Source organism: Nerophis lumbriciformis, linkage group LG01 (assembly GCF_033978685.3).
Source record: "Nerophis lumbriciformis linkage group LG01, RoL_Nlum_v2.1, whole genome shotgun sequence".
In the NCBI taxonomy this organism is placed as follows: domain Eukaryota; kingdom Metazoa; phylum Chordata; class Actinopteri; order Syngnathiformes; family Syngnathidae; genus Nerophis; species Nerophis lumbriciformis.
The window spans coordinates 43,838,532-44,126,889 of NC_084548.2; the positions used below are offsets into that span (position 1 = coordinate 43,838,532).

At 39.8% G+C, this 288,358-nt stretch overlaps 10 protein-coding genes across 27 annotated transcripts in view; 5 read left to right on the forward strand and 5 right to left on the reverse strand.

Moving 5' to 3' along the window:
- Positions 1 to 7,190: 7,190 nt before the first annotated feature.
- ttpal (tocopherol (alpha) transfer protein-like) lies at positions 7,191 to 14,113 on the reverse strand. 4 transcript variants are annotated; one of them, XM_061983196.1, is made up of 7 exons: positions 13,980 to 14,113; positions 13,817 to 13,901; positions 13,497 to 13,704; positions 13,106 to 13,349; positions 9,346 to 9,539; positions 9,128 to 9,238; positions 7,191 to 8,911 (listed from the first exon to the last, which is right to left on the reverse strand). In XM_061983196.1, exons 3-7 carry the CDS (start codon positions 13,695 to 13,697, stop codon positions 8,633 to 8,635), a joined length of 1,029 nt encoding a protein of 342 aa, XP_061839180.1. In that variant the 5' UTR covers positions 13,698 to 13,704; positions 13,817 to 13,901; positions 13,980 to 14,113; the 3' UTR covers positions 7,191 to 8,632. The 4 variants fall into 4 exon arrangements, with proteins under 4 accessions (XP_061839180.1, XP_061839163.1, XP_061839171.1 ...); XM_061983179.1 differs by having other exon boundaries at positions 13,497 to 13,708; XM_061983187.2 differs by having other exon boundaries at positions 13,817 to 14,101.
- A 7,553-nt stretch (positions 14,114 to 21,666) lies between these two features.
- Positions 21,667 to 83,788, reverse strand: hnf4a (hepatocyte nuclear factor 4, alpha). Of its 3 annotated transcripts, none has more exons than XM_061983151.1 (10): positions 83,651 to 83,788; positions 32,912 to 33,086; positions 32,734 to 32,828; positions 32,273 to 32,379; positions 32,034 to 32,189; positions 31,496 to 31,583; positions 31,256 to 31,408; positions 30,932 to 31,168; positions 23,016 to 23,138; positions 21,667 to 22,599 (listed from the first exon to the last, which is right to left on the reverse strand). In XM_061983151.1, exons 1-10 carry the CDS (start codon positions 83,697 to 83,699, stop codon positions 22,457 to 22,459), a joined length of 1,326 nt encoding a protein of 441 aa, XP_061839135.1. In that variant the 5' UTR covers positions 83,700 to 83,788; the 3' UTR covers positions 21,667 to 22,456. The 3 variants fall into 3 exon arrangements, with proteins under 3 accessions (XP_061839135.1, XP_061839142.1, XP_061839128.1); XM_061983158.1 differs by lacking the exon at positions 83,651 to 83,788 and adding an exon at positions 67,614 to 67,728; XM_061983144.2 differs by lacking the exon at positions 83,651 to 83,788 and adding an exon at positions 36,350 to 36,557.
- LOC133621161 (uncharacterized) lies at positions 53,066 to 78,463 on the forward strand. Its single transcript, XM_072913634.1, has 8 exons — positions 53,066 to 53,340; positions 74,256 to 74,341; positions 74,429 to 74,649; positions 75,130 to 75,305; positions 75,690 to 75,764; positions 76,159 to 76,273; positions 77,022 to 77,212; positions 78,096 to 78,463. The coding sequence occupies exons 3-7, from the start codon at positions 74,478 to 74,480 to the stop codon at positions 77,132 to 77,134; spliced, it is 651 nt and encodes a 216-aa protein (XP_072769735.1). The 5' UTR covers positions 53,066 to 53,340; positions 74,256 to 74,341; positions 74,429 to 74,477; the 3' UTR covers positions 77,135 to 77,212; positions 78,096 to 78,463.
- Positions 83,789 to 89,728: 5,940 nt separating the features above from the next.
- fitm2 (fat storage inducing transmembrane protein 2) lies at positions 89,729 to 100,354 on the forward strand. Its single transcript, XM_061982920.1, has 2 exons — positions 89,729 to 89,920; positions 98,195 to 100,354. The coding sequence occupies exons 1-2, from the start codon at positions 89,748 to 89,750 to the stop codon at positions 98,802 to 98,804; spliced, it is 783 nt and encodes a 260-aa protein (XP_061838904.1). The 5' UTR covers positions 89,729 to 89,747; the 3' UTR covers positions 98,805 to 100,354.
- Positions 100,355 to 100,526: 172 nt separating this feature from the next.
- On the reverse strand, positions 100,527 to 194,841 carry gdap1l1 (ganglioside induced differentiation associated protein 1-like 1). Of its 4 annotated transcripts, none has more exons than XM_061982879.2 (7): positions 194,703 to 194,841; positions 188,464 to 188,607; positions 122,796 to 122,988; positions 109,324 to 109,497; positions 109,064 to 109,158; positions 105,100 to 105,214; positions 100,528 to 105,030 (listed from the first exon to the last, which is right to left on the reverse strand). In XM_061982879.2, the coding sequence occupies exons 1-7, from the start codon at positions 194,742 to 194,744 to the stop codon at positions 104,687 to 104,689; spliced, it is 1,107 nt and encodes a 368-aa protein (XP_061838863.2). In that variant the 5' UTR covers positions 194,745 to 194,841; the 3' UTR covers positions 100,528 to 104,686. The 4 variants fall into 4 exon arrangements, with proteins under 4 accessions (XP_061838872.1, XP_061838863.2, XP_061838891.1 ...); XM_061982907.2 differs by lacking the exon at positions 194,703 to 194,841 and adding an exon at positions 192,285 to 192,330; XM_061982898.2 differs by lacking the exon at positions 194,703 to 194,841 and adding an exon at positions 188,745 to 189,074.
- jph2 (junctophilin 2) lies at positions 146,609 to 184,732 on the forward strand. Of its 3 annotated transcripts, none has more exons than XM_061982858.2 (6): positions 146,609 to 147,662; positions 150,842 to 151,658; positions 178,520 to 178,638; positions 179,269 to 180,140; positions 181,591 to 181,691; positions 181,765 to 184,732. In XM_061982858.2, the coding sequence occupies exons 1-5, from the start codon at positions 147,284 to 147,286 to the stop codon at positions 181,669 to 181,671; spliced, it is 2,268 nt and encodes a 755-aa protein (XP_061838842.1). In that variant the 5' UTR covers positions 146,609 to 147,283; the 3' UTR covers positions 181,672 to 181,691; positions 181,765 to 184,732. The 3 variants fall into 3 exon arrangements, with proteins under 3 accessions (XP_061838842.1, XP_061838850.1, XP_061838831.1); XM_061982866.2 differs by having other exon boundaries at positions 181,776 to 184,732; XM_061982847.2 differs by having other exon boundaries at positions 146,610 to 147,662; positions 181,759 to 184,732.
- Positions 194,842 to 203,343: 8,502 nt separating the features above from the next.
- Positions 203,344 to 207,384, forward strand: LOC133613712 (nuclear receptor subfamily 4 group A member 1-like). Its single transcript, XM_061971442.1, has 7 exons — positions 203,344 to 203,400; positions 204,264 to 205,011; positions 205,096 to 205,225; positions 205,401 to 205,564; positions 205,644 to 205,846; positions 205,929 to 206,107; positions 206,580 to 207,384. Exons 2-7 carry the CDS (start codon positions 204,274 to 204,276, stop codon positions 206,828 to 206,830), a joined length of 1,665 nt encoding a protein of 554 aa, XP_061827426.1. The 5' UTR covers positions 203,344 to 203,400; positions 204,264 to 204,273; the 3' UTR covers positions 206,831 to 207,384.
- A 24,568-nt stretch (positions 207,385 to 231,952) lies between these two features.
- LOC133621088 (probable G-protein coupled receptor 173) lies at positions 231,953 to 236,178 on the forward strand. Of its 2 annotated transcripts, none has more exons than XM_061982933.2 (2): positions 231,953 to 232,800; positions 233,579 to 236,178. In XM_061982933.2, exon 2 carries the CDS (start codon positions 233,717 to 233,719, stop codon positions 234,911 to 234,913), a length of 1,197 nt encoding a protein of 398 aa, XP_061838917.1. In that variant the 5' UTR covers positions 231,953 to 232,800; positions 233,579 to 233,716; the 3' UTR covers positions 234,914 to 236,178. The 2 variants fall into 2 exon arrangements, with proteins under 2 accessions (XP_061838917.1, XP_061838923.1); XM_061982939.2 differs by having other exon boundaries at positions 231,953 to 232,720.
- Positions 236,179 to 246,527: 10,349 nt separating this feature from the next.
- On the reverse strand, positions 246,528 to 261,295 carry wdr13 (WD repeat domain 13). 3 transcript variants are annotated; one of them, XM_061982959.2, is made up of 10 exons: positions 261,211 to 261,295; positions 257,953 to 258,039; positions 257,625 to 257,856; positions 256,249 to 256,358; positions 256,026 to 256,156; positions 254,609 to 254,916; positions 251,122 to 251,302; positions 248,421 to 248,562; positions 248,232 to 248,350; positions 246,528 to 247,275 (listed from the first exon to the last, which is right to left on the reverse strand). In XM_061982959.2, exons 2-10 carry the CDS (start codon positions 257,991 to 257,993, stop codon positions 247,091 to 247,093), a joined length of 1,449 nt encoding a protein of 482 aa, XP_061838943.1. In that variant the 5' UTR covers positions 257,994 to 258,039; positions 261,211 to 261,295; the 3' UTR covers positions 246,528 to 247,090. The 3 variants fall into 3 exon arrangements, with proteins under 3 accessions (XP_061838943.1, XP_061838953.1, XP_061838934.1); XM_061982969.1 differs by lacking the exon at positions 261,211 to 261,295 and adding an exon at positions 261,092 to 261,156; XM_061982950.1 differs by lacking the exon at positions 261,211 to 261,295 and having other exon boundaries at positions 257,953 to 258,057.
- Positions 261,296 to 267,470: 6,175 nt separating this feature from the next.
- Positions 267,471 to 288,358, reverse strand: part of LOC133621114 (protein-serine O-palmitoleoyltransferase porcupine-like) — a 32,013-nt gene continuing 11,125 nt past the window's right edge. For 4 of the 5 annotated variants that reach the window (XM_061983000.2, XM_061982981.2, XM_061983007.2 and 1 more), the window contains 7 exons: positions 287,668 to 287,793; positions 287,487 to 287,587; positions 287,331 to 287,407; positions 287,189 to 287,252; positions 286,924 to 287,009; positions 271,233 to 271,343; positions 267,471 to 271,111 (listed from right to left, as the gene is read on the reverse strand). In XM_061983000.2, the coding sequence (XP_061838984.1) occupies positions 271,010 to 271,111; positions 271,233 to 271,343; positions 286,924 to 287,009; positions 287,189 to 287,252; positions 287,331 to 287,407; positions 287,487 to 287,587; positions 287,668 to 287,793 (667 nt within the window). In that variant the 3' untranslated portion in view covers positions 267,471 to 271,009. The remainder of the gene's footprint in view (positions 271,112 to 271,232; positions 271,344 to 286,923; positions 287,010 to 287,188; positions 287,253 to 287,330; positions 287,408 to 287,486; positions 287,588 to 287,667; positions 287,794 to 288,358) is intronic. The other variant, XM_061983015.2, reaches the window with a different exon arrangement.

Consider the following 288,358-nt stretch of genomic DNA (forward strand, 5'->3'; position numbering starts at 1 on the left):
CACTATTGTATAGATCAGTGGTCCCCAACCACCGGGCCGCAGCCCGGCACCGGTCCGTGTACCGATTGGTACCGGGCCGCACAAGAAATTAAAAAATTTTTTAAAATGTTTTATTTTTTATTTTTTGTTAAATCAACATAAAAAACACAATATATACATTATATATCAATGTAGATCAATACAGTCTGCAGGGATACAGTCCGTAAGCACACATGATTGTATTTCTTTATGACCAAAAAAAATAAAAAAATAACATACCGCCCCGGTCCGTGGGACAAATTTTCAAGCGTTGACCGGTCCGCAGCTACAAAAAGGTTGGGGACCACTAGTATACAGGTAAAAGCCAGTAAATTAGAATATTTTGAAAAACTTGATTTATTTCAGTAATTGCATTCAAAAGGTGTAACTTGTACATTACATTTATTCATTGCACACAGACTGATGCATTCAAATGTTTATTTCATTTAATTTTGATGATTTGAAGTGGCAACAAATGAAAATCCAAAATTCCGTGTGTCACAAAATTAGAATATTGTGTAAGGCTAATACAAAAAAGGGATTTTTAGAAATGTTGGCCAACTGAAAAATATGAAAATGAAAAATATGAGCATGTACAATACTCAATACTTGGTTGGAGCTCCTTTTGCCTCAATTACTGCGTTAATGCGGCGAGGCATGGAGTCGATGAGTTTCTGGCACTGCTCAGGTGTTAGGAGAGCCCAGGTTGCTCTGATAGTGGCCTTCAACTCTTCTGCGTTTTTGGGTCTGGCATTCTGCATCTTCCTTTTCACAATACCCCACAGATTTTCTATGGGGCTAAGGTCAGGGGAGTTGGCGGGCCAATTTAGAACAGAAATACCATGGTCCGTAAACCAGGCACGCGTAGATTTTGCGCTGTGTGCAGGCGCCAAGTCCTGTTGGAACTTGAAATCTCCATCTCCATAGAGCAGGTCAGCAGCAGGAAGCATGAAGTGCTCTAAAACTTGCTGGTAGACGGCTGCGTTGACCCTGGATCTCAGGAAACAGAGTGGACCGACACCAGCAGATGACATGGCACCCCAAACCATCACCCAACCATGCAAATTTTGCATTTCCTTTGGAAATCGAGGTCCCAGAGTCTGGAGGAAGACAGGAGAGGCACAGGATCCACGTTGCCTGAAGTCTAGTGTAAAGTTTCCACCATCAGTGATGGTTTGGGGTGCCATGTCATCTGCTGGTGTCGGTCCACTCTGTTTCCTGAGATCCAGGGTCAACGCAGCCGTCTACCAGCAAGTTTTAGAGCACTTCATGCTTCCTGCTGCTGACCTGCTCTATGGAGATGGAGATTTCAAGTTCCAACAGGACTTGGCGCCTGCACACAGCGCAAAATCTACCCGTGCCTGGTTTACGGAGCATGGTATTTCTGTTCTAAATTGGCCCGCCAACTCCCCTGACCTTAGCCCCATAGAAAATCTGTGGGGTATTGTGAAAAGGAAGATGCAGAATGCCAGACCCAAAAACGCAGAAGAGTTGAAGGCCACTATCAGAGCAACCTGGGCTCTCATAACACCTGAGCAGTGCCAGAAACTCATCGACTCCATGCCACGCCGCATTAACGCAGTAATTGAGGCAAAAGGAGCTCCAACCAAGTATTGAGTATTGTACATGCTCATATTTTTCATTTTCATACTTTTCAGTTGGCCAACATTTCTAAAAATCCCTTTTTTGTATTAGCCTTAAGTAATATTCTAATTTTGTGACACACGGAATTTTGGATTTTCATTTGTTGCCACTTCAAATCATCAAAATTAAATGAAATAAACATTTGAATGCATCAGTCTGTGTGCAATGAATAAATATAATGTACAAGTTACACCTTTTGAATGCAATTACTGAAATAAATCAAGTTTTTCAAAATATTCTAATTTACTGGCTTTTACCTGTAGATGATCGTTGATTAGCCTTTTAGCATTAGGTGCTTGAAAACAGCAGCGCTCCTGTTGTAAAGACAGGGCAATTTTTTTTCATAGAACATTGACGTCCAAACTTGTGATTTACATCAGTGGTCCCCAACCTTTTTGTAGCTGCGGACCGGTCAACGCTTGAAAATTTGTCCCGTGGACCGGATGGGGGGGGGGGGGGGGGTGATTTTTTATTTTATTTTATTTTTTTATAAAGAAATACAATCATGTGTGCTTATGGACTGTATCCCTGCAGACTGTATTGATATACATTGATATATAGTGTATATATTGTGTTTTTATGTTGATTTAATACTTTTTTTTTTTTTTTTCTTTTTTTTTTTTTCTTGTGCGGTCCGGTACTAATCGGTCCGTGGACCGGTAAGGTGTTGCTGAAACTTGTTTACTTCAGATGCAATCAGTGGTCATTTGTTAAACTTATTTAGATATACTAGTGGTGTTCCTGAAGGTTCCATTTTAGGTCCTCTCTTTTTCATCATTTGGGCTATTCAACTGGTGACCCGTGAGTTCAGTTCATTAAACTTGTGAGAGACTCACATTTTTGCAAAAGATACTTGAAAACACTAGAGTGCTGTCTTATAGATCAGGGGTCCCCAACCTTTTTCCCACCAGGGACCGGTTTAATGTATGCATTGTTTTCACAGACCAGCTTTCCATGTGTGGCTAATAAAAACAGCAAAAAAATGAGCCTGAAAAATCAATTCACTATAATGCTGAAGTAGTGGGAGCCCTGGGCGTGTTTCTTTGCGAAGAGATGGTCCCCGGCACGTTGATGGCATATACTATATACCAGTGTTTCTTAAGCAGCAGCAGTACACAGTTGTAATACACGTTACCAACACTTGTGGCAGTAAATAAATAAAAACAAACAAAAGAAGTCTGGCGCTAATGTCATAGAGAAATTCCTGAAGCGCAAAAATTATGACTAAAGTGGTGAAGCTGTATTTTCATTTGCACTTTAATTTTATTGACATTTTAGTTGAGAAGCATATTTATTATTCCATCCATCCATTTTCTACCGCCTGTCCCTTTTATTAATTTAGTTTTTTTTTATTTTAGCACAACATAATACATATTGTTTGTCAATGTATTGTTTATTTGGTTAGTACTTCTTCTTTTAATCAGCCTGACCTGAGCCTAGGGTTTATTTGTTAAATTAGTAATATAATCTTTGTGATTAACACATGCTTTTATATCATTTGACAAGGTAGTAAAGTGTAAGTAGTTTGGATATAATTATTGAATGTGATCAAAAACAAGAATAAGATTACTAATTCAGTGTTAATATAGGAGTGGTCCCCGGGCTCATCTGTAGTTGAAAAGTTGGGTCCCGAAGTCAAAAGCGTCAAGAACCCCTGCTATATACAATGACCCTGCAGGGCACTGCAGGTGGAAATTAGCCTTTGGCTACAATCTGATTGATTGATTGATTGATACTTTTATTAGTAGATTGCACAGTACAGTACATATTCTGTAGATCCATCCATCCATTTTTCCACCGCTTATTCCCTTTGGGAGCGCTGGAGCCTATCTCAGCTACAATCGGGCGGAAGGCGGGGTACACCCTGGACAAGTCGCCACCTCATCGCAGATATTCTGTACAATTGACCACTAAATGGTAACACCCAAATAAGTTTTTCAACTTGTTTTTGTCCACGTTAATCAATTCATGGTAAATCATCTGGCACATTAACATTTTATATGTCCATTAATGTGCATTGTCCCATGTACTGTAACAAAGGAGTTGTAATATACATCTATACAAGCTTATTGATATGTTTAGTGGGACAGGCGAAAGTTAAGGCGGAGAAAATGTGGTAGTTTATAAATTAATTAATGTTTCTGTGCGGCCCGGTAGCAAATGCATCACGGACCAGTACCGGTCCCCGGACCAGTGGTTGGGGACCATTGTTATAGATTATATTTGAAATGGTCCTTGAAAACAGCAGAGCTCCTGTAACTTTGACAAAATAAATAGACCGAAATCAAATGTCAACTGTGGAGAACGCAGGTCCGGAATATACAATATAAGACTAACAGTGAAGGAAGAAGTATGTACCCCAGTTCTTAGCTTTCTGGAAATGTGGAACCAAAAACAGTTTAGTTGAATATCCCTTCTCAAGGGGTAAGGGTGTAAAATGCATGCCGAGTGTATCCTTTGAGGGAATTCTATTGCATTACTGGCACGTCACCGCTTGTGACCTCACCTGTGATCTGTCAAAACAATCAATCAATCAATCAATCAAAGTTTACTTATATAGCCCTAAATCACAAGTGTCTCAAAGGGCTGCACAAGCCACAACGACATCCTCGGCTCAGATCCCACATCAGGGCAAGAAAAAACTCAACCCAATGGGATGACAATGAGAAACCTTGGAGGGGACTGCAGATGTGGGGACCCCCTTGGGCGACCGGTGCAATGGACGTCGAGTGGATCTAGTTAATATTGTGAGAGTCCAGTCCATAGTGGATCTAAAATAATAGTGAGAGTCCAGTCCATAGTGGATCTAAGATAATAGTGATAATAGTGAGAGTCCAGTCCATAGTGGATCTAACATAATAGTGAGAGTCCAGTCCATAGTTTTATACCGTGTGTCCCTCTCGTAGTTGCGGGGGGTGCTGGAGCCTAGCCCAGCTGTGTTCGGGCGGAAGGCGTGGTACACCCTGGACAAGTCACCACCTCATCACAGGGCCAACACAGATAGACAACATTCACACTCACATTCACACACTAGAGCCAATTTAGGCTATGTCCACACGTACACGGATACTTAATAAAGGCATACTTATCTCTGCGATTAGGCCTCTTTTCCACAAGCAGACGCATACGTTTGTCTTTATAAACGTAGACTTTTACAAACGCTGGCCAAAGTGTCGAGTTCCAAAACTCTCCGCTTAGTGTATTAATTGGAAAGCACATTTATCTAGACAACCGCCAAAGGGTTTTTTTTTTAGCCCAAAAGTAGCAGGATCAGATTGTTAGAAATGATGTAAGATGATTTTATGATTTTTGGTTTAACCATTTCAGCTGCAGCAACACAATATTGTGCACACATACAGCAGGGGTCTCTGCACCTATAGTAAATAAGTGCAGAATGCAGCCTTAGAGTAAAGAACACTCAGTCAATGATATAAAACCATGGATTCTCAAACTGTAGTACGTGGGTTGCATATTGTTGTACGCCAAATAATCACTTGATTAAAACACATGGTTTATTTTTCTATATTCAAACAGAGTGAAGTGAATTATATTCATATATAGCGCTTTCTCTAGTGAAACCCAATATCTAAGTTACATTTAAACCAGTGTGGGTGGCACTGGGAGCAGGTGGGTAAAGTGTCTTGCCCAAGGACACAACGGCAGTGACTAGGATGGCGGAAGCGGGGATCGAACCTGGAACCCTCAAGCTGCTGGCACAACCACTCTACCAACTGAGCTATACCACCCCAGAGTGTTACTGTTCAGACTGTGCGTCATGTTACAGTGACGAAAATATTAAACATACTTGTTTAATAAAACCTTTGCCTTGTTTTAATGAATACTTAGGCCTACTATGCTACTGTATTTTTTTATTTTGGTCATTATGGTGGTATATGGAGAGCCAGGTTTTTTTCTGAGATGGTACTTAGTGAAAAAAGTTGTAGAACCACAGCTATAGATGGTCAATAGTAAGAGTTGTTGTAACCAGTTTAGAGATTTTTCTATTTTATATATATATATATATATATATATATATATATATATATATATATATATATATATATATAAATATATATATATATACATATATATATATATATATATATATATATATATATATACATATATATATATATATATATATACATATATATATATATACATATATATATATATATATATATATACATATATATATATATACATATATATATATATATATATATATATATATATATATATATATATATATATATATATATATATATATATATATATATATATATATATGAATGTATGTATGTACCACCATAATACGTATAAGCACAGGAATCGCTGCTCATTCAAAAAGTAGTGAAGCTACTGCCAAGCTACAGGTAAATTTAGTTAAGCTATGTGACTTCACTACATGTAGCTTGTTACTGCCCAACAGTGCCCATTACCATGTATATGCACACTGCAATGTCAAACATGGGATTGCAGCATGCAGCCATTCAGAGAAAGGCAAACGCCTCACTTTGACCGTCAGCAAAATTACTCAACTTATGGAATCACCAGTAACCATTTGACAAGCATCAATAGCCATCAAATCTAGATGCATTAAGCAAAGACAGGTTCAATTTTATTGATTTGGGCTTCATGTTGTTAAAAATGGAATGAGTTGCATGCTGGCTTTGGGCTCTTTAATCAAATTAATCACGAATGCTCAATTTAAGAAGTGTTCCAACGTATCAGTTTAAACCACATGTGTAAAAATATGCCACACATATCCATGTCCCTTTTTTTTCTTTTTACAAAACACCTTATTTCAAATTCAGAAATCAATCTAACATTCTGGCAACATATTTGTACATATGAATTGAAATGGACGGTGATGGGGATGGTACATTTTGGAAGATTAACCTTTCGGGTCTTTCCGCACATTTCAAAGACAGGCCATTAATTTGCTGCCATCTCCATGCTTGAGATGCACAAGCTACAGAAAAGATTTACCCCCTCAGGGTCTCCACTTTCCAAATGCCTCCGCCTCGCGCATACCAAACACCAGGCTTTCTGTTAAATGTCAAGTAAAGCTCAAGATATGAGATTACGCCAAATTAAAAGCTCCTTCCACAGAAAACCACACATGTGTAATTAGCAACTGGATGAGCATTTAAATTGCCTTTTTTGGTTTTAAACTGAGTGAAAGACATTCCTGTTCGAAATATGAAAATATCAGACGAGTAATATACAATTTTTGCAAAGATATAGACATGCAGTAAATTAAACCCATGCCAGTGAAAAGAGAGGAGCATGAATAAGCTGTGTTCTGTGTTAATGTTTCTGTGGCAACAGGCCAAAAGGAGACCTGCGGGCTCAGTGCTGAGGCTATTTTAATCTTTTATATTAATCTAAACTCATAGGAACAGAGCTCCACATTGAAGAAATTCATACAATTAGAACAAAAAGATTTATCATGTATGTATTTCATTCATTAAAATGGTTGGCTCAAGTCATGTGGTAACAATGATGGACTGAAGTCAGTGATATAACAGTATACATGTTTTATTAAAGCAGGCCATAGAATGGAGCATTTTTCTACTTTAACTGCAATGACCCTATTGTCCCGTGCAGTGGTGAATCATGAGACCAGCTTAAGAAACCCAGATCCTGTCCAGAACAGTATGGTAAAAATACACACGAGGCTGTGTGACTCAGATCCTTCACCAATGACTTCCACATTATGATGATACCATTTCATTTGGATTTTACTTTACTGTTACATTGTGCTACACAATACACTTTTAGCAACAGGCATGCATAAAAAATAAGCTATTGCTAAGTAAGCAATAAGATAACACAAGAGAGCAGATGCAGCATTATGGCACAGTTCTGTATAAGGGACATGGTGGGAAACTTGGCAAAGTAAGAACTGAATTGGACGTGTGTGTGATCACCTTGGGTCTTGTGTTGAGAGTGTGTGATTACAGAAATTACATACAGGTAAAATAAACATAAAAGTTACAATATATATAAAAAGTATAAGGATTTATCAAACAACATGTCACAGTGGTCAGGTGACCCTTCTGAAGAAGACTGAAGATGACAGTTGACTGAAGACGGACAGGTAAAAATGTCATCCAGTATACTGAAAATAATGTCTGACTAAAAGAAAAATTGAAAATTACATACAGATTTAGAAAGATAATCTGTGAAAAAGGAAGTGAGACAACATAACACTAAAGCATAATGAAGAAAAGGCGCTGCAATACAATGTATGTAGTGATGCATCCACAACTTGATAAAAATACACATGGATATAACTTTGGTTAGTATGATACATCTCTTTAAGGCAAAGTAAAAGCTGTTAGATATGACATCTGACATGTTATTAAAAGACCAGTGAGATGGTTCTAGTGATGCATTGTAACTACTATCTCTTCAGTGCAGCTAAAACATATTTTCGTTCATTTTCTACCACTTATCCTGTTCAAAATCAAGAGTGAGCTGGATCATATCCCAGCAGACTTCAGGCAGGAGGTGAGATATTTTGGTCATGTTTAAATCTAAATTTAGGGAGGTGATGCTCGAGTTAATCCTTTACACTAGTCCTTTAATCTTAAAAGACGCATTGTGGAAGTACGAGACTATACAGACAAAGCAGTACATTAACGCAGATACAAAAAGCACTGTGTTATTTGTGCATGTATAGCCCAGAGTGAAAAACATCAATTAAAAATAAATATAATGATATGACCAGTTATGGTTAAACACGCATCACTGATGAGGCTTTTGCCATGCTCGTGTCACAAGCTGCCTGCAGCTGATGACTAAACGAGCTGAGCGCAAACTACACAACACTGGACATCCAGCTCTAATAATGCTTCTAAGATAGTACAAAACAAAAAAGGAAGACTACTAGCAACTTGCCCGAACGTTCATAATTCGAATGTATCAAGACAATGTCTTGGCAGTGTATTTACAGTCCTTTTCAGTAACATGAGTAAAGTGGAGAGCGCAGCCCCCTGAAGGCGTCTTCGTCCTGCCCGATGGCTTCCTCGCCATGAAACAGCATGGACTCTGGCAGAACCACACCCTCTAGTGGATCTGGCTGGCAGAACTCCACTATGAATTCCTCCTCAGAGTCCAACAGAAGTCTTGACCATGCACGCATGTCAAGTTGGCCAGCAGTGCCTCCATACTCCTCTGGCAGGACTGAGCGGGGAATGTTCCGGTGCAGGGAGCGCAGGTCTGAGCTGTGAAGCATGTACTGTACAAAAAAAGAGAACATTAGCTACGTCACTAATCAAATTCATAATGTTAATGAATACTGAGTAACTCCTCTCAAAGGATTTGAGAAAATACAGCTTAGTCTTTCATTTTCACAGAAAATGAAAATTGTTTTATAACACAAGGTTGAAAATAAAAAACAGCTAGATATGTATTAAAATATTTTTTAACTAAAAGAAACTGAAACAATAGTTACCCTCTCTGCCATCTTCTCTTTCAGGAAAGGTTTGATTACAGCAAAAATGCCTTTGAAAATCCGAGGTTCATTAATTATGTTAACAGCCTTGATTCTGATTGGAAACCCATCCTTTGAATTAGAACAAAAGCTGTTTTCAGAGCAGGCAAAGCTGTTATGTGTCCGACACGTGACATGATTCGTGTGCTAGTATGAATATCAAAATGGAGATTTCTGACCTGGAGGATGCTCACAACCTTTTTGGCAAGGAATGGGCCTGGATTTGAAGCCTGTGACATTCCAACTCCAGTGTAGTCAGCCAGGATAACGATACCGTTAACTTGTGTTTCTTCTGGCTGAATCAGTTTCTCCAGTGTCAGATAAAGGGCCCTCACATTGTCAACAAAAGGGTAGTCATTTGGTTTCCATTTTCCTGTACAAGAAAGAAACAGTTGTACTGAAAGTTAATCAAAGGCTGGAACACAGTCTACAACATTAGGAAATGTAGTGAACACAGACGGTTTGCTATTGGTTCAAGAATTGGAGTGATAACTAGGACTGGGTAAAATAATCAATTCCATCGATTATTGAATCTTTTAAATTTTGCAACATCGATTCAAAAGGCATTATTTTGATTATCACAGCAGAATAAATGGCATCAGGCGTATTCGGGAATTTAATTAGAGTACTTCTATAGCCCCCTTTCGCAGCATTGTCGTCAAGTGTGCCAGAAAAAAACACATTTTCGGCCTTCACAATAAAATCGCTTTAAATGCGTGAACAAAACAAGATTCCTAGAAGAATAGCTTACATATTTACAGTTGTATTATTTTGCATTTGAAGAAACAATACCTTAATGCAATTTAGAGTGATAGAATGTTGTACATGTACACTTTCACTTGCAATTCCTTTCTTATTTCAGAATTGCACTTTTGAGAAAGTTTAAACCATGGGTGTCAAACTCTTTAGATCGGGGGCCACATGGAGAAAAATCTACTCCCAAGTGGTAAAATCACGGCACGATAACTTAACAATAAAGAAAACTTCAGATTGTTTTCTTTGTTTAAAAATACAACAAGCACATTCTGAAAATGTACAAATCATAATGTTGTTGGGTTTTTGTTACACTTACATGTTGCAGTTAATAATATTCTATTTTTATTTGTCAATATTTATACTTTCTGAATAAATTATGTAATAATGTTCATCAGTCAACTCCATCCATCCATTTTCTAACGCTTATTCCCTTCGGAGTCGCGGGGGGGGCTGGAGCCTATCTCAGCTACAATCGGACGGAAGGCGGTGTACACCCTGGACAAGTCGCCACCTCATCACAGATCAGTCAACTCATTGGTGTTAATTTCCAAGCTATCATGATAAAAAAAATTATATTAAAATAAAATTACAGGATGTTATTTTTTTTTTTGGCAAATTTTCCTCGACTGGTGCACTAACATGTGGTTTATTTTTGTTTTTACATAAGTAGCATAATCTACAAAGATACAACGAATTGCTATTGCGACATCTAGTGGACACATTTAGAACAGCGGTTTCTTTCATTCCAAAATTTTTGGCTCATTTTTATACTTAGCAAACTCATCCCGTGGGCCGGATAAAACCTGTTCGCGCCCATAGGTTTGACACTCCTGGTTTAAACTGTCCCAAGTTGCTTAAGGTAAAGAGAAAATACTAATTGATCAACAATATTTGTACATTTAACACAAATCCATACAAACTAATATACAGTTGCAACCCGCCACATCGCTCTTCAAATATGGCAGAATTTTTTGTGACATTTTTAAAGCACATTCTACAACTTTTGGGTCCTAAATTAAGCATTTTCAAGCATACAAATAGAAATAAATAAACTGAAAATATCAGTATTACAGTAGTATTAGCCACTGGAGAAGACCAAAGTAGTCATGGCTACTGATTTGCTTAGCCTCAGTCTGCATTACTTTGTAGGATTAAAAAAGTTTAACGGTGACTAAAAGGTGTTATTGTAGATATGTAGAGGGCTGTCATAAAGTTGAAAAACATATTTAGAAAGTCGTAAACAGTTTTTAATGCTCAAGCTATGAACATATTTGATTTACACGGTTTTTCCTGCGTTCAAAATTGCGTGGCGGCCGCCCCCAGCCAAAGCGATTGATATTGCTCAACACAGCGAAAAGCTCTGAACAGTGTGGATTAGCGATTGATGTCCCTCTGCGGCAGCTACGTATTTTAACTGCAGTTGCAGCGTTGCGCCACTATAGAGGCGCTATATTGACAGCAGTGCACGGGAAAGACCTGAATCAACTACCGAAGAATAAACAGATCAAATCGTGTTTTTTCCCGCTATTTGGTGCATAACGTTGACTGCCGTAACAAGTGGATTTCTGCCATACGGAGCATGATACGGAGGGATCACTGGACTCCTACAGAACACTCCAGACTGTGCTGTGAACATTTTTATTATTATTATTATTAGCCTTTATTTAACCAGGTAAAATCCCATTGAGATCAAAGATCTCTTTTCCAAGGGAGACCTGGCCAAGAGGGCAGCAGCAAGGTTACATTAAAAACAGTAAACAAATACATAAAACATCACATTTACAACATTAAAACTTGCTCACATTTTGTCTCTGGTAAGTGAACACAGCTAGTAGTGTTAGCTTTGTTTCCAACCTTTTCTGACTAATTATAATAGATAGATTGATTGAATCATTTATTAGAAGTTTGCATAGGATCAGGTCGAGTTGACGGTACAAATTGACTAGTACAAGGTCAACTAAAAGGAGTTACCCCAAGAAAGCATTACAAGCATGTCGTGTTTATTTAAAAAAAATGTCCTCCATGTCAGAGTAACGTTTATGTATTTTAGCGTTGCAGATATAGCAGGCAAAATTAGCCACTACTTTAAAAAGCGATCTCGCGAGGAGGAAAGTCAAGAGTCCAGGAGAAACAGAGCAGAGAAATGAACGTAACAAGTAGTTAAAATATAATAATTCATGGTGGTGACAACGTGGAAATTTTTGTCCACAGAGCGCTTGAAGGCTGCTTCAAAATAATCTATGAGTGTCTCAAGTAAAAGTGTCCCCACCACACAAGCTATGAGCCCATCATTCTCTTATGCATGCGCTTAGGCCACAAGTGTCAAACTCAAGGCAAATGGGCCATAACTGGCCCGTGACATTTTATCTGGCCCGCAAACACCTGGAAATGATATGTGTCAATAAAGTACTTAATATTTTCTCACCAAATGTTTTTGTTTGTTTGTTTTCATTTTGCCAGAAAAAATATATATGTACTGCTTGAAATTGCATGCCTTTTAAACTTTAATAGTATCCATTTGTGCAACAAATATTACAGTATATTATCATACTTTCCAAAAATGTTTTGTCTGAATAAAAATAAATACTTAAATATCTGCTTGACTTATAATTTTACAGCAAACTACTTATCAAATTACCGTATTTTTCGAACTATAAGTCGCAGTTTTTTTCATAGTTTGGCCGGGCTACAGTGCGACTTATATATGTTTTTTTCCTTTTTTGTTATGCATTTTCGGCAGGTGCAACTTATACTCCGGTGCGACTTATACTACGGTGCGACTTATACTCCGAAAAATACGGTACTAAAAATTACAATACATTTTACGGTGTTCTTTAAGCTAAAAATGATCAATGATTGTCACACACACACACTAGGTGTGGTGAAATTAACCTCTGCATTTGACCCATCCCCTTGTCCACCCCTGGGAGGTGAGGGGAGCAGTGAGCAGCATCGGTGGCCGCGCCCGGGAATTTTACAGCATAAATTGAAAAAAAAAAAAAAAAAAAAAAAAAAAAAAATGCCTTAAAATTCTGGCGCATGGTCAGGATTGTACCACCTCTGCCTCAATATGAGCCAGGAAAACCTGGATTTATAAATAATAATTTCCTGTTTCATGGAAATTCATTGGTTGCGGTCAACAGCAATAAACGAGGGACGACTGCATGAACAAAAAACACCAACCTGGCCGGAGGCAGAGGATGTACCTCCCAATGGGGTCAGGTCGAGGCAGGACTGTGAGAAAGCCCAAGTCCAGTACATGCTTTACCATAGATGGCTTCAGGTCCTGGAACACCTCTGGCCAAGCTTTATGTCCTGCATGGTAATTGACTAACAGCTGCAGGGCTCGGTCGTAGTCAAACTTTCTGGCCCGCAGGAAGCGCAGAAGGAAGGCATCATCCAGCCTTGTCCTGAGATTGGGCTGCTCCTGCACATTCAAGTGAGAGGGAAAAAAGAGGCAACTGACAAGACTATGCTCACCAGTAAAAAAGACGTGTTGCTGGTGTATTTATTTTGATGATGATTTCTATCAAACCAAGCTTGGTTTTTAAAGAAGACAAATTCAAATGAAAACCTTTAGTATCATGTCTCGTAGTGCTTGAACATCCCGTAGACGCCATTCTGGTTTCTCCTGGAGCTCCTCTCGTGCCTTGGCCACCAGTTCGGGACTAAGGGTGCAGGTGTAAACAGCTGGTGGGGGCTCAGGGAACCAGGTTGGTTCTGCAGCTGCTGTCAGGTTGACTAAACCAGACCTGAGACCGATGGACCCAGCCATTGACTGACTGACTGGATGAACCAGTTTGGAGAAGCGACATCCAAGAAAGAATAAAGCAGGCCACTGTCTCAATGAAGTCAACACCCGTTAAAACCAACAAATGTAAAAACTTCACTTACCCCGTGATAGGGGACTTTTCTTCAAAACGACAGGGTCACTGTTGGATCAAACCATCACTCGACATAGCTCATTTTGACACGAACCCTAAAATGAGACGCAGCGACAACTAAAGCTGAATTCGAAATAAGGTTTCCTCTTAAAATTGCATTTAACTTAACGTACATGTATGTTCATTATGAGAGCACATGAAGCCAATTAAATTACGTCAATGTCCACCACTGCAATCGATTGACAACAAATTACAACGGAACTGTCAACTACTCGTATGATCATTTCCTGGTTGGAATACAGCGAGCTCTCATTGGCTAATGGCTGTCACGTGTGCAACTACGGAAGCCTCTTGTTTTTTGACGCAGTCCTTGTTAAGTTTATTAATACAAGTATATTAATGCAGGTGGGAGGAAGCCGGAGTACCCGGAGGGAATCCACGCAGTTACGGGGAGAACATGCAAACTCCACACAGACAGAACATCGAGCCCGGGATTGAACTCAAGACTACTCGCAACACTAAATGGGCCCTAGTGTGTGAATGTGAGTGTGAATGTTAATTGTCTGTCTATCTGTGTTGGCCCTGCGATGAGATGGCGACTTGTCCAGGGTGTACAACGCCTTCCACCCGAATGCAGCTGAGATAGGCTCCAGCACCCCCTGTCACCCCAAAAGGGACAAACGGTAGAAAATGGATGGATGGATATTAATGCAGGATCGTTGTAAACCAGGGGTGTCCAAACTTTTTCCACTGAGGGCCGCGCACGGAAAAAATTAAAGCACGCGGGGGCCATTTTGATATTTTTCATTTTCAAACCATAACTAAATATATGGATTTTTTTTTTTTTACCTTTAGGGCTCTCGGGGACCATAAAACGTCTAAGTCAGTGTTTTTCAACCACTGTGCCGCGGCACACTAGTGTGCCGTGAGATACAGTCTAGTGTGCCGTGGGAGATTATCTAATTTCACCGATTTGGGGTAAAAAATATTTTTTTGCAAACCAGTAATTGTAGTCTGTAAATGATGTGTTGTTGAGTGTTGGTGCTGTCGAGAGCTCGGCAGAGTAATCGTGTAATACTCTTCCATATCAGTAGGTGGCAGCAGGTAGCTAATTGCTTTGTAGATTTCGGAAACAGCGGGAGGCAGCGTGGAGGTAAAAGGGTGTCTAATGCTTAAACCAAAAATAAATAAAAGGTGAGTGCCTCTAAGAAAAGGCATTGAAGCTTAGGTAAGGCTATGCAGAACGAAACTAAAACTGAACTGGCTACAAAGTAAACAAAAACAGAATGCTGGACGACAGCAAAGACTTACTGTGGAGCAAAGATGGCGTCCACAATGTAACATCCGAACATGACATGACAATCGACAAAGTCCCCACGAAGAAGGATAAAAACAACTGAAATATTCTTGATTGCTAAAACAAAGTAGATGCGGGAAATATCGCTCAAAGGAAGACCTGAAACTGTTCCAGGAAAATACCAAAAAAAGAGGAAAAGCCACCAAAATTGGAGCGCAAGACAAGAACTAAAACACTACACACAGGAAAACAGCAAAAAACTCCAAATAAGTCACGGCGTGATGTGACAGGTGGTGACAGTACACCTACTTTGAGACGAGCTATATTGATGCATGGTTGGTTATGGTTTGAAGTCATATCCAACAATTGCGACAACGACTTTTTACTGTCAACTGAGTTTCGTTGTTTAATGATTTCTGCTGGTGGTGTGCCTCCGGATTTTGTCAACACAAAAAATGTGCCTTGGCTCAAAAAAGGTTGAAAATCACTGGTCTAAGTCATTAATGTTAGTGTTAAAAACAAGTCAAATGATTATTATTTTTATTTATTTAACACTTAAAGTAAATCTCTACAGTATATCAACTTCAAGTTGATATAAAGTTAAAAATAAATAAATAAAGGTTTTATGCCTTTTCTGTCAAAGACAACTTTGTTTTTTATAATAAAACTGAAATATGCAGTATCTCCCCCACTGCCCAAAACATTCAGAAAGCAATGTTTGATGTGAAGTAACTACAGCCTTAAAAAGCTCAATAATGCAGGACACCATTGATTGTACTTCATTATTATTTTTGAGTAATCACAGTGAAAAGATAAATAAAATCGCATTAAATATATTTGGGATCCAAAAGGTGCCCCACTCATAAAGTGATACATTTTTATTCGTTTTTTTTTTACTTTCAACACTTAAGTTACGAGATCAACTTCAGATATATCAGTTGATTTTACGTTTGAACTATTATTTTGTTTGTTTAGTGCTCTTTTGTCAAAGAAAATGTTGATGTTTTTGTATGGCAATCACACAATATATGCAATATTTTCCACATAAAATATTTTAAAGTAAAATATTTGAAATAATTGGAGCCTTGAATAGGTCAATAATTCATTATAACATTGATTTTTTTTTTTGGAGCAATGGCAAAAAAAAGAAAAAGAAAAATAGATAAAAGAAAAAAAACAGCCTGCATGGCAGCTTTGTGTCAACATTGCAAATTGTTCTAGTTAGATTTCACTTCATTCCACTTTTTTAAATGTTTTTTTTAATTTTTGTAATAGCATTTCCAGAATGTGTGGCGGGCCGGTAAACAATTAGCTGCGAGCTACAAATGGCACTTTGGACACCCCTGTTGTAAACGAACTGTAGAGTCGTAATGTTTTTGTGGCTGCTCTCTAGCACTCTATGTTTTTCAACCTTTTTTCAGCCAAGGCACATTTTTTTCATTGAAAAAAATCCAGAGGCACAACATCAGCAGCAATCATTAAAAAAATGAAACTCAGTAGTCGATATTGACAATAAAAAGTTGTTCTCGCAATTGTTGAATGTGACTTTAAACCATAACCAACTATGCAACAGCTCTTGTCTCAAAGTATGTTTACTGTCACTACCTATCACACCACGCCGTGACTTATTTTGAGTTTTTTTGGTGTTTTCCTGTGCGTAGTGTTTGAGTTATAGTTTTTTCGCTCCTATTTTGGTGGCTTTTCCTGTTTTGTTGGCAGTTTCATGTATTCTTGTGAGCGCTATTCCCGCACCTGCTTTGCTTTAGCAATCAAGACTATTTAAGCTGTGCGCACGCTATCCTTCTTAGTGGGGACATTGTTGATTGTCATGTCATGTACGGATGTACTTTGTCGACGCCGTCTCTGCTCCACACGTGGAAGTCTTTGCTGTCGTCCAGCATTCTGTTTTTGGTTACTTTATATCCAGTTCAGTTTTAGTTTTTTTTTGCATAGCCTTCTCTAAGCCTCAATGCCTTTTCTTAGCAGAACTCACCTTTTGTTTATTTTTGGTTTAAGCGTTAGATACCTTTTTACCTGCACGCTGCTTCCCGCTGTCGTCTGCATATTGTGATCCCGACAAACCATCGTCGTTGTTCCAGACATCTACAAAGCAATTAGCTACCCGATGCCATCTATGGATATGGAAGAGTATTACATAGTTACTCTGCCGAGCTCTAGACAGTAGATACACTGAACAACGGCACATTATTTCCGGACTATAATTACTGGTTTGCAAAAAATATTTTTTAACCCATTCATCCATTTTCTACCACTTGTCCCTTTCGGGCTCGCGGGGGGTGCTGGAGCCTATCTCAGCTGCATTCGGGCGGTAGGCGGGGAACACCCTGGAGAAATCGCTACCTCATAGCAGGGCCAACACAGATAGACAGACAACATTCACACACTATGGCCAATTTAGTGTTGCCAATCAACCTATCCCCAGGTGCATGTCTTTGGAGGTGGGAGGAAGCCGGAGTACCCGGAGGGAACCCACGCAATCCCGGGGAGAACATGCAAACTCCACACATAAAGATCCCGAGCCCAGGATTGAACTCAGGACCTTTGTATTGTTAGGCACATGCACTAACCCCTGCAGCACCGTGCTGCCTATTTTTAACCCATTTAGGTGAAATTACATAATCTCCCATGGCACACCATGTATTTTTAAAGCATATTTTAGAGATTACATATTCTGTGTTCAAAATGCGTTGCTATTTAAAGTCTGAACTCACTAGTGCAGGACATTTCATGCTCTAGATGGCAGAATTTGCCTTGCTCTGGAGTGGAGTGGAACTATCACATTAGACATGTTGAGAGTGACATACATAGGTCACATTTATTTACATTTTAATTACAGAAAAGCAGAAATAAATAACAGCAGCAGGTGTTATTGTAGTAAGTACGCATGTTATATGTATGTATGTATGTATTTTACTAAGTAGATATGCTGCAGTAAAAATCATTGAAGCAAAAATATTGTTTTATCGATTGCAATTTAATTACAGAAAATCAGTTTCGATAATAGCAGCAGGTGTTGTTGTAGTAATTCCGGAAAACAAGAGTTCAGGTTTGCAACACCTCAATTATTATGCTATTAAATGACTGTAATTTCATTTTATTGGAAGTTTTGGAAATGTGTCGCTGCTGTGAATTGTGATGAATGGCTGTATGCTTACCAGTGAATGGGATTGCCTTGATTGGACAAAATATATATAAAAAAAACTCTAAGTACAAATACACGGAGTAGACATTGACAGAGTAAAATAAATCAAAATTGGAGGTGTAATAATAGATGATAAAATAAATGGTAAATCTCATACAAAGAAATATACAACATAAGGTAGCAATATATTCCAATAATGAATAAAGCAAAATATGTTCTGGACCAAAAATCAGTCTATATTCTGTACTGCTCGCTAGTGTTACTACCACTGCTCCCCTCACCTCCCAGGGGGTGAACAAGGGGATGGGTCAAATGCAGAGGACAACTTTCACCATACCTAGTGTGTGTGTGTGACTATCATTGGTACTTTAACTTTAACTTTACATCTGCGTTATTGTACAGAAATATAGGGAAATAACTACAAAAGTACACTTCATTCATAACCGTGTTTTAAAAGAGGTCAGTTAGATCAATACATACTATTAGAGAGAGAACATTCAAACCCTTTATTTGATAAATAAAAACGACGAACGAAATTCAATGATTTGGTGCATATACAAAACGCTAACATTATTTACAAAGCAAACTATAACCTGATACACAAAATGTACAACACTTCTTATCAACAAAAGACGAGAAATATAACCTTATAGAAAGAACAGTTGTATGCAGGTACAACACTAAAAACCTTTAGTATGTGGAATTAAATTATGGAATGGATTAAGCAAAGAAATCCAACAAAGTACTAATATGATCCAGTTTAAGAAACTGTTCAAACTTCAAGTGTTTACAATGTACGAAGAAGAAGAATCCTAATAAACATTTTGAACCTTATTGAAAATGGGATAATCTAATTCATCTCATTATGTGAATTACAATTTACTTAACTACTTATTTATGAGAACTGTTGTTTTTTTTATTCATTGATTTAAATTATGTTCCAAATTGAGAACAGTAAGTGAACAAACATGTTAGTAATTGCTATGAAGTGGAAAAGGCTTATGATTAAATAAGCCCTGCTTCTTCCTGCTCCTTATCAGACATGTTGTAATGAAAAAATGGTAATATGTGAAATATGGGGCAGCACGGTGGAAGAGGGGTTAGTGCGTCTGCCTCACAATACGAAGGTCCTGAGTAGTCTGAGGTTCAATCCCAGGCTCGGGATCTTTCTGTGTGGAGTTTGCATGTTCTCCCCGTGACTGCGTGGGTTTCCTCCGGGTACTCCGGCTTCCTCCCACCTCCAAAGACATGCACCTGGGGATAGGTTGTTTGGCAACACTAAATTGGCCTAGTATGTGAATGTGAGTGTGAATGTTGTCTGTCTATCTGTGTTGGCCCTGTGATGAGGTGGCGACTTGTCCAGGGTGTACCCCGCCTTCCGCCCGATTGTAGCTGATTGTAGCGCCCCCCGCGACCCCGAAGGGACTAAGCGGTAGAAAATGGATGGATGGAGGGATGTGAAATATGTGATGTATCCTATTGTAACTGTTTGCATGTTTGAAATAAACTTAAACAATAACAACAACAACAACAACACCCGCAAACACAAATTCAAATACTGAAAACCTGTTAATATTAATTAGTCTGTTTATCTGTACCAGTGTGTGAATTGAAGCTGGAACCAGCATCCTGCATACAATTACCTGATTATCAAAATATATTAATGAAATGAACGAGGATAACCTCTGCAACAAGGTAAAACCATTTCCAAGTTAAGTTTACTCACTGTCCCCAAACATCTACTGTAACCGAGGTAACATAAGAGATTAAACGGCACTGTTACGTTGCACCATGGTACTGTATGTGATTTCCATCCGTCCATCCATCCATTACGAGGTCGTGGGGGTGCTGGAGCCTCCCTCAGCTGCACACGGGCGGAAGGCGGGGTACACCCTGGACAAGTCGCCACCTCATCACAGGGCCAACACAGATAGACAGACAATATTCACACTCACACACTTATGTATTTTTATTTTAAGTAACTGATGTTTTGTGAAAATGCACAGTACAATTGCTTTTATTTTAGTGGAGAATTCTTAAAATAGATACAATGTTTTGTATTGTATGTGAGATACGACCTCAATTTACAAGCTCAATTGGTTCTATGAATGGAGCTCTTAACTCAAAACACTGGTATCTCAAATCAATGTATCCCATTAAAATAAATCGAAATCAATTTATTTGGTGCATGCCCGCACTACAAAACACAATTTCAATATGTAACATGCCTTATAAAACGAATAACCAACTTTTAGACAATAAAATATTGTATAAAAACAATACAAATTAATGTATCACTAACAACTGCAGGCGATTTATGAAATAATGTAATAATATTGTGCAGCATTTATCCTGGAGAGTGGACTTCTACGGTATCTCCCTCCAGCTGCTTCTCCATCAAACACACCATCAGCAGTTCCTCCATATTTTCCTCGATACATATCCGCCTTTTAGATACTATTTCAACATTCTGCTTGGGTATGATGCTCAAATTGCGACACGCTCAATCATGTTTTGATTATTTATTTTTTTAATTCAATGACTATCATACGCTCCCTTTTCTCAGAACTGTTCTTCACACTTACTTTCTTCCTTACCATGGTTGGAAAAAAAAAAAAGTATGTTGATTTCTAGCTATAAGCTAATGCTAACAAGTAAGACCAGATTTTTTGGGCGGATCTGTCATGTCTGTGTGGTCATGTTTTGTTTTGGTTATGTTCAGGTTTGGTTTTTGGACTCTTTGTGCACTCTTGTTTGTTGTCACCATAGCGACCATTAGTTTTCACCTGTCCTCATGTCACGCACCTGATTCATTTGAACTCACACACCTGTCACTAATCATGCCACTGTTATTTAAACCTGTCTTTTTCTGTTGATCGGGCTGGTGACATTCTGTCAAAACGTGGACCTTGGGGTGTTGTGTTTTCCCGGAATGCAAAGGAAAGTTGGCGCGGGCAAGGCGTGAAGATGAGTACATATTTATTTTTACACTAACAAAAAGAACCAAAGGCGGAAGTACAAAAACTTGGCTAATGAAACAAAACTTGCACAAAGGCAGAAACTATGAGCAATAAACAAAAACTTACTTGGCATGGAACTATGGTAGCATAAAGTCAAACAGAGTTAGCAGGGGTGTCAGAAGTAGCATGGTATGATAGGATAATGTCACCAGCCCGATCATAACCAAACAAAACATGATCACACAGACATGACAGGATCATACGGGGTTTTTTGTAACATTTGTTAAACTAATCGCGGGAGTGCTTATAAAATGATTTTTTTTGCTTGCAATCTAAAGCATAACAATTAGCCGAGAGACAGCTCTTATTCACTCTTAAGTTGGGTCACTCTTAAGTTGAGGTACGACTGTACATACAGTATAACCGCAAGAAATGCAATGTAAAAATAGACCTTGATTTATTAGTTCATCTTCACATTGTATGGCAACACATTGCATGGTTGTAAGGCAGCACAGGTTACAAGGCACAATTTATTATCAGTTAAAATATGACTTAAAAGTACTAAACAAAAATATACAATTTTCTTAAAATAAAAAAAAACACATCCTCAGTGTTCCTGCTTCATAAAAAATATTTTTAAAAGCAGGACTTATTTTTAGCATATAAAACAAACATATATTTGAGTTTTGTTACACAGATCTAGCATAACAAGATAAGCGGTTTTTAATGTGTTTTTTTTTCCGTAAGCTTTGATAAAATGCAATGTGACTCCACACAGTTACATCACTCATGGACATGAAATGTAAAGACACACAACACCAGACAGAATGCAAAGCCCTGTAACATTCATAAAATACTGACATGGCTTCATCGCCGTGTCGAGCTTAAGCTTTTCTGCACACACTGAGTCCATGCAAATGAAAGCGATGTAAGCCTTTCAAAAATCTATATACTGTACACAACCATGTTCTAAATGCCAATCATACAGAACGATAAATAGCTTTGATACTTTTTTTTTTTCTGTAGCATTAAACTGCATGTATAAAGTGGATCCCAGTAGACTAGAAACTAGAAACATCAAGGGACAATATTGTAATTACTTTCAAGGCAGTTAGATACTTTGTTTATGTCAAGTTGACAGCTTTAAGCCTCGGAAAGTTACAAATCAAGACCCTTGTCTAACAGTATAAAAACTGAACGAATAAAGACTCCAAGCGGCGAGCAGGGCTGTTAGATGGCTTCTTGCTTGGTAATGGTCGGTTGAGGGATGGAGGTTTGCTGTTTAGGCACGGTGGCTATGACCCCTTGGGCTATTTTATAATGTTCTGAGCTAGAGGCTGTAGGTGGGGATGGTATTGGAGTTTCCGGAGTGGCTGAAAAGTAGAAGACAAAACAAAGGGGCGAGTTAGCCATGCTTGCAGCATAAATGGGTCTATATTTGCCCTTCTGTGGTGAAACATATCACGGCACAACATCATTTTCAGATAAAGAACAAGCACTTTTGTGAAATTTCTCAGAGCATTAAACACGTTAAGAAAGAATAACAGAAGTTTTGTTTGACCAAGTAAACCAGATTAGTTTGTATGAAGAATTTGAAGGATTATTCTGCCACAAGCCCTTTAAGCTACATAACTTGGCTGCGCATTGAGCTGGGCGCAAAACATTTCTCGTCCATTTGGATAAAAATCAAACTCACTCTATATCAATGTCTCAAACCACCCCAATGTAAAATGTTCTCAACATTCAGCACATTTTGTGCGCCTGTTTTTTTTTTGGTTTTTTTACGTACAAATTTGTCCATTATGGATGGGCGTTGGCATGTTGCCTGTGACAATGACGTTGCTACTGAGATGCTCCTGAACAAGATGAGGGTGAAGAGAATGAGGTGCATGTGGAGCTTCATTGGCAGAACCTACAAGACAAAACACAATTTCTGGATTTTAGCATACTTTCTATGAATTAACACAAGTGTGTCTGTCGACAAATGCTAAGCTTTGAGTTCCATATTGTTTTTTGTGTTTTTGTTTTTTCAAGTTCCATATTGACTCCGGGAGCTTAATATGAAACATTAATGCGTTGACATCTCTTCATAACATTACACCTTTGCTGAGTTTAGTTTTTATACCATCAACTCAGTGAAATCTACTGTATAATTGAAATACTAGGGTTGACTTTGATAAAGGATTTACAAAGTCAAATCTGATTTGTTATATTTTGTATACAGTTGACGATGGGCAAAACTTTCTTATGTTGATTTGTTATTTAAGAGCACAACATATGGGGGTTCCCACAAATAATCAGAATTGGTGTCTTTTCCACTTCAAAGAAAATGGATAAAACACTCAAATGAACAAATAGAGTAGAGATTTAGAGGATTCAATGTCAGTGTCATGTTTAATGTCCGACGATTTGACTGCAAGGTTAATAGTCGAATCAGAGGCTTTCAAATCTAAGCGTTGACTACTCTAAGACCCCCCTACTCAGTACATTATTTTTTTTCCTTTCTTGGTTGCTTAATGGCAATTTAAAAGAAGTGTAATATAACGTTAAAGTTAAAGTCCCAACGATAGTCATACACACACTAGGTGTGGTGAAATTATTGTCTGCAATTGACCCATCCCCATGTTCACCCCCTGGGAGGTGAGGGGAGCAGTAAGCAGCAGCGGTGGCCGCGCTTGGGAAACATTTGGTGATTTAACCCCCATTTTCAACCCTTGATGCTGAGTGCCAAGCAGGGAGGCAAAGAGTCCCATTTTTATAATCTTTATTATGACTCGGCCGGGGTTTGAACTCACGACCTTCCAGTCTCAGGGTGGACACTCAAACCACAAGGTCTCTCGAGCAGGTTTTGTTGTATTATATCAGGTACAGTATACACTGAGCTGTAGACTATGAGCCTAAGGTTTGCGTGTATTTAAACACATGTAAGCTTGATAGCACTTGCAAAGCTGATCTACTAAACTTGTGAGCAGAGAATTAAGTGTGCAAAATAGAGAGCGCATCCCATTTAATGTTTGTCTTAATGAATATGCAGAATATATGCTGATCATCAGAACAGCCACAATAGGCTAGTGGGAGGAGAACATGCAAATGTATTTATTTAACACAGGCAGTGTAATTTATCAGGACTGAAACTGTTTTTATGTGGCGGTTTTGTGTCTATATTTTAGTATGTCTAGAAAGGATGTAAAACTGGCCGTTATGCAGAAATAGCTGCGAGAAAGGAGTTGATCGCGTTGCAGCTCTGTCCTATGTATGCTTGTCAACATATATAGACTGTTAAAAATAAAAATATTAGGCATTTCTTTTCAGCAATATGAGTTCATAAATGTATAGCAGCTGGTTGACTTAATCCAGCAGGCACAAGACATTGATATATAATTGATTAAACATTCATGTTCTTTAAAACTGACTTCAAAACAAGGTTGCATTATCGTTGTATTTGTAAATCGAGACAGCGTGGATATGTAACGTTGGGTGCACATTGTAGGTTGGGTTATAACCCTGACATTGAATAAACGTCAGCAAAAACCGTGTTGTTCCAACATTAAGTTTGAGTTGCCCAACATCAGGACCTAATTCAACAAGTTCTCATCTTTGTTTTTTTGATGTCTTGTGCCTGCTGGAAACAGGCCGATTAAAACAAATTCAATTGAAACATTATGGTGTTTTTTATTTTATTTTTTTAATGGCATTTGATTTTTCATTAATAAAATACATTATTTTAATATATCTCCTATATGAAAAAAACGTTGTTCAATATGCATTTTTTGGCATTTGGATTATTCTAGACCAGGGGTCACCAACACGGTGTCCGCGGGCACCAGGTAGCCCGTAAGGACCAGATGAGTAGCCCGCTGGCCTGTTCTAAAAATAGCTCAAATAGCAGCACTTACCAGTGAGCTGCCTCTATTTTTTAAATTTTATTTATTTACTAGCAAGCTGGTCTCGCTTTGCTCGACATTTTGAATTCTAAGAGAGACAAAACTCAAATAGAATTTGAAAATCCAAGAAAATATTTTAAAGACTTGGTCTTCACTAACTGACAAAGAAACAGATAACAGATTTGGTGTCCAGTTCAAAGTGTGACATGATTTATTTAAAAATTTGAGGGTTGACTTTTGTATTTTACATGAGTTATTATTTGTACAAACATGGTGCAAAGTAATTCATGATTTATTAAAAAATTTTAGTGGCTCGCTAGTTAAAATGGGATATTGTGATTTCACAAGACTGTCTTAGAAGTGATCATTTGAAAATGTTCAATTTAAAAATAAGCACTTAGAGAAAATAGAAAAATAAAGTGTTGCATATTGATATTTATCTGTTTCTATATATATTTATTGTGAGAAATCATTAAGATGATCAGTGTTTCCACAAAGATAAATATAATTAATTATTCATAATAACATAGAGTTAAGGGTAAATTGAGCAAATTGGCTATTTCTGGCAATTTATGTAAGTGTGTATCAAACTGGTAGCCCTTCGCATTAATCAGTACCCAAGAAGTAGCTCTTGATTTAAAAAAGGTTGGTGACCCCTGTTCTAGACGCATGCATTGACTGCAGTGTTGTGATGGTCTACCGCTTTGCCGCAGAGCGCATCGTCAGCGTGCTAAAAATATTTTTTTGTTGTCTAGATTGTGATTTTATATTAAAGAAAGGGTGTTACAGATTGTAGATGCTGCTTGTTCAACACTGCAAAATCCCACAGGTACGAGCATCATAACATGAATGTGCAGGGAAATATTTCTGTGGGCAAATAACGCCTGTAATTAAAGTAACAACCTCCTTTATAATAGAGCGATCTGCACCACTTGTTATCAATTCTACACACACTCTTTGTAGATCACACACAATACACCCACAAATATTACACACAATTTTAGGGATTGTACATACTGTTTAACGAGTGGTATTTGGTTCTTAGAAGATCAGGCCCTTAGTGTTCTAAAACAGTGGTTCTTAACCTGGGTTCGATCGAACCCTCGGGGTTGGGTGAGTCGGCCTTAGGGGTTCGGCAGAGTCTCCGCCGCAGCGGTCAAGACACACCAGACTCATGAATTGATTAATGTGGACCCCGACTTAATTAAACAAGTTGAAAAACGTATTCGGGTGTTAACATTTAGTGGTCAATTGTACGGAATATGTACTGTACTGTGCAATCTACTAATATAAGTTTCATTCAATCAATCAATCGTGTAAATAAAAACTTCTCCCTATTGACGTACCTGTACTGTTAAGTTAACAATTGAATGACAATAAAAAGGAAGTCTAAGTATTATGGATACCCCCAAACAATGTTCCCTCTAATTTTCCATCTGATTTGCAAGTGTGTAATTTGTTGTGAGTTCATGCACTGTGTTGGTTTTGTTCTTTGAACAAGGTGATGTTCATGCACGGTTCATTTTATGCACTAGTAAAAAAAACATAACTTTGTCTTGAATTTGAACAGAAAAAAATGAAACATTTTATTTTTCACTAAAGAAGGGTTCGGTGAATGCACATATGAAACTGGTGGGGTTCGGTACCTCCAACAAGGTTAAGAACCACTGTTCTAAAATATATATTTGGTATATCTGGGCATCACTACGGAGACAATCGATCATTTGCCCTACACTCATTTTATCATGCTCTGGACTCCTATCGCTGGCGTTTGCTATGTTTTCAAACATGCAGGAGACATCTACCACTTTTTATGGGCATTTTAGACAGTCCAAAATGCATCTACAACGGAACTCACTTTTTTTTCCCTTTTTTTTCAGCACGGTGTGCTCCTGGGAGAGTTGTCTTCAAGGCACAAAATATGCATACTTCAATAAGTTGTTCTCATATTGGAGATATGTTAATAATATGTATTAAACATTTTTTAAAGGCAGCACGGTGAAACATGGGGTTAGTGTGTGTGCCTCAGAATACGAAGATCCTGGGTTCGATTTCCGGGCTCGGGGTCTTTCTGTGTGGAGTGTGCATGTTCTCCCCGTGACTGCGTGGGTTTCCTCCGGGTACTCCGGCTTCCTCCCACCTCCAAAGACATGCACCTGGGGATAGTTTGATTGGCAACACTAAATTGGCCCTAGTGTGTGAATGAGTGTGAATGTTGTCTGTCTATCTGTGTTGGCCCTGTGATGAGGTGGCGACTTGTCCAGGGTGAACCCCGCCTTCCGCCTGAGTGCAGCTGAGCAGAGCACAGGGACAAGCGATGATGGATGATTTAAAAAAACCGAACAGCATTAAAAAAAAACGCCAGCAGACTCCAAAACAAATTCGTTTTAATCTGCCCCTTGAGTCACCACCATGCAGCCATGAACTTATAAAAGTATGTTGATTTGACAGACCATCAAAAAAGAGTGGTTGTGCCAGCAACCTGAGGGTTCCTGGTTCAATCCCCACCTTCTACCATCCTAGTCACGTGTGTGAATGTGGAAATAGTGTCAAAGCACTTTGAGTTCCTTAAAAAAAAAAATAGGTAGAAAAGCGCTATACAAATATAACCCATTTACCATTTACACGATTAACAGAGGATCCTCTGTCAATCGTCCGCCTTAACAGCGCAAGCACCGATTCTTTCTCACATCCTAGTGTCAGTTTGCACATACTTTTCAGAGGTGCTAAATTAAACGCTAAATAGTGCTCGCAAAACGGTAATGAGTGTTGATAAATCACATTGCGCGTGCAATATGTTGCATTTTAATCCTCCCGATATTGTGGGCGTTTTGATGATCAGCATATATTCTGCATTTTAATGTAGACAGAGACGCAAAATGGATTGCACGCCATATTCTGCTCACGTGAAGGGGTACTGCACTTTTTTGGAATTTTGCCTATTGTTCACAATCATTATGAGAAACAAGAAGAAAGATGTCTTTTTTGGGGGTGTGAAATTTAAAGATGATAAAAAAACGCTTTCAAAATGCGGCTAATGGGAGCTACCGTTGTAGTCTTCAAAGCCCTCTAAAACAACTTCAAAACCCAACGTTTTATATACACACTGCAAGTTTATATATAATGTAATAACAGACACGATCATAAAAATATGTAATATGTAAAATATTTACTGTATTTTGGTCATTTTACTTAACAGCGGGACTATCGTCCCTGACGCATTTATTTCCGTTTCCACAGCAGCGCACTTCCGACTTCTGGCAGCAAATGTGTGTTCCTACTTTCTGATACAAAACGCTTGTGTGTGTTCTAATCATGGCAGACTTGGTAACCAACAAGAAAAATTACTATTTTTGGACAAACGAGGATTCACTACCTTATCTTTTCTAAGCTGAATATACAAACGGAGGATGAACTGCTGCTTATAGAAGCGAGCACAAAGAAGAGCATGAAACGTTGGAGCAGACGGAAGCCAAGAGAGTGAGGTTTGTGCGTCTTGGTCATGACTCAAGCTATGCCGAATTAATGGAGTGCCCAAATCAACTGAAAACGCCCTCGGCCAGCTTGACCAAACGAACAACTGTCCATCGAGTGAGTCACTTTAAAATTGAATATTACACATACAGCACATCACTGTACACTACAGTACATAGACTGTCGAGCTAGTTGTGTACAAACAAAACATGAAATGTGGGCTAATACTTTACAGATACTGTAATATGATTGTTCATGTTTTTCAGTCAGTACAGATTGGTGTCTTATCGCATTGTGTTGTGCATTACAAACTCAAACACAATTCGTGTTGGCGTAGAAGTAAGCTTGTCTTTTTCCATAGCAAGCTTTAACGGCTAATACCGTAGCACGCTGATGTGTTACTACCATAGAAAAAGAGTTCCTCTGTGTTTGCTCTCACAATATACTGAGCATACGTCCTCTTTTCCCCGGACATGTCCTCTTTTGCAGGGTTGTCCGGGCTGTCCGGGCGGAGTTTCTTAAATGCCTTAAATGTCCGGCATTTTGAGTGAGGGTTGCATGCATTTTTAATGTACGTTCAGGGTTAAGAAGGGGTTAAAAACAAAACACACTGTGAAGGTGTGCGCACGCAGCAGCATTCGTGAGGGAGGGGCAGAGACAGCGAGAGAGTTATGATAAACTGCGTCGCCAGGCTCTGCTTTTTATCAATAGATTAATCAGATTTCATTTTTTATTATCTATAGCAGGGGTGTCAAAAGTGTGCCCCGGAGGTCATTTGCGGGCCACAGCTAATGTTTTAAAGGCCCACGGCACATTCTAAAAATACTATTAAAATAAACAAAAACAAAACAAAAGTGAAATAAAAAAGCTTAAAGGCGAAATGTAATTCAGAAAAAAATTGCAATGTTGACTAATAAAACAAAGCTGTTTTTTTTTCTTTCAAACTGTCATTGCTCAAAACATAATATTGAATCAAAATCAATGTTATTGTGAATTATTGACCTATCCAAGGTTCCGATTACTTCACATAAAATATTCCACTTTGAAAAATATTTTTGGTGGAAGATTTTGCATATTTTGTGTGTTTGCCATTAAAAACATAGTTTTGTTTGACAAAAAAGGGTGGAAAACAAACAAACAAAAAAACAACATAAAAAAACTAAACATTTTGAAATGAGGGATAGATCTGAGTTGATGTAGACTCCAGAGATTTAAGCGTTAAATATAAATGTATGTATGCCCTGGCACACCATTATCATCATTTCATGACTGAAGCAAAACGCTTTTTACACTTTTATACTGAAATAAATACACCTACAACTTATTAAATAAAAACATAGAAAAAACTACCAGCAACGGTAAAGTTCAGATCCATGAAGGAAATAAGAAAGTGAATGAATGTATATAACTGAATTCATTTTTTTTAATGAATTAAGTAACCTTCATGACAACCTTTTTCCAAAACACAATATAGAATGTGAGATATAACAGGATAATGCATACGTTTATAATTTTTTTTCAAAACGCTTACAAAAAAGTGGGACCCCAAAAATTTACTGTGAGACCCCATTTTGAAAATTCCTAGCGCCAACACTGCTGTCAACAGAGGAGAAAAAAATGCTTTATTTAAATAAATATAATATTTATAAAGCAAGTTCGAGTATCATTGGCAAATGTTCACCTAGTCCCGGCTTTGGTGGGCACGCATATGTGTCCTCTTTTTGGGATTTCAGAATATGGTCAGCCTATCTCACAATAACAATGTCGCTACAGGTTACGGAACGTAAATGAAGTTGTGTTGGCGGTTTTTGAAAGCATTTTGAAAGTGATTTAGTGTTAGAATTGATTGCTCCCATTAGTTGCATTGCTAGCCACTTAGAACGAGCTGATTTGTATATGTTAGAAAGCGGAGAAAAAAAAAAAATCTTTTGTCTTCTTGTCTCTCATAAGGATTGTAAATGTTAGGCAAAATTCCAAAAAAGTGCAATCCACTTTCCACACATTTAGTAGATCAGCTTTGCGTGTGCTATCAAGTTTGCACAGGGTTTAGTAGAAGCAAACGTTTAGTAAATCAGGCCTTTAGAATATTTTAATCGTGTCGAGAAGATTTTAAACATAATGATGAGGCCTATTAGCTCACCAATGTGTTTTACTGGGACATCTCCAACAAAAAGTAGAGCCAGGAGCAGTGACACTAGGACAATTCAGAGTGTGATGATTTTGAAATCTTTAAATTAAAATGAACCAGCCAGTACTGATTTGTGAAATCATAACATAACACTTAGCTCTATTATTCAGATGTTATGTTCAATGTTTGTTATACGGTACCTAATCCGACAGGACTCACCTCCGAGAAGCATTTCCTGGAGAAGATTGTCAATCTTGGCCATGCCAAAAAGTTTGACAAATTGAATTTGTTCAATCATTTGCCAGGTGATGCTCTGTAAGGTCGGCAGCAATAAAAGCAACTCCCCGAAACGTCCGCGGGAGTCGTATTGCCGGTCGTTGATGTAGTCCTCCAGGCTGACCTGAACCTGGTACCGCATCCGTTTGATCTTCCCCGGGTCACTCAGACCCTTTGCATCTTTGGACCAATAGAAGCATTGTCATTTTTAACTACTTTTCAGTCAAGGCTTTTCTTAGCCTTCTTATCTGTTTAGTTTATAAATACCTGGGTCAAAGAAAACTATGGCCTTCAAGCAGGCATATTCACTGTCATCTATTTGAAGTTCCTGAAAGGGAAGCACCAGCTCGTCCAGGATTCTCACAGCTACCCGGCCCACCTCTAGTTCTGGACAGTTCCTGGGAATGATGTGGTCATTTCCTGCAAAAGAAACAGCTCTTACTGAAATGATTAGACTCATAGGCACCAGTATGCTAGATGCATTGCTGATAGAAGTGTCTGTTTTACCCAATAGGAGAATATCTTTATATAGCATCGACCGCTTTGCAGCACCAAGCAACAGATGTTCTCCAGCATGAGCTCGAAGCAATGCCACCTGAAACACAGTAATGGAACTATTTTTTTTTTAAAGTATTTTATAACAATATATGTTTTTCGGCTGAGAGCAAGACAAACCCCTGCCTAATACAGCATCAACAAATCAGTTACCAAGAGCTGGTGATCACACTGTTAATGATTCAGCACTTTTTTCAGGGAGGGATATAACTTTAAAACAAGCTCATCATATTCTAACTCAGGATTAAAATACATTAACCACTCAACATTGAAGGCTTAGGGAGATGGGTGATGAAAAACCTTTACGCCTCATTCACAGTTTTAATCATTTAGCTTCATTTCGTCCGCTGCTTGCTTCAAGGGAACTTATTTAGGTGCTCATCTATATACTTTGACTGCACGGCTCTGGATGGATGTTGTTCAAGCAGTTGGCTGGTTGATGAGTGACCAGAGTGTCTATACAACTATGTACACTGTGTCTGAGTTTTACCTGGTCATCTAGGGGCAGGTCACAGAAGGCCGGAATGTATTTGGCCCACTCCACTAGCACCAGAAGCTGCTGTTTCATGGACTCGCACACATCTGTGATGGTGGCGATCTTTTTGGTCCGAATGTCGCCGTTCAGGATAGGAGCAGGGGAGGTGATCTAAATGAGGCAGTGTTAAATCAGCATGCTGCATAGTTTATAACAGGTGCTCATTAATGGCAGCTGGATAAGAATCACTGTACCTGTCTTGACAAGACATCTGCCTGAATGAGTGCATTGATGGACGGTAAACTGCTGTCTTCATAGCTGGATCTCCTGGTGCTGATTCTGTCTCTTTCATTCTGCACGGCTGCACACATTCATACGTGTTACATGCATGATGAATGCTACCAAAACGGTAGTACACATTTTGCAGATCTCTTAAGAGAGCCCACTCAGTCATTCGCAAAGAAAAATAAGACTTCCAAGGCTGTTATGATTATCAGTATATGGCTATTATTGCTCAGAGATGTTTGCTCAGCATAAGCTGGCCAGAGACTTCATCGCCCCGTGGAGTGATCATTAACAAAGTATTACTCTTCTGGGTGTTGCAACACACCCAAGCTGTGTGGTGTCAATTTATTTTACATCTTTTTCAACCAACAGTTTCCCAGAAAACGTGCATGCTGATTTAATTTGCTTTGACAAGATTCACGTCTCGTACCTTCTTTCTTCATGCCAGCCCTGAAGCACTTCTTGAGTCTGCAGTATCTGCATTGATTTCTCTTGTCTTTATCCACAATACATTGTCTATTGAACCTGCAAAGTGAGACAAATGCATGTGTGCTGTCATTCAGTCGTAAAAGACACTTGACACTTACGAGGCTGCATTTGAATCCCACCTGCACGAGTACATGTGGTTTTTGCGGACGCTGCGCCTGAAGAAGCCTTTGCAGCCGTCACAGCTGGATGCGCCGTAGTGCTTGCCGGTGGCTCTGTCTCCACATATGGCACACAGGCTGCCTGCCGTTAAGTGGCCGGTGGAGCTCATGTTGGTGCTCTCAGCTGGTGACGAGTCTGAGAGGGAGGAAAGGAGACATGAGAATTGTGCAGTGAGCCCCATTCGAGGTTAACCTGTAAGACCCAAATATAGAAAAACATAAAAAATATATATATTTGACCTTTCAGATGTTGTTGTAGGAGGCATTTGATGCAGAAATTGAAGAGTTTAAAAAATTGTATGTATGTTTTTAGAGAAATGTTGTAATATTGCACCATTGGGCTTTGATGGGAGCAGAATTTCTGTATTTGTACTCACGTTGTCTGAACAACTAAGGGTTCATTTGCAGGGTTGATTGCTTACTTAGCCCCATAACGGTATATACCATTAATAATAATCACACATTAGTCCAATTTTTATGTAGTCATTTATTACAAATATGAAAATTATGAAACAAGATAAAACTCTTAAAAAACGCTTTCCCCCCTCTTTTTTTCTTTTCATGACATTGGTCATGAAGACTTTCATTGGTGGTGAAAGTCCTAAAAACAGTCCCTGTCATCTGTAAAACAAAGCCGAACATCACACTTTCTGCATTGTGTGTTGGTGTATCCTGTTTTGCAGTGTCTGCAGCGTCCTCTCCCTGTCTTCCTTGGGAAATGGGCAACTAGATCCTTGCGTACATCCAATGGGAGGTGTGCACATCTCTTGGATGGCCTCTTCTGAGCATTCAGAGGGCTTCCTGATGTCGCTGCCTGTGTTGCTGGGCTCTCTTTGCCTGAAGATGGCCGTCCTCTCTTTGGAGTTTCAAGTGTTGCGTTTACCAGGTTGAGAGAGGATGCTAGCTGTGCCTGAAACTGTCTCCTGTTCATTTTCACTTTGCTAGACACCTTGAGCGCTTTACAGTCCCGCCTGTAGAGCAGCCAGGCATTGTCCACAGCGAGGATGATGGCGTGCCAGAAGATGTACATGTACCAGCGACGGGATTTGAAGGGGAACTTGTATTTGGCTGAGTCCAACAAATCCACACCTCCCATGTACTTGTTGTAGGCACCAACAATGTAAGGCCTCTCAACTTCAATATAGGTTCTGTTGGCTTTGTCCCAGCGTTTAATCTTCTGCACAGGTTCAGGTCCAGCAAAGGATGACACAAGTGTGTCGGTACCATTTGACAGCACAGATGTTGTGATTCCCCTCCACTCTGACGTCATAGCTTCCTCTCCCCTTTTTCTTCAAGCTCTTCTCGTCTTCAAGGTTACAGTTGAGTAGGCGCACCTGCCTGGCTGTTCCCATGTAATGAATTCCCCGATCAAGGAGCTTCACTAATAATGGAACACAGGTGAAGTAGTTGTCTGCATACAGTTTGTAGTTTTGACCTTGTGGAAGTGTGGAAGCAAGTTTCATCACAACCTCACCTGACAATCCAAGTTCAGATTTGGCTCGTATTCCGTCGACACTGCCTTGGTAGACATCAAAGTCATACGTCATGCCAGAGATTCCAGTTCTCACCCACACTTTGAATCCCCATGGGTTTGGCTTGCCTCACATATATTGCTTGATGCTGCTTAATTTCCCCTTGAAAGGAATCATCATCTCATCGACAGAGTTGTGCTCTTCTGGTACCACCTGCAGGTATTTCTCTCTGAATGAATCAAGCCAGAGTCTGAGTTTCCATAGTTTGTCTTTCTTTTCCGTCTCAGATACTGTCATGTTGTTTACAAAATGCAATGACGTCAACAGGAATTGGAATCTGTTGCGTGGCATCACATCAGCAACAGGTGGTGAACCAAGTGCTCAGGGTAGAAAATAGTGTCTGCCTGGTAAGTCGCTTTGGACAAAAGTGTCCAAATTTCATCAATGTAAATGTAAATGGATTAATGGCTCTAATTGTCATACTAAAAGGAAAACATGCATACCTCCATTACATCCACACATTCAGGAACATTCCTTTTCCCAGAACTGAATTGTCTGTTGATATCCTCTTTGTGGACCAAGTCATGGAATTTTAGGTCAGGCTGATCAATTAACTACATTTTTTAGAGATAAAACTTTTAAATCAGTCAAATTTGACCAGAACACAACACAAGGGTAAAATGTATACTATCCATCTATAAGAGAAAATACTTCAGGCAGTGATGTAGTGGAGGGAATACAACCTGTTTGAGCCCACTGCAACAAGCCAGCTATTTTGATTACCACATTCACCCAGTGTTGTATAATTGCAACAATTATATAGCAAGCTCTAAATAAAATTTAAAGCATCTGTTCCACAATAACTCCATATGTACATGCTCTAGACATTGTAATAACAACCCAAAAAAATATAAAAGACATTTTACTTACTTGAATCTGATGAATCCATTCATAGTTTACTATTCCAAATAGATATTTTTTTCTATTCCAAATATATATTGTTCGAAGGAAACTTTGAGAGATTGTGTGAGTTCATGTCCAGAAGGCGTGACTTATAAACAAATATACGATCCAATAGCCTTGTGAGACTGAACAATAGGACCCAATGACTATGTAAATGTGGTAAAAAAAAAAATATATATATATAACAGATTGTTTTTTAGGATGGTTAAAGGTAACGTTGTAATTTTACAAGGAGTGTTACAGGGTTAAGCTCAGTATAAGAAGGTGTGAACGACTTCAGCAAACACAATGATCAGTGTCGTCAATGGTTGATGAAACCATCACTCATAATTGTTTATGGGGATAGTTGAACTCCTTGAGTAGCTTAGACAGAGTCAACAGAGCATAATTGATGTAGATTTGATTCAATCTCTGAAGGCAGATCAGTGGAGACAGTTTTCCTGCAAGTCCCCAGACTGGCTCAATCAATCACAGTATACCATGACACATCTACTGATTAAAACACACAGCTCTGACATGAACAATGACTCGGCAGAGAGATTTCTGACTTCTTTTTGTGTTCTCAGTGGGGATTTTAGAATCAGGCTTTACAGGCAGGCGTCATGGGAAAATGCATGTTCAAACGCTTGATGTATTAAAAAACATGTTTTAATGATTATGGACAGCGTGGTAACAGACTGTCTGTGTAACAGGAGCGGAATGACCATTCTACTCAAAGTCACTCAAACGCATAGTGAAAATTAAACCGGTGAAATCAACCTAACAGGATGACAAGCCACAAGCTGGTACATGTTAAAGTGGACCCAGTGCACAGTTGTTGGTATCAAACTCAGGTGATTAAAAAAAGGGCCACAGCTCAGGATCATCGTGCCCCTTGGGGGTTCTTTCTGTCCAGCCCTGGCCAAAGTTTTAAACCAGCAGAAATGCCAAAGTTCAGCACCCCAGTTGCAAATATGGCACTCACCTGCACCCATAGCAAGCACATGCATGTTTTCAAACTCCAGCGTGGTGTATGCTGGGTCCAGAGCCTCACTGTAGTCTGCCATGTCCATCTCTGCCTGCGCTTTGGACAAACAAATTCAACACTACCTGACAGTGTGACAGAAAGACTTGTCCAAGAAGCTACTGTGGCCCCCACCCTCCTTCTTCTTCTCACTCCTCAGCACACCTCCAGTGACCCCCTCCCTCTTTTTTGCAGCCTGGCTCCACCCAGACATGAGGTAGCTCCCTGAATTGATGGAGACCTCGCAGGAGCCTGACGTGAATTGGCCTCCTTCCCTCGTGCCGCTAACCAGAGAAGAGGTGGCGTGTCTCTGGTTGATGGTTAACTAACCTCTTCAGTGGTGAATCACTGTTTTTTTCTCTCTGTAGAGATAGCACAACTTTGATATCTTCCATCCTCTCTTTAATGGTTAAACAGTTCTACTGTGGAAGAGTTAAGCCAGTGCCAAATCATGTTGTACATTATTTTATAACCCAACGAGGCTTTCTCCAGCATGCAAATATCACATGCACACAGAGTCATATTAGTCTTTCATATTCAGAGCTACTCTGATATGAGTTAGAACAAAACAGGAGAAAGAACACTTGAGTTACTGTTATTTTGTCACCTGACTGATTCTAGCTTATTGACAATGGAAATTCCAGTTTGACTCAATCAGTACATATGATTGAATTATTCTCTACAATTTTGCTAATTTTAATAAAACAAACTACTTAAAAAAAAAAAAGAGGATTTAGGTTGTAGCTACACTATTTCTACAAACTCTCCTTCATAAGAAAGTTGAATCCACCAAGAAGATGATCCTCTTGTTAGGCATGGGGAATATGGCATAAAATCTGAATCACATTATAAATTTCAGCCTCTTGTGATAACAATATATGTCACAATATATTGTTTGATATATCAATGATAATAGAACTGTATCAAAACAGGTTACAGAGGGTCTTTATTTGAGCTATTCTGTAACATATTGCGTCATTTGCGGTTGTTTATTTTCTCAAAACTTTTTTTAATCAACTTGTTAGTTTACTGTAAAGAGCTAGTTACTTTCTAGTATGACATGGTTCTATCTACACTTTTGCTAAAATGTAACAAGCACTCGTTCTTCTGTTGTTTGGATACTTACCATTAGTTATGGGCGATGACACAAATTTGGGTATCAATCCAATACAGAGTAGTTACAGGGGCAGTATTTGTCATACCAATGCTAATACTGATACTTCAAATTCTCAAGATCATTGAATTATTACATTTTTGATCACAGTTATAATTAGACAAGAGCACAGGATGGTGGTGTATCAATATCAGTTAAATATTCAAATTAGACTTAGACTTAGACGTTCTTTTTATTGTCATTCAAATTTGAACTTTACAGCACAGTTAAGAACGAAATATACAATTTTTTTTGCAAAATAAAGTCAATAGTGCAAAGTAACTAAACATAACCAAAAACTACTATTGGGTCTAATATAAATCGTTAGTTTTTTTCCCCTTAAAGGGGAACATTATCACCAGACCTATGTAAGCGTCAATATATACCTTGATGTTGCAGAAAAAAGACCATATATTTTTTTAACCGATTTCCGAACTCTAAATGGGTGAATTTTGGCGAATTAAACGCCTTTCTAATATTCGCTCTCGGAGCGATGACGTCACAACGTGGCGTCACATCGGGAAGCAATCCGCCATTTTCTCAAACACCGAGTCAAATCAGCTCTGTTATTTTCCTTTTTTTCGACTGTTTTCCGTACCTTGGAGACATCATGCCTCGTCGGTGTGTTGTCGGAGGGTGTAACAACACGAACAGGGACGGATTCAAGTTGCACCAGTGGCCCAAAGATGCGAAAGTGGCAGGAAATTGGACGTTTGTTCCGCACACTTTACAGACAAAAGCTATGCTACGACAGAGATGGAAAGAATGTGTGGATATCCTGCGACACTTAAAGCAGATGCATTTCCAACGATAAAGTCAAAGAAATCTGCCGCCAGACCCCCATTGAATCTGCCGGAGTGTGTGAGCAATTCAGGGACAAAGGACCTCGCTAGCACGGCAAGCAATGGCGGCAGTTTGTTCCCGCAGACGAGCGAGCTAAACTCCCTATCGACCCTAGCTTCCCTGGCCTGCTGACATCAACTCCAAAACTGGACAGATCAGCTTTCAGGAAAAGAGCACGGATAGTCTACAGAATATATTAATTGATGAAAATTGGGCTGTCTGCACTCTCAAAGTGCATGTTGTTGCCAAATGTATTTCATATGCTGTAAACCTAGTTCATAGTTGTTAGTTTCCTTTAATGCCAAACAAACACATACCAATTGTTGGTTAGAAGGCGATCGCCGAATTCGTCCTCGCTTTCTCCCGTGTCGCTGGCTGTCGTGTCGTTTTCGTCGGTTTCGCTTGCATTCGCTTGCATGGCTCAATAGCTTCAGTTTCTTCTTCAATTTCGTTTTCGCTACCTGCCTCCACACTACAACCATCCGTTTCAAAACATGCGTAATCTGTTGAATCGCTTAAGCCGCTGAAATCCGAGTCTGAATCCGAGCTAATATCGCTATACCTTGCTGTTCTTTCCGCCATGTTTGTTTGTGTTGGCTTCACTATGTGACGTCACAGGAAAATGGACGGGTGTATATAACGATGGTTAAAATCAGGCACTTTGAAGCTTTTTTTAGGGATATTGCGTGATGGGTAAAATTTTGAAAAAAACTTCGAAAAATATAATAAGCCACTGGGAACTGATTTTTAATGGTTTTAACAATTCTGAAATTGTGATAATGTTCCTCTTTAAAGCCCTTCTGTATCCAGAGACTTCCTGAGTTTGTAATCAATGACAAAAACGACAAAAAAATATTTTGTGATAATGACAAAATATCTATATAATCACTGTAGTATGGACAATATACTGATACTATACTTGGTGTCATTACTGTTGATCCGCCCACCCCTGTTTACATTCAAGAGCTTTATAACTGTGGCCTTATCCTGGCTTCTTATGTCCTCCTATGGTATGAAGTGTCGCATGTTAAGATATTCAGCATCTTGGTGTATCTAATCAATCCAAAACTGAGGACTTTCTATTTATTGATGTCAATTGCAATCACTGAGAAAATAACATGGAAATGTTGTGACTACAGTGTGTCTTTGAAGTTTGTTCTTGTGAAAATATTTCTAACAATTCACATTTATATCTCACCATGCAATGTTGGAAGCATTAATAGCATGTGTGTGGTTAAGAGCATAAACAAAAAGTTGAGACGTATGCATTTGCTGTGGTGGATTTTAGTCAAATTAATATCAAACGTACTTGAAATGTCTTTTTGGGGGTGCTTTTCCACTATTTAAAAAAAAAAAAAAAAGAAAAACCTGCAAACTTGTTGCAGGTCAACCTTAAACAAATATAATCATTTAATATAAAATAATAGATATACCCAGGTGAACCACCATGAATTGTGATCCCATGAAAATATAATAATGTTGTTGTCATCAAAATTCAAAGTTCTAATTTCTTGTTACATGGTGGCTTTTTGCTCTGTTTTTGCTGTTATTTTTACCATGTACCTCAGGCCAAAATACAGTGTACATATAAGTCATTATGACGTAGCATCGATACATCTGATAGCATTCCAAAATAGTTCCAATAACCGATAAAAAAAAATTAAAAAAATTTAAAAATTAAAAAATTAAAAAATTAAAAAATAAAAAAATAAAAAAAAAAAATAAAAAAAAATAAATTAAAAAAAAAAAAAAAAAAGTATATATATATATATATTATATATATATATATATATATATATATATATATATTGGGGTTACCCATACTGTGCTGTAGGTGGGTTAGGGTGACCAAATCAAGCACTCCTTTTGTCCAAAAGGTGCCGTGCTGTAAATTTCTCCTGAGCTCAGCGTAAACAGACATGGCGTCGATAATGTCATCACTCTTCACTGTTTTAGAGGAAGACTTCGAGTATTATTTGCACTAAATGTTCAGCAAATAACAAAATCATTGAGAACATCAAATCTTATCAGCCACCTGCAAAGCCAGCATTGCCACGACAGTGTTTTAAAAGCCTACAAAGATGCCAGGTGCTAAAGAATCTGTCCCCAAATAATCATCTGGGGCTCGTTACCATCACTACAGCATTTGAAAAGTGCAAAAAAATTGCAAGAGATGAATAACGCCATCTGTAATTTTATCATGAAAATGGACGATGCTGGATGACCAGCCCTTTACTGTAACCATTGTTGAGGATACTGGCTTTTGTCAAGACACATTTACAGATAGTTATTTAAATCCAGCTTTGTGTGAGCCTTTTTTAGCTCCAGGTGTGCACAAACTACAGTTCAATCTAAATAAAAAATAGACACGAATAAGTTCGGTATCACCCTTGAGAAGAAAGAAGTTATCGGTATCGGCTTGAAAAAAGAAAAAAATCATATGTAACTTAATCTCTCATTTCCCCCCTAAAGGTTCCGCTTAAATTCCCCAATAAAGCCTGTTTTTTTGCCTGATGTGTTTGTGACACAGCAAACAGTAGTGGTGTATTTGAAGAGAAAGTGCCAGTACACAGCAGCAGGTCAACGATCGTGAGTTCAGCCAGCAGTAAACCTCATGTAGGCGAACTTGTTAACGGTGCATTCGGGTTATACGGAGGACTCATAAACGTATTTTTCTCCCATCTACAAGGCACGGTACACACTGTAACATTCCCAGAGGCATTATTGTGAGATGATGCGTTTGATGATTACATGTTGACAAGCTCCCTGTAGTCCAATCACAAACAGAGATCATTAAAACTTACATAAAATTATTTCCGGCACTATGATGATGGAGTTATTGCTCTTTGCTGTGAAGACTTGTATGTCCAACTAAGATCAAAAAACGATCAGACAGTTTTACACAAGGCGGTAATGATTCTTCTGCACAAAACATGGCCGAACTGTTTTGCTTGTGTGCTCAGAGGTCATCTCTTACAACATGTTCGATCTGCTCTTCTGCAATGCTTCTATTTGCTCAAGAAGTCTGCTGATTATTTCAAAGCGAGAGGGGAAGGGGGGGGGTTGGAGGCCGAATCAGCTTTACGTGAGTCACTGTTAAGTAAATCTTATCTCCCCTGCCATTAAATGTTTTTATCGCTGCTCCCATCTTACATTTCTGTGAACTTCTCAAGGAACAGTCATATAGCGGACTATAAAATATAATTTGCATGGTTATAGCTTTCTTAATCAAGAACTGACAAACTTTTTGGAGCTTTCAGATATGGCATACATGCTCAAAAATATATTTTTTGCTATCTGTGTTTTGGATGACTGTTTGTTTTGTTTTAACACTTCTGAAATGTTCAACATTCTAAGACAGAACACTTAACATTTAATATATGTATTTATTTTTTGAACTTGAGCAATAAACTGTGATGCTCATAAATACAATTAAAGCTTATTGTGGCTGGTCTACTTCAATACAATATATTAAAATACCATTGCAGTAGTTGGTAAATAGTACCCTATCGGTTAATAAGAGGTCGGGTGCGATGTGAGCTGGGCGGCAGCCGAAGGCAGGGCACTTGGCGGTCCGATCCTCGTGGAGCCAGGCTGCAAAGAAGCTAGCTCTTGGGACGTGGAACGTCACCTCGCTGGGGGGGAAGGAGCCTGAGCTAGTGCGCGAAGTGGAGAAGTTCCGGCTAGATATAGTCGGACTCACTTCGACGCACAGCAAGGGCTCTGGAACCAGTTTTCTCGAGAGGGGCTGGACTCTCTTCCACTCTGGCGTTGCCGGCAGTGAGAGGCGACGGGCTGGGGTGGCAATTCTTGTTTCCCCCCGGCTCAGAGCCTGTACGTTGGAGTTCAACCCGGTGGACGAGAGGGTAGCTTCCCTCCGCCTTCGGGTGGGGGAACGGGTCCTGACTGTGGTTTGCGCTTACGCGCCAAACCGCAGCTCAGAGTACCCACCCTTTTTGGATTCACTCGAGGGAGTACTTGAGAGTGCTCCCCCGGGTGATTCCCTCGTGCTACTGGGGGACTTCAATGCTCATGTTGGCAACGACAGTGAAACCTGGAGAGGCGTGATTGGGAAGAATGGCTGCCCGGATCTGAACCCGAGCGGTGTTTTGTTATTGGACTTTTGTGCCCGTCACAGATTGTCCATAACGAACACCATGTTCAAACATAAGGGTGTCCATATGTGCACTTGGCACCAGGACACCCTAGGCCGCAGTTCCATGATCGACTTTGTAGTTGTGTCATCGGATTTGCGGCCTCATGTTTTGGACACTCGGGTGAAGAGAGGGGCGGAGCTTTCTACCGATCACCACCTGGTGGTGAGTTGGCTGCGATGGTGGGGGAGGATGCCGGACAGACCTGGCAGGCCCAAACGCATTGTGAGGGTTTGCTGGGAACGTCTGGCAGAGTCTCCTGTCAAAGATAGTTTCAATTCCCACCTCCGGAAGAACTTTGAACATGTCACGAGGGAGGTGCTGGACATTGAGTCCGAATGGACCATGTTCCGCGCCTCTATTGTCGAGGCGGCTGATTGGAGCTGTGGCCGCAAGGTAGTTGGTGCTTGTCGTGGCGGTAATCCTAGAACCCGTTGGTGGACACCGGCGGTGAGGGATGCCGTCAAGCTGAAGAAGGAGTCCTATCGGGTTCTTTTGGCTCATAGGACTCCTGAGGCAGCGGACAGGTACCGACAGGCCAAGCGGTGTGCGGCTTCAGCGGTCGCAGAGGCAAAAACTCGGACATGGGAGGAGTTCGGGGTAGCCATGGAAAACGACTTCCGGACGGCTTCGAAGCAATTCTGGACCACCATCCGCCGCCTCAGGAAGGGGAAGCAGTGCACTATCAACACCATGTAAGGCGGGGATGGTGTTCTGCTGACCTCGACTGCGGATGTTGTGGATCGGTGGAGGGAATACTTCGAAGACCTCCTCAATCCCACCAACACGTCTTCTTATGAGGAAGCAGTGCCTGGGGAGTCTGTGGTGGGCTCTCCTATTTCTGGGGCTGAGGTTGCTGAGGTAGTTAAAAAGCTCCTCGGTGGCAAGGCCCCAGGGGTAGATGAGATCCGCCCGGAGTTCCTTAAGGCTCTGGATGCTGTGGGGCTGTCTTGGTTGACAAGACTCTGCCGCATCGCGTGGACATCGGGGGCGGTACCTCTGGATTGGCAGACCGGGGTGGTGGTTCCTCTCTTTAAGAAGGGGAACCGGAGGGTGTGCTCTAACTATCGTGGGATCACACTCCTCAGCCTTCCCGGTAAGGTCTATTCAGGTGTACTGGAGAGGAGGCTACGCCGGATAGTCGAACCTCGGATTCAGGAGGAACAGTGTGGTTTTCGTCCTGGTCGTGGAACTGTGGACCAGCTCTATACTCTCGGCAGGGTCCTTGAGGGTGCATGGGAGTTTGCCCAACCAGTCTACATGTGTTTTGTGGACTTGGAGAAGGCATTCGACCGTGTCCCTCGGGAAGTCCTGTGGGGAGTGCTCAGAGAGTATGGGGTATCGGACTGTCTGATTGTGGCAGTCCGCTCCCTGTATGCTCAGTGCCAGAGCTTGGTCCGCATTGCCGGCAGTAAGTCGGACACGTTTCCAGTGAGGGTTGGACTCCGCCAAGGCTGCCCTTTGTCACCGATTCTGTTCATAACTTTTATGGACAGAATTTCTAGGCGCAGTCAAGGCGTTGAGGGGATCTGGTTTGGTGGCTGCAGGATTAGGTCTCTGCTTTTTGCAGATTATGTGGTCCTGATGGCTTCATCTGGCCAGGATCTTCAGCTCTCACTGGATCGGTTCGCAGCCGAGTGTGAAGCGACTGGGATGAGAATCAGCACCTCCAAGTCCGAGTCCATGGTTCTCGCCCGGAAAAGGGTGGAGTGCCATCTCCGGGTTGGGGAGGAGATCTTTCCCCAAGTGGAGGAGTTCAAGTACCTCGGAGTCTTGTTCACGAGTGAGGGAAGAGTGGATCGTGAGATCGACAGGCGGATCGGTGCGGCGTCTTCAGTAATGCGGACGCTGTATCGATCCGTTGTGGTGAAGAAGGAGCTGAGCCGGAAGGCAAAGCTCTCAATTTACCGGTCGATCCAAGTTCCCATCCTCACCTATGGTCATGAGCTTTGGGTTATGACCGAAAGGACAAGATCACGGGTACAAGCGGCCGGAATGAGTTTCCTCCGCCGGGTGGCGGGGCTCTCCCTTAGAGATAGGGTGAGAAGCTCTGCCATCCGGGGTCAGCTCAAAGTAAAGCCGCTGCTCCTCCACATCGAGAGGAGCCAGATGAGGTGGTTCGGGCATCTGGTCAGGATGCCACCCGAACGCCTCCCTAGGGAGGTGTTTAGGGCACGTCCGACCGGTAGGAGGCCGCGGGGAAGACCCAGGACACGTTGGGAAGACTATGTCTCCCGGCTGGCCTGGGAACGCCTCGGGGTCCCACAGGAAGAGCTGGACGAAGTGGCTGGGGAGAGGGAAGTCTGGGCTTCCCTGCTTAGGCTGCTGCCCCCGCGACCCGACCTCGGATAAGCGGAAGAAGATGGATGGATGGATGGACGGTTAATAAGAACTACATAAATCAATGTAAATGTTGTGAATTTGGTGTTTAACATTTTTTGACAAATTCAGTTTCTTAGGACTTGCCTTAACATAGTGAGAACCAGAAAGTGGAAGGTTGAAGCACAAAAATCACAAGCTGTACTGCACATCATGTTTATAACATCATACATGTTATGGGTGGAATGGTTAACAAAATTCATGGCTCGGTTTTCAGTTTGGTTTGGTGTGCATTGGTATTCTTTTTAAAACCCCAGAATACCATATACCCCAATTACACCATTACCATTTATCAGCTGTGGTTCTTCCAAAAATATCTTACAAATAAAACTTAAAATTGGCTCCAAAGTGCTGACTTTTTATTTACTCTAGATTAAAAAAAAACATATTTATAAACACATTATATAATGTAGAGTGGAGCAGAAGTGTGCATTGGTATTCTTTTTAACACACCAGAAGACCATATACCCCAACTATACACCATTACCATGCATCAGCTGTGGTTCTTACACAAATATCTTAAAAATAAAACTCAAAATTGGCTCCAAAGTGCTGACTCTTTATTTACTCTAGATAAATAAATAAAAACATCTTTATAAACACATTATATAATGTAGGGTGGAGCAAAAGCTTTATCAGCACTAAAAAGTTATTTGTTTGAAATAAAACAAAAACAGTGACTGCAAGGGATGCTCAGCTTTCCCTAAAATGTTAAAAAAGTGGTCAGATATGTACTTTTGTGTTCATTGACTAAATATGCACTACAAAGCGTTCAACTTACGTCCAGAATCAGCTTCTTTCATGACAGCTGACTCATTCATTGTGGTAGCGTCACAGTGCATTAAACAGTGTTGAAGTTGAGCGTTCATTGACTTCAATGGGGGAGCATAGAGTGGGTTGTTCCACTGCAGCTAAATATTACAGCTGACGAATCCCTTTTTGATTGTCAGCAAAATGAGCGAATTAACGATCTTAAAATATAAACCACCGCAAGAGCATTTTTCAATTTCCATTCCGTTGTTCCGAATTAGTATGTATAATTTTACAATCCTTTAAGTGAAGATGTCTTTGCAAAATGTACTGTCTTTTTTTAATCTTTGATCAGTTATTGGGGAAAGTACTCGTGTTCAGAAAGTAGCTGAAAATGAGCTTCCCCTACTTGAAAGACCAGCAGCCACAACTGGTGCAGAAATCCTTTAATTTAGTCCAGTATTGTAAGTCAAAGTACCAACGAGTGCCTTAAGTTCAAAGTGCTTATGCAAGATTTAATTTTTTTAAACCTTTATTTTGTTAGGTCAAACTGGATGCTTCAGACAGGACTGTTACTGTGAAGGCTGGAAGTGCGCTGCTTTTCTTAAGGGCCCTTAACGACTGTTGTGTTTTTGAGTGGAGACGACTTGAGGCTGTGTAGAAAAAAGAACGGGGGACGAATGAGCAGTCTCAAACACAGACACACATTTCTTTGCCTCACGATGACAGCATTTCAGTCACATTTATGTCAAGTTCCGATATTCTGATTTGACTGAAGGTTCCGTTTTTATTAGACAATTCCGTGATTCCGTCCGCACCGTTGACACGAAAATCGTTCAGATGCACACGCGTACGATCAGGACTACACCTACACCTTCCAAACTGATTAGTAACACAAAGAAAAAAAACATCACAACACAAACAAACAACACATGTGCTCCAAATCCTGTCAGGTCAACTGAACAGTTGGGATTTTTTTCAAAAACCGTTCCATCCTTAATACATACAGTATGTAATATCATGTATGATCGTCCCTTTCACACTGCCACCGAAAGGTGGCCTTTTCCTGTCTTGCTTTTTGGTGTGAACAGTACAGTCAGAATAGACAACAGATGCCACAGGTGTGAAAGGGTATTGGCAACAGCTGTTCATCTTTAGTTTGAAACACAAAAGTAAAACTTAAGTTTTGGTCTGTAGCTCGGGAATCAATGGGCCCCATTCAGCAATCGTTCTTAAGAACAAATTTTGTTCTTAGGCCCACTTACAAAGTTTTAAAGGAGATCTTTGTATTCACCAATGTTTTCTTAGCTGGGATTTGTTTGTAGGTAAGAACAAAATCTATGAGTGCTCCAGAGCACTCTTAGACCTATTTGTTCTTAAGTGTGACAAGTTCCCTTACTTCTATTGTCTAATGTTAAATTAATATCATACATAGATAGATAGATAGATAGATAGATAGATAGATAGATACCATACCATACCATACCATACCATACCAACTTTATTTATTAAGCCCTTTAAAAACAACCACAGTTGAAGAACAAAGGGCTGTACACCACAAAGAAATACAGGCAAAGCACAGACTAAAAAATAACATTTAAAACATAAGTAAAATACACATTGAAAAAGCAAATACATCCTAAGAACAATTTTTTAGATAAAAAGCAGTTAAAAAGTTAAAAACAGTTAAAAAAAAGTTTAAAACAGTTTAAAATCTCATGCTTAGGTAAAAGCCAGTGAATAAAAATGGGGTTTAAGAAGGGTCTTCAAAGTAGCCAAAGAAGGGGCCTGTCTCACATGGAGAGGGAGATCGTTCCAGAGTTTGGGACCCGCAACAGAGAAGGCCCTGTATACCCTCGAAGCTTGCGTTTTGATTTGGGTACCTCCAGGATCAGCTGATCAGCTGACCTGAGGGACCGGGTGGGGCATAGAGGTGGAGCATTAGACTTAGACTTAGACAAACTTTAATGATCCACAAGGGAAATTGTTCAACACAGTAGCTCAGTTACAATGATGGAAAGTGTAAGGATGGAAAGGACAATGCAGGTATAAATAGACTAATATAGCGACCAAAAGCTGACCACAACACGCCGGATTGTAGTCAGCTGGAGGCGTGTCTTAATGAAATTAAACAATGGATGTCCGCTAACTTCTTGCAACTCAACGCCAAGAAAACGGAAATGCTGATTATCGGTCCTGCTAAACACCGACATTTATTTAATAATACCACCTTAACATTTGACAACCAAACAATTACACAAGGCGAATCAGTAAAGAATCTGGGTATTATCTTCGACCCAACTCTCTCGTTTGAATCACACATTAAGAGTGTTACTAAAACGGCCTTCTTTCATCTCCGTAATATCGCTAAAATTCGTTCTATTTTATCCACTAGCGACGCTGAGATCATTATTCATGCGTTCGTTACGTCTCGTCTCGACTACTGTAACGTATTATTTTCGGGTCTCCCTATGTCTAGCATTAAAAAATTACAGTTGGTACAAAATGCGGCTGCTAGACTTTTGACAAGAACAAGAAAGTTTGATCATATTACGCCTATACTGGCTCACCTGCACTGGCTTCCTGTGCACTTAAGATGTGACTTTAAGGTTTTACTACTTACGTATAAAATACTACACGGTCTAGCTCCGTCCTATCTTGTCGATTGCATTGTACCATATGTCCCGGCAAGAAATCTGCGTTCAAAGAACTCCGGCTTATTAGTGATTCCCAGAGCCCAAAAAAAGTCTGCGGGCTATAGAGCGTTTTCTATTCGGGCTCCAGTACTATGGAATGCCCTCCCGGTAACAATTAGAGATGCTACCTCAGTAGAAGCATTTAAGTCCCATCTTAAAACTCATTTGTATACTCTAGCCTTTAAATAGCCCCCCTGTTAGACCAGTTGATCTGCCGTTTCTTTTCTTTTCTCCTCTGCTCCCCTTTTCCTTGAGGGGGGGGGCACAGGTCCGGTGGCCATGGATGAAGTGCTGGCTGTCCAGAGTCGGGACCCGGGGTGGACCGCTCGCCTGTGCATCGGCTGGGAACATCTCTGCGCTGCTGACCCGTTTCCGCTCGGGATGGTGTCCTGCTGGCCCCACTATGGACTGGACTCTTACTATTATGTTGGATCCACTATGGACTGGACTCTCACAATATTATGTCAGACCCACTCGACATCCATTGCTTTCGGTCTCCCCTAGAGGGGGGGGGGTTACCCACATATGCGGTCCTCTCCAAGGTTTCTCATAGTCATTCACATCGACGTCCCACTGGGGTGAGTTTTTCCTTGCCCGTATGTGGGCTTTGTACCGAGGATGTCGTTGTGGCTTGTGCAGCCCTTTGAGACACTTGTGATTTAGGGCTATATAAATAAAGATTGATTGATTGATTGATTGATTGAGGTAAGGTGGGGCAAGACCATGTAAGGATTTAAAAACTAGTAAAATAATTTTAAAATGGACTGTAAAAGACACAGGCAGCCAGTGGAGGGAGGCTAAAACAGGAATGTGCTCTCTTTTTCTTGTGTTAGTTAAAAGTCGGGCAGCTGCATTTTGGACCAGCCGCAGACGTGAGAGGGAGGATTGACTAATTCCAAAATACAAAGAGTTACAGTAATCCAGCCGAGATATGATAAAGGCATGGATTACTGTCTCAAACTGTTGCCTAGAAAGAAGGTTTTTAACCTTGGCCAGCTGACGTAAATAAAAAAAAAGCTGTCTTTCACCACTGTGCCAATCTGACAGTCCAATTTAAAATCACTGTCAATACGAAAGCCCAGGTTGGTGACCATTGGCTTAACGTGCAAAGCCAAGGGGTCAAAGTCAACAGGGGGTAGCTCACAGGTACCACTAGGTCCAAACACTATTACTTCTGTCTTCTTTTTATTGAAATTTAAGAAATTTAGGGCCATCCATGCCTTGATATAATCAAGACAAGCAAGTAGTGGCTGCATAGAAGAAGCATGGTTTCTCTTTAACGGAAAATAAAATTGTGTGTCATCAGCATATCAATGAAAATAAATATCATGCTTTCTTAGGATTGAGCCCAGGGGAAGTAAATAAATAGAAAAGAGCAGTGGTCCTAAAACGTAGCCCTGTGGGACCCCACATGTCAAGGGAGCAACAGAGGATTCCGAACCAGCAAGTCCTGTATGTCAAAAATGACTTCAGTCAACTCAAAGCAGTACCACAAATGCCCACTTGATGCTGTAGGCGGCTAATTAAAATATTATGGTCCACCGTATCAAATGCTGCTGTTAGATCGAGTAAATCTGTTGCTCGAAGGATGTCATTAAAAACCCTTAATAATGCTGACTCGGTACTATGGAGGAGTTTAAAACCAGACTGAAAGACTTCTAAAATATCCCAGTCCTCTAAAAATGTGTTTAACTGGGTAAAAACAATCTTCTCCAAGATCTTTGAGAAGAAAGGCAGCTTAGAAATGGATCTAAAATGGGCTAAAACTGAACTGTCCAGACCAGGTTTCTTTAAAAGCGGTTGAACCACGGCATGTTTAAAACTGGTAGGAAACACACCAGAATACAGACTGCTATTTAAAATGTTAAGAACAGGCAAGAAAGTGCCTGAAAGAAAACACTTCTTTAAAAAATGTAATAATGGATTAGATTTTATATCACGCTTTTCTATTATTAGATACTCAAAGCGCTCACAGAGAAGTGGGAACCCATCATTAATTCACACCTGGTGGTGGTAAGCTATATTTGTAGCCACAGCTGCCCTGGGGTAGACTGACGGAAGCGAGGCTGCCAGTTTGCGCCTACGGCCCCTCCGACCACCACCTATCATTCATTCATCATTCACCAGTGTGAGTGGCACCGTGGGCAAGGGTGAAGTGTCCTGCCCAAGGACACAACGGCAGCGATTTGGTTGTCAAGAGGCGGGGAGCGAACCTGCAACCCTCAGGTTCCTGGCCCGGCCGCTCTACCCACTACGCCATACCGCCCCGTCGGAGGGACAGCATCATGGGGGGAACCTGAGGGCTTCAAATGATTAGTTAATTTCTTGTAACGGCCGCAGAGTCACTTGCTGAAACTGATTAAAAACAGCAGAGTAGTGAAACGGGACAGAAGGGTCAGAGGTTGGAACAGAAATGAGAGCCCTTGTTGTGGCAATCTTATCAATAAAATACTCTAAAAAGCCATTGCACAATTCAGTGGAGGGTTCCAAACATGTTGGCTGAGGGGCATTAAGAACAGAGTCAATGGTTTTGAATAAAACACGAGGGTCAAGACTATTTGAAGCAATAATGCTTGCCAAATGTTCTCTCTTTGCCTCTTTTACTATACTCTGATATCCATGCCAACAGTCCTTTCAAATCTGGAGTGACACCTGAAGCTTGTCCTTCTTCCACCTGCGTTCAGCTTTGCGGCACTCGCGTCTGATCGCACGGGTTCTCTCATTGAACCAGGGTTCTGACTTAGTTTTAGCCTTTTTGATTTTTAAAGGAGCCACTGAGTTCAAGGCTGTCTCACAGGTGGAGTGAAACAATGCATTGAGTTCCTCGGTGTCAGAAAAAACAGAGTCAGAAGGTAAAAAACCTGGTTATAAGCAGTAATAAACTGACCAGCAGTGGAAGGGTTAAAAACTCGACAGAGACGCGCAGAAACGCACACTCCAGCTGCCAAGCGGTTAAAACTGGCCTCAAATATGACAGGCATATGGTCTGAAAGCACATTATCACAAATGTCCAAGTTAGACTCAGGTAGACCATATGAGAGGACAAGATCAAGCCTGTGACCACGCCCGTGTGTGGGGCCAGACACAAACTGTGTCAAATTAAAAGAGTCAATAAGGCTTAAAAAATCCTTCACCAGTGGCCTGTCAGGACAGCATACATGGATATTGAAATCTCCAACAATGAGGACACGATCATAGCGGGGCATAATTCCTCCTAAAAAGTCAGAAAAGTCATTGATTTATTGTATTTGGGCTGGCGGTAAATGACAGCGCACAGCACCGCGTCAGCGCGACACACCTCAGATAAATTCATTTCAATGCTGGCGAAAAATGACGAAGGAAAGCATTGCTTACATTTATAGATAGATAGATAGATAGATGGATAGATAAGACAGACAGACAGACACATAGCAAAATGAGCCATATATAGTCATTTCAAAATATCGTGTACATCCGTACACACACACACACACACACTCACATACACGCACGCACGCACGCACATAATGGCAATACTTTTGCTGCTACTGCAAGATGGCGCAGATCATGCCCTGGGGAGGGAGCGCATATTTCAAGACCATGTAGACCTTTTTGCCTGAAGTGACGAATATTTATTTGAACGCTTTAGGCTACATCAGCAGTCCCCCCTTTCTTAAACTTACGTTTTGACATTATGTATTTCCCCCGCGGGGTAATAAGAATTTCTCTTCTGTAATCTGTTTGTGATTTCTCCGTGTGTTTGATGTCCGGCTTTTCCGCCGGAATTGTGCCCCTATATGGGGAATTAAGGGCGTTTACCTATGCAAATTACGGAATTAAGGGTGTTTACATATGCATATTGGGGAAATAAGGGCGTGTTTATATGAAAATTATGATAGACACGCAAGCGCAAACCATTTGGCATTCAGCAACTTAAGACCAGCAGTTGGGAACAATTTGGCCATTTAAGAACAGGTCATGAATTTGAATGGACTGTCTTAGGAAATCACTTAGGAAGACAGATAAGAGGAAAAGTTAGGAACTTATTGCTGAATGGGGCCCAATGTCTTTAAAGGTTTCATTCATTAATTTATTGTTTGTCGTGTCATTGGCCAAATAACCTTGGTTTAACATTTCCAACTTTCCGCTTCCACCAAGTGTATGTTAAAAAAGTAAACAGCAGTAATTTTTACACAAATGTCCCTGATGTTGTCCACTAATTTTGCATCTCGCGTATCTCAAACAGCTCTCAAATCCACATAAAGCAGCCTGGTGAGTATCACTGTGATGTGAGTGTAAAGGATCTTTATGGAACGCTTTTGTAGTGATAGGTGGCCCATTATTACTAGCATTTATAAGTTGAATGGTTGTGACAGCATTCCTGTGCTGTATTGTGCACTTTGTTGCCTGCTTCATATGACATCACCTGTCTGCTATTAAACACGGATTGTTGTGGCTGCAATGTTGAAATGTGATGGGCCACAAAGTGCTGTCTTATAATCAGTCACCCAAACTCCTGCCCTGGGGCTAAAAGTCAAAGGATCACTGGGACCTGATGTAACACATGTGTGATTCTCCCCTTTGAAACTTCAAACTCCAGTTTGTGAACAAAGTCCTGTCTATCTATTCAGAATAGGAATCTCCGACCACTGACCAAACTCCATTTGTAACCACTGCCTATTTGTACCTTCTCCTCAATGACTACATTTCATTTCCCTAAGTGCGATGTCATGCAGCAGCAACGCCACACAGCCTAAGCCTGCAGTTACAGGAGTCAGCAGCGGCGGGAAAAACACAAAGATGAAGGAACGCTAAAAGGAAGAGGAATATGTCTGGTGGACTTATTTTGTTCTTCCACAATGACCTGTGGCACAAAAGTTTTTGATTGTGTGTCATGTCCAGGAGATTGTTGATAAGAGTAAAACACGGAGACAATGTGCTGGCTGCAGCAGAACGCAGGCTGCTGCTCTGTTGTCATGCTGTAGATGGAGCAGATAGGTGAGTAGAGTGTCGTGGCAAAGACCTTGTCAACAGATAACTATCTGCAAATAACACCACTTATGCAAGCCCCAGTGGCTGGTCATTGGGAAATCATATTTCGGATCCACTGAATGATGCAAATATGTTATTCTGCACAACTCTTTATGTGCTTTTTATTGTTGATTTCAATGCGGGTCATATTGTTAACTTACCTGTTTTTTATTTATCCTAAACGTGTTAAAACATTTCATCTACAATGACAGGAACGTGTGCTCAGTGCTGTGAGACACAGCTAATCATTGTTATGGACTGCTGGGATAGCTGTAGAAAAAAGATGAAATCATGGATGAAAGCATCTTCTAGAGCAAGTCAAATCTTATTCACAAAAAATGTCAAATGTACTTAGAGTTCCTCAGTCACTTTGCTGTTGAGGGTCTACTTGATTTTGTGTATAGAAGGATTTAAAAACATATGAAATGTCTCATGGAGGTAATCAAATCTGAAAAATCATAGGAGTGTTTGGATTATTCTTACGCATAGCATCTATTTGGTTTCAGGGTAATCATAAACCACAAGGTCCTATTTAGCTGTGCTGTATCGCTATATTATATTATAGGATGATAAAAAGTAGATAAAACGGACACAGGCATGCACTTGGGAAAAGATATGACTAGTGGTGATATCATTGTTTTTTTTCAAATGTCCTCTCAAATCACTTCTGGCCTATAATGCTCTGAGCAAATGCAACACCGTAAAATTAGTCATTTTCTTTGTACGATGACAAGCTGAAGACAAATCTGCAATGTCAAAAAAACCTGAGTAAAGCGCCACGTCAAAAAAATTGCCTCTGTGCACCAAATAAGTAAACAATTGTCTCAATAAACATGTTGTAGACCCATGCAAGACGTGAATCAATCACAGTGTGTGATAAGACCTTGCAATGATTAACTCTCTTTTGCTGAGAATACATGTCTTACTTGTGGCTACATTGCCTCTGTCAGCAAGTCGTCGCTGAGCACTGTTATCTCCTTGTGATCCTTCATAGATCCTTCAGCCAGCAGTCCATCAAAGAACAGATGTTTAGCTTGCATGCATGGCTTCAATAATAAGATACAGAAATGTTATTCAATTGAGCGTGACCGACCTATTGGTAATATTTTCCATCACCAAAGGGCTATTTAACTTTCACTAAATTGTATTGACTGCATTATACAGTTTTAACAGTAAGGGATGCAGGCAACGGGATGTTGAAGTGATGGGGACACAAAGAATGCATGTTTTGCCCCGCATCTGGGTCTTGCGGTTGCAAATAGTCAGGATGCAGACCAACATCTCTCCAATAATAACAATTCTGAACCGTGACCCAGTGGTCTTTGCAGATTGAAACATTTTTAGCCCCACAATGGCTTGTCTTTAACCCTTAAATACCCATTGACTCAAATTTGACCCACATGTAATTAGAGGTATTTTAGATCTACCAGTAGGGAGGGTACATTTCACAATCGAACGGATTGTTACCCGTTCCTGATACCTATAAATCGATATCGGCACTTAACCGATTTTGTTCATTTTATTAATAAACGTTAGCTGTTTAATCATAAAATGTAATTGTATTTATTTAACCGTAAACAGTGAGCTGATATTGATAACTGTGCTGTCCAAATTTTCAAGTGTATTTATTTGAATCTACCAGTATATTTGAAATTTTTTCTTGTGCCCTTTACATCATCCTACCCTCTAAGACACTCTCGATATCCTACATTTACTGTCCCTACTGTGCGTAAAGAGCTGGCACGGAGGTCCTTTTCTTTTAGAGCCCCCTTTGACTGAGGTCTTTATCAACTATTGGTCCCTTCAAAATGTCTCTTTTTGTTTATTTTAAAACTGAATGCCACTGTATGTAGTATGTCCTTGGTTGGAATTTAATTTAATACAAGCGGTAAAAAATGGATGGATGGAATATTATATTTATTTTTACTGCATTGTATGTTATTCTATTGTAAATATTGTAAATTCTGAGAGAATTGTGTGAGCTAAGAGGTATCAAATAAAATTGTCTTTAATGATTGTCTATAATTTTTTGTTGTGTAACTTGTCCTGTGTTGTACTATATTGTGTTAATTTGGTCCCCCTTGAAAACGAGATGCTGCCTCTCAAGAGGTTTTCCATTAATAAATTCAAATTCAAATGTTATATGTTGTTTTATTACACTCCTGAGTCCCATTTGCAGGTATTCTAGATTTTGCATTTAGTTATGTAGTTATAAATTCAAGACGTTAAATGGCAGTAATGTATAGACTACGGCAGAGCAGTCTATAGAGAGAAAATGGACAAGTTGATTTCAAACAATATCCTAAACGATAGGTCAAAAGCCCTTCACAAAGAAAATTATGGAAAGTAAAGGTTCGCCCGTATGAATATATGTGGTGTCGAACGTAAAAGTTCAGTCACACTTTTCTAGCAGATATGTTTCTCAGATTTAACTCACTTTTCTCAGATTTAGCTCATTTTCATCACATTTAAGTTGAAAATAAATGTTGACTCTAAACATTATATCCATCCATCCATCCATTTTCTAGCGCTTGTCCCTTTTGGGTTCGCGGATGGTGCTGGAGCCAATCTCAGCTGCATTCAGGCGGAAGGCGGTGTACACCCTGGACAAGTCGTCACCTCATCGCATGGCCAACACAGATAGACAGACAACATTCACACTCACATTCACACACTAGGGCCAATTTAGTGTTGCCAATCAACCTATCCCCAGGTGCATGTCTTTGGAGGTGGGAGGAAGCCGGAGTACCCGGAGGGAACCCACGCAGCTATAAATGTTAAATCCAAACCTAAATGTTAAATCTAAACATAAATGTTAAATCTAAACCTAAATGTTAAATACAAAGCTTAAATCTAAAAGTGAGCACTAAATCTCTCGCCAAGTGTAAACATAAATATTTATGGATGTCAATATTCCACCAATCCGACACATCTAAGCCGCAAAGCTGCTCCCACATCTCCGCCTCTCAGTGCAGAAACTCCTACACCTTTCTTACTGCGGAAAAAGGAAACATGGCAGATGCTCAATGACAAAAAATGCCAATAAAGTAGCATATTTAAAAAAAATGTTAGCTTCAAATGTGTGTGTGAATGGTGTTAAAGACAATTGGACAGTCAAACACGTCCATGCTGCACTCCCGCGTTTGACAATGTATAGAATTGAGTCTTACAGGCATGCAATCTGTTGGAATACACCTATTCATATTTGTATGTGTCTTTCATCCTTTCGCTGCGCTCTTACTTTATGGTTGCGTCACATATGAACTGTACTTTGCTGTAAACAACACAGTCACTGTCATATAAGTTTGCTGCAAGCAGCAATCGTTGACACGCTTGATTTGGATCGGTTCTAAAGAATATGTCTTAATTCAGAGCTAAATGGTAAAAACATGATCATAGTGAGTGTAGGGATGATGTTCCTTAAGAAATTATCGAGTTCGAGCCCATTATCGAATCCTCTTATCGAACCGATTCCTTATCGAATCTCTTATCGAATCCAGATAGGTTGTTGTGTGTGCACTGAGTTACAAAAGCCATAGATGTTATGTGACTGGGCCGGCACGCTGTTTATATGGAGGAAAGGCGGACGTGACTGAAGACAGCATGCGGCTGTTAAAGGGTGAAGGTTTCAGGTGAGAGAGGACGCTAAATGCACGCCCCCAGTGAGCATATAGTGCTAGTACTGTATGTGCGTTGTAAATTAAAAAAATTGCCGACAAACACACCACCAACATGGACGAGGTGCCGCTCACTTTCGACATCCCGGCGAAGCACACTGTGGAGAAGAAGGGGACCAGCACGGTAGCGAATCGATACTCACAACGGGGCAAGAGAAGTCGGCTTTTACTGTTGTGCTAGCTTGCTATGCTAATGGACAACGAGACTGACTTTGAAAATGACGAGAGGGAATCTGGCGTGTTTGATGGAGAACTTGCCCAGCTGTTCATTTTGGACACAGAAGATGAGGATTTTGATGGATTTGTGGATGAGGATTGATCAAAAAAATAATGTGAGTACATTGATAAATACTTCAATAAAGTACAACCCAACTCAGCTTTGCTCCTGCTGCCTTTTTAAAACAACGTCCATGCATGCTAGAGTATGTTTTAAGCTAGCGTATGTTTAACCATGCCTGCGCCCAAAAATACGCTGCGCCTTATTTATGCGTTTGATTGATTGATTGATTGAGGCTTTTATTAGTAGGTTGCACAGTGAAGTACATATTCCGTACAATTGACCACTAAATGGCATCACCCGAATAAGTTTTTCAACTTGTATAAGTCGGGGTCCACTTAAATTGATTCATGATACAGATATATACTGTCATATATATACTATCATCATAATACAGTCAGGTTTGGTTGTTATCATCAGTCAATTGAGAACAGAGAAATGGATATTGGAACAGTGTAGGTCTGACTTGGTAGGATATGGACAGCAAGTAGTGGGCAGAGAGAGAGAGAGAGAGAGAGAGAGAGAGAGAGAGACAGAGAGAGAGAGAGAGATAGATCAGAAGGCATAAGAAAAAGTATCTGCATTTGATTGTTTACATTTGATTATTAACAATCCAGGGAGGGTGTTAGTTTAGGGTTGTAGCTGCCTGGAGGTGAACTTTTATTGCGGTTTTGAAGGAGGATAGAGATGCACTTTCTTTTATACCTGTTGGGAGCGCATTCCGCATCGATGTGGCATAGAAAGAGAATGAGTTAAGACCTTTGTTAGTTCGGAATCTGGGTTTAACGTGGTTAGTGGAGCTCCCCCTGGTGTTGTGGTTATGGCGGTCGTTAAGGAAGTAGTTTGACATGTACTTCGGTATCAGGGAGGTGTAGCGGATTTTAATAGACTAGGCTCAGTGCAAGTTGTTTTACTCTGTCCTCCACCCTGAGCCAGCCCACTTTGGAGAAGTGGGTAGGAGTGAGGTGTGATCTGGGGTGGAGGTCTAGAAGTAATCTAACTAGCTTGTTCTGGGATGTTTGGAGTTTAGATTTGAGGGGTTAAATACAGAAATAGCACCCGTAACTGACACGGCACCTTTTAATACGGTGCGCCCTATGGTCGCGAAAATACGGTATTGTGGCTTCGATAACGGGAACCGGTTCTCAAAAGGGACTTGAATCCATGGAATCGGTCCTTTTCGTATCAAACAATCGGGCAGAACCGGTTTCGAGCATCATCCCTAAATGTGAATTAAAGTCATCTTCCCTTCATCTTACTTCTTTTTAATCAAGCATCTCGGCAAGCCAAGACACACCCATCCGTCAGACAGCTGTGCTGTGTTGTGCTGCGAGGAGCAGGAAGATGGAAAATGAGCATATTAAAAGGGGTATATCGGCATGCGCCAGATCTGAAACTCTGATCAAATGATGACTTCACACTCACTATGATCAGGTTTTCACCATTTAGCTCACTATTAAGACAAATTCTTTAGAACCGATCAAAAGTGAGCAAACTTATACAACAGTGACCGCGTTGTTTACGGCGATAGTACAGTTCATATGTGACACAATCATGAAATAAGAGGGCAGCAAAGTGATGAAAGAGAAATAGAAATATGTGTATTTATGCACACTGCATGCCTCAGTGTAATTAGAATCAATTCCATTCATTGTCAAACGCGGAAGGGCAGCGTAGACGTGTTTGAGTGTCTAATCGTCTCAACACACCTTGCACACTCCCTATGTTTGGAGCTAACACTTTCAAAAAAATATGCAACTTTATTGGCATTTTCTGTCATTGAGCATCGTCATGTTTCCTTCTTACGCAGTAAGAAAGGTGTAAGAGTGTCTGCACTGAGAGGCAGAGATGCTTCGGATTGGCGGAACATTGACATCCTATAAATATTCGTCTTTACACTTGGTGAGCGATTTAGCGCTCACACTTAGATTTAGATTTAAGATTTAGGATTAGAGTTAACATTTAGGTTTAAATGTAACATTTCGGTTTAGATTTAACATTTAGGTCCAGATTTAACATTTAGTTTTGGATTCAACATTTAGTGCTCACATTTAAATTTAGATTTAAGATTTAGGTATAGATTTAACATTTAAGTTTAGATTCATCATTTAGCGCTAACATTTAACATTTAGCGCTTACATTTAGATTTAAGATCTATATTTAACATTTAGGTTTTGATTAATATTTAGGTTTCGATTCAACATTTAGGTTCAGATTTAACATTTAGTTTTGGATTAAACATTTAATGCTCACATTTAGCGCTCTCATTTAGATTTGACATTAAGTTTTAGATTCAACATATACGTTTAGATTTAAGAATTAGGTTTATATTTAACATTTAGATTTATATTTAACAAATAGGTTTATATTTAATGTTTAGATTTAACATTTAAATATAATATTTAGAGTCAACATTTAATTGAGACTTAAATGTGATGAAAGTTAGCTAAATCTGAGAAAATTTAGTTAAATCTGAGAAATATAGCTGCTAGAAAAGTGTGACTGAACTTTTACATTCGGCACCCCATAACGCTAGAGTGCCAATGAATGACAAAAGTATATCTTGTGCGAGGTAAGCAAGCATACATCATACTTGCCAACCTTGAGACCTCCGATTTCGGGAGGTGGGGGGGTGGGGGGTGGGGGCGTGGTCGGCGGGGGGCGGGGCGTGGCTAAGAGGGGAGGAGTATATTTACAGCTAGGATTCACCAAGTCAAGTATTTCATATATATATATATATATATATATATATATATATATATATATATATATATATATATATATATATATATATATATATATATATATATATACATATATATACATATATATATATATATATATATATATATATATATATATATATATATATATATATATATATATATATATATACATATATATATATATATATATATATATATATATATATACATATATATACATATAAATACTGTACATATATATATATATATATATAATAAAATAAATATACATATATATATATATAGCTAGAATTCACTGAAAGTGAAGTATTTTCTTATATATATATATATATATATATTGGTCACTTCAAACAAGGAAGATCTCTGGCTCTCACAGACCTGTAACTTCTTCTTTAAGAAGCTCTTCTGTCCTCCACTCGTTACCTGTATTAATGGCACCTGTTTGAACTTGTTATCTGTATAAAAGACACCTGTCCACAGCCTCAAACAGTCAGACTCCAAACTCCACTATGGCCAAGACCAAAGAGCTGTCGAAGGACACCAGGAAAATAATTGTAGACCTGCACCAGACTGTGAAGAGTGAATCTACAATAGGCAAGCAGCTTGGTGTGAAAAAATCAACTGTGGGAGCAATTATCAGAAAATGGAAGACATACAAGACCACTGATAATCTCCCTCGATCTGGGGCTCCACGCAAGATCTCATCCCGTGGGGTCAAAATGATCATGAGAACGGTGAGAAAAAAATCCCAGAACCACACGGGGGGACCTGGTGAATGACCTGCAGAGAGCTGGGACCAAAGTAACAAAGGTTACCATCAGTAACACACTACGCCGACAGGGAATCAAATCCTGCAGTGCCAGACGTGTCCCCCTGCTTAAGCCAGTGCATGTCCAGGCCCCTCTGAAGTTTGCCAGAGACCACATGGATGATACAGCAGAGGATTGGGAGAATGTCATGTGGTCAGATGAAACCAAAATAGAACTTTTTGGTATAAACTCAACTCTTCGTGTTTGGAGGAAGAAGAATACTGAGTTGCATCCCAAGAACACCATACCTACTGTGAAGCATGGGGGTGAAAATATCATGCTTTGGGGCTGTTTTTCTGCTAAGGAGACAGGCCGACTGATCCGTGTTAAGGAAAGAATGAATGGGGCCATGTATCGTGAGATTTTGAGCCAAAACCTCCTTCCATCAGAGAGAGCTTTGAAGATGAAACGTGGCTGGGTCTTCCAGCATGACAATGATTCCAAACACACCGCCCGGGCAACGAAGGAGTGGCTCCGTAAGAAGCATTTGAAAGTCCTGGAGTGGCCTAGCCAGTCTCCAGACCTCAACCCAATAGAAAATCTGTGGAGGGAGTTGAAAGTCCGTGTTGCCCGGCGACAGCCCCAAAACATCACTGCTCTCGAGAAGATCTGCATGGAGGAATGGGCCAAAATACCAGCTACTGTGTGTGCAAACCTGGTAAAGACCTATAATAATCGTTTGACCTCTGTTATTGCCAACAAAGGTTATATTACAAAGTATTGAGTAGAATTTTTGTTATAGACCAAATACTTATTTTCCACCATAATTTACATATAAATTCTTTAAAATTCCTACAATGTGAATACCTGGATTTTTTTTTCACATTCTGTCTCTCACAGTTGAAGTGTACCTATGATGAACATTACAGACCTCTGTCATCATTTTAAGTGGGAGAACTTGCACAATTGGTGGCTGACTAAATACTTTTTTGCCCCACTGTATATATATATATATCAAGAGGGACAGAGACAGCACACAGTGCATGTGGATCACATGTTACCATGGCGAGAAAACATGGAGAGCCAGTTATCTAGTCTCCACCAGTTGCAGAAAATGTGCCATCAGTACAACTGGACAGTGCTGTTTCAGTTCCATCACCAGGACCATCAGTGAGTCAGACACAAACTAGTCTCATCATTGAACCAGATTCAAGGGCTGCTGAGTTGCCATCATCAGAACCCAGATCACCCACAACAAAAACCCCACCAGTGATCCGCAGGTACCCAGAAAGTTTTCGAGTACCACCCAAAAAACTGAATCTCTGAAGACAGTATAAAAATCTGTGTTAAGGATGTACAAATACTGTTTGTATAATAAGCATGTTATTGTTTACAAATGAGGGTTAAGAGTTCAGTACTAAAAAAAAAAAAAGAATGTGGCTTAAGTACAGTTTTTTAATTGAGCTGCTGCATTTTTTGGTTGGGTTGTTTATTTCTTTTGAGTAACTTCTACAATTCTAAAAGGGGAGGAATGTAAAAGACTTATCTATGTTTGTCTGTTGCCATCTCCTGGTGAATGTTGGCTATAGCGTACTTTGGTTACTTTTTGGTTGGCCAACGATTTACGTGGTGTTGCGCACCTGACGTCAAGTGTGTGAGTCTGTTCTGAAGTCTACAGTAAAGAGACGTACTTCATCACCTCGCCTGTTTATTGCCTCCAACTCAATATATTACAACAACATCGAGAGGAGCCAGATGAGGTGGTTCGGGCATCTGGTCAGGATGCCACCTGAACGCCTCCCTAGGGAGGTGTTTAGGGCACGTCCGACCGGTAGGAGGCCGCGGGGAAGACCCAGGACACGTTGGGAAGACTATATATCCCGGCTGGCCTGGGAACGCCTCGGGATCCCCCTGGAGGAGCTGGACCAAGTGGCTGGGAAGAGGGAAGTCTGGGCTTCCCTGCTTAGGCTGCTTCCCCCGCGACCCGACCTCGGATAAGCGGAAGAAGATGGATGGATGGATGGATGGCTGGATGGATGCTCCATGCGGACCCTCCAGGTCCGCATGGAGCTGGAGGGGGCGTGGCCTGCAGGTCCGCCTGAATTTCGCTAGATTTTCGGGAGAAAATTTGTCCCGGGAGGTTTTCGGGAGAGGCGCTGAATTTCGGGAGTCTCCCGGAAAATCCGGGAGGGTTGGCAAGTATGGCATACATACACATTTGAAATGTGGTATATCTCACTCTAAGTAACAGTGAATTAATACACTTTTGCCTGACAAAACTTTGCTTGAAAGTTGCACCTTTTTCTACATGTGTCACCAATAATCCAAACTAAAGTAATAAATATTGCAGTAAAAAAAGCAGCATTAGTTTAGTATTCAAGTGCATGTTCTCCCCGTGACTGTGTGGGTTCCCTCCGGGTACTCCGCCTTCCTACCACCTCCAAAGACATGCACCTGGGGATAGGTTGATTGGCAACACTAAATGGACCCTAGTGTGTGAATGTGAGTGTGAATGTTGTCTGTCTATCTGTGTTGGCCCTATGATGAGGTGGCAACTTGTCCAGGGTGTACCCCGCCTTCCGCCCAATTGTAGCTGAGATAGGCTACAGCACCCCCCGCGACCCCAAAAGGGACAAGCGGTAGAAAATGGATGGAGGGATGGAAGTTTGGCGATGGTAAAATCATGAAGTTATGCAGACTCGCCATAGCAAAACCTATGAAAATAATAACAAAATATAAAAAGTAAAAGCACATAGTGCAGTGATTACATACAACACATTTGCGGCAGCCACCCCAGTTGACATACTTCACACAGAAGTCATAATTTATTCGTAATTGTTGGTCCAAAGCTAATGAGGATTTTGGCAAAATGAGGGTCATACGTTTTTTTGTTATTTCTGTATTTTTATTTTTTATTTTTTGCACCATTGGGAGTGTGTTAGACAGCCTGCTGGTCACTAAACACTGCATGAACGCAGTGGCGGGGTGCATCAAATACGTCAGCAAAATTGCCCCAAAATTACACTACAAAATAATAATTATGAGCTGGAGCATGTTTAGAACTATATTTAGACTTATAATTTTGGTTTATTTTTGTCAGGAAAACAACATCCGAACAAGTGCAATTGCATGCTTTCGCACACGTCCTTGATGTTCAACATGGCGCCTGTTGTTTAGTTATCTATCTTTATACACAGCTCTGGTCTACGGTGGGATGCCTAGTCAGGAGGTAGTCCTTTATTGAGCCCTACAAAGTGGTTATACTGTAAGTAAGTATTGTACTTATTACACACCAGCTGTTTGATTGTTACGTGCATCTAAGTCGTAGATTTCATTACCAAATTTGGAGGAGCTGAAATGGCCATGTAAAATCACTAATGCATATGTCATGTTAAATGCTATGTTTTATTGACACTTTTAATGTTTGCTACTATACATGTATATGAGAACACAATACACACACACACACACTCACACACACACACACACACACACACACACACACACACACACACACACACACACACACACACACACACACACACACACACACACACACACACACATATATATATATATATGTATATATATATATATGTACATATTTAGATATCCAGTATATATACATGCATATACATTGCTGTTATTTATTTTTATTTTTTTTAATACCAATTAATTTAGAAGTAAAATGTATACATTTGTTAATGTCAAACAGGGGTTAAGTTTCGACATCCATTTTATTTTCACATCTGACTGGAATTTTATGTCAAAGATGTCAAAACTTGATCTGGTATTAATGCCAAATTGACGTCAATCTGTTGAAGTCAAACGGGAGTCAATGATTGGCGTCAGTTTTTTGTTTTTGACCTGTTTGACATCAAAACTTCACGTCAATAGGGCGTAATTTTGATGTCAAAAGCCCACCAGGTAATCAGTAGCATGTATATGGCAAATATAATGTAAATTAGCATCAAGTTAGGACATTTTTCAAAGTGGAGCCCTACTATAAGTTTGAGCGTTTTCTATTAGACATGCTTGATTTGTTGGCATGCAAAATTGTATTATTACCTTACACTACCGGCTGAATAAAAGTACCAAATTTGGTACCCATCACTATCTACCAGTGTGGGTCAAATTAAGGAATCATTTATTTTTTTAGAATGTTGAAACCATGAGAATGTACATGACATGTTAATGTGCATTTTGCATTGGAAAAAAGAGTTTAAGGTGACCTCACCACTGTTACGCCACAACTGTCTGTGTTCCCATTATTACATTTCCACACTGACAGACAGGGAGTAGAAGGACACTGAAAAAATTGCAATAATAAACAAACAAGTAGTGATAATATATAGTGCATAAAGGGAACATAAATCATCTACTGGTCTGACTGTGCACAAGATGTCCACCTAAAGCACCTGCAATGTAATGCAACCAAGTACAAAGTACCAAAGTATGGTAACACTTTAGTATGGGGAACATATGAACCAGTTATTAGTTGCTTATTAACATAGGGTTAGGGTCAGGGTCAGGGTCAGCGTTAGGGTTAGGGTTGGGGTTGGGGTTTGGGTTAGGGTTAGGGTTAGGGAAGACTCTTAGTTAATGGCTTACTGGTTGTATAATAAGGCCATGCAGAATAAGGCATTAATAAGTACCGTATTTTTCGGAGTATAAGTCGCACCGGAGTATAAGTCGCACCTGCCGAAAATGCATAATAAAGAAGGAAAAAAACATATATAAGTTGCACTGGAGCCCGGCCAAACTATGAAAAAAACTGCGACTTATAGTCCGAAAAATACGGTACTTAATAATGACTAATTAACAGCCAATATGTTACTAATTTGCATGTAAAGAAGCAACTAATTAATGGTTCATATGTTCCCCATACTAAAGTGTTACCCGAAGTATTGGGGTCTATTTGGGTTGAGAGAAAGTTGGTGTGGGACTGCATGAGCTGCATTTCAGTGACATACATCATGACAGCAAGAACAGGTCCAGAATAGAGTCTGATATTACCAATGTAGTCTGATATTAGAAAAAGATGTGTCAGAGCAGAAAGTGAAAAACACCCTACCTGATGGAGAGTTAGAACAAACCTGACCACAACAAGGACCTCTAAGTTTGCATTTACTCATGGCACCACATGTTTTCATATATTATTTCAAATGTTATATATAGAAACATAAGAATGTTGTCTCATCCTTTACCCCAGTGCCAACAAAGGCGGAGTGGACAATCTTAGTATCAGTATAACAGACTGATGCAAGAAGAAAACCGCCCGCAGGCCTCTTGTCATAATTCAATAACATAAATGAATTGCACAGCAGCTTCAGCAGCAATAATAAGTTCAGTTCAGCAATCTGAGCCTGAACAAGTAGCAAACATGAGGGAACAGAAGAGGAAATGCATCTTCTGCCCTACAACAAAGACTGTGAAACAACCATCTGCAAACACATGTCAACGATGCACATGCAACATTAAGCACTTTATTGGGTGATGTGATAGAGCACCGAGGACAGTGTTCTATAGATGTATTATGGAGTAATTTCTCACATACAGTATATTAGATTAGATTAATAATTATATATTATTATTACATAATCATATTGTGTAATAAATGTTTTTCACGAAAAACAAGTGATGTAAAACTTCAAAAATGCACTTTCTTTGCCCTTTAAAACATTGCTGAACGATTAATACGTCATTATTTTAAGTGGCATAGACTACTTAAACACTCTGAATAGGTTTGTATGCGTTTGGTGGAAATACTATAAGGGAATTTTTGTTGAACCAGACCATACTTGTGAAGGGACAGAAAATGAACAGTACAGTAGGCCAATGCAGGGGTTAAGAGAACCCTCTAATTTAGACCAATATCAAAAAGAGAAATCATTCCTGTCATATTCATCAAACAATATTGTCAATATGTGAACCAATTTGTGTAATGTTATGATGAAGTCGTATGAACGCATTCGACTATTGTTACCTCTTCATTTCAATGGTGATTGATACTTGATTGATACTCTATTGTTATACAAAAATATCATCAGGTTGGTGGCAATCTAACATTTTCATAAGACATAATTACTAACAGAATTTAACTGTGATACTACTTTTTTATTGTTAGTATTTATTTTTAAATGTTTTACAACCATTTTAATTATTTGCTGTGTCGAGATTATTGGTACCATACTTTGATATTGTTGCCCTCGCAGACAATAAACTAATGGAACACAGTTAAAACCAAAATGTTAAAAAAATTTGTATTCTCCACTCCTAATGCATTTGGTGTGCTAATATACAGTGAAACCTTTCATTTTTAAGTGGGTAGCTTCAACTTGTTGCAAAATACCTAATTTTTCAGGCCTATTAATTTCTGTAAGTATTTTTTACTCAAACTTTTCATCTTTTTTATTTTACAAAAAAATTGCTTTGATGTGATCTCATGCCAAAAGGCGTTAAGCCAATGTCATATAGCATTGAGTCTCTGCTGCCCTCATGTGCACAAACACCAGTAGTTCACTCTCAGAGCTTGTAATGTCTGTGAGGATTATTTTGAGTTGACATGAATTTATTTGCTTTTTTTAGACATTGGCTTAGTTTCATTTTCTCTCAATGCCACAGTTCACACGCACAACAAAGCTCAAGATAGCTATAAAAAAAACTAAACAATCATGCACATAATCACACCTGGTCTGATCCCGCAGCATTGGGCTCTAACAGCTAATGCATAAACAAGCCACTTGCTGCTCTACCCCGGTTTATTCTCTGGAATAATCCGTTCACAGAATGCTCTTTTCTTCCTTTTTACCTGTGCTGGAGAAGCGCGGCGTCCCATCGTGGACATACATCTCTGACAAGGCCAAGCCTGACACTCAGCCGGCCCGTGGGGCGAAGGCCCATGAGCGTCATGGGCAGCTGTGGCAGCCCGGGATAGGATACGGCTGTTTGTCTGGGCCACTGGGCCACTGCAAGGGCCCAAGGCACTCAGTGATAATCCTCTAATACCTGTCACAATGAGATTTGATTGGAGACTTGAACACTGGGATTAATAGTGTAAAGTGAACAGTGTAACAGTTCCCTGTAGACAGACTGAGCACATGGGAAGCACATTTTAGAAGCAGGAATATCATACTTTATTCCATTACACTTCACCAGAAGAGGGCTTGCTGCTTCATTGTATGCAACTTGTGCAAACCAGGAGCTTAATGTCATCATAATCCTATTTCAAAAATACTGGACAAATGCTCTCAGAGCTCCGTTTCATGTGTGTGACTAATTGTTTTTGATTACTCTTTACATTTGGATTACAGTAAGAGAAAAAGTACAAAGCTAATATCATTAGAAAACATCACCAAACATCAACTACTTTTCCATTAAGGCACAAGCGCTGTGGTAGGCATTTAAAACATGATTGGGAAAAAATATTGTTTTATTTTGAAAAACTTGAAAAAAAGTACAAAAGGAAACTTGCTTATTTGGCAGAAAACTATTACAGTAATTTTTCATGTAACTTGAAAAAAAGTAGTACAAAAGCAAACTAGCTTGTTTGGCAGAAAACTATTTGAGTAATGTTTCATGTAAAGCAGAGTTCATACATTTTATATTTTCTGCTCTCAAATTTTACTTTTAAGGTTGGACACGACAAATATTGCAATTGTGCCACTTGTGGAGTTGTTTCCGAAAATTATAATTTTTTGAATAATGACTAAGAAACGCATTAGGCTAACTGAACTAAAATCCAGATTTTAAATACAGGCCATTTTTACCTTTTGCAGACACTTAGTCAATTTTCTCTGCAGGCCTCTGCTATATGTCCCAGTTAGTACTTGCTAATAGTTTCACCTGTCTATTAACTTTGTGTCTTCTTATTTTATATTATTTAACAGCTATTTTTTTCTGAAATAACTCATCATGTAGTTTCTGCCTTCCTTGTACTGTTCTTCTTTGAAAAGTACAAACTTGTCATCGTGTTGTCATCCCTTCATAATGACTAAATAGAAAGAAAAAAAGGGCTCCAACATGGAAAATGGAGAAAAGAAAATCACCAAGGTGTCTGTTTAATACACAAGTTATGCCAAATAGATTCATGACACAAACTTAATCCTGCAGTCAGTATGCTTGATTCTTTTGTGATTATTAACAAATTATTATGTTTTCATGTACTTATTTAGCACCCAACAGTTTCTCTGTTAACCATAACCATTATTTTTTTTACCTATTTATTTATGTCTAAACACTTCAAACATGGTAATAGCCATCTACAAAACATTAACTTTACTATCCTACATATTTATCTTCTACATCATCAACTGGTATATATTTACCACAGGAAGTTTACTAGTACTTGCTGTGACACAGTATAGGATTTAATAAGCTCTGCTTTGTCCTACTCCTTTCAACAGTGTATATTTTAAATAATAATACATGTAAACCATTACCATTACTACAGTATATATATTTTTTCTTCGAGTCCTACTTTGAAGATTGTCTTCTTCTTGTGATTCTAAATATTCTGAAGCATTTAACTATTGTCAGGCATTGTCATGTAAATGTTAAATGTATTTTATGTCTGTCATACACAGTAGCTTTCGGAGGGAAAATGCTTGCGGCAGGTTTCGTAATGTTGACTTGTGACATTATCGGTGTTGGTGTACGTGGAGGAGCCTGGCCGCCTTTAAGGCCGTCATCTTTGTGAGCAAACAGATGTGTGCTGGGCGGCTGTTGAACGTCTGTTGTCATGTTTACATTCAACAAGTGTCTTTGCCAACAGCACAGTGCAGGGGTTTCTCCAGTCTGCGGCCGTTGAGCAATTAACACCGCGTGTCTGCCGCAAAGGTAACCGTATTTCCTTTACAAGGAGTCTGAAACTTAACTCTTGTCCTTCAAAACGGCGATTCATTATCAGCACCACTTTAAAGGGGAAGCAACCTGAGAAGTGTTTGTGGCTTGTTTGGACAAAGAAGCATATTATAGTCCAATCCAGGCCAAACAGGAGCTTACAGTGGGCAGCTGCCAAAGAATGTATTTGCAACATAAATGTCCCAGGATTTGACCTTTTTTCCCCTCTAACAAACTGTTGTGTAGAAGCACATGCCAGCATAGCCAGTATTGTTTTTTTTTGTTTGTTTTTTACAAATTGTTGCATATTTTTTGTTGAAATACAGTAACCAAATTTAACCTTATTTAATTTAAAGAAATCCTGCTACAGATAACTGTATTGCATGTCACATCTTACAGGGGAACTACACATTTTTTTGGAACTTTGCCTATCATTCACAATCCTTATGTAAGACAAGCAGACATATGGTTTTCTTTTTTTATGCGTTCCAGTGAATAAATGCTGCTTTCTATGGAACCTATATGGGAGTCGCTTTATTCTGCCTGTAAAGCTCTTAAAAAAAATCCAAACACCTCCATTAGGATTTTATATGCATGATGTATGTGTATGTAGATGTAATGTAGTAACAGGAACATTCATATAAACATGTAATAATTACGGATTTTGCTCATTTTGAGCATACACAGCATTTTAACTCTAATATCAGACTCATCACTATATGTTTGCTTTTTTTTTTTTTTTTAACAACACCAGTATTCATGGCCGACTTCATATGAGCCATCAAACATAATAAAATATCACTTACTGTACAATGTCTGCTCCCACTAGGAGGCAAACTGTTAGGATGTTCATATATTCCAGTTTAGGTGAAGAATGACACATAATCCTTACAAAACATAAAAAGGGTGGGTGCAAACCAGCGTCTTTTGCATATCTTTCACACCATCTCCGGGTCTAAATTGGTTGTCAAAGTTTATAAACTTCTCAGTTTGTGTCCACATCATTCTACTATCAAGGTGAGAGGCATGATTTATAATCGAGAACTAACTTTCACGACCTCAGAGGCGAGCGTTAGGAAGTTACATCTCTTGGATTAATGCGTCGCTAAATGTAGGTCCTTAACAATAGTGCTTATAATAATAATAATATCGCTAATACTTGGTTAATAATCAGGACACAAAATATGATGATTATTTATTTGGTTTTATGGTCGGAATAAACGCAATAGACGCAATGACATCATGGCTCCCATTGGCTCCATTGTAAGCAGACTTTTATTCACGTTTATAAACGATTTAGAATATATTTTAAAAAAGACATATTTGTTCTTGCCTCTCATTGGGATTGTGAATTACAGGCAATTAAAAAAAAAAGTGCAGTTTCTCTTTGAGTCTAAGCAAGTTTGATGATATGCAACATGCACTTGTAAGTCTTAAAGTCATAAATGTACCTTCATCTAATGCAGCTGGTGTAAGAGCTCAGCCGTGCATAGAGATTGATCGTTGTTTTATTTTGTGGGAAATATTGAACATTGGGGTTGGAGTCAGGAACTACATATTTTTATTTAAACTGGCTTGAGTACAGGAGGCAGGGCTTGAATGCACTATAAAGCATGTTTTGGAGTAATGCAATATTATTAAACAACAAATAATATGAAACAAATTCTTCAACCATTATTTTTAGTCAAAAAAAAAAAAAAAAGAACAGATGTGATATTGTTTACCTTGTTTGCCATGGCTGAGGGTTGAACCTGCAGGTGCAGTTTTTACATACAGTCATAGAAGTAAAACGTAATGAAAAAAATGAGTTATTAATACGACATATTGTGCACTAATATGTATAGATCAAAAATAAAATAAAACAAAAAACACTCGCATCTGTCTTGCCTACCAAGAAAAAAGATATGTTGTCTTATTCACTCTGTGGTGACAGCGGGAGTGCTTAGGTTACAAAATCTTTCATTTTTATTTCAACAACATAGCCCCCTTCAAATAAAGCCTGAGACTCCTCTTGTCTTGATTTATTTTTCTTTTACTTGCTTGTGATTCACATTGCTGTTTGGAGGCAATCTCTTTTCTCCACCTGCATCCAACTGCCCATCGGCACATCTGACTGCTGATCAGTCAGTTGTTGCGTGCTGTCAATCATTGCGGTGTGATGTGGTGTCACGAAACAGCAAGAAACGGTTATTTTAGGTGAATAAAAAAGCAGAAACGAACAGAAAAATTAAATTAATTTAAATAAATTCCACGCCATTTGATATAGTGAAAGCCATGTTTCGGAGACTATTTTTAATTTTGCACAGTAGGACCGGATGTGACGGGTAGCGCTTTTATTTTGAAAGCCGGATGTGTGCGAAAAGTTGGAAAAAGAGAGCTCTTGACAGTAGCTGTGTTGAATCAGAGACAAGACTCTTGACAGTACAAAATTCTGCCTGCTTTTCTGATGAGCTTGCACTACATTTTATCAGATCCTTGATTACAATCGTTTATCATTTCAAGCGTTTTAATACTCACATATACCCACTTCACCTCTGCATTCTGGCAGGCGTCAGGGATACATTTAGGATTGAGGATCGAGCCCAAATGGGTGATGGATTTTTGTAGCTTTTGGAAAAAATAATAATAATAATTACACAGCATGTCAGCTTTCAAATTCTGACCACCTTAAAGTATACAAAAATCACTGGATTAAGGTAGTTAAAAACAGTACCAAGGGCTGCCCATAGAACCATGGCCAGGCCAAGCCCTGCACACAGCAAAATACAGTTAAGCCAAGACTATTTGATGGCATCCAGAGTCAGAGATGAGGTCTCACTGTCCGTGTTCACTGCATGCTCCCGGAAAGACTAGTTAGCTGATAGTAAGCTAACTTTAGAAAACCAGCAGAGAAACGTTGACCGCTTTTCAAATAAGATTCCCAAATATCAATCATCACCGTTTCATCGCAGTAGGGTTGTCCCGATACCAATAATTTGGTACCGGTACCAGTACCAAAATGTATATTGATACTTTTTGATACCTTTCGATACTTTTCCAAATAAAGGGAACTACGAAAAAGTGTCAATTTTGGCTTTATTTTAACAGAAAATCTTACAATGCAATAAACATGTTTCCTATTGCGCTCAAAGAACAATATTAGAAGGTTAAAATATAAATTAAAGGGCATTAAACACAAAACAATTTACAATTTTCCATATTACATATATCCATATGTCTCTATTGGGATCTTGGGGGGGGGGGGGGTGCTGGAGCCTATCTCAGCTGCAGTCGGGCGGAAGGCGGGGTACACCCTGGACATGTCGCCACCTCATCGCAGGGCCAACACAGATAGACAGACAACATTCACACTCACATTCACACACTAGGGCCAATTTAATGTTGCCAATCAACCTATCCCCAGGTGCATGTCTTTGGAGGTGGGAGTAAGCCAGAGTACCCGGAGGTAACCCACACAGTCACGGGGAGAACATGCAAACTCCACACAGAAAGATCCCGAGCCCAGGATTGAACCCAGGACCTTCGTATTGTGAGGCACACGTACTAACCCCTGTACCACCGTGCTATATTGCATATAGCCTGCCATAATCAAAAATTAGATTAGAATACAATAAAAAAGCTTTAATAACATTATAATAAATGCTTCATGATTTATGGTTGCCAATCCTGGTCTGTGTTTTAAGACACATACAATTATTAGTAAGAACTAAAATGTACCCAGATAAGCCATGTAGCAGGTAAAACACACATCTGTTAAAGATAAAACACAAATTGTAGCAATTTGCTATCAAATCCCGTCATTTTACTTGCACTAGCTGACGTTAGATGGGCTGTCCTCATTTTGCTAATATGTGGCATCAATCCAAGCAGTTTTGTGCGCGTCTACGTATCTACATGTTATGGATCTACATGTTATGTACCTACATGCACACAACAGGGGAGCTGGTTTACTTATGAGCATACACTATGTGTGTTTGCAAGAATGTCAACATGTTGGCTGAGTAACGTCAGTGAGTGAGTGGGTGAGTAGAGAGAGAGAGAGAGAGAGAGAGAGAGAGAGAGAGAGAGAGAGAGAGAGAGAGAGAGAGAGAGAGAGAGAGAGAGAGAGAGAGAGAGAGAGAGAGAGAGAGAGAGAGAGAGAGAGAGAGAGAGAGAGAGAGAGAGAGAGAGAGAGAGAGAGAGAGCGTGTGCACTGCGCAGTAAAGCAGTAAAGTGATGAATGGGTTCGGTTGTGTCTTGCAAAACTAATAATAAAGCAACCATGATTGTCACAAATCGTCGGCCTCGTATTCGGACCGGGATGCGGAGCTGAGCAGACCCATTGCGGGGTAAAGTGAACTGAAGGGAACGTCTCCCCTGCGCTCCTCTATATGGCCTGCCCTGGAGCCGAACAGCAGGATATGTGGAACAATTACATTACTACCTGTCACTCTTTATAACTACTTATAGAGATCTGAATGCTTATTATTTACTAATCGCCACATTTGGCGAGGCGTGTTTTAAAGCCACACTTGAAGTTCGGTGCTTCCTTATTAAAGCGTCACCTTTAAGCTGCCCAATTCACGTCGGAGTTCATTGACGGTAACTTTGTTGGCTTAAACATCACATTTAGGTTTAGGGTCTTCTAGGCGCGATGCGAGACGTCACAAGCGGGCTAACGTTGAGCCAAACAGCAGCTTCGAGGCACGGGCGGAAATGGTGAGCTAGCAAAACTAGCCTCATTTATTATTATTATTATTATCATCCCTCCATTGTTTGTAACGTCAGGCTTGTGTGATCACACAGAGAAGGAGTTTGGCCCCCAGTCAGGTCGCCAAACGGAAGCAAGGGGAGGATGATCATCGAGACGAAATATAGTATATTAACCACGAGCGGTTCTCGAGAGAAGATGAATGGAGAAAATTGGGACAGTGATGAAGAAGTCCAAGTTCCATGGCCACTCAACAAAGCAGGAGGAAGGAAGCAGTCACAAACCAAATACGTGGCAAGAATTCTGAGATTTGGTGGTAATTAATAAACAGTTGAAAACTTTTCAATTCAATTCAGTAAAAAGTATACGTTTTACCAGAAGTACATTAAATATAGATATATTTAATATAGATATATTTAATGTACTTCTGATTTTACACCTTGAACTTTCGACTTTGTTTATGTAAAGTTAAATTTAATTAATATAATTTTTTTTCTTCCATGATTGATAGTAATTTCTCATCAGTGCAGCCCTGGTATACTGAATGTTTCAATCTGCAATGCTGAGGTGATTGTCATGATAGTACAGACTTAACCTTGACAATTTTTTAATATGGCTGTAAGCCTGTAAATAAGGGAAAGTAAGGTGAAATTTGTTTCTCGCTGAGGTGAATTTCTGAATCATCAGAACTGTAGGTATACCAAAGTAATTTAGTGATAACAATCTGCTGCTGAAATGTATGACTAACTGTACAGTTTAATTTAGCTTAATGTGGCACATATTTGTTTTTACACAGAAGACACACGTGAACTGACGCCATATTTGAAAGCCGCTCAGGATGGCAAGGATGTACCCCTTACTGGTGATTTGGAATGTGGCAGAGGCAAGAGAAACAAACAGCCAAAGTATTGGTCATCAGACAGTGAGAGCAAGGATGAAAGTGTTGAGGAGACTCTATCTGACAGACAGCAGGTACTTTTATTTCAGTGGTGTTGTCGCGATATGACCGAAATAGTGTTGAAAGCGACGTTAAACGTTAATTCACTCACTCACTATTTCAGTGGTGTTTCAACTGTGTGAGGTTTTGTAGGATTCAATCCCATACTTTTGAAGTACCTTGTCAGTTTTTCTTTATCATAAAAGTTAATCAAATCATGTTTCATTGTAGGCTTTAAAGTTATTGAATATTTTGATTCAATTTGACCAACTCAGACAGAATAATATTCAAGACAAATTGAGGTGTTGACAGACTTTCTGCATGTACTCGAAAATCTATCATTTCTGCAAACATATTTCTTCACTTCAATGGCATATAAAAGAACTGAACACGTTTTCTTGTTAATCTTGATTTTTCAGAAGAAAAAGAGGAAAGTAAGCCGTACAGCTGTGGGATATGATGCTCGGGCACAATTGAAGGCCCAACTTGCTGCTGTGAGTACATGAATAGAATAGAATAGGATTTTATTGGTTAATCAAAGCACCCTCTCGAGGCAAACAATCACAAGTGCCTAGCATTCATTTGAAATCGAGGACGTAAAAATTGCATCCCTGGCAACTGGTTTAAAACACAAGTTTATACTTTTACTTATATGAAAATAACACTACAAATACCTGATGAACAGTGCCTACTGTGTGAATGGCTTACTGCTACATGTACATGTAGCATATTCAAATTAATGTGCCTACAAGGTTGCTTATACATGTAAAACTTATATGGTGCTGTCAGGGCCGTATCCAGGACAAATTGCTTCCGGAAAACATATGAGCGCCCAAATTAATCATAATACAAATTATTTCATTTGATTTACTATTTTGACATTTTCAGCTGGGAAGAACTTCACCGAAAGATACATGTACAGAAATGGAATCCCTGAAGAAGGAAGTCCTCCAGTTGAGAGAGGAAAACAAATCCCTTCGAGATGCATTGAGGGTTGTTGAAGGTAGGTTTTCTTATTCTAGAAGTATGTTATTGTAATTATCATAGGTTGATGGAAAATATGCTTACATGTCGATGTATGAAATAACTTTCTTATTACTGTATTTTCATCTAACTTTGGCCTACGGGTATTGTCGTCATGTACGGCTGTCCATCCGTCACCGCAATATTTACAGAATCGTTTCATGTACGGAAACCAAACTTGTTACATCTATTTATCTTAGTGTAACAAGAAGCCTATCGAAAATGAGTCGTCTCGGACAATATTTTCCAGAGTTATGCCCCTTTTTTCCAATAAAAATCCATTTATGATTTGGGATAATTTCAGAACTGTTGCATATACAACATCCTAAGTTGTGATGTCCTCCCCTCTAAATAAGGGGAGGACATATGGTACTTGTTTGTTTGTCTGTCTGTCCGTCCGTTTTTGTGTGTTTCTCTTATATTAGCAAGAGTTACGACCCTTCCTTCTTGATATTTTGTCTCAGCTGGATATCTGATTAATACTTGACCGACAAATATTAAATCTTCGCGTGGTCAGGATGAATTAATATATATGGTTATATATATTTTTCATCTTTGATTGCTTCCTTACCATGTTTCCCTTGACTTGAACAAGATTCCTATCAAAATACCCTTACATTATGATAGCTGGGGTTAGAGCCGAGCGGTTTGGATATCGCCAGCTTCATGTTATTAATGTATTTTTTTTTTATTGTGTCTGCATCACAATGTACTTTTTTCTATTAAAGGACTTCCTGGCCTGCTAATGAAGATGGACGACTTATCACGTCAGGCAACAATACTATCAGCTCGACGTCCTGCTGTCGCTCTGCCAGAGAGGAGCTGGCCAACAGCAGCTTGACAGGAAAAAAATCCAATGCTTTTAAGGATAAGCATGAGAAACCAAAACTGGATGACAAGAAAGTGTCTGCTATTATTGGTGAGTATAAGTTAAATCAATCTGATTAAAACCATATCCACATCAGGGAAGTGGATCTGACCCTTTTCCTATCTCCAAGTCGTTCCGTGATCGTTTGGCATGAAGTATAGATATCCATAGCTTCCAGTCTGCTTGGTCCATGAATTGACTGCGAGATGTTCGTTTTGACAGATTTATAGGCATGGGTGGTCACATTAGCTTTGATCTCGTCGGAAACCAACATCAAGTGACAAAGCAAAAACCGCAGCGCACGGATATCTACACCTTTTTCTCGTTTGATATCTTATATCGGCATTCTCCGCCTTACTATTTAACAACTAGCGTCGGGAATTTCCGTGAGTTCTGCTGCAAGTTGAGAAGTGAACGACTTTTAGATAGGGAATGTGTCAGATCCCCTTCCCGATGTGGATATGGTTTCAATCAGATTGAAGTTAAATATTTTTATTAGAATTCTATTAATGCACTTTCGTGATTGTTCGAACGCCATTGGGGACACCCATCAAGTACACAACAAGATTCACAAGAAAGTGAAATCCTGAAAATAATTTGAAAAATATTTCACACACTGAATGGATTTTCTATATAGCTAATGAATAGTGTACATGCACTGTCAGAATTTGATACAGATTTGTTGCAGTTCGTAAAGCCTGGCATGATTGCACCACATATGATTTTGTGTGCGTCAAGCAGTGCAAGTGCCTTACAGCATAGAAACGCGTGATATGCAATGTATGCAGTGTGTTGACTATCCATTGCATTGATTAAATGATAGACATCACTCTCTTTATCGAGCTGAAAAATGCCATAGTGTAACTCATTGCATGACAGCTAGTGTCTTGGTGTCTGCAGACACTAATTCTGGTATATTTTATTGATCTTTCAGATTTTGTGAAGAAGCTCCATCCCTCAAGTGAAGCAAATGTGATAAAGAAAATCATTGGAGTGAAACTGAACATTGCGCAGAAAATGGAAAAAAAGAAGGCCTCAGAAACAAATTCTGCTGGACGTCTAGCCGTCTCTAACAGTCGGGGAAGCGCGGTGATCATGTTGATTTATGCTGCTGACATTTATTTATTACGTCAAGATTTGAGTTACATGTATATAATAAATACAAGTCAACATTCATTCAACTGCAATATTTGTCTTTCTCCATTGCCAGTGTTAGACCACAGATTTTGTAGAATGCCTGCCCAATCATTTCTACATCATTCTGAACCGTATTCCACAGAAAGCCATTCCATAGGAGCCTGTTCTATAGAACTACTCTTTAGAACTTTCTTCTATAGCACTATTCTTTAGAGGAAATCTATAGAACCATTCTTTAGAACCCTGTTCTATAGAACCATTCTTTAGAACCATGTTCTATAGAACCATTCTTTAGAACCCTGTTCTATAGAACCATTCTTTAGAACCATGTTCTATAGAACCATTCTTTAGAATCCTGTTCTATAGAACTTCGGTCCTAAAGTTCATTAGAAATTCTATGGAGATATTCTTTAGAAATTCTATAGAACTTCGGTCCTAAAGTTCATTAGAAATTCTATAGAGATATTCTTTAGAAATTCTATAGAACATTTTTTGCAGGGTTATCATTGATTTTGAAGCCCAAATACTTCCATATTGCGCTTCACGCACCCTCTGTATTAACCAGTATGTAACGCAGGTGTCAAATCCATACCTTTTGCAGTGACTGGTATTATCTTGCTTTCTATTTACTCTTTGCGCTCTTCTTAGTCACGTGACCGCCACAGTCCAATCAGCGGGAAGTGACTGGTATGTTCGGGGGTGGGGCAGGGGCGTGGTTAAGAGGGGAGGAGTATATTTACAGCTAGAATTCACCAAGTCAAGTATTTCATATATATATATATATACATGAAATACTTGACTTTCAGTGAATTCTAGCTATATATTTATTTTATTTTATATATACATATATATATGTACAATATATATATATATATATATATATATACACATATATATATATATATATATATATATATATATATATATATATATATATATATATATATATATATATATATATATATATATATAAGAGAAATACTTGAATTTCAGTGTTCATTTATTTACACATATACACACACACATAACACTCATCTACTCATTGTTGAGTTAAGGGTTGAATTGTCCATCCTTGTTCTATTCTCTGTCACTATTTTTCTAACCATGCTGAACACCCTCTCTGATGATGCATTCTGCTTCGTCTCCTTGTTGTGTGCGCAGTTGTGCACTGCACTCTCTAAAAGCCATAGATGTTATTGTCACATATGCATGTACAGTAGATGGCAGTATTGTCCTGTTTAAGAGTGTCACAACATTGCTGTTTACGGCAAACAAACTGCTTTACGGTAGACGAAAACGTGACTGCTGTTGTTGTGTGTTGTTATCGCGCTGGGAGGACGTTAATGAAACTGCCTAACAATAAACCCACATAAGAAACCAAGAACTCGCCCTCCATCATTCTACAGTTATAACGTGATTGGGCAGGCATGCTGTTTATATTGTGGGAAAGCGGACGTGAAAACAGGCTCACTCAGGTCCGCCTGAATTTCGGGAGATTTTCGGGAGAAATGTTGTCCCGGGAGGTTTTCGGGAGAGGCGCTGAATTTCAGGAGTCACCCGGAAAATCAGGGAGGGTTGGCAAGTATGCCATATATATATTGCATTGATTTGTAGCATGTATAAGTTATAAGTAGAATTGTCGTTTTTTGCCTTTCCTTCTCTCTAAGATGTTACTGCTTGTATGCATTTTGTGTGTGCGTTTTGACACACTCAACATCATGCTCCTCGGCTCTGTCATCACCGCCACACAGCGGCACTCAGATGACTGATTTCAATCAATTAGTACTGCGGTACTGTATTAGTACCGGTATACGGTATAACCCAACATCGCAGATGGTGTTATTTATCTGTTGCAGTGCCTTTTGTAGAAAAATAACTTCTTAATATTCGCATCAGGCTGCCGAAGCGCTTCTTCTTTCTGGGCCAGGCTTGGGTAAACCTCTACAAACCGCAGCAACAAGATTGCTTTGGGAATGCAATCATGGGCTGTTACTGACCCAACCGAGAAAATTCAACTTTTCCTCAGCTGCAACAAAATGGATATGATCATATTTATCAAATGGATCACAGTAAATCAGATTGTGGTTATCATTCACCCCCACTCCCTTTGTCCATATATAGGTTCTATTTCGGAGCATTTGGTGTTTTCACTCAGTGTAAACGACCTTGCTTCTGTTTGTCCCAATATTGTCCTCCAAATGCTGAAGATACTGTCATTCATACATGCGGTAAACACAACTCTAATACCTGATTATATTGTACAGTTCATGGCCCCCAGAATGGCTACTGAACCAGTCCTGCTGAAGACAGTTAAGTCTAACATTGCAAATAATTACACAGATATTTTTTATGTGAATGGAGGCGGGAAATCAAAATGTGTTAGAATTAAAATATCTTGGCATCCTGATAGACTCAAAAATAACATTTAAATTAATCTCAGATTTAAAAAAAAAAGAGTTACTGATTCTGTCAAGGTTATTATGGGGTGGCATAGCTCGGTTTGTAGAGTGGCTGTGCCAGCAAATTGAGGATTCCAAGTTCGATCCCCGCTTCTGCCATCCTAGTCGGTGCCGTTGTGTCCTTGGGCAAGACACTTTACCCACCTTCTCCCAGTGCCACCCACACTGGTTTAAATGTAACTTAGATATTGGGTTTCACTATGTAAAGCGCTTTGAGTCACTAGAGAAAAGCGCCATACAAATATAATTCACTTCACTAATGCAATTATTTTCTTCCATAAGATTAATGCGATTTTTTTCTTCCATAAGATTATCGCCGCAAGTGGCTAAAATTGTCATGCATAACAACATCATGTTGTTTTGTTGTTGTTGTTTTTGTTGTATCTCTGTCTTATCCCCCTCTTGGTCTCACAATCTCCCCCACTTTCTTCCATGTTTTATTCTTTCTATCCCTTGCCGGACATTAAATTAATCCATTTAAAAAAGTCAAATACAAATATGGCAACAAGAAAAGTATTCCACACTTCTCTTTTGTAAGGTACATCTGTACAGCAGATATGGACATCTACATCAACAATAGGATTTGCCTGAGTGGCTGGACAGGACATGAAAAGAGAAAAAAATTAATAGTAATAAAATGTTCATGCATGCTATTGTCCTGCCACATATACAGTACTGTAACCTACTGCCCTACAACCTGGTCACATGCAAACAAAAACCCATAGGGTCTGATCAACTAAATATGTAATGATGTTTGATAATAGTATTATTTATGTCCACTGTATTATTTAACATGATTTGTAAAGTTCTATTTGTTTTACTGCTTTTTTGTGTGCTGTGTTCACTGTATAATTGTTTTCCCGTTGTTTTTAGAAAAACTATTTTGAAAAGTATTTCCAGGAACAAATGAAGAAAACTAGCTTTTTGGCTTTTTGGGTGAAGTTGCTGCAATGTTAATTAATGTACACAAAAGAGCCAGCCAGTCCGCCTGTCAACTACTCCCTGCTTTGCCAGTAAAGGGGGCAAATACCCCCTGCAGATGTTTGCCCATTTTAAGAGAAAATCCATCCTGGATTTCAAAGATCAGCTTGGCACAAAACATCGCTGTAATATGCATTCAGCCAAAAGCTGCAGAAACTGCCTTACAGAGCACATGCATTACATACAAAAACAACCTTTTATCCACTTTAACCAGCACAAGATACATTTGCACATTTCAGTTCTGATTTTCAAAAATAAAACATGAAACAGTTGATTTAAGCCATATTGCGCACAGCAAGAAGCAGAAACAACACTATGTAACACGCATTGGCATATAAATTACAAAATTAGCCAAAAGTCTTTCATCCTCAATTTTCCAGTTTTTCTACTGTAAAAGAAAAATCCTATTTTTATGGTTAATTTACTCTAAATTTCTACTGTAATTTTTCTATTTTTTTAAATAGTTTATAAAACTGTAGAATTGAAGACATTATCTGTAAATAAACAATCCGCCTGTTATTTTAAGTAATATGCCAGTAATGACAAATTATGTATATTTCTTTTCTTTTTTTTTTTACAGAAAAATACCAAATTAATTATACATAGCATTTTCTGTTTTTTTAAATTACTTTCAAATTCATGTAAAATTACAATAATTATATTTCATTAAATATGTAGCTTGTTATATAAAAGCCTATGTCCATACTAACAATCTAACTGAAGGTATTTTTCTGCAGAACTATTTGCATCGTCACTTTATTAAAGGTGGTTGATCTTAACAATTCAGAAAAAATCTGTAAAATAATGTTTTTTTTTCTGTGGAACTGCCGGCATTGTCACTTCATTAAAGGTGTTTGATCGTAATAATTTGTAAAAACTCTGTAGAATAAAGGTATTTTTCTGCAGAACTGTTTGCATCGTCACTTTATTAAAGGTGGTTGATCTTAATAATTTAGTAAAAATCTGTAAAATTACGATATTTTTCCGCAAAACGTTTCATGAAAATTTCTGTAAATATAATGTTTTTGATCATTATTTGGTTTACAATGTTTTACTATAATTGTATGGTTTTCATTTGGCAGCCAGTAGATTTTTTTTTTTTACAGTGTACTTAAAAGTGCTGGTCACAGGTGCTGGCTCTCAGGGGTGTCCTGATCCACGTGGCTCATGAGACAAAAACAAAATCAACATTTTTCCTTATTTCATACTTTTTATCAAGTAAACGGACACGCTTGTGCAACAGATGGAAGGAAAGACACTTTACTCATGACACGCTTGATGGCCACGTTTTGTACAGTATAGCATCTGTTTGGGGACAGACTGTAGTGTTATTACACCCCCTCCCCTCCCTCCCTCCCCCCATCTCTTCCATCCGGGTAAGGGTGTGTTACAAGTGGATTTGCATCCAGTATTACATGCAAATGACTTTGTGAATAGACATTGGCATATAAGACAATTATATCAAGTTGTTAATGGCCAAAACGTGTTGAGGTGTAGAGTATGACGGTTCACTTGAGCCTGTGCTCCAATGTATTGTACCTGATATATGCATTTCTGGTATAAAGCTTTATCATAGATGTTTTAAATAACAATACAAACATACACATCTTATACTACAGGACCAAAATCAGTTGCCTCCATCAGTACAATATCCTTCTAAGGGAGTTCATGTCATATCACCATCATCTTTACCAGCACATCCATAATTATCAGAAGCGGTGCCAGCTTCCACGACCTTGTTAACAACCTCCATATCTGTGACACACCTCCCCGATAACAAGCGTGTGAAAATACCAGCCCCAAACGGTGATGATATTTGGAGCTTGGGAGCAGCTGCTGTACCAAACACCACAAAGCGAGTGATCAGGAGTGACCGCCGCATTTTCGCTAGTTAATAAAAGTGTGTACTCACCAAATGGAAGTTCCATACTTGAGCTGGCTAGCGTGTTCACATTGACCATGACTTCGTCCTCTGTGTCCTTGCGAGGATGTTTTTAATTCTCCTTTTTCTGCCACCATGAGGCGTGAGATGTGAAAGTTTGGCTGCAGCAGTGTGAGAAGGGTGTTGGTGCAAGGTAAGGCCGCTGCTGCCGCTGTTATCTTATTGATTTTCCTAATCTGGGCAAATGTGGGTGGGGAGGTTAAACAGTAACCAGACTCGTATGGACACCAATCTATATAGCGGCTGTAACTATGGCAACATGATGATAGAAACTCAAATACACATAGTTATAATGTGCTTTCCTTTTTTTTCCCCTCATCACCCAAGACCAGAGCCTCCAGATGCAGATGAGAGGTGACTTGAGAGACAGAGTTCAGAAGAAAAAGGGAGAGAAAGGGTGTGGAGTGATTGAAAGAGGAGAGGAGTGGAGAATGTACTGAGGGTGAACAAACAATAATGAGTGATCTCATCTGTTTTGTTTTGTACAAAGAAGTAAAAAGGTGTTATTGCTGCAAATATCAATATAAGTAAAGAAAAAAAAAAGAAAAGAAGAAAAAAAGTCAAGTCATTAATCTAGGTACATGCACCTGAAATTACTTTAATTTTTTAATTTTACATAAAGTGGTGCCTCAACTTAAAAGTGTTTTGAAACATTGGCTATATGGGCTAATTGTTATGTTTTAAGTTACAAGCAAAACATTGAGTTACGCCGTTAGTTGGCGTAACAAATGTCACAGTGAATCTGACCAAAACATCTGGTCTTACTCACTAGAAATTGGCCTATAGCTAAAGATTGACATAACTTTGCTTTCCAACCTCGGTAAGAAAATTAGTCAGTGCTGAGAAGAAAATGTACATTATAGTCATTGAATTAAATAAAGAAATCATCAAAAACATGACAGAGTGTGCAGCTAGTCAACTTGACAAAGTAGTTAGCGTCTGTATACTGAAGCAGAATGAGTCTAACGCCAGCCAAGGTTGTTAGAATAATATCTAAACGGCGGACATATATTAATTAAAAATATGGAGAAGCTGTTGATGGTGTGTTTGACTGAGAAGCTGCTGGAAGGAGATACTGTAAAAGTCCACTCTCCAATGTAACTGTTCTACATTATTCTTATAAACTAATCAGACATGCACGCACAATTAGATTATTCACTTTTTTTTTTTTTTTTTTTTTTTTTTTTTTTTTTTTTTTTTTTTTGTCCATGGTCTGTGCGTATGGTATGCTTGTAATGTGTAATGTCTTGTGATTTATGTATTCTTTTGTATCATGACCTGTTGAATGTTTACTGTATTAACCTGCCTTAGGACAACGGATGAAAATGAGCTATTGTGCTAACTCCGGCATATTTACATTGTTGCTCTATGTTGATGAATATGCATTGCATTGTCCTAATTCAAATAAATAAATAAATTACTTAATAAAACTACTGCAGTTGTGTGTACTACATTTTATTTTTTTCATACTATGTTTCTTATCTAGAAGTTTGTTTTTCTTTTTAAACAGCATGTTACATGTTAAAGTTGTGCTGTTTTAGAAAGACCAAGAACCAATCAAATTGTTTTTCAGTTGATTTTAATGGGAGGCTTTGATTTGAGATACAAGTGTTTTGAGTTAAGAGCTTCGTCACAAAACCAATTAAGCTCCTAAGTTGAGATACCACTGTAACTATATATGAAGTTCAATGGGGCACATCCACACCATAAAGTCAAATAAGTCATCAAGTAAATTCATGTATTGTGTTTATTTCTGCGCTAGTAAAATAAGTGTGTTCATGCAGACGAATACATCATCATTATTAATTTGATTCAAAATATTAACTCACCTGATACATACAAGAAGCTGTTTGCAACCTTTACTTCCTAAATGGCGCTACCTTTCCAAAGTGTTGTAAGTATTATATCCAGCCCTCTTGCCGCTTTAACTCATGACGTACGTGACTACGTCATGAGCAAGAAACACACGCATTAGGTTTGTTTGCTGTCAGCTAATAATAGTAATTCGGCAAAATGTAGCTATTAACGTTCGTTTTCATTGAAAGTAGATTGTAACAACAACATGATTGCAAATTGTTAGTTGCTTCTCTGGGAATGCTTTATTGTGTGTACAAGACAGCTGTGAGTGACAGCGGGGCTGCAATATACACCCCCGCTACCACCAAACCCCCTCCACCCCCCTCCGTGCATAGGTTGAGGTGGGCGGAGTTGGGGGGGCGGGGTTTGGTGGTAGCTGGGGTGTATATTGCAGCCCGGAAGAGTTAGGGCTGCATGGGATTCTGGGTATTTGTTTTGTTGTGTTTATGTTGTGTTATGGTGCGGATGTTCTCCCGAAATGTGTTTGTCATTCTTGTTTGGTGTGGATTCACAGTGTGGCGCATATTTCTAACAGTGTTAAAGTTATTTATACGGACACCGTCAGTGTAACCTGTATCGCTGTTGGCCAAGTATGCGTTGCATTCACGTGTGTGTGCTTGCTGAAGTCGCACATATTATGTGACTGGGCCAGCATTTGCTGGACTGGATGAAAAGCGGACGTGACGATTTTTGGGAGGGGCACTGAAAATTGAGAGTCTCCCGTGAGGGTTGACAAGTATGAGAATTAGCGGTGAATGCGGTGTTACCGCGGCACCGGCCAGCTCTATTGTTAATTTGATATCGCCTCAAGGGCCAAGTGAAATTCCACGGCGGGCCAAATTTTGTCCCGCGGGCCAGAGTTTGACACCCATGTCCTATGGGGTCCTTTTATCAGACGGAGGACATACTGTATTTTTCTGTACGATATGGAAGCAGCAGCAAATAGGAACATTTGTGTGTCTTCAGCCTGTATGGGAGGTGCAACTGATTACCATATATTTTAGGCCATAAAAACAGCCCGGGCTCCAGTTTTATGGCAGACTAAGTCTCCGAGGGCCGAACAGAGAAATGCGATGAGGTGAAAAGACGTGCAGCATATTACCCGAGTGGCTGTGAATAAACACAAAGAGTGAGTGAGCTGCAGATGATTTAGATGTTGCCCTTGTATTTAGAACTGTTGTGTACAGGGGGGAAGGAGACGGCACAGACAAGAGGTGGGGGCGTAGTTTGAGCTCTATGTTTATTTATGTAAGAATGAATGCACCAAATGAAGTGTGTAAATAATCACAATGTGTATGTGTGTGCGTCTATGTGTGGATATTAGCTGTAGAGTGTTACCGGAGTGTTGAGCGAGATGCAAGTCCAAAAGGGACAGGGCAGGCTCGTAGATCTGTGAGAAAGGCAGGAAGTCGGGGCGACAGAGAGAGGCGTCAAAAGTCTGTGTCCAGGCGAGGTGTCGAGACCCAAGAGGGGCAGCCAGAGAACCAGAGAGGAACACAGGGGAGACGAGACACACAGCTCGTCACGCGGGAACGGAGGTTGGCTGCTGGAACGACACGACACAGGACAACGCACAATGAAACACGGAGGAAAAAACACAGAGAGAGCGGGATTGTGGGAAAACAGCTTACTGTACAGGACAGGTAGCTACGTTCTGGCCAGGGCTAGCAGGTTGTGCAGGCTTATGAAAGCAGGTCTGATTATCAGCTCCAGGTGTGCTGATTGCTAAATGACAGTGTGGCTCACTGAGGAATGCGCAGTGGCATGCGCAGTGGCATGCGCTTGCGCCGTGACAAGAACTTTACCATTGCAATCCATCTCCATTGGCAACAATCATATTGATAATGAAGTGAAGTGAATTATATTTATATAGCGCTTTTCTCTAGTGACTCAAAGCGTTTTACATTGTGAAACCCAAAGTCTAAGTTACATTTTTAAACCAGTGTGGGTGGCACTGGGAGCAGGTGGGTAAAGTGTCTTGCCCAAGGACACAACGGCAGTGATTAGGTTGGCAGAAGAGGGGATTGAACCTGGAACCCTCAAGTTGCTGGCACGGCCCCACTACCAACCGAGCTATACCGAAACCCATGTTATGCACCTCTTATCTGATAATATAATGATCATTTTTAACAAACTTTCATAGAACAGGGACCTACATTACATGTGTTTTTGTCAGAACCCACAAGTTGAACCTCAACTGACTCTCATGTCATGGGATGACACATTTACATAATTTAAAAATGTTCTACCTGTTTTACAGTGGATTAACATTTTACAGTATGCAATCAATCAACACATCTTCAAAACAAGATGATGCATTTTTTTGCCCTAAACCTCTTATTTATTGTATGACTGACACAATAAAAATACCAATAAAAGATAACAAAAAACATGATTAAAGCCTGATTAAAAAGGAGTGTCTTCGCAGTCCTGAGGCTCTCTGGCAGGCTGCTCCACAGATGGGGGCCATATCTGAGGTATCGTGTAGAAATATGGGGGGATAACTACAAAAGTACACCTAAATCAGTAAACGTGTTACAAAAAAAGGTCTGTTAGAATAATACATAATGTTGTTTGTATAAAATTAAAACCCTTATATGCAATCAAAAATACTGATGTTTAACAATATGGACAAATTAAATTCTAACTTTCTACCGAATAATGTACATTTATTCTCAACAAAAGGAGGTAAATATAACTTCAGAGAAAACGTTTACCTTTGCTCAACTTTTATTTAAAACAGTAAAACCTAAACACCCAAAACATTTAGTACAGGGGTCACCAACCTTTTTGAAACCAAGAGCTACTTCTTGGGTACTGATTAATGCGAAGGGCTACCAGTTTGATACACACTTACATAAATTGCCAGAAATAGCCAATTTGCTCAATTTACCTTTAACTCTATGTTATTATTAATAATTAATTATATTTATCTTTGTGGAAACACTGATCATCTTAATGTTTTCTCACAATAAATGTATATAGAAACAGATAAATATCAATATGCAACACTTTATTTTTATATTTTCTCTAAGTGCACATTTTTCAAATTGAACATTTTCAAATGATCACTTCTAAGACAGTCTTGTGAAACCACAATATCCCATTTTAACTAGTCAGCCACTAACATTTTTTAACAAATCATGAATTACTTTGCACCATGTTTGTACAAATAACAACTCATGTAAAATACAAAAGTCAACTCTCAAATGTTTAAATAAATCATGTCACACTTTGAACTGGACACCAAATATGTTATCTGTTTCTTTGTCAGTTAGTGAAGACCAAGTCTTTAAAATATTTTCTTGGATTTTCAAATTCTATTTGAGTTTTGTCTCTCTTAGAATTAAAAATGTTGAGTAAAGCGAGACCAGCTTGCTAGTAAATAAATAAAATTTAAAAAATAGAGGCAGCTCACTGGTAAGTGCTGCTATTTGAGCTATTTTTAGAACAGGCCAGCGGGCTACTCATCTGGTCCTTATGGGCGACCTGGTGCCCGCGGGCACCGCGTTGGTGACCCCTGATTTAGTATATAAGTAAGTGGAACTGAAGTGTGAAATGGGATAAGCAAAGAAGTCATACAATGTACTAATATGATCCAGTTTGAGAAACTCAAAGTGTGTCGGTAAAGCGAAAGAGAAGAATCCTAATAAATAAACTAATAATATTTTTGGGATGTTGTAGGAAGCCACATGTAGGACAAAGTGTGGCAATAAACCCTCGACATATCAACACATGTATGCAGGGGCGCCGAAAAGGGGGGTAAAGGAGACGGATTCTAGGGGCCCATGATGGAGGGGGGCCCAGAGAGGCCCCAATGATGATGAAATTATAATACAGAAAAAATAATAACACTGTGTTGGGGGCCCTGTAAAGATTCTTTTCATGGGGCCCAAAATCCCTAGCGGCGCCCCTGCATGTATGCCATCTGTCTTATAGAATAGGCTACAATCTCCCGCCATGATCTCAAACAGAAAATATTATTGTTTTAAAAACATGTGCCTAAATGGAATCAAGGGCTGTAAATGGCTGAAACATCCCTTAAAAGTCCAACATTTTGTTGTACATTAGAGTTGGAGTCACGATTGTCGATTGTTGTTGCAATACATTACGTTACCACATGAGAGCGGTAAAGAGCCATGTAGGTGTTTAGCAACACGAGTCAACCTCAACCCAGAAGAAGTTCTCCAGTCTTGTCAAAGGTGTCAACATGGCGGCGGTGGACGTCGTCGTGGGCAACTTGGTGACTCTTTGGAGGATACCAGCCGTCCGACAGAAATTCCCTTGGATGTTTTTGCTCATTTCGGTCGTGGGTTCCATGCTCAAAGAGTTCCAGGTCATCCCGCAGACGTATTTCAGCAGCAGCAGAAATGTCCTGAATGTGTGAGTAGAGCTAAAGTTTGTTAGCTAACCGAGGTCAGCTACGTTTATGTTCACAAACTTGCTCAAATATCCTCTCAAATAGACATTATTTTATGAATACATATACGTGTAGAAGTTGGAAAGAATCTGGCGTTTGATGGAAGATGTTGCCTAGCTTGCTTCCTTAGTTTTCATTCTAAACTTGACCAATGTGCGTGTCAATATAATAAGCTGTAAAAAATTTCATTTTCTGGCTAAAAACAATTATTTATATTTTTGGTTGAATTTGCGTAGTGATCTTTTATAAACGCTCCCTCGAAATAAAACACACTACAAGGAGCCCCGTCTCCTATACACGTTTAAATTATACCCAAATATGTGTATGAGCCAGAGAAATAAGTTTTATTTTTTTAATTATTTTTATTTTTTTTAAAGTTGTTTAATGCAATCAAACAAAACATGGATTTGAAATAATGGTATGAAAAGATTTGCGAAGAAAAGTAAAGGATTTTAAAAATAAATGTAAAAAGGTATTTTAAATTTAAAAAAGAAATGCAAAGAACGCACCTTCATTCTTACCAACATATGAGTTTTGTATACAAATAAACGTTTTTGTTTGTGTATCTTTTTTTTTAGCTGTATTTGTTTAAACGTTTTGGTTGCAAATTCTTTTCAGGTGACGATCAACTCAATTTTGTGGGCGAGGCCTCTTATGAACAAAATGTTAGAAGCCTTTTTATTGGTCATCCTCGGTGATGGTGTGACTACTGACTTTTCCCGAGGCCTGCAGTATGAAAACAGTGATTCTGTTTATCTAGACCAGTGTTTTTCAACCTTTTTTGAGCCAAGGCACATTTTTTTCATTGAAAAAATACGGAGGCACACCACCAGCAGAAACGTTAAAAAATTAAACTCCACCAGGTTGTCTTTTTTTAATTTGTGGTTGTTTTACTGTGTGTAGTGCTTTAGTTCCTGTCTTGGGCTGTTATTTTGGTGGCTCTTCCTGTTTTGTTGGTGTTTTCCTGTAGCAGCATCACGCCTTACTTTGAGTGTTATTGCCTGACCTGCTTTGTATTGGCAAACAAGACTACTTCAGTTGTGCGGTCGCTATCCTTCTTTGTGGGGACATTGTTGATTGTCATGTCATGTACGGATGTACTATGTGGACGCCATCTCTGCTCCACACACTGTAAGTCTTTGCTGTCGTCCAGCATTCTGTTGTTTACTTTGTAGCCAGTTCAGTTTTACTTTTACTTTGCATAGCCATCCCTATGCTTCAGTGCCTTTTCCTAGAGAGACTTGCCTTTTGTTCATTTTTGGTTTAAGCGTAACATACTTTTTTACCTGCACGCTGTCTCCCGCTGTGCTCTGCATATTGGGATCACGACAAACCATCCTCGACGCGTTCCGACTTCTACAAAGCAATGAACTACCTGCTGCCACCTACTGATATGGAGTATTACATGGTTACCCTGCCGAGCTCTATACAGCACAGACACTAGACAACGGCACATTATTTGCAGATTATATTTATTGATTTGCAAATAATATTTTTTGGACCAATTAGGTGAAGTTGCATAATTTCCGACGGCACAGTGGTTGAAAAACACTGATCTCGACTACATTTGAGGATTAAAAGGGCTGTTTGCAACTTCCTCACAGTTATATTTTTCAAAGCAAAACGTATAACAAGAACATTACCGGCCGGCTAGCTTATGTGGTTTAACAGAGCACATTTGTTTTAAAATTGTCTATATTTTTTAGAATTACTAAGTTTATGTAATAAAAATGTATTCCGGCCCTAAAATAGTGATTGGTGTTTGCAGCGGTCACTCACCTGGTTTCGTCAATGCGTACACGCAGAACACGTGCACACATACAGAAGCAGTCCTAGAGAGGCAACAGTTTGCCTCATTTGCCTGTCATGTTGTTGTTATGGTAGAATATACAGTATAATCAATGACAGTTAACGCTAACTTTCCTAATCGCTATCATTAGCTAAGAACAACCAACGCGAATGCGCGTATCTATTTAGGGACGTCATTACGTCCTAGAAGACGTAAGAGAGCGGAATATAACGCATAAAATACATTGGAAAGTTAGCGCCCTCTCGGCATCTGTGTAAATGTTGCAAACAGACCCTTTCAATCTGAATGTGCAATACTAGAATAGAGTTCATCTTTTATCAGGATATTTCCCCACAGTAACTTATAAAAGATTGGAGCCAAAAACAATACCAACCACTGACCAACAAGAGATCAGACCCTATAAAATCCGTACTCACTAACCAATCAGTTGTCTCTTATCTCCATCACTGTTCATTTACAATCTGTGTCGATCAGAGCAAATAATACTGGAAAAACTACTATTATGTTTCACTGATTTTCATACGGCCCTCTCTCCTGCATTTAGCAACTGTAACTGTGTTTCTTATAGCTAGTAAAATATGTTCATATTCTAATATGATAGATAGTTCATTCCAAGTGAGGTGAACTCCTTTGTTGGTCATCTGCTGCTAATTCTGACTTGACTAATCATTAGGAGTGCACAAAAAGTATCGGCTGCTATGAGGAATTATGACACCGTAATGATATAAGCAATAACTAAAATAATAGCTTAAAGGAAAAAAAGATTCAAATGAGGCGAGATTACCCATATTGTGCTGTAGGTGGGTAAGGGTGAGCAAATGAAGTGCTCCTTTTCTCCTACCTCAGGTAGCTTTTTGTTTTAGTAGGTACTGAAGCTATTTTAGCAAAACTTTCCCTGAACTCACTGCAAACAAACATGGCGTCGATCTTGTGGGACTACTTTGCTGCTTCAAAGGAAGACATTCTACATGCTGTTTGCACCAAATGTTATCCAAACATCAACCTTCAACACCTCAAACCTTATCAGCCACCTGAAAGACCAGCATTACCACAACTGAGTTTTAAAAGCCTACAGAGACACCTGTGCTGTTATAGGAGCTGTACACAAACTACAGTTAAATCTACATTTAAATAAAATAAAAAATAAAATATATATATACCGTATTTTCCGCACCATAAGCCGCCCTGGGTTATAAGCCGCGCCTTCAATAAACGGCATATTTCAAAACGTTGTCCACCTATAAGCCGCCCCGTGTTATAAGCCGCATCTAACTGCGCTAAAGGGAATGTCAAAAAAACAGTCAGATAGGTCAGTCAAACTTTAATAATATATTAAAAACCAGCGTTCTAACAACACTGTTCACTCCCAAAATGTACGGTAATGTGCAAATGTGCAATCACAGACATAGTAAAATTCAAAATAGTGCATCAATAACTTAATGTTGCTCGAACGTTAATGTCACAACACACAAAATAAACATAACGCTCACTTTCTGAAGTTATTCTTCATTCATAAATCCCTCGAATTCTTCTCCTTCGGTGTCCGAATTAAAAAGTTGGGCGAATACGGGATCCAAAATGGCCGGCTCCGTCTCGTCGAAGTCATCGGAGTCAGTGTCGCTGTTGTTGTCCAGCAGTTCTGTGAATCCTGCCTTCCGAAAAGCTCGGACCACAGTTGTGACCGAAATATCCGCCCAGGCATTTACGATCTACTGGCAGATGTTGGCGTATGTCGTCCGGCGCTGTCTCCCTGTCTTAGTGAATGTGTGTTCGCCTTCGGTCATCCATTGTTCCCACGCCGTTCGCAGTCGTGCTTTAAATGCCCTGTTGACACCAATATCGAGCGGTTGGAGTTCTTTGGTTAATCCACCCGGAATGACGGCGAGTGTTGTATTTGTGTGCTTCACTTGTTTTTTGACACCATCTGTGATGTGGGCGCGATTCATTTATGTTATATTCTCTTGCTGCTGCTCTATTTCCGTGTTCTTCGGCATGACTTATTGCCTTAAGTTTAAATTCTGCGTTATACGTGTGTCGCTTAGTAGGAGCCATTTTGTGGTCTTTACAGATGTAAACACACAAAGGAAATGAAACGTAATACCCGCGCGCTTCTTCTTCTACGGGGGCGGGTGGTTGCTTACCGTAGAAGAAGAAGCGCTTCCTCTTCTACGGGGGCGGGTGCTTACCTTGGCAGTTGCTTACCATAGAAGAAGAAGCGCTTCCTCTTCTACGGGGAAAAAAGATGGCGGCTGTTTACCGTAGTTGCGAGACCGAAACTTTATGAAAATAGATATTTATATTAATCCATATATAAGGCGCACCAGGTTATAAGCCGCACTGTCAGCTTTTGTGAAAATTTGTGGTTTTTAGGTGCGGCTTATAGTGCGGAAAATACGGTATATATATATATATATATATATATTTTTATATATATATATATATATATATATATATATATATATATATATATATATATATAAAGTAGGGCTGCAACTAACAACTAATTTGATAATCGATTAATCTATCGATTATTACTTTGATTAATCTATTAATAATCGGATAAAAGAGACAAACTAAATTTATATCCTTTCCAGTATTTTATTGAGAAAAAAAACCAGCATGCTGGCACCATGTTCTTTCAACTTGCCAAATAAATGGATATTGGGGGTGCAGCATACACCAATAATAACACAGAAATGTAATTCACCAGATCAGAACTGGATCAGATATTGTACACATTTCTGTTGTGAATAATAAATGATTCATTTTCGGCTGCCTCTGAATAATAGCATGAAATATCCCAGCACCTTCATAACGTTTAGTTATACTAAAGCGTCACTCAAACCTAAATATATTTATATAGCTTTATCGGGCCCGGCTACATTGATCCATTATGAAACCAACCTGAGATATTTCTGTCCGTTACGTTTATTTTGAAATTGGTCACCTTGCGTTTTCTCTCTCAAAACGGAGTCAAATGTGCCGGAGACACATTATCAGCACGTTAACGTTACTCACAAAAAAGCTGAACTCATGAATGCCTGTTGCCACTCAAAACAACACAGAAAATGCAGTCTCCAAGAAGTCCCTAACACTCTGAAAATCAATACACAACAGTTGCTGCTTCGCTTCCTTAAAAAAAATCTCCTCGTTAACAAAATATTAAAAACACACAAAGACGGACGGACACAACGGATCAATGTACCCGGACTATGGACTTAAAAAGTTATGTACCGTGAGTTCTTCCCTTCATCCATGGCTCCAACATGATTCCTCTTCAGGTGCTCCTGAAGCAATGTTGTACTTCCGTGCCAATTTGCAGGAAACGGTCTTCTTTGAAGTCTTTAAAGTAAAGCGGTCCCACACTTTTGACGACCTAGGTCGTACTCTTTTCTCCATTGAAGCAATAACCTCAAGATGTTTCTCCGCTGAACTGTTTTCCTCCGCCATTATTCGAATGTTTCCAGGCAAAGTAGACGGCGTCGTCACGTGAGCCGTACATGACACATCATTGGCTGGCTTACTGCCACCTCATGAGACGTAGCCTCAGCGCCGCCCTGGCACTGTTTTTGATTACTGTTTCTCAGCTGTTTGTAAATGTTGCAGTTTATAAATACAGGTTTATAAAAAAACAACAAAAAAACGTAGCCTCAGCGCATGCGCATAGCATAGATCCAACGATTCGATGACTAAATTAATCGCCAACTATTTTTATATTTGATTCTAATCGATTTAATCAATTAGTTGTTGCAGCCCTAATATAAAGTATAAATAGGGTACCGATTTTGAGAAGCAAGAAGTTATCGGTATCGACTTCAAATATTTTGTATCCCTACTAACCAATATTAATTAAGCAATGTATTAGTAATTTAGCCCGAGCCTTGTTGACAGTGGTACCAAAGTACTTTGGACATAAAAGGTTAAAACTAGAGATGTCCGATAATGGCTTTTTTGCCGATATCTGATATTCCGATATTGTCCAACTCTTAATTACCGATTCCGATATCAACCGATACCGATATATACAGTCGTGGAATTAACACATTATTATGCCTAATTCTGTTGTGATGCCCCGCTGGATGCATTAAACAATGTAACAAGGTTTTCCAAAATAAATCAACTAAAGTTTTGGAAAAAAGTGCCAACATGGCACTGCCATATTTATTATTGAAGTCCCAAAGTGCATTATTTTTTTTAACATGCCTCAAAACAGCAGCTTGGAATTTGGGACATGCTCTCCCTGAGATAATCCTTATACCCACTACAACTATGGGAAATACTATACTTTGACTTTCACAAAGTACATTAATTTTTTTAAACATGCCTCAAAACAATAGCTACAAAAACAATGAAGGCACACAGCTTCAGTCCAGAGTATACTAGAGTAATAAAGTACACAATAACATAGTCCTCCTTTAGTGCAAGGCTGCCTGGCATACTGTATAACAGGAAATTATAAACTGGGCTCAATCTGCCCTGCTCTGACGTATTTGTATGAGTAACACAAATGTGCTGCAAGCTAGTGGTGAGTGCTTGAAGTGGCCTAGCAGTCAGTCAGAGCTTCTGAAATGCTGCGTTGAGACAGGGCATCTCCGTTCACTGCAAGCTGCAAAGCGTGTGCCATCCAAACTCCACCGTAGCCTTTGCCATACTGCGTGCGTTGTCCCTGACCACAACGTGGGTTTTCGCCCTGGGGTGGTTTTTGATGTATTTTTGTTTTTTCTCGGCTGAGTCTCTAAGCGACAACTGTGTGTGTTACAGGCCTCGCACTGAGTAGCCTGGTCCCAGTGTTCAAAATGGTGTGTCCTGTTTTATAGGAATAAAAAGAAGACACTTGCTTGATTGCGTTGTCATCGCAGGGTGTGATCTGACTCTTTTATTAAACATTTCTTGATTTCTTTACTCTCATTTGCATTTCTCTTGTGCTTTTAATCACATCCAAATGGTTTCGATAATGTAATTTCAATTCCACATTTGTTCATTCACATCGTTAAACAATTACATCTTTACTTTTGAAATGATAAAACAAATCCACAACAACATGGGGGATTGATCGTTACATACCCCAACACTATCTTTCTTGTGTATAAGCATCACATAGCGCTACTGTTGCTTTAATAAACCTCTTCATTTTACATGTTTGTACTGTATCCTGACATTGCTTTGTTTAAATATCGCTGCTTTCTTGAACGCTTTTTTCTATATTATCACTGTCATTATAAATCAATTACAATTGCACATATTGTTACCTGTCTATACCTATAAAACTTCTTAACAATCACAGAGTTTATCTTCAACAAGTCCACTGCCGCCGCCATTCCCGCCCAACCACGCGCTCGCACACAAAGGGAGACATCGCTTATTGAATGTTACAAATGTCAGCACAAATACACACTTTTAAACAACATACTTCGATATTTCTATATTCAGAAACGCTTCTAATTGCTAGGAGACAAATGTGTTAATATTATCACACTTTACCGACCTGTTTTATAGGAATAAAAAGAAGACACAAAGTGCTTGATTGCGTTGTCATCGCAGGGTGTGACCTGACTGAGACACAGAAGCACTAATAAGCACCTCCCATGTCCCTCCTTTCCTATACGAGTGCTCCCTCTGCTGGCGTGGCAGAATAACATGTCTTGTGGCATTCAGCTTGGAAATATACACTTTAACTGTGACTTTAGATATGAAAATACCTCGAACTAAATTAGGATACTCTATTTACACATTAATTTTACAAAACAATTGTGACTACTAATTGTAAGTGTCACATGTAGTACTACTTTTTTTCGGTGTTTGCTTTTCACCCATCTTCTGCTTGTATTCATCGTGTATCTCTTTATGATTCTTGAAGAGATCAACTTGCTCGTATCAAAGGAAGACGTCTTGGTTCCTCCTCGCATAACCAAATTGTTGCAGTCATTGCAAATTGCCAGTTTTTTTATCCGTCAGAGACACTTTAAAATAACCCCAAACCATAGACATGGTGTCGTTAGTCAGTCACAGAGCTCGCTCGCTTGTTAGCCAGGCTACAGCACCGGCAACAACACACTCTTGTTGTTGTTATGCTGCGCTCGCGGCGGTTTGATGAGGTCATCAAGCATTGCCAGTAAACCTCTCATGCTGCAGTCGTCAACTACTGTGTTGTGTGTGGGAGAGGGGCGAAGGGAGGGGCTGCTGACTGGGAGACGCATCTGCTCTGTACTTCTTCTTACGTCCGTGTACCGCTCCGTACAGCGGCGTTTTAAAAAGTTATTCATTTTATTTTTTGAAACCGATACCAATAATTTCCGATATTACATTTTAAAGCATTTATCTCAAGTTAAAACGTGTCGTAAGTGCATTGTGTCTTAATTAGAGCTTTGACTAAGCCTAAGGAATACAGGCATGAAATGAAAGTGTGCTCGCCTTGTTTGTCTTGCAGGTATTTTGTCAAAGTGTCCTGGGGTTGGACACTGCTGCTCCTGACTCCCTTCCTCCTCCTGTCCAACACCGCATTCAGCAGAAACGTGCTCTTCCTCGTCCGAAGGCTCCTCTCTCTGGCAGTGGCGACGGCTTTGTGGTACGTTTGCACCGAAACGTTCTTCTACATCGAGGACGTGACCGGCTCGTGTTTTAAAGCGGACTCCATGGACAACGTCAGTCTAGAGTACACCTCCAAAGCCGCCTGCAGGCGCGCTGGCTTGCACTGGCATGGCTACGACATCTCTGGACACTCTTTCATCCTGACTTATTCTGCGCTGTTCATTGTGGAGGAAACCGCACCCATGGCCTCTCTGAGGACCGAGAGTTTGTCAGTGCTCCCAAGGATGGTTCTAAACTTTCTCTATGTGGCACTAAACCTTATCGTAATTATATGGCTGTGGATGTTTATCTGCACCGCTGTTTACTTTCACGACCTATCTCACAAGGTGCTCGGTACTGTAACTGGACTGCTGGCGTGGTATCTGACATATCGGCTTTGGTATCTTCACCCTTTATCTCCAGGACTCCCCCCTCAACGCCACATGAAAGAAAAGAAACAAAACACTTAGGCAGCTTTCTTATTGTCTACGTTTAAAGGGGAACTGCACTTTTTTGGAATGTTACCTATTGTTCACAATCATTATGAAAGACATGACAGCGGATATATATTTTTTTAAATAAAAGTCTGCTTACAGCGCAGCCAATAGAAGGTCATCTTGTTCGCCCATCAAAAAAATTAAAAAAAACATCCAAAAAGCGCCACAAATACTCCATTTACATTTTGTGACGTCAATATTAACCAAGTATTAGTGATATTGTTATTATAAGCGCTAACGCAGACAAACTATTTATAGCTGCGCCATAATCACGAGCTTGTGTGCCAATATTGACATGATCGACTGATCAGCTGCTTTCTCGTTTCCTTGCTCGTCAAACCATTGTAGATCATAAATAATGCCTTTCACCTGAATAGTAGAAGGACAAAGATGTATTCTGACAAGTTGATACACTTTGACAGCCAATTTAGACCCGGAAATGGCGAGAACGACATGAAAAGACGCTTGGTTCCACCCTTTTTTTCTTAGCGAGGATTAAGAGTCATTCTTTATCTAAATGGGAATATATGAACGTCCTATCAGTCGGCATCCTAATAACAGCATACATTGTACAGTAAGTGATATATTATTATTTTTGTTAGCTCTCATGAAGTCTGCAGTGAGTAATAATCATACAACATTCCATTAATACTTACATCATGCATATAACATGTTTTTAAGGGCTTTCTAGGCAGAATAGAGCGACTTCCATAGGCGTAAGCAGACTTTCAATCGCATTTATGTAATATTTAGAATGCATAAAAATAAAAATAAACATCCATCATGTCTTTCATAACGATTGTGAACGATAAGCAAAATTCCAAAAAAGTGCAGTTCCCCTTTAAAATGGATGCACTGTTTTAAGTTAGTACTTTGTAGTGGGGAGAATCATTGTGCACATTTTTTTCGCTGCTATTTCCAAAACTACTAATTTGGTAGCAGGGGTTTACAGTCCATTTGGACATCAGTGACAAGTGTTGTTTCCAGACCAACGTACACTACTTTCTCCGTTTTTTTTAAGACAAGATCCCTTTTAGATGGATTTCAAACAGCATCACTTTTGATTTTAAACCAATATGACACTATTTATTTTAGGGCTGCAACTAACAACTAATTTGATCATCGATTAATCTGTCGATTATTACTTCGGTTAATCGATTAATAATCGGATAAACAAGACAAACTGCATTTCTATCCTTTCCAGTATTTTATTGGAAAAAAAACCAGCATACTGGCACCATACTTATTTTGATTATTGTTTCTCAGCTGTTTGTAAATGTTGCAGTTTATAAATAAAGGTTTATAAAGAATTTGTTTTAAAAAGTATCCTCTGCGCATGCGCATAGCATAGATCCAACGAATCTGTGACTAAATTAATCGCCAACTATTTTTATAATCGATTAAATCGATTAGTTGTTGCAGCCCTTATTTATTTGTTTATGCAATGCATTGAAAGGTTGATCAAACTGCTTGTTAGCTGCCTTGCATGTGCCAATAACATGGAATAAAATGTTTCCACTCAATGAAGTGTTGTGCAATGTTCTCACAGTCCATACAAAAGTAATAATAGATGATTTAAAACCAACTCATACAAATGAAAAGTCACACTTTAGGGAGCTCCCAATGTATATATCATTACAATGAAATCACCCCAACTGTTCCTCATGAAAGGGGCCCATTATGTCTTCATATTTACTGACTTCTACAGAATCCTGTACTTTGTGCAGCAGTAACCATGCAATTATAACTTTAGGTCTTCTGCTTTTCCCCAAATCACAACAATATTTGCTCTTATTTTTGCATTTTTAGATTTTATTTGTCATTGATGGCAACTGAATAAATTAAGGCTTATGAACAAACATCATAAAAAGCACCATAAATAAATGCATATAAATAGAAATATAAAAACATAAAAAGTAGAAAATAAAAAAATACTATCGTGAGATATAACGGCCACCATCACATATACAATGTCGTGACTGTGTGTGTGATGCAGGAGATTCCAGGCGGGCCCAGAAGATGGAGTCGCAAATCCAGTTAATTAAAATGAATCTTAGTGCATTTAGAAGATGATGTCGCTTGCAAACTCAATAGCTAAAAGGCATGATCACACAATCTTCCTACACTTAAATCACATGATATGTCCCATTGTGCTCATTAGAGCTCATCATGTTCATGCACACTTCTGTGTGTGTTCCTCAAGTCATCAATCTCACATGTGTTCCCTAATTAAAAGGACTTATGCCCAGAGAATCAATAGGAACATGAAACCGGATGCTTAATTTAAACCAAGTTGGCTGCTTATTTCCTGCACTCAAGAGTTTTAGCTCAGGACATTGTTTAGATCTTCTCAAACTGTGGTATGTGTACCACTAGTGATACGCCAAATAATCACTTCATTACAGTACAGTGTTTTATTTTCCTATATTCAAACACAGTGTTACTGTTCAAACTGGGTGTAATGTTACAGTGGTCAAAAATATTAAAAGTACTTGTTAAAAAAAACCTCTGCCTTGTTTTAATGAATACTTAGGCTTACTACACTACTGTATTTTAATGTTGGTCATTAGAATACAGCTTGTTGGTGGTGCTTAGAGAGACTAGTTTTTTCTGAGGTGGTACTTGTTGAAAAAAGTTTGAGAAGCCCTGGGCTGGATGACTTCAGTTGTTGTCATGGAGAAACAGCAAGTAACAAGTTAACACTGGGCAGAGTAGAAGAGTCTTCAAAAATAGCCTTGACAAATTGTCTCAATTTCAATGCATCCATTTGATGAGTCACTGTTTCCTCTGTTAAATCTTGAAAGGAAATAAAGAATCTGTTGATTTTTTCCTGCTCATTATTGCTGGGCCGTTGTTCAATTCGAAGTTTGCAGAAAAATGGCACCTTCACAAAACCTGACTCGCGAGGAAACACGCATCACTTAATGAACTCCTGCTTAGTGACAGTGGGCCATGTGCTCTATGTAAAGTCAGTGTGTGTGTGTGTGTGCGCCTTGACTTTGTTGACTCTCATATTAAGAGTTAACCTTTTCTATGCAAAGCAGCATAGTATCAGAAGTAGGGATGTGCCGATCTTTCAGTCCCCAATTTGCCGATGAAGGTCTTTTAAAACACAGATCCTGTCTGAATGAAACTATTTATTTTTGTTCCCGTGGCTGACAAGCGTATAGCTAATTATGAGTCTCTATACACAGTGTGGAGCCGCTCCTCGAAATGAATGAAAATCACTTCCATTACAGTAAATAAACTGCCCTTCTTATTGTCTTAAATGTTATTATCAGTGGAAGATGAGGATCAACAGTGGACGGCGTGGCGCAGTTGGGAGAGTGGCCGTGCCGGCAACCTGAGGGTTCCTGGTTCAATCCCCACCTTCTACCAACCTCGTCACGTCTGTTGTGTCCTTGAGCAAGACATGTCACCCTTTCTCCTGATGGGTCGTGGTTAGGGCCTTGCATGGCAGCTCCCGCCATCAGTGTGTGAATGTGTGTGTGAATGGGTGAATGTGGAAATAGTTTCAAAGCGCTTTGAGTACCTTGAAGGTAGAAAAGCGCTATACAAGTATAACCCATTTAACATGTTACACACCGAGAGCAAGCCAGCAGCAGTGATGCTAGGCGCTAAACTGGCTTTAAATAATAAGTGCTTATAGATAGAAGCATGTTACAGTAGAAAGTAAGCAATTATTAACAGGAAATGAAGTACCGTATTTCCCGGACGATAAACCACAACTTTTTTCCAATGCTGTGTACTCTCCGGCTTATAAAACGGTGCAGCTAATTTATGGATTTTTCTTTGCTTAAGGCCATAATGTTTTGTATCACACCGACAGAGACACTGAAAAGGTGTGTTATTATGTCTGCTATGGCGCCATCTTTTAAACAAGTTCACCCACTGCAGGTGCTGTGGGTTAAAAATGTACTTACGGCTTCGTGCCTTGAACCAGAAGTATTAACGCCCATTGCGCTTCTGCTCAAAATGATTCTTAATTTATCACTTCAAGCAACATTTGTCAGTTTTACAATTTAACTAAAACAATTCGTACTTACTAAACCGTCCCATGTCTGATGTCTGTAGTAGTGGTTTCAATCAATCAATCAATCAATCAATGTTTATTTATATAGCCCTAAATCACAAGTGTCTCAAAGGGCTGCACAAGCCACAACGACATCCGCGTTACAGAGCCCACATAAGGGCAAGGAAAACTCACCCCAGTGGGACGTCGGTGTGAATGACTATGAGAAACCTTGGAGAGGACCGCATATGTTGGTAACCCACATGCATATGCATATGCACGTACAAATTTGCATATGCAAATGCATATTTGTACATGCTATTGTAATGTAATCAAGCTAGCGTCATTGGCGAATATGCTTACTCGTTTACAAGTGTATGTGTTAGTATTATTAACTTACAATTCCATTCTTTTTGTATTGTTTCAGTTTCGTAAACTCACCAAAACGTCAGTGTGGAGTTATTGAGACTGTTTAGCGGATCAGAGAGCTAACTTCCGCAGCTAGTGGGTCCATGGCGATGACTTCTGTTTTGTTTGATCAGCTGTTTTACTCCTGTGTTACAAACAATTAACGTATGTAAAAAAAAAACATTTACAAAACCTTTCGTAGCAGTATATATCTGCGGCTTACGGTCCGGCGCGGCTAATATGTGTAAAGGTATTTATTTCTTCTAAAATCTGGTAGGTGCAGCTTAAATAGCAGTGCGCTCTGTTGCACGGAAAATACGGTAGATTAATAAGAGTCTAGAAAGAGGATAATATACCAAAAACTGTTTGTGTGTCAGCATTGTCACAGTCAGTACACAACACGTAATTGGCGGCGTCGATACCAAAAGGTCGGCTCAGCATCTAATCGATACAAGAGTAATTACATAGATATTTGTATTTTCTCAATCATTTTGTTGTCATTTTTGTTAATGTTTACAAATTTAGTGAATAATTCCCTGGACACAGGAGGACTTTGAGGGCAAAAACGAAAATATTTAAATGATTATTAGATAGTAGTTTTTGCATTTTTTAAATTACTATATACTAATGACTTTGTTTTGCCCAAACAAATGGTCTGTAATAAAATAGAATAAGGATCTATTTTAAAATACTGTATTGATATTGTTAAAAGTTAAAGCTAAAGTACCAATGATTGTCACACACACAATAGGTGTGGTGAGATTATCCTCTGCATTTCACCCATCCCCTTGTTTACCCCCTGGGAGGTGAGGAGAGCAGTGAGCAGCAGCGGTAGCCGCGCCCGGAAATCATTTTTGGTGATTTAACCCCCAATTCCAACCCTTGATGCTGAGTGCCAAGCAGGGAGGTAATGGGTCCCATTTTTATAGTCTTTGGTATGACTCGGCCGAACTGTCAATAGCACTCACCATTAATAATTAGAACAATTAACAGTTAATAAATGTGTTCGGTATTGGCCATGGATAGTTGCTACAGCATACGACCCTGATCGGAACATCCCTACTCAGTAGCGATACTTCATGTGCTGTGATAAGGACTGGGCAGTAGATGTGAGTATGAGTAGTGGCATGCCAAAGTACTTCATCCCAGTTTGTGTTACTGCATTGGTTTGGTGTAGACTAAAGTATTCTGTACTGTAAATTGGCCGGTTGCATGCCAACACAGCAAAAAAGGAAAATGTATGAAGGCCTTGACTACCAGAAAATGTGCTGTCAAGAATGTCTTATTATGGAATGTTTGAATATATCTTTAGTGGCCCAGGTAAGTATTAGTGTTCTCTATATTCAGTAGGCTTTTCCTGCAGTCATTGAATGTTACAGAAAAGTTCAAACATCACACAAATGCACAGACATTGAACACACCAAGGGAGCATTCACTACATGTATTTCTTTTTTAAAAACCAGTAGGCGAAGTAGCCCATCCCTCCGAGGGAGCCCATTAGAAAGGAGGCCCCGAAGAAGGACGGCGGCTTCTTTTTTACCATCCGGAAGGCGTTAGGCAGCACTGCGGATAGGAGTGTTGTGTGGATGTCGCCCAGGACCTTGCGGAAAGCGTAGCGTTTTTGCACACGCATAAAAAAAGACTGCAGGTTGGGCCGACTGCCGTCCTCCCAGTATTTCTTAGAAAGTCCCAAGAACTTGAGCCTGTGCAGCAAGGCTCCCAGGCAGACATCAGCTAGTGTAAAGTCAGGTCCACAAAGCCACAACTCACACTTTTCACCTGCAAGGGTGGAAACATCACAGCCAATCATAGCCTTGTTGCCCATGCAGAATCGTCACTGGAACGTACCTTGATACTCCAGTTTCCTTTTCTCCAGCTCAGCCTCCACCTGATCTAAAACCATGGCTAACTCTCCTAGAATCTTCTTCAGGTAGTTCACGTTATCGTGGTCCAAGATTTTGGCCTGACAGACACAATGTAAAAACCCCAAAAGTCAGGATGACACATGCACTAAATAAATACTGACATGCTAAACTTTAGCTTGGTTAACAGTTAACACTTTGCAGGCAGTGTCATACTAAAAAAAGAGGCATAGTCCAAGACAACCATCATGTATCCCCCTAAGGGAGGCTGAGGGGGTCATGGGCAGAGTTGTGTATAAAGAGAGTATGGCCAACCAAACAACAGGCGCCATGTTTGCTATCAAGCACGTGCGTGGCTGGTATGTTAGTTTTTTTGACGAAATAAACCAAAATAATACATGTATGTATACAGTCGTGGTCAAAAGTTGACATACACTTGTAAAGAACATAATGTCATGGCTGTCTTGAGTTTCCAATCATTTCTACAACTCTAATTTTTTTGTGATAGAGTGATTGTAGCACATACTTGTTGGTCACAAAAAACATTCATGAAGTTTGGTTCTTTTATGAATTTATTATAGATCTACGGAAAATGTGACCAAATCTGCTGGGTCAAAAGTATACATACAACAATGTTAATATTTGGTTGCATGTCCCTTAGGAAAGGGACATAGACAAAGATAAGATCTTCTGGAGCAAAGTTATGTGGTGAAACAAACAATTAAGCTGTTTGGCCACAATACCCAGCAATATGTTTGGAAGAGAAAAGGTGAGGTCTTTAATCCCAGGAACACCATGTCTACCACCAAGCATGGTGGTGGTAGTATTATGCTTTGGGCCTGTTTTGCTGCCAATGGAACTGGTGCTTTACAGAGAGTAAATGGGACAATGAAAAAGGAGGATTACCTCCAAATTCTTCAGGACAACCTAAAATCATCAGCCTAAAGTTTGGGTCTTGGGCGCAGTTGGGTGTTCCAACAGGACAATGACCCCAAACACACGTCAAAAGTGGTAAAGGAATGGCTAAATCAGGCTAGAATTAAGGTTTTAGAATGGCCTTCTCAAAGTCCTGACTTAAACGTGTGGACAATGCTGAAGAAACAAGTCCATGTCAGAACTGAACTGCACCAATTTTGTCAAGAGGAGTGGTCAAAAACTCAACCAGAAGCTTGTGGATGGCTACCAAAAGCGCCTTATTGCAGTGAAACTTGCCAAAGGACATGTAACCAAATATTAACATTGCTGTATGTATACTTTTGACCCAGCAGATTGAGTCACATTTTCAGTAGAGCCATAATAAATTCAAACTTCATGAATGTTTTTTGTGACAAACAAGTATGTGCTCCAATCACTCTATCACAAAAAAATAAGAGTTGTAGAAATTATTGGAAACTCAAGACAGCCATGACATTATGTTCTTTACAAGTGTATGTCAACTTTTGAGCACGACTGTAGTTCTAAACATACTCCAGCTCATAAACTTACAATAAAACATGCTTTTGTTTCATGAAAGTATAATTTTGCAGCCGTATTTGATGCACTCTGCTGCTGCATTCCTGCAGTGTTTCGTGACGCAAAAAAAGTAAAAAAAAAATACACAGAACGACTCAAAAAATTACTTATTACCTTCATTTTGCCAAAAGCTTCATTAGCTTTAGATGAACAATCACAGAGAAATTGTGACTTTTGTGTGAAGTATGTCTACTGTGGTGGTTTCTTTCACTCTTTGAATGTCTATTTGTATTTGTGTTTGAATTTCTCTCCGACTGTTACCGAATTGCATTATTTTATTTTACTGAGATTCAAAGATAGTCTGTTTTTGTCAAACCATATCTTTCATTTGTTTATTTATTCTGTTATTATTTATATTAGCTTCTGTGTGTTTTCTCCTGAACAGAACGCAGATGTAGTGTTGTGTGTTTTCCTCGCACAAGTCGCTGTAATCAGTGGCTCTCCAGTGTTGTTCGTGAACCTTCACTTCCCATACTTGTCTTCTTTCCAGGTTGTTGATGTAAAAGCTCTTCACAGTTGTCATAAGTGGAGCGACCCCGTGCTGAACAACAGGGCACTTTTACAAACTAACAAGGAAGCGTCACAAACACATTGCATCAGCTCAAAGTTGGTAGCAAACATGGCGCCCGTAGTCACATGAGTGCCTTTTGACCAATCAATGAGGAGACCGCCTGAAACTGAGTTGGCTATACACTATACATGACCTTTATGGCATTTTATTTTACTTTTATTTATTTTTTTGTCATAAAGAAATACAATCATGTGTGCTAACAGACTGTGTCCCTGCAGACTGTATTGATTTATTTTGATATACAGTATAATGTATATATTGTGTTTTTTTATGTTGATTTAATAAAAAAATAAAAAATAAAAAATTATTTCTTGTGCGGCCCCGGCCCGGTACCAATCGGTTCACGGACCGGTACTAGCCCGCGGCCCGGTGTTTGGGGACCACTGCTGTATGGTACACAAGCTTACGGTCTGTCAATTGTTTGGAGTATTTCAACCAATCAGACTCAGGGAATTCACACTGCCTCACCTACTACAACCAAGCTGTCATATTGTCCCACAAACAATCAGGCGTGAGCATTGAGACAGACACTGAAATTCAGTAGTAATATTAGTGCTGTTCATTCCAGAAAAAAATGGTTCCTAGATGTGCATTGGGCACTTATAATGTGTATATTCGAAATGATTTCTATCCGCATTAACATCAAGCACTTTAAACGCCTTCTTCTTGCTTTGTTGTCATGGGAAATTGTAATATTACCTAGAAGCAAGCACTACTTGTTTCCCAGCCAAGTGCTTGAGCCGGTGCTGCGTCTGCAACCAGACGTGAGGTCTCATGCAACAAAGGTATCAAAATATGGAACAATTTGATTTAACGTGAATCGGTACCTGACCTGCATTTGGGTTTTAGCATTTTTTTCCCCTCATTTTAAAGTCAATAAAAATATTGGCAAGCATATAAAGTACACCTGGAAAGTATTCACACCGCTTCACTTGTTCCACATGTTACATACAGCCTTATTCCAAAATGGAATACATTCATTTTTGTCCTCATAATTATACACACAATACTCCATAATGAAAATGTAAAAAAGCGTTTTTAGAAAATGTATTAAAAATAAAAAACTAAGAAATCACGTGTGCATAAGTATTTGCAGCCTTTGCTATGATGCTCAAAAGTGAGGTCAGGTGCATTCTTTTTCAACTAATCATCCTTGAGATGTTCCTACAGCTTAATTGGAGTCTGCCTGTGGTAAATTCAGTTGGTTGGACATGATTTGGAAAGGCACACACCTGTCTATATATAAAGGTCCCACACCTGGCAGAGCACGAGGGATGTCACCGTATGACAATTACTTATCACGGTTATCATTGTTATCGCGGTACTTTTAAATATGTTAAAAAAATATTTATACTGAAATTTTTTAACCAAGTTTTATTTAAAAAAAACACATTCAAATGATTTGAGAGAAACATTGCTGTAGATAAATGGACCTCAAGTAGAAATTGAATGTGCATATGAAAGCAACAAAAGCATTACAAAACAAAGTAATCAGGCAGGAAAAAAATAACTTAACTAAAATAAATGTGAAAATTGTGCAAGATAGCACTTTATGGACATAAGATATGGAAACAACTATCCAAGAATTTGAAAAAATGCACCTGATGGCCATAAGACGTAACTGCACTTTTTGTCCATATATATAAAAAGAGTGTTCATGTATGAGATCTCGTCTTACATATGGGGCTGCCAATTATGGCCAAAATAATAATTAAGATTATTTTTATCAATATTGAAATCATGATTTCTGATTGTTATGTAAAGCAGTGTTGGGGTGTGAAGTGCTGTGAATACTTTCCGGATGCACTGTATACAAGTACAGTATGTAATGTACTGTATATTCATTTCTACTGAAAGATGAACTGACCATGAGCTTCTTCTGCTTAGACAGGTATGGTTCTGTCAGCTGGGGCTCCTCGTGGTCTAACTTCATCAGCTCTGTTGCTGCATTGGCCAGATGTCCTGCAGTCACACACAATGTGCACAAACAGTGATCTGCTCTTATGATAGCTGCTTCATAACGATGTGTCGTGTTAGGAGCTTAAATAAATTGACATGGTTGGCCGAATCACATTATCATAAAATTATCATCATCTCTGCAAGATGCAGCGTGCTGGCTTCACTTACTACGTATTTCAGCGGTGGCGTACTTTGGGATCATAGAGTCGAGTGTGAGCTCTGGATGGAGGATGCATCCGTGCGTGTAAGCGTCCATTGGAAGGCCATCCAGTAGCTGACGATACTGCTGCACACGCTCATGGATGGGCGAGTCTGCATCTGGAATCAGCTGTGCCACTGTGTCTTTGGGTGGTGAGATGACAATGTCAAATAAACATATAAAAAGGTAAACATATGCAAATATGTAATAATGTGGCAATCTTACTTCAGCTGTGCCTCTGGAAGATACTCTTTAATTGACCCACCAAATTCGACACAACAAGCTGTCACCATAGGCTACATTTACTCCATTACTTAAGTAACTCTTTGGTTCAGAGTAGTTGTAATGAATCATACTTTTTACTTGAGTATTTTTGAGAAGCAGAAATGCTGCTTTTACTCAGCTATAGTAGGTTTCATTCTGATCGCCACATTTACATCATCATTATATTTATTTACTAGGGGTGTAACAGTACACAAAAATTTCGGTTTAGAGGTCACGGTTCGGTTAATTTTCGGTACAGTAAGAAAACAACAAAATATACATTTTTGGGTTATTTATTTACCAAATTTGCAAAATCTTCCACTAAAAATATTTTTCTTAGTGGAATATTTGATGTGAAGTAATCGGAACCTTGGATAGGTCAATAATTCATAATAACATTGATTTTTATTCAATATTATGTTTTGAGCAATGACAGTTTGAAAAAAAAAAAAAACAGCTTTGTTTTATTAGTCAATATTGCAACTTTTTCTAAATTACATTTAACCTTTAAGCTTTTTATTTCACTTTTTTTTACGTTTTTGTTTATTTTAAGAGTGTTTTTAGAATGTGCCGTGGGCCTTTAAAACATTAGCTGTGGGCCGCAAACTGCCTCCGGGGCACACTTTTGACAGCCCTGCTATAGATAATAAAAAATTAAATCTGATAAATCTATGGATAAAAAGCAGAGCCTGGCGACACATGCTCGTTTATCATAACTCTCTCGCTCTCTCTGTCTCTGCCCCTCACTCACGAATGCTGCAGCGCGCACAATTTGTTTTGTTTTTAACCCCTTCTTAACCCTGAACGTACATTGAAAATACACCCAACCCTAACTCAAAATACCGGACATTTGAAGCATTTAAGAAACCCCGCTCTGACAGCTTCGCAAAAGAGGACTTGTCCGGTGAAAAGAGGACGTATGGTCAGTCTATCCTAGCCCGTTAGCTGCTAGCATGCCGTGTGTTGTGCCTCGGTGTGCATTGTTTACACAACGTGCGTTACGCTACTTTATATGTCCGTGTGGAAACTCGTTCGGTACACCTCCGAACCAAACCGGAACCCCCGTACTGAAACGGTTCAATACAAATACACGTACCGTTACACCCCTATTATTTACTATTTGCAAAGATGAATTAGTTAATCAGACCTCCTCTCTGTCACATGACACTGTTTCACCAATCCAACGTAAGCACAAGTGACGTTTTGACTCCATTTCACCTGTCAGTCACATGACTGGCTCCACACTGTAAAAAGTGGCATGACGGCGCGCGACTCACAGTCGGAAAAGACAAAAGGCCCAATATACTAAAGACTTGCGAGTACGAGAACCCGTGCAACCTTGATAGCAAATGCAAAGCTGATCTTTTAAAAAAGCTCTTGCGCACAGGATTGTGACTCATAAGTGTGCAAAATAAGGGGCGGGATCTATTTAGCATGTCTGTCTTCATGAATATGCAGAATACGAATACTGTACATGATGATCATCTAAACACAACAATCCTGGGAGAAGAAGATGCCAATATGATCGTTTAGCGCACTCATTCTGATTTAACAAGGCTGAAACTGTTCTGCGAGCACTATTTTGCCTCTTAATTTAGGTTTGTGCAAACTGACACAGTTGCGCACACATGGCTGTAAGAAAGTGTGAAGCGACTGGGATGAGAATCAGCACCTCCAAGTCCGAGTCCATGGTTCTCGCCCGGAAAAGGGTGGAGTGCCATCTCCGGGTTGGGGAGGAGATCTTGCCCCAAGTGGAGGAGTTCAAGTACCTCGGAGTCTTGTTCACGAGTGAGGGAAGAGTGGATCGTGAGATTGACAGGCGGATCGGTGCGGCGTCTTCAGTAATGCGGACGCTGTATCGATCCGTTGTGGTGAAGAAGGAGCTGAGCCGGAAGGCAAAGCTCTCAATTTACCGGCCGATCTACGTTCCCATCCTCACCTATGGTCATGAGCTTTGGGTTATGACCGAAAGGACAAGATCACGGGTACAAGCGGCCGAAATGAGTTTCCTCCGCCGGGTGGCGGGGCTCTCCCTTAGAGATAGGGTGAGAAGCTCTGCCATCCGGGAGGAGCTCAAAGTAAAGCCGCTGCTCCTCCACATCGAGAGGAGCCAGATGAGGTGGTTCGGGCATCTGATCAGGATGCCACCCGAACGCCTCCCTAGGGAGGTGTTTAGGGCACGTCCGACCGGTAGGAGGCCGCGGGGAAGACCCAGGACACGTTGGGAAGACTATGTCTCCCGGCTGGCCTGGGAACGCCTTGGGGTCCCACAGGAAGAGCTGGACAAAGTGGCTGGGGAGAGGGAAGTCTGGGCTTCCCTGCTTAGGCTGCAGCCCCCGCGACCCGACCTCGGATAAGCGGAAGAAGATGGATGGATGGATGGATGGGCTGTAAGAAAGGAGGGTGCAAAAACACCTGGACGGAGAATCCTTCGTCCTACGTATGTGTGTGTCAACATATATGGACTATCTGAAATAATACCTATTAGACATATTGTCTATTCAGCAATATCATTTTGTAGTTTAATAGCAGCTGGATGGCTTAAGGGGCTGACCAACAAATTAAATTAATGAGTTTTGGTGTCTAGTGGCGTTTTTTTTTTTCCAAATGGGGTTTGTTTTTTAATTTAGGAAATATACTGTTATCTTCTATATGAAAACAATACGTCTTGCAATAGGCATTTTGTTGCGTTTAGATCATTCCAGATGCAGGAACGTGCTGCTGTGATGTGACGCTCCACCGGATCCCTGCAGAGATGATAGTCAGCGTGCTAAAAAGTGTTTCTGTTGATTATATATTGCAGAACAGGCGTTAAATATTATTCATGTATGCTGCTTATTGAACATTACAAAACCCACAGGCTGAAGAGCACAATAACATGAACATGGAGGGAAATTAATGTTTCCATGGGCACATAATGCCGGTGGTACACGCAAAAACCTAACGTAGCGTCCCGACAGAAATACCAAACCCATCCATCCATCCATCCATCTTCTTCCGCTTATCCGAGGTCGGGACGCGGGGGCAGCAGCCTAAGCAGGGAAGCCCAGACTTCCCTCTCCCCAGCTACTTCGTCCAGCTCTTCCTGTGGGACCCCGAGGCGTTCCCAGGCCAACCGGGAGACATAGTCTTCCCAACGTGTCCTGGGTCTTCCCAACGTGTCCTGGGTCTTCCCCGCGGCCTCCTACCGGTCGAACGTGCCCTAAACACCTCCCTAGGGAGGCGTTCGGGCCTTACTGTTATTTTTAAATTTAATTGCTGACTTCAACCCATCAACAGCAGGCCTCATAACACTGTTAGCGCTGCAGCGCAAGTCCTAGCTCTTAGCAGCAACAACAACACAGCACTTCCTTATCATGCACAAATTATGTTTTCATAGTCGTTTTTTGCACATTCTCGCTGTTCTGTATTGCTGCAATAATTATGATCATGTGTTGTAGATTTTATTCCTTATTTTTTAATATATTACTTAGTAATAATTACATTTTCATTATTGAAATATTGAAATTATTACAATAGTCTGTTTAACTTTGAATGTCACAAAATTCCATAAAAATAAAAAAGCATTGTTTTTCTTTAACAAAAATGTTTATGTTTTACATTTTTAAGTGTTAGTTTTGGTACCGTTTGAAAAAAAAAAAAAAGTTTTAGTACAAGTATTGGTTAAAATGTAAACAATACCCATTCCTGGTTGTGTGCCGCTGCTGTTTTTGCTGTGATATATTTTATATCATACTGTTGAATGTATTACTTACCGTAGTTATCATTTCATTTATATTACAGTATTTAATTTTCTATGATATTCAACTTGCATGTCACAAAATTATGTACCAATAAAAAAGGCATAAAAAAAATAAAACAATGTATATATTTTCATTTTCTAAGTACCGTTTCGACAGTTTAGGCACCAATATCATTTTAAAAGTACAGATCTGGCCCTGGTAACTGTTAAAATGTACTGTACACTATACCCATCCTTAGTAAATTGTAACAAGTACAATTTAAAGATGCTCGATTGGACAATAATGCCTATCATTCTTCATTGTAGTGATTATAAAAAGGATATGTTTAATCTATTCCGAAACATAAGGAAGCTAGGAAGCTGGAGCCTGCTGATTTAGATCAATCTGGACTGATCACCAATCAATGACAGGACACACATGTGACAGCTGATGAAGTTAGTGGAAGTTTGTGGACGGTCGCTCTGCTCCTGGCAGAACTCCAGAAGATGCGTTATCAGTCCCAAGGCAAGTGAGCCATGCAGTTTTCCTCCAGTGCTTACAAATATCAGCCTCTACCCATAAGGCCACTTTTCTGGAGTTTATAGGGATGGCTTATAAATATTAAATATTACACTTATACACTGGGGTGAGTTTTTCCTTGCCCTTATGTGGGCTCTGTACCGAGGATGTCGTTGTGGCTTGTGCAGCCCTTTGAGACACTTGTGATTTAGGGCTATATAAATAAACATTGATTGATTGATTGATTGACTTATATCATAAGTGTAATATTTGAATGATTATAATAATGTGCAGTGGCAGTTGTAGATGTCACAAGTGTGGCGGTTTGAGGAAACATTCGATTGTTTTTCCAAACACGACTTTAATGACAAACTGGCATCATGAGAATGCGAAACAGAAAGTGCTTTAAATTGAATGGCTTTTTAAATACATTGAGACAAAGTCTAAGTCCATTGTGTTCTTCATGGTGTTTTTGAAACTACAATTATTTCCTCAGAATGTTCAACTAACTAAGTGTTTTGCCAAGAGGATTATTTATAATGTGTACATTTTCAGAATGTGCTTGTTCTACTTTTGGCCAAAGTAAACAATCTGAAGTTGTCTTTATTTTTAAGTAGATATGCCATGATTTTACCAGTCATGCCCCCTTGGGAATACATTTTTCTCCATGCGGAGACCCCTGGTCTACACAGATATCGAGTGTAACAATATCAAGTACAAGAGCCGTATCGAGTCAAAACTACAATGATTACCGTATTTTTCGGAGTATAAGTCGCACCGGAGTATAAGTCGCACTGGCCGAAAATGCATAATAAAGAAGGAAAAAAACATATATAAGTCGCACTGGAGTATAAGTCGCATTTTTTGGGGGAAATTTATTTGATAAAACCCAACACCAAGAATAGACATTTGAAAGGCAATTTAAAATAAATAAAGAATAGTGAACAACAGGCTGAATAAGTGTACTTTATATGAGGCATAAATAACCAACTGAGAACGTGCCTGGTATGTTAACGTAACATATTATGGTAAGAGTCATTCAAATAACTACCGTATTTTCCGCACTATAAGGCGCACCGGATTATTAGCCGCACCTTCTATGAATTACATATTTCATAATTTTGTCCACCAATAAGCCGCCCCGGACTATAAGCCGCGCCTACGCTGCGCTAAAGTGAATGTCAAAAAAAACGCTGCGCTAAAGTGAATGTCAAAAAAACAGTCAGATAGTTCAGTCAAACTTTAATAATATATTGAAAACCAGCGTTCTAACAACTCTGTCCCAAAATGTACGCAAATGTGCAATCACAAACATAGTAAAATTCAAAATGGTGTAGAGCAATAAATAGCAACATAATGTTGCTCGAACGTTAATGTCACAACACACAAAATAAACATAGCGCTCACCTTCTGAAGTTATTCTTCATTCGTAAATCCTTCGAATTCTTCGTCTTCGGTGTCCGAATTGAAAAGTTGAGCAAGCGTGGGATCCAAAAATGGCCGGCTCCGCCTCGTCGAAGTCATCGGATTCAGTGTCGCTGTTGTTGTGCAGCAGTTCTGTGAATCCTGCCTTCCGGAAAGCTCGGACCACAGTTGTGACCGAAACTATCTGCCCAGGCATTTACGATCCACTGGCAGATGTTGGCGTATGTCGACCGGCGCTATCTGCCCGTCTTAGTGAAGGTGTGTTCGCCTTCGGAGCTGTGTGAAAAAAGCCACCCGGCCTCTTCGCGTAAACTTCCCTTAACCACTCGCTCATCTTTTCTTCATCCATCCATCCCTTCGAGTTAGCTTTTATGATGACGCCGGCTGGAAAGGTCTCTTTTGGATGGGTGGAAGTTAGCATGGCAAGCTAGAACCACAGTGAAGGATGACTCCTCATTCCCTGTGGTGCGAATATTCACCGTACGTGCTCCCGTTCCACAGTGCAGTTCACAGGAATATCAGTTGCTGTGAAATACGGTAGTAATCCGTGTGCGGATGGAGAGATTGCGTCTTTTTATGATCCGGATCCTTGTCGCGTAGTAGGAGCCATTTTGTGGTCTTTACAGATGTAAACAGGAAATGAAACGTACGGTGATATCCGCGCGTTTTTTCTTCTTCTTCCGGGGGCGGGTGAAGCGCTTCCTGTTCTATGGGGGCGGGTGCTTTCCTTGGCGGTTGCTTGCGTAGAAGAAGAAGCGCTTCCTGTTCTACCGGGAAAAAAGATGGCGGCTGTTTACCGAAGTTGCGAGATCGAAACTTTATGAAAATTAATCGTAATAAAGCGCACCGGGTTATAAGGCGCACTGTTAGCTTTTGAGAAAATTTGTGGTTTTTAGGTGCGCCTTATAGTGCGGAAAATACGGATAACATATAGAACATGCTATACGTTTACCAAACAATCTGTCACTCCTAATCGCTAAATCTGATGAACTCTTATACATCTAGTCTCTTACGTGAATGAGCTAAATAATATTATTTGATATTTTACGGTAATATGTTAATAATTTCACACATAAGTCACTCCTGAGTGTAAGTCGCACCCCCGGCCAAACTATGAAAAAAACTGCGACTTATAGTCCGAAAAATACGGTACATCAAGATTTTTTATCAACACAAAATCTTTTTTTACAATATTTACCGTATTTTGGTCATTTTAAGCATTACCGGAACGGAACCTCTTTCCTGTGTCCAGTTGTTTTGGGTAAGCAATCCATTAATTCGGCATAGCTTGGCTCAAAGTTCCAGATTTGCAGCGTGACCATGTTGCACTCTCTCGGCTTCTGTCTGCTCCAACCTTTCAGCCTCTTCTTTGTGCTCACTTCTAGAAGCAGCAGTTCATCCTCCGTTTGTTTAATTTAAAAAAGATAACGTTGTGAATCTTCATTTGTCCAAAAATAATCGTCTTCGTTGTGTATTACCAAGTATGCCATAAACACACTTTGATTCCGGGAGTGGGAACAAATTTGTTACAGGAAGTCAGAAGTGCGCTGCTATGGAAACGGAAATAAATGTGCAAAATAATTAGTCCTATCCCTACATTTTGCGCGTTTCCGTGAAGGTAATGGTGTCCCAATGACTGTTTTCATGTAGGTGTAGTGGGCATAGCGAGGAGTAGTGGGTATGAATCTAGCCCTTCAGAAAGGCATTTCAGATGCTGACTTGCATAAATGCACAATTACTGCAAAAGTTATATAGTATATCACATGTTAGTTTGGAACGTTAGTTTGTAATGTTCGCCAGCTAGCCACACTAGCTAACATTAAGCTAAAATACTAAATAAAAATACTGAAACTTTAAAGCTTGCAAATGTAATTATAAGCAACTGTGCCCTAGTATTTCTGTGTGCTGTGCTACAATGTCTGAGGGATTCCCGGCTGTATAGTATTGTCCGTCCAGCCATTATGCTGTTATGCAATTTCCTGGGAGCCTCAGACCAAAAAGGAGATGGCCAATGACTGCAGAAGTCCCTTGTCTTACTTTATTTTGCAGCCATGCATGAAAGCTGCACGAGACACTGGGGGATATGTGCCTCATTGCTTTTTCAAGAATATAAAACCTGACCATTCAGAGCGTAGTTCTATACATGCATTTGTCTTAACCATGTTTTTAAAGACCAATTTCTTGCAGTATATATTTATACAATTGCAATAGAGTGCCAACTCCTTAACACAATTGTTTAAATGAAATGGAGGACTTATATTGTGAGTTGATGGATGACACACAAAAATGACCTCAGCTGCTCATTATACTCAAATCATGAAACTATAAATGGTAAATGGGTTATACATGTATAGCGCTTGTCTACCTTCAAGGTACTCAAAGCGCTTTGACACTATCTCCACATTCACCCATTCACACACACATTCACACACTGATGGCGGGAGCTGCCATGCAAGGCCCTAACCACGACCCATCAGGAGCTAGGGTGAAGTGTCTTGCTCAAGGACACAATGGACATGACGAGGTTGGTAGAAGGTGGGGATCGAACCAGGAACCCTCAGGTTATCAAAATTACACTACAGCCGAAATCAAGGTAACCTAACTACAAACTTAACCAATGCGAAGACGGTAGATTTAAGCATAAAATAAGATAGAACAAACAACAAATGCAGAAACACACATTTTTACAATGGAGTTCAGCGTGCGCATCATGCCGTCAACCAATTGCGAGTGCTGCACGGAACTACAAAGATGATAGTCATGTTGACTTAAGTCTTTGCATCTTACCATTTCATTATTTTTAAGTGGATAATTTTTAATAAAATAAGGTATTGTGTGTCGCTTCAGCATCAGTCTGCCGCCATCTGCTGCCAGCCACAACAGGAGCAGCTGATTGCTTGCAACTGCGCTGATTGGAGTGGCGGTAGCCAATCCAGAGGGCATTTAAAGTCAGCTGACACGTCATCTTTAAACAGTATCATGTATGACATAGGTTACACTTTAATTGCTATTGCGACATCCAGTTGACACATTTAGAACAGCAGTTCTCTCATTAAAAAATTGCAGCTCATTTTTATATTTAGCAAACTCATCTTGTGGGCCCCGGCCGGGTTAAAGCCGTACGTTTGATACCCTTGGTGTAGACCCACCCTTTTGTTTACATTCAAGAGGGCTAGCTTGCTGTTAGCGATGGCTGTGAGCTATTGTATCCTCCAACAGTGTGGAGTGAAGCATGTTTAGCTAGTCCTCGTCCTGCACGGATGATATTAGTAAGGAACTTACTTTATTTGTCGCCATGGATGCAAGGATTAGTGATTAGGAAGTAGCTCAAAAACTACGGCGAGACGTTAGTAGCTGTCAAGGGACGCACTTTGTCCCGTATTTGTATTAAGTAAGTGGCCAACAGAGCTGATTATTTTGTTTTCATGTTCCCGGGTTGGTGTAAAAGAAAAAGGTAAATTGTGACGTCACACGCCAGTTTTGACAGCAGTTTCACCACAGTCGAGACAGGCATCGAGCAAGCATCCTGTCAGTGCAGCAGATAACTAAAGTAAGTGTACAAAAGTTAAAATACAAGTGTCCTGTTAACTATGTTTGCATTGAGCGCAATATTTATGTGAGGGTGTTTGTTTCGTCACTGAGTGCAGTTGGTCCGAGGTCCAGCACACGTCGTCATTCAATGAGGATTTTACACATCCAGTTTGCACCCTTTGGAGTGTGAGTGTGTGTGATGCTTTTATTTAATGACAAATTACACAATGTAGCATAAAGACAATAATCTCACTTATAGGAGATCTCCTTAATAAATAAAGTACACTTTAAATGTCGCCAGTTATATTAGTGAAACAAATATATTTCCTCTCTTTTTGTCACAGTAGTTTTAATCATTATGAAAGTTGGAGACCCACTCTATCATAAAGCTGCACAATGAATTTATTATGTTTTAAGTTAGGCAGGACACATCCCGTTGAAGAAATACGTTTATATTTTTATTAAGACAAAAAAACAACATGTGCACTTAATTCTTACTGTACTTACTGTCACCAAGTTTTGAGCAAATCAATGACTTCAGTTCAGTAAAACATTTAGAAAACGTTCTCGTGTGACATTTTGACTACAAAATTGCATTTGTATCCAAATATTAGGGTATTTTTTAAGAACATTTTTGTTCATGCAAGAAAATGATAACCTGGGATTAATCACAGAATTAGAGTGTGATTATGCTGATTAAATTAATCACTTAACATCCTTAATATATATATATATATATTTAAATGTATACATATATATATATATATATATATATATATATATATATATATATATATATATATACAGTGTTGGGTTAGTTACTGAAAACCAGTAACTAGTTACAGTTACTAGTTACTTTATTTCAAAAGTAACTCAGTTACTAACTCAGTTACTTAAACCAAAAAGTAATGCGTTACTGTGAAAAGTAACTATTTAGTTACTTATATATATTTATTTTTATTTTTTGAAGGCCCCATTTAATGCCCTTTTAGCCTTCATTTTAGTACTGTTATTGCACTGGAGAATAATACAATCTGTTGATCAACTTGACATGCATTTGCATCACTGAACTCTGCTAAGCAATGTGCTCTACATACAACACACAAAGACAAAGATATGTTTTAAAGGGCCAATTTGTTTCAGACCAGAACAAATTGACAAAACTATTTTAAATAGCTGCAACTTAACATACATAAGTAACAAACAGCATAATAACAATAGCTGTAAAACAAGAAAGGCACACACTACATACATAAAGCCTAACCAGGCGTTTTCTCAAGGAATTCTGAAATAAAATCATGTCTGAAGCCCAGAACACTCTACACATTTCCCCACTTAGTTTAGAGAAAAGGAAATATTAGCCTGGCCCACTAGTATCCCTCTTTAGGTTTGTGAACTTTATAGTCTAAACATTTAGAGTGATGTGATAATCAAATACTCAAAAAGTTTAAAATGAAAGAGTATATAAGAGAATTGACAGAGTGTGTGTACCTTCAGTGTGCAGTGCCTCATTAAAATCCAGCCGCTGTTGGAGGTGGAGGTGAGTGTGTGTCTCTTTACTAGCTTCGTCGTAGCATGTTGTTTTTGTCGCTGTTTCAGCATATTTGAAACTTACATTCAGCTAAAATGTTCTTTTCTTTGTGGTCGATAAAAGAAACGTACTGAAAATATCTCCATTTTAAGAAACTCGGCTTCGGGGTTCGCCATGACGTCTTGATAGTAGACACAGACACGCCCCCTCCCACACACACACACACACACACGTACACACAGACAGCGCGCGGCGCGCCTCTTTTTTGTCGCCTCTTCAGCAGCGCTGCAACACTCACATCTTCTCAGTTTCTAGCCGATACTACATAAAAAATAACGCAAAATAACGCAGTAACGCATCATGTAGTAACGGTAACGGAGTTACTGAATATAAAAAATAACGCGTTAGATTACTAGTTACCGCCGATAGTAACGGCGTTACAGTAATGCGTTACTTTGTAACGCGTTAGTCCCAACACTGTATATATATATATATATATATATACATATATATATATATATATATATATATATATATATATATATATATATATATATATATATATATATATATATATACATATACGTATATGGTATATATTTATATATGTCTATATATAGGCATATGTATGTATGTATGTATTAGGGTACAAATTAAGTACTGCGGTACTCATGAATTTAAAACGATACTATACTGACTTTGAAAAATACCGGTACTCTTTTTTCATCTGCATCCTGCCATGCGGCGATGACGTACAGAGTTAGTCCCAACACTGTATATATATATATATATATATATACATATATATATATATATATATATATATATATATATATATATATATATATATATATATATATATATACATATACGTATATGGTATATATTTATATATGTCTATATATAGGCATATGTATGTATGTATGTATTAGGGTACAAATTAAGTACTGCGGTACTCATGAATTTAAAACGATACTATACTGACTTTGAAAAATACCGGTACTCTTTTTTCATCTGCATCCTGCCATGCGGCGATGACGTATAGAGTGAAGGAGCATGTTGAGTGTGTCAGTGCGCACACACTCACAGAGCAGTCAAGCAGAAACACAGATGAGAGGAAAAATGGCAAATAAAGGCAATTCTATTGGTTAATAAAGAGGGTGCGTGAAGGACAATATGAAGGTATTTGGGCTTCAAAACTATCGATGAAGATGACGCTTTAAACACGGAAGGGCCACGCTGCAAGCGCTGCTTAAAACATGCCTCGCCAAAGGTAGCATGATTAAAGTATTACCACCTTTGCTTCACATTTAGCTAAACAATCGATCAGATCGACAGGTAATGTTGTGCACATACAGATATGTAGGCACACACACAGCTGTTTGGCTTGATGCCAAATAGCGCAGTCGGAACTGCCCACGTAGCGCAAACTAATGCAAGTGAAATGACAGAATTTTGTAATAAATTACTACAGCCTGTGTTTTATCTTTAACAATGTGTTTTTACTTGCTACTGTACATGTCTTATCTGTGTACTTTTAGCCTTAGCATTGTTTTTAGCAATTACTAGTGATAGTGTTTGTCCTAAGGCACAGACCAAGAGTGGCAACGACAAATCATTAAACATTTAATACAATGTCAGTAAAGCTTCCTCTTCTATTCTAACCTAATCCTAGATTATGGCAGGCTGTATGTGATGTATACACTAGTAGTGATGTATATACACTAGTACATTGTTCTTTTAGTGCAACAAGAAAAGCCCAATGTGTTTATTGCCTTTTAATTTTTATTTTAATCTTCTAAAATGATTCTTTGAGTGCAATAAGAACCATATGTTTAACATATCGTAAGATTTGTTTGTTAAAATGAAGCCAAAAATGACTTTTTTTTTTGGTCCCCTTTATTTTGAAAAGTATCAAAAAGTATTGAACATATTGGTATTGGGACAACCCTAATTGTGGACATTCTAATAATCAGCATATATTCTGCATATGCATGAAAACATTCACGCAAAATGGATTGCACCTGCTATTTTGCTCACTTTGCTCACTTGCGCACAAGTTTAGTAGATCAGCTTTGCGTGGGCCATCAAGTTTGCAAATGTTTTAATACAAACAAAACCTTTAGTAGATCAGGTCCTAAGTTAACCGGGATAGACTCTCGGTTCCCTGTGACCTGGAACAGGATAAGTGTAAAACAACGGATGCATGTTCTTATTAGAATTTAATGAAATCGTTTGACTTGTACTGCAATTGTTGCATCACAGTTGAAGCACATGTGGTTAGCATGGCTTCTGACCAGAATGTGGGCTTAGTATGTTTTCACAGTGCTTATGATACTTAGGCTTACGTACTTTGTTTTTCCCCCTAAAAAGCAACCTCCCACATTATGCAACAGCATGACTTTTTGCATGAAATCCTAATAAAATTCTCAAGACAACATGACTTCACCTCCGACAAAGTTGGTCTCCAGGTAGTCTATAATCTGGTTGTAGTCGCTGATGATGTTGTCGCCGTGGAGGAAGACAGGCACCTCCTCGCCAAGGTTCAGCCTCATGAACCATGGCTCTTTGTGCTCCTGCAGTGGCAAGCTCACATCTCTCTCTTCACACACCAGCCCCTTCTCGTGGATGACAAGACGGACCTGCATAAAACAAAATAGACCACCGCGATGATCAATGTTGAATCATGTTCAAAAACATGTTGAAAACAAGACAAATCTGTGACAAATCAAAGGAAGAAACCAGTCTGAAGAAGCGCTATGATGTTTAGATGAAACTGGGTTAGTTGAAAAGTCGCTTTGCAATCATAAGTGAGCAAAACTCGCAGTCAAGCTCCTTTTCGAGTGGCATGAAGGATAAATTAAAGCCTGCTGGGGACTATTAGTGACAATAAGATTAATAAGAGGTGATAACAGATGTCTTCATCTTGCCGCCCAGAAGGCGCAAAGTATAGCTTCATGTTTAGACAAAGTGTCATCAAATGAAAACTATTTAGTTACACAGGCAGCATTTATTGGCCTGGTCTGCAGGAATTTACGCTGCAGAGTCAAATCGAATCTAGAAAAGTGAGATACTTCTGGGGCCTGTAGTGAAGCAGGCTGCAACATTGCAGACACTTTTGCCACAGCAGATTTGTTACGTAATCATGTTAGTCACTCGTCATCATGCCAAGTGCTTCAGCTGCTCAGAAGGCACACAATAAACTTTTATCTACTTGAGAATTGAACTGGCATAGGCCAACCAACCGTACGGCGAACATAGATTGGAGAACAGGACGGTCTGATCAGTGATGCTTTACTCCAGTATTTAAAGGGCCTCTCTGATGCTGACAACACTGAAACTTAGTTCATAGTTCATGTCTATGAGTAAAATAGGCATATTAGTGATTTTAGGTTTGTTTACTAACGATTTTCATCACGTTTTGAAACACCCAGTCTTGGCTCCAAATTGTGGGCGGGCCTGCATCTATCTGATGACGTCGCCTAGAAAAGACCGGAGACAATTTCATATTGCGTGTTAAGGACCTGATCTACGAAAGGTTTCCGTGTATTACTAAACTTGTGCGCAGAGGATTGCATCTCTTGTGAGCAAGATAAGGAGCGGAATCCATTTAGCGTGTCTGTCTTCATGATTATGCAAAATATATGCTGATCATCAGAACGCCAACATTACTGGGGGAGAAAATGCAAATATATTGTAATTATTAAGCACATGCAGTGTGATCTATCAAGGCTGAAACTGTTCTGCAGCCATTGTTTTGCATCTATATTTAGTCCATCTCAAAAGGACAAGCAAACTAGCCGTTGCGTAGAAATAGCTGTGAGAAAGGAGCCGATTGCGCTGCTTGTCACACATTACACTTTAGACATATTGTCTATTCCATAATATAATTAAAAAAATTTTTTAGCTGCGGAATGACTTAAGGGGCTGTTTAAAACCAATTAAATTGCTAAGTTTTGGTGTCGGCTAGCATTTTTCTAATGATGTTTATTGTTTTCATATAGGAGAAAAATAACAAATCTCCTGTATGAAAATAATAATAAAAAGGGTTTGGGTCAGAGTTTGGATGGAAAAAATGTAAATGACTAAAAGCCAAATGTGATCCTGAAAATTAGGAGCACCCTCGGGTCAGAACCTGAGGGAGAAACCTGAAAGAAAACAGAGAAAGAAGAACTGACCGGGCGCTCCCAACGGAGAGAAAAAGTAGGTAAGCTACTAATATTCTATTTTGCGTCCTCTTCTACTGATGTTCTCCTCAAGAAGCATGAGGAAATGCTGAAAGTGCATGAGAAAACAGGCTATGGTGTCAATGGAAGAAGAGATGGAAGAGCAAGGAAACCTGGAAGTGGTGATTCGTTTATGTTTATGTTTGTGTTCATAATGTTAACCATATAATTTTTTTGTAATCATGGACCAGCATGAAAAAACATGCAATTAAGTAATGAAAATAACAGTTGTACATGCTTTTATCCACAAAAAGATAGTGACGTCATAGCATATTGAGGCTGGCAATTGAAAGGGGGCGTTCCAGGTACAAGTAGTTATCTACTGATTACGCAAAACATATTGTGGGAAACAACAGATTCATTTTGAGGAGCAAAACATTCTTGAAGAGAACTTGTTAGTGAAATGTCAGTCATCTGGATGTTATGGGCCCTTTAAAGGGGAACTGCACTTTTTGGGGGAATTTCGCCTATCGTTCACAATCATTATGAAAGACACAACGGATGTTTTTTTTTTTAATGCATCCTAACTCGTAAATAAAATAAAGTTGGAGGTCCTCTATACCGCCCATAAAACCCAATAAAAACATTCAAAAACCGCCAACAATATTCCATTTACATTTTGTGACTTGAATACTAACCAAGTATTTGTGCTATTGTTATTATAACCGCTAACGCACAAAACATTTTTAAAGCGGCGCCGTGATCACAAGCTTGTGTGTCAATGTTGACATGATCGACCGATCAGTTGCTTCCTCGTTTCCTTGCTCGTCAAACTTTATTCCAGATCATAAATAATGCCTCTCACCTGGATAGTAGAAGGACGTATTCCGGCAAGTTGGTACACTTTGACAGCCAATTTAGACCCAGAATGGCGAGAACAACACCTCCACTTTTCTTTGTGAGGACTATGAATCATTCTTCATCTAAATAGGAATATATAAACATCCTAGCAGTCGGCATCTTATGGACAGCAGACATTGTACGGTAAGTGATGTTTTATTATGTTTATTGGCTGTCATAAAGTCTGCAGTAAGTAATAAGCAGTGATGTAGTGGGAAAAAAGTATATATATATGTATATATATATATATATATATATATATATATACACACATATATACATACATATACATATATACATTTATATATATACACACATATATATATATATACTGTACACATATGTATATATATATATAAATATATATATATATATATATATATATAATAAAAAATATTAAATGTTATAAATGTGTTTTTTACTACGTACATACATTATATACTTACATCATGTACCGTATTTTCCGCACTATAAAGCGCACCTTCAATGAATGGCATATTTTAAAACTTTGTTCATATATAAGGTGCACCGCATTATAAGGCGCATAGAATAGACGCTACAGTAGAGGCTGGAGTTACGTTATGCATCCATTAAATGGAGCTGCGCTAAAGGGAATGTCAACAACACAGTCAAGATAGGTCAGTCAAACTTTATTAATAGATTACAAACCAGCGTTCTGACAACTCTGTTCACTCCCAAAATGAATAAACAGCTGTTTTATTATTTTCCCCGAGGTAAAGTCAGTGACGTGGTGTTTTGTTTATCTTTTAACAACAGCTGGGTATAACATGTAGTGCAACATTTATATCACATAGTGGAGGGGAACTTTTCCCTGATTCAATAAACACGTAAAAAACAGTGATACTGTTACGGTAAATCAAACGTTAGCGCAATCACAATATAGTAACACTCGAAATAGTGCAGCGCAATAACAATATATCAATAACTCAACGTTGCTCAAACGTTAATGTCACGCAACACAACACACAAAATAAACATGTAAAGCTCACTTTATGAAGTTATTCCTCATCGACGAATCCCTCAAATTCTTCTTCTTCAGTGTCCGAATTAAACAGTTGGGCCGATACGGCATCCAACATGCCCGGCTCCGTCTCGTCGAAGTCATCATTAATGGAGTCAGTGTCGCTGCTGCTCTATTCCCGTATTCTACTGCGTGACTGATCGTCTTAAGTTTAAACTCTGCGTCGTAAGCGTGTCTCTTCATAGGAGCCATTTTGGGGTCTTTACATAAACAAACAAATGGAAATGAAACGGCACGCCTCGCGCAGTCATATATCCCAGCATGCACCGCGCGCTTCTTCTACTTCTACGGGGGAAAATGAAGGCGGGGAGAAAATGACATTGGCGGCTGCTTACCGTAGTTGCAATTGATTGATTGATTGAAACTTTTACCTGTTGGAGGCTCAATATTGGTCCATATATAAGGCGCACCAGATTATAAGGCGCACTGTCAGCTTTTGACAAAATTGGAGGTTTTTAGGTGCGCCTTATAGTGCGGAAAATACGGTATATAAAATCTTAATGGTGGTGTTTGGTTTTTTTTAAGGGCTTTATAGGCAGAATTGAGCGTCTGTCATGGGCTCCATTGTAAGCAGACTTTTGATCACATTTATTTAATATTTAGAATGCATTAAAAATACATCTGTTGTCATGATATACAAAGTTCCAAAAAAGTGCAGTTCCCCTTTAATCATAATAATTATTCCAATACAGTAGCTCACAAAATGTAGTACATTCCTCACATTTGTATTACAGCAAACAATAGTATTTAAAAATTACTTTAGCGTGGTCAATATACAGCTGACTATCCCCATGAAAATAAGTCAACACAGACATCACAGTATGAATAGCCAAAATAATGTTTTCTTGTCTACACTCAAGCAAGGTGGTGCTATAACATCATGGTCTGGAGCTGCATGAGTGCTGCTGACACTACGGAGAAACATGAAGTCCAAAATGAGTATGATCCTCTCCCTTGGTAAACTGGACCACATGATAATGAACCAACATTATAATGAACCCAAACACACCTCCAAAATGACGAGTGCCCTTTGCGAGGAAGCTGAAGGTGAAGATGATGGAGTGGACAAGTACGGTATGTCTCCACACCTGAATCTGACGCTCCCATAAAACTCTTCGGGCACAATGTTCACAATGAGGTGCACTCACTGGTGTTGCCAGCTGTTAGACCATGGGTGTCAAACTCTGGCCCGCGGGCCTAATTTGGCCAATCCTCCCGGGAGTCTTACAAACGCCCGCCCGCCAGCCAGCCAGCCAGCCAGCCGAGTGCTGGCCCAGTCACGTAACATGTGCGGCTTCTGCACGCACACACATTAGAATGCAACGCATACTTCATCAACAGCGAAACAGGTTACACTGAGGGTAGCTGAATAAAAAACTTTAACACTGTTAGAAATATACGCCACACTGTGAATCCACACCAAACCAGAACCCTTTGCAGCACTAACTATTCCGGGACGCTTTGGTGGTAGTGGGGGTGTATTTTGTAGCGTCCTGGAAGAGTTAGTGCTGCAAAGGATTCTGGGTATTTGTTCTGTTGTGTTTATGTTGTGTTACGGTGCGGATGTTCTCCCAAAATGTGTTTGTCATTCTTGTTTGGTGTGGATTCACAGTGTGGCGTATATTTCTAACAGTGTTAAAGTTTTATATACTGGCACCCTCATTGTAACCTGTATCGCTGTTGATGAAGTATGCGTTACATTCGCTCGTGTGTGCGTACTAGAGATGCGCGGTTTGCGGGCACAACCGCGGAGTCCGCGGATTATCCGCGGATCGGGCGGATGAAATTAAAAAAAATTAGATTTTATCCGTGGATCGGGTCGGGTCGGGTGGTTGAAATAAAAAAAAATTAGATTTTAAATGGATTCAGGCGGGTGGCAGTTAAACCAATTCGGAAATATATATACATAGTTAAATGTTGTTACCCACATACGAAAAACGAGCAGGCACCTGCAGCATATGCCACAACAGAAGAAAAAAAAAAAAAGAGATGGACACTTTTACGGAGCGGAGAAGGGACGCCTCGCCGGGGTCCGGGACCGAGGCCCCTTCCCCCGAGAGGGCCCCACCGGGAGCCGTAGCTGAGGCGATCCGCGAGAAGGGCCCGACGCAAGTCCAGGGTCACCACCGCGCCCACCGCACCGACACCCCGCCTCGTCCGCCTTCGCCGCGGCCGGCGTCACGCGCAGCAGGTAAGCAGCTTACCTGCCCGCCACCTAGGGTGACCAGGTGTCCGGATTTAGGCCGGACAGTCCGGATTTTTAATGCCCTGTTCGGCGTCCGGCGCAGCTTCAAGCCGGACACGTATTTGTCCTCCTTTTTGAGGCACTAGGCTTGAAGAGCGGAGTTTTTTCATCTTTGCTGGGCTGCAGCGCGATAGCCAATCAAAGACCGTAAAAAATGCCCCCAACGCAGTAACGTATCAAATGATTGGCTAAGAGCTGTGTCGGATACAAATCTGCTTATCATTGGTTAAAAAAGTAAACAAGAGTCCATGTGCTGCTGCGGCATAACATTGACAGAAAGTTAGCATCATGCCAAAACGCAAGACCTCGTTTAATTCTGAATGGATAAAAGAGCACGAATTTATAACGAAAAGCAGCCGAGACTCATTCCATGGCTTCTGCACACTTTGTCGATGTGATGTCGACGTAAGTAGTCAGGGGAAAGCTGCAATTGAACGGCATGCGGGTACGGATAAACATAAAAGTAATAAACATGCGGCAGGTACCTCTTCAATGAGGACATTTTTTCATGAAGTTTCGTCGCCCCTGGATGACAAGATAACTGCTGCGGAGCTGTGCAAGGTGTACCATGCTGTAAAGCAGTGGTTCTCAAATGGTACCCTGGGGGTATGTAATGTAATGTAAGTTCATAAACTGAACATCAAATTAAGTAGGCTATTCCATTCATTACCATAAACCCAGAGTTTCCCCCATGCCATGATGGTTTGACCCTCACTAAAATGTCTGTCAAAAAGAACTGTGAAAAGAAATGCAACAATGCAATATTCAGTGTTGACAGCTAGATTTTTTGTAGACATGTTCCATAAATATTGATGTTAAAGATTTATTTTTTTGTGAAGAAATGTTTAGAATTAAGTTCCTGAATCCAGGTGGATCTCTATTACAATCCCCAAAGAGGGCACTTTAAGTTGATGATTACTTCTATGTGTAGAAATCTTTATTTATAATTGAATCACTTGTTTATTTTTCAACAAGTTTTTAGTTATTTTACATATTTTTTCCAAATAGTTTAAGAAAGACCACTACAAATTAGCAATTTTTTGCACTGTTATACAATTTAATAAATCAGAAACTGATGACATAGTGCTGTATTTTACTTCTTTATCTCTTTTTTTCAACCAAAAATGCTTTGCTCTGATTAGGGGGCACTTGAATTAAGAAAAATGTTCACAGGGGGTACATCACTGAAAAAAGGTTGAGAACCACTGCTGTAAAGCATCACCAGTCCTACAGAAGTTTAGACTGCGGCATGAAAGTGGACCGGGAGATTTTCAGTGACTATCCCACAGCTAAAGGGATGGCCTGTGGCCGAACAAAAGCCAAGGCATTGTGCGAGAACGTCATCGCTCACTATTCGGTACAGGAACATACCGACTACATAAAAGAAAACAACCTACCCTTTTCCGTAGCAACCGACGCCTCAAATAAAGGAACAAACAAGTGTTTTCCCATTGTGGTAAGGTATTTTCACTTTGATGAAGGCATCCAACATGTCCTGTTGGATTTTTATAGTGACAGCAACGAAACGTCAGAAGCCATAACAAACCAGCTGCTGGCAAAACTTGAGATGTCTGGCTTAGAGGTGAAAAACATGTCTGCATATGCAGCAGACAATACCAGTGTCAATTGTGGCAAACATAACAGTGTATCAGAAGCTGAAACTGAGCCAAAAAGATGTGCTCCCTGCAAACTGTTTGGCCCATATTCTGCATAACGCAACCAGATATGCAGCAAGCAGCCTTGATGTTGATGTGGAAAAATTTTTGTGGCATTTTTTTTAAATTATATATGTTAACTACATTTAAGTCCACACATGTTATGCTTTGTGGTCACTTTTTGAACACCACAATGTATTCAATAAATACAAATACTGTTAACAAACACTTGACTTTAATATTTTTTCCTATTCAGCCACACAAACATCATCTTTAAACCACTCAAAATTGTACTATAAATAAGAGTATACCAGAGTCCTATGTACACCATAGTAATTTATTGATATGCCGCATAATGTCCTCCTTTTTGGTATCATGGAAATGGTCACCCTACCGCCACCCCCGTGGCCGGGGGCTCGTAACAGGGGTCACTCCGCGCGCTCCGCCCGCGCAGCTTACCTGCCCGCCACCCCTGTTGCCGGGGGCGCGTAACAGGGGTCACTCCGCGCGCAGTGCGCTCACGAAAGGGGTGGGGCTCACCCTGGTTGATATAGACAGCAGCTAGGACGGTGGCCATGGAAGTTGGAACCCGCTAAGGAGTGTGTAACAACCCACCTGCCGAATCAACTAGCCCTGAAAATGGATGGCGCTGGAGCGTCGGGCTCATACCCGGCCGTCGCCGGCAGCGAGACGCGCTTGGAGGTGCGCTCAGCGCGGCTCCCATATGATTGCGCACTGGTGTGCGTCTGGGTCGTGACAGCGTGGCACGCGAATGTCTGTGATGCATTGGATCAGTCTCCTTTCTTTAACAGGCAAAAGCTTTATAACCTCACTAATGCCTTGCATCGTCTATATTAGATATATAACAACGGGCGGGTGCGGGCGGATGCAGTTCTGATCAAATGTTAGATCGGGTGGATTGCGGATGGTTGACGACTTTCTGATGCGGTTGCGGATGAAATAATTGCCTATCCGCGCATCTCTAGTGCGTACAGAAGCCGCACAAATCTTGTGACTAGGTCTGAACGATGTTAGAATGGGTGAAAAGCGAACGTGACGATAGATCGTAGAGTACGTTAAAGGTTAATTTGTTCAACCTTGGCCCGCGGCTTTGCTCAGTTTTAAATTTTTGCCCACTCTGTATTTGATTTTGACACCCCTGTGTTAGACAATAATGTACTGAATGAGTGTGTCGACATGTATACTAAAGCTACAATCAAGCTGTACACTGACTACTCTACGGCTTTTCACACACTCCAGGTTTATCTCTATAGTGTTGTCCCTTGAGAAGATCTAATACAAGAGTTGCTGAAATGTGAGGGGTGTTTCCACTTGTGTGAGAGACAAAATAATGATAAGGCCTTTGACCTCAACTACCACATGGATTGGTTATCCATTAAAACCTGTAGCAAAGAGACATTTGTGAGAGACTTAAGTGGAGACAACACTTCACAGTGCTGTATGATCTCATCATCTAACCCACATTTATTGTGTCAGATGTCTATCAAAATCAATAGCCTGCTTTCTTTTTATATGTTTAATATGAGCAAAAATATTGGGACTAGGCTATTAAAAAGTACCAATGATTGTCACACACACACACGAGGTGTGGCAAAATTATTCTCTGCATTTGACCCATCACCCTTGATCACCCCCTGGGACGTGAGGGGAGCAATGGGCAGCAGCGGTGGCCGCGCCCGGGAATCATTTTTGGTGACTTAACCCCCAATTCCAACCCTTGATGCTGAGTGCCAAGCAGGGAGGTAATGGGTCCCTTTTTTATAGTCTTTGGTACGACTCGGCCGGGGTTTGAACTCACAACCCACCGATCTCAGAGTAGACTTACAGTATGCGAACACGAAAGAAAATGTGTGATATTAGCCAGTGACATCACTTGGCAGGGATTATTCACATACAGTAGTAACTGGCGTCATTAAAGCAAAGCCATATTGAAGATTTAAATCTCAAAACATGTGACTCTGTAGGCTTTCCCTATTGGACATTTCTACTTTTTGTTCTCCTTCTTGTATCCTATACCATATGTTTATGTTTTCAGGTTACATGACTCATTTTGAGCAGGTTGCATTCCCATTTCAGCTTCCTCCAGCAAATAGAAGTCACACTCACAGATCACTGGCACATCTTCCCACTCTCCTCACAAACTTGCTGAGCCAAACACTCACTTGCAAATGATCCTCTAAAGTCTGAGAATGTCGGCGTCTGGGCGTCAATAATAATATTTAGTCGGACAGAAAATAAGTGACTCCTTTGTCCTTATTCACTGCTCGGTGTCCTATGCAAAGCTTGTTTGGATTACTTTGGAAATCGGGTGACTGATGGGAGTACAACGCTTCTTTTAAAGCCAACAAAAAGGATGTTTTTGAGCATACATCGGCTTGCATGACAACATATAAGCCTAATCAGCATTCCAGTAGAATAACAATTGTCTTGACGAGGAAACGCCCAAATAAATGCTCAAAAAGATGATAACTGACCGAGTGGCTTGTGTTCACCCTTTGAGCAGCGATCGATGATGGCAAGTCAACAGTCGGCCTCATGCAAAGTGTCTTTTGATCATGTTTACATGGAACTAAGCAATCACACAAATAGATACTGAATATACACATGTATGCACAAATGTAGTACATATGCCAGCTAACGTTTGTTTTTTGTCATCTTGTTTCAACAAGATGCTACTGTTGAATTAGAGTTACCCAAGTGGAGTGTAGAAGAGGAGGGAGTGAGGAGAAAGCAAACAATTTTAATAAAACTAGCCAAGGTTTCGACCTTTTTGTCACAGCAGGCGCTAGTGTCAATGCAAGATGCCAATGGAGAGAGACACTTTTCATCACAAATATGTGAGTATTAAAGGGCTCAAAATGGTAAGCTATTGTAACCGAGGGCCTGGTAAGATGTTGTGCAAGCTCAACAAATATGAATGTGGAGGGGGCGTGGCCTGCGGGCCTGCAGCTAAGCGGGGTGTGCCAGGACCGGCCTCGAAATCAGTGACAGGTGCGTAGATGGCCAGGTTATCTAATCACCTGTCGCTCTGTTATAAGCAGCAGCCAGGAGGAGAGACGTTGTTGGAGCTGGAGCAAGAGCGCGAGAGCTAAAAGACAATTGCTGGAAAGCAACCGAGGGACTTATTGCAAAATAAAACTGTGTTGTGAACCTGAATCCGGCTCTTCTGATGATGATTGGTGGTCCGAAGAACCCCCTGGAGGGCAACCTCCACAGTGAACAAGATGAGGCACTTTTCTCGTCTCATTAAAACATGGCCACTGTCAAATGCTCTTTTTGCAGCCAGTCACACACTTCCAGCCTTCACGGTAATAACGCTATTGCTGGGATGTGCTTGACGTCACGTCCGGCTCATGTACCGCCCAATGAATATGCGTGGTGGTCAAGCTAGCTCTGTTTTCAATGGGTACTAGGCGCCATTTAGCCTTTCTAAAAGAAAAAATGCCCTATGCTTGTGAGTTTTTGGCTGTACAAATTATTCAAATGTGAAACATTTCTTCAGAGTTCCTCGAGAGTTAATTAAAAAGGGAGGAAGAGTGCAAGATTTTACGAAACGACGAGCAAAGCAGCACACACTTCAGTCCAAGGGAGCAAAGTCGAAGAATGCACAAGTTTGCAGTGATCACTCTGTTAAAGGTTTGTTTGATATACTTTTAACGTTCATTAATTCCCATTTAAGTATTATTTTGATATTATTTGTATTTCTTAAACACATATTTGCTACGAGTGTTTCGAAAAGCAACAATTTGGCGAGTCTAAATAAAAGAAAGCAAAATGTGAGTAAAACCTAAAAGAGTTAAGTTTTTACCAAATTCTCCATCCTGGGTGTCGACATATATAGACTGTCACATTGTTGACTCAGCAATATATAGATATATTTTCATAATTTTATTGCTGTTAGGTGACTTAAGGATCTGATTAAAACCTTTCATTTTGGTGTCTGCTGGTGGGGTTTTTTTCAGTTGGCTTTACTTTTTTTTCAAAAAGGAGAATTCCTATCTTTTCATGCATTTCTGGATCATTCCAAACGCACGCAACATCACAACACCATAGCAGGTTCTGTTGTTTACATTGCGCTTCAATAAAGCCCAGAAAGAGAGGCAAATAATATATTTGTGTGCTGCATGTCAACGGCATGACGAAACACCACAGGTTGGAGGACCATGTGATGCCATAAATATGGAGGGAAATGAGTGTCTCCATGGTGACAGCTAATATACACACACAAGCCTCATTTAAATATGGCAGTGAGTCTGACCCACTTTAGCACTTTATCAGGGTGTATAAGGGTGTACTGACTTTAGTGACATGCTGTACATGAAGTATGACTATATGATCTCACCTAAAACAATATACAATACATAAAGGTTTGAAGCAATATACTATTCAACCATTAAGTTACTCAGAGAACGCTTAGAATTTGTGGAATACATTGAGAAAAAGTTTACACATCACTTCACTCTTCAAACTATGTATTCCAAAGTGCATCTATCCACCAGAAAGATATCATTGCAACATGTCCAAACATGTCTTTGCTTCAAAAAGTTAACTCCCCATTTACTTGGAACTGCTTGCATGTTGTGCCTTATATTTTAATACAGGTAAATGAAAATATCGCGTAAAATGTATTTGTTTTCAGGAGTTCAATTAAGACAAAGAGACCAATGAAAGGCTCAGGAGGTTTTTGCAGTTACATTTTTGAGTATTTAAAAAAAAAAAAACTTTTTGAAATATTTTTTGCATTTTATGAGATACTGAATTTGGATGTTTATTAGCTGCATGTTATCATCAAACTCATTAAAAAATTAATGAATACATTCTTGAAGCATTCCTTATATGTATGTGCTGAATCCCTAAGACAGGGGTCCGCAACCCAAAACGTTGAAAGAGCCATATTGGACCAAAAATATAAAAAACAAATCTGTCTGGAGCCGCAAAAAATGAAAAGCCGTATATTCGTCTTATAATGAAGGCAACACATGACGTAAGTGTCTATATTAGCTATGATAGCCTACTATCAAAACGACTACGTGTTGCAGGCTGAAGCAAATCTTTGTTGACAGAAATGTTGAAATGTAATATTTATTCTACACATTTTTACAACATTAGAAACCATTAGTAAATCAGAGGCTACTCGGAAGGTGAGATAACTCCTGGAAATGACTAGCTTTTAATGGCCATAGGTGTAGATGTGTGTGTCCAATTTAAAGGAAACGGCAGGCTGTCTTCTTTTAATATATGTATTACAATCTTTGCAAATTAGGTAATGTTTGCTGTGGTCTGGAACAACATGGCACACAAACAACTATCTGAAATGCAGCCAATATCTGTTTTAGATACAGATAATGTGTCGTGAGACATGCAAAAATAAATTAAATACACAGATGACATAAATAAAGGAAATTCAATTATCTCAAATATACCTACAAACAAGGCATAATGATGCAATATGTACATACAGCTAGTCTAAATAGCATGTTAGCATTGATTAGCTTGCAGTCATGCACTGACCAAATATGCTTGACTAGCACTCCAACAAGTCAATAACATCAACAAAGCACACCTTTGGGAATTCACGCACAGCATAAAACGTTTGGTGAACAAAATGAGACAGAAGGACTGGAAAATTTTACATGTAAACAAACTGTTGCGTCACAGTCCACACTATGGTGAGTTCAAGGGCCGCCAAAATTAGTAGGACAAAACAATGTTCATCAATCAGTGAATCATATGCACAAATAGGGCTGGGCGATATATCGATATACTCGATATATCGCGGGTTTGTCTCTGTGCGATATAGAAAATGACTATATCGTGATATTCGAGTATACGTTCTCACGCAGATGCTTTTAGCTGCTGGCATTACACTACAGGCTCTTCTCACTCTTTCTAGTCTCTCCTTCTCACAGAGACTTAAACAAGCGCACCTTCTTACATATGTCAAATACGTATACACCCTCGCGGAGCAGAGAGGTAGCAGCATGGGTAACGTTAGCTGTGGTGCGAGTGGTAATACGAGAGAAAGAAGGTTTCGAATCTGGTAACAAATGAAGGAATAATTAATTCTCAAGAAAAACGTCTGGCGCTGGTTTGGCTTCAAGTGGGAATATGTCAAACAGACAACCGTAATTTGTCAAGTGTGGGGCAAAAGCGTAGCTGTGTAATGCTACAAAAAGTTATGCTAATATGTAGCATCATTTGAAAAGTCACCTGCTAGAGAATGAAGTGAGCTTACTCCGCATGTCAAATTCTCCGTTAGGTGCCACACCAACAAAATGCCGAGGCAACCATTTCCACATCAACACCGTATGAAAAAAATAGTCCACGACATAAGGAGATAACGTCCGCCGGAACCTACCACATAGCGAAGGACGTACACAATTTGATTTCCTATTATGCAGCTCATTTTTATTTGACACTTATTGACATATCTTGTGTGACATCATGCACAAAAGTGCACTTTATTTGTTTTAAACTATTGTAGAGGCGTTCTGTACAAAAAGTGCACTTTAATTTAGTGTTGTTTTGATATGTCACCTTACTGACATCATGCACAAAAGTGCACTAATAGCTTGTTTTAAAATGTCTCTGACAATCTTGCACTTTCTGTTTTGGAAATGACATGAATGTTTGTGCCACTGCTTAATAACTGTTTAATAAATACACGTTTGGTCAATTGACTTAGTTGTGATTTCCCTCTCTGCATGAAAGTTTAAAATGAGCATATATTAATGCAGTATGAAGAAGAATGTTTTAATGTAGACACATATAATCATCAGACTGGTGTGATTATATGCATCAAGTGTTCATTCAAGGCTAAGGCAAAATATCGAGATATATATCGTGTATCGCGATATGGCCTAAAAATATAGAGATATTAAAAAAAGGCCATATCGCCCAGCCCTACACACAAACATATTAAACAGTGGGCTTTCAAGCAATTGGGAAGGTTTGTGTCATGTTTGTCCTCAAACAAAAAACATACTAAAACAAAAAAAATATTTCCCCCATCTTTTTCCATTTTCAATCCTTTTTTAAAAATGCTCCAGGGAGCCACTGGGGCGGCACTAAAGAGCCGCATGCGGCTCGAGAGTCGCGTGTTGCTGACCCCCGACCTAAAAGTATACCTTTTTGAATTAAACTACTGAAACAAAATATATTTTTAAAGATACTCTAATTTGTTGATGTTTATACATAAGGTACAAAGACCCTGCAATTAGAGATGTTCGATAATATCGGGCTGCCGATATTATCGGCCGATAAATGCTTTAAAATGTAATATCAGAAATTATCGGTATCGGTTCGGAAATTATCGGTATCGGTTTCAAAAAGTAAAATGTATGACTTTTTAAAATGCCGCTGTACGTAGTGGTACACGGACGTAGGGAGAAGTACAGAGCGCCAATAAACCTTAAAGGCACTGCCTTTGCGTGCCGGCCCAATCACACAATACCTACGGCTTTTCACACACAGAAGTGAATACAAGCATACAGGTCACACTGAGGGTGGCCGTATAAATAACTTTAACACTGTTACAAATATGCGCCACACTGTGAAACCACACCAAACAAGAATGACAAACACATTTCGGGAGAACAGCCGCACCGTAACACAACATAAACGCAACAGAACAAATACCCAGAACTCCTTGCAGCACTAACTCTTCCGGGACGCTACAATATCCCCCCCCCCCCTCTTATATACAGCATAGTGTATCGTGAGATATTGTTTGGTGTGCCGTGGGAGATAATGTAATTTCACGTAATTGGGTTCAAAATATTTTGGCCAAACCAGTAATTATAATCCGCAAATGTGCTGTTGTTGAGTGTCTGTATTGTCGAGAGATCGGTAGAGTAATCGTATAATACTCTTCCATATCAGTAGGTGGCAGCAGGTAGCTAATTGATTTGTAGATGTCGGAAACATGGTTTGTTGTGATCACAATATGCAGATGACTGCGGGAGGCAGCGTGCAGGTAAAAAGCTAAAAAGTTAAAGTTAAAGTACCAATGATTGTCACACACTATGTGTGGCAAAATTATTGTCTGCATTTGACCCATCACCCTTGATCACCCCCTGGGAGGTGAGGGGAGCAGTGCGCAGCAGCAGTGGCCGCACCCGGGAATACTTTTTGGTGATTTAACCCCCAATTCCAACATTTAATGCTGAGTGACAAGCAGGGAGGTAATGGGTCCCATTTTGATAGTCTTTGGTATGACTCGGCCGGGGTTTGAACTCACAACCTACCGATCTCAGGGGGGACACTCTAACCACTAGGCCAATGATTGTCACACACACATACTAGGTATGGCGAAATTATTCTCTGCATTTACCCATTACCCTTGATCACTCACTGGGAAGTGAAGGGAGCAGTGCGCGGCAGCAGTGGCCACGCCCGGGAATCATTTTTGATGATTTAACCCCCAATTCCAACACTGTAAAAAAAAAAGTTGAGAAAACGCAAAAATCTTGTTGCATCATGTTAACTTGAAAATTTGCGTTTTCTCAACTTTTTTTTTTTTACAGTGAACCCATTTTTATATCTAAAGCTTAAACCAAAAATAAACAAAAGACGGGTGATGCTAAGAAAAGGCATTGAAGCTTGGGGATGGCTATGGAAAACGAAACTACAACTGAACTGGCTGCAAAGTAAACAAAAACAGAATGCTGGACGACAGCAAAGACTTACAGCGTGTGGAGGAGATGGCGTCCACAAAGTACATCCATACATGACATGACAATTAACAACAAAAAAGGAGTGCAAGACAAGAACTAAAACACTACACACAGGAAAACACCAAAAAACTCCAAATAAGTCACGGCGTGATGTGACAGGTCGTGACAGTACACCTACTTTGAGACAAGAGTTATAGTGATGCATGCTTGGTTATTGTTTAACGGGGAACATTATCCCCAGACCTATGTAAGCGTCAATATATACCTTGATGTTGCAGAAAAAAGACCATATATTTTTTAACCGATTTCCGAACTCTAAATGGGTGAATTTTGGCGAATGAAACGCCCTTCTAATATTCGCTCTCGGAGCGATGACGTCACAACGTGACGTAACATCGGGAAGCAATCCGCCATTTTCTCAAACACCGAGTCAAATCAGCTCTGTTATTTTCCGTTTTTTCGACTGTTTTCCGTACCTTGGAGACATCATGCCTCGTCGGAGTGTTGTCGGAGGGTGTAACAACACGAACAGGGACGGATTCAAGTTGCACCAGTGGCCCAAAGATGCGAAAGTGGCAAGAAATTGGACGTATGTTCCGCACACTTTACCGACAAAAGCTATGCTACGACAGAGATGGCAAGAATGTGTGGATATCCTGTGACACTCAAAGCAGATGCATTTCCAAAGATAAAGTCAAAGAAATCTTCCGCCAGACCCCCATTGAATCTGCCGGAGTGTGTGAGCAATTCAGGGACAAAGGACCTCGCTAACACGGCAAGCAATGGCGGCAGTTTGTTCCCGCAGATGAGCGAGCTAAACCCCCTGGATGTCTTGGCTCACACCGTCCCTTATGCCACCGAAGATGATCAAGAGAAGAATATCGACCCTAGCTTCCCTGGCCTGCTGACATCAACTCCAAAACTGGACAGATCAGCTTTCAGGAAAAGAGCGCGGATGAGGGTATGTCTACAGAATATATTAATTGATGAAAATTGGGCTGTCTGCACTCTCAAAGTGCATGTTGTTGCCAAATGTATTTTATATGCTGTAAACCTAGTTCATAGTTGTTAGTTTCCTTTAATGCCAAACAAACACATACCAATCGTTGGTTAGAAGGCGATCGCCGAATTCGTCCTCGCTTTCTCCCGTGTCGCTGGCTGTCGTGTCGTTTTCGTCGGTTTCGCTTGCATACGGTTCAAACCGATATGGCTCAATAGCTTCAGTTTCTTCTTCAATTTCGTTTTCGCTACCTGCCTCCACACTACAACCATCCGTTTCAAAACATTCGTAATCTGTTGAATCGCTTAAGCCGCTGAAATCCGAGTCTGAATCCGAGCTAATGTCGCTATAGCTTGCTGTTCTTTCCGCCATGTTTGTTTGTGTTGGCTTCACTATGTGACGTCACAGGAAAATGGACGGGTGTTTATAACGATGGTTAAAATCAGGCACTTTGAAGCTTTTTTTAGGAATATTGCGTGATGGCTTCACGGTGGCAGAGGGGTTAGTGCATCTGCCTCACAATACGAAGGTCCTGAGTAGTCTTGGGTTCAATCCCGGGCTCGGGATCTTTCTGTGTGGAGTATGCATGTTCTCCCCGTGACTGCGTGGGTTCCCTCCGGGTACTCCGGCTTCCTCCCACCTCCAAAGCCATGCACCTGGGGATAAGTTGATTGGCAACACTAAATTGGCCCTAGTGTGTGGATGTGAGTGTGAATGTTGTCTGTCTATCTGTGTTGGCCCTGCGATGAGGTGGCGACTTGTCCAGGGTGTACCCCGCCTTCCGCCCGATTGTAGCTGAGATAGGCTCCAGCGCCCCCTGCGACTCCAAAGGGAATAAGCGGTAGAAAATGGATGGATGGATGGGTAAACTTTTTTAAAAAACTTCGAAAAATATAATAAGCCACTGGGAACTGATTTTTAATGGTTTTAACCATTCTGAAATTGTGATAATGTTCCCCTTTAAATTCATATCCAACAATTGCGAGAGCTACCTTTTATGGTCAATAACGGCTGCTGAGTTGAATTTTTTAATGATTTCTGCTGGTGGTGCCTCCGGATTTTTTTAAATGAAAAAAATGTGCCTTGGCTCAGAAAAGGTTGAAAAACACGGATATACAGTGTATATACACACACACAAAGTGCATAAGGCTGATGGAGCCTCCCTCTCCCTGCATCATCATGACAACCGCCCCAAGACCAAGATGCAACTGTTTTCACAAAGAGTTGTGCAGCCTCATGTGTGAAAGTGCAGAGTGGTGTAATTCATGCTCACAGGAGATAGCATCAACATATGTGATGATACAGCTGCAGAGGGGGTGGGGGGTAGCCCAGGGTTTGTTTTGCACGTCATGTGAATGAATTATTCAGGCTGTCATGTGCCAGAGCCTAAAGGTTACAGGCGCATGGCGGCTATAAGCAGTCAATAACATGATACATTATGAGGATAAATGCACTGCTGGGGTGAAAATTGACCACACGTCGAGGAAATGAAGCCCTTGCTGCATCGCCTTTCCAAAACCTGTCGAATGGACACTGTGCGCAGTAGCGGGCACGTTCTGTCCACGCAAAGCAGCACCAAACATTCAAATAATCAATTAAAGCCACGCGTGGATTATAAACAAACACATGCAGCATCGCATGGAGCCGCCTCCATTTTTTTAAGCGCCCTCTCCGTTACCTTTTGGGAGGTAAAAGACTGCGTCCAGTGGTACAAAACCAGCCTGTCTTTGTTGAAAGGTTTGCTCTCCGCCGTGGGCTCCTCGCACTCGTCCCCGTCCGTGACTTTGCCGTCCTCGTCCATGGCGGAGATGGGCCACCAGCCACAGTTGGTGGGGGTAACATGGTTGGAAGACGCCATGACAGAGCGTTTTGTGCGTGTGGAGGAGAGGAGCGAGGAGGGCGAGGAGGGAGCGATGGGAGGGGGGGCGAGGGTGGAGGGAGGGGGTGGAGGAGAGGAGCGAGGAGGGCGAGGAGGGAGCGATGGGAGGGGGGGCGAGGGTGGAGGGAGGGGGTGGGAGGGGGCTATGTGACAAGCTGGAGCATCAGCGAGCATGCAGCATCCGGACAGCTCAACTAGGCTTTTATTTCACATTAAAGGCGAGGAGCTGCAGCTTAAAAGGAGCAAATAGTCGCCAGTAATAATAATAATAATAATAATATTACAAACCCCGTTTCCATATGAGTTCGGAAATTGTGTTAGATGTAAATATAAACGGAATACAATGATTTGCAAATCATTTTCAACCCATATTCAGTTGAATGCACTTCAAAGACCACATATTTGATGTTCAAACTGATAAAAAAAAATGTTTTTGCAAATAATCATTAACTTTAGAATTTGATGCCAGCAACACGTGACAAAGAAATTGGGAAAGGTGGCAATAAATACTGATAAAGTTGAGGAATGCTCATCAAACACTTATTTAGAACATCCCACAGGTGAACAGGCAAATTGGGAACAGGTGGGTGCCATGATTGGGTATAAAAGCAGCTTCCATGAAATGCTCAGTCATTCACAAACAAGGATGGGGCAAGGGTCACCATTTTGTGAATAACAGTTTAAGAACAACATTTCTCAACGAGCTATTACAAGGAATTTAGGGATTTCACCATCTACGGTCCGTAATATGATCAAAAGGTTCAGAGAATATGGAGAAATCACTGCACATAAGTGGCAATGCCCGCGACCTTCGATCCCTCAGGTGGTACTGTAGTTACTGTCAGTAACTACAGTTTGTCGCTACGTTCGTAAGTGCAAGTTAAAACTCTACTATGCAAAGCCAAAGCCATTTATCAACAACACCCAGAAACCCCGCTGGTTTCGCTGGGCCCGAGCTCATCTAAAAAAGTAGGGTGGACTGATGCAAAGTGGAAAAATGTTCTGTGGTCTGACGAGTCCACATATCAAATTGTTTTTGGAAACTGTGGACGTTGTGTCCTTTGGACCAAAAAGCAAAATAACCATCTGTTATAGGCGCAAAGTTGAAAAGCCAGCATCTGTGATGGTTTGGGGGTGTATTAGTGCCCAAGACATGGGTAACTTACACATCTGTGAAGGCGCCATTAATGCTGAAAGATACATACAGGTTTTGGAGCAACATGTGTTGCCATCCAAGCAACATATTTTGCATGCACGCCCCTGCTTATTTCAGCAAGACAATACCAAGCCACATTCTGCACTTTTTACAACAAGAGGACTCAATTACAGATAGAAACCAGCATTACATTGAAAACATGCTTATTTGCTTTAGACTATTACAACGATGAAAATAATCCCTTTTTTTAAGACTTTGTGAACCCATTATTTCAAAATAGTAGGATTAAACTACTTTCCATTTTATTTTTGTCACTACTGAAATGATCATGTCACCACCAAAACGTTATCATGTTTTTTGGGCGTGACAATTCTAGCTAATTTTGACCATAACTAAATAATACTAGCAAGCATATGGCTAGCAAACACATATTTGAAGAGATGTACACTCGTAAAAACATAATATGTTGCACAAAAGCTGAAAAAGTTTACATAATGGAAGAGAATATGTGTTCCCTGGTTACGAGCAGTGTGTCTCGTCTCCCCATATTCCCTCTGGTTCCCTGGCTGCCCTTTTGGATCTCGACCTCCCGCCTGGACACGGACTTTGACGCCTCGCTCTTGCCCCTGACCTCCTGCCTGTCCCTGGATCTCCAAGCTTGCCTTGCCCTCTTGGACTTCCGCACCTCGCTCAACACTCCCGGTAACACCCAACATATACGTAACCACTACACATGGTCGCACACATACACATTTTGGGTTAGTTCCACACTTCATAATATTGTATAAAAATAAATAGAGCTAAATGACGGCCCTGCATCTGTGCCGTCTCCTTCCCCCCATGTACCGTAACATAAGTATTATCCATCTATTTTCCATCTCAAATGCTGTTATGACATCCCAAGGTATATGATAACGATTAATGTACGTTTTTCTAGTCTTGTTTCAGGGAAATGTTAATCTCTGAAGTGCTGTCAACTGATACTCACACGTTTGAGTTACGAATTACTTGATTCAATAATCTAAATTAAATTTTAAAAAGTCAAGGGTTCACCGAACTTTGTCATATCAACACACATGAGATGGCACCAAAGTTTGAACCCAGCAGCCCAGATTTAGCCCAGTGAGTACCAGAAGAACGATAGTATGCATCCATTCATCCATTTTCTACCGCTTGTCCCTTTCGGGATAGCGGGGGTGCTGGAGCCTATCTCAGCTGCATTCAGGTGGAAGGCGCGGTTCACCCTGGACAAATCGCCAGCTCATCGCAGGGCCAACACAGATAGACAACATTCACACTCACATTCACACACTAGTATACTGTACATAATAATGTAAATAGATTATGATGTAAATAGAGCAGGTTATGAATAGGTTAATAATAATAAATTATAAATAGAATAGAATCAATAGAAAAATAGAATAGTGGGTGATCCTGTATTGCAAATAGGATGTAAAAACAATGACAGCAAACCAAATAAAAGCCCTGCAGTTCAGCTATAGAATATAATATGTATTCATTATAAATAGCATAATACTGGGAATAGATAATAATTACAACATATTAAATAGAAATATTTAATAGATTGTTTTTACTTTCTATTTGCCCTATTACGATGACAGCAAACCAAACCAAAGAATCCAACACAGACACATGTGCAAGTTAAGTGTTTTTTTGTGCAAGACCTCAATATTTTGACACAAATGTTGTACTTAAATGCACGCCATGTATTGTTCGACACTTGGTAACAGCATGGTATTACGTGCACATTTAAAAGAAAATTATTAAATTTTATTACAAATAACAAGATGCTTATGTATACTAATAACTGTGCACTGTAAAAAAAAAAAAGTATCAAAATTTCATAGCATTTAACAGTATTTTTTTACAGTAACATACAAGCAATCCAAATGTGCTGTAACATTTCAACACATGACACAACACATAATTTAGCTGTTATTTCACAGTAATATACTGTAAATGTTACTGTAAGAGTAATGCAATTATTTGCCAGTGACTTAATGTGAATTTCCAATGATTGTTTTTGTTTCAACACTGACTGGACCAATGATTGTTTTTGTTTCTACACTGACTGGACTAAACACATCCATCATCTTTGCAGTAATGTACGCATTAAACTGATTACTGACCGTACATTTTGTGATTATTCGCATCATTTATATAGCCCTAGTCTAAAGATTATGTCAAGAATAAAGGAAATACATTTCTGACATATTTTTGCATTTTTGTTTTTTTTTGGCTTAAGGCTCTTTGGCGTTGCAAAAAACCCAGATGACTTTGTTGTAGTTATAAACATTGTCCAGCAGAGGGAAGCAAACCAGTGGGATACAATTGTATTCATCCACCAAGTTTAATTTCAAATGTCTCCATATAGTTAAATTATCTTTTTAAAGGTTTTGCCAGATATTTCTCATACACATGTTTGAAGTGTGCACGTTATTTCAGGGAAAGGGTCATCTAACTGTATTGAGCTTTGATCAATCATTAACCGCATTTTAAAAAAAAATTTATAAATAATTTTTTCATGCTAGTGTGAGTGTGAATGTGAGTGTGAATGTTGTCTGTCTATCTGTGTTGGCCCTGCGATGAGGTGGCGACTTGTCCAGGGTGTAGCCTGCCTTCCACCCGAGTGCAGCTGGGATAGGCTACAGCACCACTCGGGACCCCGAAAGGGACAAGCGGTAGGAAATGGATGGATGGATGAAAGCAATTCAATGAATATGCAATGACATTCTAAGAAGCCTGTGGCTCTAGTTTTACAAATTGTCCAGCAGAGGGAGAAAAAAATATGCAAGAGTGATAATATACACAAAAAACTCTCCCTCAGACATTGTAAACTATGATGATATGATAAAAATCTTGTAAATTTGACTCTTTTTTTTTTACAAAACAAATTCCTATAATTTTATATTCATAAGTTTAGGTAGTCTGTGATGGCCCTGCGATGAGGTTGGGACCTGTCCAGGGTGTACACCGCCTTCGGCGTGGCGAAGTTGGGAGAGTGGGCGTGCCAGCAATCTGAGGGTTACTGGTTCAATCCCCACCTTCTACCATCCTAGTCACGTCCGTTGTGTCCTTGAGCAAGACACTTCACCCTTGCTCCTGATGGGCCTGGTTAGTGCCTTGCATGGCAGCTTCCGCCATCAGTGTGTGAATGTGGAAATAGTGTCAAAGCGCTTTGAGTTCCTTAAAAAAGGTAGAAAAGCTCTATACAAGTACAACCCATTTACCATTTTACCATTTACCATTTTATAGGCTCCAGCACCCCCCCGCAACCCCAAAAGGGACAAGCGGTAGAAAATGGATGGATGGATGGAAGTTTAGGTAGTTAATGCCTTGCAAGTATGGAAAAAATGACAACAAAGAATCTCTGAAGTCTTTGAAGCATACAAATGTGTCAATATTTTGTCAACAATAAAGTCACGCACATGTTTTATGACTATTACATTAAGTAGGTTCGAAGTTTAGTATCGATGAGTCTACAAATATTGACATAAAAGTGCAATGTATCAGTAGAGCGAACATGACTGTTTTTATGTTTTTCAGGGGTTTTTTTTGCAGCATGTCCAATAGTGAGAGGGAGGATGATTTCTGTCAAAGTGAGTTAAAGAGGAGTCTCCAAAGGCATGCACCTCCATCCCGAAGTACAAGACTCTGGCATGGCTCCTTGCAGGCAGCAGAGTAAGGATTGGGTTTTATTTTTGGAAGGGTGTGTGTGTGCGTGTCTGTGTTGGTGTGTGTGTTGGTCGCCTTGTTAGGTCTGCTCAAATGTTTCCCCCAGCAGGGCCAGTGAGGATACAGACTGCTGGGTGGCAGGGACAGGGGGGAGAGGGGATTTTCTCCATGGCCACCTGGAAAGCCATGTAAGACATTTTTGACACAGCCATAGAAATCACCCAACAATAATCCGGTTCATTCTTGTCCTCTTTTATTTGCAACTTTACAACTGAACCTTTTTGAAGTGGAGAAGAGCCTTCACAAGTTCCTGACAGTTGGCAGCAAAATCTTCATGGCGACGATCAGAAATCTACAAAGCAGAAGAGGTCCACTCAAGTTGAGCCCTCGGGATATCTCCAAGAAGTTTTGATGTCAGCTGAGGGTGAAGTGGGTCTGACGCGGGTTTTAATCTTTAGCCGTGCTACAGACTCCAAAGCGTTGGGTGTGTGTCTGAGCCGAGATGAGTGGCGGTCGCTTCGAGTTTGATGACGGCGGCGCGTACTGTGGAGGCTGGGAGGGCGGCAAGGCGCATGGCCACGGCATCTGCACCGGCCCGAAGGGTCAGGGAGAGTTCTCCGGGTCCTGGAACTATGGCTTCGAGGTAGTGGGGGTCTACACCTGGCCCAGTGGGAACACTTACGAGGGCTACTGGTCTCAGGGCAAGCGTCACGGCCTCGGGGTGGAAACCAAAGGGCACTGGATTTATAGAGGCGAATGGACACACGGCTTTAAGGGGCGATATGGCATCCGAGTAAGTGTTGGCAGTGGGGCAAAATATGAGGGGACGTGGAACAATGGCCTGCAGGACGGCTATGGAACTGAAACCTACGCAGATGGAGGTAAGGTTTGCAGCTTTATCACAACTTTGAATGCATTGTGGTACCAAAAATGAGCCATGAAATTAAAGTATAATATCAATAAAATAAAATCTCAAAATGTCACCATCAAGGCATGATAGTAATATAATTATGAAACATATTATTATTACTGGGCATTTTGTTTATTGAAGGACAAGCTCACGGGTTGCTAAAATCTAATATAACATAGTGTACTTTTTTACAACTAAATATTGAGTAAGAACTTATGGTGTCCAAATTTCCACAGTTATCAAACACATTTGAGAGTGTTTCAATTAACTTATACATCTATTTATTATTTATTTATTTTTTAAATGAAAGGAGTCGGTAGAAGTCGTATCACGAACACAAAAAAAATGTATAGCAGTGAAATTCAACTGTGTGACAACAGTTCTTTCCCTCCACAGCTGACTCATCAGCTCTGAGGACAAGCGAGTGGAAGTGGCAGTGGGGAGCAAAGGGGGTGTAGTGTACCAAATGTGCAGATGTAATAATAGCCCACAGCCCCCCTGCCCTTCTGGCCTCTCGGCCGCCTTGCCGTCACTAATAATCCACACACATGTCAATTTTAGCATGAGACCAGACGCCCAGAGGACTTCTCAAAGGTTGGCATGAATGAGCAAAACATCAGTTCCAGAAAATCAATCCTTTACAAAAAGTCAATTCTAACTAGCTAAAAGCAGCTTAAGACTTTGACAACAGAGCATAAAAGATACCAGCAAACTGGTAACAGAGCTTCATTAGCTCTTAAAACACATAGGGCCTGATCTTCTAAAAGGTTTGCGTGTACTAAAATATGTGCAAACTTGATAGCACATGCAAAGCTGATTCTTTAAACTCCTGCGCACAGGATTGCGTCAGTAAGACTAAAATAATGCTATTTGGTAACAGTAGAAGATAAAGTAGATATAGAAAGGACAAAAGAAAACACATTGTTTGTTGTAATAATAGATGATAAAATGAACTAGAAACTTCATGTAAAAAATATACAACATGAAGTAGTAAGAAACATGTCAATAATGAATAAAGCAAAACATGTTCTAGACCAAAAATCGCTTCATATTCTCTACTGCTCGCTAGTGTTACCATATCAGAGTTATTGTTTAGAAATATGGGGAAACAACTACAAATGTGCGCTTCATTCACTAACTGTGTTACAAAAAAGATCAATTAGAATAATACATAATGTTGGATATAGAGAACATACAAACCCTTTATTTATTAAATCACAATTATTGAAATTCAACGATTTGGTGCATTTGCAAACAGCTAAAATGATGTACAAAGCAAACTATAACCTGCTACCCAAGAATGTACAACAATTCTTCTCAACAAAAGAGGAGAAATATAACCTTAGAGGAAAATCTCATTTAAAACATTTGTATTCTCGTACAACACTTAAAACCTTTAGTATATCAGTATGTGGAATTAAATTATGGAACGGATGAACTAAAAAAATCAAACAAAGCACCAATATGATTCAGTTTAAGAGACTGTTCAAACTACAAGTGTTCACAAAGTACACAGAACAAAAATTATGATGAATATCTTGAACCCTTTCTTTTTTTCTTTTTATTGAGACAAAGATTATTTATGTATTTAATATTTGTATGCTTACTATGGTAAATTATTTATTTATTATTTATTTGTTCACTGTTCTGTTACAGAGAACAAGGAAATTGGATAAAATTGCTCTGGTATGAATAAGGGTAGGATTAAATAAGCTCTGCTTCTTCCTACTCCTTATCGGACGTGCTGTAATGAAACAACACGAATTGTGTGATGCATTACATTGTATCGTATGCATGTTCGAAATAAACTGAAACTGAACTGAAATTGTTGACACACTAAGCCGGCGGCTGCTTCTGCTTTGTCTTAAACTTGCTAAAAGTTAATTCTAAATAATAATTAATGCATCTCTCACCTGGTAGTAGACAAATGTGGTCATTGGCTGAGAGGCTGGTCGACTTTCACATCTCCCGGGATGGCAAAAAAACTTTTTTAACCCTTCGTGAGGATTGCGATTGAATCTTCATCTAAACGGAATTATGTGACCATCTTGTCGATCGACATCCAAGCGAGAGTAGAAATTTTACAGTAAATGTTTGCTTTATTATGGTTTGTTATGTTTATTTTGTATGTTTAGCACCAAGCAATGCTGCTGATGCTGTAGTGTTTCAAAAAGCTGCATCTGTTTTGCAGTCGGCTTCTAAAACATACTACTCATCTTCCTTGTGTTCAAGCTCAAAAATATAAGGTTGTGGATCATAATTTTTCCGTAAGGAATCGCTGTTGGCTCTCACAAAGTCTGCCTCATTAGCATTGTTGTTGACGGGGAAGGGATCTGTGGTTGCTACTTATACGTCACGGATCACGTGACTGGCTTGCTCATTAACTCTCAAAATAGCTCTGGAATCTGCGTGAGATTTATACTATTTTGATCATATCTATGTATTCGCAAACTTTGGAAGTTTTTTGGTGTCAAAAATCAGATATATATGATAACAGCTTTAATATAAAGGCAACTCGTTTTTCCACTCTACTGGTACTTTAAGGGACTGATTCAAACAAATTGAATGAATGCGTTTTGTTGTCTGCTTTTTTTTTAATGGCGTTTGTTCTTTCATATAGAAAATATATGTCCTGTATAAAAAAATGTCTGTGCCACATTTGCACTTGCTAAAAATATGCACGCAATCTTAGTAGATCACACGCAAAACATCCATTAATAGTACACAACATTTTAAAGTTTGCACATACGAGGTGTTTGGATCTTAGTAGATCAATCCCATAGTCACTAATAAAGTACAGTGCTAAACCTACGCCACATAGTGGTAGGTTTCCCTCACTGAAGGTAATCTTACTACTGAACTTATTTACTTAGAACCATTTTAACTTTGATACTTGTAAGTTACAACTTGCTAAATTGGAGGACTAGTGGGTGGTGTTCATGGAGGGAACAGATCCAGATCTTAGTCAAGTGGGGGACAACAGAAATAGAAGGAGAAAACCCCATAGGGAGAACGCCTCACAGAAAGTTGGATTCAAACTGGATCTGATGGTTTATTACTTGTTAGATAATCATAGGCTCAGATAACCAGATTGTCATGTCACAGGGACTAAGTGCTTTAGACTGAGCTCATTCTAATTGAATGTTTTAGGTACTTTCCAGGGTCAGTTCACTGGTGGGATGCGGCATGGCTATGGAGTACGGCAGAGCGTCCCCTACGGCATGGCAGCAGTCGTTCGCTCCCCTCTCCGTACTTCCTTGACCTCCCTACGTAGCGAGCACAGCAATGGCACAGTCCTCCAGCAAGACATCCCTGTCATCACCACCACCAGTGCTTCCGATGAAGAGACACCTGTCGCCAACCCTGCCCAGCTAGGACCATCCCGGGGAGGCTTTGCCCTCACTCTCCAGGTGGACCCAGAAGCAGTGAGACCCAAGAAGAAAGGTCTGTTTCAAAGGAGCTCTCTGTTGGGAAAGCTGAAGAAATCCAACTCGAGTACTTCGCTATCCAGTCAGAAGAGCAAGATCAGCTTCCTGAGGACGGAATCGGCTTTGAGCTCCAATGTCAGCGACACAAACTCCACCATTAGTATGGGGGACGAGAGTCTGGCCGGAGCAGACGACTTCCCTCCGGTGGAGGCAGACATCGATGCCACCACCACAGAGGTCTACATGGGCGAGTGGAAGAACGACAAGCGCTCAGGATATGGAATAAGCGAAAGGTCTAGCGGCCTCAAGTATGAAGGCGAATGGCTGAACAACCAGAGACATGGCTACGGCTGTACCACCTTTGCTGAGGGCGGGAAAGAAGAGGGCAAGTACATGAACAACATGCTGGTGAAGGCTGTGAAGAAGAGAGTGATCCAACTGAAGGGAACCAAGATCAAGCAGAAAGTGGAGCGAGCTGTCGAAGGCGCTCAGAGGGCTGCTGCTATCGCCAAGCAGAAAGGAGAGATCGCTGCTTCGAGGTAAGATCAGACTTTTAACTAGTGCTTATGAACTTGTCCTTCAAATTCGGCCGCTTTCACTACTGACTTGATGTGAGAGAATAATAACACAATTACATTTTTTAATACTTGGTCTTTTCCAAACAGTTTGCATTAGTTTTTGGTCAAATTAGCAACACTGGACAGGGACATTTAACCAAATTGTTTTGGGTGCCACATTTCCAAAAATGTAATGACCAGGGTAGGATGGGGGACGAGGGTGGGGCGCCTTAACCTAGGTGGGGGGGCCCCACCCGAAAACACAGTTTGGAAAATAACAACAACAAAACATGATTTTACTCAACAGAACAGAAACAATGCAAAAATACCACCCATTATAAAAAAAATTTTGTTCATGAATACATCTCCTTCGCGACCAGCGCATGCACGTCTGTGCGAGTGTAGCCAGTTAGCTTCAATAATAGTGCTTGCAATCTGTGAGATTGTGCTTTTAGCTCAGTAGTCAGCAAGCTCGCCTCTCAGACCTGCAACATGGGTTCGCGCCCCGCTCTAAACTGTGGGAAAAAGCAACGCATTTGAGAGAGAAAGTACACAGTCACTATACGAGGCTGAGCAGTCTGTGATTGACAGCTATATAAACACCAATCACTGCATTTTGCCGTCAGAATCGGGGTCCACTGGGTGTCAGCCCAGGTAAGACCACACATTAGAGTGGCCCTGGTGGTGGCGGTTGGGTATTGACCCTTTACTATCAGTCTCATTTTGTATATTCTAGAGAACCAGCGTCCTCTACAGTAGACATTTGATTTTGGTCTATTTTTTTTGTCTGAGTTACAGGAGCTCTCTGTTGTTTTTAAGGACCTTCTGCAAAAGACCATCTCTACGACAGCACTCTATTGTTTTTAAGAATATTCCACAAATATGTGAGTCTCACAAGTTTTTGAACTGAACTCGCAGGCCACCAGTTGAAGAGCCCAACTGATGAAAAAGAGAGAACCTAAGATTGAACCTTAAGGAACACAGCTGGTATAACTAAAGATGTAGAACAAACAACTACTGACTGCATCTGAAGTAAACCAGTTACAGCAACACATTAGTTACATAAATCACATTGGGGAAAAAAAGGTGTACCGGTAAGTGCCAAAAAGGAGAGGACCAAAAGGGGTGGCTTGAGAAACGCCTCAGGTTTCAAATCCTAAATTTGGACCGAAATGTTCTGTTTGTCAAAACAAGGATCTGTCAATGTTTACAATGGTCCAAGTTCCTACAATGGTCCAAGTTCCTCTATACAACAGGAGCACTCTAATGATTTTAGGATTTTTTTTCATAAATGTGTGTCTCACAAGTTTGAAACTGTACTCAGGGGCCGGGATACGTTGGCATGCAGACAATTCCCACATGGTCAGCTTTAGCAGGTTTAGTTTGGTTCCTGTCTTTATGCCAGGTACACTTCAGTGTACTGTTTTGCATAAAGCTGGAAAATTGTATTACGCACTTTAATTTTGTTGAAGACAGCACCTGCTACTTGTTTAATCCACTTGCCTGTTCCACTAACAATGCCAACTGACATTAATAGAAGCATTAAACAGATTGTGTTAATACGCTTATTATTTTATTGTATATTTTTAAGAAGGCAAAATAGTCATCTTAAGACTTCCAATACATAAACCTTTCTGAAGAAAAATCTTTAAGACGAATAGAATTAAGTCTAAAAGGAATAGTTCAAGTTTGAGCAGAAAATTATTTTAACTCAGTGACTACGTAGTATTATTGTCAATGATCCATGTGACCTTACAAGGTGTTTTCTTCTTCTGCACCTGAAACAATCCTGTTGTTTACAGCAGCAGGACTTCCACTGATGGACTGCAGACTACCGTCCCAGCACATAGAAATCCAAATATTTCCCTACAAGTATAAGCACTATTAAAGATTTATGGGACAGCGTTGATTGCATCATTGTTTTTCAAATCACTGACAATGTCTGTACACTGCTAAGTCACACTTGGTGACCTTAAGTTTGTCAACTTGTTTACTGCAGTGGATGATTATCTTCTTTGAAATTAAGATTAAGAGGCTTTCATTGCAATGTAGACATTTTATACTGTACTCAGTAGAGAAGCCAATACAGATATAATGACCGCAAATATTGTGAGGCGCATTAGTGACATATTAGCGCAGGGTTACTAAACTGGCTGCTCGGGGGGCCCAGGAATGGCATCCCACCGGCACCAAGTTCATCTCAGAATTTAGGAGAGACTAACATTTTAGCAGTTTTGCGAGTCTTAAAAACACCAGAGCTCTGTCATATAAATGATTGAGACTAGCTTTTCTCCAATAGGTCTTTAAAAACATTAGAGCTCTCCTGTTGTATAGAGCAACTTGGACCAGTGTAAACGCACCGTTTGTGTTTTCATTTACGACCTGCAATTTGGTGAAGTAAAACCTTTAAGGTTTGGCAGATCCTTGCATTGACATTCTAACCCCTCGAGAATCAGCATCCTCTGCAGTGGACAATCGTGTTTTGCATAACAGGGCTGTGTTTTTCCGCAATTTCTAACAACCGTTAAAATAGAAATAATAGTGAAGGTCGAAGTCTGGCCCCCTGGTCCTTAACTTTCACCATCCGTGTGTGAATGTGTGTGTGAATGGGTGAATGTGGAAATAGTGTCAAAGTGCTTTGAGTTCCTTAAAAAAAAAAGGTAGAAAAGCGCTATACAAGTATAACACATTCACATTACATTTACATTTTACTTTCTGGAAATGCGACCCCCAAAACATCCCATCCATTTTCTACCGCTTGTCCCTTTCGGGGTCGCAGGGGGCACTGCAGCCTATCTCATATTCAATTTAGTTGAATAACCCTGCATGCGTTAGAGTAATGGGCAACACAAAATTGCCCCTACTGCAGGTGTGTCAAACGAATTTTAACTCATGACTAATGATTGCTGTTTGATTACACTCCGCCTTCCCAGTGAAATATGTAAAGTGCACCAGGGGTGTCCAAAGTGTGCCCCGAGGACCATTTGTGTACTGTAGCCCATTTTTATGGGCCATGGCACATTGTTGAAATAAAATAAATACATTTAAAAAATAGAAAAAATGAGCAAAAATACATAATGTAATGTGAAATAGCCGACATGATGATAACAATAGCACTAAGATTTGTCTTAAAATTCTTGCTGTCAAATGATTAATTGAACCAGATTAATCACACTTTTTGATAAATTGTGATTATTGACCATAAATGACTTGCTTACATTAATGACACAACTGACACAAATTCAGTTTTATTGTTGGAATGTCATACACCGGGCGGGGCCAGCTCTACGTATTGGCAAGAGGGAGCAGAGGTATGGAGCCAGAACACTGCCAATAAGATTTGGTATGGAAAAAAAAATACATTGTAGAAAAAGTTCTATTGGCACCAAAATAATTTTTGGCAACAAATAAATATGAATGAATAAGTTTATTTCGGTCATATAATCAACCATTTTGTGTGACCAGTTTAACAGTACAGATTATACATAGTTAACAATCATACACATTTACACACAAAAAGAAAAGAAAAAGAATGACCGAAAAGGGAAAGCCAAAGCTTATATTTGCCCATACATTCACTGAAAATTTGATTGACTGGAACATCAAAGTTAAAAAAATCAATGGGATGAAAGTAATTGTTACTATATTTTATATTTTCAATTATTTCACCTTTCAAGGTTTTTTTAAACCTTAACAAAGAACTACATGTCTTCAGCTCATCACTGAGCTTGTTCCACCATTTAACTCCTAAAACTGAAATACATTTGTATTTTATATTCGTTTTTACTATACCTATTTCAAAAATCAATATCCCCCGTAAATTATAGTTTTTTCCTCTTAATATAAATAATTTAGGAATACAAGCTGGAAGGCTGTTGTTCTTTACTCGAAACATCATTTCCATTGTTTTTAAAAACACAATATCTGAAAATTTTAACACATTAGAACTTATGGATAATGGCTTAGTAGGTTCATAGTAGCATGCTTTGTGTATTATTCTAATGACCCTTTTTTGAAGTTCAATTATTGGGTTTATGTTTGTTTTATAAACATTTCCCAAACTTCAACACAATATGTTAAATATAGATTTAGATTTATTGGCCCCTGTTGGGGAAATTCATTTTCACTGCCGTACATTTAAACAATAGACATTACACATCACAAAACAAAAATAACAATAGGTTTGGTTGATATCAGCACTTCAGTCATCAACAATTGCATCATCTGAAAAATTAACATTGAAACAGTGTAGGTCTGACTTCGTAGGATATGTACAGCGAGCAGTGAACATAGTGAGTTCAGAAAGCATAAGAACAAGTATATACATTTGATTATTTACAATCCGGGGAGGTGGGATGTGGAAGGGGAAGGGTGTTAGTCTAGGGTTGAAGTTACCTGGAGGTGTTCTTTTAGTGCAATTTTGAAGGAGGATAGAGATGCCCTTTCTTTTACACCTGTTGGGAGTGCATTCCATATTGATGTGGCACAGAAGGAGAATGAGTTAAGACCTTTGTTAGATCGGAATCTGGGTTTAACGTGGTTTGTGGAGCTCCCCCAGTTTACTTGGAAGCAGTTATACGGGACTTGGTACGCAAGTGAAACACTATAGAAGAAGAAAGGAGGACCGAGGGCGTCTAAATTAAATTGAAAAAAGCTTCAAAATATGAAATTATGAAGCAAAAGTTGTTTTTTTATGTATGTGTTGCTGTCAGCAGATTAATCTCCTGCTCAGAGAAAACTCTTGCATTTGAAAACATGATACAGTGACCTTCTTTTATTACTCTACTTCATAAAGCACTCTGGTCAACTTTGTTACTTTCACAATTGGTTTTATATATGCAGTTCATTTAAGCAATTTTAGTTTATGAGGATTTATTTATAATATTTATTGAATGTTGAATTTATTACTATTCATACATTCTCTTTACAAAGCAAATCAATTCCCTTTAACGCAATTACTCATATGTATTAGTTATGATACAGTTTATAGAGGATATTATGTGGAACATCATTTAAGATATCTTCATGTATTCCCTTATTTTGTATTATTTGCATTTAAGGCATGAGTTTAATCACAATAGCGGTAATTTCAGCACATTGTTTATACAAGTCAAAATAATACTTGACAATACAATACAATAAGACACACAATAAGACATGAGTCCACCCATTTCGGTGTAAACATGCAAATAGAAAAAGATAGTTCCGTGCATGAAGTTGTCTCCACAGCCTGGATATGATCGACTCCCTCCCGGGGGAACAAGAGGAAGAACCGCCGGAGGTTGCTCAACGTTACAATAGTCAAAGTCTCGTATTTCCACACAAATTGGTTAGTCATGTCACACCAAGCTTTACATGTCTGGTGTTAAATGTTTTAAATACAACTACACTTACATTTTAAAGTCACTCTTTTCTCTCAATTCCTGTACCGCTTTTTCTACATTAACACGAATATATCATAACTTTTACACTTGATTTAGACGCCATGGGTCCTCCTTTCTTCTTCGACGGTGTTTTTACAGTCCAGTAAAACTGCTTCCGGGTAAACTTGTTATAAGCCCCGCCCCTCACGCTAAAACGCTGCCTTTATTTTGATGCCGTAAAAAAAAGTAACAAAATCGTAAAAAAGAGAAGCGATCATAAAAACCTTTGAAACACACAAAAACAAGAAAAGTGTACAAAAATATGAATATCGACATCAAAAACATCCACCAAAAATATTGTTTTAAAAAAAAATGTTGTATTAATTTGTTGCCAAACCTTCTCGAAACATGTGAGCGCAGTAATGCAGCCCCTCTCCCATGCACCTTCAGCGGTTAAGAAAATAAAACATGGCGTCAATGTAGATGTACTGCATGACTGCTTCTAAAATGCCCATAAAAAGTGGTAGATGTCTCCTGCATAATTGAAAGCATAGCAAAACGGGGCATCACCACGGATGCCCCGTAAAGTACATTCAAAATCCTCATTTAAATAAGTCGGTCTGCACCACTTTACAGTTGTAAACACAGTCTTAGTAAATCACACGCAACACGCCCACTAATAGTCCACGCTGTTTTATCGATTGCTCAGGCTGTTTCGTGTGTGGAATTTGGATCTTAGTAAATCAGTCCTTCACTGTAGCTGACAACCAAATTCTATGAAGAAGGCAATGTTACTACTGTATCAGCACAGAGAAAAAGTGCTGCAGCATGATGTCGCAGCGTCGTACCCTTCACATTTCTGACTGCCCCCTCCGATATGCCTGCCTAGAATGTCATACACAAACATTTTTTTGGGTCAAAACTTGCTTACAGTATTATTATTAAAAGTCATGTTAAAATGGGTCACACCCGTAAGAGTCTGTTCTTCACTCATATTTGCACTGACCTGATCACTGACGCCGCCTTTCAGTGAACCATTTGTGGTTCAGATAAAAGAGCATATATGGACAAAATGAATTGCGTGATTAATCTGCATTTATACATTCATCCATCCATTTTCTACCGCTTGTCCCTTTCGGGGCTGTGGGGGGTGCTGGAGCCTATCTCAGCTGCATTCAGGCGGAAGGCGGGGTACACCCTGGACAAGTGGCCACCTCATCGCAGGGCCAACACAGATTGACAGACAACATATTCACACTCACATTCACACGATTAATGTAATCTTTTTTTGTAATTATTCGCATGTTAACTTTGTCACCCCTACTTTAAATATATGTTTAATGTTTTTGCACAATGGCCAGTGGTGCAAATTAGATAATGATGTTGAGTGCTGACAAAAAATTATGGCCCTTGGACTAAAATAATGAGGACCCCTGCTTTAAGCACACATGAAGTTAAACGGAAAAAAACTTCAATAATTATTCTTATTGTCTTGAAACTAAAAGTTTATATATATTTTTTTTAAACACACAGAAGATAATACAAATAATAACAGAAGAAATGAACAAATTAAAAATATGGTTTGACAAAAACAGACTATAGTTGAATCTCAGTAAAACTAAAATAATGCTATTTGGTAACAGTAGAAGAGAAAGTCTAGCACAAATACAAATAGATGGAGTAGAAATTGAAAGAGTAAATGAAACCAAATTTCTAGGTATAATGATTGATGATAAATTGAACTGGAAATCTCATGTAAAAAATATACAACATAAAGTAGCGAGAAACACATCAATAATGAATAAAGCAAAACATGTTCTAGACCAAAAATCACTCCATATTCTCTACTGCTTGCTAGTGTTACCATATCTGAGTTACTGTGTAGAAATATGGGGAAATAACTACAAAAGTGCACTTCATTCATTAACTGTGTTACAAAAAAGATCAGTTAGAATAATACATAATGTTGGATATAGAGAACATACAAACCCTTTATTTATTGAATCAAAAATACTGAAATTCCATGACATAGTGAATTTGCAAACAGCTAAAATACACAAAGCAAACTATAACCTGCTACCCAAGAATATACAACAATTCTTCTCAAAAAAAGAGGAGAAATATAATCTTAGACAAAAATGTAATTTAAAACATTTCTACGTATGTACAACACTTAAGACCTTCAGTATATCAGTATATCATCAATCAAACAATGTACTAATATGATCCACTTCAATAAACTCTTCAAACTTAAAGTGTTTACAAAGTACAAAGAACAAGAACCATGATAAACATTCTCAATTTATTTCATCCATCCATTCATTCATTCTCAAAATAATCTTACTTATCTCATCATATGAAATATGACTTACTTCACCAATTATTATTATTAAATTATTATTATTTATTTATTTTTATTGTGATTACTTATGGAGTATATTGTGAATAAATTGTGAACAGGAAGTGAACAAAAAGTTTTAGCAACTGTTATGTAAAAGAAAAGGGGTAGGATTAAATAAGCTCTGCTTCTTCCTACTCCTTTTCGAACATGTTGAAAAGAGAAACTGGAAATTGTGATGTATCATGTTGTATGCATGCATGTTCCAAATAAACTCAAACTCAAATAATAAGCATATCCCTGAGAATAAAGAACATATTTCAAAGAGGCTCCTTGGTTTTTTATTCTATAAAACTACAAACTGTTTAACCATTACACCGGCATGTTGTTATATATGTGGGGAGACATGACAGGTTTCCTCTTTATCTGATCTATGGGCAATGGAGACAGGGGTTAAAAATACATGGCTGACATGCGTGCTGCATGGACAGTCAGACTCTGCCTCTACAGACCAGTTAGTGAATCGTTTAACTGATGTTCAGACTGTGTGGACATTATTCTGTTGTATGTGATGGCAGACAGGCGTCTGGAGGGGTCTTGTGTGTCGGGACAGAGTGTAAATGACGCACACTCAGGGGTCCGTTGTCACGGAGGAGCCCTGACTAAATATGGACAGGCGCACTCCTGCTGTATCACAATCACAGGGGAATGCAACAGCTGATTATCCCCCACCCTCCCTCTGTTTCTCTGCCTTGTCACAGATACACACCCAAACTGTTTTCTTAAGCTCAACTGCAGTCAGTGCACGCCACCTAAAGCTGCTTCCCGTCCTACTGTAGGTGAGGAGATCTGCTGGAACAAACGGTCGTTTGAAAATAGCCACACAATTTTCCACCCAACACCAGCTCATTTCATCACCCGCTCCAAGCTTTATGTCTGTTGCTAACAATTGCAGGTCACGGAACTAGGTCCATCTTGCGTCAGTTGTGGTGTCAAATGGTTCCATGGATATAAATATGACACACCACATAAGCAAGTACTCAGGTAATAAAGGAGTATACAGTAAATGTAAACCACCCAGCTTTAGTTGTGCAGCTAGGCTTATACTGCTGATCTTTGCACTTTAGAAGCAGGTACAAACTTTTGTAAAGAAACTGAACGTAGCGCTCTTAAGTGTGAGGATCATCTCGGGTATGTATCTATCTTGGGATGTTAGAATTGAGAATGTTGATCCGGAGGAAAAATAACTCTTGGGCAATTAGATACATTGCAAAAAACGTTCATTCAACCTCAATAAGACGGTTGAAATTAACACTCAATATATAGGAAATGCAGTTTGGCAAACACATTTAGTTATGTTCTGCAGCATGGAGTTGTCTTTTTATAGAAGCTAAGTCAATCCTTCACACTTGCTCGCCATCTTTTTGAGACACACAGAGTTAAATAGGACCCTTCACACAGATCCAGTGGCACATGCCAGAATGACAGAATATCTCACCATCAGCAGGCTGCAGGACAACTGCAGCAGGACAGAAAACAGATGACAAACAAGGAAGCTCTTTACATTTGTATGTGAGAAAAACAGTAGTAGGTTCGGGCAATATGCCTTAAAATCCATATTTCAATCTATATTGCAGCCTATTGCGATAACAATATATGATGGTATATTATTTGGCATTGTAAATAATAATAGCATCATTTCCAAACAAGTTAGGAGTCACAAAGGCTCTTCTTTTGGCTGCTAGCATTTGAGTTAGTGTATAGATTAGGGATATCCCAATCAATTTTATTTGCCTGTGATCCTGATCCAATTTTTTGGCCTTAGAGATAAGTCCAGTATTGATCTGATACTTTACCAACAATAGATTGCAAGCATGGGTTTTTAACCTTTTTGACCTCAGGGCCCAACTTTTTCACTACAGAGGGGCCCAGAGCCCACTCAAATATTATCACTTAATTAGTAATTATACTCTTGATTTTAATTGAATTCAATAATTATATCTAACCAACTTACAGTTTACAACCTTGTCAAATGATATGAAAGCATGTGTTAATCCCAAAGATTATTATCAAGGCATAGGTCAGGCTGATAACAAAATACATACTACCGTATTTTTCGGACAATAAGTCGCAGTTTTTTTCATAGTTTGGCCGGGGGTGCGACTTATACTCAGGAGCGACTTATGTGTAAAATTATTAACACATTACCGCAAAATATCAAATAATATTATTTAGCTCATTCACGTAAGAGACTAGACGTATAAGATTTCATCGGATTTAGCGATTAGGAGTGACAGATTGTTTGGTAAACGTATAGCATGTTCTATATGTTAGTTATTTGAATGACTCTTACCATAATATGTTACGTTAACATACCAGGCACGTTCTCAGTTGGTTATTTATGCCTCATATAACGTACACTTATTCAGCCTGTTGTTCACTATTTGTATTTATTTTAAATTTCCTTTCAAATGTCTATTCTTGGTGTTAGGTTTTATCAAATAAATTTCACCCCAAAATGCGACTTTTACTCCAGTGCGACTTATATATGTTTTTTTCCTTCTTTATTATGCATTTTCGGCCGGTGCGACTTATACTCCGGAGCAACTTATACTCCGAAAAATACGGTAATCAAATATACTATACTGCAAAAGAGGAGACTCAAAAACTGATGAAAAATAAATGTTCATACAATTACACTGCACTAAAATAAATACATTCTAACGAAATAATAAAAAATAATAATAAATATGTTTTTTCAATAAACTGTCAATAAAATTTAGGTGCACGTGAAAATACAGCTTGACCACTTTAGTCATAATTTTTGTGCTTAAAAAACTTCACTATGACTTCTCAGCCTTCTTTTGTTTGTTTGGGTTTTGTCATTACTGCCACAAGTGGTGGAAAGGTGTATTATTTCACAATCTTTAGCCATGTACAGTAAACACTGGGGCACAGCTGTTCATCAGCCGATCAACAATCAGTCAAAAAAGGTAAATAACGGCCCCCGGGCTTTGGAGAGATGCAGTCAGTTTGGAATCTGGATAGAGAATATAAATATTTATTTGAAATGCCAATAGAATCAAATAACAACACATTGTTGCACATTGCAAATTAATTCAAGCTGTTTACTGCTTCGTCATCAGTATAAAAATACTGACTTATGTTAGGACTATTACAATCTTCTAGTAGCGCAATGGTGTACATACAGTATTACCCATTTATGCCACCAGGCATGGGTTCGATCCTCAGCAGTGTCAGGTTCTAGTTGTGCGTATCACGTTAAAAAGCATTACGTTTATTGAGGTAACATATGCTTTATTTATTCTATTTTCAATAAGAAATCCAGAAATCAATAGTTGGATGATGGAGAGGTTGTGTCAAGAAAAAACACACTAAAAACTGAAACTAAAAAAATATACAAAATCTCCCCTGTTCTGTGCATCTTTGTCCAATTACTGTACATTATATTGTCATCTTCCTTTCAAGTCCATATGCCATTTTCCTAAGGTGACAGAAAAACATACAACCTGCTTTATCATATAATACCACCATGTTGGCAAAATACAAACACACACTACATTACAAATTAAATGTATTGCAATTCATCGTCATTTTCAAGAGCCATAACAGACGCAATAATTCAATGCATCCCACACTATGTGGTTAAATTGCAGCTGTATGGAGTTAGAGAAGAAAAGCATAATGTCAATCATTATGACCACAGCATCAGGAGGAGGGTTACTGACGGTCACTCATTTCAACCGTGAGAACGTTGAATTCAGCAATGCTCCTGGTGGAGAACTCTTCCTGAATACACCTTAATAGGAAATCTGTCTTGTTAGACATTTGCGTATTTATACATGTTGGAGTATAAAATTAGACTGAGACTTCCTTTAATTGTCATTTAAATTTGAACTTTACAGTACAGATAAGATCGACATTTTCTTGCATTAGCTCGTTGTAGTACAGGATAAAAGAGCAATAAGGTGCAGATATAAATAAATAGATTACTGTACAGATGAATATATTGCACTTTTGCATAAGCATCCACGTTTATGGATGTATGTTATATTGTCTTTATATTCCAGCGAGTTAATCTGTTTTTGGGGGGAATCTGTTACAGAACCTGGAGGTTCTGCTACGGAGGCTGCGGAACCTCTTTCTAGAGTCCAGCAATGAAAACAGTTCTTGGTGGGGGTGGGAGGAGTCTTTTCTGATTTTCTGAGCCCTGGTCAGGCAGCGGCTTTTTGCAATTTCCCAAATAAGAGGAAGAGGTGTCCTGATTATCTTTTCCGCCGTCCTCACCACTCTCTGCAGAGACTTCCAGTCTGAGGCACTGCAGGCTCCAGTCCAGACAGAGATGCTGTTGGTCAGTAGGCTCTCTATAGTGCCTCTGTAGAATGTGGTGAGAATGGGGGGACAGAGCTGTGCTCTTTTCATCCGACGCAAAAAGTGCATGCACTGCTGAGCTCTTTTTATAAGAGCTCCAGTGTGTAGGGACCAGGTCATATTGTCAGTTATCTGCAGCCCCAGTACCTCACTGTTCATCCAGGGTTTCTTGTTGGCCCGTGTGGGGATGTTTTTGATCACACTAACATCCTCCATGCACTTCTGAATGTATGCGGACACAGACTCTGCATACTCCTCCACACATATGTGATGATTTTCGGTGGCGGCTGTCTTGAACATGTCCCAGTCTGTGCTTTTGAAGCGGTCTTGTAATGCTTCCATTGCTCCCTCTGGCCAGATTCTCACCTGCTTCACTGTAGCTTGCTTCCTGATCAGCAGGGACTTGTTTTCAGGAATTAGCATCAAAGAGAGATGGTCTGAGGAGCCGAGGTGGGGACGGGGTGCAGCTTTGAATACATGTTTGATGTTGCTGTAATCATGTTTAGCTTGCTTCCACCCCTGGTTGCAAATCAATCAATCAATCAATCAATGTTTATTTATATAGCCCTAAATCACAAGTGTCTCAAAGGGCTGCACAAGCCACAACGACATCCTCGGTTCAGATCCCACATCAGGGCAAGGAAAAACTCAACCCAGTGGGATGAAAATGAGAAACCTTGGAGAGGACCGCAGATGTGGTCTGACATACCAATACGTGTTTTGATACGCTGTAACAAAATATTATGATCGACGGTATCGAAAGCAGCGCTAAGATCAAGAAGCAGCAACATAGATGACGCATCAGAATCCATCGTTAGCAATAGATGATTAGTCATTTTTGCGAGGGCTGTCTTCGTAGAGTGATTTGCCCTGAAACCGGATTGAAAGGGTTCACAGAGATTGTTAGACGCTAAGTGTTCATTTAGCTGCTGTGCAACAAATTTTCAGAGGATTTTCGAAATAAACGGAAGGTGGGACACCGGTCGGTAGTTTACCATGAGGTCAGGACCCAGGTTAGGTCTTTTGAGCAGAGGATGAATAACCGCTTTTTTGAATGCTAGTGGAACAGTGCTAGAGGAAAGTGATAAGTTTATAATATTTAGCACTGATGGACCTAATAATACAAAAAGCTCCTTGATAAGTTTCCCAGGAAGTGGGTCAAGTAAACATGTTTGTTTTATCCCATTTACACGCTGTAGCAATTCCTCTAATGTTATTTCATCAAAAAGAGAGAGACTATTTTGGAGGGCAATATCCGTTGTATGTACAGTCGATCTGTCTTAATAGAACCCAGTTGTAGCTGGGATCCGTTGTCTTTAATCTCCTTTCTAATGAGTTCAATTTTCTTATTAAAGAAATTCATAAAGTAATCTGTCGAGTGGGTGGAGCTACTGGGAGGAGTCCCTTGTTGCGTTAGCGATGCTACTGTACTAAACAAATATTCAGGATCGTTTTTGTTGAGGCGGATGAGATAAAAATTCACATATTGATGGAATGTATGCACTCTTGAGTAGGCATGGGCCGGTTACCCTTTTTTTATGTATATCGCGGTATAAGTGAAAGTAAGAAAATCTTCTGTTTCTGCAGCGGCTGTATCAGGACCTATACATTTCAGTCAGGACCCCTTCCCCTGCACACAGCTGTGCAGGCTGTATGATCGGTGATGGAAGCTGGTCCACTGAAGGTTTCCCTATGTTTAAAATGACTAAATCGACTGTTTGGTAACGCTTCACCTACCATAAAAATACAGACAGCCACAATGAAGGAAATAGATGGACCAAGTTGCTGAACGTGATGTGTGCGGACATGGCAGCTAGAGAAAGACAACATATCGAACACAATGGCATCTACGGGAGCTCCAACCATTGCTATATGCTATATTCGAGAAAAAGTTCAAGCTTTTTGATTGATTGATTGAGACTTTTATTAGTAGATTGCACAGTACAGTACATATTCCGTACAATTGACCACTAAATGGTAACACCCGAATAAGTTTTTTGGGTGTTACCACCCGAAAAACAATATACACCCCCGCTACCACCAAACCCCGCCCCCCAACCCCAACCCCAACTCCGCCCACCTCAACCGACGCACAGAGGGGGGGCGGGGTTTGTTGGTAGCGGGGGTGTATATTGCAGCCCGGAAGAGTTAGGGCTGCAAGGTGTTCTGGGTATTTGTTCTGTTGTGTTTATGTTGTGTTATGGTGCGGATGTTCTCCCAAAATGTGTTTGTCATTCTTGTTTGGTGTGGATTCACAGTGTGGCGTATATTTGTAACAGTGTTAAAATTGTTTATACGGCTACCCTCAGTGACCTGTATCGCTGTTGATCAAGTATGCAATGCATTCACGTTTGTGTGCGTACAGAAGCCGCACATATCTTGTGACTGGGCCGGCACGTTGTTAGAATGGATGAAAAGCGGACGTGACGACAGCTCGTAGAGGACATTAAAGGCAGTGCCTTTAAGGCACGCCCCCAAGACTGTGGTCTACGAAATATCATGACTGATGAACACCTTCGTTGGATAATGAAGGTTGCCTCAGCTCAAAGCCTGAGCCCCAACATTAATGAACTAGCATCCAAGAAAAGATGTCAGGTATCTGGCTTGGGCACATCAGATTAGATCAGTGTGTTGCAAACTGAGCAGTTTAAAGTCCTGAATGGTTGGTTTATTCATTGTTATTTTATTTTCACATTTATTAGCCTGTGGAAAAAGTTAATGTTGATATTTACCTCAGAAGGCTGCAAATAGAAAAGAGGCATTTAATTTCTATTTAAATTGTATTTGATATGCCTTTGATATTTTATTATTATTATTATTATTATTATTATTTGAAACTCAATTTTGCATGTCACTATAAAGTTATATAAGCCTTGCTTGTTCAGTATTCAATGCACAACTTGTTTGGGTCCCTATTAAAAGGTTAATTGGTTCAACCTTGGCCCGCGGCTTTGTTCAGTTTTAAATTTTGGCCCACTCTGTATTTGAGTTTGACACCCCTGCTTTAACCTGTACCTTTCCACACGCCACATGTTGTTTTTTGATTAGAGGGAGAAAGTTGTCACATTCTTTTCTTTTCCATATTCAATCAGTTACATTTATTTGCATCAACACAAAAACATACAGTATACTTAGAGAGGCTCTAGGTCAGGGGCCCCAAACTTTTTGACTCGGGGGCCGCATTGGGTTAAAAAAATTTGGCCGGGGGCCAGGCTGTGTATATATATATATATATATATATATATATTGTGTATATATATATATATATATATATATATATATATATATATATATATATATATATATATATATATATATATATATATTGTGTATATATACACGTGTATATATATATATATATATACACACACACACACACACACACACACACACACACACACACACACACACACACACACACACACACACACACACACACACACACACACACACACACACACACACACACACACACACACACACACACAGGTAAAAGCCAGTAAATTAGAATATTTTGAAAAACTTGATTTATTTCAGTAATTGCATTCAGAAGGTGTAACTTGTACATTATATTTATTCATTGCACACAGACTGATGCATTCAAATGTTTATTTAATTTAATTTTGATGATTTGAAGTGGCAACAAATGAAAATCCAAAATTCCGTGTGTCACAAAATTAGAATATTACTTAAGGCTAATACAAAAAAGGGATTTTTAGAAATGTTGGCCAACTGAAAAGTATGAAAATGAAAAATATGAGCATGTACAATACTCAATACTTGGTTGGAGCTCCTTTTGCCTCAATTACTGCGTTAATGCGGCGTGGCATGGAGTCGATGAGTTTCTGGCACTGCTCAGGTGTTATGAGAGCCCAGGTTGCTCTGATAGTGGCCTTCAACTCTTCTGCGTTTTTGGGTCTGGCATTCTGCATCTTCCTTTTCACAATACCCCACAGATTTTCTATGGGGCTATGGTCAGGGGAGTTGGCGGGCCAATTTAGAACAGAAATACCATGGTCCGTAAACCAGGCACGGGTAGATTTTGCGCTGTGTGCAGGCGCCAAGTCCTGTTGGAACTTGAAATCTCCATCTCCATAGAGCAGGTCAGCAGCAGGAAGCATGAAGTGCTCTAAAACTTGCTGGTAGACGGCTGCGTTGACCCTGGATCTCAGGAAACAGAGTGGACCGACACCAGCAGATGACATGGCACCCCAAACCATCACCCAACCATGCAAATTTTGCATTTCCTTTGGAAATCGAGGTCCCAGAGTCTGGAGGAAGACAGGAGAGGCACAGGATCCACGTTGCCTGAAGTCTAGTGTAAAGTTTCCACCATCAGTGATGGTTTGGGGTGCCATGTCATCTGCTGGTGTCGGTCCACTCTGTTTCCTGAGATCCAGGGTCAACGCAGCCGTCTACCAGCAAGTTTTAGAGCACTTCATGCTTCCTGCTGCTGACCTGCTCTATGGAGATGGAGATTTCAAGTTCCAACAGGACTTGGCGCCTGCACACAGCGCAAAATCTACCCGTGCCTGGTTTACGGACCATGGTATTTCTGTTCTAAATTGCCCCTCCAACTCCCCTGACCTTAGCCCCATAGAAAATCTGTGGGGTATTGTGAAAAGGAAGATGCAGAATGCCAGACCCAAAAACGCAGAAGAGTTGAAGGCCACTATCAGAGCAACCTGGGCTCTCATAACACCTGAGCAGTGCCAGAAACTCATCGACTCCATGCCACGCCGCATTAACGCAGTAATTGAGGCAAAAGGAGCTCCAACCAAGTATTGAGTATTGTACATGCTCATATTTTTCATTTTCATACTTTTCAGTTGGCCAACATTTCTAAAAATCCCTTTTTTGTATTAGCCTTAAGTAATATTCTAATTTTGTGACACACGGAATTTTGGATTTTCATTTGTTGCCACTTCAAATCATCAAAATTAAATGAAATAAACATTTGAATGCATCAGTCTGTGTGCAATGAATAAATATAATGTACAAGTTACACCTTTTGAATGCAATTACTGAAATAAATCAAGTTTTTCAAAATATTCTAATTTACTGGCTTTTACCTGTATATATATATATACACACATATATATACATATATACATTGTCTTTGTAATCCGTTTTGTCATTTGACATCAATTAACATTGATGTTCATCAACATTTAACATTGTCACGTTATCGATGGGAAAATTCATTTTTAGACAATATGATTTGCCTGAGCGGCTAGGAGACACCAAGAGTAACAAGCGGTAGAAAATGGATTAGAAAGGAAAGATTAAAAAAAAATTAAAAATTAAAAATAAATATTTTTTTTTTAACTTGGGACTTCCTGTGGGCTGGATTTTGGAAGCTGGGGGGCCGGATCTGACCGTAGTTTGGGGACCCCTGCTCTAGGTTGTTGTCAATACAGTCACCACACCTGCATGTTGGGTTGTGTGAGAGACAAGAACCCCAATAGGGAACATTTCTTAGCTTCTTTAGCAAGTTGGGAGAGTTTCACAAGGTTAGACCGTCCTATTCAGGACGTTAATGTTGCCAGTATGTGTTAACCTTATCTGTGTCTTTTTTTTGGTTTATTGCTGTTTCTTTTGAGTTAAGTGTTTATCCATCAACACAATTCCCATGACAATCAGTCTCTTCCTAATCTTCAAAAAGTCCCGGCCTTGCTATAACCCCCTTGTTCATCCCCTTTAGCTTGTTTAATTGTTTTACGGCAGGTAATCCCAGCCCGTCTTGAGGTTTAGTCTAAGTTTCTGCAAAGTCACAACAGGTTTCATCAGAGATTCACTTCACATATAATTATAAGCATAATACCATCTATACTAACCTAGGTTTTCATGAGTATTCAATAGGCATCATCGATATATAAGCAACATTGAAATACATTCTAAGCTAAGCTTAACTGAGTATGAATATAATTAGGAATCCCAAAAAGCCTTTTAAATCTCAACACCACCCTCCTCTTACAATGTTGACACTCCAAAAATTGTTATATTATCTTCTCTCTAGTCTCTTCTCGTTAATCCCCTGTTAATATCTGTTAACTCTCTGCTGTAACGTGCTTTCATCTTCACTTCTTAAACTTCACTAGGAACCTATTTCTTCTGTTGTTTAAAGATAGCTTCACGGTCAGCTCTTGGTGTGCAACATGTTTAGCCTCGTCCTCCAGTGATAATGATACCTGATAATAACACTTGCTGTTAGATACCAAGAAATTATGTTTATTTGCAGTGATGGAGATAATTATTATTTATTTAGTAAAGCGGCTCCCCACTGTGCATGGAGACACATAATTAGCGGCTAGCTGCTTGTGAGTTGGGAGATTAAAAATAAAAATAGTGTCAGCCAGAGGGGAACAGCCTTTGTGATTGCCATTAAAAGGCATTAATCAGCTATGGCGATCATGTACTTTTTCACAAAAATAGTCGGATACATTCAGTGGCTGACCGATCTGCACATCCCTACTAAAACGAGCAAACAATAATATTGAACAAGAAATCTTAAAGAAGACAAATATAGAAATTACATCATAACCAAAGGCTGCCCTATTGTCTGCTGTCTGTGCTGTTGTCCACAAGTTGCACACATTCTCATACACATTTGTGCATTGTTGGTCGTAAACTTTCGTTTATATATATTAACACGTTGCACGCAACTGCAATCTATAGTGGTGATTTTTGTTGGAAAATAAGTGAAAGATGAGTAATAAATGAGTGAATGATTGTATCTTTGTAAAACATTTTTGGACAGTTGCGTTTGAGGGCTGCTGGTACAAATTTGATTTACAAACATGTCAATGATTGACCAAAAGGTGCGAGGAAAGTCTGTAGATTGGACAAAGATGCGAAGATGTGCATAATTTTTGATGATTGGTTAAAGGGGAACTGCACTTTTTTGGAATTTGGGCTATCGCTATGAAAGACATGGCGACGGATGTATTTTTTTTTTTTAAATGCAATAGTCCGCTTACCATGGAGCCTACGGCAGTCGCTCTATTCTTCCCGTGAAAGCCCTTAAAAACATTCAAACACCTCCATTAAGGTTTTATATACATGGTGTAAGCATATACAGTATGTATTGTAGTTACAGGCACATTTATAATAACATTTCATATTTACGTATTTTGATCATTTTAAGCATACGCTGCACATTAATTTTAAAAACGCATCACAACATTCGCTTTTTTTTTAAACTTCTATCACTGATTATTACTCACTGCAGACTTTATGAGAGAAAACAAACACAATACAACATCACTTACTATACAACGTCTGCTGTCACTGGGGTGCCGACTGATAGAATCTTATTTTGGCGTTTAAATGAAAAATGACTCATAATCACAAAGAAAAGGGGGGTGAAACCAAGCGTCTTTTCTTATCTAAATTGGCTGTCAAAGTGTACCAACTTGTCAGAATACGTCTTTGTTGTTCTACTTTCCAGGTGAGAGGCATGATTTATGATCTCGAATAAACTTTTCACGAGCAAAGTGATCACGGCGCCGCTATAAATAGTTTGTCTGTGTTAGAGCTTATAATAACACTATCACTAATACTTGGTTAATATTTGAGTCACGAAGAGTAAATTAAGTATTGGTGGTGTTTTTTATTTTTTATTTTATTGGGTGTTATGAGGGGAAGAAATAAGCTTACATTGGCTCTGCTGTAAGCAGACTTTTATTTAAGTTTATTTACAAGTTAAAATGCATCGTCATATCAATGATTGTGAGCGATAGGCAAAATTCCAAAAAAAGTGCAGTTTACCTTTAAATTTTTGTGAATTGGCATGATCGCAACATCCGGGAGGCACTGATAAATGTCCACATGATCCACTTTTTCATACACCTCAAAAAAATATTAAAGAATCAAAATCAGATTTATTAGCCAAGTATGTTTAACACACAAATAATTTTACTTGGTAGACATTGCTCTCTTTGTTCAATGCAAGAAACAAAGAAAAACGCAAAAACTACGAGAGAGTACGGTGCCATGGGTAATAGAATTAAGCGGTTGGTTACACAGAGTGTCCACAAAGTATGTAAACATTTTATTAAAAAGTGTCACAAATGCGATTAAAGATATGTTTGCTGTACTGTATGTATTCAGGGGTAATCAAAGTTTTTAATCACATTTCATTGGGAACTGCATATTCATTTCAATTAGCAAACCCTCTTCTTTGCAGTACAAGTAAATAAAAGCCCTGACAATAATTACAGAATTTACAGTAATTACCAAAGCACCCACGATTCCTGGAGTCAGTCATGAAGTGTAAATGTGGCATGTAGTTGAACGACTCTATGCCATTTGCTGTTTAATTCCTGGAGGAGCCAGTTGTTGATGTGGGACAATACAACACCTCCTGCGAGTTAGTAGTCTATTTAAGAGCTTCATGTTTGTCTTGACAATGCCTTAAACAACTGCATGTGCTCCCATGGTGGCTGCTGCTACGGTACATGTGTTGGTTTGCACTAATCATGTATGGTGTTCACACGTGTTAATCAGTGGCGTGCGGTGAGGTTCATGGCTGGTGAGGCACTGACTTCATCACAGTCGGATTTACAAACATATGAACCCTAAAGAGTATCTTATTCACCATTTGATTGGCAGCAGTTAACGGGTTATGTTTAAAAGCTCATACCAGCATTCTTCCCTGCTTGGCACTCAGCATCAAGGGTTGGAATTGGGGGTTAAATCACCAAAAATGATTCCCGGGCGCGGCGCTGCTGCTGCCCACTGCTCCCCTCACCTCCCAGGGGGTGATCAAGGCGATGGATCAAATGCAGAGGACAGATTTCACCACACCTAGTGTGTGTGTGACAATCATTGGTACTTTAACTTAACTTTAACTTTACACATACAAACTGTAGCACACAAAAAAGCACATTTAATAAAAAAAACGTTATTATGGTCTTACCTTTACTTATAAATGAAGTCCATGCGCTGCTCCTTCTGAACAAAAGCATCGATAACTTGTTTATAGAAGTCTTCCTTATCTTTCTTCAGTTTTAAATGTCTCTCTGTCTCGATGGAGATCTTCCTTTAATTATTACCTCCTGCTTCGATTGAAAGTCCAGTTTAGAAAACTGTTTTATTTTAGATATGTAATCCTCCATGTTAAAAGTCCAGGCGAGAGGAAAAAATAAACAATCGCTAACTGTTGCTGCTTGTTGTCACTTATTCTGCAGCCGAGTAGTCGCAAAAATGATCCCTGGGATCACTAGCGCCCTCTACCACCATGAGGCGGGATTACTGCGAGCCTCAGCCAGTGCGTCTTTGCAGCCATTTTATGATTGCTCAGCGCAAGAAATACGTTACACACATACAGCTGTTGACAGAATACACTGTACATTATATACTTCAGCTAACTAAACTATGGAAATGTATAATATAATTCATATAGCAATACGGTCTCACTGCACAGCAGGTCAGCAGTTAGGCGAGTCATTGCGCAATCCATGGTGAGGCTCAACTGGCTGCTGACTCACTGCAAGTCTCTTCTCAGTATTTGAACGGCAAATGTGAAAATTCAGCGATTTTGAATAAAAATAATCTAAAACTGGTGAAGTTAAATGGAAAATAACTTTAGAGTATAATCACTGGATACATATAACAATTTAATTAATTGTTTTTCTTTTTACATTTTTTTTCTTTCCATGATGGCACGTGAGGCCCCGCCTCACCTGCCTCCCCTGACTGCACGTCACTGGTGTTAATAGTTCCAGGACAATCTTGCCAGTTAGAATTTAGAAGATTTGACGGTGACCATGTTGTCTTTGTGATTGGGTTTGGAAAGACTTTGCTGCAGATGGAAAGAAAACTAAGTCATGCACACAAGCAGCAGGTCCAGGACTGCACGATTAATTGACATCGAATCGACATCAACGTTTTAATTAGTGCGATAACAAAATCGCAAAAGGTGGAGGGTTTTGTTTGTTTTTCTCCGCCGTCACCGGCATTTGAGTGACAAACATGTTCACCAATCGGAATTGTTTGAGTTTTGTGTTTGTTCGTCTCGCGCTTCAAACAGAGAAAGACGTCTCACTCTGCATCGCTCTCAGCAACTGAGCGCGTTTATTCAACATTACAATTAACTGAACGCAGTGAGCCCTATTTTCAGTCATTCACAATCTTTGTCTTGGTGGTCGGAGAGCGGGGCGCCATCTTTACACACACACACACAGGAAGTACATACAGATAGCCTCCCTACTCGCCGCAAAGTAACAGAAATTGGGAGGAAAAAATAAGATTACAAAGCCAAATGTCCCGTAGTTCAGCTTGGGCAATATTAACCCATCAACACGGGCGAACGAGCGAGAATGCCGTGATCACGTGATGGCAATAGACAAAAAGACAACTTCCGACCTAGTTTTTCCAACTTTAAGATGTTCAATATTTAATTAAGTTAAAGTTTTGCTTACAGAAATGAGAGTCCATTTTGTGTTTTTGTTGTTTATTCATTTAGGAAAACAAAGTTATTTACCTTTCAATTACATTACAATTGTTAACAATTTTACAGTAATGATTAATACAAGTTCATATCCTTTTAAATGGTTACTTGCATTATTATTATTATTATATATAATGATTACATTACTTTATAATCACTGTATAGTTTTTTATCGATTTCTTCAGTTTAAGAGCATGATGCAGACCAGTGGTTCTCAACCTTTTTTCAGTGATGTACCCCCTGTGCATTTGTTTTTAATTCAAGCACCCCCTAATCAGAGCAAAGCATTTTTGGTTGAAAAAAAGAGATAAAGAAGTAAAATACAGCACTATGTCATCAGTTTCTGATTTATTTATATTGTATAACAGTGCAAAATATTGCTCATTTGTAGTGGTCTTTCTTAGATAGGTTTTTATTTATATATATTTAGGATTTTTGAATTGTTGCTATTTTAAAAATATTTAAAAAAAATCTCACGTACACCCTGGCATACCTTCAAGTACCCCCAGGGGTACGCATACCCCCATTTGAGAACCACTGATGTAGACAAATATGTCTGCATAAAGCCAAATATTTTTGAAAGTAAATTATTGCATATTGTTCTAATAAGGTTCATCTCATTTATTTTCTGTTAGGCCTCCCCTAGGAAGAAGAAAATAGTTTACGTGCCGCCCCACACTCTCCATAAAATTGTCATAAAATTGTTGTAACTATACCTGTGGATAATATTGTAAGCTTGTTAACATTAAAGGGAACAACACACCGGTCTTTCCTCGTCTCCCACCGTGGTTACGGTGAAGCCAAGCGCTACATATGATTCATCATGTTATCTGGTACGCCAAAAAAAGCATGTTCCTCGAGGTCCCCCCCCCCACCCCCCCACCCCCCCCCCCCCCCCCCCCCCCCACCCCCCACCCCTTTGTCATCGCATCGCACGCCCCAGGGGGGCCCTCCGTACTATTTGAGAAGGACTATTCTAATGTGTGGCAACTTGAGACAAGAATATGTTGATTTATAGTCTAAAAGTAACATTTCGTCCTTCACTCGTTATTTTCGCAGTTTTAAGCATTTTTATGTATAAAATATAAAAATTGCAAATCGAAGCGCAATTTTGGAGGTAAAAAAAAAATCACAATTAGGTTTTTTTCTCAAACTCGTACAGCCCTAAGCAGATCAATAAATTCTATAGGAATACATAGGAAGGAATACAAATGTTTAGCAAAAGGTGTAAACAGAGTACCTTATCATAGTACATTATTATAACACAGCCATGACTATGTTGCTATTGATGAAGCATTAATGTGAGAGTAAGAATAGTAATAAACCTACGTCCTACGGAGGTGAATGCTGCAGAGGAGGCCATCTGTTGCTACCCCTTCTTAGCCTACATGAATTGGCAGTGTAGCAGCGTAGCACACTGGATGCCATTCTGTCAGCTATTAAACCCAATCTTCAGTTGGAAGGAAATCACGGACCAAATGCAGTTGATCCACATCGTAGACAGTAAAAATCTTCAAGTGTTGCTAAGCTTGAAATTGAAACCTGAAACAAATAAAATTGCATCTGCTTGTGTTCAATATTAGCGTTTGACCTACTTCAGAAGCAAGAGACTTCGGCAGTGCATTTACTCAAATAATGTACATGAAAAAAGATTCTTGTTATGGGACGATTTTGAATTTATTCTTACACACAGCGACTGATCCACAGTAGGTGCAGATGGGGAAGACTTGCTGACTACATGTGGACAGGTGGAACGTTTTCATTTAACAGGTCACCTTATGAGTGTCCAAGTAGGAACCCACCAAGTCGCTCACGGCCCTGGCGGCTATTTTCAGTTCAGTGTGAGGTTACAGTTTGTCAAGTGCCACAGATTAATTACAGTCAAGTATAAGTAACAAATCATCAAACACCTTAAATTTCAGCATTCAGATGTGTGTTAAGTGTAAATACATACACAGATCTAATGCCAGAAATGATAGTCATGTATACCATGTTTAATTCCCGTGTATGAATGATGTATTGTAATACTTCCTACCGAAACACTGGTTACAGAACAAAAATAAGCATATTTCTGTTGTTTTTGTTTTCAACCTAATTTAATGTTTTCTTTCATATTTGTTATATATATATATATGATAAATATGACAAGAAGTACAGTAGGGGTGTGACTCTACAACTCAAACACAGACATTTTAACTGAGGTTAGTATGAATATCTATTAACTTTGGTAAGCCAACATTTGGCAGGTCAAACGAAATGAGTCGGCAAGGCAAATTTGGCCACCCCATGTCTACACCATAATCACAGTTTGAAAAGTACCTCGGTTTTAAGGTCACCGTTCAGTTCATTTTCAGCACAGTAAGGTAACAAAATGTAAAACTGAAAACTTCTCAAGAGCTTGCCTCAGCGGCTTTAACTATTTAACAAAAACTGATGACATAAAAACAAAGTATAGATATAGCATACAGAAGGCTGATCTAACTTTAACATTAGGAAAGTTACCAGTAACTTTAGTGGCAACATATAATGCAGTGAATTCCCTATGTTTTTATTGACTTAAGATTTAAGATGTGATGAAAACACAAAACATACACTGTATTTTCTGAACTGTAAGTGCTACTTTTTTTCCCTGCACATTGAACCTTGCGACTTACAAAACAGTACGGCTAATTTATGGATTTTTCTTCGCTAACGGCCATAATGTTTTGTATTCAACAAACAGTTTTTTTTATATAAAACACAGAGAGACACTGAAGAGGTGTGTTATTGTTTGTGCTATGGTGTCATCTCATGGACAAGTCTGCTCACTGCAGGTGCTGCAGGTTGAACGTTTACAGTATTTCCTTCCGCTTAGTGCCTTCAACCAGAAGTACAAGCGCCGTTTCGTCTTCTAGTCGTCCATAGATTGTCTACTCAGAAGAATTCTTCATTCATCACTCCAAGCAACGTTTGTTAAGTTTTACACTATAACTAAATCAATTCATACTTACTAAACCGTCACATGTTTGATAGTGGTGTTTTCATGAATATTTGTATGTGCTAGTGGTAATGTAATCAAGCTAGCGTCGTTAGCATTAGCTAATATGTTTACAAGTGTTAACATATTAGCTGTGTTCTTTTTGTGGTGTTTCAGTTTCACAAATTCCTAAGTAAATTTACCAAGATGTCACTGTGGAGTTATTGAGTCTGTTTAACTGATTAGAGAGCTAGCTTCCGCAGCTAGTGGGTCCATGACGATGACTTCTGTTGTGTTTGAGAAGCCGTTTTACTGGCGTGTAACAGGCACCATTTGGAAACAATTAAGGTGTGTAAATAAATATTTAAAAAATATTTCTGTACAAACAACTCATTTCACAACGTATATATCTGTGGCTTATAATTTTGTGGTTGCGGCTTATGTAGTCCAGAAAATAATGTATTTTATTATTTATCCGAACTCAATGAAATGCTCAAAACTTGTAAATTTCAATGTATGAAAACAGTTACAACCTTTTTTACATCTTAATTAGTGCTGCAATGACTATTTAAGTGATTGATTTAATTAGAAAAAATATATTTAATTTGTATTCTGTTGCTTTGATTAATCATTTAATGAGTGTTAGTAATAAAAATCAATATTTAAAAAAAAATATGCAGACATAGTATTCGCGCAACCACTGCAATGGAGCGCACATGAGAGCGGTGGTGTGTAAGTAGCGTGATTTGTGTGGCGGCAAATTGCAGAGATATTTTTATTTTTATTAATGCACACAGGTTAAAAATACAAGTTCAATGTTGATGATGTACATTTGTTACAAAAAAGAATGATGTTATGGCAAGCATCATTTCAACCATTTACTCAAAAATACACATTTAGGCAATAAAGTGTGTTTTATACGATTACTTGGTTAATTAAATAAACTAATCAATAGATTGCTGGATTACTAAAATAATAGGTAGCTGCAGCCCTAATCTTAAATGACTTGAAATATTTAACATAGTTGGTTTATAATAATAAGAAATTTAAAATAATAAGCACACTCAAACAGATCAATTTTGCAGACCCTCAGATGGCCGTTTGAAGTTGCAAAAAAACATTACTGTTATTATATTTAAAAGATAATTGTTGCATAATAGGTGACTTTTAATACTCCGTTTATTAAACTTGCATCTAAGTCTCTCTTAAATTAACATGTTTTTCATGTTAAATCCTTACTTTTTGTATTTTTTTGCCGTGTTCTGCATTGTTAAATATCTTTCTCTCACAGGGGTAATGTCCACATTTACAGATGGTTTGTGCTGCATTTGTCACCTTCAGGTCCACCCATGCCAAGGCCAAGTCAGAAGGAGCCGACCAGGCCGCTCAAGCCTCCAACAGTGAATCCAGCATTGCCAGACTGGTGGCTAAAGAGCTCTCACCTTCCTTCTACCAGCCAGGTCAGTAGACAATATTATCAAGTTCATTTATGCTATTTTGCAGCTGGTAACAATTGTAGTTATCCTACCATATGTCAATAATAAAATGCATAGAGAAGGCATGTAAATGGAGAATATGTAACAGTTCATGTGTCTTTTGCAATTGAAAAATAAACTTCTTAACAATTCCATAGTGTTTCTCTGTACTGCAGTTTGACCCATCGGATCCTTGGCTGCGGCTCGCTGCCGAGGTCATCACATTTGAATGTCTAAAAATGGAACATCGTTTTGGTCTCAGGGATTATATCAGTTTCATTGCTAGTCTGGCAACATACGCAAATACAGCGATCCAACAGCTTTGCAAGTCTTTTTTTGTTTAATTAATATTAGTCTTAGTCTTTTCTTACACTGTAACTACAGCATGTGTTTGACACAGTGAGCGAGGGAAAATAATGTTTAAAAAATACATTGAAAAAAGAACAGAAATTGAAAGTACAGTACCAGTGTATATATATATATATATATATATATATATATATATATATATATATATATATATATATATATATTTTAGATCCGATATAGTCAGATGTAATTGTATAGTGCAATCCATCTTACACTAATGAGGTTGTCTAACATGCTGATTCAAAGGTCCAGAGTACCTGAAAAAGAAAGCGATGCAGGAGGTCGCAGAGGGAAGTGAGAACACAGATCCCGCCGTGCACGAGCCACTGTTGGCTGAGGAGGAGCCTGTGCCTACACCACCCGAAAGCCCTCTTGTTAACGAACTAGACCGCTTAATGCCTGACTCCTCCCCAGGACGAACCCCCTCCCCGAGTCCAGGCATTGTCATCAAGGACGAAACTAACCTTCTAAGTCCTGGCAGTTGGAATGACGACAGAGCCAGTAGAGGCAGTGGCAGTAAAGGTAGCAGTAAACCCAACAGCAGGCCCAGTAGTCGTCCCACGACACCTTCAAGTTCTGTTCCTGCTTCCAACGCACCAGAGGCAGATAGTGGGCGCAGTCTTACTCGGACACCGAGTCGCCACAGCAGCAAGAACGAGCAGGGATCCGATCTGGAGATCAAGCCTTTGCAGAAGTTTGATGCAGAGGTAAAAACTTCAGAGGCCACATCCCAATCTAAAAGGAACAGCTTTGTCTCCACGGATGAGGAAGAAAAGCTTCGTTTTAGCCCAAAAGTAACCCGCAGAGTTGCCACCCATGACTCCAAAGACAATGATCTCAAGCCTGAAAGAACTCCAGCAATCCATGATCGAGAGCAATCCTTGGAGAGGAACAGGCCCTCTACCAAAACAGAGGCAAAACCAAAACGACAACCCAGCCCAACTCCATCCCCAAATTCTGCACCCAAACCTGAACCCAAGACAGTACCCAAGCCAGTGGAAGTCAAAACCAACAACACTAAACCTGCTTTGAAAGTGGATCCCAAAGCAGAGGCCCGACTGAAGGCCACAGTGTGGAGTTCAAATAACGAAGTGACTGCAGAGTCTTTGGAGCAGGAGGTAAGACAGAAAATGTTCAAATTAGCATTGTACTCATTCATTCATAACAGGCTTGCCACGATCCTAGAATTTCAGGAGCCAAAACCGATATAATAACTACTATTTTGATATCATTATTATTCAATAGCACGAACAATAAAAATAAAATAAATAGACCATGTACTTTCAAATTCACTACTTTATTTCATAGTATTTAAGATCACTGTGCTTCAACATCTTTTTGCACAGAATTAAAATCGCAGTAGCAGCTGCCAAGAGGTAATTATGCATTCGAAAAACAACTGTAGAGGCTTCTTAGTAGATATAAATAACCATTCCTTATAAAAAATTCTCAAAAATACCAACAATAGTAATTTATTTTACATTAAAAAAAGAACAGTGGTGTGCAGCCTTTAAGTACATAAAACAAAAAATATATGGTGGGAGCGAGACATCAAGTAATTTGTAATGAAATAGGCTAAAAAAATAAAAGCAATAAAATGTATTCAAAGACAAATGTTTGTATTCTTAATTATGATTAGTCTTTAAGCATTAAAAAAAACAATGGGAAATTGTTAACACAATGTTCTTTGTAAAACATGTTCACCTGTTAACCAGCGCGGTGTGCTAGTTTGTGTACGTACTGCTTTAATAGATAGATAGATAGTACTTTATTGATTCCTTCAGGAGAGTTCCCTCAGGAAAATTCAAAGGGGGGAAAGAAGAGACATCACTCCCTGTTTTGTTGTGCCAGTAAAACTAGCAGGGTCAATAAAGTGTAAAAGTGACCAACAAGAAAAACGCTGCGTTTACTTTTGGGATTAACAATTAGTATCAACATTTCAGCCTTTTCTCATTACCTTATGCCTTTTTGCTCTATTTTTTCTGGTTTGTTTTTTTGTTAATTTTATTTCTATAATGTGCCTCGGACCATTATTTTGACTTGAAACTAGCTATTCTGTATTGTTATTAAAGATTATGCACATTTGCAAGTAGCAATGATGTTAACAGCACATGTAGCGTCATCAATTAAAAATAGCATTGTTAACATTTCCAAAAGGCTTCATTATCCCCGACGTGGCAATTTGTTTATTTTGGTTCTTGCATCCCTGCACAAACACTCAGGAGTCAGACTCTAAAATATTTCTATTTTGGGGTTTTTTTACACTTTTTTTACTGTTGAGTCAACATTTCAAATATTGTTCTATGTTCATTGTATTAGTTTGCCTTGTTATTCACTCAATATACAGTATGTAAAAATCTTAAACTGTTCCCTTGTTTCGTGAGGTTTTTTTTTTTTTTAAGAGAAATGGTTTGAAACTGGCAGGTTAAAAAAAAACATTGATATTAATCAAGGTCGGATTATATGAAAAAATGAATCGACCAGCCCTACTTAGAAGTTATTTCTTTTAGGTTTTTCAGACTGTCATAAACCTACTGCACTTATATTTGATGTTCTTTCCTTCTCAAGAGCCCCAACACCATCATGATCTGCATGGTAATCCTGCTCAACATCGGCTTGGCTATTCTCTTTGTGCACATTTTGTCATGAGACGTGTGTCACCGCCTCAGGTATGTTTTTTAATGTCTCTATCCAACATGACTTTTAACATACAAAGGCAAAAAATGGGTTTTCTAGCTGCAGGTCTCCATCAGAATTGGAATGAGTTGGCTTGCCTCCACCACCGTTTGGACTAAAACTCCAACAGAAGTCTGGGTGTCTTCGGAAGCCTTGTGCTGACACAAAGCAGTTCTTCTCAACGTCTGTGACGGTGTGATTGTCAGTCAAGTTGCTGTCTCCAGACAACTGAGAAGCTGAAGGACACCGATTAGCTGAAATGGCTGAGTATGAAGTTGCTGTACTAAAGTGGGGGAGGGCAAGATGGTTTCGTGTCTTGGTGCTTCTACTGGAGAAGCACTGGATGCAAGGAAGAAGTCTATATACAACTTGGAATGTCACAGTGTGTCAACATTTTGCACAAAAGCTTTCAATAAATCATTCTGTACTACCAATGCTTGCTCTCACAACACCAGATCTGCCGGTTTATCTTATCACAGTATTCGTTGTATTTGAAATAATTATTTTGTTAGAACTTTCCTGTCACTGTGCTAAGCCCCCCAACATGATCTCATTCTCAAATTGTCCAATACAGCAGCTCAATCTGGGGCTCTTCAATTTGAATTGTAATGTCATCATGGATATTGTCTTGGACAACACACAAAAAAAAACAGCCTTTAAAGAAGATGAGGATTTTTAAATAACTATGAATAAATCCAACATCTATCTAGTCCAGTTACTCTCTGTTCTAGAGAGTAACAGGTTGACACATTGTTCTGCAGTATTTGATGCCTGGGAATGAGATTGTGCTTCATATGCTGCAAAGACAAATGCAATATTTACTTGAAATGATTGTTTTCAGTGATTAGCAATGTAAAAAAGATGTTGATTAGCTGGTAGTTGGAGATGCAACATTTCTATAGCTGTCTGACAAAAATTCTCTCCTGAAACGAGACCTAACAGAATAGAAACCATTTTAGGTTGCATTTCAGCTTTTGCATCCTAGAAACATATCTGCAGTTGGCAGTGGTGTTAAACACTGTGAAGTGTGATGTTTTCACTGTGCATTTGTTGTCATTCTGCCGCATCGGAGTTGATCAACCAATAAGGGAAAACAAATGGGAAGCTTATCAGTGTTTGTGCTGATTATGTTCTGTATGTTCCTGAGGTGTGATGTTTTAAGAGGTTTCGATTAAAGTAAGTTATGTGTGTTTAGTTGGGAGACCAGAAAGAAGAAAATGGATACAATGAGTTTACTGAGAACAATTACTGCATCTTGTTTGCCTGCGAGCGTGTAAGTATTCAATGTTTCTTACATGGACAAAAAAAAACAGTTCCGTTGTTCTAAATCCAGTAGTGCCTGATGTGTTTTGGAGCCAAATGAGTTCATATTTTGTAAGCATGAGAACACTTTGTATTAATGTGCCAGATTTAAACATACACTGCTTGAACATTTGGCATACATTTGTACAAGATGATATCTTACCTATTTCCCGAAGAACTCAGATTACCTCATATTTGTGAGCTGTAGAATATTTTTCTCAACTCCATGTCTTACATTAAAGGGGAACTGCACCTTTTTGGGAATTTTTCTCATCATCCACAATCCATATCTGAGACAAAAACGCAGGTCTTACACTTTTCTGTGCTTTCTAAATAGTAAAAAACTGCTAGCACGAGGTGGCTAACAATGCAGGTGATGGAGACTCACCTATCCTGCCTATAAAGCCCTCAAAAAATATATATATATTTAATTTCATACTTTATACATGCTGTGAGTATGTATGTATGTATTAGCAGGCACATTCATGACAACATGTAATAAATACTTAAGCATTACGAAAACTTATTTATAAGGCACATTGATTTCACAGAGCGCATGGCAATTTCACGCTACTTCCGTCAACAACAGAGTATATTGTGTGTTCGCTATAACTAATCAAGGCAGACTTACAGAGAGCCCACCAAAGACTACTTTGGGACAAATAATCCAGCTATAGTGAGTGAAACACTAAAAGGTGGTCACAGACTGCCACATACTGTGAGCAAAGGTACTCAGCGCAGAAAGTCAGCAGTCATTAGAGCTTCCATAATCGCGCACACTGTCGCGTTGTAGTTATGTGTGACATTTCCATGAAAACTACTAAACATACTCACAATTGTTGCGCAATGTTTACATTTTTATGTCCCAGCGCCCTACAATGATGATGAGGATGTGGAGCTGCTTTACCTGCTGGCTTTGCAGAACAAAAAATAAAAAGATGGTGGTATGTACGATCATTAAATGTCACAAGAGACAAAGGGACGGCTGTCGCTACGGGATGTGCCGAGCAAAGTGTTGTAGCCCGTTATAGACTGTCACACAAATTATCTCAGAGGTGAGTCGCGGAAAAAAATGTTATTCGTTCATCGGCATGATTTAGATTTTATGGTATGATGTGGTGGAAAAATGCAGACAAATGTCACAGTAATGTGGGTCAATGTTGTTGCTGTTGTTTTTTGTGTGATGCAGTGCGCAGAGCACGCAGCACACGGTCGTAAATATATTTGCCCTCTTAATCATCTTCCTGCAATAATTAAGATCAGAAAAAATGCTGACTTTTATTGCACAAAATCCTTGAAATTGCTACAAATGCCCCAAGACGGAGACCGACTCGATCTAAAGCCATGTTTACTTCTGTAAACACTGCAGCACGTGTGACATCATGACGTCATCTGCATGCGGGTCAGATTGTGTTCATATTGGACATCACATTTTTTCTGTAATGTAAACGACTACACAAAAAGATTGGATTTGACAACAAAAATCTGAATTGGACATCCGACAATGCACTGTGAACGTAGCCTAAGGTGAGGACCAAAACACATTGCTTTAGTCGGTTTGATTTGTAGCTTGTGGAAAATCAAAGCTGACCAACTTCTCCACAATCTTCCTCTGTACATGCTACACATGATTTATGACCTAGCATGAACTTTTCCAAACTCACAGGCGATATGGTGGCAGCAGCTTCAGAAGCGAGCATAACCTCTCGCTAGTGGCCTGAGGTCATACTTGCCAACCTTGAGACCTCCGATTTCGGGAGGTGGGGGGAGGGGGGTGGGGGTGGGCGTGGTCGGGGTGGGACGGGGGCATGGTTGGGGGCGTGGCTAAAAGGGGAGGAGTATTTTTACAGCTAGAATTCACCAAGTCAAGTATTTCACATATATATATATATATATATATATATATATATATATATATATATATATATATATATATATATATATATATATATATATATATAATATATATTTATATATAAGAAATACTTGACGTTCAGTGAATTCTAGCTATATATATATATATATATATATATATATATATATATATATATATATATATATTTTATTATATATATATATATATATATATAAATATATGAAATAAATACTTGAATTTCAGTGTTCATTTATTTACACATATACACACACATAACACTCATCTACTCATTGTTGAGTTAAGGGTTGAATTGTCCATCCTTGTTCTATTCTCTGTCACTATTTTTCAAACCATGCTGAACACCCTCTCTGAAGATGCATTGCTGTGTGGCACGCACAAAAGTGCTTTCATCAAATGCACTAGATGACAGTATTGTCCTGTTTAAGAGTGTCACAACATTGCTGTTTACGGCAGACAAACTGCTTTACGGTAGAATAAAACATGACTGCTGTTGTTGTGTGTTGTTACCGCGCTGGGAGGATGTTAATGAAACTGCCTAACAATAAACCCACATAAGAAACCAAGATCTCGCCCTCCATCATTCTACAGTTATAACGTGATTGGGCAGGTATGCTGTTAATATTGTGGGCTAGCAGACTCAGGTCCTCATACCTGAGTCCGCCTGAATTTCGGGAGATTTTCGGGAGAAAATTTGTCCCGGGAGGTTTTCGGGAGAGGCGCTGAATTTCGGGACTCTCCCGGAAAATCCGGGAGGGTTGGCAAGTATGCCTGAGGTCCTGTGAGCAAGGCGCTATATCCCTATGCCATAAAAGTAGTTCCCCTTTGTTATTACCTACTAATAACAATGTAGCTATATTTTGGTTAATATGCAGGTCAATATGTGTAACTGGAGCATTGTTGGCGCTCTTTTAAAATGTTTTAGAGGGTTTTACAATCAAAATAAGTGAATCTTACTTGCATTGTTAGCCGCCTCGTGCTAGAAGTTTTTCACTACTTAAAAGATTTGGAAAAGGGAAAGACGTGAGTTCATGTCTCACATAAGGATTGTAAATGGGTACAATCCCCCCCATAAGTGCAGTTTTCCTTTAAGAGTGCTTAGCATATTTAATCAATCATTTACCCAGGCATATATGGGGTGTCAATAATTTGTTTGCTGTACATTTATAAATTCCAAGACTGGTTCAAACAAAACTGCCCCATGATCTTTCAATTGGAATATTTTATTCTGTAGCCTGTCAAGATATTTTTTAGGACAGACAGCCGACAGAATAACTTTATGGTGAATGACACCAATCAAGTGTTAATTGTATGTAAAAACCGTGGTAATTTAATATTGATCTGCCTGTTGCTAAGCAGCACTTTAATTTAAAGACATGCATTTTGTGTCATCAAATCTGGCAACATCCAAAAAATGTAATTAAAATGTTACACTACCGAGTGTCATTCTCTGTGCATTATCACATATTTACCTCAAAGTTCAACTTTAACCTTCCAAATTGCCCAAAGGAAAGTCAATCTAGTGACGACACAAGTATTTTTAAACACCACCTGTCTGTGTCTGCAGGCAGCATGCAGAAGCTCCCTTGGGCCACTGAATACTTTACCGAAGTTTCAACTGGATAACTTAAACTTTGTCTCTTTTGAACTTGTCTGCCGTATAAGTTAACAAGTATTACACATGTTTGTACATTTGCTTAACCAGTTGGTCAATGAGCCTGAAATACTTTTTAACCAATCAGCTGCTTGTGGCTTTTTGAAAAGTTTGAACGACACTGCCCCCATGTGGCTAATGTGAGTTACGCAGGTAATATTTTTTGTGTTTTGCAATAAGAATGTCAGTGTTAAAGAAATAAGCATCCAAAGTAATGATAAAAAAAACAAGCATTTCACACAAAAGGAAATTAAAGTCACAGTATATCACCAAATATTAAAATATGAAAACGGTACGAAAACATCTACAAATAAGAACATTCAAAGTGCCTGGATATTCTGTTACTGCCTCTTGATCTTTCTCCCAATGTGTTAACATTCAGACATTAAAAAAAAAAGTTTCATAAAAAGAAAAGCAACATATCAAGTGAAACCATTGTGGAAAAACACACAAAATGAATAGTAACTCATCATCAATGTGAAGTTGGTAATAGCGAGGTTTGAAGCGCTGGCCAGCAGTGTGTTATTACAGTCATTGTTTCGATGATAGTCAGGCTAGTCTTACACAAGTAAATGGATGAGAACACAATAGGCAAAATAGATATTTGATCCCCTGTTGTTTTTGTTTATACAGTTCAGAATTGTTATGGTAGGTTTATTATGAGACAAAAGATAACAATTCATGCAAAACGTTAAAGTCTAAAAATATATATTTGATTGGATAGGCTTCGGCCACCCCCGCGACCCCGAGTGGAACAAGCGGTAGAAGATCGATGGATGGATGGATAACAGAATTACATATTTGAGCCCAGTGCAAAATGTGGCTCAGGACTTGAAAGAGAAACCTCTTGATACATAGCATCAACGTTTCTTATAGTTGGTCACAAATGTTGCAACAATCTCAGAAGGAACCTTGAAACCCTTCCCAGCAGGCACAAGACATCGATACAACGTTGATTATACATACATGTCCTTTAAAACTGACTTTGAAACAACGTTGCAAAATAGTTGTGTTTGTAAATTGAGTCCACGTTGTTGGTTGGGAAATGACCATATTTTAATGATCAAATCAACCTCACAACCTGACATTGAATGAATGTTGTCAAAAAGCATGTTGTTTCAACGTTGTAAATGTGTTGTAGAATATTGGTTGAACCTAACATTGATTAAACATAGTCAAAAAGTATGTGGTTTCAACGTTATGTTTGAGTTGCTCAACATCAGGACCTAATTCATTAAATTCTCAACGTTGTTTTGTAACGTCTTGTGCCTGCTGGGTTAGGAGTGATACAAACCAAACCCGAATGTTTTCACCTCTGTGTTTGACAGTAGGGTGATGTTGTCGGTAGATTTGTCTGACTCCAAACAAGTCAAGTTATGTTGATGCCAAATTTGGTCTCCTCCGACCACATCACATTCTCCCTTAGTCCTTCAGGTGTTTATTGGCCAACTTGGCAAACTGAGCCAAACAATTCTGGACTGTTCATATCATTGTAATGTGGTACATTGACAAAATCATCAGGGTATCAAATACTTATTTTCCTCAATGTACAAATGTCTTCAAATACATTGTGGTATGTTCTGCACAGTTCCTTTTAGCTTCAATCCTAAATGGCGGCACAACAAAGTTGTCCCGGCCCAGAATTGACACAGGTGATTTTCTGAAAACGACAAAACCATATTTTGAGTAGCTGCTGGCCTAATTTCAGCTCGGCCCAATCCACTAACCAGTGCATAGTGTGTGTAATAAACGATAGTGTGGCAATAATCCAATTTTCTATCATGTACATGTCTATGAATGGAATGTGAGTGAAATGGAAACAATGAAGCCAGAAAACGCAGATTCAGTTTCTAGATTTCAAAAGCAAACAAATAAAAAGAGTAACCTCAATACAAACGTGCACGGTTACACTCACCTGTGATTTTTGTTTTCCTGCCAGTATTAGAAATGATGACGTAGCACGACCCACAATTTCATCATGGCGCTGGACGACCAACCTTCCACCATTGCTGAAGACACATGCCTCCGTCAGCCAAGAGCCGCGGTTTGTACTCCACCGCTATTTATGGGACATGGAAATAAAAATACAAGCCTAAATATGGATTTATGAACGTGTGATGTTAGCTCAACATATTTGTTTAAGACACATCTACAGGTACGCATTTACAAATCTACCTTTGTTTATGTACTTCTTACCTGAAGGTGTGCACAAAATACAGTTAAAGCTAAGTTTAAAAAATAATAAATATAAGTTATCCGACTTGAAAAACAGGAAGTTATCTGTATCGGCTTGAAAGAAAACACAGATTCTTTTAAACGCACTTAAAAATATGCTTTTTGGCCGCTTTTCTTGCATTTTGGGCACTTGTCCACCCGCAAACATACATTTTTGTCTTTAAAAACTTAGTTTTTACAAAACTATGTCCAGATTAGAGATGTTCAAAAACTAACAATTTATTTTCTTTTATTTATTTCACTTTCTTCTGATAAAACTAAGGCTGAAACGACGCGTCGACGTAGTCGACGTCATCGGTTACGTAAATACGTCGACGTCGTTTTTATGCTTCGACGCGTCGCATATTTACGTCACACTACCGTCATGGCGGAGCGCAAAGCAGATGATGCGAGCGGTGCGAGCGAGGGAAAAAAAGCACGCCAAAAGTCGTCAAAAGTGTGGGAGTATTTCAATAAACTGCCTAATAATGTTGTAGCGGTGAACAGCTGTCTCGTCAGCTGAAGCGCGAGCTCGCAACTGTGGCTGTTTAGCAACCAGCCAAACCCCACTTAATAAAATTATATTTTATCTTAGAGCACATCCGCATCCCTATTCACCTAGGCAACCCCAGGAAATGTATATAATTCGGCATGATTTCGGCCAGTCGGCTTATAAAATCAGAGCCGATCAGTTTACGTTCGCGCGCAGGTATAACGCGGCGCGCTCCTGTCTCATCTGCTGGTGCGCGAGCCCAATAATTAGACCGCTGTGTCAAATCAAGGAGTACAAAAGACGCCAGCGCAGAGTGGAAAAAGGTTTAGTTCATTACAGATAACCCAGAGTTGGGGGGGGGGGGGGGGGGGTTGTGTGCATGTAGCGTGCTTAGTCTGGAGGCTAAATACACACAGTGTGTTATGTAACTGTTGTTTAGTGTTGATATTCTTTGCTTAGTTTGATAAATGTTGGAGCAGTTTGCTTCATCAGGAGGGTGAAGTCGCTCAATTTAAAGTGTTGGATTTAACTGTGTTGGTGAGGGCGTAGAAAAAGGGGCATTTTTCTACCAGTAGACAGCGTTTAAGATTGAGTGTTTCACTGCTAAATTAATAATATATTTATATTGAATATGGATTTTAAATATGTATCTAAATAGGTGGTTAATTGGTTAGGTATTTATGTTGTGGCATATTGGGTTTTCTGTTGCATTTATCTATTGTGTTTCTGGTGTTAAATGTATTTTATATGTATCTTGGTGCATTTATGTTGAGACAATTTATTTAAAATCTGTTTTAACTTAAAGGGAAAAGATGTGTCCATTTTCTTGCACTTGTTTAATGGTTAAGAGTTTGATAGCCTAATTAATAGTTGTAAATTATGGGATTGATAATTGATTGATTTTTTTACAGCATGTTAATCTTGTGGTGTTTTGTCCTTAAAGGTTTTTCACCTACTAAAGAAGCTAAAGGCTACTAAAGGCTACTAAAGGCTACTAAAGACAGCTAATGACAGCTAAAGAAACTAAAGTCTATTAACACTGCTAAAGACTGCTAAAAAGACTAAAGAAGAAAAAAGAAGCTGTTTCTTGGTTGGAAAAACTGTTGCAAACTAAAGGAAAATAAAAGGAAAAAGTAACTACGGTCTGGTCTTTTGAGTGAAATCCAGAAGCCACATTCAGCATTGGTACATCCCTTCAAGTGTGGGATAAGCACAGCGAAAAAAGCAAAACACTTGACAGTTGTTGTATGCACACTGTGTCGAGCGGAAATGGCCTATCATAGCAGCACAACGGCTATGAAGGAACATTTGAAAAGAAAACACCCGACAGCGTTCTTGCCATCACCATCAACTAGTCAATCGTCCGCGTGAGTATACGTTGTCATCATTACACAAAATCATGAATGTGTCATTTGTATCTGCGTTGTAAATTCATAAACTAAAACACTGTTTCGCTCTGAGAGGCGCGTTTGGCGTGCCTGTTCAGTGTTTACAAAGACGCGCTCCTCTTTAACGCTAACGTTAATTAGTTGTGCAAATACCTTTTACAACATTAACAGTTACATATACTATGTACAAACCAACAATTAACTTTCACTTTAATCATACTATCATTGTTGTGTTATTAAGCAAAATAAGCAATACTTTTACTTTTGTTGAAATGTTTACACTGTTACAGAATATTTCGTTTTGCACTTTTTTGTATTGGATGTTTATCTTTATTTTTGCACATTTTAAAGCAAAATAAGCAATACTTTTACTTTAGAAATGCTTATACTATTGCAGAATATTAAGATTTGCACTGGATGTTTACTTTTATATTTGCACATTAAAAAGCAAATAAGCTACTTTTAATTTTGTTAAATGTTAAAAGTTTTAAATGTTTACATTGTTACAGAATATGTTGTCATGTTGTTGTCAATGTTGACTGAGTGGCCATACTTTTTTTTTTTGTATATAAAAGTCATGCCTTTTGAAAAAACTGGCCAACATTTATTTTTTCATCTTCATTTTAAATAAAAAAAATAATCGGTAAAAGGAAAAATAATCTATAGATTAATCGAAAAAACAATCTATAGATTAACCGATTAATCGAAAAAATAATCTATAGATTAATCGATAGAAAAATAATCGTTAGCTGCAGCCTTAGATAAAACACACCTTTTTTGTGTATAATCAGACCTGTGTGACATGATCTAGTGTGTTTAAATCCTTATCTAACAACGAAGCATGAAGTTTTTTAAACACGGGTGTTGGTTTAATTTCATTAACCAATTTAGCCAGTGAATGTGTTTTACATGGACAGAGATTTTTTTGTACAGGAGCATTGTATCCAGGGCAGCATGGTGGAACAGGGGTTAGTGCATGTGCCTCACAATGTGAAGGTCGACTCGGACTCTTTCTGTGTGGAGTTTGCATGTTCTCCCCGTGACTGCGTGGGTTCCCACCGGGTACTCCAGCTTCCTCCCACCTCCAAAGACATGCACCTGGGGATAGGTTGATTGGCAACACTAAATTGGCCCTAGTGCAGTGGTTCTTAACCTTGTTGGAGGTACCGAACCCCACCAGTTTCATACGCGCATTCACCGAACCCTTCTTTAGTGAAAAATATATATATTTATTTTTTTCAAATTCAAGACAAAGTTATATGTTTTTGGTAACACTTTAGTATGGGGAACATATTATAAGTAACAAAGACTTAATTTAGAGTTATTTGGACACTAGGGGAACGTATTCTAAGTAATAAAATTTAGAGTTATTTGGTTAGGGTTAGGGTTAGAGGGTTAGGGTTATAATAAGGCCATGCCGATTTAAGGCATTAATAAGTACTTAATAATGACTAGTTAAGAGCTAATATGTTACTAATTTGCATGTTAATAAGCAACTAATTAATGGTGAATATGTGTTCCCCATACTAAAGTGTTACCATGTTTTTTTTTTACTGGTGCACAAAATGTACCGTGCATGAACATCACCTTGTTCAAACAACAAAACCAACACAGTGCATAAACTCACAACAAATTACATACCTGCAAATCAGTCAGCTGTTGCCGTATCCGTAATACGCCGATAGGGAGAAGTTTTTATTCACCGAACCCCTAGGGTTCGATAGAACCCAGGTTAAGAACCACTGCCCTAGTGTGTGAATGTGAGTGTGAATGTTGTCTGTCTATCTGTGATGAGGTGGCGACTTGTCCAAGGTGTACCCTGCCTACCGCCCGAATGCAGCTGAGATAGGCTCCAGCACCCCCCGCGACCCTGAAAGGGACAAGCGGTAGAAAATGGATGGATGGATGGATGGATGGCATTGAGAAGACCGATACATGGTGGTCTTCAAAACCGTCCGATAAGATTATAAAAGTCTCTATAGTGACTTTTTTATAAAAAGACAAACTGGAGGGGTGTGAATACTAAAATTGGCAACACCGATCCTTACTGCTACAAAACATCTCCCAATTCTCTTGCATTTGTCAATCGTCAGCAATCTCAGTGGCCTAGTGGTTAGAGTGCCCACCCTGAGAACAGCAGAATGTGAGTTCAAACCCCGCCCGAGTCATGACCAGTGGTCACCAACCTTTTTGAAACCAAGAGTTACTTCTTGGGTACTGATTAATGCGAAGGGCTACCAGTTTCCATTCATCCATTTTCTACCGCTTATTCCCTTTGGGGTCGCAGGGGGTGCTGGAGCCTATCTCAGCTACAATCGGGCGGAAGGCGGGGTACACCCTGGACAAGTCGCCACCTCATCGCAGGGGCTACCAGTTTGATACACACTTAAATAAACAAACTAAAAAATCACCTGGTCTGGATGGTCTGCCGTCTGAATTTTATGTGAAATTCTCCACATAGTTAGCTCCCATTTTGGCAGCCATGTATTCAGAATCACTAGAAGCGGGATTCCTTCCAACCCCCCTAAATCAGGCATGCATAACATTACTGGCAAAAAAGAGAAAGGACCCCTTATACTGCGGATCCTATAGACCAGGGGTCACCAACCTTTTTGAAACCAAGAGCTAATTCTTGGGTACAGATTAATGCGAAGGGCTACCAGCTTGATACACACTTCAATAAATTGCCAGAAATAGCCAATTTGCTCAATTTACCTTTAACTCTGTTATTATTAATAATTAATGATATTTATCTTTGTGGAAACACTGATCATCTTAATGATTTCTCACAATAAATATATATAGAAACAGATAAATATCAATGTGCAACACTTTATTTTTATATTTTCTCCAAGTGCATATTTTTCAATTTGAACATTTTCAAATGATCACTTCTAAGACAGTCTTGTGAAATCACAATATCCCATTTTAACGAGCTAGCCACTAACAATTTTTAACAAATTATGAATTACTTTGCACCATGTTTGTACAAATAACTCATGTAAAATACAAAAGTCAACTCGCAAATTTTTAAATAAATCATGTCACACTTTGAACTGGACACCAAATCTGTTGTCTGTTTCTTTGTCAGTTAGTGAAAACCAAGTCTTTAAAATATTTTTTGGGATTTTCAAATTCTATTTGAGTTTTGTCTCTCTTAGAATTAAAAATGTCGATCAAAACGAGACCAGCTTGCTAGTAAATAAATACAATTTTAAAAAGGCAGCTCACTGGTAAGTGCTGCTATTTGAGCTATTTTTAGAACAGGCCAGCGGGCTACTCATCTGGTCCTTACGGGCTACCTGGTGCCCGCGGGCACCGCGTTGGTGACCCCTGCCATAGACTATAAAAATGGGACCCATTGCCTCCCTGCTTGGCACTCAGCATCACAGGTTGGAATTGGGGGTTAAATCACCAAAAGTATTCTGCTCACTGCTCCCCTCACCTCCCAGGGGGTGAGGGGAGCAGTGGTTAATTTCACCACACCTAGTGTGTGTGCGTGTGTTTAACAGATCAGGTGCATTTAAGGTGTGTTAAAAAGCAGAGTTACAACTACTGAAAGAAGTTGCAATGAAAGGCTGCATTCACACAGTACCATTATAAAGTCTTATTGAGCGAGGGAGAACTAATAGCACCAAATGTATGTGTGGGGATTCAAACGTATTAGAGGCGGCCATGATAAATACATGACTGTATGTGAAACACTACAATGCAAGTCATTGAGGTCAATACAAGCTAAGCCAAAACATCCACATCTTAACTTTTGAATTATAGGTGACAAAGCATTTAATATTGTATACAAATAATTTTCAGAATATGTAGAGGGTCTGTAATGAAGTAGCTGAGACGCACTTTGGATACCCCCGCTTTCAATAAAAAATCAACTTGTGTCTGACGAGAAGGCAAGAAGTCTTAAATCTACATTACAAAGTAAGCTAAAATTGATGTTAGCTAAAATGTTGGCGTGTGCGTCAACAAAAGGAACGTCGAGGGATGTTTCAGTATGATAAATACTATGTTTTAAGATTCGTATCACACATTCAACAATGTTATATTCACCTTTTGGTTGCCGAGGAACAGCTGTATCGTTAAACCGCACATACTTTGCCATTAGCACTTCGACAACTTCCGTCGACTTAAGAGTCGCCTCAACTGTCTCACAATCGCTTATGTAATGGCCGTCACTTTATGTAGGAAATTTAATGGAGTTTAAAATGTAACTTCATGTCATCAAAGTAAACTTTTACATGTTTTTGTCAACTTGAAAACTTTGCACCGGTAAAGGACTACATATCCCAGAAGGCCATGCTGCTACAGAGAGAACTGTATGTTGCTGGTTCCTTCAGTGTTGTTTATGTTTACATTTGCCTTTTACTTTTAAAAACTCACCATTTCAATTTTGCGTAGGTGACAAAAAATATGTTTCGAAGTTTGTTTTGTTTTTTTAGTAATGGTCAAACATTCATTTCGTTAACGTATACTTGTACTAAAAAGACAAGTGCATGACCTTTCACTCAAATGAAAACAATATTGTGGGATTTAAAAAGAAAATTGCATAAAGAAGCAAACAATTCTTACATCCATAGTCACTGACCGGTCCAACATATGGAGATGTTATTATGTTTCATAACCCCTAGAGGGCGTCTGTCACTCACTCTATGAGAAGCTATGCAGAGGCTTGTGACTCCTGCCTGCTCCTACATGACAGCACATTTAGAAACATGCAAATGGCGTGTATTGAGCTGGTTGTAATTTAAAGGCAGGCACATTGTTCACCAACGACACCTACAGTCGTGATCAAAAGTTGACATACATGACATAATGTCATGGCTGTCTTGAGTTTCCAATCATTTCTACAACTCTTATTTTTTTGCGATAGAGTGATTGGAGCACATACTTGTTGGTCACAAAAAACATTCATGAAGTTTGGTTCTTTTATGAATTTATTATGGCTCTACTGAAAATGTGAGCAAATCTGCTGGGTCAAAAGTATACATACAGCAATGTTAATATTTGGTTACATGTCCCTTGGAAAGTTCCACTGCAATAAGGCGCTTTTGGTAGCCATCCACAAGCTTCTGGTTGAATTTTTGACCACTCCTCTTGACAAAATTGGTGCAGTTCAGCTAAATTTGTTGGTTTTCTGACATGGACTTGTTTCTTCAGCATTGTCCACACGTCAGGACTTTGGGAAGACCATTCTAAAACCTTAATTCAAGCCTGATTTAGCCATTCCTTTACCACTTTTGACGTGTGTTTGGGGTCATTGTCCTGTTGGAACACCCAACTGCGCCCAAGACCCAACCTCTGGGCTGATTATTTTAGGTTGTCCTGAAGAATTTGGAGGTAATCCTCCTTTTTCATTGTCCTATTTAAAGCACCAGTTCCATTGGTAGCAAAACAGACCCAGAGCATAATACTACCACCACCATGCTTGACGGTAAGCATGGTGTTCCTGGGATTAAAGGCCTCACCTTTTCTCCTCCAAACATATTGCTGGGTATTGTGGCCAAACAGCTCAATTTTTGTTTCATCTGACTACAGAACTTTCCTCCAGAAGGTCGTATCTTGGCGATGCAAAACACGCTTGACTGTGGACACTGACACCTGTGTTCCAGCAGCTTCCAATTCATTGCAGACCTGCTTTTTGGTGGTTCTTGGTTGACTCTTGATCATCTTGACCAATTTTCTCTCAGCAGCAGGTGATAGCTTGCGTTTTCTTCCTGATCGTGGCAGTGACAAAGCTGTGCCATGCACTTTATACTTACAAACTATTTTCTGCACAGTTGCTCTTGGGACCTTAAGCTGCTTTGAAATGGCTCTAAGTGACTTTCCTGACTTGTTTAAGTCAATAATTAATTTTTTTCAGATCTGTGCTGAGTTCCTTTGACTTTCCCATTGTCGCGTTTGTAACCGAGTCTAATGACTGCATCACATGAGCCCTATTTAAATGGGCTCAGAGAAGTCAACAGGTGTTGTCAATCATAATCACTCACATGAAGTTAAGAGGCCATGCCATGAAGCTAATTTGATTTGATTGTAACTTTTCTACATCACCAAAATTGATCATGTATCTTGCTGTATGTATGTATACTTTTGACCCAGCAGATTTGGTCACATTTTCAGTAGAGCCATAATAAATTCATAAAAGAACCAAACTTCATGAATGTTTTTTGTGACAAACAAGTATGTGCTCCAATCACTCTATCACAAAAAATAGAGTTTTAGAAATTATTGGAAACTCTAGACAGCCATGACATTATGTCCTTATATAGTATGTTCTTATTAATACAAAGCAAGGACATGTTTAATTAAATGGAATATGGGCTATTTCAGTGAATTTAAACTGTATTTTTGGGAAACATAGATAGAAGACATCCACTGTAATTATTATTATTATTAGTCAAAAGTTTGTCAACACCTTCTTATTTAAGGGCATGAGAGAAAGTCTTCCAACATCTGTTATAGTTAGGTTTTTGGTCAAGAGATATTATATTGTGATACATTATTGGATGGTACACAATGTAATTGTAATTAGTAATAAAGGAAAAACATTGATAAGTACTGGGGATGTTTATGTTTATACATTGTCCAAAACATGCTAATATAAATGAATCATATGTATGCACAATCTTTGAAATTAATCAAAATACAGAAAGAATGACAGCGCAATAGGACAACTGCCTTGCAGAAAGGAAGTAATGCTTTGGAATCCGAGATTGTAAGAATGTATGTAAGCATGACTGTAAGATTGTTTGACGTTCTCCTACTGTATGTACTCTGGCTTCACTCACATGCATGTCAGGCTAGTTGAGAGTCCAGTGAGTGCAGAATAGATTTTGTATGTATGTTTATTACTGATTCAGTTATGTTGGTCCCGTAGGTTTTCATATACTGTAGTAGAGTAACTTGTAAGGGATGTCCGATAATGGGTTTTTGCCGATATCCGATATTCCGATATTGTCCAACTCTTTAGTTACCGATACCGATATCAACCAATACCGATATCAACCGATATATACAGTCGTGGAATTAACACATTATTATGCCTAATTTGGACAACCAGGTATGGTGAAGATAAGGTAATTTAAAAAAAAAATTAATAAAATAAAATAAGATAAATAAATTGAAAACATTTTCTTGAATAAAAAAGAAAGTAAAACAATATAAAAACAGTTACATTGAAACTAGTAATTAATGAAAATTAGTAAAATTAACTGTTAAAGGTTAGTACTATTAGTGGACCAGCAGCACGCACAATCATGTGTGCTTACGGACTGTATCCCTTGCAGACTGTATTGATATATATTGATATATAATGTAGGAACCAGAATATTAATAACAGAAAGAAACAACCCTTTTGTGTGAATGAGTGTGAATGAGTGTAAATGGGGGAGGAAGGTTTTTTGGGTTGGTGCACTAATTGTAAGTGCATCTTGTGTTTTTTTATGTTGATTTAATAAAAAATAAAAAAATAAAAACAAAAAAAAAACATACCGATAATTAAAAAAACGATACCGATAATTTTCGATATTACATTTTATCGGCCGATAATATCGGCAGGCCGATATTATCGGACATCTCTAGTAACTTGCTGTTTTGAAAATTGTGGCTTTGTTTAGCTATACTGTAAAATGCCCAGTCATGGAAATCTGTAACAAAAACAACCAAACTTCATGACTGCAAGTTACTCAACAGCTTTAGTACACCTTATTAGTACACATACAGCTGGGCCTTCAACAGTGCACTTATGATGTGATATAAGACATGGAAACAATATCAACGTTGAAACATCCAAAAATCCACACGTAATTCAACCTTGTTCCACTGTTGTTTCAATGCTGAACCGTCAATTTAGAATCAACATTGGGATGACTTTGCAAAATCAGTATCGGTAATCCAACATTGTTCACACATGAGTTGCTCTGTTATTTCAAAGGTAAACCGTCAACATGGAAACAACATTGTAGAATCAACGTTGAGATGAAATTGCAAAATCAAATGGTAATTCAATTTAATTTCACCCATGAGTTTTGGTTGAACTTCGAATAAAGGTTGAAATGCCAGCTGGGGATTGACTGGTGACCAGTCCAGGGTGTATCCCGCCAGCACCCAAAGTCTTTGAACTGGATAAGCACTACAACAAAGTGAATGCATGAATGGAGACATCGAAAGCGAATATAACCAACAACTTTACTCTATGTCTGACAGTGATATGGCATTTTGCATCAAATCATCATATCGCATATTTATGTCTGTAATGTAAATCACTGTGTAATTGAAGCTAAAAACATAGTATTTACACATGTACACCATTAAGTTAAAGTACCAATGATTGTCACACACACACTAGGTGTGGCAAAATTATTCTCTGCATTTGACCCATCACCCTTGATCACCCCTTGGGAGGTGAGGGGAGCAGTGAGCAGCAGCAGTGGCCGCGCCCGGGAATAATGTTTGGTGATTTAACCCCCAATTCCGGGCTTCACGGTGGCAGAGGGGTTAGTGCATCTGCCTCACAATACGAAGGTCCTGAGTAGTCATGGGTTCAATCCCGGGCTCGGGATCTTTCTGTGTGGAGTTTGCATGTTCTCCCCGTGACTGCGTGGGTTCCCTCCGGGTACTCCGGCTTCCTCCCACTTCCAAAGACATGCACCTGGGGATAAGTTGATTGGCAACACTAAATTGGCCCGAGTGTGTGGATGTGAGTGTGAATGTTGTCTGTCTATCTGTGTTGGCCCTGCGATGAGGTGGCGACTTGTCCAGGGTGTACCCCGCCTTCCGCCCGATTGTAGCTGAGATAGGCTCCAGCGCCCCCCGCGACCCCAAAAGGGAATAAGCGGTAGAAAATGGATGGATGGGATGGATGGATAACCCCCAATTCCCACCCTTGATGCTGAGTGTCAAGCAGGGAGGTAATGGGTCCCATTTTTATAGTCTTTGGTATGACTCGGCCGGGGTTTGAACTCACAACCTACCGATCACAGGGCGGCCACTCTAACCATGTTACGTTACAAGCATTTAGTAAGTCTGTCAGGGACCTACACTCATCTAAACACAATGCTATCCAAATGTCAGCAGCACGCATAGAAACAGACACAGAAATATTGTCAGGATTTGGACTGAAGGACCGAAGGACTTCTTCACAATGACAAGCATCTTCTCAACACAAAAATAGCACTCTGACAGAACAACAGGTGTTGGGCAGAGCTTTGGCTATGCACATGTGATAATACATAACAAGTACATGGTGTGTGTGTGTGTATGTACAGTATGTGTGTGCAGCAGGCCACAATAATAGCAAGTCAAAACAATCAGAATTGATGCAGTGCATGCATCAAAAGCTTACGGCAAATCAACTTTTTTCTATCTCGAAAATAAAATTTCGACAGCTATATCCAATCATTTCCCTTAGATAACCATTTACGTTTAGAATAACCGGTTAAATCAGTTTAAGTGCAGCAGGAAAACCCAACAGCCATACTGGCTTGTTATCATTTGTGTCAAGTGTGAAGAAAAGTGCACTCGATGGGTTTGATTGCAGAAGTCATTTCCTTGTAGCTCTCTGCTGCCCACAATTTAATCTGTTCATCGGTTTCCACCTTCACTTGCTATGTGATGTCGTAGCTTTTCAGGCTCAACCTCAACTTTTTTTTAGCCTTCCTCCGATATCACTTAGTTGTACTTAAATGCACCGGTATACTTGCCATCTGTGTCCATTGGGTCCAGCAGAAACAAAATCCATAAGGATTATATTCTCTGTACAAAATGTTCATTGTAAATTTTCAGCTAATTACTGGCTAATAATTGCATTACTTTCACAGTATCATTTACAGTCATTTACTGTAAAATATATTTACAGCAACTGTAACTGCAGAGCTGTGATTTGTTAATTACAATAATTACATGTTGTAACGTCACAATTCCACTTTTCCAGGCTCCAACGATAGGAGCCTATCCCAGCTGCATTTGGGCAGAAGGCGGGGTACTTTAGAGTAGGTTGTTGTGATATTACTTATGACTATATACTATTACGACAATCTTGAAACATCGCAAACTTGTTTACGTATTATTTTTTACGTAGTACCAATGGGGTATATGGCTACTGAATGATACACTTATGGGTACCATCTGATGGCTACTGCACTGTATGTGGACTTTGATAAAAACTGCTGCACTTTATATACTTCTGCACTTTAAATGAAGCTGCTAAAATACTGTAACTTGACCGCCCACTGATTTGTAACTCACATACCCTCTATGTATTGTACTTGTATTTTAAATTGTTTATCATGATGTAATTTCAATATTGGGTAACACTTTAGTATGGGGAACATATTCACCAATAATTAGTAGCTTATTAACATGCAAATTAGTAACATATTGGCTCTTAATTAATGGACTTAGACTTAGACTTCCTTTTATTGTCATTAAAATTTGAACTTTGCAGTACAGATAAGAACGGAATGTCGTTGCATTAGCTAGTGCAGGATAAAAGAGCAATAAGGTGCAGATATAAATAAATAGATTACTGTACAGATGAATATTTTGCACTTTTGCATATGCTTCCACGTTTATGGATGTATGTTATATTGTCTTTATATTCCAGCGAGTTAATCCATTTTGGGGGGAATGGAGAGGATTATTTTAATGTGTTCAAGAGTTTTACGGCCTGAGGGAAGAAGCTGTTACAGAACCTGGAGGTTCTGCTACGGAGGCTGTGGAACCTCTTTCTAGAGTCCAGCAGTGAAAACAGTTCTTGGTGGGGGTCATTATTAAGTACTTATTAATGCCTTATTCTGCATGGCGTTATTATACAACTAGTAAGCCATTAACTAAGAGTCTTCCCTCAATAACCTCAGAATTATTGCTTACTAGTAACCTTAACCCTAACCCTTATATGTTCCCTTAGTGTCCAAATAACTCTAAATTAAGTCTTTCTTACTCAGAACATGTTCCCCATACTAAAGTGTTACCCAATATTGTTGTGTATTTTCCATCCTGTGTAATTTAATTTTAGATGTTAGATGCGCCATAAAATGACTACAGATGGAAATTAGCATGGTGCTAAATCTGGTGCAGCCATCTTCTTAACGTAACTGCACATTGTCCTTAAAATAAACAAATACAAACAAAACTATGATTACAGTATTTCACTGTGAAATAACAGTTAATTGCTGCAAAGTATAGGATCGAAAGTTTTACAGTTATGTGTTATGTTACAGTAAGTTTTGATTACAGTATTTTACTGTGCAATATATACTGTTCAACCCTATTTTTTTCAGTGTTGCTTCTGATCATGTACTCATTAATGTCACTGACTCTTCCTCTTCATTGTTTTTGTTATGTCAATGTTTGTCTTCAATATGAAACACACAACATCAGTTAGAATTAAAGCTGCAAGCAGCGATGGACGTGGTCAAGATTTTTGTTTCATGTGTCTGACATTCCTACTGGGAGTTACAGGCAGTTTTGTCTGAGCAGGGTGCGGCCATCTTGAGACGGCAGCAGCACAGCAGCAGCAGCGCAGCGGTTCTTTGAGGGCTCATAAAATCTAAACCGGAGCAGTAATTAAAACTCTTTCATCAACTTTTAATCAGAAGGGTTCAATCTCTCTCCTGTGCTCATTTGAAGCCGACACGACAAACACGCTCAGAGGAGATAATGTTTGAAAGAAGGTGACTGTTTTTACTCAACTTTTGTTTTGAAGGGGGAATTGCAAACTTCCTGTTGATTTTTGCTGGGGGTTGTGAGTGTATGAAATCTAGGTCTAAGTGAGACCTACATAGAAGTTTTTGTTTCATGTTTCTACGACATTCCTACTGGGAGTTAGAGGCAGTTTTGTCTGTGTTTTCTTCCTAGGGGGCGCTAGAGCGCAATTTTAAGTTTTGGGGTTTGTTTTTCTGATTAGATCGCAATTTTTGCCAGGCCTGATGTGTGTGTCCAATTTGGTGAGTTTTGAAGCATGTTAAGGGGGTCAAATTACAGCTCAAAGAGGCGGCGGAATAATAATAATAAAACGCTAGAAATACAATAGGGTCCTCTGTCCCAAAGGGACTCGGTCCCTAAAAAAGCTGTTCAATATTTGCAATGTATTTACAAATATATATGCCATTAAAAGAATATTATGATTAAATGGTGGACAATGAGGGGTGCTGATCATGTGATCGTGTTGCTCCTCTTCTTTTCAGATGCCAGATAGTAAAGTCAACTGGCTCTATGGTCCTTCTTAGAAAAACACACATATGCTTTCTTTTCTTTTTTACCATCTACATCAGTGGTGTCACATGTTGGGTAGAGCGCGTCTTCCTGTTCTAAAAATAACCATATTGCACTTTATCTCGTTTTCATCATCGCTCTGTGTGTGTGTGTGTGTGTGTATGTGTGTGTGTGTGTGTGTGTGTGTGTGTGTGTGTGTGTGTGTGTGTGTGTGTGTGTGTGTGTGTGTGTGTGTGTGTGTGTGTGAGTGTGTGTTTAACACAATACAGCGGTTGTTCTACACGCGCGTCAACGGAATCCCGGAGTGCGTCATCGCGGGTCCATTCCCCAGAAGACGCGCTGTGATTGGTCACAGTAGACGTCTAACCCGCCCACCACATTGCCTTGTATGGAAAGCTGTCTCTGACGTCATGGATACTTCCGAGCCCGCTATAAAGAAGTGCAAGGGCGGCCGGAGGGACTGTCTCTTTAGTTGGGGGAACACAGACGATGACATAGCGCTGCTGAAAAGCAACCTGTTTCTAACGTTTACACACAGGTAAGACATGCTTGCGTTTGTTCCTTTTCTCAGATAAATCCTACAAAGTACAATTGCAAGAAGTGTTCCACTTACTGTATGTTGATTGCAAATGTGACTTGATATTCAATTTGTACATTTAATTGAAATGTGTACCTTTGTGATATAATTGAATGAAAATAACCTACTGTAAATATATTTATTATCAGTGCATGTTCACATACATGGAAACATCTATCTATATCTGTTATAACACATAGTGTCATGGATATTCATTCTGCCCAAACCACTTGCTTACACACACAATTAGTAGCTGACAGGCGTTAAAGAGAATGCCACTAAAATGAAAGTAATCAACACTGAAAGTGTTTTGATCAGAGGAGGAAGTTGATAAAGCTGATGTTTTTAGAATTGAATATCAACAGTTCAAAGCAGGCCCTCAATCTTGAGAAATGAATGTGCCGCATATTACTGCATAGTGTTTGATTTACACTGTTGATGATGGTTCCCTCGCTAAAAATACAACTTTATTTATTACAACTTTAAGTGCAGCTTTCTGTGATATTGACATGATCAACAGTTGCACTCAAACTGATTAAAACCACAATGTTAATTTTCAAAATGTACAAACTTTCAATATGTGTCCAACTAAAACCACCATTTGTAATATTAGATGTGTTTCAAAATATAATTAAAAGTGGAGGTAAATAATCTTTAGTTGTACTGTCTGTGTTGTTGCATTGTTGCTTTCCTGCTCTTTTATCCTTCACTACAACAAGCAAATGCAACAAAATGTTGTTCTTATCTGTACTGTGAAGTTCAAATTTGAATGACAATAAAAGGAAGTCTCTAAGTCTCTCTCTCTAATGTGATTCTTCTTTCAGTTTTGTCGCCATGACCTGCATACACCCCCAGCACGGATCTCAGCCGTACGACAACAACCTGGTCAGCTTGGAGCTTCAAAGCCCAGACTTGATCTCCAGGCTGGACCACCTTGCCGGTCCGTCCCTGCCAAGCATCAGCTCCATGGCTGGCCCTCAAGCATGCGACTTTGATGCCTACTCGTGCCAGTTCACAGCCACGCCGGCCCACCTCCCTCTAGGCCAAGAGAGCCCATTCAAGCTGGATGACTTCCAGGTGTACGGCTGTTATCCTGGTGCGTTTATGTTCCCTTACCCTGAGGAGGTCCCCTCCCCCTGTGGGTCTGATTATTTCGGCAGCTCAGCATCAGTTTCGACTCCTTCAACCCCCGGTTTCCAAAGCCAGCATGCGCCCACTTGGAACTCGTCATGTGGGGCGTATTCACCCAGTTCAGGATACTGGACAGCTGAGGACATCTCAGTACCATCTATGCAGTCTTTCCTTACATTTGGTTCAGGGACTGTGGCGGACATGCCACAACCCCACCTGCGAGAGCACGATGCTTTTATTGACACATCCTCACTCACCTTCCCAAACCTGACCATAGAGCAAGCATGTGGCCAGGATGTCGCCGACCACCTAGATGGGCATTTGTCAGTCAAATTAAAAAGCCCACGAGTGAACGATGGCTGCTGCGCCGTCTGCGGGGACAGTGCCTCCTGCCAGCACTATGGGGTTCGCACCTGTGAAGGATGCAAAGGCTTCTTCAAAGTAATCACATATTTCACGGTGTCTGCTGCCGAACAAAGAGACATTAGACATGTTTGTACTAATTGTTCTTTTCTTTGACGATAGCGGACAGTACAGAAAAATTCTAAGTATGTTTGCCTGGCCAACAAGGATTGTCCTGTGGACAAGAGGAGAAGAAATCGCTGTCAATTCTGTCGCTTCCAGAAGTGTCTTGCTGTAGGAATGGTGAAGGAAGGTAAGTTCAATACACTCAAGACAAAACTCTCAATGTTAAATATGAACAATTAGTGTAAAATTGTATTTCGTCATGTCGAGAGCTGTTGCTAATTTATTTTATTGGCTCTGATTAGTCCACCTGAAATGATTAGGCATGTTCTTGATCAACACTGGTCTTACCGCCATAATTACAGTTGTGAGGACGGACAGCCTGAAAGGCAGAAGAGGTCGTCTGCCCTCCAAGCCTAAAGTAGTCCAAGATGTGGTAGTCACAGTGTCTCCTGTGAGCATGATTGCGTCTCTAGTGAGGGCTCACATCGACTCAAACCCCAACGATGGACAAATGGATTACTCCAAAGTAATGACACTCAAAAACGTGTTTTTAAGGTGTGATGACACTCATCTATTTTAAACATCTTTTTTGTCTTTAATTCTAGTACGATGAAATAGACGTCTGTGCAAACCAGAAAGAGGACGCTAATGACGTCAAACAGGTCTACGAGTTGCTCATGGCCTCTATGGATGTCATTAGAAAGTGGGCTAAGTGTATCCCAGGTTTCTCTGAGTTCTGCTCAGAAGATCAAGAGCTACTTTTGGAGTCTGCCTTTGTTGAACTCTTCATCTTGCGTCTTGCATATCGGTGAGTGCAACTACCTTTGAACTCTGCAAGTTTAGAGACATTTAGTTGCATGTATAAAATTTAAATGTGGCTTGTTTCCCAGGTCAAACCCTGAAACGAACAAACTAGTCTTCTGCAACGGGACAGTGCTTCACAAGGCCCAGTGTGTCAAAGGTTTTGGGGACTGGATCGACTCCATTATGGAGTTTTCACGAAATCTTCATCGTATGAAGCTTGACGTCTCGTCCTTCTCCTGTCTCACGGCCCTGGTCATTATCACGGGTAAGAAACTCTAATGCACTAACACCTCCAAAATGGAAACCGGGTGGAGGGCAGATATACTTTTATTGTGCCAGGGCAACCTTTTTTATGAGGTCTCTGGTTTCAGGGCTGGGTAGAGTACAAGACAGTTATGCAACTGAAGGATTGACAGAACAGGTGTTTGACAAAATGTAACACAAGCTCATGTACAATACGAGAACACATGATAGTATACGACACTAGACTAAACATAACAACAATGGAGGTTTGCTTTTTAAAGCCTTTGTGGATGCTTAACACACATCAAGAGGGTCGCATTCTGTTTGTTTTGCCAAACACCAATTAAAATCTAATAAATAGTGGAAAGTTATCCATCTATTCATTTCCTACTGCTTCACTTGTATCTCAGCTAACTAAAAGACATCCTTGAATTGTCACCGATCAATCACAGGGCATTGTTTTAAATCTAAAATTATTTATTTTTTCTTTTTAGATCGACATGGTCTCCAAAATCCAAAGCGAGTGGAAGACTTGCAGAATCAGCTTATCACTAGCCTGAAAGACCACGTGTCGGGCTGCCCTTCTTCGCGTCCCAACTATTTGTCCAGACTGCTTGGAAAGCTGCCCGAGCTAAGAACACTGTGCACTCAAGGCCTCCAGCGCATCTTCTATCTTAAATTAGAAGACATGGTCCCCCCACCTCCAATTGTGGACAAAATATTCATGGACTCACTACCGTTTTAAGCGCCGTGGTGTGAGACAGCACATAAATCTGGAGTCAAGGACAAGGTATGCCACAACATAAAGGGCTATTTCTTAATCCATTAATGTGTATGTTGGAGAATGAACCAGCTCACGGACCAAAGTAGGGATTGTTTACATACAATGTGCCATAACTGAGAACAGCTGTGATGGAGGGAATATGGAAGCATTGTTCAAACTCTCACAAACCAACACCACTGTTTTATTTTTTGGACAATCATACATAAACATGTCCTTGCATTATTGTACCTTTACTTACACAATGATGTCATAAAGCCACTGGTTGATATTTAATGTTTTTTTACATCCTGAATCATCAGTATTGGTGATGGCCAAGTAGTCACCACCACAATGATATCAGTACCATTCATGTATCATGAATAGACTTGGAGCAGCTAACATGAAGTGTCGTCTTACAGTATATACACTGGTTAGCAACTGATGGGAAATGTCTGTGTTACTGTAGAATTATATTTTTACAAAAGAGGATATTTTTTTCTGCACTCAAGCTTGGAATAAAATGTTCAGTTTCATAATTTGTGTTTGTTTTTTACCCCACATATTTATAACTAAAAATGTTGAACTTCTGTTGTGTTTGATTGCAGTAATCAAATAAGAATAGAAGCCTAATATTTCCCTCAAAATCTATGCCTTTGTTTATTAAAAAACTGTGTTTTAATTAACATATTATTTATAATGTCATACAATCATGCCAAAGTACTAGCAAGTACATTCTGATATTATCCAGTATTGTGAATACATTCCAATTTGAACACATTCAAACAGTACTGTACACTGTAGTTAGCAACCACATTAGGACACCTGCAGATAGCCACCAAAGGATCATGTTTTAATTAAACAATGTTTAATCACTATTGTTGTTATTCAAGTGTTCAGCCAATTTTAGTGTATTGAGTCTCAAAGCTGACTTTTGTGCAGCCACAATGATTTATAGTCTGTGACCGTAGTTCTGGGTGTGAATCGTTGTCTGTTTATAAGTGTCCTAATACTGACTGCATGGCAACCCGTCCAGGGTGTATACCCCACCTTTAGCCCAACCATTAATGTAGAAGGCACCTTGTGTATGGTGGCTTAATAATGTAGTTGTATCATGGGTAATGATAGACCCTAGTTTAAAATACCAGTCAGGGTATGTGCCACTAAAATATGAATTTTTTTAATGTTATAATTATATTGTATTGTATTTATTTTTAAATTATACTTTACACTTTTTTTGATCATACCTTACAGTCTGCTTAGAAAAAAATGTAGCCCTTGGACAAACACCTGGTTTATAGTTTGTTGTGGTGTAGACCTGCACTATACTGAGAATTGTTCATTATGTCTATTACTTAACTAAACTATTAGACACAGCTCTCACACCTACACAGTACTACACTATTTCAAACTACAGCTACAATAAATAAATACAAAAATCACTAGTCTGCATGTCTTACGTCACAAGTTGACTGTCTATTATCTGGTTGCTTGGATACGCTGAGTGTCCCACAGGCTGTAAATTTTCCTTTCAGCAGATCAGAAAACAGGGCTGAAAAACAGATCTCTGTCCGTCTGCCTCTTAGTTACAGTATGTGCTGCTCTCTTTTTAGAGGTGGGTGGAATTCCCTGCCAGGTATCATGTGACCCACAATGCTTCGACATCATCCTCTCTGTCGTGCATGTCAAGGTGAACCTTCGGCTATACATCAGGGCTGTAAGAGACACGTGACCAGGCTAGAGATCAGTGCATCCAATATTCATCATTCTGTCCAGCTCAGATGGGGAATTCTGCATTAGAATGACAACAATCTTCACAGACAGACAAGGGCCAAGGTAGCCCAGAGCAAAATATAGATTCTGACTTTGGAAAGCTGTGCAAGGCATTCCGTCTTCTTCAAAAATGTTCTTGCTCTCAAGAACAGGGAAGCCGGAGTCTATCCCAGCTGACTGAAAACTTGATGCTGTGTTCCGTTCACACTCAGCTAGCTACATTGTAACATAGACCGTGTAGCAGATTATCGGTTACAGCGCTATAAATGACTGTGGCTTCCTTACACTTGGCATGTCATGATTCCGTTCCGTTCCAAGGTCCTTTGAGACACTCAATAGACGTGTAAATACGTCTGGAGGTGCTTTTACATCTGAATTATCCAAAGCAGCAAAACTTGGTCTCCTGCCTCTCTTGAGTTTCATATGCTGGTGTTGTATGGCAGCATAAGAAGAATAACTTAATAACCTTGCAAGGGTTAGACTTATGCAACAAGATCAAAATGGAAAACAGTGACTCACAGAACAGAAATTACATTATAATGTGTCATGGTCTACCGGGTTTGATTTGGGGGTGGTTCGCTGCCTGTGAAGAAAAAAATGTACATTTTTTTATACTTAAAGCCAGCAGGAAAGCTTCAGTTTTCCTGAGATGCTCGTCTGCATGACACTTGTGTTACGGAGCGCCAAGTAGAATTTCATCAAGCTCACATCTTGGCGGGCCCCACAACTTGACAAATGAGTAACAGTTTGAGACTACAATGTGATGTAACACAGAAGGGTACTAACCAGAGGTGGGACCAAGTCATTGTTTTGCAAGTCACAAGTAAGTCTCAAGTCTTTGCCCTCAAGTCCGAGTCAAGTCCCGAGTCAAGACAGGCAAGCCCCGAGTCAAGTCCAAAGTCAAGACTGGAAAGTCTCAAGTCAAGTCCTAAGTCCTGCATTTTGAGTTTCGAGTCCTTTCAAGTCCTTTTAACCACAGACTAATATATTAACACAGATTGTGTATGCTTTTCAAACGCTGTATTTATTTATTAAAACAAGTGCATTTTAAATTGCAGGAAACAAAATTGTGCTGACATTGAACTTTATAATAGCACTATTAACCAGTCATTTTAAACATTAACTCATTCCTTTACAGAACAAACACATTGAAAAATAAAGTGCAAATGTACTTATTTGTACAAAAGTGTTAACATTGAAAAAACATGACATATACGTGAACATAACAAAAAAGTTGTACTTTTTATATGTCAGCTAGGCCCTATGCTGCATTGCATTTGCAAAAGACCAAATTAGCCAAGAGTCTGTCAGTCATTTGTGCACCATGGGGGCGTAGTATGATGCCACCATGGCTGAAAACTTGCTCCACTGGAGCACTGGAGGCAGGCACTGCCAAGACTCTCATGGCCACTCGGAACAGTGAAGGAAGAGTCTTCATGTTCAATGCCCAGAACAAAAGGGGGAGAGAGTTTTTTTGGGTTGGTGCACTACTTGTAAGTGTATCTTGTGTTTTTTATGTTGATTTAATTAAAAAAAGAAAAGAAAAAAAAAATTATTTCTTGTGCGGCCCGATACCAATCGATCCACGGACCAGTACCGGGCCGTGGCCCGGTGGTTGGGGACCACTGAGGTAAACAACCAACAGTATGTCAGAAAGCTAGCTAAAACGGTACACATATTCATAATATAGTATACATTTTAACTGACCTTTATTTTACTATTTTTGTCTTTTTTTTAGGTGGCTAAAATACGCGGTGCTGCTGACCGCCGTCTAACGTTACGTGTGATATATTGACTAACGTAACCCTGCTTAAAAAAATCACTGAACAAAAAGTATGAATAAGGTAGTGAACTGCAACAGATTCCCGTGTTTGCAATAACGTTATAACGTTAGCAGTGAGTTTACAGCCTCACTGATTTAACTACACAGCAAATAAAAGTACGTTACTTAGCCAATAAACGTTATCTTACATTCAAAACTTACCGTTCTTTGTGCAACTTCAAATGCCGGACGAAGTTGGAAGTTGTTGCCTCTCCATCAGTAATTTTCGAACCGCATGTGTTGCATACTGCAAACCGTTTTGTGTTGACCACCTCGTAATTTTTATACCCAAACGAAATTATTTTAGGTATCATTTTTTGTTCACTGGCGTGTGGTTTGGACATGTCTTCTTCGTTGGTTGTCCTGCAATTTGATTGGATGAATGCTGTGTGATGAAGACAAAGTAGATCTAATTTGATTGGCTGTTGTACTGAGAGCACACCAGCTGACACACGCAACGCTGATAGACAAGTACACAATGAAAAATACGGAGCGCTCCCGAATAACTTTTTCATCTTTGGGTTTTGGGGAAAGTAGCAAGTCATGTCAAGTCATGTCAATTCAAAAGGCTCAAGTCCAAGTGAAGTCACAAGTCATTGATGTTAAAGTGTAAGTCGAGTTGCCAGTCTTTTTACATTTTGTCAAGTCGAGTCTAAAGTCATCAAATTCATGACTCGAGTGTAACTCGAGTCCAAGTCATGTGACTCGAGTCCACACCTCTGGTACTAACTAACTGAAAGCTTGATATGAGACTTGACTGAATGGTTTTAATTGAGTACAAAGAGACTCTTGTTTTGTTTTTTTCTTCGAAGAAGAAAAAAACTTTAGATCTAGATTGAGATGATTCTATTCATTTTATTTATATTGCTGCAGGGCAGAGTTGCAAATTTCCACTTGTGTTACAGCCAGGGACATGCAGTCAGGGTAGGCAGGTTAGATTGTCACAATGAAAAACAAAAAACAAACGAGTAATAAAACCTCAAATAAATATTAGTATTTATCTATTAAACTGTGTTATAAATGCATGTTCTGTATGATCATAATTTTTTGAACATTTATTTGAGTAAAAATCACTTAAATTGAACATAAACCTAACATGAGGCTTCTGGGTGTGTGGCCTCCCAGAACAACACCATTATCATCAAGTTTGCAGATGATACTACGGTCGTCGGACTGATCACCGGGGGAGTTGAGGCAGCGTACAGAAGGGAGGTAGCGGAACTGGTGGCCTGGTGTCAGGATAATAATCTCTCCTTGAACACAGACAAGACCAAGGAGATGATTATTGACCCACTGAGAAGGAGTGCACAGTACACACCTCTGTACATAGGGGGGACAAAGGTGGACAGGGTGAAAACCTTTAAATTCCTCGGGACCCACATAAGCGAGGACCTCACCTGGGATCACAACACCCAACAAACAATAAAGAAAGCCCAGCAGCGACTGTACTTCCTAAGAAGGCTGAGAAAATTTGGCATGCCTCCCAAAATTCTCAGCAACTTCTATAGAAGTACGGTTGAGAGTGTACTTACCAGCTCAATCACGGTCTGGTATGGAAACTGCACTGCTCAGGACAGGAAGGCACTCCAGCAAGTGATTAAAACTGCTCAGTATATATCAGGAGCAGCCTTCCCCTCACTACAGGACATGTACTCTACCAGGGCCACCAGGAGAGCACACAACATCATAAAGGACAGTACTTACCCCCAGCACAGTCTCTTCAGCCTCCTACCATCAGGCAAATGATACAGGAGCCTGAAATCCAGGACTACGAGACTGACAAACAGTTTTCACCCACAGGCCATCAGGCTTGTGAATGCTAACTTGTGAATGCTAGCCCCCCCCCCCCGTTTTACTTTAATCTTTTTGAACAAAAGACAGCTACCATGACCACCCCCGAACTGTGAACCATCACTGTAGACACTTTTCACCTTTGATCACTAAAGACACTTTAACTGCTGTGACCCAAGGTCACCTCCATATTTGTACTGTTGATTGTCAATCAGAATGTGCAATAATGTTATGTTACTTACTGTGCCTTGTATATACATTTTTATTTTTATTTTTAGCTAAGTACCGTGTGACTTGTTGAAGGGTGGACTAGCAAAGTAAGATTTTCATTGTATGGCAAACTGTCTGTTTAACTGTGCATATGACAATAAACAGTCTTGAATCTTGAATCTTGAATCTTGAATTCTTGCCTGTTTGTGTGGAAGCTGAAGAGGATACGAGTGTGGCTTACTGGCTGGTCCGCTTGCCACAATGTCGCCAAAAAAACGTTAGCAGGGACATTTTTACAACATGAATTTTTAGTTTGTACACTGTAGAATATACAGTCTGTGACATGATTATTCTTAATAATAGGACTAAGCGCTGAATTAGAGTGCCTGTGCAGTACTCTGACTCGCCATACTGTCAGAAGTGGGGGCAACCGTGAGCAAGCAGAAGCGTGTTTTATCAGCTAGGAAGACAGCGTTTGTGTTTTTTTCCCCCTAAACTATTTTTTAATGCTCAGCTGAATGAATGAATAATTAATGACTGAAGGGGTGAATGGATGAATGGATGAATGTGGCTGCCAGTATGGAGAATTATTTGTCCCAGATCAATTACGTATTTAAATTGGACTTTCAGGCAAAATGGAAGTGATCATACAAAGTAGATTTTTATGGCAGTTAGTGCATGTACTTTACATACAAATACAGCAGATACTCAAACTGTATGATGCGAATACCACAAGTATCTATCTAGTGGTACGACATATAATCACTTAATTAAAGTACAGTGTTTTATTTTCCGGACCAGTGTTACTGTTTAAACGGTGTGTAATGTTACAGTGGCCAAAAATGTTAAATATACTTGTTAAATAAAACCTCTGCCCGATTTTTTAATGAAAACCTATACATACTACGCTACTAACTGTATCATTATTACAGGAGGTGCATATTAAAATTAACAAACTCCACGGAAAACTCTACCGATTATACAATATTTCTCTAAACTGAATAAACCCTTCACATGTCAGTTCAGTTTGGTTTAGTTTCAGTTTCAGTTTATTTCGAACATGCACATGATGCATCACATATTTCCAGTTGTTTCAGTACAGCATGTCCAAAAAGGAGTAGGAAAAAACTGAGTTTATTTAATCCTACTCCTTTTCATTCCATAGCAATTTTATCACATTTCCTTGTTCCCTGTAACAGAACAGTGAACACAAAAATAATAAATAAATAATATACCATTGCAAGTAAACAGATATTAAATACATTAATAATCTTTATCTCAAAAGAATAAAAAAGGGTTCAAGATGTTCATCATAATTCTTGTTCTGTGTACTTTGTGAACACTTGTTGTTTGAACAGTCTCTTAAACTGAATCATATTGGTGCTTTGTTTGATTTCTTTGGTTAATCCATTCCATAATTTAATTTCACATACGGATATGCTAAACATTTTAAGTGTTGTACGTGCATACAAATGTTTTAAATTGAATTTTCCCTCTAAGGTTATATTTCTCCTCTTTTGTTGAGAAGAATTGTTGTACATTCTTGGGTAGCAGGTTATAGTTTGCTTTGTACATCATTTTAGCTGTTTGCAAATGCACCAAATCATTGAATTTCAATATTTGTGTCAGCAAACCAATTTAGCATACCTTCTTCTTATTATTATTGTCATTATGGTGGTACTTGGAGAACCAAGTTTTTTCTGAGGGGGTACTTAGTTTGAGAACTACTGCAGTAGAAGATGAAAAAAAACTCCAAATGATTTTTGTTTTTTTTTAATCAAAGCAATTAAATGGTACCAAGGAGTATTTGATAAAATTTTTACGAATTACTCCTTTCTTTTCTTGCTATCAATTTAATGAGAAACCTGTATTAAAGGGGAATTGCACTTTTCTTTGGACTTTTGTCTACCATTCACAATCATTATGAAAGCCATGAAGACGGACAGATTTTTTTTGTAATGCATTCTAAATATTAAACATAAATAAAAGTCCGCTTAAAGCGGATCCAATGGGAGCTCCTCTAGTCCGCCAATAAAATCTGATTGATAACCTTTCAAAAAGCGCCAACAATACTCCATTTACATTTCATGACTTGAATATTAACCAAGTATTAGTGATATAAATATTATAAGCGCTAACACAGATGAAGAATTTATAGCGGCGCCGTGATCACTCCCTCTATCCGATGTTTACATCATCAACTAATCAGCTGCTTCCTCTTTTCCCTGCTCCCTGTAAATTTATTGTAGATCATAAATCATGCCTCTCACCTGAAAAGTAGTTGGCTGAAGATATAATCTGACAAGTTGCGACTTTTTGATAGCCATTTAGGATCTGGAACTGGCGCGAGAACGACACGAAAAGCACTTGTTCCCCCCAACCCCGTTTCTTCGCGAGGATTATGAGACATTTTTCATCTAAATGGGAATATATGAACATCCCAGCAGTTGAAAGTCACTGTAGATCATTGGTTATAGCAAAACAATTCTTATATAGTAGGACGTAGTTCTGACAAGCACAATTTTACTGTATATGATGCCCTTAGGGCAGAGGTCTTTAGGGTTCCATGACCCCAAGGGGGTCCGGAGAGGTACTGCAGGGGAGTCGTGAAATATTTGGTTGATTGGTCTTTTTTCAGTATTAATGTTATATTCAAACAAATGTAAATATCTTCAAATACACATTAACATTGATCCAACACACTGCAGTAAACAAATCAAGATTCAAGATTCAAGATGCTTTATTATTGTCCATTCTTTAACATAAGAACTGAAATGTCATTTTCGGCACAGTCCCACTAAGAGCAGACATACGTTACAAAGGGACAAGACGGGACTGCCAACGGATCAGCCACTTACAGCGCTCCTTAAAAAAGGTGGGAAAAAGGTGACATTGGGAAAGGGGGAAGAGTAAAAAAAGTATCAGTCTAAGGCTGGACCCTCGGGAGGGGTCCAGACTGAGTCCAAGGAAAAAAACCTCACATAGCATAGCACACATAAACATGATACATGTAATCATGTATCATGAGGGGGGGTTTGTTTGGGGCCTTGGAGGCCGGCTGCCGCTATAATGTAAATGGAGGCAGGATTCAGTCATCAATGCATACATGCAACACATAAAAGAACCATTTAAGCAGGGCACTGGTTTATTCACCTGTCCCTCAAACAAGGAGGACACGCCCCTAAAGCTAATGTGCCAAGCACATAGAGGCTCTGTCAGGTTATCTGTGATTGGCCAAAAGCATATTCTCAGCTAAAAGATAGTTTATGTTTATGTGTTCAAATCTGAAAAACGGATCGTTTTGTTACATGAAAAAAAAAAAAACAAGCATAGGAAAGATCAGCCTTCCTTATACCTCAGACACTGCAGGTCAACAAGGTACAGTGCATCAAGCAAGTGTTTACAGCGCTTCCCTTTTCCACATTTTGTTATGTTACATCCTTATTCCAAAATAGAATAAATTCATTTTTGTCCTCAACGTTCTACGGACAATACTCCATAAGGACAATGTAAACGTTTTTTTTATTTTTTTTTCGTAAATGTATTAAAACTAAAAAACTAAAACATCACTATAGCTCTTTACATTACTGCATTCAAATATCTCCCCCTATCCTGATTTGTCTACCAGCACGGCCGCTCTACCAACCGAGCTATACCTCCCCTTAATAGTCAGTGTAAGGACACTGACTATTGTGCTCACTGGCAAATTTCACTTCAAAAATAAACCCCTGATGGGACTGTAGATACAACTGTGTTGAATAAATAAATGTGCATTCAGGTAAAACCTTTTTTTTTTTTATCCTGTATTACATTCTGACAATAACGTTGCATTTGTGTCCAAATATTGTTTGTTTTTTTAAGTTATTTAAAAGTATAATTTACTGTGACTAATCACAATTCATCAAAATGCAAAAGTCTGACTAAAACATGTAATTGTTTGACAGTCCTACAAGATATACAGTATATCTCTCCATCAGTTGTGGGGGCCCTCCGCCTGGAAAATGTTAAACACCTGCTTTAGGGATCAACTGGTCGCTGCATACCTCAATTTTGATTAAAATTCAAAGGTCTATCGGCCGGTTACATAGTTGCAGCGTGTCATCATGTCATATAGTAAACATAGTCATAATTCTTCCCGTCTACCTAGAGAAGCAAAGCCAACAAGAAGGTTCAGTTTCACATGCAGAAGCGGAGAGAGCGATATTGCACGTAGGCTACTCTCCTTATGAAGGGTCGTATCTCATTGTGACACAGCAGCCTACAGTCTGTCTGAACACTTCCAATAATAGCTGCCACAAAAATAGATGCTCGTCACATAAAATCAATGTCAATTAGATATGACATACATTTTTCCTGCATTCTTCACTCTAATTTTCAGATTTCTTGAATAAAAAGAAAATATGGCAGTTTATGCAACATAAGTGACTGGGAATATAGATATATGAATTGTACCACAAAGACACTGTCAAATCAAAGATAATGTGCTTAAAATATACCAGGAGAATGTATACATTTATAGCAATAGGATTCCACTCCATTCATATTTATGATGATTTTTGTGTGGGCAGAGAGCTAGTGTTTCTTTGTTAGTCCTCCATATATCCCAATGTACAGACATCCTGATCCAGCACCAAACACACTATTTGGCCCCAATGACCTCAAACTATTTGACGGTGTGCTGCCATCTAGTGGAACTTGTGTAAAGCTGCAAACAACACAAAAAATTAAATGATCCAAGACAGTCATTAGGGCAAAACACGTTTAAACCCTATTTAATGCTATATTTCCATTAATACTCACTAAGGCGAAAAATACCAAAATGCAATCCATGCCAAATGAAACTCTTAGGCATATTCTAGTCAAATTAGACAGTTTAAAAACCAACTGCAGATTTGTCAAAATGTCTAATAGAAAAATGTATATGAGGTAAAATGTTTTTTACCAACTGTCCTTTATTGTTTTTCTCCTCTGTGAGCTGCCACTGTGCTCTTAATGTTGTATGTCAACAGATTGCACCTCATCCATCTGGTGCGTGTGACCAAGAGCATCCATCTGGTGATGGTACACATTGTCTACTCACGCTGCAGCACAGGTGGATGATGGTCTTGAACGTCTCCTAAACTGCAACTCTTTCAGCCTTGGTACCGGTATAGCTCGGTTGGTAGAGCGGCCGTGCCAACAGCTTCAGGGTTGCAGGTTCGATCCCCGCTTCCGCCATCCTAGTCACTGCCATTGTGTCCTTGGACAAGACACTTTACCCACCTGCTCCCAGTACCACCTGCACTGGTTTAAAACTGTAACTTAGATATTGGGTTTCACAATGTCAAGCGCTTTGAGTCACTTGAGAAAAGCGCTATATAAATATAATTCACTTCACTGCTGCGTCAGTGTGTCCCAGTAAGTTGCCGTCTTTATGCCGACATAAAGCATCTCCTAAGAAAAGGGATCTACGACATCCGTTTCTGGGTGTAGAATTGAAGCTCTGCCACAACATCAACTGACAGAGAGCACGCCCTTGTTGCTAATCTGAAAGAAAACAGGGCACCTCCATCAGTCTCTGGTGTAATTATAGGCCAGGGGTGTCCAAACTTCTTCCATAGAGGGCACCATACAGAAGAGTCAAAAGCTGCGTGGGCCACTTTGATATTTTTAGATAGTTGTTTTTTTGTGTTTTACAGTAGACAAGGTAGTATTTATGCCTCATGCCTGTGAGAATCCTGCATGTGACTGAAGCATTAAGGAGTAGGACTATACAGGACAAACTGCAGTGTACTCAAACAACCACCAGGTATCATCTGTGAGCAGATAATACTGTATCATTTTAATCTCAGGGCATTCAATCGATGCAACTGGACTGTTTGGTTTGTCTTAAAAGAGGTTTGGCCTCTCATCAGAGTAGGCTTCATCAGTTCATGCTCATAGACTTGATCTAGATCTGACCAATCTAAGTCTAAGACAAACCAAACAAGTCTAGTTGTGATCGATTGAATGCCCTGAGATTACAATGACCTGGATGAATGACAACATTCATAGACAATACTGTATCATCTCTTTCTTTCGGACTTATCAGATCTGTACTGCATTCTTCACCTATTCTTTACTTGCGCGTAAAGTGAAGGACAAAGCAAAAATGCAACCTTACCTACTGTATTATACATACGTAGTACCTTGACTTACAAGTTTAATTGGTTCTATTGACAGACCTCTTAACTCAAAACATTTGTATCTCAAATCAGTCGTCGCCCATTGAAATGAATTGAAATCAATTTAATTGGAGCTTGCCCTCCCAAAACACCACAATTTTAACATGTAACATGCCAATTAAAAATAAAACTTTGTCGATAAGAAATATTGTATGTCATGAGAAAATGTATTAATAATGTACAAGATTTGCCTCGGAAAGTGTACTTCTACGGTATCTCCTTCCAGCTCCTTCTCTGCCAAAAACACCATCAGCAGCTTTTTCATGTGTTCATGGATGAATGTCCACCATTTAGATATTATGTTAACATTTTGTAGCTGGCGTTAGACTCATTCTGCTTCAGTATGGGGCAGACTAACTGTGATACGCTTGAAATGCTTCGCCAAGTTTGCAACACGCTGTCATGTTCTTAATGATTTCTTTCTTGAAATCAATTAATATTATTCTCTTGTTCTTCTCAGCATTGTCCAGCACACTCACTTTCTTCCTTCCAATTGTTGGAAAACAAAGTCATGTCCATCTCCAGCTATAAGCTAATGCTAGCAAGTAAGTTTTGGTGGGATCTTACGGGATTCATCGTAACATTTGCTTTGTCAAATAATGGCGGGATGCTTGTAACTCAACTTAAAGCATAACAATTAGCTGAGGGACAGCTCTTATCTCAAAACACTCTTAAGTTGAGGTACCACTGTACATACATCATATATTGTGTATGTTGGTATGTTTCTATGCATGTACCCTGCAGAGCACCTGTTCCGACTACTATGCATACAAGGTCAGCAGGTGGAGCAGGTACAGAGTTTTAAATAGAGATTGACACGTGCATGTCCTTTTCACAACATGCTGACTCACTCTACAGAAGGCACAACAGCGCCTACATTTGCTCAGAAAACTGAGGACTTTTAATATCAAGAAATACATTTTAACACTTGTTTCCAGATTCCTTATCGAATCTACTTGAATCTATACCATCTCATCCTGGTTCAACTTCCTCAATGTCACCACCACAACAAAACTCTCCCACATAATAAATCAGGCCAGGAAAATAAGCAGAACAGCCCAACTGCCTCTGCCTGAACTTCATGGGCGCTCAGTGAGAAAGAAGGCCATCCTCATAACCCCCTGCATCACTCCTTCACGCTGTTGCCATCAGGCAGACGATACAGAACCCCAATGGCCAGGAAAAACATTTACAAGAAATCATTCATCCCCTCTGCAATAACTGTTCTAAACAACGATAAAACAGGCCGAACTGTAACTCTTGTATACCTATTTTAGTGTAAATGTGCTTTTTAATTCTGTGACCAAAGCCTTGTCAAAGACACATTTCTGTTTTTCAAGTAGAAACTGACAATAAAGCCAAATTCTATTCTAGTCTGTTTTTTCAAAACTTACCTTTGTGTTGTTATTATTAGATATTTGTATCAACATTTCAGCTTTTTTTCTTTACATTCTGCCTTTTTGCTCTACTTTTCCCATTTTTGATGTTTTGGTTCCAAACTCACGGTTTGGTTGAATTTGCAAACAGCTACATTTATGTACAAAGCAAATAATAACCTGCAACCCAAAAATGTACAAAAATGATTCTCATCAAATGAGAACAAATATACATTTAGAAATACTGTAAATCTCACTTAAAACATTTGTTTGCATATACAACACTTAAAACCTTTAGCATGTCAGTATGTGGAATTCAATTATGGAATGAATTAAGCAAAGAAATCAAACAATGTAATAATATAATACAATTTAAGAGGCTGTTCAAACTACAAGTGTTTACAAAGTACAAAGAAGAAGAATTATGATAAACGTCATAAATTTATTGAAAATGAAATATTATTCATGTGATTAAGCGAATCATAACTAAATTAACTACTTACGAGAAGAAATGATGTATTTGGAACATATTGATGTAATTGTGTACAAGTTGAGAATAGGAAGTATGTGCTAGTGATTCCTATGAAGTGAAAGAGGGGGGAGGATTAGATAAGCCTTGCTTCTTCCTACTCCTTTTTGGACATGTTGCAAAGAAAATATGTAAAATACGGAACGGTATACATGTTCAACGATTAAGACACACCTCTTAATCAATATTTTTTATCAATCACAGGTCTCTCTGTTACCCTGAATTAAAGGCCTACTGAAACCCACTACTACCGACCACACAGTCTGATAGTATATACATCAATGATGAAATCTTAACAATGCAACACATGCCAATACGGCCGGGTTAGCTTACTAAAGTGCAATTTTAAATTTTGCGCGAAATATCCTGCTGAAAACGTCTCGGTATGATGACGCCGGCACGTGACGTTACGGATTGTAGAGGACATTTTGGGACAGCATGGTGGCCAGCAATTAAGTCGTCTGTTTTCATCGCAAAAGTCCACAGTATTCTGGACATCTGTGTTGGTGAATCTTTTGCAATTTGTTCAATGAACAATGGAGACAGCAAAGAAGAAAGCTGTAGGTGGGAAGCGGTGTATTGCGGCCGGCATGCAGCAACACAAACACAGCCGGTGTTTCATTGTCCACATTTCAAATTGTTTTTGGAAACTGTGGATGACGTGTCCTCCGGAAGAAAGAGGAAGAGAACCATCTGGATTGTTATAGGCACAAAGTTCAAAAGCCAGCATCTGTGATGGTATGGGGGTGTATTAGTGCCCAAGGCATGGGTAACTTACACATCTGTGAAGGCACCATTAATTCGGAAAGGTACGTACAAGTTTTGGAGCAACATATGCTGCCATTCAAGCATACTTGCCAACCTTGAGACCTCCGATTTCGGAAGGTGGGGGGGGGGGCGTGGTCTGGGTGGGTTGGGGGCGTGGTTGGGGGCGTGGCTAAGAGGGGAGGAGTATATTTACAGCTAGAATTCACCAAGTCAAGTATTTCATATATATATATATATATATATATAAGAAATACTTGACTTTCAGTGAATTCTAGCTATATATATATAATTATTTATTATATATATATATATCTATATATATATATATCAAATCAAATCAAATCAAATCAACTTTATTTATAAAGCACATTTAAAATTTACCACAGGGGTAGCCAAAGTGCTGTACAATGAGCAGGTTAAAAGATAAAACGAGTACCGAGCAAACACAACACAACACAAACAGAACACGATAAAAAATAAATAATTAAAATAGAATTAATAAAAACATAAAAACATAAAAACAGGATCACAGCAGGTGTATTATGGGGCGCCATTGCAGGATGGATATCACTCAGTGTTAAAAGCCATGGAATAAAAGTATGTTTTTAAGAGAGATTTAAAAACAGGAAGAGAGGAGGCTTGTCTAACACTCAGGGGTAGGTCGTTCCAGAGCTTGGGAGCAGCAACGGCGAAAGCTCTGTCACCTCTAAGCTTCAGCCTTGTGTCAGGGACCGTCAACAGCAGCTGATCGGCTGATCTTAAGGATCGGGTGGGGCAGTAAGGCTGAAGGAGGTCGGAGAGATAGGTTGGCGCGAGGTTGTTTAGACATTTAAAAACAAATAAAAGGAGTTTAAAATGTATTCCGTAACGCACAGGGAGCCAGTGAAGGGACGCTAAAATAGGGGTGATGTGCTCACGTCTGCGGGTCTGTGTTAGCAGACGAGCAGCAGAGTTCTGCACGAGCTGCAGGCGGGCGAGGGAGGCCTGGCTAATGCCAACATACAGGGCATTACAATAATCAAGACGAGTCGAGATAAAAGCGTGGATTAATTTCTCAAGATCATGTCTTGATAGAAGCGGTTTCACTTTCGCTATTTGGCGTAATTGATAAAAGTTTTTTTGAACGACACTGCTGATTTGTTTTTCGAATTTAAAATCTGAGTCAAACTTTACCCCCAGGTTTGTGACAGAGTCGCTGAGATACGGGGTCAGAGTGCCGAGGTCAACGTTGGGGGAGGGAGAGCGACTTGGACCGAACAACATAACTTCTGTTTTGTCTTCATTTAGGCTCAGGAAGTTAGCTGAAAGCCAGACTTTGATGTCGTGCAGGCAGTCAATAAGACTTTGAACCGTGTTATTTTGTGCCATGGGAAAATAAATCTGGCAATCATCGGCATAAAAATGAAATGCAATACTGTACTTCCTAAAAATAGAACCAAGGGGGAGAAGGTAAAGCGCAAATAAAATTGGGGCAAGGATTGAGCCCTGGGGGACCCCATGTGGTAAAGGAGCTGTGGACGACATAAAACTGTCTACTTTTACACAAAAACTCCTGTCGGTTAGGTACGACCGGAACCAGTTGAGGGCGGCGCCCTTAATGCCCACACAGTTCTCAAGACGAGTGATTAAGGTGGCGTGGTCGACGGTGTCGAACGCAGCAGACAGATCTAAAAGCACCAGGACAACATATTTACCAGAATCAGTGGACAGGAGGATATCGTTAAAAACTTTTAGAAGCGCTGACTCTGTGCTGTGGAGGGCTTTAAAACCGGACTGGAACAGCTCAGTGATACCATTATCCTCTAAGAAGGGCAACAACTGACTGTAGACAACCTTCTCTAATATTTTGGAAATGTATGGAAGATTAGAGATAGGTCTGAAGTTAGAGAGGAGAGAGGGGTCGAGGCTGGGTTTTTTAAGTAGAGGTCGTACCACTGCATGTTTAAACTCTACTGGAACTATTCCAGAAGAGAGGCTACTATTGATAATGTTAAGGACACTTGATCCAATAGTAGCAAGTACCTCCTTAAACAGGCGAGGTGGGAGGGCATCTGCAGGAGAACCAGAGGGCTTCATATGACTAACTGTGTCACTTAAAAAAGAAAAGGACACCGGCTCAAACTGATGGAAAACAGAAGAGAAATGCAGGGGAACAGAAGGGTCATATGAAGGCTGAGATAGACTGGCTCTAGTTGACACAATTTTGTCAGTGAAAAAATGGAGACAATTTTCACAGAATTCAAAAGAAGCATCAAAACCAGCAGATTTGGGAGCATCAATGACAGTGTTAATAGTTTTAAACAGAACTCTGGGGTTGTTACAGTTAGAAGATATAATCTGAGATAGATATATATTCATTTCTGCTTTTACAGTCATCTGAAAGGAAAACAGGCTTTCTTTAAAAATGGCAAAGGACACATGCAGCCTGTCTTTTTTCCATTTTCTCTCTGCTCTTCTACATACGCGCCTGGCAGCCCGAGTGACGTCATTCAACCAGGGCAGAGGCGTAGCTTTAGCGCGGCGGCATTTGAAAGGCGCGAACGTGTCCAGTGTTTGTAAACAGATAGAGTTGAACCCAGAAACCAACTCTTCAGTATTCAGACACACAGATGCTGCAGAATTATCATCACAAAGAGTCGAAAAAATAGAGGAGAACCGAGCAGGAGACGAAGAATTAAACATGCGAGAGGGTTGGGGCGGTGCGCACAATTTAACTGGACACTGCGTGGCAATATCAAACAGGATCGGCATGTGATCAGAGAACACAGCGTCGCAAATGTCCAAATTAAAAACACACAAACCATACGAGAGCACTAAATCGAGTGTATGCCCGCGTTCATGTGTAGAACCACACACAGACTGTACAAAGTTAAATGAGTCGATTATATTCAGGAAGCTCCTGGAAAGCGGCTCATCTGGACAGCAGGTGTGAATATTAAAATCACCCACAATAAGGACACGATCATATTTGGGCAGGATTTCAGCCAGAAATTCAGAAAAGTCAGTTATAAAGTCTTTGTGGTACTTGGGTGGTCGATAGATGACGGCACACAGGACGACATCAGAAAGACCCAGTTCAAACATGCACAGTTCGAAGCTTGAAAAGGAGGATTGTAGGCGGATCTGACGGCATTTAAAGTCATTTTTAAAAACGACTGCTAATCCTCCTCCTTTTCGACCGGACGGCCGTGGGGAATTAAAGTAGGAACACTCCGGAGGCAGAAGTTCATTAAGAGGGGCGGACTCACCGGCTCTCAGCCATGTCTCCGTCACACAGAGGAAGTCCAGTCCGCGGGAAGTGAAGAAATCCTTCAGGATAAAAGTTTTGTTTGTCAAAGATCTTGCGTTCACAAGACCGAACCTGGCGGGGGCCAGCACGTCCAAGGCCGCAATTAATCCGGGTGGGGCCCGACACACAGACCGCAGGTGGCGGTGATCCATATACATACACTATATTAGGTGCTGTCCCCGCCCCCGGAGGCGCGGGGACAGCAGGAGCGACGACGGCAATCTTCTTCCTCCAAACCAACGATAGGAACCAGCCAAGAACCGATAGGATCGAGCGAGCGTGGGTGCAGGAGGAGACCGGATACCGCACCATTCATCCTTCGGGGAGCCACGGGAAGCCGGGCCAGGAGTGCCCTAACTTTCACCAGCTGGCCGCCACGTTTACCGCGGCGCCGGAGACGCTTCCGCCGGGGGAGAGGAGCCAGGGGGCGGGAAAGGAAGGCAAGAATCCGGCCAGGTGAAAAAGCTGACTGGGACGTCGAAAAACCAACGTCGAAGTTGATCATATCAGTGGGAGAGGGGCAAAGATCCAACAGTGTTTGGCGGTCATACACAAGCAGTGAGCTGACAGAGACGAAAATAGACGCAAAAAACACAAAAACGAACAGAGCTGACAGCGAGAGACGGCAGGCCAAAGCACATACTGGCACCATCTTGCATCGGGGCGTGGTCTCCTATATATATATATATAATATATATACATATATATATAAGAAATAATTATATATATAGTTAGAATTCACTGAAATTCAAGTATTTCTTTTATATATATATATATATATATATATATATATATATATATATATATATAAGAAATACTGGAATTTCGGTGTTTATTTATTTACACATATACACACACATAACACTCATCTACTCATTGTTGAGTTAAGGGTTGAATTGTCCATCCTTGTTCTATTCTCTGTCACTATTTTTCTAACCATTCTGAACACCCTTTCGCAGGTACCCAGAAAGGTTTCGAGTACCACCAAAAAAACTGAATCTCTGAAGACAGTATAAAAATCTGTGTTAAAGGTGTACAAATACTGTTTGTATAATAAGCATGTTATTGTTTACAAATGAGGGTTAAGAGTTCAGTACTAAAAAAAAAAAAAAGAATGTGGCTTAAGTACAGTTTTTTAATTGAGCTGCTGCATTTTTTGGTTGGGTTGCTTATTTATTTTGAGGAACTTCTCCATTTCTAAAAGGGGAGGAATGTTATAGAGTGATCTATGCTTGTCTGTTGCCATCTCCTGGTGAATGTTGGCTATAGCGTACTGGGGTTACTTTTAGGTTGGCCAACGATTTACGTGGTGTTGCGCACCTGACGTCAAGTGTGTGAGTCTGTTCTGAAGTCTACAGTAAAGAGACGTACTTCATCCCCTCGCCTGTTTATTGCCTCCAACCCAATATATTACAACAACATTGCTGTTTACGGCAGACGAACTGCTTTACGGTAGAATAAAACATGACTGCTGTTGTTGTGTGTTGTTACCGCGCTGGGAAGACGTTAATGAAACTGCCTAACAATAAACCCACATAAGAAACCAAGAACTTGCCCCGGATCATTCTACAGTTATAAAGTGTGAGGTGGGAAAGCAGACGTGAATACAGGCTGTTGACACGTCACTCAGGTCCGCATGGAGCTGGAGGGGGCGTGGCTTCCAGCTCCGCCTGAATTTCGGGAGATTTTCGGGAGAAAATTTGTCCCGGGAGGTTTTCGGGAGAGGCGCTGAATTTCAGGAGTCTCCCGGAAAATCCGGGAGGGTTGGCAAGTATGCATTCAAGCGACGTCTTTTTCATGGACGCCCCTGCTTATTTGAGCAAGACAATGCCAAGCCACGTGTTACAATAGCGTGGCTTCATAGGAAAAGAGTGCGTGTACTAGACTGGCCTGCCTGTAGTCCAGACCTGTCTCCCATTGAAAATGTGTGGAGCATTATGAAGCCTAAAATACCACAAGGGAGACCCCCGGACTGTTGAACAAGTTAAGCTGTACATCAAGCAAGAATGGGAAAGAATTCCACCTGAAAAGCTTCAAAAATCGGTCTCCTCAGCTCCTCGGAGAGTTATTAAAAGGAAAAGCCATGTAACACAGTGGTAAAAATGCAGTGGTAAAAATGCCCCTGTGCCAACTTTTTTGATTATTTGCAAAAAAAATTACGTTTCTCAGTTCGAACATTAAATATCTTGTCATTGCAGTGCATTCAATTGAATATGAGTTGAACAGGATTTGCAAATCATTGTATTCTGTTTTTATTTACCAATTACACAATGTGCCAACTTCACTGGTTTTGGGTTTTGTATATTTTATGATTAAAATGTGCACTTTATTAACATGCAGTGGTAAGCACGTGCAGACATTTTTGAAGGGAAGAACATTCTGCAGTGACTTGTTTACTTCCATTCTCTATAGAGGAACTGCAGCAGTTCAGCGAGTCTGGCGCCATTAAAGTTACATCGGTGCTTTTAGCGACTGCCCTCCAGAGAGCATTCGGCTTTGCTTGATGTGGAAATAGACAACAATACGCATCCGGGGCTCATGCGTTTCTCTGTAGTCATAGTATCATGCCAACAGGAGGTGCATATTAAAATTTATAATAACAAACCCCAGGGAAAACTCTACAGATTATACAATATTGCGCTAAAGTGAATAAACCCTTCACATGTCAGCAAACCAATTTAGCATACATTCTCCTTCTCAAAGGACAACACTATACAAATGAAACCTGGATGTACTTTAAAGTACTCAGTGTACAGCTTGTATAGAAGTATACAGTAAATGTACTATCCACTGAAAATGCCTCTACATAGCCATTGTTTTCTACACAGTTGGAAACACATGAGTACCAGACGATTTAAAGGGTCTTGCCTACAAATAGGCATGAGGGCGGTAGATAGAAATTAAAAAGACATTTCTGGGCTCCTTCACGGCACTTATGGTTGAGACATGTTTCGTGCTGGCTCACATCATTTATCCCTCAATGTTACAAATCTTTCCAAAAGCATGAGGGTGTGTGCCCTGCCTGCTCTTCTTTGGGCAAAGGTTATAAGTCCACTATTTGTCAAGCCATGTTTGGATTATTGGCAGAGATATCTTCTCCGTCGTCTTCATGTCCCTCCATCTGTCTTGCGTTAATGTTTTTGATTGACTCATGTAACATGCGACTTGACGGGTGACAACCTAGTCGAGCAAACCCGTTTGCTTAAGTAACGGAAGTACTAAAGAGGATTTATATTGTCAATGGAAGGCAAAAAAAATGGGATCAAAAAGATGGCAGAAAAGAAGAAGGATAGAAAATGTGATTTGCCATGAAAAACAAGAAAGTTGACAGTCGTGACTCATAGATGTTGCAAGCCATATACACAATAAATGCTGTGTTGACTTATTTTCAGAGAACAGTCTTTCCCTATTGCAATACAAGATGTACACAGACTACTCTGAAGTTTAATTTACAGTGGAACCTCAATTTACAAACCTTTCGATTTGCGAACCACATACCCCCTGAAAATATGCTTTAGTGTACAAGCCTTGTGTCTGTGTATGCATGTTTCATTGACCCATTCATTGTGTGCCTCACATCGCAGCCATTTTGTTCCCGGCAGCACATCCATTGTGGACGGGCTGATCGATCTCCGTGCTCCTTAAATCAGAGCAGTGCTGCTGTTAGCTACTTTGCTAATTGCTACTTGTTATGCCTTTTAAGTGTCTTTAGCCTTTTTAGAAAATGGTTATAGGTTTGCTACCTCAATGATGAGTACAAAGAAAGCAATGGACAAACGATGTGTGGTTTGAAACATTCAGGAAGTACTCACAGCGTTGTCAAAACTGACCCCCTTCCCACTGCGGCACGCAAAGATTAACAGACAAGGTGAAGTCGATTTAGGTTTTTATTCATAATCATTGTAGTGACCTGGCTGTTAAAACTAAGGAGTGTTGGGATTTCAAACTGTGAGTGCACCACACGGCTAGCGACAGTGTGTGTGTGTGTGTGTGTGTGTGTGTGTGTGTGTGTGTGTGTGTGTGTGTGTGTGTGTGTGTGTGTGTGTGTGTGTGTGTGCGTGTGTGTGTGTGTGTGTGTAAGCAGAGCGGCTACAAATAAGGACAGTTCAGCCAGTTGTTGTTTTCTGGACTTTTTTATTAAATAAAAAGTGATCCTTCACCCCCTAGTTATATTTGTTTGATATACAGTACTGTATAGCGCCTCATATTGTGCTCAAAGTATAAAACCTTGAACTAAAATATGAATATTTGTCAAGGCTGGAACTTATTATTCATGTTTACGTTGTTTCTTGTGGAGATACTTGCTTCAGTATACAAAGTGTGCTATTTATGAACCCTGTTCAAGAACCAATTATGTTTGTAAATGGAGGTTACATTGTATGTCATATTGTCCCTCGATAAGATATAATAAAATTGTTCCTGAAAGTTAAGGGGTGAACTTATTTTGTGAGACACTGCATTGATAACTGCAATATCAGGCAGTATATTACTCTAGATTATCCATGAACGTTGTACTTTTTAAAATCCATATAGCCTTGAAACAAATTGACAGATGAGAGCATCTTTAACGCTTTTACAGATAAATTGTTTGACAGTCTCATTCATAGCCTGAGTATGGAAAATATTAAACATGAAATATTTAGCACTGTCCAAGCAGGGGGGAAAGCAGAGTCTATATTAATATTTATTTTTGATTACTTCGATCACTAAAGCGTTAAACTAAACCAGTGGTTCTCAAACTTTTTTATACCAATTACCATCTCAGAAAAACTTAGCTCTTCAAGTACCACTATACTGACCAACAACAAAACAGTAGCATAGTAGGCCTAAGTATTCATTAAAAACAGGGAAGAAGCTTTATTTAACAAGTATATTTTATATTATGGCCACTGTAATAATACACACAGTTTGAACAGTAACACTGTTTGGATATAGAAAAATAAAACACTGTACTTTAATGAAGAGATTATTTGGCATATCACTAGATGAAGCTAGTGGTACATAAGAAGATCCCAACAAACTGGAAAAAATGGCTCATCATCAAACTAGCAAAGAAAGGGAATCTCAATGAATGCAAGAACACGAGAGGCATCACACTACTCTCCGTAGTAGGAAAGATAGTTGGGAGAGTCATTGTAGATCGCATAAGAAAATGAATCGACTGCACTGTCTCACTAGCAAGTGTAAATACTGTGCAGTACGCCCTCCAACCAGGCCATTATAGGGCAATAGAGCGCAGTTCTCCTTTAGCCTTCAATATTTTGCTGTGTTTTTATACTTTTTTTTTTTTTTTAATATTGTGATTATTTTAACATGGGATGCAGTAATTTGCTTTTGCGCATTCAATATATATCTTGTTTAGAATATGAATGTGTGTTTGTTGCACCTGCAGGATGTTTTAATGACGATCAGTGTGTTCACCATGGAGGGAACACAATTTCATTGAGTACTACATGTCAACAAAACATGCATTTTTAAATATGTTGTATGCACAGCACCTCCCAGTCCCACCACCTCGTGCTGGTCAGAGCCGTGTATAGATAAAATGGCCAACTAAACAACAAGCGCCATGCTTGCTACCAAGGACCACGGAAGCATGCAATTGCAGTAGTTCTGACGTCGTTTTCCTGACGAAATACACCAAAATAACACGTCTAAATATAGTTCTAAACATACTCCAGCTCTTAAACTTACAACAAAGCATGATTTTATTTCGTCAAATTATAAATTTGGGGCAATTCTGCGGCAGTATTTGATGCACTCTGTTGTTGACGTTTATGGCGTGTTTAGTGACTAGCAGGCTGTCAAACACGCTCCGACTGGCGCACAAACGTAAAAAAAACACAAAACGATCCAAAAACGATTTGGCCAAAATTCTCATTAGCTTTGAACCAACAATTAGGGAGAAAGTATGACTGTGGTGCCTGCCTCCAATGTGCGTTTACTTTGTTTTTTAAAATATTTTTCATAAGTTTTGCTGTGGCGAGTCTGCAAGACCTCCCGATCTTATTATTACCATACTAGAATACTGAACTAATGCTGCTTTTTACTGTAATATTTGTTAAGTTTAGTTTGGATTATTGGTAACAAATGCAGAAAACGTGCAGTTTTGTCAGGCAAAGTGTATCTATTCACTGTTACTGAGAGTCCAAGTTTCCGATATGCTAGCTCAGTGTCTTTCAACCACTGTGCCGCGGCACAGTAGTCTGCGGTGAAATACAGTCTGGTGTGCCGTGGGAGATTATGTAATTTCACCTAATTGGGTTAAAAATATTTTTTGCACACCAGTAATTAAAATTCGCAATTAATGTGCCGTTGTTGAGTGTCTGTACAGCGCAGGTAGCTAATTGCTTTGTAGATGTCGGGAACAGGTTGTGTGAAACGACGATGGTTTGTCATGATCACAATATGCAAACGACAGCGGGACGCAGTGTGAAGGTAAAAAGGTATCTAATGCTTAAACCAAAAATAAACAGAAGGCGAGTGAACTGAACTGGCTGCAAAGTAAACAAAAACAGAATGCTGGACGACAGCAAAGACTTACAGCGTGTGGAGCAGACGGCGTCCACAAAGTACATCCGTACGCTATCCACACAAAGAAGGATGGCGTCCGCTCAACTTAGATAGTCTCGATTGCGAAAACAAAGCAGGTGCAGGGAAGAGCGCTCAAGGAAGACATAAAACTGCAACAGGAAAATACCAACAAAACAGGAAAAAACACCAAAATAGGAGCGCAAGACAAGAACTGTAACACTACAAACAGGAAAACAGGAAAAAACTCCAAATAAGTCACGGCGTGATGTGACAGGTCGTGACAGTACACCTACTTTGAGACAAGAGCTACAGTGATGCATGCTTGGTTATGGTTTAAATCCATATCCAACAATTGCGACAACAACTTTTTATTGTCAATATCGGCTGCTGAGTTTCATTTTTTAATGTTTTCTGCTTGTGGTGTGCCTCTGGATTTTTTCAATGAAAAAAAATGTGCCTTGACTGAAAAAAAGGTTGAAAAACACTCTGCTAGTTTACCTCGAACAATATATTGTTGTCAATCATTGGCACTTCTTCCCGGCAAACCTTTACTTTCCTTACTTTTCTACGCTAATGCCTCCCGCATTTCTTGGCGATTGGGATGTTCCCCCCCCCCGCCACACAACAGGGCATGTGAACACGCAAAAAAACCTCCTCATTCGGTGTGGCTCACCGGCGGCTCCGAGATGGTGTCCAACATGGCGTCTTGTAGTCACGTGTTGGGCTTTTGCCCAATCATTTCGTAGATCTTCTGAAACCGAGTTGACTCGCCCTCCTCTCTCTCTCTCTCTTTCTCCGAACAGAACCGAGTGATTCCGCAAATGTACGAGCTGCGGCCCGAGCGAGCAGCCATAATTGGGATTATTCAGGAATAATTCGCTCAATCCAGCTGCCTTTTTTGCCTTTTACTTTTCTTTTTTTAATCATTCCTCCTACATTACTCGTCATTTCGACATCGTTGACGATGTGAATCTTTATCCATTTGCCTGTTTTTTTTTTCATTGTGCCGCGGACGGGGCGCCTTTTTTTTTTTTTTTGTCATGTATTCCGGGTAGCTCAAGCTTCGCCGGGGAGCAAAACAAAGGCTGTATTTCAAGTGTTTGCGTGGAATTTCATCGCCCCCCCTCCCCCCCGGAGAAAGATGGAGAAATGGAAGACTTGTCTGTGCGGACACAATCCACGTCAAGCGCGTTCATTTAGGGGCCGCACGGTCGTTCTCTCCCGTCTCTCTGCCGTCTGTGGGTGGGTTTTTATAAGCATTGAAAATCTGACATCATTTGGATAAATGCAAGGAAGAAGATAGTTTCCGTTTGTCCTCTGGAGATCCACCCGCGACGTGATGCAGCACAGACTGTTTACACGGCCGACGCTCAGTGGATATAGTTCTCTTTTCCCGTTAGCCGCCTCTTAAATGTGGCTCAAGCTTCATCCCGGATTGTCTGATCAGCTGTTGGCGGTGCTGTTGTTGATCGCGTGTTCCCGTTTCCCCCCCCCCCCTGCGTGGATTTATGCATAACAGGTGTTGTTGAACACGACACGAGGATTTATTATGTGCTCTTCTTCTCTCCCTGCGAGCAACGGTGAGACAAAAGCGACTCATATTTTTGATGCTGTTTTTTTTTTTTTTTTTTGGGGGGGGGCACAAATGAGAGGATGCAAGGTATGTGTGTATAACACACGCACGTATGCACGCACACACACTCTTGGGTGGCGGGGGGGGGGGGGGGGGGGGGGATTGTGACACCTGTTTCTGTGTTTTTTAGCCCATCCAGGCCCAGCTGACATGGCAGCCTCCTCTAAAGATATTTGTCAAGGTGGCAAAGGGCTTGCATGTGTGTGTGTGTGTGTGCGTGTGTGTGTGTGTGTGTGTGTGTGTGTGTGTGTGTGTGTGTGTGTGTGTGTGTGTGTGTGTGTGTGTGTGTGTGTGTGATGAAAATGAGCGTACATGGCCTACATTGACAAGGCCCACCCAGACTAGCACAGCAGCGTGTTTTACATGAGCCCGCATTCACAAAGAGGCCCTGCTACCATCATTACAACCATTTTTCTGCACACTTGTGAATGGTGCAAAGCGAACATCCTCACCCTCTCCTGACACCATTTCATTTGCAACAGCATCTCTCGGTTTGTTGGACGGCGACTGCTCCTTCTAACCCCCCCCCCCCCATCCCTCCACCCGCCCCACTCTACACCCCCGTGCATTCACTCAAACACCCACACTTGCACAAAGTATGCGAGCTGTTGTATCTTAGCAACGGGATAGGTAATTACCGAGAAAGCCGAGGATCTGGCGTTCCGTCGAGCCGCCGATCTGATCCCGGCATTTGAGGAAACAGGAAGGGGTCACATTTTCGCGGTGTTGCCCGACATGACGACAGCTCGTCTCGGCGGCGGGGCCGGCGTCCACCCCTTCATGAAACGTGTGTCTGTGTTCACAGGTGGCGAGCTGCTGGACAAAGAGGAAAGATGAGTCTGACGTGTAGAAAATACCTCCTCTTGTAGAAGCGAGCAGACGGCGGCTGTAAGAGGATCAGTGGAGCTTATAGAGCAGGCACACCCGTGTGGCGGCTGATAGAATGGCCAACCAGAGCTTCGCCATTGACGGCCCGGGCAGTTTGCTGGCTGTGTTGGCCTCACAGAGCGGCCTGGCCAGAGGAGGCAGCAGCAGCGACAGCGGCAGCGGCGGAGGAATTTCGGCCACAGACGTGTCGGCGTACTTCAAGTTAGTCTTCTTAGGGTTGATCATCTGTGTCAGCCTGGTGGGCAACCTCCTGGTCTCCATGCTGGTCCTACGAGACCGGACACTCCACAAAGCCCCGTACTTCTTCCTGTTGGATCTGTGTCTGGCCGACGCGGTCCGCTCGGCGGCCTGCTTCCCCTTCGTGCTGGTGTCGGTGCACAACAGCTCGGCGTGGACCTACAGCGCCCTCAGCTGCAAAGTGGTGGCGTTCATGGCCGTGCTCTTCTGCTTTCATGCTGCCTTCATGCTCTTCTGCGTGGCCGTCACGCGCTACCTTGCCATCGCCCACCACAGGTTCTATGCCAAGCGCATGACCATCTGGACCTGCGCCGCCATCATTTGCATGGTGTGGACTTTGGCGGTCGCCATGGCGTTCCCGCCCGTCTTTGACGTGGGTACGTACAAGTTCATCCGGGATGAGGATCAGTGCATTTTTGAACACCGCTACCTGAAGACCAACGACACCCTGGGTTTCATGCTCATGCTGGCCGTAGTGGTTCTGGCCACGCACGGCTTCTATGCCAAACTGCTGCTCTTCGAGTACAGGCACCGTAAGATGAAACCGGTCCAGCTGGTACCGGCTATCAGCCAAAACTGGACCTTCCACGGTCCCGGCGCGACGGGCCAAGCGGCGGCTAACTGGATCGCCGGGTTCGGTCGAGGTCCGATGCCGCCCACTCTGCTGGGAATCCGGCAGAACCTACACAATCAACACCGGCGGCTGCTGGGGATGGATGAGGTGAGGTCCGAGAGGAGGCTGGGTCGCATGTTCTACACCATCACCCTGCTCTTCCTGGTCCTGTGGGCTCCTTACATCGTGGCGTGCTTCTGGAGGGTGTTTGTCAAGTCGTGCAGCATCCCTCACAAGTACCTCTCCATCACCGTGTGGATGAGCTTCGCTCAGGCCGGAGTCAACCCCATCTTCTGCCTCCTGCTCAACGAGGATCTGAGAAAAGTGCTGCGAGCCCACCTGCCCACCTACTGGAGGACTAAACAACACCTGCCCCAGGACGAGGCCTACTGCATCATGTGAGGGAGGTCGCCAGGAGAATGTCTTTTAGATACGAGAAAAAGGATATGACCCCAACTTTTTTTGCCAATGGCACGGTGCCATTTTAAAAAGAATGTCGATATTTGTCTGTTAGAGGTTTGGACGCGGCAACAGAAAACTGAACTCTCGAATGGTTCGTGTTTTCTGATGATGGATGAATAGGTGAGCTCACCCCTGGAAGTGAAACGGATGCCATTTTTATTATCATGTTGCCTTAATAAAGAGGGACACAGTTCAGTGTCTGTGCCACTTGAGGCACAAAACTGAGCATTAGAACGTTTTGATCACAGACCTGAAACACATCATGAGGAACTCAAAGAGTCTGAAAGGATGGAGCGACCGCCTCGGACTCCTTTTCGTGTCATTAAAAGGAGTCTTTGGATTTCTTTGGATACATTTAAATAGCAGTGACGAACCCACCAGACCCCTAACATGCTTTTGGACTTCATTTGGGGTGCGCTAGATTTCTTTGTATCGTAAACAAACAAAAAATTGCCTGTTTTTCCTTTATTTGTAAACAATACATGGTAAGCAGATGACACTATTTTGAAATATGACTTGGTTTCATATTGTACGGACTGTACAGGAAGGTATACTCCTGCTTGTGTGTTTTTTATATTGCATTTGTGAGTATACGTGCGCGAGGGGGAAGCATGCACTGATGTACCGATGCCGACCATGTTGGTGCAGCTGTGATGTCATCATAATTACACGTTGACCATGGTTGTATGGGAACAACGCCGACGAGGTCATAGCAGTCTAGAGAGCGAGAGGGGGATGACCAAAAAGGACTGAAGATGACGTGAACAAGTCAACATGATATGTGCTCTGGTATTATAATACAAGCCATCAAATGGAAATGGATGATTTTTAAAGTATGAAAGACAATGCCTAATATAAGCGATTAGAAAATACCGCAAGCAGACCACCTGAAGTACTTACGTACATTGTACAAAAAATATGCAAATAGGCATTTATTTGCAGATCAATGATGATGGGGAATGTTTTTAAAGTATCGACAAGTGATTCTAAATGCGGGTGAATATTAAATGTTAAGCCATTCCAACGTCAACCATTTGAGTGTCTGGATGGATCACACTTCTTAAGTTGTTCTTCTTCCCCCAAACTGTCTCCAGCAGCTGTATTGAGTGGTCTCTCCAAATTCAGATTTGTGCAACTGCAGTATATTAGGCATAGATATAAACGTGTGCAGTCGATCTCGAATGTGGACACTTGCACTACATTAGCATGTATTCCACCGAATTTCTGATTGGAAACGGGGCAGGGGGGGGGGGGGGACTTGTACAGATGTTGATATGGAAGTCCAAGTGAAAAGTGAACTGAGCTCTGTGATTTTTACGTCTGGCATTGCTTTGCGAGATGATATTCTGTAACTGTACAGTTCTGCTGAGGTGGCTCTTTTGCCCACTCATCAATAAAGACTCTACTTTTGATGCATTCCGAGTTATGTGGTGCCTGGGAGGCGAGACGGCTGTGCTACTGCAGGAGAGATGGTAGAGTATGAGGTGCATTTGTAACAAATGATTATTTTAATAGTCCACCAGTCAGCAAGTTGTTTTTTTTCGATTGGTGGACTAGTCAAACAATTCATTGTTTATGATCTGCTGTACTGTAGTTTGAGGTTGAGTCCCCAACTTGATTTTAACTAATTTTGAAAACCTATTACCAGGGCTGTCCCGCCCTATAGGCGGAGAATGCGTTCTGCATGGGCCCCGCGCTACATGGGGGGCCCTGTTTTGCCTGAACAACCACATATAAAGTATAATGTGTGTACATTATAGGTGTAATGTCAATTGATGAAAGACATACACATTTACAACAGACGTTTGGATTAGTCTCCTTTGTACTAAAATAAATAATTGAACAATTAATCTTTATTTCTTAGTTGTACAGCAAAACATGCATAAAATGTATTTTAAAATTGATTAAAAAAAGCATAACAATTGTTTTACATAAATAAAAAATTGTGAAAAACGTTTAAATGTTAGCTACTTCTCTTTGTTTATAATGTATATTTTCTGCTGGATCTACTCTATTTTATGCTGCCTTTTTTTATGCTGAAGCATAAAAAAAGGATTTGTTATTTATTGTATATTTTATATACACATATAATCCATCCATCCATTTTCTACCGCTTATTCCCTTTGGGGTCGCTGGGGGCGCTGGAGCCTATCTCAGCTACAATCGGGCGGAAGGCGGTGTACACCCTGGACAAGTCGCCACCTCATCACAGGGCCAACACAGATAGACAGACAACATTTACACTCACATTCACACACTAGGGCCAATTTAGTGTTGCCAATCAACCTATCCCCAGGTGCATGTCTTTGGAGGTGGGAGGAAGCCGGAGTACCCAGAGAGAACCTACACATATAATCTAATATAATAATATATTACATCAGTATATATCATATACTGTATATATAATATATAAATATAACATGCATGTTATATTTTATATTGCTACTATGTCTACTTTATACCTGCGTTATCCTTTCCATCCTTACACTTTCCATCCTTTGTAACTGAGCTACTGTGTGGAACAATTTCCCTTGTGGATCAATACATTTTGTCTAAGTCTAAGTCTAAATACCTCCAAATAAAATTCTGTATAGGGTCCTGCCTATTAAGCTATGGTGAATTCAATTGTAAAAAAAAAAATCACCATACATTTCTGGGAAAGGAATCATTTTACTTTATGACACCAAAGTATAAAATATCAGTAAAAATAAATCATGTCCAGTAAACATGACATTCAGTGCAAAATGTATTTTTTATTAGGGTTATTTAGCTGCAATCATTTACCTAAAGGAACACAAGTGTGCACATGAACATTCCTGGGAGTCTATCAATAAACTTTTGCTAAGCGACATTATTAAATCTTTGTCGATTTATTCTTACAATAAACATTGTTGATTATTTGGACTAATCGTTGCAGTCCCAGAATGTTCGATAACATTCCACCTACTACCTGTAGAGTTTAGACACTGCAGCCTCACAGGAAGGTTCTGGGTTCCAATCTTGAGCATTCAGTCTTTACGTCTTCTCCGTGTGTTTGTCTCCAAAAATGTGAAAGTTCATTGAAGACTCCAAGTTGTTCATTTGTGTGTGCTTGTGGAGAATGCGGTCTGCAGAAGTATATTCCCTTCAAAATCAGGATTTTACCCCGTGAGTAAATTCGTTAACTACCTCTGACCCTGAGCTATGGTAGGCCTCAAAGGCGCCAAATGTAGAGCACCCACGTGGGATTGATGGCAACTTTCAATCTTTAAAATCATTTTTGAAAAATCAATCTTGTTGTAGTTGATTTTGTGGCAAGTTTGGTCCATATTACAAAATAATAAAGCCACAAAGCATATGGGATATTAACTTCGCTGAACGTCTATTCTTTGTTTTATACACACACACGAGCACACACCGGCAGAATTGTAGATCAGTGCCTTGGTAGGCCTAAAGATATTATAAATATACAATTTAATGTAAAAAAGTTATATTTTTCACCATTGGGTTGCAGACGAGATGGTCCGAGACACTTCCGCTTGCTTACAGGGAGTTGCTCTTTGTGTTGGGTTTGTTATATGCTGTCATTTTTGTGTCTGCACCGTTATTGTAGTTAATGTTCTTTCTAGTAGGATTCATGATTGCCATAAAATATTCAACTATTAGACATTTAGTCTGCACAGGGCATAATCAAACCAAACTATGAAGTTAAGATGAGTGCCCCAAATAATGGGGCTGCAAGTTTGAGACCTCTTCCATAGACAGACATGAGGTTGACTATTATGATCTCTTTAATCTCAATCTTTCCGCTCAGAAGGATGTTCCTGACCAGCCCGTAAAGCCAACAACATTAATGTTCCTTGTTATGGAGAAAATACATTTGGCCTTTATGGGACACTCATAGTTCAACATGTCCCTGCATGACATTTATTGGAGAACAAAACAAGACTTTTACCTTTATGATGATTCTCACGTCAGTGGAAGGGTGCTTGTGCTGCTGCTGCCTCACAGTGATCAGGAACATGGTTCAAATCAGGACTTTATTTGATGTGGAATTGCATGTTCTCTCCTGGTATTCTGACATCCTTTCAGAGTCCAAAAACATGAATGCTGAGACTCCAAACTGTGAGTGTGGATGGGTGTCAGTGGGTCCTTTGATTGACATTGACGTCAGTCCAGTCAGTATTATTTTATTACCATTTTTAACCATATGGTTTCACTGCCGCTTGGATGGCATGTTGGGTCCATTTTCAACAAAAACATTCAACCATTCATTTTCTATATTTTGTCCTCACGTTCACACTGATATTCACATCTATGGACAACTCAGAGCCTAATGATATATTTAGTAATGGATCTCCTGACTGTGAGGCAGCTGTGTTAACTAACCATGCTGCCATGTTAGTTGTGTTCCTGCTAATGTCCTCTCAAGCCCTGTCCACACGGAAACGTTCGAGGTCAGAACATTCAAGTATTGCATCATGTCCGCCTTTCATCCACATGGCAACAGCCAGGGCTGATTTGAGGCGTTGTGTGGCCCTAAACAAGATACTGTTTGTGGCCCAATTTGAGTCTTTAACATGACTTACTATCAATATTGTTAGACTCCTGAAAAGTAATTATTGACCTTATTTGTTTGAAATTAGCCTTTTAAAAGACAGCATGCAGTTTGCCCCCAAGATTTTATATAGAATAGAATAGAATGCCTTTTATTGTCACTATACACAGGTACAATGAGATTAAAAGCAACTACAGTATCAGTGCAGCAGTCTACAAATATGCAAAACATAGGAAGGAAAGAAAAGAAAAATAGTGCAAAAGGAGGTAAGGTGCACAGTCCAGTCCTGAGAACGAATGTTCTGAATGTGTTGTTTAAATCAGTGGTCCCCAAGCACCGGGCCGCAGCCCGGTATCGTTCCGTGGCCCTGTACCGGTCCGTGGATCGATTGGTACCCGGGCCGCACAACAAATTAAAAAAAACAAATTTTTTTTATTTTATTTTATTTTAATTTTAATTAAATCAACATAAAAAACATGAGATAAACTTACAATTAGTGCACCAACCCAAAAAACCTCCCTCCCCCATTTACACTCATTTACACTCATTCACACAAAAGCGTTGTTTCTTTCTGTTATTAATATTTCTGGTTCCTACATTATATATCAATATAGATCAATACAGTCAGCAGGGATACAGTCCGTAAGCACACATGATTGTATTTTTTTATGACAAAAAACAAAACAAAAAATGCTTAGTTACAAAAAGGTTGAGGACCACTGGTTTAGATAATATACTATACACATATATGTAACCGGTGGTCTTTTCCTCTGCGTTGTGTGGCTTTTATGAAACACGACCGACACCATGGATCGCTCAGCTGCACTTTACTGATAAAACACATAATACAATTGTTGTCAATAACTTTCTGCCATCGTCGAGCCCCTCTCCCGTTATGGTAGACAAAAGGGCAAGTACAACAGTGAAATAAAAACATACCTGATAAAACACAGAATACAATTGTTGTTAATAAGCTTTTGCCATTGTCGAGCCCCTACACAAATATAATACAGAACAAGAAAGTGAACTGAAGTTCTTAACATGACAATACATTTTCTGTCATTGCATGGACGCCTACCTCTCCCGTTATCGTAGACTAAAGAGAAGTTGGAAGGCGTGTCCAACGCATATAAAAAGACAAGTGTCACAGTATTTATTGCAGTAGAAGGGACAACGAGACAATGGTTCCACATTGACAAAACATCGAACAATATTCAGGTATTTACATGTAACTTACACGTTTTGTGTAATTATAACAATAATAAAACATTATAAAATAAACTATTTACAAGACATAATTGACCCTGTTACACATATATGCAGAAGCATTCAGACTGTGGGTGGAAAGTAAAAATTGCACACAGAGGGGTGCTAGACTATAAAATCAGTGTCAATGAGAGTTCACCGTGGTTATGGCTTTAGGGAAAAAACTGTTCTTGAGTCTGTTGTCTTAGACCCGATGACCCTGTAGCGCCTTCCTGAGGGCAGCAGGTCAAACAGGTCAAAGCAACAACTTTATTACATTTTTGTTCTGGTTATCTAATTCATGTAGGATTACCATTAGTGGATGATAATAATACATCATTATGATAATTATAATTATTAGTGCATCTACTGGGGGTTAAGCCTCCCCTGTTTCCAAAAATTGAATCAAGGTTGTCATCATATGTGCTATGAGAAACAAAAGTGTAAACATACTTTGTTTGGATTTATCATATTGTGACCTTTCTTCTGTCACCTCCTCCTGGTTTCCAAATGTTGTGTGATTGCATACTGTAAATGTGAGCTTTGATGACCTTATGACGTCTGTGTTGAGTGACGAGTGAAATTTGGGTGTGTTGTCACCAGAACGAATTAACTATTTTGCACACACACACACACACACACACACACACACACACACACACACACACACACACACACACACACACACACACACACACACACACACACATTGTCCAAATCTCCCCAAACTTGTCCCAATTGTTTGTGTTAGTTTGTTTTGCAAACATGTTTTGTGTGTGAAATTAGTTTTTTTTTTTAAGTTATTGCAAAACATATTTTCTGACGAGTCATGTCATTTTTGTCCAAATCACCCTAAACCTTTTCCATTGGTTGGTGCTACGTTTCTGCTGAAAAATGGTTTATTCTAACTAAGTTAGTAACGTTTTATAGAGCTGATTATTAATCATAAGTGGGTAATAATTTAAAAACGTCTATAGTTAGACCACATGTTTTTGCAGCGCAAAAACGTAACAAATGATTGGGGCAAGTTTGAGAAGATTGTGCACATGGTTGGAGGGCTGTTTATGAATAATAATAACACTTTAATACCATAAAAAAAAACATAAAACGTTAACTTAAAAACTGCAATGACACAAACTAAATGTTTTGCAGCACAGACGTAGCACAGACAAATGGGTCAAGTTTGGGGAGATTTTAACATTGTTAGGGGAGTTCTAGTTATGATTAAAACAGGTTAACTACATGTTAATAAGCGTATAAAAACATAAAACGTTAATAATTTTAAAATCATAACGTATAAACAACCTTTTTTTGCAACACAGACGATTGGGACAAGTTTGGGCAGATTTGGACAGGGTAGGGGGCCATCTTCACACAGTTGGGTGTAGGTCAGGCCTAGAGAAAAAAATGTGTCTGGGGGCTGGTATATCTATTTTTAGGAACACTAATACAAAACCTCACAATTATGTCTGATTGAATGCTAAAAACGTTATGACAGACTGCCTTAAAAAACTGAATGGAATTTTACCGTACATATTTTTACTGAATGAGACACCCAGAATGTACATGAAAATAAAGAATGTGGGATTTACAATATTAACTATGAAGGATAAAACACTGAATATTGACAAAATATAAACGTCACATTCTCTCTCGACATATTTTACAATCAAGCGAAATGCAACAAAAATGCAACAAACACAGTGGAATATGAATGTGAAGGGTAAAAAAAATCCACCTACAATCTGATATATCTGATACATCAGTAAGCTTTAGAACTTTGTTGTAAAAATCTCTTTTCGCGTCTGTCCCTGACACCCACATTTCAGGCTGGCCGCTCTGGAAACAGTCTGTGGAAACGCTCCCCACCCACAGTGCTTGGTGCCTCGTCTGAGCTGCTGTGACTTAGATTACCATAGTAACTAATTAGATGACCATAGTAACTAGTATATCATGCAAAAGCGCAGATTCCAACCATTGAAATATTTTGTATAGTTCAAGACTTAAAGGGGAACATTATCACAATTTCAGAATTGTTAAAACCATTAAAAATCAGTTCCCAGTGGCTTATTATATTTTTCGAATTTTTTTAAAAATTTTACCCATCACGCAATATCCCTAAAAAAAGCTTCAAAGTGCCTGATTTTAACCATCGTTATAAACACCCGTCCATTTTCCTGTGACGTCACATAGTGAAGCCAACACAAACAAACATGGCAGAAAGAACAGCAAGCTATAGCGACATTAGCTCGGATTCAGACTCAGATTTCAGCGGCTTCAGCGATTCAACAGATTACAAATGTATTGAAACGGATGGTTGTAGTGTGGAGGCAGGTAGCGAAAACGAAATTGAAGAAGAAACTGAAGCTATTGAGCCATATCGGTTGGAACCATATGCAAGCGAAAACGACGAAAACGACACGACAGCCAGCGACACGGGAGAAAGCGAGGACGAATTCGGCGATCGCCTTCTAGCCAACGATTGGTATGTGTTTGTTTGGCATTAAAGGAAACTAACAACTATGAACTAGGTTTACAGCATATGAAATACATTTGGCAACAACATGCACTTTGAGAGTGCAGACAGCCCAATTTTCATCAATTAATATATTCTGTAGACTTACCCTCATCCGCGCTCTTTTCCTGAAAGCTGATCTGTCCAGTTTTGGAGTTGATGTCAGCAGGCCAGGGAAGCTAGGGTCGATAGGGGGTTTAGCTCGCTCGTCTGCGGGAACAAACTGCCGCCATTGCTTGCCGTCCTACTGAGGTCCTTTGTCCCTGAATTGCTCACACACTCCGGCAGATTCAATGGGAGTCTGGCGGCAGATTTCTTTGACTTTATCGTTGGAAATGCATCTGCTTTGAGTGTCGCAGGATATCCACACATTCTTGCCATCTCTGTCATAGCATAGCTTTCGTCGGTAAAGTGTGCGGAACAAACGTCCAATTTCTGGCCACTTTCGCATCTTTGGGCCACTGGTGCAACTTGAATCCGTCCCTGTTCGTGTTGTTACACCCTCCGACAACACACCGACGAGGCATGATGTCTCCAAGGTACGGAAAACAGTCGAAAAAACGGAAAATAACAGAGCTGATTTGACTCGATGTTTGAGAAAATGGCGGATTGTTTCCCAATGTGACGCCACGTTGTGACGTCATCGCTCCGAGAGCGAATAATAGAAAGGCGTTTAATTCGCCAAAATTCACCCATTTAGAGTTTGGAAATCGGTTAAAAAAATATATGGTCTTTTTTCTGCAACATCAAGGTATATATTGACGCTTACATAGGTCTGGTGATAATGTTCCCCTTTAAGGTAATTTGAAAACATCACTGCACATCATAATGGCAGCTACACTTTCCATCTTAAAGATCCAAATAAATAATTTGGGAATGTCCAGTGGGCCAGATTGAAAAGCTTAACGGGCCACATGTGGGCCCCGGGCCTTAATTTGCCCATGTCTGGTGTAGGTCATCATGGGTCTCAAACTAGCGGCCCGGCGGCCATTTGCGGGCCCCCACCTAATATGAAAGTTTAATGTCAGTGCAGCCCACGACTTTTATATAAATGGCACTTTGTGTTGTGTTGGGTGTGGAGCTGAACGAACCTACCAATCACAGTGGGGTATATAGCTCTTGGGGGCGGGACATGGACCGGGCTTGACGCAAGCACAGAAACATTTCTCAATGAGTGAAAGTTACAGCAGCGTTGCCATGGTGAGTTTTCTTCCATGCCTGACTGGCTGCCTTGTTTCTATTGGGCACACAAAGGCAGTCATCCCAGTGTGCTGCGTTTATAACACTTCCAAAAAATATATTTTTAAGTTGCTGCCCAGTGGGACATTATACGTATATGTCTCTTTCTGACAAAATAAATCAAAGTGATGCGTACGTGGCGGGATAAAAGAAAAGTAAGGAACTCAACGTATCCTAATGTAGTCTGCAGTAACATAGCAACACCTGTCCATCAAGAATATATATTATATTATAATAATATTAATAAAAATAAATAAAAAATAAAGGAATACCTGATGCAGCCCAGCTCCACCCAGACTCTGCCTTTAAGGGCCCCCGGTAAATTGAGTTTGAGACCCCTGGTGTAAGTTGTGCTACACATTTCCAACTTGATTAAAACAATCTAATTATTGATTTTTTATGACATATTTTATAACGGATAGAATTAAAGAAAAAAAATCTTTAAATTTAAACAAAAGCCCCAGGGCCTCATATTTTAAGCGTTGCATGGATAGACACATTCAAATCCAGAAAACATTGTACGCAAGAAAGCAATTCAGATGTATTAAAGTGAGCGCGCGCACAAATCCAAGAACAATTCTGTTACATCGCAATTCACTTGTAATTGATCCCAGATCACGGCTATGCCACGCCCCTTTACAAATACGCAAATAATATTGACAGTAGCCATGTGCCTGAGATCTGCACACTCTGCCAAACCAAGATTCAGTATGACATGGTAGCAGGTGCGTCTTTCTCATGTTTCCAGCAAACAAAAGAGGGTTGAGATTGAGAGCCATTCATTGATGTGTCCTCCGACAAGCACAAATGCTGAAATAAAATAAAAAAAATAGTTGGACAACAGGACTAAGGTGACGAACAACACGGATGTGCATGGCCAAAACAGGTGAGAGGACCAGAGATAAAGTAGTGCTGCTCCCCGTTTGAAAAGATAGTCGCTGCAATGATACGTAAAACTTTAGAGGTGGGTGAACTCTGATTATCCCCAATATAAATATAATTTGTGTAACTTACAACAAAATGTGTTCATATACTAGCCTGCTCACACCTAGATCGGAGTTTCATGTGAAAATTACGTAATATTGGGTTTTAAATATTTTCAATCTGAACATGCCAGCATATCAAAAAAGGATTCTAACGACTTTGACTCCTATTTGATGACTCAATTTATTATTACAACCCAGGAGAGGACTTGCTGTCGCAGCCGTACGTGACAAACAGTCGGCCACCTCATCGCAGGGCCAACACAGATAGACAGACAACATTCACACTCACATTCACACACTAGGGCCAATTTAGTGTTGCCAATCAATCTATCCCCAGGTGCATGTCTTTGGAGGTGGGAGGAAGCCGAAGTACCTGGAGACAACATGCAAACTCCACACAGATAGACCAAAAGCCCGGCAATCAAACCCAGGACTTTTTCACTGTGAGGCACGAACTCTCTCCACTTCACGGTTTACTAACGGTATGTTTATTTTAGTTATAAAAAAATAACCTGGTCAAAAGATGTGTTTAAGTACTTTGTGTGCACATTCAACAATGCCAAGATGATTTTGGTCACGATAACCGTGATGTGAAATTTTCATATCGTTACATCCCTAATGGATATTTACTGAGAGCAAAGGCCTTGTAACTATTTTCCTTTATGTTCGAGGGTTGATTTCAAACAGGTTATTTCTTCTCATAAATGTCCTTGAAACCCGGAACATTGAAGAGAATGGCAGTCAAGAACACAAAGCATGATTGATTTCAAAACTTCAAATGGCAGCTAAAAATCTTGTCCAAATATAGTCAAATCAGAATATTAAGATTTACTTTTAATTATCAGTTCTTAACTCTCATGAATTTATCTGCATTGCAGAATCCATGTGTCTGTAACACTAAGGTCAAATATTGTGACGTAGTGTGATGGTTCATATCACGACTGTAGATTTTATTATGTATTAAACTCTACAGTCATGGAAAATTAGAGATGTAGTTGATGCTTTACATTGGTGTATGCAAACAAATGAAGCTTTGTCAGTTACAGCAATTTATTTGATGTGCATTAAATTGAGTTATAAGCATCTGCAATAAATACACACAAACAAACATAATTACAAAATTACAATAATGCAGATGGTCTCAAATCAAAACTAAGACAGTGCACACACTTGTAAAGCAAATAAGGCCTTTAAACAACACATACAATAACAGATACATAAAGAGTGAACAATTGTTACACCAGAGGAACTGACGGTGTCTGAAATGTCTTCTCTGGAGTTTGTCATTGTAACACTTGCACATTCATTCTGTCAATAAACATGCATAGGATAGTATCTTTCTTTGTATAAACACAAAATCAGGTGCAAAGGACTCACAAATGCATACACACAAAAAGTGACCACGACCTTAATAGTTTTTCGAGATGTCCCCACCACCAATGCAGCATTGTGTTCTGCTTGCACTTGACCAGAATGCCAATGAAGTCTAAGAGCAGCTTGTTCAATACAATTAAAAAAATCTACAGACTTTCTGGACGGTTAACAGCAGGTTTGTCTGCACGTGCAGCACGGAAGCTTTATTATTGGTAGATTGGTTACTTTTGCTCCCGCCTCCAGATGATGACCATGCCTGTGGAATCAGCAGAGGCCAGTAGGCTCTCATCACAGTTGAAACTGACATCCAGCACTGGTCCCCCGTGACCCTGCAACTTGTTCACTATTGCCTTAGCGTTGCGTTCAACGTCAAAGAAGTAGACGCAGGCGTCCTCGCTTCCCGTCACTATGAAAAGAGGATGAGAGTGTTTTACTACTATCTTCAAAGTGCAAAGCATTGAATTAAATGTAACAAATATCACAAAGTTTGAAAACACAGAGCTAAGTGACTATATTTAAAATGACAAAAGAACAGCCATTTAAAACGAACTGTCAGTCAATAAAGAGTGTTGAGTTTTATAGTGTGGTTTGGGAGCTATAATATGACAAACAGCCACAGTGACATGAAACAAGGTTAAACAGATCTTGAAAACTGCCGTATTTTTCGGAGTATAAGTCGCACCGGAGTATAAGTCACACCTGCCCAAAATGCATTATAAAAAAGGAAAAAAACATATAAGTCGCACTGGAGACCGGCCAAACTATGAAAAAAAACTGCGACTTATAGTTCGAAAAATACGGTACATTGAAGTAATTTGTGTGGAGTGCATGCAATGAACAGGGGCCTCATGTACTGAGAGCTGCGTGAACGTACAATCATGTATGAAAGTGTTCGCACGCACAACTTCAAGCACATTTCTTTGTTACATCCCAATTTACTTAAAATCTACCAGAGGTGCATGGGGCTTGGCACGCCCAGGCCACGCCCTCTTATAAATACACAAATCATATGGAAAGTAGCCATGTGACTGAGAATGACACACACTGTCCAATGAGGACTCAGTAAGAGGTGCTTCTTTCTCCTGCTTTTGAAAACAGCCCACAGGCGAAAAAATTATAATAATAACTGGTCGGGCATCAGGAAGAAAGTGAAAAAGAAGATGGATGTACATCGCCAAAACAGACAAGCATTTGAAAAGATAACTGCTGCAACTTCACCTTTCCTTCGCTACAACTGTGTGTGTCAGATTTGATACATCGCACTGTTGCCGTGAAAAAGGGCAGACAGCAGGTTTTTGTGCGCACGCAAGCTTTCTACATGAGTGCACAGTTGCGTTGTAGTTCAGTAGCAGAAAACCTTACCAACACAGGCACCCTGTCTGAAGGACATGAGGGGGCAGAAGATGCTGTGGACCAGCTGCGAGCCGTGCTGAATGGAGAAGCTTTTCTTTAGCTGTAGCCCACCTTCGTTATCCACAACCCTACAAAGGTGACAAAAAAGGCATTAAATCAAATTAATTGTACAAATGCATTAAAATGGCCAGAGCATACCTGTAGAGCAGCAGCTTATTGACACAAGCATTGACCAGCAGGGAGGGGTCCCTGGCCTCTCGGCTAATCCAAGAGCGAGCAGAAATGCTGCAGATGGAGCTGCCTTCACTTACCACCAGGCGCTTGGCTTTTGCCAGCTTACCTGTTGGTGAGAGGGCGGGGCAGACAGAAGAGACATGTCACCCACTAACTATTTGCCACATTGTTTTTGAGCTTTCCTATAAACTGATCTGGATATCACACTTTAATTTTGATTTTGTAGCGGCATTTTGGAGCAATTTCTACCAATCAATAACACCAGCAGGTTTGTTTTATTTAAAAAGGTAAAAACAAGGCCTGTAACAAATAAGCAATATTATTCGGGGATTGGTTTTAATTCAAAAGATGTGAGTGCATCTGTACACGGGTCCCTGAATTGATCCAAATGTAAACTAAACCTGCTGATGGCCCAATTACAACCTTATGAATTGGTTTAAGTGATCTGCTACGCCCCCGAAAGGCCTGTCCTTCTCTCGCTTCCTGAGAAACTTGCACAAGACTTGTCAGAGTAACGTAAACAAACAAGTAGACAAAGAGGGAAAGACAAAATGACTGGCATGCACACGATTAAGTCAAAAGTTTGAAAGAGATTGTATCAGAGGAAAAGTAAACTTGATCACACTGCTGACTTATGCAAGGACTGTAAAACAGCACTGAAGTACAGCAGTAGCATGACCAGGGCTGGAATTAAACCACAGCAACTACGGCAAAAGCCGCGACAGCCCTCGTCACTTGCCGAAATGCCCTAAAAAAATTTACCAACATCGACGGCAAAAACATGCCATGACCGCCCTTGACTTTTTACTTGTTAATGGACGAGGGATGTAACGGTAAACGGTACAATGATAATTTCCAATAAAATTCCAGACATTTAGTAATACCGTCTAATGTTGTAATTACCGAAACCCCGTCATTTATTAATGCATTTTTGGCGAAACGAAGTCAGGCACACGCGCACTAGTGTCGTTTGGCTTGATAATCATGGCGGACTAACTACATGGCCTTTGCTTCGGAGATTTCCCCTCGGAGTAAACGGAGCCAAGCGCTTGGTTTAACGTAATTTTTCCTCGCTTCCTGGCGTGTGTTTAAGAGTGCACTGCTGTGTTTAGATAGAGACAGTTGTCAATATTGGAGACAGACGCACTTGTCCCTACACTAAAAGTATACAGCGAAGGAGAAAACTATTTGATGTTGCTTTTATTTTCTCAATACAGCGTCTATCAGCAACTGTGACTGAGCGGTAATGAGGTGAGGAAGCATGCAGCAGGCGATGTGTTGTGAACGTGGTCACAATTTGTTAATAAAGTCTTTAGTTTGTTTACTGGGATGCTCACTTGTCCTTTATTTAACTGCAAACTGAATCAGTGTTCAAATAACATCAATACTAAAATGTTTTGTCATCTCATCGAATTGAACGGCTGTGAAGATTTTATATTCAATGTGAGAGGTGTCACTCCTCTTTATTTTTGTTGGCCAAACTGTTGCACTGAACCACAAGAAGGCGTTGTTGGAGAAGAACAAAGCTTGTTTATTAGACTTCATCTTCATTAGCCAAACTGCTTTGAGTTTTATATTGATATCAAAAAATAAACACTGTTTTTTTTACATTAAAAACAATTCATGTGACACAGCATTTTGTTAATGTTTTATTGTGTAGAGTTAATTCCTATACCACATATTTCTGCTCAAACGCTTTATGGATCTGTTCTGATACAGCATCTAATGTACGTACATAACAAAAAGCTGACAAGTTGCCTCGAAAGAAAATAATGTTTGCCTCGGTGCCCTTCCAACTTGCCTTGGAGCCCTAAAATATAAGCTCTCCTTTAAGGCAACACTTGCCTTGACCTTAAAAAGTTAAAATTTGAGGCCTGCATGACTACATGACTATGATCTACAACACGCACCTTGTAAGAAGACTGGAGAAACTGGCAACTAAAAGACTAGTACAGCTAGTGCAAAGACACAACATGACGAAGACACGGATAGTCAAAGCTTCTTTCAAGCAAAACTTGGCCATAACTCGCTTGAGCCAAGGTAATAACTTCTTCAGCAGCCTGTTTGATTGTTAAAGACTTTAAACCTTATAGTGTTGTGGAGAATGGGGGCATTCAGGAAATAATAAACATATTAATGCCTCAGTACAAGATACCAAGTTGACAGCATTGTTTTGACAAATACGTTTCAGAGCTCTATAATAAAGTAAAAGATGAAGTCAATTTGTGCCGAGGGCAAAATTGTTAAATAACTAAGTCTGTTTTCATCGTAACAATAGCTTTCCAAAGTGGTTGAAGTGTAATGTGTTACAGTAATAAACACAATGGCATGGTATGTCATATAAACAAAAAATAAAAATAAAATACTTTTCTGTTCTTTTGTAAAGTATATTAAAATAAACAATGTTATATTTGTAGAATTGACCTAAGATCATATATAACACAGTTTAGTTAAAACTACAATCTGTAGTAGATTACATTATATTGCATCGCATTGGATCAAATCACATTAAATCTTATCATTTTAAAATGAATATTTTCTGATACGTATTGTTCTCCATGTACTGTATTTAGGTACGTATGGAATGGTCTTATTGGAAAGATGCACACCTATAGTAAAATCCAACACTAATGATGTCATAAATATCAGTTAAATGTGATGGTACCTGTTGCCATGTCAAAGAGGAAGGAGAAGATACTGCCCCTGTCGTCCCCTGCCCAGAGAATCCTCCCTGGAGCATCAAAGGACAGTGACAGTACCCGGCCTGTTAGTTTGCTGGAGCCACCCTTCACCTTCTTCCCTGTGGAGATGTTTACCACCTGCAGGTGGTGTTTACTGTTCCCCACCTGTGGAACACAAGTCAGAGTGAGAATCCTCCATGTTTTTTTCCAAAAGAAACAGCACAACATTAAACTTACATAATCTAATGTGTTCCAAAACAACATGTCAATGTTATCCTGTGTAGGGATGTCCCGATCCAGGTTTTTGCACTTCCGTTCCGATACCGATATTGTTTTTGCACTTCCGATCCGATACCGATACTGACCGATACTGGCCTATCCGAGCATGTATTAAAGTTTAAAGTTATTTAGCCTACTTAGTTGTCAGAATCATGTTGAAAAGGGTTTTAGTACTCTTGATAACAACTAGCCAGCTGAATTAGGGGAGTTTGAATAATACACAATGGTTGGTAACAAGAAACTGACCTGTTTATTCAAGGATAAACACAAAATAGACAAAATTATACATGACAAACAGAAATGGCATCATTGAACTAGGGCTGGGCGATACTTTTTTTAATATTGAGATATTTTAAGGCCATATTGCGATACACAATATATATCTCGATATTTTGCCTTAGCCTTGAATGAACACTTGATGCATATAATCACAGCAGTATGATGATTCTATGTGTTTTGATTGATTGATGGAGACTTTTATTAGTAGGTTGCACAGTGAAGTACATATTCCGTACAATTGACCACTAAATGGTAACACCCGAATAAGTTTTTCAACAATGATGACGAAAACTGTTTTCTCTGTCGTGTCCGTGTGTCGAAAATTGTTATGCGCTTATTTTTTTATTTGATTTTGTGCGTGGCATAGATTTGCCGTGCGCAGAGGACGCTTGAGCAGTGCGAGTGCGCAATTGCGCAGGCGCGCACCTTAGAGGAAACGTTGGTCACACGGCTGCGCAAGCATCACAGCTAACGTTAGCCATGCTGCTACCTCTCTGCTGGGAGAGGACGTATACGTATGTGACGTATGACGTGACAGTATGTGACGTATGACGTGACAGTATGTGACGTGTGTAAGAAGGTGCACTTGCTGTCTGTGAGAAGGAGACACAGGAAAGAGTGAGAAGAGCCTGTCGTGTAATGCCAGCAGCTAAAAGCAACTGCGTTAGAATCCACAGACCTGTGGATATGTTGAAGGTGTGCTGGAAAATGCGGAACGGAAATTGGGGAGCAGCAGAAAAGTGGAATGTACCGGTATTATTTAAATCGGTGTGTTGGAAAACACAGACCGGAGATTTTTTTTTAAACTGGATCTGGGTCTGCATTTTCCCATGCCTTGCCGATACGCATTTTTTGGCAAATATCGGCGGCCGATCCGATCCAAATATCGGATCGGGACATCCCTAATCCTGTGCAAAGCTAATAATACACAACTGCTGAGTGCATCATCTATATACACTAGGGATGTCCCGATCCGATATTTGGATCGGATCGGCTGCCGATATTTGCCAAAAATTGCGTATCAGCAAGGCATGGGAAAATGCCGATCCAGATGCAGTTTAAAAAAAAACTCCGGTCCGTGTTTTCCAACGCACCTATTTAAATAATACATTCCACTTTTCTGCTGCTCCGTAATTTCCGTTCCGCATTTTCCAGCACACCTTCAACACATCCACAATTCTCACGCAGTTGCTTTTAGCTGCTGGCATTACACGACAGGCTCTTCTCACTCTTTCCTGTGTCTCCCTCTCACAGACAGCGAGCGCACCTTCTTACACACGTCACATACTGTCACGTCATACGTCACATACTGTCACGTCATACGTCACACACGTATACGTTCTCTCCCAGCAGAGAGCGAGGTAGCGGCATGGCTAACGTTAGCTGTGATGCTAGCGCAGCCGCTAAGGTGCGCGCCTGCTCAAGCGTCTTCTGCGCACGGCAAATCTATGCCACGCACAAAATCAAATAAAAAAATAAGCGCATAACAATTTTCGACACACGGACACGACAGAGACAACAGTTTTCGTCATCATTGTTCAAATATTGTGACGTCTGTCGAGACGCTTATCTCCATTCGGTGCCACACGTCCAGACCATCAAAATGCCGAGGCAAAAATGTCCAGATCAACACCGTATGAAAAAATTAGTGATTTTTTTAGTTGTGATTTCCTTCTCTGCATGGAAGTTTAAAAGTAGCATATATTAATGCAGTATGAAGAAGAATGTTTTAATGTAGACATGCAAGCCTTGAAAGAACATTTTGAAAATCAAGACTACATTTCCTGCAAATGGGTGCATTTCTACCCTATATTTTAACTTTAGATTTATTCTCATATCAAACTCTTTTGGCTGTCTTTTTGACACTTACATCAGGCGCCCCCCTCCACACCCTGGATTATAAATAATGTAAATAATTCAATGTGATTATCTTGTGTGATGACTGTATTATGATGATAGTATATATCTGATAGTATATATCTGTATCATGAATCAATTTAAGTGGACCCCGTCTTAAACAAGTTGAAAAACTTATTCGGGTGTTACCATTTAGTGGTCAATTGTACGGAATATGTACTTCACTGTGCAACCTACTAATAAAAGTCTCAATCAATCAATCAAAACACATAGAATCATCATACTGCTGTGATTATATGCATCAAGTGTTCATTCAAGGCTAAGGCAAAATATCGAGATATATATTGTGTATCGCAATATGGCCTTAAAATATCACAATATTAAAAAAAGGCCATATCGCCCAGCCCTAGTTCAATGATGCCATTTCTGTTTGTCATGTATAATTTTGTCTATTTTGTGTTTATCCTTGAATAAACAGGTCAGTTTCTTGTTACCAACCATTGTGTATTATTCAAACTCCACTAATTCAGCTGGCTAGTTGTTATCAAGAGTACTAAAACCCTTTTCAACATGATTCTGACAACTAAGTAGGCTAAATAACTTTAAACTTTAATACATACTCGGATAGGCCAGTATCGGTCAGAATCGGTATCGGATCGGAAATGCAAAAACAATATCGGTATCGGATCGGAAGTGCAAAAACCTGGATCGGGACATCCCTAATATACACTATAAATCATTTGTGCCAGGTCAGCTACAAAATATTCACATGAACAATGGGATCCAACATACAGCATCTACTGTCATCTGTCATGCTTAAGTAGATGAAACAAATAGAACTGTGTGCATCCCGCTTTGCCAGTCCCTCACTTGTCATGTTACAAATACATACTGCCGGGAATAATGCAACAACATTTTTATTAAGCTACTATAACGCAAATAACACGGAATTCAAACCACAGCGTTTAAAAGAACAGTAACATTTTGAAAACAAATAGTTTAACGCATGATTCAACCGAATGAACTGATTCAAACATGTTTGAAGTCAGGACTCACCACGGTGAGGTTGTTGTTCATCGGCTGGAAGGTGCAGCAGAGCAGCTCGCTAGATTCTGGGTCTCGGACCTCTCGGATGCACCGTCCATCCTCTGTGTTCCAGATCCGCAGGGTCCCATCTAGTGATGTTGACACGATGACGTCATTGCTGAGGGACCAGGCAAAGTCTGTGACAGGACCTCCGTGACCTTTCAGGGTCACCTTTACGCTAGCAGGAGGCGGGGAAAGTGTCATGATGGACAAGCTGCCGTCAAGCGAGCAGCAAGCCAGGAGGTGCTTGTCGTCGTTAGCAAACTGCAACCGTGGAACTGCAACATGGGCAGGAAGATAGCGTGAGCGGAAAAGTTAACATAATGCACATACTACTGTACTAATAAGGGGTTGCATGACTTTTTAAAGTCAACTCTAACCGGATGAAAGACTAGTCCCTGATGACATCCATATTTTTCCCCATCATAAAAAAAAACCTGGGAGGAAGCAATATATTGCAACAATTTGTATTCAGATTATATTCAAAATATTGGCAACCATGAGATTTTTGACATCACAGATGTGCACAACACAGTGAACCTCAGCTTCCATACATCAGTGATGTGTTGTGCAGTTACAGTTATGTACAGCTCTATAGAGGAGGATGTCCACTGATCAGTTGTTAGGGACACACTTTCCCTAATTTTCACACAGGCTGTCGGACTGATGTTTGTGTTCCATGACGTGTTGTATGATGGGGCTTTGTAGCCAGGCTCATAAAATGCAAGCACTTCTCTGAAGCGCTCCCCATGTACTGCGGCTAAAGGTCGAACGTCTTTGACAATGATATTCATTGCACTTCTACATTTTTTATATTTTTATATATTTGCACATTGTTTTTCTAGCATGCACACATCGCACTGTATGGAATGGCCTCAATCTCGTTACCTTGCGTAATGACAATAAAGCTGATTCTGATTCTGATTCTGACAAGCAAATCAGTGGTTTACTGCCGTCTTTTCTCTGTTTCAGCAGTGTGTTTGGTGAAGTCGCTAAATGAGTGCTGCCGCAAGGATTTAAGCCGTTCTTTAGGTAGCATTAGCTGGTGCCTTTTCAAATGAGTGTGCATAGTACTTGTACTTTCATTGTGTTTCAGAATCAGAATCAGATTTAATGGTCAAGTATGATTAACACACAATGAATTTGACTTGGTAAGAGTGTACTCTCGATGTTCAATGCAAAAAACAAGACAAACTACATTGAGAACAAACAGACTTGTATAGTTTGCAAGTGACAGTGCAACGGGTCTCATCTTTGGTGAAATGTTTCCATGCACGGACCCACCAACACTCTCCCCTGTTTCACTCTCCGAGGCATTCAGGTTGTAAAATCATGTTTAAAGTGCACAAGTATGTACAACCACACCTACTAAAAGACATTTGCCTACCTGCAGAGTCAACATGCTGGTCAAATATGTGGTGCATTCCAGCAAAAGCATAGTTTTCACTCAAAGTTGTGTCCCCAGCCATGGCTCGACTCGCCTCAGCCACTGATGTTGGCACCAAACTGCCCGGAGGCCTTCAGACCAAAACCAGCATTGTCAGTACTTCAACATACAACACATCTCAAACATTCTGACATTTGAATAATAAAACAAAAAAGTGATTAACCTTTCATCATGGACAGCTCTGTTCATCTGGGCCTGCAGCTGGTAGGAGCCTCTACTGACGGACCGGCGATGGCCACGAGCACCTTGGGCACGAGGGTCCTCCTCGAAGTCCTACTCATGATGAGAAGGAAGGGGGAGAAAATACCTGTCAGAGAGCAAATAATAAATACTCTGGGCACTATGAACTTTTCATATACATACTTATACAGTATATTGGCAACATAATTGAAACACCTCGAATCAAAATCATCAAATAAATTAATTTAACACTGCATTGTAGATAAGGAGAGACTATTTGGTTTCCCATAAAAATAATATTTGCAATATGACATTCGGACAGTTACATGCCATCAAAAAAAAATTATCCTCAAAAATATGTCCTACAATGCTATATGTTGCTCCATTACAAGCAGCAACATGGAGCCACAAAAGTCCAAAAGATGAACACTTGTTCATAAAAACATTGAGAAGCTGCAGATGATGTTTTTGACATGTTTCAATTCGCTCTCTAGTCCTGACTCAACAAACTGGATGGTCGAGCCTTATTTTTAGTAGAGGCATACATAATCACTAGCTGTGAACTCTCACCTATACGGTCCGTCACTCAAATACGTTCCTGTGGAACATAAACAGCAATTTTCTAGTTCCCATTGTGACACGACGGAGACAGTATTGCCAGATGTCATGAGAAACAAGCAACCAGCACAATGAAAACAATCAGATAATAAGCAAACTTCGCAACACTGGACAGAGAAGCAGCCCAAAGAAGACACCGCATTAGTCCGTCTCCCAAGGTAAATGCTGAACAATATTATTTCATTATTTATAAAACTACAGCAGTTGTTTATACTACATGCTACTGTAATGGGTTTTTACAGTATTCCTTGTCTAAAAGTTTAATTTTCTTCATAAAAAGGCATGTTACATGTTAAAATTTAGCATTTTTGGGGAGGGCCAAGCACGGATTAAACAGATTTAAATCTATCTTAATAAATGCGGGCTGCTTTAAGATACGAGTTTTTGAGTAACCAGCCCAGTCGTGGAACGCAATGTGCTCCTAAGTTGAGGTAACAGTCTACTTTAAAATCATGGAGAATGTTACTACAATGTTACTACAAGCTGCAAAATGGAGAACAACTACATATGTTACATTTTCCGGAACAATAGCCCAGTGTGTCAATAATGTTGCCAATATTTTATATGCGATACAACAATATCCAATACGTGCAGGCAGTGCCAGACAAGCTGCTCAGCTTTGTATGCATGGACATCTTATAAGGGTTGTCAAATCAATTGACACCCAAAGTATGTTTTTAGATGTCTTCTTCCAAATTAGCATTCCTTCTCTCTCCCTCTTTAGGTTTCTCTGGGTCTGACCTCCATGCGGTCCAGTGTGGTGCGGGAGCTGCGCACACTGCTGGCCCTAAAGCTGCTTTGCTCTGACAGGGGCCCGTAGCGCAGGGCCAGCAGCTGACTGCGCAGCCTCAGATACTGCCTGCGCAGCCCTGGCTCAAAGCCACACTTGGCGTTCTCTCTGAGCAGCTGGCTGCGTCGGCGGATGTATTGAGTTCGGAACTGTGGGAAGGTGGGCGTGCGGTAAGCATTGTACCTGTGGTAAAACAAAATGAAAACACAGCGACTCAGAAGGGTTCAGTGAAAATGGCACTGTCTAGGAAAGTTCTGTCACTGGTTAAGTTTGTCTCACCTTGCGTCCACTGCCAAAACCTGCTGCCAAACAGCTGCCATTAGACAATCACACTGGAAGAAGAGGAAGCCACTGCCAGGGCAGGAACTAGGAACAAACATTTATTCATACTTGTTGCTGCACAGAAGGATGAAATTCACATTTAATTACACACTTACAAGATACAATTTGACTGAAAATGGGAAATTAGGTAAAATGGTGGGTGTATATATATATATATATATATATATATATATATATATATATATATATATATATATATATTCATGCAAGTGTCACCATCTGCGTTGGTTAATTTGTGTCTTTATTACAAAAGCTTTTTTTGTCACTGAATTTATGTAACTGAATATTTTGCAGTACAAATTTGTGAACTGGATTTTTTTACATTACAAATATTGGTAGCAAAATGCTTGTTTTAAAATTCAGTGTATAAAAAGTCAGTGTATCAAATTCAGTCTTTTAAAATTTAGTGCTAAAAAATTCAGTATAGAACATTTTGCTGCTTCAAAACGCATGACCCACTTCCGGCGAATTAAGACTGAAGCAATGGATTCTGTTTCAGAACCAGCCAATGAGGTGTGAAGTTTGAAGTCACGTGACACAGGTCTTGCAAAGCAGCAAAAAGGCAGTTACCTTGGGTACATGGGCAAAATACAACATGATAAACATCTCAATGTGACCTGCTGGATGTTTCCAAACTATTGAAGTGATTCTAATGGTTAAAATCTCCACTTTTGACATACAGGTTACTGCGGTAACCATAGGAACTGCGTCACAGCAGCTCATGCAGACAAGGCAAGAAGTAGAGTGGACGGGGCTTGTTTACACAGCAACAAACTTGAGACGCGAGTGTCTGATGGAGACAGATTTCTACAAAAAAGTTCTGCAGAAAAGTGATATTTATGTTTATAGAATATGTGAATGTTTTTCATCTTTTGGGTTATATATTTTGCCGTGTTTGTTGTTCTTACTCAATTATTTAAAAAAGGCGATCAAGGAGGTGGTCTGGGACTAGGAGAAAGATTCATATATGCTCAATGTTCAGTGTTTTATTTAAAGTTAAATTAAGTTAAAGTACCAATGATTGTCACACACACACTAGGTGTGGTGAAATGTGTCCTCTGCATTTAAACCATCCCCTTGTTCCACCCCCTGGGAGGTGAGGGGAGCAGTGGGAAGCAGCGGTGGCGGTGCCCGGGAATCATTTTTGGTGATTTAAATTAAGAATTCTGTTCTAATGACAACAACTTCAAGATTAATAGGATAAGGCACTATTTGAAAGCTCCTACCTCAATTTTGAACTTCATTTATCATCAAGTGCTTTCTAGTCTGGGAGGCCTAAAACTTTTGTTATTGTGTAACTACAATATTGATAGGATTCCTGTTTCTCTTTCAAGCTTCCATAAACAATCCCTTCTGGCATGGTCTCTTCTCTATAAGCCAGTGGTTCTTAACCTGGGTTCGATCGAACCCTAGGAGTTCAATGAGTCAGCCTCAGGGGTTCGGCGGAGGTCAAAACACACCCGACTCATCGTGTAAATACAAACTTCTCCCTATCAGCGTATTACGGATACGACAACAGCTGACTGGTTTGCAGGTGTGTAATTTGTTGTGAGTTGATGCACTGTGTTGGTTTTGTTCTTTGAACAAGGTGATGTTCATGCACGGTTCATTTTGTGCACCAGTAAAAAAAAACATGGTAACACTTTAGTATGGGGAACATATTCACCATTAATTAGTTTCTTATTAACATGCAAATTAGTAAAATAATGGCTCTTAACTAGTCATTATTAAGTACTTATTAATGCCTTATTCGGCATGGCCTTATTATAACCCTAACCCTCTAACCCTGACCCTAACCCTAACCAAATAACTCTAAATTAAGTCTTTATTACTTAGAATATGTTCCCCTAGTGTCCAAATAACTCTAAATTAAGTCTTAGTTACTTAGAATATGTTCCCCATACTAAAGTGTTACCAAAAACATATAACTTTGTCTTGAATTTGAAAAAAACAAACATTTTATTTTTCACTAAAGAAGGGTTCGGTGAATGCACATATGAAACTGGTGGGGTTCGGTACCTCCAACAAGGTTAAGAACCACTGCTATAAGCACAATTTCTCACCTACGAAATACTTCATTTGGTACAAGAGAGACATATGTTACAAAAGGAAATCACTTTTCCTCAACAATTGGTTCAAGAATGGTATTATTTTGGTGAGTCAGCTTTTCAATAAGTAAGGTAAACTTTTTAATTACAAATAATTTCTCAACCATTTTAAAGGTCCCTGTGACTCCCAAACAACTTGCCATTGTATTTGATGCCATTCCAACAGGTGTTGTTATGTTGTACAGGGGTTATTCATTTCCTCTTTCTCCTGTAACAATTGTGAATGATCCACTTGACACTCCTGTGGGGAAACTTTGTTTTGATCAGAACATTGTGCCTTTCTGGGTCGCCGGAGTCTATCTCAGCTGCACATGGGCGGAAGGCGGGGTACACCCTTGACAAGTCGCCACCTCATCACAGGGCTAACAGATAGACAGACAACATTCACACTAACATTTACACACGAGGGCCAATTTAGTGTTGCCAATCAACCTATCCCCAGGTGCATGTATTTGGAGGTGGGAGGAAGCTGGAGTACAATTACAGAAAAATCCGCAGCTTATTACAAAAAAAATATATACATTTTTTACACCCTGAATTTTCTATACACTGAATTTTTAAACACGTATTTTGCTACTGATTTTTGTTCACTGAAATTGTCAGCATAATTTGATTTAAAAAAAAATCAGTTAACAAAATTCAAATGCAACAAATTCAGTTACATAAAAAAAAGCTTTCGTAATAAAGTCACAAATTAACTTCCATATAATGCCTTCTCAAGAAAATGGAACATACTCACTTCATATCATCACATAGCCTGGAACATTCTACTAAAGATCCTGTGTCAGCGTGAGCAAGCGAGTCTAGTAATAACCGGCAAATGAATAAGTGTCACCACGTCTATGATCAAACCTATTCCGAAATGTGTGATTATTTCTGCTGACAGTTATATCTTCATTCCGAAAAGGTTGGCGAAGCTTTCACTGCTAACGCGGCTAAGCTAGCATTCAGCAGGCAACAATATTTACCATCTATTCTCGGTTTACACAAAGTTACTCGTCGCTTGTAAGTGCTGGAGATGAGACCAAACATTCACCGGGACGAAAGGGCGAAGAAACGACGAGAACAATATTGGAAAAAGACGTACCTTCTTCAGATTTTCCCCATCGTCGCTCTTCCGGTAAAGTCACGTGACATGCTGGCGCCAGGAACCCTCAGCAGATGTCAACGTGATGGCGAATGTGGGTTGGTGTCACTTTATTCCGAACATCACATCACATATTTCCAGTTCTTTCATTACAGCATGTTCGAAAAGGAGTAGGAAGAAGCAGAGTTTATTTAATCTTGCCCGTTTTCATGTCATGGCAGGGATGTTTTTTTTAACCCATTTGTTTGTTCTCTATTTGTTACACTATAGTAATTTAATAAATGAGTACATAAATAAATGTGTATACAATGAGTAAGTAAATAAATATTAAAAACATAAATAAACAATAAGTAAAGTTCTCATAAATAAATATGTAAATTGTTTATGGTTCACCTATTAGATGAATACGATTCAAACATTTTTTAAATGGGGTTCAAGATGTTTATCAAGATTCTTCTTCTTTGTACTATGTGCTTGCTCCCAGTATAATGAATTAGCAACCATTTTTGTGGCATTTTCCGACTATTAGCATCCATTTAAGCTAGCCGCCGTGTATATATATATCCATCCATCCATTTTCTACCGCGTATTCCCTTCGGGGTCGCGGGGGGCGCTGGAGCCTATCTCAGCTACAATCGGGCGGAAGGCGGGGTACACCCTGGACAAGTCGCCACCTCATCGCAGGGCCAACACAGATAGACAGACGTACATACTGTATATATATGAATTCAGCTGAGATAGGTTCCAGGGGGTGCTGAGGCCCCGCGGCCTCGAAAGGGACAAGCAGTAGAAAATGGATGGATGAATGGAGATATATATATATATATATATATATATATATATATATATATATATATATATATATTTTCATATCAGCACCCCCTGGAACCTATCTCAGCTGAATTCATATATATACAGTATGTACGGTATATATATCCAATATAGCCAATCAACCTATCCCCAGGTGCATGTCTTTGGAGGTGGGAGGAAGCCGGATATACCGTATTTTTCGGACTATAAGTCGCAGTTTTTTTTCATAGTTTTTCATAGTTTTTTCATAGTTTGCGACTTATACTCAGGAGCGACTTATGTGTGAAATTATTAACACATTACCGTAAAATATCAAATAATATTATTTAGCTCATTCACGTAAGAGACTAGACGTATAAGATTTCATGGGATTTAGCGATTAGGAGTGACAGATTGTTTGGTAAACGTATAGCATGTTCTATATGTTATAGTTATTTGAATGACTCTTACCATAATATGTTACGTTAACATACCAGGCACGTTCTAAGTTGGTTATTCATGTGTCATATAACGTACACTTATTCAGCCTGTTGTTCACTATTCTTTGTTTATTTTAAATTGCCTTTCAAATGTCTATTCTTGGTGTTGGGTTTTATCAAATAAATTTCCCCCAAAAATGCGACTTATACTCCAGTGCGACTTATATATGTTTTTTTCCTTCTTTATTATGCATTTTCGGCCGGTGCAACTTATACTCCGGTGCGACTTATACTCCAAAAAATACGGTATATATATATATATATATATATATATATATATATATATATATATATATATATATATATATATATATATATATATATATATATATATATATATATATATACATACATATATACAGGTAAAAGCCAGTAAATTAGAATATTTTGAAAAACTTGATTTATTTCAGTAATTGCATTCAAAAGGTGTAACTTGTACATTATATTTATTCATTGCACACAGACTGATGCATTCAAATGTTTATTTCATTTAATTTTGATGATTTGAAGTGGCAACAAATGAAAATCCAAAATTCCGTGTGTCACAAAATTAGAATATTACTTAAGGCTACACCAGCAGATGACATGGCACCCCAAACCATCACCCAACCATGCAAATTTTGCATTTCCTTTGGAAATCGAGGTCCCAGAGTCTGGAGGAAGACAGGAGAGGCACAGGATCCACGTTGCCTGAAGTCTAGTGTAAAGTTTCCACCATCAGTGATGGTTTGGGGTGCCATGTCATCTGCTGGTGTCGGTCCACTCTGTTTCCTGAGATCCAGGGTCAACGCAGCCGTCTACCAGCAAGTTTTAGAGCACTTCATGCTTCCTGCTGCTGACCTGCTCTATGGAGATGGAGATTTCAAGTTCCAACAGGACTTGGCGCCTGCACACAGCGCAAAATCTACCCGTGCCTGGTTTACGGACCATGGTATTTCTGTTCTAAATTGGCCCGCCAACTCCCCTGACCTTAGCCCCATAGAAAATCTGTGGGGTATTGTGAAAAGGAAGATGCAGAATGCCAGACCCAAAAACGCAGAAGAGTTGAAGGCCACCATCAGAGCAACCTGGGCTCTCATAACACCTGAGCAGTGCCAGAAACTCATCGACTCCATGCCACGCCGCATTAATGCAGTAATTGAGGCAAAAGGAGCTCCAACCAAGTATTGAATATTGTACATGCTCATATTTTTCATTTTCATACTTTTCAGTTGGCCAACATTTCTAAAAATCCCTTTTTTGTATTAGCCTTAAGTAATATTCTAATTTTGTGACACACGGAATTTTGGATTTTCATTTGCCACTTCAAAACATTAAAATTAAATGAAATAAACATTTGAATGCATCAGTCTGTGTGCAATGAATAAATATAATGTACAAGTTACACCTTTTGAATGCAATTACTGAAATAAATCAAGTTTTTCAAAATATTCTAATTTACTGGCTTTTACCTGTATATATATTCTGTTTCGTAGGTTTCTCTGCTCGTCAGGGGATTTTTTAACATTTTATTTTATATATTCATATTTTATAAAATCCCCTGACGAGCAGGGAAACCTGCGAAACAGGCTTGTAGGGATGATATAGCCTCTTGTGTTTTTTCCTGACCCAACGTATATTCCGCTCTACCCCGGTATTAAGCACTGTATAACGGATAAAACACAGAAACATCGACTATTTATACATATATATATATATATATATATATATATATATATATATATATATATATACAGTACATGTACAAACACACACATATATATATATACATATATCTATCTATCTATATATGTATATATATATATATATATATATATATATATATATATATATATATATGACCCCGGGAGAATCACTGATGATGTGTCCAGGTTGCACCGTGAGGTGTATTATGAAACCGATCCAGTATGGCATCGCCATTGACTTCCAGGAAGAGGCTGGATGACAACCCCGAAAGAGTGGTGACAACTGGAGAGACAGTTGACAGCCCGGAAAGACGGCAACCGGGGCAGGGAGGGGTAGCATCCCAAGCTGCAGCTCCCGCAAGAGAGCACCCATATAACGCTGCGAAAAACCCTGAAGACACATAAGACCAAGATAGGCTGCCTGAGGAAACCCGTGGTGCAATGCACAGGGCCAGTACCCTGTACGGCCCTGATGAGCTGGAGGAGGACCCAGGTCCGGACACTCCCCACAGTGCCTGGAACCTCCAAGCACCACTGGCGCAACCCCGGGGAAGACCGTCGGAGGGGGGACGCGTGGCGTGGAGCGCTACCTGGACACAAGTCGAGGGACCGATCACCCTCGGCAGGGTCGCCCGGGAGAGGGTGTTTGATTAAGACCCGAAACACCCTATGACCCCGGGAGAATCACTGATGATGTGTCCAGGTTGCACCGTGAGGTGTATTATGAAACCTATATATATATATATGTTTGTGTGTGTGTGTGTGTGTGTGTGTGTGTGTGTGTGTGTGTGTGTGTGTGTGTGTGTGTGTGTGTGTGTGTGTGTCTGTGTGTGTGTGTGTGTGTGAGTGTGTGCTGCTTTGACACCAATTGCGTAATCCAATAGATAGCAACATAAGTAATGGAAGAATTGTAATGAAAATGTCAGAAAGAGGTCCTGAAACAAGGGGTTTTGTAGTTTTTATTATTATTCATCATACATGAGCTTGTCAAAATACTTGTTGTCAAGGTTTATACCGTTTTTGTTTTGGTTTGTTTCCTGGTATATAAAAAAAAAAAATTCTCAAAATAACCTAGTGACGTTTTTTACCTTCATTGCTTTGGTTATTTTATTAGGGGAAACATTTAGTGCTGATGCGCACTAGTACGGATGCTCAGTGGCACTGGGCAGCACATTTTTATGGGTATGGCAAATTTTTCCAGAACACCAGCTCTTTTTGTGGCACTAAATAAGATCTTGTTAGTGGTCCAATTTCGGTCCTATGGTTTGTTTTTAATGCTGCATAGGCTACCATTTAGTTGCTATAATCAAATTGAACACTTCAAGGGCCCAAATGTCACTACTTATCAAAAATACAAACAGTGCTAAGTTGAATAGATTTAAATTGAAGTGGTCAGGGCCTGTGCCCTACCTGGCCCTGAACAATTCCTCACAGTGCACAGGTTTCCAACTCAAGGCCGCATCATTTTATGTGGTCCGCAAAATCTTGGAAATAGTACGCATCAATAAAGCACTCTATCTTTTCTTACTAAATGTATTCCTTCTTTCCATTTTGACCGAGAAAAAATACAAACACAAAAATACATACTATATGCAGTTGCATATTTTTTTAACTTTAATCATGTCTATACATTTCAAAAATATGTTGGTTAAAATAGAAATACATACTTAAATATCTGCTTGACTTCTGATTTCAATGACAATAGATTTTATGGTTTAAAAAAAAAGGCAAATCATTTTACCGTAAAAATAATCTGTGGTACCGTTTTTTTTTCCATTTTCAGTAATACACCGTAAAAACAACAACCATATAGCTTTCATAGTATAAGGCAGCCATAACTTCAACGTGGCCCTCAATGAAAAATAGTTTGACACCAGCTGGCATCGTAGTTATGCCAGGAGCCGGCCCATCATGCTATAGTCTACAATACATAATACAGTCCAAATACAAATGTTGTAGGATTAAAGAGGGACAACTAAGCAAATATCTTTGTTATGAGACCATGTTACGATCATTCATTTTGCCTTGTTGGAAATGCATTCCATGACGAGTTTTAGATATCTAGTACCATATTTATGATCTCAATGAAACAAATCATTGATATTCATACAGGTATACTTACTGTACTGTCAATCAGCATAAACAATGTTCCAGCAGCTTCACAATGGCAGTATGACAAGGTCAGCTCGGAGGTTTTGCCTGGCTCAGCAAAGACCTGCAGAGCCGCAGGGTGTGCTGCTCAGCTGACGGGGCTCTTTGCTTGTTTGCGGTGCTCTTTCTCGAAGGGGCCCCAGTGACAGAGCCATTCAGCTGCACGGGCCATAAATGACGGTGTGGAACGCCACATTTAGCATTGCATTCTGTCAAAAAACCGGCAAAGGTTCTGGAGCACAGCCAAAATGCCAGGAACAAAAGGTGAGCAAACATATGTTTATGTATGTATTATTTTGGTGGATAGCAAATGAGCTGAATAAACAACTGATCTGAACTTCAGCCTTTGACTGCATGTTTTCATCGCTTTTAGGTAATAAGTCGGACAAGAAGTCAACCACCAAGGTAGGAAAATAAGGTTATAATTTATTTTTCCTTCCTGCTCCAAATTCTGTTACATGTTTCTTTTGAATTGTCCTCACCCCACAGCAACCTCAAAGTCCTAAAGAGCAGCCAAAGAAAGTTGATCAGAAAGGAGATGACAACAAGAAGCAAGGAGGTAAGCATGCAGAGGCCAGTCAGTGCACCCTGGTAAACCTCACTCTCTAACACCTAAGCAGCTTGCACAATATATGGAGTTGACAGCTCTGGATTTTAGATAAATGCCCAGCACTTTTGCATTCTCATTCAGCGGACCCAGGTTCGAGCCCTGCGAGGGCTGGACCAGGTGGGTTACACATGTGTTTTGGGACACTACATGGTGATATTGCTCTGTCCCCAGTGAAGCTATCTGTCCGTGTTCCATCTCCTCGCAGGACAGCCGAAGGGAGAGAAGCAGTAACTTCCAGGCGTTTGTGAAGATGGCTTTAGAGACGTTGCTGGGGTCCTGCCGTCGTAAACACGGGGGGCCCCGAGGCAGACAGGGCTGAGCTATAAGCCTTCCTTCAGTCCTCTGAGTCTGCCGACTGGGTAGTTGGGTGGTCGTCCAACACAAGATCTGCTCACCTCTAATAGAGATGGAAAATTTAACCGCCAGCTGTCCCTACCTTTATCTGTTCCCCAAACTGTCCACCCAACATTCTGGATGTTCAGACTTCAGTAGAAAATAGACCACTGCTAAGGGCAAAATCACAGTGTGTCATTCTATCCCAATTTAATTGACTGTTTAACAATCCTTACATTTTCCTTGTAAATAATACAAATATTCAAATAAACTCTTTCTTACATCAGTCCAGTGTGTGTGTGTGTGTGTCACTACTATTTCATGCTGACAGTGCTTTCTAACAGCTGTATAAATGTATATACTTAAAAGAACACAATAAACTAGGGTTCATGTAAAATTTTTATAAAACAATGATCACAGGTGTGTCAGTGAATTCACATTTACAGGAACAATATTCATACTGAAAATACTTTAATAGGGTTTCGTTGTACAGAGACTGAACACTCAGGCTCTGATCTAACACTTTGCAAGCTCGTCAGGATGCAAATCCTTTTGACGTCACAAATACAGAGACTGTTAAACCTAGTCTGACAAAACAGGTCATTTCATTTCTTCAGGTGATCACTTGTAGTGCAGAGTACAGCATACAGTATATGCAGGATACAGTCACAACATGACAGGCTGTATATTAAAACTAATTTGACATATAAATATGTCTGTCAAAAATAACAAATTAATCACAACAAATATCGCATGAATCATGTGGATACACAGATTAATGGCACAATTTATTTTGACCGTACATGTTTTTTGCCATAACCGCAGATGGTTACCGGAAAGGCTGAGGGTTGATATAAGGTCAGTGATCATGTCAATGCATACGTCGGTGCAAAGATGAGCGAGGAGACTGACTGGTGTTCTTGCTGGCAAATTTCACTCTGAAATAAACGCTGACGGGACTTTAGATACAACTGTTACAACATTTTTAGCAAATAAATTAAGTGCATTCAAGTAAAACACTTTAAAATGTTCCTGTATGACATTTTGACAATAAAATATTTTTAGAGTTTTTTGAAATTATGCAAGCGAGTGATAACGTGATTAACCATGATTAACCCAAATTCAAAATTGTGATTAATCTGATTCAAATATTTTAATCATTTGACGGCACTACATATAAATCAAATCGGGGGGTTTAAAAATAATGTGCCATACCCTGATTCAAATGTTTTTTAATATGAAGAGTACAGTGAAACCTCAGTTTGTCATATGCTCTACTTTTTCTATGATTAGTTTTTTGATAAAAATGTTCACTAAACTAGTTTTTGCCTGCACAGCCTTCCGTGGAATCAAATGGCCAGAAAAAGATCAGGTGACTCTCAGTCACTGTGCTTTTTTGAGTACAACTGCAGTCGCTGGGCTTTTTTGGGTACAACTGCAAAATAACCCACCATGGGACTAAAGAAACTTGATAAAAAAGGAAAAACTAACTAACCCTTTGGAACGGATTACTAACAAAATCCAAAGTACCACTGTATTTGAAATCCATCCATCCATCCATCTTCTTCCGCTTATCCGAGGTCGGGTCGCGGGGGCAGCAGCCTAAGCAGGAAGCCCAGACTTCCCTCTCCCCAGCCACTTCGTCCAGCTCCTCCCGGGGGATCCCGAGGCGTTCCCAGGCCAGCCGGGAGACATAGTCTTCCCAACGTGTCCTGGGTCTTCCTCGTGGCCTCCTACCGGTCGGACATGCCCAAATGTATTTAAAAAAAACATTACTAAATTTCACCACGATACATACATTTCCTGATTGACTTTCTAAATGTAAAAATTACAAAAGAAGATTACAAACTTTTAACTCCATTTGAAAAAGACAAATCAGTATTACCGTTTGGTTTAAAGGCCTACTGAAACCCACTACTACCGACCACAGTCTGATATTTTATATATCAATGATGAAATCTAAACATTGCAACACATGCCAATACGACCGGGTTAGCTTACTAAAGTGCAATTTTAAATTTTGCGCGAAATATCCTGCTGAAAACGTCTCGTATGATGACGTCAGCGCGTGACGTCACGGATTGTGGAGGACATTTTGGGACAGCATGGTGGCCAGCTATTAAGTCGTCTGTTTTCATCGCAAAATTCCACAGTATTCTGGACATCTGTGCTGGTGAATCTTTTGCAATTTGTTCAATGAACAATGGAGACAGCAAAGAAGAAAGCTGTAGGTGGGAAGCGCTGTATTGCGGCCGACTGCAGCAAAACAAACACAGCCGGTGTTTCATTGTTTACATTCCCGGAAGATGACAGTCGAGCTTTACCATTGGCCTGTGGAGAACTGGGACAACAGAGACTCTTACCAGGAGGACTTTGAGTTGGATGCGCAGACGCGGTACCGTGAGTACGCATGCAGCTGCGGCTTCCAAACATTTGATCGCTTGCCCGTACGTGCGTGCCGCTATGTGCATGTCACGTACGTAACTTTGGGGACTTTGGGGAGGTGAACGGTACTTTGGGCTGTGGGATTGAGTGTGTTGTGCAGGTGTTTGAGTTGTATTGGCGGGTTATATGGACGGGACAGGGGAGGTGTTTGTTATGTGGTATTAATTTGTGGCATATTAAATATAAGCCTGGTTGTGTTGTGGCTAATAGAGTATATATATGTCTTGTGTTTATTTACTGTTTTAGTCATTCCCAGCTGAATATCAGGTCCCACCCGCCTCTCACAGCATCTTCCCTATCTGAATCGCTCCCACTGCCCTCTAGTCCTTCACTCTCACTTTCCTCATCCACGAATCTTTCATCCTCGCTCAAATTAATGGGGAAATTGTCGCTTTCTCGGTCCGAATGACTCTCGCTGCTGGTGGCCATGATTGTAAACAATGTGCAGATGTGAGGAGCTCCACAACCTGTGACGTCACGTCACTCGTCTGCTACTTCCGGTACAGGCAAGGCTTTTTTATCAGCGACCAAAAGTTGCGAACTTTATCGTCGATGTTCTCTACTAAATCCTTTCAGCAAAACTATTGCAATATCGCGAAATGATCAAGTATGACACATAGAATGGACCTGCTATCCCCGTTTAAATAAGAAAATTGCATTTCAGTAGGCCTTTAATACTACTGTATGTAATAATTCATTTCAGGGTGTCATTTTAGGCTTTGGAAAACCATTTTAACTCATAAAGTATGAAAATAATCTACAGATACACAATAAATATTGGACTATATATATTCTGTGCTCTCATCCTAATGTAAACTCACAAGTCTGCTGCTGAAAACACTTGTGATTTAGGAAGCACTGAACATAAGAACATTGTACAATGTCAGACTCCTAATTGAGACATGGCAAATAGAAGATTATGAAACATTTGAGGTGAAGGAAAATGGCACAGTAGCCTCTGAAGGCGAGATAACGGCTCAATCGTCAGAAAGAAGGAGCAGATTTCCACCATGCTGATAGGTATTGATTGTGACTCGCAGGGAGACATCAGAAACGGCTGTCACAACATGAGAGCTTGATGACTGCAGTGTCTCAGATTGGAAAAAAGAGGATGCCATCGAGAGGAAAAGAGGAAGGAGAGCGGCGTGTATATCAAAAGGAGTCCCCAGCAGGTCAGGATGACACTAATCTGCGTATTGACTATAGTTCTCCCCACCCTGATGTACTTTACAGTCACAGAGGAGAAAAAAAAATCACATTATTGCTTCTTTCGCTCTTTCTCAGTTTTAAAGAATGAGGCGGTACATTATCCAACATCCAAATGTGACCCAGTGGCTTGTCCAGCTCAGATCGGACCACTTCTGAATGGTATGGTGGGTTATGTCATCCTGTAGAGACATGAAGTGCACGCAGTCAACCTATTTGTTCACACTTCTCTCCAAAGATGGCAGCTCTTGCCATGAGTACTATTGTCCAAAAGGATGCAAAACAGACATGATATAACCTTACCTCATCCTCCTCCATGTAGTCAACACTGGAATTAAACACTGAACCCAGGTATGTCAGATGTAGTATTGCCAGAGCGCTGAATGCTATGTTGATTATGTGCACCCATAGCACCTGCAGAGGAAGAGACAATATGCTTCCAGTTGGCACAATAATCCTCCACCTTTATTCACTTTGTTGCATCTTTATAGATAAGTATTATAATGTGCAGTCCAAGCAGGAAGCCTTTTCTTTTCAGGCATCAATATTCTCCCTTCCTTATGCTCAGGATTTGTCTAACCAATCGAGCATAACAGGTCTTTACTGGGCTTCCTGCCAGACACAGTAATTCTAAATTATATCACTTGACAAAGCCTGGCAGACCGTTGAGGGTCCTCTACTTTGACCACTGCAGATGTAATTTTCTCTAGAATTATAACACCATACCCGCGCTGGTTTCATAGTACATTCCTTATGTCTTTTTAACTGTTAGAATATGAATATCTTCTCCTGGCAGACCATACGGCAGTCTAATTTGTCGAGTGGGAGGTCTGAATGGATGCTGTTTTAGCATTGTGTTTGTGTGTGTGTGACATGCTCCGTGTCAGTATTATATGCGGTTATTTTTCATTTCTGTTTGTTTGATTGTGGTTCTGCGTTACATCAAAAATTAGTGGGTCTCGATTATATTTTAATGCAGTTCCAATTGCAGATAATTGTTTACTTAAGATTTGGAGACAAGGTTGTTTGTGCTCTGCTTTATTTGACCAAAACTCTTATCATAGTTCTTTTAAAAGATACTTTTGGCTATAATCAATTGATTTCTTGGGAAAATGGTACTTTTTTGGAAATTATTTCTGCACACATAAACCATATTCAGTTTTAACATCTATTGATAATATTTAATTTGAACTCAAACAAAAACCTGAAATGAATTTACAGTAGTACCTCAACTTACGGGTTTAATTAGTTCTGTGACAGCGTGCTCAGCTCAAAACACTTGTATTGAAAATAATTTTAATACATTTAAATTGTGTTTGGCCCCACCAAAACAGCATCATTTTAACACATAAAATGTGTTTTAAAAATAAAAACTGATATTTAGATAATATATATTGTATAAAACAATTCAATATAATATATTAATATGAAGTAATGTAAAAATAATGTAGAGAAGACTTCTACAGTATCTCCTTCCAGCTGCTTCTCCATCAAACACACTATCAGCAGCATCTCCATATTTTCAAGGATAAACGTCCGCCGTTTAGATTTTATTTTAACAACTTTGGTTGGCGTTAGACTCATTCAGCTTCAGTATGGTGCAGACTAGCAGTGATACACTTAAATTGCTTGGTCAAATACACACTCTACACTAGGGATGTCCCGATCCGATATTTGGATCGGATCGGCCGCCAATATTTGCCAAAAAATGCGTATCGGCAAGGCATTGGAAAATGCCGATCCAGATCCAGTTTTAAAAAAACCCTCCAGTCCGTGTTTTCCAACGCACCGATTTAAATAATACATTCCACTTTGCTGCTGCTCCCCAATTTCCGTTCCGCATTTTCCAGCACAACGTCAACATATCCACCAGTCTGTGGATTCTCACGCAGTTGCTTTTAGCTGCTGGCATTACACGACAGGCTCTTCTCACTCTTTTCTGTGTCTCCCTCTCACAGACAGCAAGCGCAGCTTCTTACATACGTCACATACTGTCACGTCATACGTCACATACGTATACGTCCTCCCCGAGCAGAGAGGTAGCAGCATGGCTAACGTTAGCTGTGATGCTAGCGCAGCCGTGCGAGCAACCTTCCCTCTAAGGTGTGCGCCTGTGCAATTGCGCACTGCTCTGCGCACGGCAAATCTATGCCACGCACAAAATCAAATAAAAAAATAAGCGCATAACAATTTTCGACACACGGGCACGACAGAGAAAACAGTTTTCGTCATCATTGTTCAAATATTGTAACATCTGTCGAGACGCTTATCTCCATTTGGTGCCACACGCCCACACCATCAAAATGCCGAGGCAAACATTTCCACATCAACACCGTATGAAAAAAATAGTGATTTTTTTAGTTGTGATTTCCTTCTCTGCGTGAAAGTTTAAAAGTAGCATATATTAATGCAGTATGAAGAAGAATGTTTTAATGTAGACACATATAATCATCATACTGCTGTGATTATATGCATCAAGTGTTCATTCAAGGCTAAGGCAAAATATCAAGATATATATCGTGTATCGCAATATGGCCTTAAAATATCGCAATATTAAAAAAGGCCATATCGCCCAGCCCTAGTTCAATGATGCCATTTCTGTTTGTCATGTATAATTTTGTCTATTTTGTGTTTATCCTTGAATAAACAGGTCAGTTTCTTGTTACCAACCATTGTGTATTATTCAAACTCCCCTAATTCAGCTGGCTAGTTGTTATCAAGAGTACTAAAACCCTTTTCAACATGATTCTGACAACTAAGTAGGCTAAATAATTTTAAACTTTAATACATGCTCGGATAGGACAGTATCGGTCAGTATCGGTATCGGATCGGAAGTGCAAAAACAATATCGGTATCGGATCGGAAGTGCAAAAACCTGGATCGGGACATCCCTACTCTACACACTCATGTTTTTGATCATCTTTTCCTTGAATTCAGTGAATGTCATTCACTTCTTGTCAGCACTGTCCTTCACACTTCCTTCCTTCTCACGGTTGGAAAACAAAGTTATGTCGACCTCTAGCTACAAACTAATGCTATCGAGTAAGACCAGATATTTTGGTCAATCTTAGGGGGTTCACTGTGACATTTGCCACGCCAATTAAAGGTAGGGTGCTTCAATTTTAAAACTTTCCTTGCAACTTAAAGCACACCAATTAGCCGAGAGAAAGGTCAAATCTCAAAACACTCTTAAGTTGAGGTACCACTGATGCAAAATGCCAATATCCATCCATCCATTTTCTACCGCTTGTCCCTTTTGGGGTCGCGGCGGGTGCTCGAGCCTATCTCAGCTGCATTTGGGCGGAAGGTGGGGTACACCCTGGACAAGTCGCCACCACATCACAGGGCCAACACAGATAAACAGACAACATTCACACTCACATTCACACACTAGGGCCAATTTAGTGTTGCCAATCAACCTATCCCCAGGTGCATGTCTTTGGAGGTGGTAGGAAGCCAGAGTACCCGGAGGGAACCCACGTATGCAAAAAATGTGAAAATTCAAACCCACAATTGCACATTCTAGTCTAGCCAAAACATAAATAACATACACCTACATAATCAAATAAGATGTATTGCTCAGTATTAATTGCACCGTCAGTGAGATATTCATTTAAAATGTGCAGCTGAGTAGAAATGTACTAAAGAGATTTCTCAGATTTTAGCTCCATTATTCAGCGCCACAGATATGGCAAAATATTAGAAACACTATTGCAGACTACAACAAGAATGAAAAATATATTGTTGAATTGACACCTCTCTGAGTGTCTGAACTGAAAAGGTGTTTATACTTTTAAAGTGAACTAATTTTGATGTTGAACTTTGCAAGTCTGTCAAATAATATAGCCTCTGCTAATATATGTTTAGAATACTGTGATATTATTGTTGGGAAGCCTTTGAAAAAATACACCTAATTTCTGCAAATATTTCATTAACTTTTCATGCATATATCAGTAGTTCCGACAATAATGACTGTGTGTTGCATTATTTTGAGCGCACAGTAAATGTACATACATATACATAGAAGCTAACCACACTGACTACTTTACTGTCATGATCGGTTGCCCGGGTCATGGCTTGATTTATGTTTGGTGGCTTTTTTCCTACGTTAGTCTGTTTCTGTGCTCTACCCTCTTTCCTTTTGTTTACTTTTGGTTTCCATTGACACTAATTTTCCACACCTGCCCTTGTCTAGTAATTAGTGTTCCCACCAGCTGTTTTGGTTAAATCACTCCCCTTTATATTTTTCAGTCACCGGGTGAACGCTCGCTCTTTGCTACATGCTGGTGTATTTGTCCTAGTTTAAGACTTTCTCGCTGTTCGTCCTTGGCGACTATCTTGGTTTTTTGGCTCTACAAATAACGAGTGTCTGAAATGTTGTATTTGTGGTCCTGCCTTGAAGAATTAAAATAAACTCCTACCTGGACGCTGCTCCTGCCGCTTTCCTACTTGTCCTTCTGCTTCCGATAAACATCGCAGCAATGCGCCCAGAACATAACACTTTACATTGCATAAAAATGTCATTTCTTAAGTGTATTAGCAGAAATGTGCGGGGTGTACTCACTTTTGCAAAGTACGATGTGTCTTTTTTGGATGTAATCTACAACCAATTACATGTGCCAGATAATGACATGACAAAATTTAGATAGTGCCAGTATGTGTTACAATCGTCTTGTTACATCATTTTTTGAGCATCATTGTTTAAATGCCAGAAATAATTTACTCTGTGCAGCCTGGTAAGAAAAAGATCAAATTTATTTGCAAATGTGTTTGGTGAGATGTTGTCTAATGCAGTGTTTCTTAATCACAAGGCCGGGGCCCATTGTTGGACTGAGAGCACACCATAAAGGGCTGCCAAAACATGGCTCAGTGGGTAGAGCGGCTGTATAGTGGCCGAAGGATTACTGGTTTGATCCCAGCCTGGCGAGCTCATGTCCAGTTGTTCTTGAGCAAGACACCCAATTGCTCTTGATGGGCCGTGTTTAGCGCATTGCATGGCAGCAACAGAATTTGTGTGGGCGCAAATCAAATTTAAAAACGCTAAGCCGGTACTGATAGGGACTGTTTACAGAACCCCTAATCAGAGTGATTTCTATGGGGCTCTGGAGGAGTGCTTGGCTGGGGAAGACAACGTAGAGATGCGCCTGTCTTCAGATCCTACAGCAAGTTTTGTAATCTACACAGTCTTTCCCAACTAATAACACTACCTACAAGGGTGTGTGATTCCACCCAATCAACAATAGATCTCATTCTCACTTCAGACCGGCCTAAAATAAAAAATAGTGGGGTCATGATATGTGGTCTTAGCGACCACTATCTAACCTTCTGCACCCGCAAAATAGCTAAACCCAAAGCCAATGGCCACATAACAGCCCAATCCAGATCTCTTAAAAAATACTCCAGCGATAATTTCAATTTAAAATTAGATGAGTGGGACTGGTCCCCTGTGCTCACGAGCAACCTGGTCGATGTTGCTTGGGATCGCTTTAAAACAGCGTTCCTAAAGATACTAAATGACATGGCTCCCGTGAGAACAGTCAGGATCAAAGCCCGCTCTGAACCATGGAGGAATCCGGACCTATTAGCTGCCATAAAAGACAGAGACAAAAAATACTCCAAATACCAAAAGTGTAAAACAGAAGTAGATAAACAACCCAATAATAACCTCAAATCACTCCTTTCAACTCTCAAAAAGCAATGCAATAAATTAACAAATAAGACAACTAACCTGACTAAATCCTTAAAAAAAAATTACATTAACGACAAAATAGAGGAAAACACAAATAAGCCACGTGAGCTCTGGGAAATCCTCAACAACTAGCTTCCCGGGTGCAGCCAAAAACTTAAAACCAGACTCACCAACATCAGCATCAAGGAGGGTGACTCCCTCATTGCAGACAAAATGGAGGTAGCAAGCAGACTTAACGCCTTTTTCACCAGCATAGCCGCAACTCTTGTCAACAAGCTCTCCCACCATTCTGGTGGCTTTGTTGTAGAACACATTAAAGCCTACAACAGAAAGCTAGGAGTATCCAACAACGATTTCAAATTAGAAATGGTCTCAGCTGATGAGGTGCTTAAAAAATTGAGCGCGCTCCACCCAAACAAGACCACCGGCCTTGACAATATCCCCTCCAGATTTCTCAGGGACTCTGCCTCCACCATTGCCCCAATTATCACGCACATAATAAACCTCTCAATTTCACAAGGCCAAGTACCAAAAGATTTTAAGATAGCAAGAGTAACTCCCCTCTTTAAAAAAGGAAGCAAATTGGAACCTGGCAACTACCGACCTGTTTCTATTCTCAGTTCCATTTCGAAAGTAATGGAAAAAATAGTTTATAAACAGGTCGATAGTTACCTTGCCACCAATAAACTCATGTGCAAATTCCAATCCGGCTTCAGAACTAACCACTCCACTGACACATGCCTTCTCTATCTGACCGACCACATCAAACATGAGGTGGACGCGGGTAAATACTGCAGCATGGTCATGCTGGACCTTCAGAAGGCCTTTGACACCGTTGACCATGCTATACTGTTGGATCAATCAATCAATCAATGTTTATTTATATAGCCCTAAATCACAAGTGTCTCAAAGGGCTGCACATAAGCTCAGAGCAATCTGATGTGACTAAACCTCATCGAGCTGGATGCAATCTTACTTGGAGGGGAGGGAACAGGTGGTAGAGGTGAATGGCATCGTGTCCCCCCCCCCCCTCTCAGTAAGCTGTGGAGTCCCCCAAGGCAGTATATTAGGGCCTTTACTGTTCCTAATATACATAAACGACTTGTCATCAGCATGCGACTGTGAATTGTTCTTGTTTGCGAATGACTCAGCCCTGCTGGTATGAGACAAGGACAAGTCACAGGTGGAGAAAATCCCCAGTGCTGAACTCTGTAGAACTTGCACCTGGCTCGCTGACAACAAGCTATCCATACACTTGGGTAAAACGGAATACATCCTGTTTGGGTCCCACATAAACCTTAAGAAAGTCAATGACTTCACTATAAAAGTGGGTGACATTGTTATCACCAGGAAAGATGAGGTCACCTACCTGGGTTCCATTCTAGAGGCTAATCTTTCCTGTGATAAAATGGCAACCAAGGTAATCAAAAATGTCAACCAACGAACGAAATTTCTCTATAGAATCTCCTCTTTGGTCAACAAAAGCACCATGAGGATTGTAGCGGGAACTCTCGTGCAACCCTTTTTCGATTACGCATGCACCTCCTGGTACCCTAGCTCCTCCAAAACCCTCAAATCTAAACTCCAAACATCCCAGCACAAGCTAGTCAGATTACTTCTAGACCTCCACCCCAGATCACACCTCACTCAAAAAGTGGGTGGCTCAGGGTGGAGGACAGAGTAAAACAACTTGCACTGAGCCGAGTCTATAAAATCCTCTACACCGCCCTGATACCGAAGTACATGTCAAACTACTTCCTTAACGTAACCGCCAAAACCACAACACCAGGGTGGGTTCCACTAACCACGTTGAACCCAGATTCCGATCTAACAAAAGTCTTAACTCATTCTCTTTCTATGCCACATCAATGTGGAATGCGCTCCCAACAGGTGTAAAAGAAAGGGCATCTCTATCCTCCTTCAAAACCGCAATAAAAGTACACCTCCAGGCAACTTCAACCCTAAACTAACAGCCTCCCCGGATTGTTAATAATCAAATGTAGATACTTTTCCTATGCTTTCTGATCTCTCTCTCTCTCTCTCTCTCTCTCTCTCTCTCTCTCTCTCTCTCTCTCTCTCTCTCTCTCTCTCTCTCTCTCTCTCTCTCTCTCTCTCTCTCTCTCTCTCTCTCTCTCTCTCTCTCTCTCTCTCTCTCTCTCTCTCTCTCTCTCTCTCTCTCTCTCTCTCTCTCTATATATATATATATATATATATATATATGTATATATATATATATATAATGTACTTGCTGTACATATCCTACCAAGTCAGACCTACACTGTTTCAATGTCCATTTCTCTGTTCTCAATTGTTGATGACTGAAGTGATGATAACAACCAAACCTAAACCCCCCCCCCCTCCCTCGACATTCCACACCCCAGATTGTAAATAATGTAAATAATTCAATGTATATACCCTGATGATTATCTTGTGTGATGACTGTCTTATGATGATAGTATATATCTGATAGTATATATCTGTATCATGAATCAATTTAAGTGGACCCCGACTTAAACAAGTTGAAAAACTTATTCGGGTGTTACCATTTAGTGGTCAATTGTACGGAATATGTACTTTACTGTGCAACCTACTAATAAAAGTCTCAATCAATCAATCAATCAATCAATCAATCAATCAGCTTCCGCCATTAGTATTCCACAATGTTGTTGTTTGTAATGTGCAATGACAATCGAAAAGCTTTTATGTTCTACTTTTTTACCACTTGTGGCAGTAATGACAATCTCACACATACAGAAGAAGTCTGGAGATAAAGTCATAAATACGTTTTTTAATCGAAAGGATTATGACTAAAGTGCAAAGCTGTATTTTCATTTTAAGCGCAAAAATTATGACTAAACTGCAAAACGGTATTTTCATTTTCACTTTAACGTTTTTGACCTTTTAGTTAAACATTTATCATCAAATTATTTAGTGTATCTATTTTAGCATCGCGTAATTGTATTTACATTTGTTTTTCATAAGTCCCTTTTTTAGCAGTATATTTGATTACTATTTATTTTTTGTAATCAACCTGACCTAAGCCTTGATAATAATCTTTGTGAATAACACACTCATTCATATCACTTGACAAGGATGTACACTGTACGTAGGTTAGATATAATTATTGAATAATATTAAAATCAAGAGTAAGATTACTATTTCAGATATTTGAGTAGGCCACAGACCACTCTGTAGTGGAAAAGTTGGGCCCCGAGGTCAAAAAGGCTAAGAACCAGGGGCGGATTAAGAAATTTTGGCCCCCTGGGCCTGACATGGTCTTGGCCCCTCAACCCCGCGCGTGCACGCGCACACACACGCACGCACTATGCAAGAAATACTGTATACTGTGAACAGACATGCACACTGTACTGTACAGAAGAGTGCACATACTGCACACACACTATTAGGTATACCACACAGACAAGCACAGGTTTCACACAGACACAGGTAGGGGGAGGGGATAAATGGCCTAAAAATAAAAATTTTGGAAAATGATTACGCCCACTTCAGTGATGGTGCATTGGGTCATTTGAGAGATATTATGTATTGGAAGTTGGTACCTATCATGAAATAAACCCCCCACCCCACCCAAAAAACTAAATTGGACATGATTTTTGCCCCCTTTTCCTCCCTTCTATCATTAAAAATAAAATAATATCTTAGGAAAACACTTTGGCATAACGGCAGCTGTGCAGCAAATTGAGGCTCAAAGTCTGTATCTATTTTGTGGGAAAGCTTGAGGAGGAGAAGGAGAAAGGTAAAATGATAACACATGCATCGGAGAGCACCACAAAGAAAGGTGTAGGCCAGTTCATGGTACAAGGGCTGCATGCAGGTCAAGATAGCCCATTTCCTCTGCCTGTCTTACCCATTCACCGAGAGACCACTGAGGACATAGAAATGCAAGTGGATATGGGGTTCGAAATACTGGCGTCGGTCAGAGGAGTCAATGTGGAGGATGTTTATAAACTTGTAGATGCACATATGACTGACAGCACAGAGCACAACAAAGGCTTTTCAAAGCTGTTGGCAGAGATGAACAACTTGGAAAAACCAGCAGGGCAGATCTTTTGTGGCACCCACACTACACTGGGCTTCAGCAGTGCCATGAATAAAGTGATGCGGTTGGCGGAGGCCGATATGAAGATGGAGCAAGTGCTACAGAGTTTCATGGTGGATCTGGATGTAGACAGCAAGAATGCTATAGTGGCTGGACAGGCACTGGACATGTCCTGAACTCAGTGTCAGACGTGGCTGCCGAATACTTGGATTGAAGTGAAGCAGCTGACAGATCTCATGCTGCCCCATCTGAAGACTGTCCTGGCCAGGCAGAGGATGGACTATGGGATGGATGAGGAGACCTTCCCAATGGACCCTGTCAGTGAACAGGCTAGTAACATTGATGGCACCCCTGTGCACAACATTGGGATGGAGAGACAATGTGGCAAGGTGGACTACAGACTGAAGAAGTTGGGCACACTGAACGCAGTCAATAGGTCAATAATTTTACAGAAGAGCCAGGAGCTTCAGAGATTTCAAGGCAGCAGCACAAGCAAAAAGAGAGGTTGAACTCAACTGGAGTAAACTCATGAAGGCAAAATTCGAGAGTTGGGCTGACGAGAAACAAGAGATGGCTCAAAGACAGGAGAAGAAAAGACTAGACATGCTGGACACACTGAAATCTTTTGGTGGCCCCTTCACGATAGTGGGGAAGTTGAAAAGTTCCTTGTCGATGAAAGTCTGAACAAGAATGCAAAGCTGCAGAGAATGAAGCTTGAGGTTCAGTTTGCCAGAGAAAGCACCAAGCTTCTGCCTAAAGTCAATCCTATCTTCAGAATCCAGGTGACAGACAGTTCCCAGAAATGGCGAAAGTGCAATTCTCCCAGTCATAATGGATACTTAGAATTTTATGGTGGTGGTAAGTATTCATGAAAACAGGTAGCCTAACATTAGTGAATGGGTGAATTCTGGAAATAACAACCTAAAAATCTTACACAGTGCACCTTTAAGCAAGGGGTTTCTTTCGTGCTTTCAATTTCGCAAAATCATCCACCACATCATTGAAGTCCAACTCTCTTGTCAGCTCACTCTCAATTGCCATTAGAGATAACGCATTTTAATCATTCTTGTGCGCAGCTCATTTTTGACTCTTGACAAAAGAGAGAATGAGCGTTCTCCCTCACAGTTACTGACCGGTAGAGTGAGAAAAATATGTAGCGCAATGTATGTATTAGGAAACATAGGCTGTAGTCCAAAATGTATTATTGTTTTGAGCAGTCCTGAAGGGGTCCTCTCCTCATCAGTGTTGTTGAGCTGTATAAAAGATTTGAACTGTATAAGGTCCTGTCCAAGACTTTCATTGAGGTCAGATGAGTATGATTCAGTGAGAATCTTGGACTTGTGAAGGACTGAAGCATTGGACTCTGTATCCAAAGAGAAAAGGACACTGAACAAATTGTTCAGATGTTTGTAGGCCTCCAGACGGTGATTAAGGCTTGAACTCAGTTGATCAATAGAGGCAATAAATGTCTCTATTTGAAACAGTTGCCTTCCCTCAAGCACAACATCTGGGGATGCTGATTCATCAGCAAACTTTTTACGTTTCTTCGTCCGTTCAGCCCTGTAAGATGGGGTGCCACCCAACATGTTTAAGGCTTTCTGCTCAAAATGATCAAATAGATCTCTTTGGGAGAGAACAAAGGTGCGCAGAGATTCCAGCAATCTAACTGCTGTACCAAGGTCCATGTCTGCTTTTTGAAGTTGCAGACTTATGGCCTGAAATCTGGACAGAACAGTGTCCCAAAAGCCTGCCATGAAGGCCATCTCAAGTGAATCCAGCTTCCGCACTAGACTGTCAGCTTCAGTTTGTGTGTCTCGTTTCTCTGTGTCATCAGTGGAAATACCCTGTAGTGCTGCTCTTATTTTACTGTAGTTCTGCCACAGTGCTTTGGTAGATTCTGCACGGCAACTCCAACGCGTGTTCGATAAAGCTTTAAGTGTGAGATCTATGTTGGAATTGCCAAATACCCTGTCCCATCGGTGTGTGGATGCAGTTGTGAAGTTGTAAATAGACTGAATCAAGTCAAAATACTTAGAGACTTCATTTCCACATCTGTCAATGCTGTTGACTCCCACCAAATTCAAAGAGTGAGCTTCACATGGAATATAGTGTATTAATGGGTTGCTTTTCTTTAAGTGAGCCTGCAACCCATTATACCTCCCTGACATGTTGCTGGCATTATCATAAGCCTGCCCCCTGCAATTTGACAGCTCTAACCCTAGATTTTCCAACACAGACATGACACAGTTAGCCAAACTTTCACCTGTATGGCTAGTAATGGGCTCAAAACCCACAAAGCGTTCAACAACACTGCCCTCTTTGCTAACAAAACGGAATATGAATGTCAATTGGTCCACATGAGATAAATCTGGGGTTGAATCCACAATGATAGAGTAGTATTTGCTTGCTTGCAGTTCATCTGCTATAGCCTGTTTGGTTTTTGCACCCATCAATTCAATGAATTCCTCACAAATGGTGGAGGACAGATATGAGGTATTACCTCGACCCATCTGCCCAAACTTTCTATTGTGATCCTTTAGAAAGGGATCAAATTCAGCCAGGACCTCCAGAATACCAAGGTAGTTCCCATTGAGAGGAGACCCTAACGATTCATTTTTACCCCTAAATGCAAGGCCCCTTTCTGCAAGGAATTTAATGACTGCAACAACTCTTTGTAACACCTGCCTCCAATAGCTGCTCTCTGCCTGAAACTGTTTGAACAGGTCTGCATCAACTGTGGCACCTGTGGCGCGGTTCAAGACTGCTTGCATGCAGGTTATGTGCTCAGCACTTCGCTCATGTTCACCAAATCTTTCTGAGTGTTTCCAATCACAATAGCCTGTCACAAAAGAATGCGTTTTTGGGGAAAACAGTTTGCATGCAAAGCAGTAAACATTACCAGTAGAGGGAGAGTACATCATCCACTCTCTTTGTACTCGTTGTCCATTGGGCAGGTGTGAAGTAAAATGTTCATTGTTTAGGCATCGGGTTTTGCCTCCTAGCCCACTGTTCCTCACAGAAGCTGGATAATGGCTGTGACGGTTGTGAAATGATTTTGCACCTCTTTGAATAAGAACTTCCTTCATTGACTCAGTGAGGGTATCAGCCCATTTAGCGGGATCACTAGGTAGAGTTGTCACTGTAGATGGTGTTGAAGAAAGATTCAACTCATTTTCTATGCTGTCCAGAGGTGCAGTGACCTCACATTCATCCGAGCAACTGGCTACTGCTGAGTTGGTTGAATCATTAGCATCCGAAGCATTTGGTTCAGTGCGTACACTTGTAGTGGTCTCAGGATCTTGGGAGCTACATGCTAGCTCAGGTGCATTGCTAACCTTAGCTGAATTTGCAGTAGCATTTATAGAATTGCTTTCAGCAGATGTCTTTGTACTGAAGAAGCTGGAGATATTTGGAACACTCTCAAGTAAAACTGATTCCTTTTTTTTCTTTTCTTGCTGAATTTTTTTTCTAGCTCCTCCACTTAGACGTTTATGATCCATATTTCCCTTCTTTCTGTGCACATTGGCTCTTTGCCTATCACAACAGCTTAACCAACTGTGTGTGTGTGTGTGTGTGTGTGTGTGTGTGTGTGTGTGTGTGTGTGTGTGTGTGTGTGTGTGTGTGTGTGTGTGTGTGATGCAATTTTCGAAACTAGCAATCTAGCATTAACAGTCAAAAGCAGAAATCAGCTGATTTCTATAAGAACTGATAACAGATTTCCAATCAATGCTAAACTCAGACAGCGAAAGTCACTAGATGACGTTTTGAGTCGCCAGTCATGTATGGCCAAAAGTCTCTAAATCGAATGCCAACGTTGCTTAATCGCCAACACACTGGGACTCACTGAAGGACTGACAGTGAATAAAAAAAGATGATTAAGATAATTGTGTACTTTTCTCTTCTGATATTTTCACTAAGGACCCCAAGCTATCTGCATGCAGCAACAATGTCTGACAGACAGGAGAGCGGAGTGGTCAGTGATGAATGGCAAGGGAACAGACTGATTTGTACTGAGGAGAAAGAGAGAGCCAATTACAGTGAAATAAATTCCAAAAGAGCCAAGTGACTAGCTGAAGGCAGGGACAAATGCCTTGGAGTGACCAACAAGAGTGCAAAGTACCAAATGGCAAAATGTGGGAAGACCAACAGGCAGATCTGCTTTTACCACTTATCTTCACAACCAAAAAGTCGCTAAATGATGTTTTCAGTCGCTAGCCAGGTATGGCCAAAAGACGCGAAATCTAGCGGTAAAGTCGCTCAATCACACTGACAGTGAAACAAATAATTTTTAAAAAGATAGTAATCGTACAATGTCTTGTACTTTTGTCTTCTTTCTTAATATTTCTCAAAGGACACCAACATGTCGCTATCTGCAGGCAGCTTGCTAGCTATGATGGCAGCAACAATGTACCTTAGAGTGACTGACCAACAAGAGCTCAAAGTACCTAATGGCAAAATGTGGAGAGACAGACACAATAAATTGCATTAAGATGAAGAGAACTGTTGCTATTATTAATTTTAACAACAACCAGAAAGTCGCTAAATGTCACCAGCCAGGTATGGCCAAAAGTCGCTTAATTGGCCACACACAGTAACAGAGAAACAAACAAACAAAAAAAAAGATCATAAAGATAATAGTTGTACAACTTTGTGTACTTTTGTCTACTTTCTCAATATTTTCACAAAGGACACCAAAATGTTGCTATCTGCAGGCAGCTTGCTGGCAATGATGGCAGCAACGATGTCTGCCAGACAGGAGAGAGTGGTCAGTGACGATCGAATCGAGAAAATGACAAAATGGGTCAAAGACCAAAAAGTTATTAACTGACAGCAGTGACAAATGTCAGACTGTAAACTTTTTTGAAAGAAAAGGACAAAATGGGAAGATGCTGATAATAACAGCAACATGGAAAATATAAGAATTTCCAAGTAATGCTCAACTCAAGTGTGTGTGTGTCGTGTGTGTGTGCGCGTTAAACTTCTTGTGGAATGATTTCAAATTATCTCTGAGTCTGAACTGAGGGAAAGGAAACCAAATTTTGAGCAGTCACTCATGAGTTCAAAGTACCAAATGAGGAGATTCTAAAAGAACAGACCGGTTTATGAAAGACTCGATGGGGGAGGGGCACAGCTAAGAATACTTGAGTGAGATTCTGTGATCCAAATTCGAGATAGAGCTTTTTGATAATGATAATTTGTCAGAGTAAGGTTGTGTAATCAAAATTTGAGAATGAGCTTTGCCAATCAATCAAGAATATTTGCATTAAGTTCTGTGATCAAAATTCAGAAACAACCTTTAATAATTGATAAAGAATATGTGAGTGAGGTTGTGTGATCCAATTTGAGAATTAGCTTTGATAATAATGATTGAGAGCCTCTGGCCCTCTGTGGATCGTGGCCGCGGGGCCAAGTTGGCCTGGCCCCTTGGGGCCTCTGACCCTCTATGGATCGGGGCCAAGTTGGCATGACCCCTCGGGGCCTCTGGCCCTCTATGGATCGTGGCCGCGGGGCCAAGTTGGCCTGACCCCTTCGGGCCTCAGGCCCTCTGTGGGTCGCGGCCGCGGGGCCAAGTTGACCTGGCCCGTTGGGGCCTCTTACCCTCTATGGATCGTGGCCGCGGGGCCAAGTTGACCTGGCCCCTTGGGGCCTCTGGCCTTCTGTGGGTCGCAGCCGCGGGGCCAAGTTGGCCTGGCCCTTTGGGGCCTATGACCCTCTGTGGGTCGTGGCCGTGGGGCCAAGTTGACCTGGCCCCTTGGGGCCTCTGACCGTCTATGGATCATGGCCGCGGGGCCATGTTGGCCTGGCCCCTTGGGGCCTCTGGCCCTCTGTGGGTCGCGGCCGCGGGGCCAAGTTGACCTGGCCCCTTGGGGCCTCTGACCCTCTATGGATCATGGCCGCGGGGCCAAGTTGGCCTGGCCCCTTGGGGCCTAAGATTATTATTTTTGCAAAAGTAGTTTTGCATGCGTCGCGGCCGCGGGGCCAAGTTGGCCTGGCCCCTTGGGGCCTCTGGCCCCCTGGGCCTGGGCCCGGTAGGCCCGTTCATTAATGCACCTATGCTAAGAACCCCTGGTCTAATGCCAGCAGAGTAAATCTGCTAATGGACAAAGGTTAGGAAAAAACCCACTCAACTCTACACCAAAAGGAATTTTCACACAAGTCAAACATAGATGAGAGCTCAGGAAGTATGCAAGAGTCAGCAAACAGTAACACGGCACTATCAATAGAAACAATTAGAAATGCATTGCCTTTTTGTTCCGGTGGCTGCAGTTTGGCTGACATTTCTTGGACAGGATACAGGCATTAAAAATGTCTGCTAGTCTCTTCCGCAGCACTGACACAAAAAAACAGGGCAGAGGCATTAACATAAAGAGTTTCTTCCCAGCGATAAGAGATAAATTATTGCACTGCAGTGAACAGAAACGGAGCGTAATGGTGGGTGCAATTAGCCATTACTACAAAGCTAAATGGAAAGGCTATAGTGTGCTAAAGAGATGTTAGACAGACGCTCACCGTGCTCAATGTAGGTGATAAAGCCCAGGGACATCAGCACAGCACCGAGATGAAAACTCAGACCCTTCCAGACACATTAAGAAATCAACTTGTTATGGAACAATGCAGCAACAGATCAGAGTCGAATTTCTTTGGTACTGACGTGCAGAAGGGCGCTGGCAGCATATGTCACCATGATGGCAGAGAAAGTCCCAAATTTGACAGCACTCTGAAACACATCTACGAAAGAAGAGCATGCCAAAGGCGGGAAATGATCTCTCATTGGTTGCAATAAGAAATGAACAGAAAGTAAACTTACATGTGTGCAGAAAGCGTGACATGGGCAGATTCCATGAAGTGACCACTTCTACCATTGAGCGGGGAAACTCAACGTTCAGTGGCTTTGACACTGCCAGATCCCTGCAAAACAATACACGTTTTTTAAACATACAATTGAAAACAATCATACTCTTGATTGTCAATTTCTTTTATTTACTGACCATTTGAGGTTTTCTTTCTCTTCAGTGAAACCCACCCCAGCTAGTGTGGCTGTGGTCTCGCTCAGGTAAGCAACAAAATAGTTGCTGAAGTGGAAAGACATTGTGTTTTCATACGCCAGTAACCACCTGATGCAAAAGAAATGGAGGTTATATTTCACCTTCACTCATCTTCCACTTTAAGGAGATTAGATGACAGATTAGAGTCAACCTTGTCATCATGTAGACCAGGGGTATCCAACTTGTTTTCACTGAGGTCCACATGCCAGTTATAGCTACTCTCAAAGGGTCGCTTATAACAGTGGATAAAATGTGAATATGTACGTGTAATGATTTGCCTCATGATATTATTACACAACTGGCTATGCATTTGATTATTATCTATTTTTTGCGTACAGTGTAAACAAAAAATTATGTCGAATTTACAGTAAAAACCTGGCAGAATAGTCGCCTGAATTTTACTGTAAAATGTATTGTGTTTTTTTACAGCATATTACTGAAAAAGTAAAAAACGCCACAAATGTTTTTATGGTAAAATTTTGGCGACTGAGCGGCCATTTTTTTTTAAATCGTTAAGTCTACGGTTGTTGGTTTTTACAGTGTATTACTGTAAATGAAGAAACAGTACCACAGGTAAATTCTGGCAACTGAGTTCCACATTTTTTAAAACAATTTATACCTTTCTTATATAAGG

What these genes read in the sequence shown, in the direction of transcription:
- ttpal (XM_061983196.1), bottom strand. Translation starts at nt 13,697, where the DNA reads ATGGCTGGGTCCATCGGTCTCAGGTCTGGTTTAGTCAACCTGACAGCA. An exon ending in TACGAGACATGATACTAAAG is followed by an intron (nt 13,350 to 13,496) that starts GTTTTCATTTGA and finishes TTGAATGTGCAG; the next exon opens with GAGCAGCCCAATCTCAGGAC. An exon ending in CATCCTCTGCCTCCGGCCAG is followed by an intron (nt 9,540 to 13,105) that starts GTTGGTGTTTTT and finishes TTTCTTGTACAG; the next exon opens with GAAAATGGAAACCAAATGAC.
- hnf4a (XM_061983144.2), bottom strand. Translation starts at nt 36,437, where the DNA reads ATGGACATGGCAGACTACAGTGAGGCTCTGGACCCAGCATACACCACG. An exon ending in TAAAGATATTCTCCTATTGG is followed by an intron (nt 31,409 to 31,495) that starts GTAAAACAGACA and finishes TTTCTTTTGCAG; the next exon opens with GAAATGACCACATCATTCCC. An exon ending in CCAGGAAATGCTTCTCGGAG is followed by an intron (nt 23,139 to 30,931) that starts GTGAGTCCTGTC and finishes TTTGTCTTGTAG; the next exon opens with GTTCTGCCAATGAAGCTCCA.
- LOC133621161 (XM_072913634.1), top strand. Translation starts at nt 74,478, where the DNA reads ATGATCATCGAGACGAAATATAGTATATTAACCACGAGCGGTTCTCGA. An exon ending in CTCTATCTGACAGACAGCAG is followed by an intron (nt 75,306 to 75,689) that starts GTACTTTTATTT and finishes TTGATTTTTCAG; the next exon opens with AAGAAAAAGAGGAAAGTAAG. An exon ending in TGCATTGAGGGTTGTTGAAG is followed by an intron (nt 76,274 to 77,021) that starts GTAGGTTTTCTT and finishes TTTCTATTAAAG; the next exon opens with GACTTCCTGGCCTGCTAATG.
- fitm2 (XM_061982920.1), top strand. Translation starts at nt 89,748, where the DNA reads ATGGCGGCGGTGGACGTCGTCGTGGGCAACTTGGTGACTCTTTGGAGG. An exon ending in AGCAGAAATGTCCTGAATGT is followed by an intron (nt 89,921 to 98,194) that starts GTGAGTAGAGCT and finishes TTTGTCTTGCAG; the next exon opens with GTATTTTGTCAAAGTGTCCT.
- jph2 (XM_061982858.2), top strand. Translation starts at nt 147,284, where the DNA reads ATGAGTGGCGGTCGCTTCGAGTTTGATGACGGCGGCGCGTACTGTGGA. An exon ending in GGAGAGATCGCTGCTTCGAG is followed by an intron (nt 151,659 to 178,519) that starts GTAAGATCAGAC and finishes TGTCACCTTCAG; the next exon opens with GTCCACCCATGCCAAGGCCA. An exon ending in CAGAGTCTTTGGAGCAGGAG is followed by an intron (nt 180,141 to 181,590) that starts GTAAGACAGAAA and finishes TTCCTTCTCAAG; the next exon opens with AGCCCCAACACCATCATGAT.
- gdap1l1 (XM_061982879.2), bottom strand. Translation starts at nt 194,744, where the DNA reads ATGTGCGGTTTAACGATACAGCTGTTCCTCGGCAACCAAAAG. An exon ending in CGCCACCGCTGAAATACGTA is followed by an intron (nt 109,159 to 109,323) that starts GTAAGTGAAGCC and finishes GTGTGACTGCAG; the next exon opens with GACATCTGGCCAATGCAGCA. An exon ending in CTAAGCAGAAGAAGCTCATG is followed by an intron (nt 105,215 to 109,063) that starts GTCAGTTCATCT and finishes TGTGTCTGTCAG; the next exon opens with GCCAAAATCTTGGACCACGA.
- LOC133613712 (XM_061971442.1), top strand. Translation starts at nt 204,274, where the DNA reads ATGACCTGCATACACCCCCAGCACGGATCTCAGCCGTACGACAACAAC. An exon ending in GATGCAAAGGCTTCTTCAAA is followed by an intron (nt 205,012 to 205,095) that starts GTAATCACATAT and finishes CTTTGACGATAG; the next exon opens with CGGACAGTACAGAAAAATTC. An exon ending in TGTAGGAATGGTGAAGGAAG is followed by an intron (nt 205,226 to 205,400) that starts GTAAGTTCAATA and finishes CCATAATTACAG; the next exon opens with TTGTGAGGACGGACAGCCTG.
- LOC133621088 (XM_061982933.2), top strand. Translation starts at nt 233,717, where the DNA reads ATGGCCAACCAGAGCTTCGCCATTGACGGCCCGGGCAGTTTGCTGGCT.
- wdr13 (XM_061982950.1), bottom strand. Translation starts at nt 258,053, where the DNA reads ATGTTTGTTCCTAGTTCCTGCCCTGGCAGTGGCTTCCTCTTCTTCCAG. An exon ending in GTTTTGGCAGTGGACGCAAG is followed by an intron (nt 257,857 to 257,952) that starts GTGAGACAAACT and finishes GTTTTACCACAG; the next exon opens with GTACAATGCTTACCGCACGC. An exon ending in TGAACAACAACCTCACCGTG is followed by an intron (nt 251,303 to 254,608) that starts GTGAGTCCTGAC and finishes TGTGTTCCACAG; the next exon opens with GTGGGGAACAGTAAACACCA.